Here is a 259,363-nt window from a genome sequence, read left to right as displayed (position 1 = left end):
AATAAATAAAGATTAAAAAAAAATTTTTTTTTAAAAGCTGAGGGGCAGAATAAATTTCATTTAAAGAGATAAACACGACATTTCTCCTATCCTGTGTGATGTGTTATTCAAACCCATTTCTACGACGTGTCCAGAGAGTCCCTCAGGAGCTCCGAGAGTTTCAAAGGATGAATTAATTCTTAGGTCTCATCTGGCAGTCCACAGGTGGGGTGGCCTTCAGGATGTGCCTGACGCAGGAGTTCTGTCTCCAGGCTGGGAGCGGCTCCAGCGTCACGACATCCAGAGGAAGAAGGGTCATCTCTCCCTGGTGGCCAGCTCAGGAGGGTTCTCTGTCCTCGAAGCCTTGTGCGAACATCTGCTCCAGTTCACTGGCCTGAATCGAACATGCTCTGCCAACCCAGATCCCAGGGTGGCGGGAGGTCCGTATGGGTGCCCAGAGCAGGCACCGTGGCAGGCGGGGAGGATAGCCCTTCACACCTCTCAGATCGGCTCCTGGAGCAGAGGGAAGAGGTGCTAGCCCAAGACATTTGTGGTGCTGTTGGCAGCGATGCTGGTTGGCAGTCCACACCAAGGTCCATACCTGCCCTCTTGGACCAGGCAGCAGCTCAGAGCTGCCTTGAGAGTACATGGGACTCCTGCCCCATACAAACCCAGGTGGGAACAGGCCTTGGGCCATCCCGAGTTTGTAGCCTGAGGGCAGGCCTCGTGTCGTGGATTAATGGCAAAATGTCTCCAGCCCCAATGTGAGCATGTCCGGGGTGGCCTGCTGGGATGAGACACTATATGAGGACAGCCACTTGTCCCAGCGGAAGCCCTCCCCACCCGTCCTACAAACCAGCAAACCAGCAGAACCCGACATGTGAGGCCAGCCAGAACCGGAACACTCCCCCTGCCCCCACTAACTTGTAGCTTCCTTGGCAACAATAAATGCCTATTTGTTCAAAGCACTGAGCTTTGAGGTTTGTTCAGAAACAACAGCTGTCTGGCCGACCCTCCAGAGCTGATGGCCTTCGTTTACCGAGGCCTCCCCTACCTGCGTGAGCCCTTTTGAGAGAGAACCAAACTGCCCCTGGAAAGAGGACCAGCCAGGAGAGATCAGGTCCAGCTGATGCTGAGAAAGCACTCTCTGGACCACCCAGAGAATTCACATCCTGCTTCAGTGTAATTTCTGCATAAGTACAGCCAGAAGACCCTCACTGACAGTACCTGAAACTCACTTGGGCTGGGGTTCTTTTGAGATAGTTAACGAGCAGATTCTCAGACCTCATCCACGGGGATTTGGCTGGTCTGATGCCCAGGAATCTACATTTAGCTGTGTGGCACTTGGAAACAATAAGGTCCCAGTCTCTTCTCTAAGCTAGAAATATTCAGGGCCACAGGCATTATCTGTGAGGGAGCCAGGGATGTCCACACCACAAGTTCAGTGCCAAGTGATGTTTGCAGAGAACTTGAAGGCAGCTCCTGAGCATGAAAAGTGATATTTGTTGTAACTTTGTTTTTCAATATCACATCGTTTATTTTTCACTAACTTCAAATTTTATTTTGATTTTTTTTTTAGGTAGGCTCTGCACCCAGCATGCAGCCAAACGCGGGGCTTGAACTGATGACCCTGAGATCAAGACCTGAACTGAGATCAAGAATCAGACTCTTGATGGTTCAGTCGGTTGAGTGTCTAACTTGATTTTGGCTTGGGTCATGATCCCAGGGTAGTGGGATCAAGGTCTATATCAGGCTCCACACTGAAAGCCTGCTTAAGATTCTTGCTCTCTCCCTCTGCCCCTCTTCCCCAATTGCACTCTCTTTCTCTCTAAAGTAAAACATAATAAAAATTTAAAGAGTCAAGATGTTTAACCAACTGAGTCAGCCAGGCACCCCAACTTTTTTTATTTTTTTAAGTAGGCTCCACATTCAGTGTGGGGTTCAAACTCATCGCCCTGAGATCAAGAGTCACATGTTCTACAACCGAGCCAGCCAGATGCTCCCAGCATCACACTACCTGACGTATTAAAGTTACAAATAGAAAACCCTAGCTATTCTTTAGGCTGTGAAATTCAAGTTACTAATCTTATCTATAAATCTATAACTATCATTTTGATTAGCTGTGTATGGTTGGTTCCACTCCTTTAACATTTTAAATTACATTTTAACATGCAGAATCTAAACTTCTTTTTTTAGCATTTCCGTTGTCTGCCTTATCAAGTATTTAAAAATTCTGGGGCGCCTGGGTGGCTCAGTTGGTTAAGCGTCCAACTTCAGCTCAGGTCATGATCTCACGGTTCGTTGTGGGAGCCCCACATCAGCCTTCGTGCAGACGGTACAGACACTGCTTTGGCTCCTCTGTCCCCCCTCTCTCACTGCCCCTCCCCCACTCGTGTGGGTGCTCTCAAAAATAAATAGTAAAAACATTAAAGAAGTATAAAAATTCCTAAAGATACATTAAGGTCTCATTTATCTTAAATTTGTAAATTTCCTTTAGTATCCCAATTATGATCACAAACTAAAGTCTTGTGCCTTCCAACTTAGAATCACTATCAAAATCAGTATGTTTCAAACTCAACATGTTTCACACAGAATCAGACTTATTGGATACCCTACCATACCAAATTCCTTTACAATTACATGAGTAGCAAACAACAGAGACTGTTTGTAAACTCAACACAAAACCATTAACGCTCTGGCTTTGATCTGCTTAATTTCCATACATGACTCAATCTTCCGGGGAGAAGACCCCCTCCTACTAAACTGTCCATCCCAGGCATTTGGAGTGACATCCTCATTGCCTGAGGGTGTCCAGGGACCACACGTGATGGCCATGACCTGATCTGGGTACTCTCAGAATAGGAGGGACAAGCTAGGCTTTCTTTTGCCAAATCCATGTCCAAGTGCAGTTCTGGAAGCTGAAGTCAAGGAATCCACCACCGGCTTTTCACTCCGGGTTCTGATCTGCAGCACCTCTCAGGGCCTGGCATGCACCTGTGCTGGTCTGTGTGGAGCCCTTCAACCGTCCACCTTCTTCCTGTGAGGCAGATACTGTACAGTGACTATTCCCGTATAACAGGTGAGGGGACTGAAACGCGCTTAAAACAACGGAGCATTCAAACTCAGACTCGGCAGGAAGGGTCCAGAGCCTGTATTCTTAACCCCCCGAGTTGCACCAGGCGCCCCAGGGGGAGCTCCAGGCCTTTGCCTGGGCCCTGGCCCCTTTGTGGGCCAGAGTGCTCCTCTGGGGGTGCAGTCCTTCCTTTCCTCGCACCCATTGCCCTCGGGATAATCCAGACTCAACTTGGCATCTGGGTCCTCCACAGTCTGACTCTTGCACCCCCCCCCCGACTCCCCACCTCTGCTCCTCGCACAAAGGGTAGCCTGCAGTCTCCTGGACATGCCAGCCTCTCTCTCCCCACCCAGGCTACCTCTTCTGAGAACTCTCTCCTTCCTTCTAGTCCTTTCAGTTCCCAGCTCCGAGGTCGCTTCCTCCAGGGGGCCCTCCCAGACGTCCTGGTTGAGTGCCTCCTCCGGGTTCCCGCAAAGGGGCCAGGCTGTGCTTCCTTCCAGTTTTCACTGCCAGCCTAGTAAACAGTCCGGGAACACTGGGACCAGACGCTGGCCCACGACCTGGCACGTCGGGTCGCGAGGGCCCTGGAGTTCCTGCAGATTCAGGCCCGGGTTTTGGCCAGTAGCAGAGAGCTCGGGAGCGTTCACAGGAGAGAGAACTGAGGCCCGAAGCGGGATGGGAGTGGGCCCGGTACGCGGGCCGGCTGGCCTGGAATAACGCCCAGCTCCGCTCCGTCCGCCGGCCGCATCCGCCCGGTATCAGAGGGCCCGGAACCGGCCGCCGCTCTGCAAACCACAACTCCCGAGAGGCCTTGCGCACCGAGGGGGCGCAGATCGCCTCTCTCGCGGGAAGGCGGGAGCTTGAGTCGCGAGCGCGGGCGGAGCCGGAAAGAAGCGCTTTTCAAAGCGGTAATAGATGGTTTTCTTATCCAATAGAATTGAAAACATACCTCCTGCACCGGTAGACCACGGGAGTACGAGGAGCGGCGGCCAATGGGAACGCACCGGGGGTGGAGCCGAGGCCTCCGGAGCGGAAGTGGATCGCTGCTGAGGCGGCGGCGTCTTGCTGGAGGGTTTCTCCTCCGTGGTTTCCGGAGGTGCTTCTTCGCCGGACTGCGTCGGCGTTGGCTGCTGCCGGGCCAGACCGGCTCCAGGTAAGCCTGGCTTCACGGAGAGGGGGCGGCCGGCCAGAGCCGGGCGGGTGTGGGGTTCGGGCGGCTTCGCGGCCTGCAGAGGCCTCGGCGCGGCGGCCCTCCGGAGCGCAGCCAACCCCCCTCGGGCCGGACGCCCGGCCGGGCCTCCCCCGAGCCCGCGAGCCCGCCCAGCTGTCCGCGTGGCTGCGTGAGCCCGGCGCGGCGCAGGCGACGGACGTACGAACGCCTCGCTGAGGGCCTCCGCCGCCCCGGCGGGCTGCGGTCCCAGCGTTTAGTTGTAGCGCAGCTGGAGAAACCGAGGCTGGGGTGGGGGGCGGACGCGCCCAAGGTCACTCGGGGAGGCGGACAGGGCGGCAAGGGCCGTTCAGGGGAGGCCCCGGCCAGCTTTTTGTTCCCCGCTGACGCCGCCTCCTTTGTGTGCTCGCGCCGCCGCCCCGCCATCGTGGGCCTGCCAGTCCTCCCGGGCCGCGTGGCGGAGCCTGCAGGGCCTCGTGGGGCTGGGGGCGGCGGGGGCTGGTCTTGGGAGCGCCCACCTGGGCCTGAGCTCCGTGGGTCCTCGGCTTCCGGTCGCTGGGGACCGCTCGTGTGCTGAAGCCCGCGGCCGGCCCCGCCCCTCGGGCGCCTGCACCCCCGCCCGCATCCCCGGCGCGCTGGTGGCCCGGGGGCCTGGGGAGGAATCCGGGTCGCGGTGAGGCTTGAGACCCGAAACGCAGTACTTACTCCCTGTACTCCGCTTTCCACCCTTTGACCCGTCCGGGGAGAAGCCTGGACTTTACCGCAGTAGTCGTTTGGGGGAGGTTTTGGCTTTTGTCTTATTCTAGTCCGTCCCCATCTACATTCACAGTCGTGCCTTCGTTCTGCTTCAAGTTCTCGCAGCCCGAGGTAGGGTCTCAGCTCTGCAGCCCTGCGCTCTGCTTCGGCTGCCGAAGTGTTGGGGAGGCTGAGGCGGTCTGCCCAAGGTCGTACAGTCGGCGAACCCGTCGACGGCAGGGCTAGTCTGGAACCTCGTTTTCCTGGCTGCAGGACTGGCCTTTGAGTTCAGTGACTAGGAGTTTGGGGACCACGGTAATGACGGACAGAGACGCCGAAGGGAATCGTTTTGGTTTTTGGGGGGTGTGTTTTTTTAATGGGTAGGGAGGCATACTGGGTTCAGTTTTATCTACGAGCTTGAGGTGAAATGGGAACATTCAAGTAGAAGGATGTGTTGCTGGTTTTTGCATTGCCTGAACTTGAGTTTCCAAATCAGATTTAAAAATCTTACTTTAATGCGGTGTTTATCAATCTTTTTTTACAGTGAACTCCCCCCTTTTATATATTGTTTTCCTAATTGATCTCCACGAAATGTTAATGCTTTTTATAAAGCATACGTCTTTTTATGTACTGTATGTGTATCTTATGCTTTACACGAAAAGAGTGAGTTTTTTCACCCCGTTTGAGAACGCGTACTTTAAAATTCTGAGCACACCGTTGAGGTCTCCTGTGTGCCAGGCTTTCTGCTCGGGGGTACAGCCCCTTGAGGGAATGAGAGGAATTCTCTGAGGTGGAAATAACAGATTGTACAAGAGACGGGACTGGAGATAGAAGCAGGAACCGGCTCGCAAAAGGTTTTTGGTGTGCCCCAAGTTAAGGAATTCAGAATTTATGTTAAGAGCAAGTGGGAAAAATTACTAAATTAAGTCCTAAGCAGGGAAGTAATATGGTTATATTTGCATTTTAGAGAAACCACTGTGCTGTGAGAAGGATGGCTTAGAAAGGGGGGTGAGACTACTGGCCCCTGGACCAGCCAGGAAGAGAGAAGGGTAGCTTGCTTGGACCAGGGTAGGGACTGGGAACCAAGCTTGGTGCCCAGGATTGCCAGTTGTGGCAAATCCTTCACTGGCTCTTTACTTAAAAAGCTGTTGCAAAGTTCATATAAGTTCTAACTTATACCAGTAGTTTATACTCCCACCAATTTCTGGAAGAGATTTGAGGTGCTACTCAGTGCACATACATACACAAGGTGATTGGTTTCTATGCTGTGTAAAAATGACTTTGTGAGTTCTTTGTGCATATGTCGTCAGTGTCTAATTTTGAAATGATTTACCCCCATCTTTTACTGTCCTCAGATTAGGACTCTTTGAAGGATGAGGTTGCTTCTGTAGATATAATGGGGCTGACTCCTGTTTATTATTAAGATATAATTCACATGTATGTTCTTCTAACTTATCTTTCCTAAACAGCTTGTTTCTCAGCAGGGCTTTGGGAATTGTAGAGCAAAGCATTTTAAGGTTTCCTCTCTGAGAAGGAAGGCCCGGAGCACAGATACTGCTGCATCCCAAGGTCAGACTTCAAGTGTGATGAGAAAACACGTGAGGTTAGGTGGGAGAATGGTACTACAGAATTTCCTTTGGAAAGGTTTTGGCATAAATAAGAACTGTTAGGTTTGTTATTCATACTGTACCACGCAGAATAGGTAAAGCCTAAAAGTGTTTCAAAATAAGTATTATCAGTAGCTTCCTTGCATAAAAGAGAAATTGTGAGCCTGAGGTTTCCCTGGAGTATTTTTAATTATGTTTATTTTATTTTTTTAGTGATTTGTACACCCAACATGAGGCTCGAACCCATGAACCTGAGATCCTTTTCTAGCCATTATGTTTGTAGAGATGTTCTTTCCTTTTTTCCCATGATGGTGGTGTGTTTTTGAGTCTTTGTTTCCCGATGGTGCCTATATTTAAAAAAAAAATTTTTTTTAATGTTTATTTATGGTTGAGAGAGAGTGTGAGCAGGGGCAGGGGGAGGCAGAGAGAGGGAGACACAGAATCTAAAGCAGGCTCCAGGCTCTGAGCTGTCAGCACAGAGCTAACATGGGGCAGGAACCACATAAACCATGAAACCATAACCTGAGCCGAAGTCAGACACTTAGTCTACTGAGCCACTTAGACGCCCCTGCGTCTGATATATTTTTACTTGCAGTGTAAGACTCCATTTCCGCCATCTCAGAAATTCAGCCTCTTTTCACCTCAAAGGGATTCTCTCTCAGGCATGTAGTGAGCTTGATAGTTTATTTCAGTGGAAGAAAGTCACGGTTTATTTCATCAGCATGTTTATGATAAGAGAAGGGGACAGTAAGTATTGGACTTGGAATCAGATTGAGCATGTCGAGTGCAGGAGAAGCAGCGGTTAGATCAGGACCACGAGCATGGGTCATATTATGGTCCTGCTGTACGGAAGAGCCTGCAGCAGGTGACTGACAGCCCGGGTACCAGAGCCAAGTACAGCCACTTGTGCTTTGAACACTTGTTTGGAAGCGTGATTAGTTCCATCCGACAGGATTGAAATCTCAGGGACCAGTCTGAACGTTACGGGATTCGAGTTGATGTGCATAATTTCACCTGTGAGAGATACTAGATGAACACAGAAAATTGCACTGAGCTGAACCAAGTCACGCAGCCCGAAGATAGTACACTCTCCTCAAACAAACATCTTTCTCAGTGACTGTGTTATGAGCCACGCCCTGGCACATCTCACGTTTAAAAAATTTCGCCCTACTTCCCAGTTAGCTCGCTACCGTTTTTGTTAGGTTCTTAACTTTTGTGTGCATGTGACATTGACAAAGTTTTTTTAGTTGTACCCTTAATTTCATTTTCCCCCCATAAGCTGTGTAGTTTTTTGTATTGTGTGGTATATTTTAGAAATACACACGTCTGTAACTTCAGATGAGGCCACAAAGGTTAGTGGTGAGTTGGGGAAGGGAGGTTGGCTCTGTGAAGGTGATGGATGTGATTGGGAATATTTGCAGTCTTCTTGGATCGTTTGGAGCCTGGTAGTTTTTTGGGTGTTTTGTTTTGTTTTTTAAGCTACCATGTGAAGCCTTTTAACTTTCCCCGACCCCTTTTCCATCTCTATTAGAGCATTGGATCTATTAGTTGGGTGCTTTGCTGTTCTTTATGAAGCATCCCAGGTGCCACATTTGTCCTGGAGGCCAAGGACTATTGACTTCCTATTTTACTTCCTAGGGAGAGTGTTGAAGGAGAGTTGAGGAGGGTCTGGATTAGGGCTTCCTCTGCTCATAAACCCAGGTTTATGGGATCCCACTACCAACATTAGTGTCTCTCGAGGATTGAGTTTGGCTAGCTCTTTGGTGACAGCGTGCATCCATTCATTAGCCAACCCACAGCTGCATCTGCCTTGAGTGGAAGGGAAGGACTTGTGCTGAGGAGCTCGCGGAGGAGGGGGGCAGTGCTATTTGAGACCAGCCCGCGTATGCAGTAAAGGACTTCCCTCAGTGGGCACTGCTCCTCTGCTCCCTGCTATAGGTATAAGCCAAAGAATCAAATTTGTAAGCTTCTGACGATACCCCCGCCCCCCTTCAGGACCTGTACCTTAGCCCTTTTTTTACTACTAGATTCGTTCCTCACACACCCTCTTCTCGACTGGATATTAGTTCAGGATTCAGTAGAAGCATCTAAGCCTTCTAGCTGGCTTTTTCTGGCAGGCTCTGTGTTCAGGCACCATCCACACAGGCCTAGCACGCCTGCCTCTGTGAGTTTCATGGCCATAGTGACCCTGATCCTGGGGAAGAATGGGAAGTTGTTGATGGCCTCAGCACCTGAGGTTGATACGCTCCACCGGCCTCTGGTATCTTTTCGACCTTGGGAAGGATAGATCCGTAGATCCTTAGGTTTCTTTTTGTTGTTGTTGTTGTTTTAAAGCTTATTTATTTATTTAGAGAGAGCATGTGTGTGAGCAGGGGAGGGACAGAGAGAGAGAGAGAGAGAGAGAGAGAGAGAGAATCCCAACCAGGCTCCATCCACTGTACTGTCCATGCAGGGCCCGATGTAGGGCTTGATCTCATGAACCGTGAGCTCATGACCTGAGCTGAAATGAAGAAATGGACTCTTAACTGAGCCACCCAGGGGCCCCTTGGGTTTCCTTTGTTATGAACCCTTGCTCGTGGCCTCCAGGAATTGCCTTTATCTGCACCAGGCCACCATGGCCTGAAAGAAAATTGGGTTAGGGGTCATCAGTGGAGAAGCCACTTAGCTTCTCTTCTTTGCCGTCCCAGAGTAGTAACCCTTCTACAAAGGAGTTGGTTGCATGTGGTATCTTTTAATATCTTCCCAGTTGTGAATATCTTCCTGACCAATCACTGGTAGCAACCTCATCAGCCATGGCTATCGGGGAATGAAGGTGTCCCCATGCCCAGGGGTTTCATCAACAGAAAGGTCAACCTAGTGTTTGGGGGGAATTGTTCAAAATCCTGCAGGTAAAGCTATAGAAAAATTTGTAGGAACAGCTTGTTGGAGAAGAGGAGGAGCCATGGTCTACACTGGCTGTGTTTGGGTCCTAGGCGTGTCCTGGAGGTCCCAGGCCTGGATGGGAGAGGCGCAGGGTCCTGCTAGAGGCAGATTCCTTACAGATGTTTCTGGGGCTGTGTCCACTGCAGAGTGCCTCTGAGTGACTGACTAAACCCTGTCAAAGGGTCTAGAAAAAGAGTATTATGTAAAGCTTATCTTTAATTTTTTTTTTGTTGTGGTAAAACATACCTTTTATAATGTGAATTATTTGAACCACTTTCAGGTGTTCATTGGCATTAAGTACATCACACTGTTGTGCAACCATCAACTGCCATCTGTCTACAGAACTTTCTCCTCTTTCCAGAGAGAAACTCGTGTGTTCATTAAATAGTAACTTCCTGTTCCCCCTCCTCCCTTCCCTGGCAATCACCATTCTACTTATTCTCTGTTGCTGAATTTGATGGCTCTCAGGGCCTCATAGAAGGGGAATTATACATTATTTGCCCTTTTGTGTCTTCTTTTACTGAGCATGCCTTCATTGTTCGTCCATGTTGGAGCCTGTGTCTGGATTTTATTTTTAAAGCTCAATAATCTCTTTATTGATGTTTCTTCATAGATTTTCGAAAAACTGACTTTCACTCTTAATTTTGGATTTTTGCATCTGGAGGCTTGAATCACAAAAGTAGACCATCTCTATATCCAGACAGCTGTTCTTTTTTTCTTTTTGTCCAGTAGAAGCAAAAGGCTGTCCTTGAGGGGTCCTGTGTTAGGAGAAGAGGAAAGAAGCTCCCTTGGTGACATCACCAAGCAGGTGTGATGGTCCTTGGTGCTAATGCTCCTTTCAGGCCTCTGAGACTTTGATGATTGCTGGTGATGGCTTCATCAGGGTAATAAAATACATTTGGAAAGAGCAGCTACTGTCTCTCCAAGCCTAGTGTGGTGCTTTCTCTTTCTGTCACATCCTTTCATCTAACTCCTGCAAAACCCCCAGGGGAGACCAGTGGTCAAGGCTGCTAAGCCTCCTTTAGGAATAAATAACTGGGAGAGGTCTGCCCCATTACCTCTGTGCTGGCTTTTCAGCCTGCTCTAAGCCTAAGCAGGAGTGACTGGCTACATCCTGCCAAGCAAGTCTTCTCTGGAAATGAAATGACCCTCGAGATCATGACCTGACCAAAATCAAGAGTCAAACACTTAACCAGCCGAGGCGAATATTTTTCTTAAGTACTGAAGCCCAATTGCTGATGTGACAGTGTCATCAAGGTTCCATTTAAAAAATTGGGGGGAGGGGGGTGCTCCTGGCTGACTCAGTGGATAAAGCATGTGACTCTTGATCTCAGGGTCATGAGATCAAACCCCACATTGCGGGTAGAGCTCGCTTACAAGCTTTGAGGGGTGCGTGGGTGGCTCAGTCGGTTGAGTGTCTGACTTCAGCTCAGGTCATCTAGCGGTTCATGGGTTTGAGCCCTGCATCGGCCTCTGTGCTGACAGCTCAGAGCCCGGAGCCTGCTTCAGATTCTGTGTCTCCCTCTCTTTGCCCCTTCCCTGCTCGTGCTTTGTCTGTCTGTCTGTCTGTCTCTCTCTCAAAAATAAACATTAAACAAAATTTTAAAAAAAGCTTTGAAATGAAAGTTATTGGCAGGGTTTGTTTTTTTTTTTGTTTTTTTGGGTTTTTTTTTTTACTTTTTTTTGAGAGAGAGGGAGTGGGGGAAGGGCAGAGAGACAGGGAGACAATCCCAAGCAGGCTCCGGGCTGTCAGTGCTGGAACTCACAAATCATGAGATCATGACCTGAGCTGAAACCAAGAATCGGAGGCTTGACCTACTGAGCCACCCAGGCGCCCCAGTTATTGGCAACTTTTAGTGCTCAGGCTCAGTCCCCCAAGAGGGCAGGCTGTGCTGGGCACTGGTACATTGCCAATGGCCTTGGGTGTTTTTTAACATTCTTTACAAAATTACAAAAGCTGTTGGTTAGTACACAATGCTCTTTAAAACATTCTTGATTTTTAACACATGTTCCATACGTAGTTCTACTTTTGGAATTCCATTTATGGAAATACTTAAAATAACACGGCAATGATATGTTTATGGTTTTAAAAGGGGAGATATGGAGTAAACAGTTGGTACTAGCCAGTACCCGATTAGTCACTGATAAATGGGTGCTTCCCTGATGAAATCCTGTAGGATTTGTGCTGCTTTCTCTCTGCTTGTACCACGCCAGCATAAAGAGGTTGCCCTGGCTGGCTCATTCATACCCACAGGAGACTGCGTGTGTGTCTCAGTAGCCATTTATGAGTTTACAGTGAGAGCTGCTTGTAGTTGGCGCACAGAATGAGTGGCCCGATGCGTCTGCACATCGTCTCCCCGTAGAAAAATGCACAAGGAGCCACCGAAGAACCAAGATGGCCTGGCACTTGTGGAACCCACCTGGAGAGTTAGGTCTCCGATGTCTGCGGGTAATCGTGCCAGCCTCTGCTGCCTGGTGGTATGAAGGAGGGCTCCCACACCCTGGGCTGCACAGAGCTGCTCATCCCTAGATCTCCCCTGGGCACCCTGTGGACCTACACTTGGGTCTCTGGTGCACCCCTGGCCCGCCCCTCCTCTGTGGACTCTCCCTTTCTTGGCATGGGAGGACCAGCTCTGGTCTCACACTGACTGCTTCCTGCCTGCCTGGCTGTTTCTAGCCATTTTGTCTGTAGACGTGTATCGGGTACGCGGTCACGTGTGTCACTCCCACTAGAATGGGGGGGGGGGGTGTCATTCTCTGAAGTGTCAGTGATGACTTCAAGGGAAAAAAATCCATCTCTAATGAGGACAGAATGAGTAGAGCCTTCAGTCTGTACTGGCCTCGATAGCTCCCTCCCGTCAGGCAGTCCTGTCTCCCACCCACCACCTCCAAGCCACACAGCTGTCTTCTTGCCTGGGGATCTTAAGCCTCCTTACCTCCTCTCTGTCTGCTTTCTGACTGGTTTAGCCTCCCGCTGGCCCTCAGAGCACATGGGTGACAGGATCTTTAAATGCAGCTCTCTGTGGAAAAGCCTCGGTTGTCCTGCCCTTGAGGTGTGGGTTAAGAGGCGAGTCATGATGGGCCGTTCACCCTTGCTGTCTTCTGCCCTCTCCAGCCACCCACACAGTCCCTGCCTGAGGCATTCTTCTCCCCTTCTGCACATCCGCCCCCACCTGGTTTGTTTCTTGAGTAACTCCTGTCACTTGGGGCCTCCACTTGCTTGGTCACCGGTGAGCACCTTCCTGTCGCCCGGCCTGTTGACTGCTGCTTCCTCCCTGGAACACAGGCTTTGTCTGATGCCTCCGGCTTCTCTCCAAGCTTTGTTTCTGACTTTTTATTCTGCTTATAAGCTCTTGCTCTACCTGACTCCCTGTGTTTAGAGGTTTAAACACAGTCTAAAACCTCTGCCTCCACTCCAGTTATCTCTCCTGAGTTTTTGCAGCTGCCTTGGACCTTTCTACCTGGATATCCCACATCCAGCATTTCTAAAACTAAAACTGTCCACCGTCAACTCCTGGTTCCTTTCTCCCTTCTCTGGTTCAGTTTTATGGCATCACTCCTGCCAAGTAACCAGCTAGATACCTTTGTATGTGTGGTCCTTACCCTCCTATCAGAGCTTTAGGAACTCCTGGCATCTGGCCTTCCTGGCCATGCCCAGTGTCATGCTCTACCCCCGTCTTGTCTTAGTGGCAGGGACACCATTAACCACTCCACTTTGCACAAGGGATCAGGCTGGGTACAGAGTAGACAGACAGCGCCCTGCCCTCACAGCACTTAGTCGAGTGAGGGCATGTGAATGACTTCACGGTCTGCCTTGGGAACCGAAGGACCGTGGGCCGTCTGCTGACTTGGGGTGCTGGTATTGTTGGAAGGACTTTCTTTCTGGATATAGTGAATTCGAAAACCTGGGAAACATCATCCATTTTCCAGATTATTTCTAGAATTAAAGACAGCTGATTCTGGCATGGTATTTATTTAATAGCGTGGGTTCTGGTGTCACTCTGTCCTGGTTTAAATCCAGGCCACTGTTTGGTAGTTGTGGGTTTGGGGCAGGTTGCTTAATCCCTGACCATCCTTAGCTCTCTCATGTGTAAAACGATAACCTCAGTAGTACCTTCCCCCTTGTTGGGTGATGGGAGCATTACAGAAACTGTTTGGAAAGCACAGTGGTTTGCACACGTTACAAGTAATGTCTGGGCTTCAGCTGTTGCTAGTCTCACTTTTATTCTGATGGCCTCTATCACCTGCAGGATCCAGAACACTTTGTAGGCTGTGGAGGCTACCTTCCTGCGAGCCCTGCCTTCCCCGTCCAGACAGTACACTTCCACACCCGCACTCTGGTCTGTTGGGTGCCCTCTGCTTCCCACCTCCGTTCTCTGATGGATTTCCCGAAGGCCAGCCGTCCAACTCCCTGTGCTCTCTGAACATGGTTCTTCCAAAAGGAGCGGAGAGATTGGAAATGAACTGCTGGGCTGGGGCTGTGGGAGGTGGTTTCAGAGAGTAGAGGGGACGTGCAGGCCAAGGGGGTGGGGGTGCCTCTGGGGCAGCCCGTAGGACAGGTCTTGACCATCCTTGAAAGTCTAAAAAGTAACCAAGTAGGAGGCAAGAGGCTTAGGGAATAGCCCAGGCGTGGGCTTTACTTCATTTGCCGTCGCTCAGCAGGCAGACCTCCCTCCTTGCCTGTCAGTGACGTTTTTATCAAAGATTCTTCTCAGTTCTGAGACACACCATGACGTAGGTGACTTCCCCCCAAACAGCTGCATCATGGTGTACCCCCGGACGTAAGCTCCTCCTCAGGATCTGAAACATACGCAGATGTGTTAGAATCCAGAAAGTGCGGCGGTCTTGTGAGTCCCTGGAGGCCATTGGGGCGCCTCCCCCTCTGCTCAGACCAGGACGGCACTCTTCCTCCCGGCCAGAGCCTCTGCCCTGAACGCAGTCAGCCAAGGTTTACCTTTACTGGGCCGGGTGTTGCTTTGGGAAGCATGGGGGCCCTCTGTGGGTGGGGGCCATCTGAGGGCCGTCTGGAGCGGTCATGCTGTGTGCCAGCTGCACGTCTCCCCGCAGAGTGACGGTGAGGACGCTACCCCTCTAGGCCAGCTGGGATCAGAGTGGATAATGAGGTGCCAGGGAATCGGACGTGGGCAGATGCAGATCACCAGGTAGTAGAGAAAGAGGCTCAGCCGGCTGGGCAGTTCCTCTAACGGGGCTTCTGTTGAAAACACCCGGGGTAGGGTGGCTGCTGAGAAACCTCTGATCTGTCCTTGTCCTGTGTTTCTTTACACCTGGCTCGTATACCTCAGTTACACCTGAACCGTCGCCAGTGCCAGCGTGCCCCCACACCCCAGCGGGGAGCTGATGCCTGGGTCCGTTCGCTGCTGTGTTCCCAGGGCGGGGGCCATACTGACCATTGAGCGAGGTGGGGAGACGAGGTGTAGAGAGGGGCCGGGGGCGGCAGATGAGTCCCATTAGCCCCTGGGATCCTCGAACACCCGTTGCAGGAGGCGCTGCTCTGGCTCATAGTTAAAGAAACAGGGCACAAAGTTTGGTGCTTTGCCCAAGGTATGAGGAGGGCTTTGGAAGCACATGACCAATCCAGGCTGCCTGGGTCTGCAGATGTGCTCCCCACTGCTGCAGCCAGCTGTGTGTCTTAGAGGGAGGTGCTGGTGGGAGACCTGTTAGGAGGTAGGACAGATTAGAGAGCGGTCTTGTGGTTCCCGCTGCCTCGGTGTTTCCACCTACAAGGCCTTTTCCTCGTCCAGTGGTTCCTGTGGTGCGGCCTCTGAAGCAGCACCATTAGCACTGCCTCAGAACTTGGCAGGAATGCAAAATTTTGGGCCCCATCCCAGACCTGTTGAATCAGAGACTCTGGTTTCAGAAGCCTTCCAGGTGAGGCAGGGGCAGGCTCAAGTTTGAGGACCCCTGTCCTTGTCCGGAGCACTCTGGCCCAGGGTGGGCCACCACAGAGCCTCCTCTTTGCTTGGATTCTCCCCGCGTCCCTCAGCCTTGCCCTGAGCTCAGGGCTTCCCCCACTAGAAGCTGGCTTTTTGCCCCCTTAAACCTTGATGACTCTTGGCCTCAGACTCCATGTATTTGCTTCTCTTTGCTCCCTTGCCTCCCAGTGGAAGGGCCCTGAATGAAATCCTAGCAGCCTCTAACAGCCTCTTCACTTGCTGTTTCTCTGCTTTTCCTGGAATGTCCCGCTTAGCTTCCCAGCCCACAGTTTCTTGGTTCTTCCCCATTCAGCTGCTGCCAACGACAGAAGTCTCAGCTAGGCATGCAGGAGGAATCCCAGCAGGTGGCTCTCGTGTCCTAAACTATCAGCACCTCCAGAGGGCGACAGTGAAGTTGTGGAAAGAGCCAGAGGCTTCACTGGCCTCAGAAGCTCCGTGCCTTCCTGGTTGCAAGGCATCCATGAGGTCATGTGTGGTGGTTCTGATTCTCTTTCCTTTTCACAGCAGCCAGCACAGGACTCGGGAAGGGTTTCAGCAGCCAGAAAGGAGAGCAGGCAGTAGCACATGGGTCTGATCTCAGACTTTGGCATGATGGAGCCCCCAGTACTCTGTGAGGATGCTTGCTTCCTGGGCGCCTGGGGGCTCAATCCGTTAAGCATCAGGCTCTTGATTTCAGCTCAGGTCGTGATCTCACGGTTCATGGGATCAGAACCCCGGGTCAGGCTCTGAGCTGCCAGCACAGAGCCTGCTTGGTATTCTCCCTCCCTCCTTCTCTCTCTCTCTCCTTCCCCTCCCTCCCTCTTTCTCTCTCTCTCTGTCTCTCTCTCTCTCTCTCTCTCTCCCCCCCCCCCACCCCCGCCCCACTGGTGCACACTGGTGTGCATTCTCTTCCTCTCAAAATAAACATTAAAAAAAAGAATGCTTGCTTCCTAAGAATATGCAAGTAAGGAAATGAGTTGCGTAGAGTATCCGGCAAAGTTCAGCGAAAGGGTTGAACTGAGTTCGTTGATGACAAAGGCGGCAGCACTTACCACCACCTTGATATCTTTGATTTTCAGGACTTGGAGATACCGGAAATATATCTGGCTGCAAATTGCCATGCTAGCAAGAGGATGAGTAACCAGTGGGTGTGAGAAGTTGTCGCCTTCCCTGCCAGGTCTGCACAGGTCCCATCCTTCTCTGGAGGGTGGAGCCAAAGGGCACCATGAGTACGGTGAGTTTTAACAGCACGTGATTTTATTTTTTTTATTTATTTATTTTTAATTTTATTTTCAAGGCTGAGCAATTACCTCATTCCTTATGACACATAAACGGAAGTACCGTAAAGGTGCCTGTGAGTAACCCTTGTTCTCAAAAGAATGTGTGCTGGACTTCTGGCAGCTGTGCAGCCTACTCGTCTTGGGGAGTCCGTTGTCTTGGGTGGGGTCCTGAAGACAAGGCTGAGAAGTAATAGTGGGGGTGGGGGGTGGGAATTATACCAGGGCTCTGGTTTATTTAATTGTTTACAACCCAGTTTTCCATTTCCCTTCAGTTTCCTTCCCTTGTGTAGTTCTTGGTCCAGTGTGGGCATAATGGTAATGATCTCTTGTCAGAGTTTTCTGACACTCAGTGACCTAAGTCGGTAAGTCAGCATTACGACTGTTCAGAGCTTTGATCAGACTCAGAAGCAGTGCTGGTTTAGTGGAAGCAAGGGTCACCCGGAGCCCCTGGAGCTGCAGAGAGGATTCCCTGAAAGTCCCCCTCTGCAGTTTATTCCCCGCTGACAAAGCTGCTCATCTGATCTAAACTCAACCCAGTTGTTTTCTGAGATACTAAATTCATATCAGGTGGACCAGATGTGAAAAGACAGCCTCGTATTCTCTTTCCAGGTTCCAGAGGTGCTATGAATGTGGGGGCGGGATGAGACAACCACAGCTCCCAGGGTGAACAGTAGTAGAAATCCTGTAGATTCCTTTTGCTGCCCCTCCCCCAATGTCCATCTCCTCCTGGCCACTCCCAGTCCCTAGTATGCTCCAAGCCCTTTTGGTATTTACACACAAAAGGGCCTTTGTTTCCCTGGCCCACCCTCCTAAAAGGCAGACGTGACTTCCCACCTGGGTCCCTTGTCTGCAGATTGTCACTGCCCCTCCCTTGTTGGGAAACCAATGTCCTAAGCCTCCTCTAAGAAGCCCATACCTTGCCCAGGCAGGATCTGGACAGACAGAGCAATATAGATAGTCTCTTCTGTGATTGTGTGAAGAAGTTGGTTAAACTTCCCTTGGAACGGTGTAAATAACTTAGGTGATCAGTTTAAACTGGAGGCTGAGCCTCTCTGTTCGCCAGGAGGGGGAGAGCCACGATGAGAGTAATAGGACAGAGTGGAGTCTCTGCAAATGTCGTGGGGTTCTTGAGGCTGGCCCTGAGCTGATGTCCACCTGCTGCCTGCCCGCCGGTGAGGACGATTGGAGGAGGAGGTGGGAGCCCTACAAGGGGTCGGTCCTGATGTGGCCGTGCTGGCGGGATGAGGGGTCTCCTCGTCATGGAGGTGCCATCTGCATAGGTTCTGAAAGCTGTGTGAGAACTGGCCGAGTGAAGAGGGGAGGAATGGGTAGCCCAGGCACAGAGGGGCTTGAAGAGCTGCCAGGGAAGAGGACCGCTGTGGGGTGTAGGGTGGGGCGGGGGAGCGTTGAGCGTGCACATTGCGGCAGTAGCCATGATAGGTTCTTTCCATCACCTAGACCTTGGCCAGGGCCCATGGCTGCTGCCCGCCTCCGTCGGTGGAGACCAGAAACCATACAGGTAGCTGCAGGGGGGCACGGCGGTTCTGTTTACCAGCATCTGCTGAGAAATACTAGGCTCTTTCCAGAGGAAGGAAAATGCAAGGGCAACTTCAGAGAGAAAGAGGCACGAAGCAGCCCTGGGTGTTCTGGTGGCCGCTGGGGAAGCCTGTAGACTCCACTGAGGCCGGGGTGTCAGCTCCCTTGAGGGGCAGAGCAACTCCTCGCTGGAGAATTTTGAACTATTGCAGTGGCTTGTCTCCGGGCCCTCCTGGAGATGGCTCCTCAGATCCACTGAAAATTGCTAAACCCACATCTGATTTCTGACTCTCCTCAAGCTGCCATTTGCTACTGAGGAGCCGTTGGAACCCAGCAAGAGTCAGACATCTCTCTGTTGCCTAGCCAGTGAGCGTTGGGCCCAGTGATGGGTTCCCTTAGGTCTTGTGCAGATCTCACCAACAGTGTCCAGTCCATCCAGAGTTTCCAGAGACAGAATGCTTAGTAAGGTACGTAAGCAGTTAGGGTATCGTTGGCGTCTGGTGTCTGTGCACAGTACTTTGCGCACTCTGTCACCTAATCTGTGTGCCAGCTCTGCAAGGCTGGTACTGGGGAGGAGGAAGTTTAGACTGCCCCAGCTCACCCATTTTGAAGCATAGTGGGCCCAGTGCCGGTTAGAACCCAAAACACAGGGAGCCAGGATTGGTTGGGGCCATGCAGGGTGGGAACACAAGGTGACAGGGTCAGGTGAAAAGTTCTGTCTCTTTTGAGGAAGGCAGGCTGTATAGGGCATGTTCTCATCCTGTCTTTCAGGGCCATCCAGGTCAGAAAAGCTGGAGCTTACTGGTAAGCCAGCGCTCAGGGATGTGTGTGAGAAGAAGGCTGGTTCAGAGAGTGTGGACTGCAGCTAGGCCAGCCGAGAGCCTGAGCTTTCCGGAAGGCAGGGCTCTTGGGCAACCACTGGGAACTTTGATTCTTTGAGCTCTGGGGGTGATTGTTGGGGTGTAAACCATACTGAATAGTACTCTAAAGGTTAAAGGTTTTTGAAAGAAAAGACCCAGTTTCCACAGTGGATAGAAATGTGGGAAACTGAGGGCCTTTGGGTTGAAAAAAACAAAGAGGGCTCAATGGGACCAAACACAAATCCAAGGAAGATAGGTTTGTGACTTTTTTTGGTTAAAAGGAGGGATTTCTGGCCAAGCCTTGACCTGGATCAGAGGCTTCTATAGAGTGGTGTGGCATGTACTTTGGATAGACCAATAGTTTGATATAACAGAAGTTTTACTTTGTAGAATTCATATTCACTACGTGTTTGGTATTATTTCTCTCTAAATATTCAGTGATAGGAATGTCAGGTTTTGAAAGGACCCCCACCTCAGGCTGGCTCACTGGCCTCCTCTTCCTGATGAGTTGAGCCATTCCCATGTTGACCTTTTATTCTTGTTATGGAAATTGTGTCAGCAGCCAGAGCTCATGCGACTGTTTCTTTCCCTGGGTTACCCTCAGAGAAAGCGTCGTGGTGGGACAGTAAATTCTAGACAAGCCCAGAAGCGAACTCGGGAAGCAGCGTCCACCCCTGAGATGGCCTTGGAAGCAGAGCCCATAGAACTTGTGGAAAGCGGTAAGATGTCCAGGGACGCCGTGACCGGGGGCGGGGTGGGGGGGTGCTGGTGGGGGACGGTGTGCGTGGGTGAGTACAGCACTGCCGCCTCCCAGCTGTGGGGCCTGGTGGGAGCCACACCACCTGTGCGTGCCTCCGCTGCCCCCTCCGAAATGGGGTGCTCCTAGTACCGCTCGTACAGTTGTCCGCGAGGTCACTGAGATCAGTGCTTGTGAGAGAACGCTTGCTGTGCGAGGGTTAGCTTCTGTCCGTGTGTCTGTAAGACCTACGCGACCCTGGACTCCGCCACTTGAGCCGCGGCTCAAAACCGGAAGCGCACTGGATCAAGAACTGCTTTGTGCGGTATCCGAAGGCCTCCACGGGTTCCGACGGCCTCTCGGCAGGGCTGACCTTCTGGGAACGTGCAGGGGGGTGAGACGGCCCTGGGCCCAGCTTTTCGACTCAAAACCGCATCTCCAATTTGCTCTGCCTCGTGAGGTTCTCCGATTTCCTTTTCTCTTTCTCTTTGAGATACAGAATTTCCCAAGAAGGCAGATCTGTTGACAGCTGCCTGTGTTGGAGTGGGCTGGTATAGGCAGAGGCCAGATTGATCTTTCCCCCCTTCTGCCTGCTGAGGGGGACGGCCAGTGGCCTGAGTTGAGTCCCTGTGCTCTGCATGTGTTAAGATTGATTTCGTGACTGCGAAGCTTGAAAACTGACATGTAGAGGCGCCTGGGTGGCTCAGTCGGTTAAGCGTCCGACTTCGGCTCAGGTCATGATCTCACGGTTCCTGGGTTCGAGCCCCGCGTCGGGCTCTGTGCTGACAGCTCGGAGCCTGGAGCCTGCTTCAGATTCTGTGTCTCCCTCTCTCTCTGACCCTCCCCCGTTCATGCTCTGTCTCAAAAATAAATAAACATTAAAAAAAAATTAAAAAAAAAAAAAGAAAACGGACATGTAAAGGGAAGCAGCTTGTCTTGAGATACATTTCATGGGCCCTTCAGAGAAGTGAAATTCTCAGTATCGTCTCTGTGGCTCCTGAGTTTCACTTCTGTGAATTCCTAAAAGCCTGGAGGCTGAGACCCTGGCCCCCCTGCCATCCCCTCCCCTCTGTCCCAAAGTTGATGCCCCTGCATCTGAACGCTGCCATCATTCAGGAGAGGCTAGCGCCGGAGGCTCCTCGATCAGGACACTGACCACATGAGTGGTCTCTAGGGGCTCAGGGTCTCAGGCTTGACTGCTATTTGGTCCAGCTCTCCTCTCACCGCAGGCCACCTCAGCATGTGCACAGGGCCGTGTGCACAAGCTGCCCGTTGGAGTCCGGCTCCTATTTATGGAGCCATAGATTGTGTCCATCAACACAGAAACAGTTCTGTGACCGAGAGCGTATCAGTATGTGGGCTGTTCTTTAAAAAGGAGGAGGTCAGGGGCACCTGGGCGGCTCAGTCGGTTAAGCGTCCGACTTCAGCTCAGGTCATGATCTCACAGTTCACGAGCTCGAGCCCTGAGTTGGGCTCAGTGCTGACAGCTCAGAGCCTGGAGCTTGCTTCAGATTCTGTGTCTCCCTCTCTCTGCTCCTCCCCCACTCCTCTCTCTCTCTCTCCCTCTCTCTCTCTCTCTCTCTCTCTCAAAAATAAATAAACATTAAAAAATTTATAGAAAGATCATTTCGTAAAAATTACATTGGATACAACCATATATTGTGGTCTTTATTCCTGTGAAACTTCTTAATATAAGAAAATAAAGCAAGTTGGAATATACTAAATGCATCACAAGTTACTGTCCCCAAACAAATACTTCTAAAAATCCTACTCCCATGCTTCTTAGTGCTGTAACAATAGAAGCAAAAATGATCCTAAATCTTCTTTTTTTAGTTTATATAAATGGAAGTTGTCGCCTGCCATTTGCTCCTTCCTGCCGCACAGAAATGCTGCTAACTGTTTGGGACGTGTCTTTTCCCACTTTGTCCTGTGCTCACGTGGACACTGCCATGTATCCTAGGGCTCAAGGGCAAGCTGTGGAACGGGCCCAGCCCATTTTGGCGTTTTGGGGTGCTAACAGATCAGTAAATACCTCCTTTGTCCCACTTGAGAGCTAAATGGAGGTGAAAACGTAACTGATGGGGGTGTGTGGCTGAGCCTGACAAGGTCTGTGGGTGGGTCCATCCCAAAGAGAAAGGCCCTGCGGTGAGCATGCCTGGTCCTGTCCCCACATGTCCCCAGCACTCCCAGGTAGGTCACTGCCCCTCCCCTGTGCAGAGGCCGGTGGGGACACAGAGGCCTGGTTGTGTGGCGGGGGGGAGGCCCCAGGGATAAAGGTGTGCATGCGCACAGACCTCACCCCTCGGTGCAGTCGTAAAAACTACACAGTGCCACTCAGCAACATTCTGGAAGGGCATTCATTGGCTGTCACCTCTGGAAAGGGGATAGGTCCTGAGGTTCTGCATTCTGTCCTTTGGTAGGGTTTAGCAGAGGTTTATACCTGTAATCGTTTCATGCTTAGAGCGGTGTGCCTTTACTTTTCTCCTAATGCTTGTTAAAATGCTTTGTTTTGAAGCTGGAGACGAAATAGTGGACCTGACCTGTGAATCTTTAGAGCCTGTGGTTGTTGACCTGACTCACAATGACTCTGTCGTGGTAAGTGTTGGAGCGGAGAGTCGCCTCTTCCTGGCTGCGGGCCCTGGGCCAGCGTCAACTTCAGAAGGCCTCGGTCACAAGTAGTGGCCTGTGCCGAAGAAGCCCGTGCACCCAGTGACTAGAGCCCAAGATAGAAGGTTGTTTCTGGAAAATCATTTGTTGTGGCTTTGCTGCCTGTGGACAGTAAATGTTTGTGACTGGGGCCTTTCTGCAGCTGGCGCACAAGCCATGTGGGGAGAGCCCCGAGACCCCACCTCTGTAGGCCCCCCTTCCACCCTTGATACCAGCTGTGCGGCCTTAAGTTCCTCGGCCTCCTTCGCGTTGTGAGTGGGGATGTGTCACGGGCTTGTGTGCGTGTTCGGGTGGCTGGCACGTGGGGGTTCCGGGCACACGTGGGTTTACACTTCACAGCTGGCGGGAACGAGATCTCTTCCGTTCCAGGAGGGCCCCCTCACGGGGTGCAGGTGCCCTGCACCGCTGCCTGCCGCCTCAGCTGTGTCAGGGCTCCAGGGAGGGCGGCAGCCTGCCTGAGCCCCCTTCCTGGGGCGCCAGCTACGGACCCTGGCAAAGAGCGCGCTCGCCTCTGTGGCCCTCGAGGAGGGAGACCTGGTCCGGGCGGCGGGCGTGCTGCGGAGTGGTCTGGCACGCCGCCTCCACCACGTGGGGGTACACCGCTGTGTGTGGGTCCCGGCGGCTGCTCCGCCCCTGGCCCCGCATCCTGAGGCTGCGTTTGCCTCTCGGGGATGCCTCTAGCACCTTCTGTCCTGATAGGTACTTTGTGGAGTGGAGCGAGTGGGAGGCAGGCGCTGCCGCGGACTGGGCTCAGTAGCGGCTGAGTGTTCACCTGGCCTTGGGGCGCACTGATCCTGGGCTTATTCTGATTGTGCTTGGAACTTCAGAAGAAGGTTGCACTGAGAAGCTCCAGGACTTCTTTAAAAGGAAAAAAGGGCGACGAGGAGGAGCTGTCTTGACAGATTTAGAGGTTTAGACTCTGGCCTTGATTTAAAACCTATCCTGTGTTCCACACACACACATGCGCGCACACACACACCACCCATCCGAGAGGAGAGGCAGCTGTTCTTGCCGAGCTATTAAACGGCCTCCCACGGGTCCTGGATGTATGCGCAGGTGGGACGTCGGCTCCCAGAAAGGAGCCAGTAGTTCTCTGGAGATCAGTTGGAACTTTCTGAGACAGGTGGGGAGTAGGCTTAGCTGTCAGTAGTCTCTGCCTCGGCCCGATGGGTGTGTTTTTTGAGGTACGTACATGTACACAACTTTGCTGCTGGTCCCGCAGGCTCCCTGGGGTTCTGGAAGGATAGCTTCTTTTGGTGCCTTGGCTAAAGCATGCGGCCCAGTTGCTGATAGACACTTAGAAGCAGTGCCAAGTCCTTCTTTTCTGTGATACTCCTCCCCACCTGCAGCATGACAAGCCCTGGGGGGATAGCCGGGATCCTGCTCGACCTTCGTGCCCTCAAGGAGACGGTGATCAGCTTCTGTTGGGTGACACGCCAACATCATGAAGTCCCCTTTCATGCCTTGGGTATTTTTTTTTTTGCATGACCAGACTGCCCTCCCTACATGGGCTCCTTCGTGAGCTTTTCTGCTTTCTCTGTGTTTCCCTTGGCATGGAAAGTCCTCAGGAGACATGGAACAGGACTGTTAGGGTTGGGGGAGCTGTCCTAGGAGTGGATGGCAGGCCAGAGGCCAGCGATGGGGAGAGGGGGGAGCGGGCCTGGGAGGTGGGAGTCCTGGTTTTCTGGTCCCAGATGTACTGGTCATTTTGGTCCTGGGACTTGACTTAACCGTGGTCGCAGTGTTCCCAGCCATAAAATAATGGTTTGGGACTTTATAGCACTCTTCATTCTAATTATTCTCTACTTTTTGTTGTACATTTTAATAAATTCAAATGCCAGTTTTTAACATGTAAGGCTGAAGTTCTTGCTCTAAGCAGATCTACATGGGAAACCTAATTGTATTAACTCAGGACAAGATGAATTGTAAGTTCAGGGTGACCTCAGGCCTCCCCTGCAGGAGAATGTGAATGGATAAATGTATCTGTTCCCAAATTGGGGTGATCTTCCCAGTTCTACCGGAATCTGGGAACAGGCCAGGTGTACCTCTTCTGCCTTGCTGGGAGTAGCTAGTTCCATATCTTGAAGACCAGAGTCTCTGCTTACCTGGGTCCAGGCACGGCTTCAGAATGTCGGGGAGCCCTCTGATGAGAGATTTCACAGAGACTGGATTTTTCCAACTCTAAAACCCCAGAGCCTCCAAAACCGCCAGTGAATTAAGAGAACTAAAAAATGCTGTAAGGTACAATAAGACTTAGTCCATCTCTGCTTAGATATTTTTTTCTCCAAACCAGCTTTTATTTTGGGCAATGCATACCCAAAAAAGGCCGTCACTGCTGGATCCCAGGGCATGTGTATCTTTGATGTTTACCAGATTAATGCCTCTTTTCCAGAGGGGCTCTGCTAGTTGACGTTCTTGCCAGTGTTCGAGGGGCCTCTGTCTCCACGTGCTTGCCGCCGCTTTGCTTCCAGTCATGGGAACCTGGGAGTTTCCTGTGTGGCTTTAACGTGTATTTCCTTGATTCTTCTTAGGGTTGAACACTTTTTCATGTTCATTAGTGGTTCATTTTCCTCTTTTGTGAAGTGTCTGTAAAAATCTTTTTTTTTTTTTTTAATTTTTCGTTAATGTTTTTATTTATTATTGAGACAGAGACACAGCACGAGTGGGGGAGGTGCAGAGAGAGAGGGAGACACAGAATCAGAAGCAGGCTCCAGGCTCTGAGCTGTCCGCACAGAGCCCGACGCGGGGCTCGAACTCATGGATTGAGATCATGACCTGAGCCAAAGTCAGACGCTCAACCGACTGAGCCACCCAGCTGCCCCTGTAAAAATCTTTTTACCCACACGTTGTACATACAACTTTTACAATAGCTGGAGAAATTGATCTAGAACAGAGCAACTCCTTGTCTTCTCCCCATTCCTTGCCCCCATTTGGTTGTCTGCCTTGTGGGGTTTTTTAGACCTCATTTTTATTTTTATTTTATTTTATTTTTTTTTAAGTAGGCTCAACTCCCAACGTGGGGTTTGAATTCAAAAGCTGGAGCTCAAGAGGCACATACTCTACCATTTGAGCCAGCCAAGCACCCCTTCCTGCTTTATTTTGTTTTACAAGTGACAAATATGAGCTTGCTGTTAGGTTTTCTGTCTTCTCAAATGTTTGCCTTTTTGATTTATGTAAAGAGGTTCTTAATTTTAATAGTTGGATTTATCAATTTGCTGAAGAAAATTTCATATAAAAATGTTGCTGTATTCTGACAGTTACTGTTTTGCCTTCTGCAAGTAGGTCTGTAACCCACGTGAATTGCCTTTCGTGTGTGGTTCTAGGGGGGCGTCTTTAGCCCCTCTCAGTAAAGTCTTACAGTGTTCCTTTTAGTTCTGCAAGTCTTTTGTTAGAAGAGTTACTCCTAGATACATGCAATATTAGGAAACTACTAAAAATGGTATAAAGTTTCTTTCTCTTTTTTGTTATTTGCTAATTGATTTTATCTATTGACTTTTCTCAGTCTAGCAATTCTTAATCTGTAAGTCTTTTAGATTTCTGTATGCACAGAACAAATTTTGGTTCTTTTCTACTTTTTTTTCTTACCTTAACACCCTGGCGAAAGAAAATTCAGCACTGGCTGAATAAAAATGGTGACAGTCCCGGACATTCTTGTCTCATCCCAAATCCGAAGGAATCTTGTCAGACTTCAACCATTAAATAAGCCCTCTGCGGTAGGTTTTGTTGCTGCTGTTCACGTCCTTTACAGATTGGAGAAATTCCCATTTCCTGTTGGTCTGCAAGTTTTGTCATGAATCATGTACTGAATTTTAACACTTCATAGAAGGATAATTTTTCCCCTTTCATATGTTGAAGTGGAGAAGTCAAGAATTTCATTGGTTTTCTCCATTGGTTTTCTCTGTGCACCATCAGCACAGAGCCCAGTGTAGGGCTTGAACTCACGAACCATGAGACCACGACCTGAGCCAAAACCAAGAGTCAGATGCTTGACTGACTGAGCCACTCAGGTGCTTCACATTGATATTAATGTTAAACCAACTAAATATTGTGGATGTGATATTTTCTTTTTATATATTTCCAGATTCTGTTTGCCAATATTTTATATATACGATTTTTGCACCTTTTTAAAATTTTTTTATTTTTTAGAGAGAGAGAGAGAGTGGGGGTGGGGACAGAGGGAGACACAGGCTTCAAGCTCTATGAGCTGTCAGCACCGAGCCAAGGTGGGGCTCGAACTTAACGAACTGCGAGATCATAACCTGAGCCAAAGGTCGATCTGTCTAAAATTTTCACTTTTATTGGTATAAATTTGTTTGTAATGTCTTAATGTTCTGTGGAATCTGTAGTGATGTCTCCTTTTCCATTTCTGATTTCAGTTATTTGTGTTTTCTGTCTTTTTAGATTAGTATCACCAGAGGTTTATTAGATCTTTCAGAGAACCAACTTTTAGCTTTGTGGATCCTTTCTCTTGTAAGTTTTTTTCATTCATGGTTGCTTCTTTCTTTGAGTTTATTTTGCTGTCTTTCTAACTTACTAATTTTCATCATTTCTTTTCCAGTAAATGCATTTAAGATTATACTTTTTAAGCTATATCCTACAAATTTTGTTATTAGTATTTTACATTCAATTCAACATATTTATCAAACTTGTTTTTTAACTTTGAAACATTGGGGATTTTCTTTATTTCCTTTGTTGTTGTTACTGATTCTTTGAATTACTGCATTATTGGTCAGAAAAAACATTCCATGTGTCAGTTCTTTGGTAATTCCTGAGACTTGCTTTGAACCTGGCCTGCACAAAGCAGCTGGCCTTCCCTAGATAACCTGCCTGGGCTTTGGTTTCTCTGTGAGGCTTTCAAATGTAGGCTTCAATTTATTTTATTTTATTTTTTTAATTTAATGTTTATTTTTGAGAGAGAGACAGAGTGTGAGCCAGGGAGGGGCAGAGGGGAAGGAAGACACAGAATCGGAAGCAGGCTCCAGGCTCCGAGCTGTCGGCACAGAGCCCAATGCGGGGCTTGAACTCAAAAACCATGAGATCATGACCTGAGCTGAAGTCAGACGCTTAACCGACTGAGCCACCGAGGAGTTCCAGGCTTCAATTTTTCAAGAATCTTCTGTATTTTTTTTTCCTCTGGATTAATTGTATTGCCTTTAGTTTGAACAAATAATTTTTTGGGGATATATCTTTTTTTAAAAGTATGTATGTTTTATCTTGTTTTGGTGGTTTTCAGTGGGAAATTTGGTGGAAATACTAGCCTGCCATTTATTGGAAACCTCTGCTCGTATTTTCCATCCTTCTGCCTTCTTAGCTGGGGTAGTAGGTGAGTTCAGGTTTTCAGGGCACTTTTCTTTTAAAGTCAGGTTGGTTTCCCTGAAATCTCTTTGTGATGTGTTTCCATGGTGTGCCTATGAGTCACACTATTCGTGTTACACTCCATACCTGCCTATTTTCATTCATGAGACTGGAAAGAATCTGCTTAACTGAAGCTCCCTTGCAGGCAGGGACAGAGTCCTGTCCATCTCTAGGGGAATAGTCAAGGGCCCGAGGGGCACCTGGTGACTTCATAATCGTGTAAGAAAGAAGGGCTGGCCACCATGGCCAGGAACGAGGGAATTGGTTGTCTGTGGTGCTGGAGGGGCTGCTTACTGTGACTGCGATGTTCGTGACAGGCCCGGTGTTCCTGGGCCTCCCGGCAGGGCCGCACTAACAAATCCGTCACTGCGGGCTGCGTGCAGCGGTTGGATCCAAAGAGCAGCTGCTTTCGTGCACAGTGGGTGGAGGTGGCTGTTTTCCCCAGTACAGCAGCATGCCAAGTGGGGAGGCTGCCTGAAGGAAGCGGCTTGCTGAGCTCTTGGCCGCGTAGGCATTCTTAGAAATGCCAGGGCTCCACTTGCATGCAGAGGACCCCAGGCTGCCTGTCTCAGTCCCGTTATTTCACCCAGCGTATTCTTGCAGCCCCCGGAGGTGCCTAGAATGCCAGGGGTTGCGTCTACTGGTAGGAGGAGGGCTTGACCAGAAGCCTGTGACATGGGTGTCCGCACTTGTGGGTGTTCTAAGGCCCACCTGTGCTTCAGAAACTCAAAGGGCCTTCGCGTGACCGGCCTGGAGTCCGTGTGCCTGGTGTGAAAGCAGGCGGCAGCGGGGGTCTGCTGTGGGTTGTTCGTACTCCGGATGCCTCACTTGTCTCTCAGCGCTCTGCCCTGTGCTTTATTCCACAGTCAAGAATGGGAAGCCAGACCCAAAGGTGAAGCAGGCTGTGGGAGGCCACTTGCCACAGTACTGACTCAGCTGTTCAGACCAGGGGGTTGGGGAGTTGGTGTTTTGTTGCTTTTAAAGGCCTCTTGGCCACATGAGAGGCTCCAGAGCTGCCCTCCTCTCCCCACCAGGCAAGCGCTGTGTGACCTTCAGGGCCACAACTATGAGGAAGGGCCGTTCCAGGGTGCTCGCGGGCACCTTAAAGGGGTTCTGGAATTTGATATGGTTCAGCTGCTGGCTGGCCCAAGCACCGGGCATGGTGTCTCATGTCCCTCAGCCAGGCTGTGGTGCCATTGTTTTCTGCCCTTTGGGCAAGAAGCTTCATCTCTGAGGTTTTCTGTTGAGAATGGGGACCGAGTCATCACCAGTGAGGGGAGCTCTCTGGCCACTGTGTATTCGTTTACCCAGTGGTTAGGTAAGGAACACCTGTGCTGAGCCTTGGACTAGGCAGCCGTATGTACCTCCCCAGAGGCTGACGTTTGGCCTGAGCTTGGCACTCCCTGCAGGTGAGCTGGGTCTGACTCACAAGAGCCTGTGGAGACGTGGCTCCCACACACTGGTTTCCCGGGAGCCAGTGACGCCATATTTCTTCCAGGTGTGTCCACACTTAATCGAATGACCCATCTTGGCAAAGGAAGCGAGGCAGTGTTGGGGTGCTGGAAAGCTGGGATCGTCCCTGCCCACAGCAGATTTTCCTTCTGTTCTTGGTTAAATTCAGAGCTCCCTTTCTGTAGACTTCATGGGGACTGCACCTCCTGTCAGCCCAAGCTTTTTTTCTAGTAAATATCCCAATAATGAGATTGACGGTCCCCCACTTTCATAGTTCCGCAGTCCAGCCTCCTCTAGGGGGAGGTGGGGGTGCCTTCAGTAGTAATGTGGGTTATGTTCTCATCCGCAAAATGAAGATCTTTATGCTTAGACCCTCCTTTCTGGGATGGCTACTTGTATCTGTCATGGTTCAGGTTGGAAAACTGAATCCGCTCTAGTTCTAAAGCATAAATGGATTTTAATACATGGGAGGAGATGCTTCTTGGTGTTGAAAGGGCTGGAGGAGCAGGACTCTAGGAATAACCCCAGACATCTTGGCCTTGACCCACCATGGGACCGTTACCTCCGCCCCAAGCAGAGGGTCAGGAGATGGGAGCCATCACCTGCACTGATCTCCTTGGGTTCAAGGAACCAATACCTTAACCCCTTGCTAGGGAGGAGGGGCCTGGGCCAAGGACACTGCGGCCTGGGCCAGGACTGCCTGTTGATATTGCCAGCCGTGTCCATCTCCAGCGGCTGAAATTGGTGCTGTCTCACTGGTGGAACTTAGTTTGTGTCCAGAATCCCTGCCACGAGGAGTTGGGATGGAAAGAGCTTCTGGTTTCTGCAGGGCAGGACAGCATGCCCTCTGCCATGGTGTCGGCCGAAGAGAGGTGGGCAGTGGGGCTTTCCTGAAATAGGTTATGGCCTGTGACGAACAAGAGGAAGAGGTGTGCCACTGGTGACACCGTAGACAGACAGGTATAGGAGCTCAGAGAGGGTTGAAGCCATGGGGTATGAAACTATTGTAGCATAGTAATCCTAGTGTAAGTTCTGCTGAGTAGCCGATGGCGGCCTCAGGTTCTCAGTAACTCGTGTGTGTTTCTGGAGAACCTGGAGTCAGGGTGGTCTCAGCCCTTCGTGTGCCACTCGTTAGTCCCTGCACGCCCTGCTCTGTTTAATTACTTGATTATATCCCAGCATGAGTACTGCACACCCTCCTCCCAGTAAAGGTTCATGGAACAAGATGCTTGTCACTGGCCCACCGGACAAGGAGAGCGTACGGACCTAGTCCTGGGCTCCGTGTCCGCGGTGAGCTGGGGCGCTGGTGCCTCTGTTCTCCAGAAGAGAAAGCCAGCAGCTCCCACATGGTGAGTAACTTTCAGGTCACGAGGCTGGCAGCTCCAAGTCACTCGGCGTGTGGCAGGCCGAGGCACACAGCGTGCCAGCTGCCAGGAGGCGGAGGCGCCCAGGATGCACCTTACTGGAGGGGAGGTGTCCAGACCTCCCGTCAGTGCTGGGCAGAGGCAGGCCCTCTCCTTGCACCTGTCCCATCCCCTGGGGTGGGGAGGCTTTACTGATCCCCTGAGGATTTTTGCATTTGAAATAAGAAATGCTTCAATTGTGTCATTTAAGATAAGTTTTTTTGAAATATACAGAGTATTTTATGTCGTACTGATGTTCCTTTTCTCTTTTGTTTTCCTCCGTTTTAATAGATTGTTGATGGTAAGTGGTTTCCTCTCTTTCATTGGGTTTGGGTGCAGAACTGATGTGGGTGAGGGGTGTAACGCCAAAGGCCTTGCCAGGCCTGTGGGTGTGAGAATGCCAGGCGGGAAGACCCCTGCAGTCAGTGCCCTGTGCTCGCTGAGAAGACAGTACCCCTAGGGTGGAGCTGTGGTCCCATCGGAGTTTAGAGAAGGCTGACCGCCTTGGACTCCCCACTGCTCAGGCACCTGCTCGTGGCAGAGGTGGGGCTCCTCCTGGGAAGACCGGAAGGTGGCCTCTGTATAGCTGGGCAGGACCTTCTGGGTGTGGTGCTGTGCCTCTCGGGTTGGCGCTGGCCTTTCCCGGTGGGAAGGGAGTGGTGAGGTGATGGGGCTGGCGACCCTGCCCTGAGTGTGGACTCCTCTCTTAGAAAGGAGGCGGCCGAGGAGGAACGCCAGACGGCCACGCCAGGACCATGCCGACAGCTGTGTGGTGAGCAGTGATGACGAGGAGGTGTCCAGGGACAGAGATGTGTACGTGACCACCCACACTCCTAGACACGCCAGGGAGGAGGCAGCCGCAGGACTCAGGTGCCAGCCCCCACCAGCCTGCTTCCTCACCAGAAGCCTCTGGCCCCGTGGGTCCCCTCGTCCCCTGGAGAGGGGAATCCTCTCTCCCCCCACCTCCATTTCTCAGGGGGTAGACCATTGGAAATACTGGACCTTGCCCAAGCTCTGTGAGCCCATGGCTTGAGAAAGTCTTCTTGGAGCAGCTGCCCAGCAGCTGGGGACAGGCGGGGCTGGATTCAGAGCTGGTTCAGCCATTCCTGGAGGGACGAGGGTGTGCCCGGCATGGGCAGGGTGGGTGTGGACATCCCTGGGCCACCTGCTGTGAAGGACAGATCCAGTGGCTTCCCGTGTCCTGCACTAGGAATGCTCAGAGGGGCTGAGCACAGCCCCTGCCCCAGATGGGGAGGCAGAGAGTACAGCCTGGGTCGGGGAGGACAGGCGTCTTCTCTTGTTCCCCTCTCGCCTCCCTGCTGCGCCCCCCTTGGGGCAGCTGGCCTTCTTGGGGGGCTTCCGATGCCTGTGCTAAGGGGGGATCTGGGCTGCTTCTGTGAAGCCACTCTGAGGGATTGAATGGTGGGGGTTGCTGAGGAACTGACCCGAAGCCCTGTGATTGTAGGCCCTCTGGTACTGTCAGCTGTCCGATCTGCATGGACGGGTACTCTGAGGTAAGCCGGCTCTGCCGTGTCTTCCTGGCTCCTGGTGTCCACACTGCTTCAGTGGAAGAAGTGGGCGGAGAGGATCTTCTCGTTAGGTGGCATTTGACACCTCTGTTCTGCAGTCCGGCGTGGCCGCTGTGTGTGGCCTGTCACACATCTGTGTGTGAGGGGAGAACGTGCCGGCTTCTCTTTGGGCCCTGCAGCCTTCAGCCCTGACCCCCGTTGAGCACACCAGTCCTGTGTGTTTCCTGTCCCAGCCTAAGCAGAAGCTGCCGGTATTTCCCGTGGCCCCTGCGCCCCCCAGCACCTCCCTGTGTGCCCGCACGGCAGCCCTGGGCCTCAGCAGGCCTGTGGATGTGGGCACCTGGGGTCCCTGCAACCCTTGGGTGGCTGCTGCCGGGAGAGTGGCTCCCGCCTCTGCCCTGGGCCTTAGAGACCCTGTCGTAGTCGCCTGACGCTGCAGGGCGAGTGGGTGTGTTCAGTCCTGCAGAGCTGCCCAGCCCTTCTTCCCCTTGTCACAGCAGAAGTGGGGCTCTCTGCCGCTGTGGGACCAGGGCACACGTGAAGGCTGTTCCTTCTTGTGTTTTCTAGATTGTACAGAACGGACGTCTCATCGTTTCTACAGAATGCGGCCACGTCTTTTGTAGCCAGTGCCTCCGTGACTCCCTTAAGAATGCTAACACTTGCCCAACTTGCAGGAAAAAGATCAACCACAAACGATACCACCCCATTTATATATGAAGTGTGGAGAGTGTCAGGAGAGGCAGACGGACAGACAGCCGGGCTAGGTCCTCCACTAAGCCTTTCATGGCTTCTCTGCCTCGATTTCCTGAGCTCAGAAAGACTATTTCAGAGCCAACGTCTGATATGTAAACTGCTCTTTTGTTTCAAACCCGCTCTTAAACCCTTTCGTTACCTCCGGTTTACTGCGGTGGAGCTGGAGCCAGGGCCCAGGCGGGGGCCCCCACCTCTGCCCCCCCGGGCATCCTGGTTCCAGGGTAGGAAAGAGGGAGTTAGGCACATCGGAGTTGAGAATTGTGGTTCCAGCCTCTCTCTGGAGCCTGCATGTCTGCCAAGAAATTTTCCCCTTTTGGAAAGTCCGCCCCAGCTTCCTCCTGGCAGTGTCATCAAGGGGCTGGCCCGGCTCTCCCAGGCGGGCTCTGTCGTCCCTGGCGTCAGTCCGCCTCGGCGACCGAGCTAGACCAGGTCCATCTGGCCCGAGGACCACAGGTGTGAGCACAGCCCTAGAGAGACCCACCACCGGGCGTTTTTCTTCCCTGGCGAGTCTGGGGTGCCCCGTGACTCCACCCACACCTCAGCAGTGATGTGCGGGATGCTGCAGACCAGGAGACTCTCTACAGGGCAACTCCCGGTTTCCTAAGAACGAAATGTGCAATAAAGCCTGTTCTTTGCCTACTTTCCAGCAGCACAGGAGATGTAGCACTGTTAGCGTCCCCTCAGAGGCCTCCTGTTGCCCGTGGAGCGGTGCCTGTCACATCCCGTCCTATTCGCCACCTGTTCTCAGGAACTTAGCCCGTGCCCCATAGTTTTTCACCTGGTGCAGGCCGTGCAAGGTATATAGGGCAGACATGTGGTTGGATATCCTCTCTCTTTTCCGATCAGATCTGTCCTGTGTTCGCCACATGCCCTCTGGTCCTCAGTTCCCACTGCCTAATGTCCACTCGAGTGTAAAGACAGAGCTGGTGGCAGTACGTGAGGCCTTACCAGCCACCCACATCCCTGCTGTTGTCCAAGTCAGCTCCCCTGAGTTTCAAAGAGTTCGGCCCACCTGATACTAGTTGGGCTCCGCCTTGGCTTTCACCCACACCCCCCACACCGGCTGACATTCATTTCAGAAGCTGCTCTTCTGACCTTTCGGGCTTTTGACTGCTCCATAGGTTTGGTTGGCAAAGTATGGCGGCCTCTTCTCCCCAAGCGACCCAGATAACACGCTCTGCTCAGCTCCCTCGGTGTGAACATCTTGGTCCTCAAGGAGGCAACAGGGTGACCTGACTGCCCCTCACGGCACAGGGCCTGGGGGCGGCCAGCAGGGGAGAGGCCTTGCTGCGGCCGCCCGCCTTGGCCTCTGCACCCTCCTCAGAGGGCTTCTAGCCAAACCACCAGCCTCTTCGTGTGAAACAGCTGCAAGGTGGGGAAGGGGCCTTCTCTGGCTTTGCTAGCAATAACTGACCTTCAGTTTACCCTTCTGAAGGAGCAGGGACTCGGCACGGAATTCACTTTAAACGGGGCTGAAGGAGTGTCCCTCCTCTGTGTGAAAAAAAATTTGTTTTATTCTTCATTCTGACTTTTAACTATTTGGCTCACTTCTGGTTAATTTGGATGAAAGTAATAATTTTCTACTTGGAGTCAAGGAGGGCAGGACGTCAGTTCCCATCGGCCTGATGCTGGGTGTGTCTGCCCTCTGATTGGACATCATTGCCTTTAAGTTCCTCTGGGCTTCATGGAACCTCTTTTGTTCTGTGCCAACAGTGCCCAGACTTCAGAACCCAGGATGACCGTGCAGCCCAAATCTCCTTTAAGTTTTGTGCTTAAGGACAAATGGTTGATTATTAGGTTGTATTCCTTCATACTAAATTGGGAAAGATGTTTAGTTTCTACTATTCAGAAACTGCAAAATAGGTTGGTAAGAAAAAGAACCATTTTCTTTTCTTCATTGTACATAGTTCAGATCTTTCTTTGTTACATTTAAACTATATCCATGTACATCAGTCTGTTTTTGACTCCTCTACTAGTGTTACAGATGGAAATAAAATCATTAATTTGAACCAGATCTCTTTAGTGCATTCATTTGCTCTTTGGGATGGATTTTCTCCCCCTTTGTGCAAGATGTGTGATTCCTGTCTGCCTCAGGTTTAGCCTGTTCTGTCCACATGTGCAGGAAAGTTGTTTGTGTGGCTACCGATCCAGAAACCAGCAGGCCAGACCAGAGGTCATTCCTGGGAGTGGAACCACAAGCCCAAGCCCTGGAATCCTTGATCAGGCAGGATTAATCTGCACCTCTGCTCTAGGAAACGTGGCTGGCTGCAGGGGAAGAGCTGTGAGCCGCGTGGACTCAGATGGACCCGGGAGTCTGACGGCCCGGTGCCCCTCCCTGCCTCAAGCACCCGGACACAGACTTTGCCTTCCACGCCTGGGTGGGGGCCCAGGAGAGCATGGCGTGCCCCAGGTGATCGGTGCCGGAACAGGTGGGACGAGGGAGTGAGTGGGCTGGTGGTGGTGGTAGAAGAGCTTGCCTCCACCTATCCCCACGCCTGTCCAGGGGCCCCAGAGACCGAGATTAGAGGCACACGATCGTGCTGAATCTCAGAGGCCCACCTTCAGCTGGAGACCAGATCGATCAGAGGAAACTGCAGTTACTCAGACACTCCCTGCACATTTCGTCACGCCCCAGCATTGCAGTTGGCTCTGGTGGGTATCGAGTAAACCCATGGATATTGCTGCCCTTCTGGGGTATGCATTCCTTGAGGGAGACTGTCCCATCAAGCCAGTGAAAAGTCAAAACTTGGAGGTCAGGTACGGGAGTCCCCGGGATAGCAAGAAGGGACGCTGAGCTGCAGTCTTCGAGGTCCAAAAGCGTTCTAGGGGAAGGGGAGGTGATGTACGTTCCTTCTCTAATGTACACCAGGGTATGCCAGCCTTGCATTTCTTGGATAAACCCATCTTGTTCATGGTATCTTGTCTTTTTGTTTTACAGTATTTGGCTCATGGTTCCTTAAGATCCATGTTACACGTTACAATGACCTGCCGTTGTCCTACTCTGTCTTTGCCAGGTTTTGGTTTCAAAGTAAGGTTAGTTCCTACGGAGAGACTACAGAGTGTTCTCTGTATCCTGATTTTGAGTTACTCCTTGACTGAAGTGGAGCTCATAAGTATTAGCTCTGAACTGTTGCTTTCATTGAGGAAAGATTTTAAAATACTGATGTGTTTTTCCCATGTTTGAGAATTCACTCTTTGTCTGTTAAGTCACAGGTTTCTGGGAATTCATGCATTTCATCTCTACAAGATGTTGGCATAAGGTTGTTCATAGTATCCTCTTAGAAGCTAATTAATAGCTGCAGCAATTTTTTTTTTTTATCGTTAATCAGTTTTGTCAGTTTTATGTTGTGTATATGTTAACTCCAGTATCCAAAGTCTTTGTGGCTCTCACTAATGATTTCTTCGTGTGTCTCGTGAACTTTTTCTCCCTTATTTTGAGCCCACGTAAATTGGTACACAGTCCGAAAACTATTTGAGAACTGGATTGAAAGTGGGTTGCTCCAGAAAGTATTTGCCTTTGCTTTTATGAGGTATTTAAGGTTGTTAACCAACACAAGGGCGTTCTATTTATCTTTTATGCTGTGGAATATAGCACACAAAAGAGCACACTTCACTGAATTACCTCAAAAGTATAGCTCAGTGAATTACCGTAAGTCACATGCCCATGAACCAACCACAACAACAAACAGAATGTTGTTGCCACTTTAGAAGCTCCCACTTGTCCTTCCTCCCTGTCAGTACACGCTGCCTTCTGTCCCGGGGGAATCGCTATACTGACTTTGATGGCAAGGACCGCTTTGACTCTAATTCTGGTTTAATTACCAAAACATGCAACCTTAACCACGTAATTTTGTTTGACCTGTTCTTTGAGCTTCAGACAGCTGAAACTATTTGATATGCACTGGGGTTGGGGCTCCTGTTCCTCGGTGTTACATTTGTGAAATGCATTCATGTCATGCACAGTATTCATTTTGTTTGCTGCATGGTATTTCTGCAGACGACTATGCTTCAGTTTATCCATTCTTTCAGTCATTTCAGTGTTGGGGCTATTAATAGCCCAGAGTGAACATTCTGTGTGTCTTTTGGTGCAGTTTTGCTACCATACCTGTTGGGCATATACTTACCTGTAGAATTACTGGCTTACGGGGTATGAACATTTCAGGAAAACCCACAAATAAGTGGAAATTAAACCACACTTTTTTTTTTTAATTTTTTTTTAACGTTTATTTATTTTTGAGACAGAGAGCATGAACGGGGGAGGGTCAGAGAGAGGGAGACACAGAATCTGAAACAGGCTCCAGGCTCTGAGCTGTCAGCACAGAGCCCGACGCGGGGCTTGAACTCACGGACCGCGAGATCATGACCTGAGCCGAAGTCGGCCGCCTAACCGACCGAGCCACCCAGGCGCCCCTAAACCACACTTTTAAACAACCGGTGGGGTCAAAGAAGAAATCACAGCGGACATTAGAACATACCTCGAGAAGAAAGACAATGTGACCTTAACAAAACTTAAGGGGTGTGGTGAAAGCAGTGCCTAGGGGTTGCTTACAGCTATAAATGTATACATTAAAAGAGGAAGTCAAATCAATAACTTAATTGTATGTCTTAAAGAACTAGAAAAAGAACAGCAAACTAAACCAAAGCTAGAAGAAAGGCAATAACAAAGATTAAAGCAGAGATAAAGGAATTTGACAGTGGAAGACAGAAAACCAAGGACACCAGAAGTTGTTTCTTTGAGAAGATCAAGGACGTTGGCAAGTGTTTAGCTAGACAAAGAACAAAATTGCTAAAATCAGCAATGAAAGAGAGGACATTACTGAACTTTACGGAAGTATGGAGGCTTATAAAATACTACTAAGAACATCTGTAAAATTGGGTAATGTAGATGAAATGGATAAGTTCCTAGAGATACAAACTACCAACACGGACCCCAAATAGAAAATAAGAGTGGGCCTGTGCAAAGTGAGACTGAAGCACTGAAAGTGCAAGACCAAATGGCTTCACTAGTAAATTCTGTCAAACACACAGAAGACGACTCTCTTGGATTCTAACAAAAAACTCAAGAGAGCACCTCCTAACTCATTCTGAGGTCGGTATTATCCGGATACCAAAGCCACACAAAGACACTACAGGACAAGAAAACTGCAGAGTAATATCTCTTAGGAATACGGATGCAGAAATTTTTTTGAGAGAGAAAGCACAAGTGGGGGAGGGGCAGAGAGAGAATCCCACGCAGACTGTGCACCGTCCATGCAGGTCCCGATGTGGGGCTCGAACTCACGAAACTATGAGATCATGACCTGAGCAGAAACAAAGTTGGATGCTCAGCCGACTGAGCCACCCAGGCGCCCCTGGATGCAGAAATCTTAAACAGATGGCTAGCGCAGTGAATTTAGGAGCATACTAAAAGCATTACACACCATAACCAGGTGGGTCTTTCTCCAGGCATGCAAGAGGGACTCAACCTATGGAAATCAATACAATTACTACGTTAATAGATGAGGAAAGGAAAGATAACATATGAGCCCCTCAACTGATGCAGGAAAAGTGTTTCCCAACACCCTCTCATGACAAAAACACTCAAACCGGGAACAGGAGGAAATTACCTCAACACAATAAGGGCCATATATGAAAAGCCCACGGCAAAGATACTCAATGGTAAGTCCAAGCTTTTTCCCTAAGATCAGGAATAAGACAAGGATGCTTAATTTCATCACTTCTCTCCAACATCATGCTGGAAGTTCTAGCTAAAACAATTAGGCAAGAAAGAAAAGGCATCCACATTGGAAATGAAGGAAAAGTATCTGCACACGGCACGACAGTGGAAAACTAAAGAATCCACAATACACATAAACAACTATTAGTACTTACGTGAACTCAGCAAAGTTGTAGGATATGAATTCACCAATTAGTGAATACACTGATCAATCTGAAAAGGAAATTAAAACAATTCCATTTCATAGCATCAAAAAGAGTAAAATCCTTACAGTGTACACTGAAACATTGAAAGAAACCACGACAAAATCTTGCTGAAAGAAAGAAAGCTAAGTAGAAAGATACCATATGCTCATGGATTGGGAGACTTTTCGATTGTTACGAAGGCAGTACTATCCAAAACAATACACAGAATCAGTGCAATCCCTCTCAGACACCAATGGCATTTTTTTAATAGAAATGGAAAAATCCATCCTAAAATATGTATGGAATTTCATGGGACCCAAGATAGTTAAAACAATGTTGAAAAAGAGCAAAGTTGGAAGACTTCCCAATTTGAAAACGTATAAAGGTGTAGGAATTAAACAGTATGGTGCTGGAATAGGGATAAATAAATAGATAAGTGGAATAAAATTGAGAGCCCAGAAATGATCCCTCACCTCTATGATCAAATGATCAAATGTCAACAAGGGTTTCAAGACCATTCAGTGGAGAAGTCTCTAACATGCTTGGAAAATTGGATATTCACGTGCACAAACATGAAGTTGATTGAGTCTTTAAGCCATATACAAAAATTAATACAAAATTGATCAAATACCTAAATTTAAGAGCTAAGATCATAAAATTCTTAGAAAAGGGGTGCCTGGCTGGCTCAGTAGAACATCTGACTCTTGATCTCAGGGTCATGAGTTCGAGCCCAATGTTGAGTGTAGAGCTTACTTTAAAAAAAACGCTTGTGGGGGCGCCTGGGTGGCTCGGTTGAGCAACCGACTTTGGCTCGGGTCATGATCTCACAGTTTTTGAGTTCGAGCCCTGCATCGGGCTCTGTGCTGACAACTCAGCCTGGAGCCTGCTTCGGATTCTGTGTCTCCCTCTCTCTGCCCCTCCCCCACTCATGCTCTGTCTCTCTGTGTCTCAGAAATAAGTAAACATTAAAAAAACTTAAAAAAACACATTAGGGGCGCCTGGGTGGCGCAGTCGGTTAAGCGTCCGACTTCAGCCAGGTCACGATCTAGCGGTCTGTGAGTTCGAGCCCCACGTCAGGCTCTGGGCTGATGGCTCGGAGCCTGGAGCCTGCTTCCTATTCTGTGTCTCCCTCTCTCTCTGCCCCTTCCCCGTTCATGCTCTGTCTCTCTCTGTCCCAAAAATAAATAAAAAACGTTGAAAAAAAAAATAAAAAAAAAAAACCACATTAAAAAAATTCTTGGGGCACCTGGGTGGTTCAGTCAGTTAAGCATCTGACTCTTGATTTCGGCTCAGGTCATGATCTCACAGTTCGTGAGTTTGAGCCCCAAGTCCAGCTCTGCACTGACAGCACAAAACCTGCTTGGGATTCTGTCTCCCTCTCTCTCTGCCTTCTCCCCAATCACGTTCTCTCTCTCTCTCTCTCTCTCTCTCTCTCTCAAAAATAATCATTTTAAAAAAATTCTTTGGAGAAAACATAGAGGAAAGTTGAAAACAACTTGTACAATGTGTGCAGTTGAAAAGGATTCAAGTGGAAAAAAAAGGATTCAAGTGGTAAATTTTGTATTATATTTTTCTTGGATTTGCCAATGGTTTCTTAAATATCACACCGAAAGCACAGGCGACAAAAAAGGAAAAATAGAAACATCTGACAAAGTTAAAATTTTTTGTGCCTCAAAGGAACAGTGAAAAGACAACCCACAGAATGGGAGAAAACTGCAAGCCATCTATCCTATAAGACAATAACCAGAATATTTACAGTGCTCCTACAACTCAACAAGAACAAGAAGTCAGACAACCCGATTTAAAAACTGGCAAAGTACTGCAATGGATATTTCTCCAAATAAGATAGACAAATGGAAAATAAGTACCCAAAAGGAACTCAACATCATTAGTCACCAGTGAAAAGTAAATCAAAAACCACTAAGAGATCACACTTCACACCCATGAGAATGGCTGTTATCAAAAAACAGTATTGGCAAAGATGTGCAGAAATTAGACCCCTTGTGTATTGCTGGTAGATCTATAAAATGGGGAAGCTTCTCTGAGAAAGTTTGGTGGTTCCTCAAAAAGTTAAATATAGAATTAGTACATGATCCAGCAACTCCTAGGTGGATACCCAAGAGAATTGAAAGCAGGGACTTAAACATCCCTGTACATCAGTGTTCATAGCAACATTCTTCACTATAGCCAAAAGGTGGAAACAACCCAAATGTCCATCAACAGATGAATGAGTAAAGAAAGTATAGTATATCCACACAACAGAATATTATTCAGCCTTAGAAAGAAATGAAATTCTGATACAACATGGATGAGCCTCGATACCATTATGCTAAGTGAAATAAGCTAGACATAAAAGTACAAATATTGTATGATTCCACTTACATACGGTACCTAGAATAGGCAAATTCATAGAGACAAATTAGAATAGAGGTTACCAGGGGCTGGAGGTAGAAGGGAAGGGAAGGTATCTAATAGGTACAGAGTTTCCATTTGGGATGATGAAACTTTCTGAAAATGGGTAGTGCTGATGATTGTACAACATTGCAAATGTAGCTAATGCCATTGAAATGTATGCTTGAAAAGATAAAAATGGTAGGTTTTAAAAAAAAAATTTTGCGGGGGGCACTTGGGCGGCTCAGTTGGTGGAGCATCTGACTTCGGCTCAGGTCATCATCTCATGGTTCAGGAGTTCAAGCCCCCCATTGGGCTCTCTGCTCTCAGCACAGAGCCTCTTCAGATCCTCTGTCTCCCTCTCTCTCTGCCCCTCTCCTGCTCACACTCTTTCTCTCAAAAATAAAACATTAAAAAAAAAAAAAAAAAGATTTTCCTTTTTCAGTAATCTCTACACCCAACACGGGGCTCGAACTTACAACCCTGAGACCAAGAGTCACATGCTCTACTGACTGAGCCAATCAGGCACTCCTAAAATGGTAATTTGTATATTTTACCACAATTTTTTTTAATGTTTTCACATTTATTTATTTTTGAGAGACAGAGACAGAGCGAGACAGAGCGTGAGTGGGGGAGGGGCAGAGAGAGAAGGAGACAGAATCCGAAGCAGGCTCCAGGCTCTGAGCTGTCAGCACATAGCCTGACACAGGGCTCTAACCCACGAACCGTGAGATCATGACCTGAGCCGAAGTCGGACGCTTAACCGACTGAGCCACCCAGACAATTTTTAAATAAAAAAGCTAGTATAAAATAATCTATCAGATCTCTGTATTACATAGATATAAAATCCATGTATATGTCATTTCATATATACCATTTATTATGGTCTTTATTCTTTTTCCATTTCCATCTGGAATAATTTTCCTTATGCCCAATGAACTTCTTTTAGTATTTCTTTTAGTGAATTCCTGCTGGCAATAAATTCTATTTTTGTTAATCTGAAAACGACGTTATTTTACTTTCATTCTTGCATGATATATTTTTTTCTGAGTAAAAAATTATAAGTCTTTGCCTAATATGGTTGCCATGAGCGGCATGTGGCTGTTGAGCACTTAGAACATGGTGAATCCAAATGGAGAGTGATGGGAAGTGTAATACACGTGTGGTTCTGAAGACTTAGCATGAAAAAAAAAGTATAAGATACCTTGTTAATAGTTTTATATTGGTTACATGTTTAGCTCATGATATTTTGAATATATTGCATTAAAGAAAGATTTAAAAAAAATTCTAAGCTGGTGGGGTTTTTTTGGTGTGTGTGTGTTTAATAACTAGGTCATTCAGGGGCGCCTGGGTGGCTCAGTTGGTCGGTTTGGGCATCTGACTCTTGATTTCAACCTTGGTCATGATCTCTTGGTGTGTGAGATTGAGCCCCGAGTTGGGGCTGTCAGCGCAGAGCCTCTTTGGGATTCCCTCTCTCTCCTTCTCTCTGCCCCTCCCCCGCTCACGTTTTTCTCTCTTGAGATAAATTCAACAACAGCAACAACAACAACAACAACTAGGTCATTCCGTTGTCTCCCATCTTCATTTCTGTTGCATCTAGCTGACACCTGCCTTTGAAGAGAGGTGATGATTTTCTCTGGCTAAAAGTTGTCTTTGTCTTTGTTTTCAGCAGTTTGACAATGATGTGCCTGGGTGTCAGGTTTGCTTGTATTCATCCTGCCTGGGTTCACAGGGACTCTTGAAACTGGGTGGATGTCTATCGTCAGCTTTGGAGAACTCTGCTTCTGTGGCATTCTCTCTTGCCTTTTGGGACTCCAATTACACACTGTTAGACCTTCAACTGCGTCTTATCTATTTCTTGGTCTTTTTTCTGTTTCATCAATTGTTTTTTTCTCTGTGTGCTAGTTAAGATGTTTAATACTGAATTATCTTCCAATTCATTAATCCTCTTCTGCTTTTGCTATGTCTCATCTGTTCATCTATTCTTAGTTTTAGTTATTTTTTAGTTTTAGCTAATATATTTTTTAATGTTTATTTATTTTGAGAGAGACAGGGAGAGAGAGGGGGGAGGGCGGGGAACAGAGCGCAAGAGAGATCATCTCAAGCAGGCTCTGTGCTGTCAGTGCAGAGCCTGACGTGGGGCTCAATCCCACAAACTGGCAGATCGTGACTTGAGCCAAAATCAAGAGTCGGGTTCTCAACTGACTAAACCACCCAGGCGCCCCTAGTTTTAGCTAATATTCTTACAGATTTCAATCCCCAGGTGAAATTCTCCATTATTCCATCTGTTTTTACACCTTTTTCTCTAATTTCTTGAGCACATTAATTGTAATTACTCTACAGTCTTCGCATACCAGCTCCAGTATGTGACTCGCCTACGGGTTTGTTTTTAGTCTTTTGTGTTTTTATTTTCAGTCAATTTTTTACTTTTTTATTTTGACAGGCCATGACATTTTAAAAATTGTTTTTAGAGAGAATGTGTGTGAGCAGGGGAGAGGGACAGAAGGAGGGAGGGGGAGAGAGAGAGAGAGAGTGAGAGAGAGTCCTAAGTAGGCTCCATGTGGAACCTGATGTGGGGCTCTATCCCACGACCCCAGGATCATGACCTGAGCCAAAATCAAGAGTTGGATGCTCAACTGACTGAGCCACCCAGGTGCCCCCAGGCCACAACATTTTTAGCTGAAAGCTGACCTTGAGCATAAGACGTTGTAGGGGATGCGATATCTTCCTCTGCTGGGCACATAGAGCAGGTGCCAGTCACCTCAGCCTGGTTGCACATTAAGTTATATTAAGGCTGTGTTGTCGTTCGCTAAGCTCTGTCTACTGGGTCACTTCCCACTGTCAGGATGCCACGAGAGCTTCCCAGTGAGCACTGGGGCGCCTCTCTCTGCTTAGGCCTGATCTATAATCCTTGTCTTTTCAGCTTGGTAAAATTGCCAGACCTCTACTCTGCTTCTCAGGGTCTTTCTTCATCCCAGAAGCTTTGTCTTTTAGCTTCCTGCCTACAGGGTATGAGAATTTGGCAGCGTCTTGAGAGAAAAACTGTCAGGTTCAGTAACTTATCCTCTCACTGGGATTATAGCCCCAAGTCAGTTTTGTCTTTTCACCGCAGAAGACTCCCCAGTAGTATCCTCTTTTCAGACAAAGCCTTGCTTCTCAGCTCTGTGTCCTAAGTACTGGAAAACACTCAGGGAAAAATGGACCCCCGTGCCTAGGTCTTTAGGCCCTCTCCCATTTCTTAAACATCTGTGTTTTTCTTATATTTTGTGTATGTATATACATATTTACACATATATGTATATGTATATGTGCACATACATATGTATATGTATATATATATATACATATGTATATGTATATACATATATTTACACATATATGTTCTAGTTAAATCAATAATCAGGAGTGTATCATGGTGACTCTGTTGTTCCTGTATCAGATAGTGGCTAGTGTGTTCTTTCATACCAGCCATGTATCCAATCTTTTACCTCAATTTCAGACATCAAATAACTTCAAATGTCAGGTGCTATTTTTCCTTACAGGCTTCCATCGTCCTGTTCTAATTTGGGCTGGATATTTTTTTTCAATTTTTGACTTTTTTTTTTTAACCCCTACTAGGGAGTCGTCTCACCTCCTCAACTGAACTTGTAATTATCTTTTCTCTCCTATTTTTTCTTTGTTTCTTTATTTCTTCTTCTTCTTCTTTTTTTTTTTTTTTTTTTTTTTTTTTTTTTTTAGAATGTGCAATCGGAGGGGAGGGGCAGAGAAAGAGAGAGAGAGAGAGAGAGAGAGAGAGAGAGAGAGAGAATCTTAAACAGACTCTACGCTCAGCGCAGAGACCGATCCAGAACTCAATCCCACAATCCTGGGATCAGGACCTGAGCCGAAATCAAGAGTCAGACGCTCAACTGACTGAGCCACCCAGGCCCCCTTGCTCCTATTTCCATCTGCCTTTTTCTGCTTTTTGTATAATCTTAACTTTATCTTCTAACCCAACTGCTAGTTTTCTTTTACAGTTTTGGTTATACATTTAATTTCCAAGCCGTTCTCCATCACTCTCAAGATTGGGTGACCCTTGAGGTCACATGTCTGTTATAAGACAGAGGAGAGAGACTTAACAGTCTCAGGCGTATGTGGGAACTAGACCTATGGGCATACCTTATTTTACTGTGCCTCGCTTCAGCGAGCTTCATCTATGCTGAGTCTTTTACAAATTGAAGGTGTGCAGCAACCCTGTGTCAAGCAAGTCTGTTGGCCCCATTTTTCCAGAACTGTTTGTTCAGTCACGTTTTGGAAATTCTCACAACATTTCAAACTGTTTCATTATTATTGTATTTGTTGCGGTAACCTGTGATTACAACTCACTAAAAGTTCAGGTGATGGTTAACATTTTTGGGCAGCAAAGCATTCTTAAATTAAGGTATGGCATTTTTTTTTTTTTTTTTTTTTGTATACAAAATGCTATTGCACATTTAACAGACTATAGTGTACTGCAAACATAACTCTTATACTGGGAAACCAGAAGTTTATTTGACTCACAGTTTTAGGACATTGTGCAGCGGTCTGGAACCAAACACCCACTATCTCCCAGGTATGCCTGTCCTGGTACTTTAGGGTTTGTTGTCATGTTACAGTCTGTTTACCTGAAAAATGCAGTTTGAATCTCCAGAATTGTTGTCCATATAATTCTACATTGTATGTGATTTTCTTTCAGAATTTTGAAATCCACGCTCCACTATCTAGCACCAAATGTTGTTACTGCTAAGACGTTTAGTGAGAAATTTTCCCTGTGTCTTTTTTTTTTTTTTTAACATTTATTTAGCTTTGAGAGACGAGAGAGAAACAGAGCGTGGGGGGGGGGTGGTGCAGAGAGAGAGGGGCACAGAAACTGAAGCAGGCTTCAGGCTCTGAGCTGCCAGCACAGAACCCGATGCGGGGCTCGAACCCACTGACGGTGAGATCATGACCTGAGCTGAAGTCGGACACTCAACCCACTGAAGCACCCAGGCGCCCCCCTCCCTTTTTTTTAAAAATATGACTTCCTCTTTTTCTTTCTGCATGTTTTAGGCCGTTTTATTTATCTCTGACTTTCTACAATTAGTCACCATCCTCGGTGGACTCTTTCAACCTGGACACTCAAGTCTTTATTTCTGGTAAACTGTATTTCTTTCCAAAGTTATTTCCCTCCACTTTTCCCCCTAGAACCTTTAGAAAGTTGTGGGATCTCCTGGTTTGAACTTTTATAAGTCTCATTTCTCTCCAAGAAATGTTTTCTGTATCTTTTTGTTCTACTTTCTGGATAACTTCCTGGACATTATCTTGCAATGCTTCTGCCGAATTTCTTTTACAATTTTGCCTATATTTTTAGTTTCCAAGACTATTTTCTTAAATATCTTTCAGGACATTAGCAGCTTTTTGAAAATTTTCTGATTCCTTCCATTAACGCTTTCTTTGCCTGTCCCTTTCATACACGTTGTTTTTTAATCTGTGCTTGAGCCTTTTTTTTTTTTTTAATGTTTATTTTTGAGAGAGACAGAGTCAGAGCGGGAGCAGGGAGGGGCAGAGAGGGAGACACGGAACCCGAAGCAGGCTCCAGGCTCTGAGCTGTCAGCACAGGGCCTGATGTGGGACTCAAACTCATGAACTGCGAGATCATGACCTGAGCCAAAGTCGGCCGGTTAACCGCCTGAGCCACCCAGGTGCCCCTGTGCTTGAGCTGTTTCTTAAATGACTGGTGATCCTTGACTGTTTCTCATGTTTACAAGCTGATTAGAAGCTCCACGTGGGTAGTTTATTGACCTACAGACTTCAATTTAGGGTGAGCGTCAAGAACGGCCTGATTATTTGCTATCCCCAAACAATATAGTATGTATGTTCGTATCTGTCCTCACGTTGTTAAGTTTCTGCAGAGAATTCCCTGTGCCCTGCTTGGGGACAGAAGCTTGCTGCTATGGTTCTGCTTGGGGCAAAGAAATGGCCTGAGCAGAGGTGTCCAACCGTTCTTTCTACAGACTTAATAAAGCCAGAAATTAGAAAAGGCTTTCATTGTTATGTAATGCTTACGGGTTATGAATTGTGAAATAACGAACTTATCTAATTTTTTGTTAAAAGTTGTCCTGTGTTATTAGTGCGTATTCATATCTTGGTCAACAATATTTATTAAAAAAAATTTTTTTTTAAGTTTATTTATTTTTGAGACAGAGAGAGACAGAGCATGAACGGGGGAGGGTCAGAGAGAGGGAGACACAGAACCTGAAACAGGCTCCAGGCTCTGAGCTGTCAGCACAGAGCCCGACGCGGGGCTCGGACTCACGGACCGCAAGATCATGACCTGAGCCAAAGTCAGCCGCTTAACCGACTGAGCCACCCAGGCGCCCCAACAATATTTATTGCATTATGAAAGTAATAAAACTTCACTTTTACAAAAACATATCCAACATATGCTGCCTTTCCCTGCAAGTTAGTTCTAAGAGGCTCTCAGTGTGCTGAATAGCCATCACCAAGCTTAAGTCCTCTCTAAGGTCGCTGCCCACACCTCCCTGTGACCACTCACACTCTTGCTGGACTGAGCTTCTCTTACTTCTAAGCGTATATAAGACCTTTCCTGGCCTTTATGTTGTACATTCTCCCTTGTGATGGTTAATTTCCTGTGTCAACCTGACTGGGCTACAGGTGCCCAGACATTTGGTCAAGTGTGACTCTGGATGTATTTGTGAAGATGAGATTAGCATTTGGATCAGTAAACTGAGCAAAGCAGATTGCCCTCCCCCATGTCAGTGGGACTCATCCAATCAGTTGAGAGCCTGAAGACAAAGAAAAGACGGAGCTCCCACTGCCTGAGTATCTCTGAGCTGCATCGTTGTTTCCTACCCCAGGACTCAGACCAAATCAGCAGTTCTTCCTGGGTCTCTAGCCTACAGGCTTTTGGACTAGAATTATACCATTGACCTGCTTGGTTGTCAGGCCTTTGGACTTGAACCGGGTTTCCAGCTTGCTGCCTGCAGATTTCAGGACTTGCCAGCCTCCATCATTTTGTGAGCCAATTCCTTACAATAAATCAGCCTCAGTCCCTCTCTTGCACACACACACACACACACACACACACACACACACGTACATAGAGGTTGGTACTGTTTCTGTGGTGAATGCTAATACACTCCTCAAGGGGGGGGGGTGAAGATGAATTCTTAGGGGGAGAAACAAATTTTAGATATTACAATGTTTTGTGGCCCTCCAGAGCTTAGCCTTGCCAGACAAAATCTTATTCCTTAGTATTTAACTCCCCCCCCCCCTAATTTCTTATGCATTTTTCCTCAGGGGAAGCTAATGAAATACAAAGGTTGAGAACAACTGCTCATGTCTTTGCTTCATCACTTGTTTGCCAGAAGCACCCTCTGCACCCTACAAGGTTGTCAGGAGTGTCCTGCACCCCAATCTTGCTCCCCTGACATCCATTCTCTATACAACATCTGGAGTTCTGTCAAAAATACACATCCTACCCTGACACACTCTATTCAGAACCCTCCATGGCTCCCAGTTGCATTTAGAACAAAATCCGGCATCCTTGCAGATGACCGCAGTTTCGACCATCTTCACTTGCTCTAGCCACAGTTGGCTTTGTAGTTTCCTGGGACCTAGGGAGCTTGTCTCTGCTCCACAGTCTTGCATTGCTGAAATGCCTTTTCTGTGAGTGACTGGCTCTTGCTCAGTTCACCTTAGAGAAGTTTCCCTGGTCTGTGGCCCTCAGAGGAACTCCCAACTGTATCACCCTGTGCTCAGCCAGAACCTAAAAGTCACACCAGAGCCACAGCTGAATTGGAATTCCGGCCCTGCCTCTGACTATCAGGATGACTTTGGACAAATCCCTTAACATCTATGAACTTCAGTCTCTCATCCACAATATAGAGCTAATGGTGCCTATCTCAAGAGTGGTTATGTGGATTAGATGAGAGGATACAGCAGCAGGCAGAGTGGCTGGTACATAACTATTTGACAAATGGTCATTATTATGTCATTCATTCATCCAGCAAATACTGGATTGGTGTGTGCCCAGCCCTTGCTTGGCAGGAGCTGGGATTCACAGGTGCATGAGTCAGGCACTCCCATGTCCTCCCAGCCCCCTAAGACCTCTCCGGGGATACTGGTGAATACCAAAAATCTCAATCTAGTGTCTATGTGCTATGATAAAGGAAAGCAAAGGGGCTGTGGGAGAAGGGAGTGTCTGACCCAGCCCCCATGGGGTGGGGAGCAGCCCAAGACTTTGTTTACCTGGAGGAGTGTCAAAGGAGGTTGAGCAGGCTTCCCCCACCCACTCTCTCAAACACCACCGTCAGGGCAGGGTCATCCAAAACCCTCTGGGAGGGGGGAGGGGCCTTTATTTTGCTGACAAGTAGAGTCCCTGAAGGGCTTTAAGCAGAGGGTTGATTTAGCTCATTCTGGTTGTGTCATGAAGAATGGGTCAGAGGATTTGAAGACGGTGACTGCAGCTGGGGCAAGGGTGAGGTTAGGCAAAGAGATGTGGGCAGGCCCAGAGCTAACGGTATCTCGGCCCTGTAACCACCCACAGAACCCGAGGGGGAAAGGATGTTTTTGGTGTCTCGGTGACTGCGATAAGTGGGGCGCTCAGGAATGCAGGGCCTAGGCAAAGGACCGCTCCTGTCCTAAGGGCAGAACTGTACCTGGGGCTTGCTGATGATGGGCAAGCGGCCCGGGGAGGAAGAGGGTCCAGGCGGAGAGCTTAGATTTCTGACCTGGGAGTCTGAGGCCCCGCGGGGCAGAGAGCACTGGAAGGCCTGGGACGGTCGGAGGCACGCCCTGCGAGGTGGGTGAACGCGAGGTCGCGAGAAACGTCGGGACCATCCGGGACCTTGCCCGGTCACTAGGCACCAGAGCCCCGGACGCGGGAGCAGGGAGAGGGCGAGCTCGGGAAGGGCGTCTGCAGGCCCTGGGGTCCTACGCTAACCGACAGGTGTGCCGGGCCGGGCCCTGGTACAGCCACGGCTGCTCTGCACAGGCTGCTCCATCTCCCAGGGCGGACCCCGACCCGAGGCGCCCGGGCTCTCGGGGCAGCAGCTCCGCGCACCGCTGGGCCAGGCGCCCTCCGGAACCCCACCCAAGCCCACGAGGCAGGTCGTTCTCATCCCCAGCGAGTCACCTGGGTTCTGGCTAGGGGACCGGCCCAAGGTCACAGAGCCAGAAAGTGGGGGAGGCGGACTCGCACCCAGAGCCGGACCAAGGTCACCGGGCCCCTCCCGGCGGGCCAGAGCCCGGTTCCCGGCCTGGTGCATCCCGGGGGCCGGGCCGGCCTGCGGCACCCGGGGGGCGGGGCGCAGGACGCCGGGGCGTATGCGTGCCTGTCAAAGAGGCGGAACTCCTCGTCTCCAACCCTGTAGTTCGTCCACCGCGGGCGACGGTGCCTCGCGCCGGCACGGCCCTTCCGTCCAACTACAACTCCCAGAAGGCCAAGCGACGCGGGCGTGACTGGGCTGTGCGTACAGCGACGGTGACGTCACCGGCGCAGGCGACTCCCCCCAGCCCCCGGCTCAGCCCCTCTCGGCGTCCGGGCGCTCGGCCGCGCGAGGCTTGACGGGAACCGTGGTCATCCCACCGTGTGTCCCCGGCGGCGACGCGGGCGCGCGAACTCCCACTCCCGGCGTGCCCTGCGCGCCGGCGCTCGTTAACGGCGGGAGGGGGCGGGCGAGGCAGAGGGGGAGCGGCGCTCGGGAGGGCGGAGTAAGGCGTGGGGGGGGGGGGGGAGGGCGCCCACACCCCTCCCCCTCCCCGCCGCTCCTTCCCCCTCCCCCGACGTAAACTGGGATCCCTTTCCCCTTGTGTCCGCCATATTGGACTCTAACTCTGGTCAGCGGCGGCGCCGGGCCCGGTGGACTCGCTGTTCCTCCCGCCCAGCGGCCTCCCCGCAGCTCCCGCCCGCCCGGCCCTCCCCGCCCGGAGGCGACCCCGCGTAGCGCCCCCCCCCCGCCCTCGGCCGGCCGGAGCGCCCCGCCGCCGCCTCAGCCTCCCCGCCTTCCCCGCCCTCCGCCGCCGCCCGCGGCCCCGCGCCCGCTCCGCGCCCTCTCCCCGCCCGCCCGCCATGAGCCCGGCCGACGCCAAGCGCGGGGCCAAGCGCCGGAAGAACAAGCGGGGCGGCGGCGGCGGCTCGGGCGGGGGCAACGGCGGTGCGGGCGGCGGCAAGGCCGGCCCGGCGGCGGCGCTGCGCGGCTCCCAGGCCGCGGGCCTGGCGGCCCCGGGCGGCGCGGCGGCGGCGGCCAACGGGCCCCTCGGCGCGGGCGCGGGCGCGGGCGGCGCCGCCCCCGGAGGCTACTTCGAGGTAAGCGGCGGCGGCGGGGGCGGGGGCGGGGTGGGCGGGCGGACGCGGGCGGCCCTCCCGCCGGGGGCCGGACTCCGCGCGGGTTAACGGGCGGGCCGGGGCCGGGGCCGCCGGCGGCTAGCGCGGTGACAGCCTTCCCGCGGGCTGCCCGCGCCAGGTGCCGGCATCTCCTGGGTGCGGCGCGCGGCGCTGCCTGTGCCTCTGCCCACCTGCGCGCCGCTGTCACGGACCCGGGGGTGGTGCCATCTCGCCCCGCGCGGAGCGCGTCCTTGAAATTGCTGGTGTGCAATTCCAGGAGAATTAGGAGTCAGGTGACGAGCGGGGCTTCCCTTCGTAGTTGGGAGTGCTTTCAAATGTTGTTCCACGGCGGCTGCCTTCTGCATCCCTGGCAAGTGATGACTGAGTAGTGCCTGCCTCGAAGTTTTCTCTTTCGGCTCCGATACGGTCGTTTGAGGGCCACCTGACAGTCTTCCGGAGCCCAGCTTTTTAAAAAAGTTTTAGGGGTCATTGGGGGTCTGGTTACTCAGACATATATTCAGTGTCTGAACTTAAGGAATTTGAAAAATGAGTTTTTTCTCCCGTGTTGTTGATGAAAGCAGCAAGCACACAGTGCATGTACCAGTTGTGGATTGCTGCACCTTTGTTCCTCTGACATCGGTCACAACACTTCAGAAGACACGATGGTAGTAGGAGGGTGTGCACCTGACACGGTCATTTCCAGTCGTTCACTTGGCTACTGAAAGATAACGGACTTTGCGAAAGTCGCGTCTTTAGAACTGTTAAATTCAGTTCTTTTAAAGACATTTGCAATTTAAAAGAAAGCCTCATCAGGAGTATTTGTGTGCGAAATCACGAGGCAAAGTGTTTTATGCAAGATTCTAAATATTGTGTAGGAATGGTCTGTAGTGAGAGCAGATACATGATTGCACGTGGTATGGCTTTCTGATGCTTTTGCTATTAAGTGAACATACAGTAACGCGTGTGTACTTTCGTTTCAGTTTAAAGTATTTTCAGTGTTCTCTGTAGTGTAAAAAGTGCGGTTGTGGGAGCTTTCTTTCGATGATGTTGTCACGTTTGTTTGGGATCCTGGATCATAGGCCTGGACTTCATTCTACAGAGGTTACCCTTTTCGAACACCCTGGAGAGCAACACAGGTGTAGTTGTTGGGGTCAAGGATGAAGTTTGGGCATTTGGATCTTTGAGCTGTAAATTAAGGGTAGTGTTTGCTGCTGCTGGGGAGGTAAGAGTAGGCCGTCTGCCTATGCAAATCCTTTACAAAAATGTTGATAATATTTGCTATAGCTTGGTGTAAAATATACCACTTCTACCCATTCAGTAAAAACAAGTTGGTGATACTATTGTTTCAGGTTTTAATAAATCCCATTTATTTTGCAATATTTAGCTAAAACAGTCTTCTTTTAGTTTATTATTCCATTACTCAAACTCATATATAACCATCTATCTAGTATGATTTTTGACAAGACTGCCTTACTGTTAAACTTATGAGTCAAGGTTTTTGACCACGATCCCCTGTGAGAAATAAGATATATTAAGACCTGTAGTGCCTGCTTCCTCTTACACAACAGAAGTTTTACAAAGTGGTGTGTATATATATATATTTAATGTTTTTATTTTTGAGAGAGAGAGAGAGAGCGAGAGCATGAGCATGAGCAGGGGAGGGGCAGAGACAGAGGGAGACACAGAATCCGAACCAGGCTCCAGGCTCTGAGCTGTCAGCACAGAGCCTGATGTGGGGCTCGAATTCACAGACCGTGAGATCGTGACCTGAGCCAGGTCAGGTGCTCAACCGACTGAGCCACCCAGACGCCCCTACAAAATGATATTCTGATATTTTTTTGTCTTTTCTATTTCATTCTGTTTCATTAATAAAACGGTTGTAGTACACAGAATTACTTTACTGTGTTCTATTGATTTGTGACTTGCGCTCTGAGAAACATTCTCTGTAAAGTTGTATCTTAAGTTTTTTCACTCATATGTGGAATTTGAGAAACTTAGCATGAGACCATAGGGAAAGGGAAGGAAAAATAAGTTACAAACAGAGAGGGAGGCAAACATAAGAGACTCTTAAATACAGAGAACAAACTGAGGGTGGATGGGGGGGGGGCAGGAGGGGAAGATGGGTGATGGGCACTGAGGGTGGATGGGGAAGGTGGGGGAGAGGGGAACATGGGAGATGGGCACTGAGGAGGGCACTTGTTGGTACGAGCACTGGGTGTTGTATGTAAGCTATGAATCATGGGACTCTACTCCCAAAGCCAAGACTACACTGTATACGCTATATGTTAGCTAACTTGACAATGTTATTAAATAAAGTATCTTAAGTTTTAAAAAATCTTCACAAGTATTTTTGATAACAGTGCATGAAAGATACCCATGGTGGCAAAGCTGAAAGTGTTCTTGATAACTGATCACAAAAATTTGTACTGTAATTCTGAAGCCTCTGGATTGTCTCCCCATAGATGGTGAACTCTTTGGGGGAACCTTGTCTGGTGCAGAAGAGGCATTCAAAGAAGTGTTTGTCAACAAACAACAGAGAGGGCACTGGCCTTGCATTTCCAGAAGAAGCTTCTGATTGATTCCGGGGTTGCATCCTTTCCATTCTATGTAGGGTCACCAGGGCAGAAGGTATCTGAGAGAGGAGTAAGAGTGGAAGGACGGTCTGGATTCCCAGGAGGCGTCCTGTGTTCTGGGCACAGCACTGAGTGTTAGCCGAGGACCACCTTCATCAGGGTAGCTGCTCAGGCACAGAGGGCCTTTGTGCATGTGGGTGGCTTCTACACAGAAGTAAGGGCTGAGGGGTAAGTAGGAAGATACAGTGTAGCTTATAGAGTCTTTGGCTGCAAAACTTGAGTATACAACTTGATAGGCTCTGTGCCTTCAAGCAAGCTGTCAAACCTCAGGCTGCTTCAGTGTTCTAAGTGATCTGGCACCTAGCTTCTAGGGTTATTGTACGAATTAAATAAATAAACAGTGCCTGGTGGCACGCACTGTTACGTATGTACACAGTCATTATTTTCCAGGAGGCTGGGCTGGACTTTATTAAGGACTTTGCCACAGGATGCTATCGATCAAGCTTTTTCCGCTTGTGGAATGGGAACACAGTATGCGGTCAAGAACAGTGGGCATGGCTGGGTCTTGGATAAGCCCCGTTCTAATAGCCTCATTTGGTGGTCTGCTCTGATGCAACAATAAAGGGTTGGCCCTGAAATGAAAAGTTGGTGGTGAAGGGTATCATGAATATATCTTATTGTTTTGCATTTCTATTTTAAAATATAATTTTCATAATGTTCATGGTGTATTGAGTGAATAAGGAAGCTTATAAAACAGAAAACGTTTGTAGCTCATTAATAATTTAAAAACATATTTATTTATTTTTGAGAGAGGGAGAGAGAGAGAGCGCGTGAGCAGGGGAGGGGCAGAGAGAGAGAGAGAGAGGGAGAGAGAGAGACAGAATCCTAAGCAGGCTCCAGGCTCTGAGCTGTCAGCACAGAGCCCAACAAGGGGCTCAAACTCACAGACCGTGATATTGATCATGACCTGAGCTGAAGTCAGAGGCTTAACCGACTGAGCCTCCCAGGTGCCCCTCATCAATAATTTTTAAAGATTCTGTTTTTCTTGAATGTTTGTTTATTTTTGAGAGAGAGAGAGCTCAAGTGGGGCAGGGGCAGAGAGAAGAGGGCAGAAGATCCAACAGCAGCCCGATGCTGGGCTCCAACTAAGGACCTGCGAGATCATGACTTGAGCCACCCAGGTGCGCCAGAGATTCCATTTTTAAGTAACCTCTACACACAGTGTGGGGCTTGAACTCAAAACCCCGCGATCAAGAGGCTCATGCTCTACTAACTGAGCCAGCCAGGCTCCCCACAATAGAAAACATTTGTAGCATGAACCCATATTTGTAAAATATCTGTGTGTATATATTTGCATAGGAGAGTCTGATACGATATGCGTCAAAATATTTTGTGGTTGGGGCGCCTGGGTGGCTCAGTTGGTTAAGCTTCTGACTCTTGAACTCAGCTCAGGTCTTGATCTCACGTTTTGTGAGTTCAGGCCCCGTTTTGGGTTCCACATGTAGCCTACTTGAAAAAAAAAATTTGGGGTGGAAATTCTGATGGCTTTCTTTTTTCCTTTTTGCACATTCCTCAAACTTTAAGACTTTTCTACAGTGAGTATTACTTACGGAGCAAAAAGATGAATAGTACTTTACAACCTGATATTACCAGCATTTTTTCTTTTTCAAATAAAACTGATCTTGGCTTTTTCACCTTTTAACAATTAAACATTTAGGTATTATATACAAAATAAAAATATTTACACAATCACAGTTCTGTTTTCTGAATGGGTGTGCAAAATTCAGTCACGCCCACGTTATTTGCAAAAACCAGAATTCCTCTATTATGGAAATTGACCCAGTCACTGGCTATTGGAATATCAACTTACACATAGTTTACACTCATGGAGGACTCAAAAGGGAATTTAGAGCTGTTTTTGTAATGCTGTTAGAGATTTGTAAAAGGAAGCCATTTGGCGGTAGGGATCAAAGTACATTTCCAAACTGCGATATTAAAGTTTTAAAGTCAGGGGGCACCTGGGTGGCTCAGTCGGTTAAGCGTTCTACTCTTGATTTCGGCTCAGTTCATGATCTCACAGCTCTGGGATTAAGCCCCCCATAGGACTCTGCTCTGAGTGTGGAGCCTGCTTGGGATTCTCTCTCTCCCTCTCTCTTTGCTCCTCTCATGTTCTCTCTCTTTCTCTCCCTCTCTCTGTTTAAATGAATGAATGAATGAAGTTTTAAAGTCAGAGAAACCTGTTGTAGTATAGGGAGCATTTGTAATAACATAAATCCTTTTCAGCAAGGAAAAGTGGCAAGAAGGAGATACTATTAATAATGTTTAAAGGCCATCCTACAGCACATTCATACATAGTTAGATGGTATGATTATGAATCTCGAGGCACATTGGGGTGTGTTGCAGGCATTGCTGCCGTGATGAAATGAAGTTCAGTCGTAACTTTCTCCCTAGTTCACATTTGCCTTAGTGACCTGAGGGAGTATGTCAAATAAAGATCTAGAACCTTATGTGCTTTAACTAAGATTAACAATTTGGTGCAGCTGCAAGGAGCACCTGTGTGATTGAGTATTTTATGCATGTGCACACCCATGTAACCAGTATACCAAGATATAGAATATAGATATAGAATATTCCCTGTACCCTAAAATGCTTCCTTGTTCCCCTTTGCAGTCATCCCACCACTGTTCTGCATTTGGGCTGTATTTGAATTTCTTGTGAAAGCGCTCTGCCAGTGCTCTTTGGCTCAACGTTGAGGTGCACCTGTGTTGTTGACATAGCAACTCAATCTTTTTTTAATTTTTTTAAATATATTTTTAAATGTTTATTTATTTTGGTAGAGGGAGAGCACAAGCAGGGGGTGGTGCAGAGAGAGAGAGAGAGAGAGAGAGAGAGAGAGAGAGAGAGAGAGAGAGAGAATCCCAAGCAGGCTCTGCACTGTCAGCTCAGAGCCCTAATGTGGGGCTTGAACTCAAAGACTGTGAGATCATGACCTGAGCCTAAATCAAGAGTTGGATCCTTAATCAGTTGAGCCACCCAGGTGCCCCATCATCATTCTTTTTCATGGCATACATCTTTTTCCATTGTATAACTATACCACAGATTATCCATTCTAATATTGATGGATATTCAGGTTATTTTATTTTATTTACTTTTTTTTTTTTTTTAAGTAGGCTCCATACATAACGCGGGGTTTGAACTAACGACCCTGAGATTAAGAGTCGTGCGCTCTACCAACTGACCCAGCCAGGCATCCCAAAGTTATTTTGTTTTATAGCTGATAAGCACATTCCTGTACACGTCTTTTGGTGGACATGAGTACTCATTTCAGTCGAATATCTGTCCATATATATCGGAGTGGAGTTGCTAAGTTTATGTGGTTTGACTTTAGTAGATATTGCCAGGCAGTTTTTCTAAGTGGTTTTATTGTATGCTAATTGAAAAATTAACATGTAGTAAAATTGATATTTTAAAATGTACAGGATTTTGGATTATATAGACACATCTATATAGATTAGTATAACCACTACCACTGTTAGGATACAGAACACTTTCTTGGCCCACAAAAGCTCCCTTGTGCAATCCCTGTGAGATCATACTCTCTTCCACCCCCTAAACTCTTGGCAGCTAGTACTTTGTTACTATGATTTTATCTGTTGGAGGAGTCATATAAATGGAATCATATAGGATGTAACTTTTTGAGGCTAGTTTATTTCACTCAGCATAATCACTTTGAGATTCATCCCAGTTGCATATACCAATAATAGATTGTTCCTTTTTACTGCTGAGTAGTATTCCATTGTATGGATATACCACAGTTTATTCATTTTCCCGATGGTGGACATCGAGGTTCTTCCCAGGTTTTGGTGAAAATGAATATAGCTTCTACAAAAACATTTGTGTACAGGTTTTTGTGTGGATTAAATTTTCATTTTTCTATAGTAGATACTAAGAAGTGGGAGCTGGGTCATATGGTAACATTGTAAGAAACTGCCAGACTAGTTTTCAGAGCGGCCATACCTTTTTGACTCTTCACCAGCAATGTCGAGAGTTCCAGTGACTCTGCATCCTTGCTAGCGCTACTTGTCCCTAGTGTTTATCTTAACCATTGTAATAGGTGTGGTTTCAATTTGCATTTCCCTGATGACTACTGATATTGAACACTTTTCATGTTATTTGTTTGCCATTCTTGTATCCTCTTGGGTGAAGTGTTTATTCAAGACTTTGGCTATTTTTAATTGGGTTGTTTATTTTCTTGCTTTTGAGTTTTGAGAGTTGTTTATAATTCTGGATAGGAGTGTTGTTGAATATGCAATTTGCAAACATTTTCTTACAGTCTATAGCTTTTTTTTCTTTTTTTGCAAAGAAAAAAATTTAATTTTGATGAAGTTCAGCTTACCAGATTTTTCTTTTATGAGTCCTACTTAAAAAAAAAATTTTTTTTTTAATGTTTATTTATTTTTGAGACAGAGAGAGACAGAGCATGAACGGGGGAGGGGCAGAGAGAGAGGGAGACACAGAATCGGAAGCAGGCTGCAGGCTCCGAGCCATCAGCCCAGAGCCCGACGCGGGGCTTGAACTCACGGACCACGAGATCGTGACCTGAGCCGAAGTCGGATGCTCAACCGACTGAGCCACCCAGGCGCCCCTATGAATCCTACTTTTTGCTGTCATATCTGTAAACTCTTTGTTTTACGAAACTTCAGGTTATAAAGATTTTTTTTCCCTATGCTTTCTCCTAGAAGTTTCATAGTTTTACAGTTAGATCTGTGATTCATTTTGAGTTAGTTTATCTATATCTATATCTATATATATCTATATGTACATATGAACTATTCATATCTATCTATATATATTCATATTTTTTTTTCATATGGATATCCGGTTGTTCCAAACCCATTTGTTGAAAGGATATCCTTTCTCCACTGAATTGGCTTTTCACCTTTGTGAGAAATCAGTTGACCTTATTTGAGTGTGGGTTATTTCTGTACTCTCCGTTCTGTTCCATTGATTTGTGGGTCTGTTTCATTGCCTATACCATGTCTTAATTACTGCAGGTCTTAAAATTGAGCAAGGTGATTTCTCCAGCTTAAAAAAAAAAATCTTTTAATGTTTATTTCTGAGACAGAGAGAGACAGAGCATAAGCTGGGGAGGGGCAGAGAGAGAGGGACACACAGAATCAGAAGCAGGCTCCAGGCTCTGAGGTGTCAGCACTGAGCCCGGTGCGGGCCTCAAACTCACAAACTGGGGGATCATGACCTGAGCCACCCAGGCGCCCCTGATTTCTCCAACTTTAAAGAAAAAAATATTTTGGCTATTTAGTTGTTTGGCTTTTCCATATATTTTAGAATAAGCTTGCCTATCTTTGCGAATAATTCTTCTGGGATTTGAATAGAATAGTCTTAAATCTATAGATCAATTTGGTGGAAAATTGACACATTTACTATGTTGTTTTCCAATCCATGAACATGGTATGCATCTCTATTTGGTCATTTTTGATTTCTTTTTTTTTTTTTTTTTTTTAATGGAGATATAATTGACCTATAATTCATGTTTGGTTTCTTTCATTGGTGTTTTGTAGTTTTCAGCAGATGGATTCTGTACATGTTTTCCTAGATTTATACATAAATATTTAATTTTTTTCAACCTCTGTAAATGGTGTTTTTAAAAAAACTTCAGTTTCATTTATTCATTGCTAGTATATAGAAATGTAATTAAATTTTGTGTGTTTATCTTCTATCCTTTGATCTTGCTAAAATCATATTCTGGGAGTTTTTGGTGGATTCATTAGTATTTTCTGTGTAGAAAGTCATTGTGTCTGAGTAGTGGTTTTTTTTTTTTTTTTTTTTCCTTTGTTTTCTGTTATGTATGCCTTTTCTTTCTTTTTCGTTCTTCATTGCACTGGCTAGGACTTTTCGTACAATTTCCTTGTTCCTGATTTTAGGGTGAAAGCATTCAGTATTTCACCATAAAGTATGATGTCTGCTGTAGATTTTTGTAGATGCCCATTATTAGGTTGAGGAGTTTTGTTAATAGATGTTGAATTTTGCCAAATGCTTTTTTGAATCAAATTGATATGATCATGTACTTCTCTTCTTTAGACAGCTAATGTGGTAGATCACATTATTGACTTTTTTTTTTTTTTTGACATTTTTGACTTTTTTTTTTTTTTTTTTTAAATTTTTTTTTCAACGTTTTTTATTTATTTTTGGGACAGAGAGAGACAGAGCATGAACGGGGGAGGGGCAGAGAGAGAGGGAGACACAGAATCGGAAACAGGCTCCAGGCTCCGAGCCATCAGCCTAGAGCCTGACGCGGGGCTCGAACTCACGGACCGCGAGATCGTGACCTGGCTGAAGTCGGACGCTTAACCGACTGCGCCACCCAGGCGCCCCGACATTTTTGACTTTTAAATATTGACTCAGCTTTGCATTCCTGGAATAAACCCTTCTTGGTCATGGTAAATTACTCTTTTTTGGTTGTGGGATTCACTTTAATATTTTGTTGAGTGTTATTGCATTTGTTGTTATGAAATCTATGTCAATAGTTTTCTTATATATTGTTCTTGCCTGGTTTTGGTGTTAGTATAATGTTGACCTGATAAAATAACTTAGGACTTGTTCTTTTCTCTCTATTGTAGTGTGTGCTTTTCAAAGAAAGGGCTCATTTCATCTAAGTTGTTGAATTTATGTGTGTAGAGTTGTCAGTAGTATTCCTTTATGTTTGTTTTTTAAGGTTTTATTTAAGTTTATTTATTTATCTTGAGAGACAGCTTGTGCTGCATGCATGGATGTGGGGAGGAGCAGAAGAGAGTAGAGAGCTGAAATCAAGAGTTGGACACTTACTGAGCCATCCAGGCACTCCTTGATTTTAGTTTTTAAGTGATCTCTACTCTCCTTGATTTTAGTTTTTAAGTGATCTCTACACCAGTGTGGGAGTTGAGCTCATGATCCCAAGATCAACAGTTGCACGCTGCACCGACTGACAGTCGGGTGCTCCTGTAGCATTCCTTTATTATCCTTTTAATATGTCTGTGAGGGTCTGCAGTGATGTTCCCTTTTTCATTCTTGATATTGAGTATCCTTCCTTTTTTTTCTGCCAGTCTTGCTAGAGATTCTTCAAGTGTTTCATCTTTTTGAAGAACCAGCTCTTTGATTTTTCCCCCCTGTTTTTCTGTTTTTGATTTTGAATTTTTTTTGACTCTGCTTTATTACTCTGCTTTTGGGCTTACTTCGATTTTACTTTTTCTAATTCCTTAAGCTACAAGCTTAGATTATTGATTTGAGGCCATTCTTCTTTTCTCTAATATATGTATTTAGTGCTGTAAATTTCCCTGTAAGCCATGCTTTTGCTGTAACCTCCTCGACTCACAGGTTATTTAGAAGTATGTTTAATTTCCTGTTATCGTTCTGTTACTGAGTTCTAGTCTCATTCTAGTATGGTCAGAAAACATGCTTTGTATGATTGTAATTTTTTTTTTTTAAGTTTATTCCTTTTGAGAGAGAGACAGCGTGACCACATGTGGGGAAGGGGCAGAGAGAGGGAGAGAGAGAGGCTCTGCAGCCATGGGTCTCGAACCCATGACCTGTGAGATCACAACCTGAGCTGAAGTTGGACACTCAACCGGCTGAGCCACCCAGGCACCCCTGTATGATTTTAATTCTTAAGAAATTTTAAGGTTGTATGGTCTGTCTTGGTGAATACCACTTATGGGTATAAAACATATATTCTGCTATTATTGAGTGGAGTGTTCTCTGAATGTTATTTAGATCCAGGTGGTGATGATTTTTTGAATTCTTTTATATTCTTGCTCATTTTTTGTTTGATGCTAACATAGCCACTCTAGCTTTCTTTTCATTGATATTTGCATGGTATATTTTTCTATTTCTTTACTTTCAACCTCCCATATAATTATGTTTGAAGTGTGTTTCTTCATAGACAGTTACTTGATTAATTTCCATTCATTATGTATGTTTTTACTTTATAATATGTATGTGAAATATACTTATTAACTCTTATTAACCTGAGGCCTTTGTTCCTGGGCCTAATTGCTGGGCCTAATTGCTAGTTGAATATCTATTTGGTGCTAGTATAGGTTGCTTCTGTCATTGTATAGCTTTCTTTATTGGACTCTTTTTTTTTTTAATCTTTATTTATTTTTGAGAGAGAGAGAGAGAGAGAGCGAGTGGAGGAGGAACAGAGAACGAGGGAGACACAGAATCCAAAGCGGGCTCCAGGCTCCAAACTGTCAGCACAGAGCCCGACGTGGAGCTCGAACTCATGAGCTGTGAGATTATGACCTGAGCTGAAGTTAAATTTTTTTTAAAAATTTATTTATTTTTGAGAGAGAGAGCATGAGCAGGGAGGGGCAGAGAGAGAGAGAGAGAAGGAGACACAGAATCTGAAGCAGGCTGCAGGCTCTGAGCAAGCTGTCAGCACAGAGCCTGATGTAGGGCTTGAACCCACAAACTGTGAGATCATTACCTGAGCCAAAGTCAGATGCTCAACTGACCGAGCCACCCAGGCGCCCCAACCTGAGCCAGAGTGAGATGCTTAACTGACTGAGCCACCCAGGTCTCCTTTATTGGACTCCTGTTGACCCTATAGGCTTTCTTTTTTTTTTTTTTTTTTTTTTTTTTTTAAGTTTTTTTTTCAACGTTTTTATTTATTTTTGGGACAGAGAGAGACAGAGCATGAACGGGGGAGGGGCAGAGAGAGAGGGAGACACAGAATCGGAAACAGGCTCCAGGCTCCGAGCCATCAGCTCAGAGCCCGACGTGGGGCTCGAACTCACGGACCGGGAGATCGTGACCTGGCTGAAGTCGGACGCTTAACCGACTGCGCCACCCAGGTGCCCCTAGGCTTTCTGAACTCATTGGCTGGAACACACTGGCATGGAGACACAAGCTGTCTTTAGAGGGACTGTGATCAGTACGAGTTGCGATCAAATAATTTGTATCTCATGGACCTACAAAGTTTTTATTTATTTTTTTTTTACCGTAGAAATCAACTTTAGTTTGTAAACTGTCTTAGAGTAATTCCAATAATATATATGGCATTGGCTTATCCCATTTCCTGTGGAAATTGAGTTTTCCTTTTTAAGATTTTTAAATAATCTCTGCAGCCAATGTGGGGCTTGAATTTATAACCCCAAGATCAAGAGTCATGTGCTGTACCAGTTAAGCCAGCCAGGCACCCTGACATTTTTCTCTTAAATATTTTGAGTACAGTATAAGTTACATCTTGAAACTGAATGAGAAGTTGGGGAATTTAACTTCTTTTGGCCCAGGATGTTTTTAATGACCTTTTTATTTTAGGGGCACCTGGGTGGCCCTCATGGTTCATGAGATTGAGCCCCGAATTGGGCTCTGTGCTGACAAGGCAGAGTCTGCTTCACATTCTCTCTCTTTCTCTCTGCCCTGCCACTGCTCGTGTGTGCATGCACACACATGCTCTCTCTCTCAAAATAAATAAATAAACATTAAAAAAACCCATTTTTTTAAAATTTTATTTTAGAATAATTTTAGACTTACAGAAAAGTTGCCAAGTTAGTATAGAGAGTTCCCATATTCCCTTCAGTCAATTTTTTTCTAATGTTGACATCTTATGTAACCTTGGTATATTTGTCAAAACCAAGAAATTGGTTGGTTATTTATTTATTTATTTATTTATTTATTTTTGAGAGACAGAAATGAGTAGGAGAGGGGCAGAGAGAGAGAGGGAGACACAGAATCTGAAGCAGGGTCCAGGCTTGGAGCTGTCAGCACAGATCTCTATGTGGGGCTTGAACTCACAAACTGGGAGATCATGACCTGAGCCGAAGTCGGACACTTAACCGACTGAGCCACCCAGGTACCCCGTTTTAAAAAAATTTTTAACGTTTATTTACATTTGAAAGAGAGAGACAGAGACAGTACGCGAGCAGGGCAAGGGCAGAGAGATGGAGACAAAATCTGAAGCAGGCTCCAGGCTCTGAGCTGTCAGCACAGAGCCCGACGTGAGCCTTGAACTCATGAGCTGTGAGATCATGACCTGGGCCGAAGTCGGATGCTCAATCGACTGAGCCACCCAGGCGCCCTATAAAGTTGGTACAATATTATTGACCACAGACTTTATTTTCATTTCACCAATTTTTCCACATATACTCTGTTTCTATTCCAGGACCCAGTTTAGGACATCATCTTGCATTTAGTGGCCCAGAATTTTAATTTTGATTATTTCTAGCTGCCTCATCTATGGGATGGGAAGGTTAATTTTTATTTTTCTGAAGGAAGGCCTACAAAAAGCTGAATAATACTTATGTTTAAAGTATGATAGTAATTTTATATTAATGCCAAAATTCAGTGAAATTGTTAAGTAGTAGTTTGCTGCAATCTAATTCTTTCTTTTTCTAATTCTCTTCATTCTTCTGTTAATGCTTGGTAATTACTCCACTGTTGGAAGTAGCCCAGCAATGTAAACATTCCCCCCAAGTTCTTGTTGAGAGGTTAGTCCCTTCTTTAGAGGCCAGTGAAGGAAGGTGAGGACTTGCCCCTGCAGGTGCATCCCTGGCTGGTGGTCAGTACAGCTTAGAGAAGAGAGTCGCCAGCCCCTTGCCAAAGCTGTTTGGTTTCTTTGGATAAAGAAATCCCATAAATGAATTCTTGACCGTGCTTATAATATTGCTGTTGCTTTCTGTTTTTAGAAGAATAAAAAACAGCATCCCTTATTAACTGGCTTAAATTGCAGCTACTGTCAACATTCTCCCTTCTTTTAAAAGAATAATAGGTCAGTTATATCTCAGTTTAAAAAAGGTTATTAGGAAAGTCAGGTCTGTCAAGCAGTTATTACAGTTCAATGCCTCTCCACAAAGTGCGAGTTGGACTGGTTTTTTTATGTTTGCACGTTTTGTAGGTGCCCACACCGGTATCGTGGTTGGAATGCTGGGATCGGCAGACCATAGACTCGTAGGACTGTAGACCTGGACAGGCTACAGCACGGCACATGTTTTTGCTGAGCCGATATTTGCTCGCTGAGGAAGCTGAGGCCCCAAGAGTTGAGTTGGGAAAATCCCTCTAATTGTCCTAGTCAGCTTCCCCTCTTGCACCTTTCAACTCCTGGTGGCGCTGGTCACTTACCGGTGATCTACCCGAGATGCAGAAAGCCACCTGTTATCCTTGCCTTCCTCGCTCTAATCTCTGTCGATACGTTTTCTGTAAGCTCTTCTCTGGGAGCGTGCTCTGCACTACATCCTCCCCCCTCCAGTAGCCCTGCCTCTTGTCTGAGCATCTGGGGGTCCCCGCTGTCCTTGGATGACACCCGAACTCGCTCTTCCACGCCTTGCCTGACCGACCGTCTGGCCGAGTGGAGAGGCTCTCGTCCTGGCTCCCGCTTCCTTCCACTTTGTTGTCCTGCTGCTGTCGCCACCTGTGTCTGACCCGGTAGCCGTCACACCGTTCTGCTTGCGAGATGTGGCTGTGTCCTTCTCGTCTGTGTGCCTTTGTTGGTGCTGGTGCTGCAGTGTTTCTTTCCCTTCTTTGCCCAGTTAACTGCTGTTTCTTTCTAAGAGGTCATGGGCTGTCCCTGTGGGAAGCGTGCCTCCTTCATCCTCGGCCAGGCTGTTGCCGCCCTTCTGGGTTCCCTTGGTGTCTGTCCTGAGCTCAGCCACCACACGCAGACTGGATTGGAACCCCTAGTTCGCTGGGACGTTTTCTTCCAAACCCTGCTCTGTGCCCATAGCGCACACTCAGAAAGCGTGGCTCTGCGGACAGTCTGGTTGGTGTCAGCTCCTGCAGTTCCTGCCTCTTTCCCTTTTTTTCTGAAATGTGCTGTATTCTTTGTCTAATGTGGAAGAAAGCGTTGCACTCTTTTTCCAAAGTGAATCTTATATTCCAGGGGTTCTTACCTGATAGATTTTAGTGAGTCTGGTTAACCCATGGAAACTCACTGCAGAATTTATGTGAGTACATTGTCTTGAAGTCTGTTCAAAACCCCTCTGTTCTTTCTCTCCTGGGTCTGGAGTCTTTCATCCTTTATTGGGTTATTTTCCTTAGCATTCAGATTTTTTTTTTTTTTAATTTTTATAAAAAAATTTTTTTTTTTTACATTTATTTATTTTTGAGAGACAGAGACAGACAGTGTGAGCAGGAGAGGGGCAGAGAGAGAGAGGGAGACACAGAATCTGAAGCGGGCTCCAGGCTCTGAGCTGTCAGCACCGAGCCCGACGCGGGGCTCGAACTCACGGACTGTGAGATCATGAGCTGAGCTGAAGTCTGACGCTTAACCAACTGAGCCACCCAGGCGCCCCTAGATTTTGAATTGCCCATCTTCCCTTCCCCCTTAGTCCTTCTCTTGACCTTGCTTAACCACTTAAGATACCTTTCAGTCTGACCCTGTTCTGCCTGTTGCCACCAAATAACTTGAAATACTGGTGAATAATATTGGTTAATATTGGTTGCTTCTACCTTCTTTATCCTCAGTTCCTGTTTTATTCCCTTATCCGCCTATCACCTTAATCAGCCTTCCCAGAGGTCATTAAGTGATAATATTGTCACCAAATCCTGTTGTTCAATCCTGATGTCCTCTGAGCTTGTTGCATTTGATCTTGCTTATATATACCTTTCTGGAGTCTCTTTTGCCTTCTTTAAATGGCACCGTCCTGGCTCTCCTCCTTACTCTTGGCTTTGGTTGTGCTCACCTGTTCCTGCACTTAAGACACTCAGTTTGATGTAGGTGATTCTACGTCCCATTCTTCCTCTCAGGTTCATTCTTACACTTGATGATTTTAATGTGTGGTAGAGATTTCTGATAACAGCAACTGGTTGATCAGCCCGTCTGTAACGCTGGGGCTGTATGTACTTGCTTCCTGAGTGATGGTTGAGGCCTTTCCCCTCATCTCTGGCAAGTGAACTCAGCCTGTCCATGTTTATTTATTTTATTTTTTATTTTTTTTTTGAAAAGTTAAAAATTCCTTAATTTTTTATTTCTGGTACCACTACCACAATTTACAGGGCAATGTACCTGATGTAATGAAAAGAAAAAGAAAAAGACAAAGCTACAACAGATAAAAGACCTCAGGAATGTACATCTAATTGACACTACATTGCATTAATCAACAGCTGCACTTTTTGCAAACTGTGGCTATGACAGTCCTGAACAAGAAGGGTTTCCTGTTTAAGCTGCAGTAACTTTTCTGACTATGGATCATCGTTCCTTCTGTGGCAGATTTTTACAGTTCCTCTAATGCATTTGGGACGACTGTCTCAAAGTAACCTGCAGCTTTCCTGACAACTCCTCGCTCTCTCCTCCTAAGAACTGTAGCCCTTTTCTTCTGAAAATTTTTAGAACCTTCTGCTACCATATCCACCACTTCCACCACCAGATCCATAACCACCACCATAGGGACTGCCCGAGCTTCTTCCACCAAAACTGCCCCCCTTCACGGGTCCATAATTTGATTGCTGTTGCCCACTATAATTTCCAAAATCATTATAGTTCCCACCACCACCAAAATTTCCTCCTTCATTGTGACCATCGTATCCTCCACCACCGCCACCATATCCACCTCCTTGGTTTCCATATCCTGGTCCACCTCCACCATAGCCTCCTCTACCTCTAGAACCAGGCCCACCACCATAGTTGCCACCATCACCTCCAGATCCATTATATCCACCATCACCTCCTCCACAGCTACCTCTGCCGCCACCACCTCCACCACCATAGCCTCCTCTTCCACCAAAGTTTCCACCGCGGCCAAAGTTACCACCACCTCCAGAGTTTCCTCCACGACCCATGAAGTTGCCAGATCCACCTCCACGACCTCTTTGCGATCCAGCAGACTGCATTTCTTGTTTAGAAAGGGCCTTTTTCACTTCACAATTATGCCCATTAATAGTGTGGTATTTCTGAACAACAATTTTATCAACTGTATCATGATCATGAAAAGTTACAAAAGCAAATCCTCTCTTTTTTCCACTCTGCCTGTCCTCCATAACTTCTATGGTTTCAATCTTGCCATACTTTTCAAAGTGATCTCTCAAATTATATTCTTCTGTATCTTCTTTAATACCACCGACAAAAATTGTCTTCACAGTTAGATGGGCACCAGGCTTTACAGAATCCTCTGTAGAAACAGCTTTCTTTGGTTCCACTACACGCCCATCAGCCTTGCGTGGTCGAGCACACGTTGCTGCATCCACCTCCTCCACACAAGAGTAAGTCACAAAACCAAAACCCCTGGAACGTTTTGTTTGGGGGTCTCTCATCACCACACAATCTGTAAGTGTGCCCCATTTTTCAAAATGTTCTCTTAAACTATCATCTGTAGTTTCAAAGCTCAAACCACCAATAAACAGTTTTCTCAACTGCTCTGGTTCCTTTGGATCATGGCCCTCCATTTTGAGACTGGACTTGCCTCTTCCAACTCGAGTTCCCAGCCTGTCCATGTTTAGACTAAATTCTTCCCTTCACATTACAGAATGAGTAGTGAGGTTTGTTTACTACATAATTTATCACAATAGTTTTTTTTTTCTAATTAATTTAAAATTTATTTTTTAGGGGCGCCTGGGTGGCTCAGTCGGTTAAGTGGCCGACTTCGGCTCAGGTCACGATCTCGCGGTCCGTGAGTTCGAGCCCCGCGTCGGGCTCGGTGCTGACAGCTCAGAGCCTGGAGCCTGTTTCAGATTCTGTGTCTCCCTCTCTCTGACCCTCCCCCATTCATGCTCTGTCTCTCTCTGTCTCAAAAATAAATAAACATTAAAAAAAAATTTAAAATTTATTTTTTAAATATATATTTATTTTGGGGAGAGTGCAAGTGGGGGAGGGACTGGGAGAGGGGGACAGAGGATTCAAGGCAGACCCTGTGCTGACAGGCTCACAGAAGTGAGCCCTATGTGGGGCTCAAACTCATGAACTGAGAGATCATGACCTGAGCTGAAGTCAGATGCTCAACTGACTGAGCCACACAGGTGCCCCATCAAAATAAGTTTCCTTTAAAGATTTTTTTGTATTTTTTATGTATGTATGTATTTTTTAAATGTTTATTTTTGAGAGAGAGAGAGAGAGAGAGAGGAGAGATATCATGAGTGGAAGAGGGGCAGAGAGAGAGAGGGAGACAGAATCCGAAGCAGCCTCCAGGCTCTGAGCTGTCAGCACAGAGCCCAACATGAGGCTCAAACTCACAATCCCGAGTTTAAGAGTCAAATGCTCCATTGAGTAAGCCAGCCAGGCACCCTTCAAAATCAGTTTTTGCCTAAAGATGTATGTGGTTGTGCTTTGGACGCAGTTTCTGTATCTGTCAGGTAAGACTATGCTAGGTAATCTTAAGGATCTTTTCCAACTTTGTTATTTTTTGATGGTCAGTCCTTTGGTCACACACTGTCAGAGATTACCCGTCACCTACTGCGGAGGTCTCTTAAGGGAGGGGTGCTTGAGAGGCGCACTGGGAGTGGAGCAGGTGCTCCCTGCTGCTGCGGGAAGAATGCTTTAGTCCTTCCATTTCCCAGTAAGACATTATGCCTAACAAACACTTGTTACGTGAATTGAGATTGGTGCCCTCACTTGCCCTGTATTTGAGGCACGAGTCTTGCATCGTTGCTGAGGTGTCCTGAGGCAGGAGAGGAAGTTTGTTCCCTGACAGTGTGAAGCCTGTGGCAGTTAGAGAGTGCTCATTAAGTATGTTCGTGAATTCTGCTGTCTAATTTTAATTTAATTAAAGAGGTCTCCACAAAACAGGTAGTCTTCAAAGAAACCCTGGATTGAAGACAGTGCCGATAATGAAAGCGTATGGAACAATCAGGAAATTGATGGCACCTCCACTGCTTCCTGCATAGGCTCTTTATTAGCCACGTAATGAAGTCAGGAAAATGATCTAAGCAGAGCTGAGAACCGACTCTCAAAGATGATTTGAAGTGTGGAGTTACATGCAATTTTATTAACGATGAGCCATACCCAGAGTGGTTATCTTGCCTTGAAATGTTAGGGAAGGAAAGTAGCGAGCCTTTATAGTCAGCAAAGTGTTTGCAAACTAAGCGAGAAACAGCTGTAAATTTTGTAGCAGTGTTTAAAGTTCTACATTACTCGATCTGGTACTTTATAAAATTTCATTAAGCTTAAGGATGAGCTCCTGAGGGTTTGTATTTCTGAAAGGTTCAGATGCCAGCAGCAGCTCTAGCTAATTGCACAGACAGACATGCAATACGGGGAATTAGGAGGATACAACATTACGGAAACGACAGACGGAACAGGTCTCTGGGCTGGGCTCCCGAGAGTGACTTCCAGAACAAAAAGTACAGCGTTCAGCTGTGGGGTTGGTCGGGCCAGTCTTTGGCATGTGCTGTGCTCACCTAGCACTCAGAGCCGGAGTAGCCACCTAGCATTGGGGGAAGTTTGTTCTCCAGCAGCGGGGAGCGGGGAGGCAAGAAGGCTGAAACAGTACAGAGGAAACAAGATGGCACCAAAATAAATACATTACTTTGTCAGCGAATACTTTTCAGAGTATTCATAGAAAGTATTGCAGAAGGTTTGAAAAATTAAATTGTTAGAATAAATTATGATGAACACATAATGGGGGGTTTGTTCTGGGATGATGGAAACACATGCTTTTTTTTTTTTTTTTTTTTTTTTTTTAAGTTTATTTTAAGAGAGAGAGAGAGTGTGTGCAAACAGGGGAGGGGCAGAGAGAGAGAGAGAATCCCAAGCAGGCTGTGTGTTGTCAGTGTGGAGCCCAAACACAGGGTTCGATTTCATGAACTGTGAGATCAAGACCTGCGCTGAAACCTGCTTCTAAACAGGTTTTGTGATAGGGTCCCCTCCCTAAGGAGAGAGAAAAGGAAGGAAGGAAGGAAGGAAGGAAGGAAGGAAGGAAGGAAAGAAAGAAAGAAAGAAAGAAAGAAAGAAAGAAAGAAAGAAAGAAAGAAAGAAAGAAAGAAAAAGAAAATCTCAAGGTAATCAATCTGGCTGTGTGCCTACGAGACAACATCCCTCACGACCTTGTAAACTGAGACTCCTTAATCAGACTGCAGGTATATGTGTGTTACCATATGTGGGAGACAAAGAAATAGAAAGTATATTTTTAAAAACTATGCCACGTGACGTTTGGTGTCAGTTCTTTGGGTACGGACCCAGCTGAGTGGTGCGTTTCCTGGAGATTAAAAAGCCTCGGTGTGTCGTCTGCGAGACTCCTGCTGCTGTTTCAAGTTAGGCTTTCTGTAGATTCGGGTTGAGGACTGTTGTGGTGTGTGTGTGACGCCGAGTATCCTAGAGCATACGTATCCTGAGGTGATTTTGTAAAAAGTTTTGTTTAAGTAATCTCCACAGGCAATGTCGGGCTTGAACTCACAACCCTGAGATCGAGAGTCGTATGCTCTGTCCACTGAGCCAGCCGGGAACCCCGAAATGATTAATTAACAGGGGTTTGTGGAAAAATAAGGTATAACTGGCGATGGAGCAGCCACTGTATTTATTTAAAAAGAAAAGTAAAGATTTTGGGGTAGGGTAGGATGGCAGAAAGAACAGCACACGTGAGTTTTATTCACCACGTGACGCATAAATAAGTTCTTATAGCGACAAATTGAAGCCAGAATCCTATAAGGGATCAGCCTGAGCCCTTTACAAAAGGAGTGAATCTTTACAGTGTTTTGCAATGAGGTGGAGAATAAGTATGAGCTTTGCTGGTCGTCTTGTGGCAAAATTAAAAGCACTGTTTATTCTGAAGGTGAATCGAGTGTTTTTCTTTTACGCAAAGACCAGTGTTCTAAATTTGCTGATCTTTTCTGTAATAATAAGTGGCTTTCAGTAGAAAGCTACCTAACAAATTCAGTGTTTTTGAGAAAATAAACAGTTAATCTGCCCCCTCAAGGTAAAGGTGACATTTTATCAATGAGTGGAAAATTGCTTTTTGAAAGAAACTCTTGCTGTGGAGAGCATCTTGAAGATGGGCGTTTAGAGTTGCCGCCACTATGTTTTGTTTTGTTGCTAAGAATATAAATAGTCATCTTACTGCACACTTAAACTGGGGGATGAAATTGTTATACTGTCTACGGAAGCTTTTTGGAAAGTTTACTTCTGAGCTTATTAAAAATACAAAAACGTGATATGCCTCCTGATTACTGTAAAAACAAAGAACTGTGAGGAAGATAAACATTGAGTAGCTGAGGGGGGCCTGGGTGGCTCACTCAAGTCAGTTAAGTGTCTGACTTTGGCTCAGGTCATGATCTCGTGGTTTGGGAGTTTGAACCTCAGATCAGGTTCTCTGTTGTCAGTGCAGAGCCCGTGGAGCCCGCTTCGGATCCTCTGTCCCCCTCTCTCTCTCTGCCCCTCCCCCACCTGCACTCACTCTCTCAAAAATAAACAAACATTTAAAAAATTTGACTAGCTGAATTTCAGCAAAAATCTTTGTGTAATTGATTGATGGGATTGAAAATTGATGAGCATGATTTAGTAAGTGCAAATGATATATGGTATTTCTTCCATTTAGATCCGTGTGTATTTAAGGGAGAGGGACCTTTTTCAGTAAAGACTGCTGGTAAAACCAGCTTTCTAAATAATTGAATTTATCGTGCTCCAAAGATCTGGTTTTAACACAAAGAATATTATACCAAGATTTTGAAAAATAATAAAGTACATTCAGTCACACTGGCTTCCTTAAATTTTCTTCTCACGATTCTTTGTGTGATATAAAAAAGTTCTTCAGGTTTGTTAATAAGTATGCAAAAAGGATTTCATTTAAAAAAAAAAATGTTTATTTTTGAGGAGGTGGGGACCAGTGGATATGAAGCGGGCTCTGTGCTGACAGCAGGAAGCCTGTTGCAGGGTTCAAACTCATGAACCCTGAGATCATAACCTGAGCTGAATCCGGCTGAGCCGCCCAGGTGCCCCCAAAATGATTTCATTTTTATCTTATTGTATGTTTTTTCGTTTTGTGTATTTTTTATTGTATGTCAGTTATATTCATCAACTGCATCTGAATGCCTTCTGTGTTACTGGTTAGAGATGTAGGACGATCTCCAAGCCATGTCCTTGAGCCATGCCTGGATGTACAGTCTGTTAGGTGGGTGGGGGTTGTGTGCACTCCGGTCTGCCTAACCGAGAGTCCTTCTGGAGGAGTCCACCTTCTGGTGAGCAAGGAGGACCTCTCTCCAGCGGGGTCCTCTCCACCTTTCTCCACCTCTCTCCACCTCTCCACCTTGTATTTTCTCATTCATTACATCTGGACCTTGGCTCCCTATCTCTGCTCTTCAGGAAGGCTTTTTCTCCCACATCCTTTTTCTTTGCCTGCTCCCCTTTCCTTCCTTCTGGTTCTGCCTCCTGAGAATCCTACTCTTCTTCGTTATTCCAGGCTTGGTTCTGCCTTCTCCATTCAGCTTGCCCTGATTCTTCCCGACTAAAGCAATTACCTTGAATGACACTGAACACACTTGTATTCACCTATGCATTTATGGCCTCTTACTAGATTAGAAGTTTATTGCATGAAGAAAGATTTTAAAGCATAGTACCTTGTTCAAAGCTAATAAGTGTTTGTTGAATGACTCAAATGAGATGTAGAATTAGAATTTTTTTAAGTTGTTTAAAAACTTCACTGTAACATTTGTTATGTAGAAATTTTCTACCATGTGAATTTAGACAGAGTCTAGCTAACTTAGTCCAGATTTTCAAACATACTAAATTAAAAGGCTTAGTGAAACATTCTAGGCCAATATTTCCCACAGCAAGGTGTGAATGCTGTTACCAGGTATAGTTACCACAGTGTAAGGAAAAATAAGAGGGGCATTACTATGCAAAAGGAGGGATGATTATTTGGGGAATTGGGACTTAAGTCTTAGGAGGTGACTGGCTGGATACGTTTTCTTGTGTACAAAGTCGATTCCAGATTTTAATTGATTCTGGAGTGTGGAAGATAACATTGTCTTTCCTTTCCTGTGGCGTGGAAACTCATGATTGGGTAGGGTTAAGTCTTTAGATCACTCTGGGGCTTGAACAGTTTGTTTCAGTATTGACCAGTTACTTATTGAAACACTCGGGGGCTTACTCATGCAGCCTCTTGTAAAGAGCCAACTGATCAGAAAGAAACTCGTGTGGGGCTGAGAAATTGTAATAGAAAATTTGTTGCTAACAGTGGTGGACTGTAACTTTCTAAAAACTGAATTTTATTTAGCAGTAATATGAAAGCAGTTCAAAGTGGGTTTATTCAGTCATATTTAAACTGTTTAATGAGCTTAGTGCTATTTGTCAGTTTTTTAGTTTTAAAAAACATTTTTTTTAAAGTTTATTGTATTTTTGAGAGAGAGAGAGAGAGACTGAGACAGAGAGACAGCATGAGCAGGGGAGAAGCAGAGAGAGAGAGCAAGAGAGAGAGGGAGACACAGAATCCAAAGCAGGCTTCAGGCTCTAGACTGTCATTACAGAGCCTGACACAGGGCTGGAATTCACCAACCGTGAGATCATGACCCTAGCCAAAGTTGGACGCTTAACCGACTGAGCCACCCAGACACCCCGTTTGTCGCTTTTATTTTTATTTTTTTATTTTTTTATTTTTTTATTTTTTTTGTCGCTTTTAATAGTGAAGAGTTCTGGTGTTTACTATCCTGAAATACTCTTTTTTAAAAAATATTTATTTATTTTTGAGAGAGAGAGAGAGACAGACAGAGCATGAGTGGGGGAGGGGCAGAGAGAGGGAGACACAGAATCCGAAGCAGGCTCCGGGCTCCCAGCTGTCAGCACAGAGCCTGACGTGGGCGGGGCTCGAACTCAGGAGCCGAGAGATCACGACCTGAGCCACCCAGGTGCTCCACATCTTGAAATGCTCTTGAGAGCTGTGAGGAAGACTCCAGGCATACCTGAGATGTGTCTTCCTTCATCATGTATTTAGAGCATCTATTATGTCGGGAGTTGTTCTTGGCACTGAGGACACATCAGTGAACAGAGCTCACAAAGATCTCCCTGTCCCTTTTCGTGGGAAGAGACAGTAAATTAATGAAGTGGTAGGATGGTGAGCGATGAAGCAGGTGTGTGGGCATGATGCTTCCAGGGTTAAGTGGGGGGATCCGGGAAGGCCTACTGAGCAGAGACACGAAAAGGCAATGAGGGAGCAGAGCTATGTGGACATATGGATAAGAGTGTTGTAGACAAAGGAAACAGCAGGTGTCAAGGTCCTGTGACTCTCCTTTATAATTTTAGCTAATTCTACTAAAGTAAAAGATGCTTTCATAATCATTTGGACTGAAATCTTTATCTAGAATCTGGTCACAAAGTCACAGATTTCTGGATGGTCCCGTTCACATGTTCATCCTTAGAATTGTAGGACTGGCATATTGTCATGGTGAACAGAATTTGATTTCATCTCCTTCAGATGCTCTTGAAAGTGGAGCTGTAGTGGAGCTGTATTCTTAGGGGCAGATGCTGGATAAGTCACTTGTATCTGGAGGTTAAGTCACTTGTATCTGGAGGTTTTCACAGCTCATATTAAATAACAGACACTTCGAGCATGGCTTCTGAAATTGTGACTGACTTCTAAATAGCCCAGCACTCGTTCACTTCAGCAGTAGTGAGTGGAGTCTGCAGTTGCCATGTGCTCATTCTAGGGGCTAGTTTGAATCTGTGCTTCTTGGACACATCATCTTTCTTGGGTTTCTACATGCGGGGTTGAATTTGTTGTGTTCAGGTCTTCCATTTGTAAGAAAGCAGTACGTTCCGTCAGCCATTGCAAACTTGGTCATTTTAAGTTCAGAGAGTAATCCTGAGCCAAAGAGGCAACTCTGAATATCCTACTTAAGAGTTTGGATGATGTGCTCTAAGCCAAACCTCCATGTTTTTCCTCCATGTATTTTAATTAATTCCCTATGCTTTAAACATGTCCTAAGTATTCCCTGAACTGCGTTAAGAATAGTACGGCTGTCGGTCTCATCTGTTTACTCCTCCTTGCAGGGGTCATGGCACAGTCTCTGGTGTGTGACACCTCTCTTGACTGGAATACTTGAAATCTTTTCTCCCCTTCATTATTGAAGTCCCCTGATGACACAGGAAATAAGCCTTCCCAGGTTTGGATGTAAGGCAGCGTGCAGTTTGGAGGAAGGTATGCGAAGCACTCCATGGGCACGGGACTTGGAGGGCTCCTTCCTAGAGCAGAGCTTGGCCAGAGGGGCCCTGGCTTGATTTTAGTCCTCCTTCCCTGGGCTGGGAGCTTTTGTTCCAGCCAAATCTCCCACTCAGCTGGGCTGCATCTAATCAGTCTCCTAGATCCAAGTGGAGCTTTCCAAGGGACCACACCAGTGCCCGTCCCCTCCCTCCTGCCCCTCCCCGCCCCGTCCTGCTCTCTGTCGTATTCAGGGTTTTTCAGATGGCAGGAAACAGAAGGCCGCTCAGTTTAACTTCGAGCACGAGCACTGCCGTACGTGGGCAGCTGCGGCACCCTGCCTGTACCATCGCTGCTTCTGGATGTGAGCTGGCTTTGCCGAGCCTGCCTTCTGGCGGGGGCCCACCTTGTCTCTGGGTCCTGCTCTTTGGTGATTCTGCCTGCAGTGTGGCCTGAATCCTTCCTTTTCGCAGCCTCTAGTGATTTCTGGCTGATGTCGCTTTGTATTTTGATTCCCATTTCTCAGAAGTGGACTAGGGCATGTTTTCATGCTAGGTGTCATCTTGGGTCCCTGGGCACGCTGGGGTGGGCTGCCTCCCCTCCTTACCTCCCACCCCTCTGTAGGCATGAAGGAGAGGGCAGGGCCTGGGCTGCTAAGCAGGGGGAGACTGTGAGGACACTCCCTGATGAGAGCCACCTTGCAGACAAGCTTGGGGACACACACCTGTTAGAACAGTGCACTTCTGTTTCGTTCTGTGTAAAAAACTAGGACTTTGGAAGGGAGGGGCTTCCCTCCCTGAGATAGAAAGTTAATTTTATTTAAAGATGTCTTGGGAGAGGAGAGTTTGACTGATAGATGTACACAGTGAAATCCTAGACCAGAACTTTTTATTTATCACTTTCTAAATTTTGCTCAGGATGTCAAAACCGATTATAAAGACTGAATTTCAACTAAAAGGTAAGCTCAAAGTAACATTTCAAGCTTTCTTTTTAATCCCCTTTCCCCCTAAATGAAGTCCTTCACGGTGCCTAAAGGAAACCAGATTGTCCAAGAATGTGGCCTCACAGCAAAGGCTGGACTGGGGACCTGGGCGTTTTTCCAGCCTTGCCCTGCAGGAATTCACTGTGTGACCCAGAGAGTCTCTTGTCCTCCTCTGATTTGTAAAATGAGAGATTTAGGTAAGATTAAAGGTTGCAGGCTAGTAGGCCTGGCTGCTAACTTGAGGGTGGGAGCTGTCAGTAGGCCAGGTAGTAGGGAAGCCTGTGCCACGCCCTGCCCTGCTGGGGAACTGGGGTCAGGGGCCTGGAGGAGGAGCAGTGGGAAGTGCCCGGGTGTGACCTTGAGCGCTGGGGCCAGAGTTTGGGTCTTTTGATTAAGGGCAGATAGAGACAGGTAAGGGCTTTGAAAAGCAGAGCAGACATCCCCCGCTGCAGTGAGGGCCATGGTTTGGCCCACATCTGAGACACCTGGGAGAGTGAGGTGGGTTGAATGTGGGAAGGTCAAAGCAGATTCTTAGGAGTCTGACTTCAGGCACGATTTCCCCCTGGAATAGGAAATACCCCCGGAAGGGCTTGGCCTGGGGGCAGGTCTCACGCTGTGTTAGTTGCCTCCTACTCCTTGATTCACAGCACATGCCCAGCATCAAATAGGTGTCAGTGTCCTTTTGCCTTCTCCCCTATTTGCCTGCTTCATTTTATGCTCCTTACTCCCCCCGCCCCCACTTCTTAATCTGCTCTAGTCTGATAGGTTTGCTTATGTGGACAGGCATGAATCTCTTGAATCTCTCTTTTCAGAGATTGCGTGTATTTGCTTATTTCCAGGTGGTGTGAGGCACAGGTCTTGTTCTTCTTCTTCACGCAGCTCCGTGTCAGATCATCTGTTGGTGCGTGTGTCACGTTTGTCCATCTGTCCCCACAAGTGTCTGCTGAGTGCTGGATTGTCAGGCTCTGGACAGACCTGGAGGGCCTTGTCTGACACTCTGACACTGGTTTTAATCTGTGGGAACATGGGAGGGTCTTGAGCAGAAGAGTGATGTACTGTGACTTAGGTGGGTGTGAGGGGCAGAGACTGAAGCAGGAAGACCAGTTAGAGGCCTGGTGTCAGGCGTGGGGTGGGCATTTGGCGGGGGGCTGGGGTGCACCCCCTTGATTTCTGCGTATGGGATGGGCGCAGGTGTCTTATCAGGAACACGGGTGTTGTGCGCCCAGGCAGGCTGTCCCCCACACTAAACTTGCTGGGTCTGCTCTCCTTCTGGTTTCTTTGCGTTGGATGACTCCTGGGTTCTCTGGTTTACTGCTGCCACCGTGTACATTTGGTTTTGGACATGTTGAGCCCCCTGGCCTTGAGACGACCAAGGCAGATGTGGATTAGGCAGTTGTACCATCAACATCTGATTTTTGCCCTTCTCTGTGCCCATGGCTCCCTTCCCGCCGCGAACGATGGTCTGTTTTGCTCCCAAGCTGGGTCTTTGCCCTTCCTACTTTCTCTGGTGTGGCCTCTTCTCTACCTCTAGTTGTGGGGTTTGTTCTCCCAGGCTTCGGATAGTGTTCTGGGTTATTTACGCTGATGTGAGTGTTATCTAGTTGTATCTGTGGAACAAGGTGAGCGTAGGGTCCTCCTGCTCCACCATAGACAGCCCTCTCCACCATAGACATCTGAGCCCCAGGCCAACTCCTGAGGGTTGAGTGTGTCTTGATGGTGTGGGTGTGGCTGGTGGAGGGAAGGCATTGGTGAGGAGAGGCCAGGAATGGGCCCTCGAGGTTCTGTAACACTCAGAAGCTGTGACCCCTCTTGCATTATTAATGCTTACATCTAACTGCCTGAAATAGACTTCGAACAGAGGAATTTTCAATAAATATTACATGCTTAGCTTTTTTTATTACATGAATTAATCATTTGGCGTTAATTAAAAAATGAAAATGAAAATCAGAAGCAACATTTATTTATCAATTAATTCTGGTTACCAAAGAATTATTTGGGTACAGGTAGTAGGTCTCTGTCCTGTTGGAAGTGTTGAAAAGCTGAATGAAATAAAAACTTACTTAGAATAAAAGGTTCCCACCCTTTTGGGTTCATGACCCTCCTCTGGGAAAGGAGGCCTGACGTCCTCCCCCTCTGTCTGCTGGTTCACACTCCTCTGACTGACTCCCTTCCAAATACTGGACTTGCTCCTGGCCCAGGCTCTGGTTTAGGGAGAGTGCTGACCCCCTCCCCCCCCCATCCAGGGGAGAGGGAGGGAGCAGGGACAGCGCCTCGTCTGTGTGGGGGGCTCGGAGTGTTTCCCCAAGTGAAAGGAGTCAGGGTTGATGCCCAGCGAGTGAGCAGAATCTGGTCAGTGGCAGTGTGTCCCAAGCAAGGTGTGGTGACTGGGGCCAGACTGTGCAAGGGGTGTCAGGGCCTTGGACTTGAAGTCGAGATCGTCGAGAGAACGTGGATTCATTCATTGAGCAAACATTTATTGAGGTCTTTGAATACGTGCTTGACACCGGGGTGTGACACTGGAGGAACATCCACAAGTCTTGCCGTGTGTTGTCTGGCACGGTCAGGTTGCCCGGAGGTGTCCCGTGGAGTGGTTTCTGTTCTTCGGAGGCTTATGTTTTAGGTGAGCTGGGCAGCAGTGAGATACGAACAGCAGGGCAAAACTGTAGTCGAAGAGAGATCAGGAAGGAGTTCGTGTGGTCCTTGCGGCGTTACTTTGCCGCGCAAGCAGTGATCGCTGAGTGGTCCTGCCACAAGCTGATGATTACATGTGTCCGCGTCGGCTGGCACTTACACGGCACTTTCCGTGTCAGGCACTGTCGTGCCGTCCCTGTGTGTGTCTCCTTTCTGTCTTTACAGTGACTTGAAGCACAGGTGCCCCGGTCCCCAGTCCATGTTGAGGAAACAGGCACAGAAAGGCTAAGGACTTGTTCAAGGCCAGCTGCACAGCTAGGAGGAGCAAGGGGCCAGGGCCAAGCAGCACCTGCCCTTTGGGATAGAAGGGGCTGGGGAGGTACTGTGACAGGTGTAAGGCCACCTAAGATGGGATGTGCTGATTCTCTGACCGGTCTTTGTGGTTTAGACAGTGATTTCCATACAGCATTTTTGAGGATTTAGTGTGGTCTCGTGGGTTTTATTGGACTTTGTGCAGGTGTTGATCTCAAAGTTATATTACCTCAGGTTTTTAATTGACATGAGGACTAAAATCCTCAGAATTTTGAGAGTATTTTGGAGTCCATGCAATATTTATTTCACATATTCGTTATTTTTTTATGTATCTGTTACCATTCTTTTTTTTTTTTTTTTACATTACTGTACTGTATTTATTAGAGAAAATCTCTGTATAAGTGGACCTGCACAGTTCAAGCTCTTGTTCAAGGGTCAACTGTACTGTGTTCATGGGAGAGTAAGATGATACAACCTTTATTAATTTTTTTTCAGTGAAAACAACCAATTTATTGTGTTCATGTAGAAACACAAAATTCTGAAAATAAGATCGAGATCAAAAGGTTAAAATACTATATTCAAGAAATGTGTTTTGTAGGGGTTATTATAATAGTTAATAAATATTCTCTTTTCCCTGACTATCAATTATATTTTTAATTTTTTTTTTTACTTTTTAATATTTTATTTCAGTATTTGAAATCAATACTATTACACAGGTTGAATTACAGATTTGTATTTGAAGATATTTTACTAAGTTTTTGTTTGTTTTATTTTTTTTTTAAATTTACATCCAAATTAGTATATAGTGAAACAATGATTTCAGGAGTAGATTCCTTAGTGCCCCTTACCCATTTAGCCCATCCCCCCTCCCACAACCCCTCCAGTAACCCTCAGTTCTCCATATTTATGGGTCTCTTCTGTTTTGTCCCCCTCCCTGTTTTTATATTATTTTTGTTTCCCTTCCCTTATGTTCATCTGTTTTGTCTCTTAAAGTCCTCATATGAGTGAAGTCATAATGATTTTTATCTTTCTCTGACTGACTGATTTCACTTAGCATAATACCCTCCCGTTCCATCCACGTAGTTGCAAATGGCAAGATTTCATTCTTTTTGATTGCCCAGTAATACTCCATTGTATATATATACACCACATTTTCTTTATCCATTCATCCATCGATGGACATTTGGGCTCTTTCCATACTTTGGCTATTGTTGATAGTGCTGCTATAAACGTGGGGGTGCACGTGTCCCTCCGAAACGGCACACCTGTATCCCTTGGATAAATGCCTAGTAGTGCAATTGCTGGGTCGTAGGGTAGTTCTATTTTTAGTTTTTTGAGGACCCTCCATACTGTTTTCCAGAGGGGCTGCATCAGTTTGCATTCCCATAATTGTTACCATTCTAATGTCAATTTTGTGAAAGCATGAATTTGAAAAGGGGGAATTTTGAAGCTCCTAGTTTTGTGTGGAAATCACTTAGCTGCTGGCTGTGTCCCCTCCCCCCCACCCCTTCCCCCATCATTTCATTTCTCTGTGTTGTGGTTTTCCTGACTGCCTTCTGAGGTCAATACACTAATGTCCACAATGCAATGTATACTTACAGGCAGAATTTATTTTAATTTTACATGTTTCTTAAAGGTCTGATGAGGTCACTTAAATGTCTTAGTGATTTGTGATAGCTGGTATCCTGGAAAGTCCTCATGTGACCTCATGTCCTTGAGAACGTCAGGAGTCTTTTGTAGAAAATAAAGTGACTTGAGGACATCCATATATAGTGGAATGGTGGTAGGAATTAATTTAAAAGCATGGCTTTGGGGAATGTGTGAGTGGTTTGAGGTAGATGAGAGAGTGAGAATTTTAGTAGGACCCCATGAATGCTAATTGTTACCATGTGCTTTTCATGATTCTAAGATGTTTCTGGTATTAGAGGATTGAATCTTTAGTCCTGTAAACTATGCACACTGTTAGTGTTAGGGAATATTCTGTTTCTTAAAGGGTAATCACCCATTAAACTTTGTAGGTCAGTTCTTTTTTAATCTGTTTTTGTTTGTTTGTATGTTTTTTTTCCCAGTATCCATCCCACTTAAATTTGCCCTTTTCAAAAAAAAAAAATCTGTTTTTTCAAAATTGTGCTAAAACACGTATATCATAAAATGTGCCATTTAAACCATTTTTAAGCATACAATTCAGAGACATTTACCACATTTTAACTAGTTCCTATTGTTAACAATTTTCTAAGTCATTAACTTTTCCTAATAATGATTGTTGCTATTTTGGGGAAGGTGGCTTTCTGAATTGATTTCTAATAGCCAAATATTTACTTTTCTCTTCCTTTGAAATGATACTAGTCGTTACAGCTATGAACTTAACTTTAAGTACAGTTTTGGCCAGACACCTAAAGTTTTGATATATAGTGTTCTCAGTTTCGTGTTTTTCTCAGTCTTTACTCAGCAGACATTCAGTTAGCGCATATTATGTTCAAGTTACTATGGTAAGTACTGGGAATTTACTGGTAATCCCTGTCCTCTAGTATTAAATATTGGTGGGACTGTAATTACAAATTTATGTCTTCATTAAAGTACTTGAGAGAGAGCTTTGAATATTGAAGCGAATTGGACTTTGAAATATGTGGTTTCAGCTTTTATAAATCTTACATTCCATTTGTTTTTTGTTTTAAAATTTTTTTTTTAATTTTTTTAACGTTTATTTATTTTTGAGACAGAGAGAGACCTAACGGGGCATGAACGGGGGAGGGGCAGAGAGAGAGGGAGAGAGAGGGAGACACAGAATCGGAAGCAGGCTCCAGGCTCCGAGCTGTCGGCACAGAGCCCGACGCGGGGCTCGAACTCACGGACCACGAGATCATGACCTGAGCCAAAGTCGGACGCTCAACCGACTGAGCCACCCAGGCACTCCTGTTTTTTTGTTTTTAAGTGAATATGGCCTGTGTAACTTGTGTCTGTTGGAGTGTAGGTTTCTGTTTGCTTTTTGGTAGCCTATTTGATCAACTGTGCAAGTGTTTCATGGAATTTAATGCAAGAAGTATTCAGTGGAGTTTAAATCTTGACATAAATCCAACAATTATGCCTTATTTAAATTTGTCATTTATGTTTTTGTCTGCTTGGTTTGTTACAGATTGATAGGTGGCCTGTTTGACTATTGGTGACATCTGTTAATTTTTACCTGGAGACTTTACTGGCTTTGTATTTTATATATATTAACATGTTTATTTTTATGTTGAGTTGTGAATTTCACGTCTTTATTAAAAGTATATTTCCTATTAACAGAGTAACCTTGTTGCTTATAATGTTTATCTTTTCTTTAAAATTTTATTTTTAAGTAATCTCTTCACCTAATGTGCCGCTTGAACTCGTAACCCCAAGATCAGGAGTCACATGCTCCACTGACTGAGCCAGCCAGGCGCCCCACTTATGTTTTTCTGACTTTAAATTGCTACCCATGCATTTATTTTATTTGCATTTGCCTGCTTTATTTTGCCCATTTAAAACAGTCTGTCATTTTTATGGTAATAAATAGCTGCCGTTTTGACTTAATGGTTACTGTTACCATTAACCATTAATGGTTACTCTGGGTTACTTAACCCAGAGTCCTAGACTCTGTTAAGCACTTCACTTGTCATATCTCACTTGATTCTGTAGCAGCCCTCTGAGTGGATTTTTTTAATCTTCCCTTTGCAAATAAGGAAACTGAGGCTTGGAGGATTAATGACTTGCCTAAGGATAAACAGTGAGTATTTTCAACCACAGTTGTACAGTATTTTAAGTGTATGTTTTCTAAGCATCCACAGGATTCAGTGTAGCTTTAAAAAATAAACTTAACTTTTTTTTTTTTTTTTTTTGAGAGAGAGCAAGAGAGAGAGAGCTGGGGAAGGGCAGAGAGAGGGGGACAGAGGATCCAAAGCAGGCTCTGTGCTGTCAGTGCAGAGCCCGACGCAGGGCTGTAATTCATGAACCACAAGATCGTGACATGAGCCAAAATCAGAAGTCGGATGGTCGACTGACTGAGCCCCCCAGATGCCCGTAGTGTTGCTGTTCTTGCAGGATGTGTCAGAAGGAAGTTTTAGAAGGAAGTTTAATGGAGAGGTACATATTTTTTGAAGACATTCTTTTTGGGATTCTGCACCTGTCTCATGTGTCTCTTTATCTTTGACCATCACAATATCTAGTCAACATTTGTGTTGAACTTGTTGGTTCAGAGGTATTAGTCCAGATGGCCAGGCTAACTTCTTATATACCGAAACTATTATCACCTGGTACAGGTTTTCAACTCTTGGCTACTAAGAGTTCTAACCTAAAGTTGCAGGGGTGGGAAGGAAGAATCTTCCGGATTGGTTGTTAGGTGCCAGTGAAAGATGCTGCTTGCGCTTGGGCCCTTCTTTCCTGGAGAGGCAGCACCATGTCTGTCTTGGGCATCTGTGCAGAATACAGCTGTGTCTTATGGGATGGCTCTCTAACCCCAAAGGTCTCCCATTTAATGTGGTGAGTCCCCAGTAGGCCATTTCATCATTCTCCCCAGCCAGCTGTTTTGGGTGATGGGGTATGTGACAAGATGAGTGAATCCCATGACCATGGGTCATAACAGTGAAAAGTTGTACAGTAAGTCTATAATGGTGACATGGGAGAACTGGGTGTATCAGTCTAGGTCCAATCAGGAAACAAACCATATAGTTAATTTATTTTTTTATTTTATTTTATTTTTTTATTTTTTTAAACCATATAGTAATTTAAACAAGGGAAATTTAATATATTAAGAAATTAGTAAGCTCCGCTAGAGTAACTGTAAACTGGAAAGGAAACTCTAAAGTATACTCGAGGGCTGAGGGATAGTACCCCCATGGAAGGACACATTTCGAAGGGCGCCACATCCCAAAGCTGGGGTTCATACCTTGTTGGAGCACATGTGGTTGCAGCTGGCTTGCCTGGGCCAGAGCTAGTCCACAGTCACTGGGCAGGCAGGATCTGTCTGGGGTGCACGCAAGCTGAGGCTAGTGGGTGGGCATGCATGGCAGTCAGGGCACCCCTGCAGGCAGGCTGCCTGGGATGCGTCATGTCTGTGTTGGGAGGGCCATGGGAAACAGACCTCTAGGGTTCAGGCGAGCCAGCGTCGATGGGCAAGTGTGCAGGAGTCTGGGAAGCACGGCCAGAGCCGATTGCTGGAGCGGTAGCCCCCTTATTCAGGTGCTCAGACATTTCTGTGTATCACGTGGGCCAGGGCGGCTCCAGGCCACTATGTGGGACAAGGTTGGGTAGTAGGCTCACTAGATAGCCAGCCCTGCAGGACCCCTCACCTGTGCAGAGGCATGGGGGCTGAGGAGAGGTTGGAGGAAGCCAGTAACTGAGGCTGGGGCACAAGTCCGGCCTCTCTGGGGCTCCCAGCTATGTTGTTGCTTGCTGAGTGAGTCCAGTGCTAGAGAAAGCACGAAATGCCGAATACCAGACGAGCTGTGCCCTGCAGATACCTGGCATTGGAGAACCCAGATCGTTCTTGGCGGAAGTGTAGGTCACTGAGCAGATTCATCACTCCCACCCTTGCTGTCATGAGCGTATTAGAGTAAGTGTCAGGGAAAGAAGCTCAGAGACACGTGTGGCGCTGCTCATCTTGTCCACTGAGCTTTGAGAGCTGCGTTTGCAGGGCGTGTCCTCGCTGAGCATATTCACACAGGACACAGAGGCCCTTGCGTGCTCACACCCCTTCTCTAGAGCCCTTTGCCACCAGTTATCGCTTCTTGTTCTTTCCAAATTCCTGACCGTCCTGCCAGACAGTAGCTTCCGTCAGTGAATTGGTGTGGATCTGCATCTCTGGCCATTCTTCCTTCCTGGCAAAGGGCCCATCCGACCATACTTCTCAGCCCTGTGCCCGCTGGTCTGGATTTTCCTGCCACTGGGCCTTCAGGACCGAGTCTGAGTGTAGTGTCATGTTGCAGCCATCTGCTGGCTGGTGCCAACACATCACTTAAACCAACTGTAAACAGACTCAGCGTTTTCTTCCCTGACCGTTGGTCTTAGGGGAGTCCCTGAGAGGCTGTAGGTGTAGTTTCTAAAGTGGCGGTGAAGGAACTTGACTCTGCATATTGTGCATGTGATTCCAGGATCTTCTGGCACAAGTTACCCCGACGGGCAGCTCAGCTCCCGTGTCAGGCAGTCAGCCTTTCCTGTCTGTCACTCTGAAAACCACTGGAGAGGCTTCTGCTTGTTCATTCAGTGAACGCTGCCTGCCCTAGGAGTGACGCTATGGAAGGTGTTAGTGGAAAGAATGTGATTGGGACAAAGTCTCTGGTCTCACTGAGCCCATGGTCAGTTTCTCGGGAGAGAGGTGGGTGCATGTGGTTGAGAAGTGCTACGGGAGCAGGAAGGCGGGACTGGCCACCCAGCCTGGAAGAGAAGGGGAGGGGGAGGGGAGGAGTCAGCTTTGAAAGGGAAGATGATGCAGGAGTCCCAGCGCTCGCTCCGAGAGGGCTTTCCAGGTGGCTGATGGGAGGAGGAGCTTTCCCTGACCCCTCCCAGGCAGATGCTGGCAGAGAAGCCGTCCACTGTCGTCTTGGGAGTGCAGGTGTGGGATTCAGACTGCCTGGATTTGAATCCTAGCTCTGTGATGTTAGATGAGGTTCCCTGATGGTTCTGTTCCTTAGGTGTCGCAGCTTTAAAATGAGACAATAGTGCCTACTTTGGAGTCATTGTAAGAGTCATAGGAAGAAGTACATGTATGGCATTTCGCATAATGCCTGGCACTTGGCTCTTGGCTTTGTAGCCTGGTGTGAGTCATTTCCTCTCCTTGGGGCTTTTGTAGTAACATGCACATCTTTTTGTATTAATGCTCTTTCTTTCATTATGTTGGAACAGCTCACTCCTGTGGCATTTTCTCAAGAGCCAGAGAGTATATGTGGTCTTTGGATCTGTCTCCAGCATCTTGTAGGTCTTCCGTAAATACTGACTGAACCATACAGAGGTAGGCATGTAGGAGAAATGGATTATTTTCTAACTATGAGGTTTGTTTCTGTCAATTTATTTCTGGTAATATGTTTTTCCCCCTAAGTTTATTTATTTATTTTGAAAGAGAGAACGTGGGAGGGGGAGAGAGAGAAAAATCCCAAACAGGCTTTATACCAGCAGTGCTGAGCCCAATATGGGGCTCGATCCCACAAACCGTGAGATCATGACTTGAGCCGAAACCAAGAGTCGGATGCCTAACCAAGCGAGCCACCCAGGTGCCCCTCAGTCTCTGAGTCTTTAGTCAGATGACATTCATTCGACTAGAGCAGAGAGGGTGTCTTCTCCCTCAAGGTGCCACCATATGTGGTCCTAGGCAAAAGTGTGGGTCATTCTTTATTAATCATAATGCTAGCCAGCACTGGACGGTCTCTAACTGTGTGCCAAGCTGGGGCTTGAAGCACTTCTTACCTCCTCATGGCAGGCCCGTGCGGCTGGTGCTTGAGGACAGAGAGAGGGTGAGTGACGCCCGTGTCAACATGCTAGTAAGTGAGACTGGGCAGTCCGGCCACGACTCGGCATTCTTAGTTATTTCAGTAGAGTTGTTTTTCCTTTAACTTTTTATTCTTTATTTTGAAAAATAAACTTTATTGAGTTATAATTTGCACACAGTAGGATGTACCCATTTTTTTTTCAAGTTTATTTATTTTCAGAGAGAGAAGGTACGGGGGTGGGGAGGGGGGGTGTGGAGCAGGGAGAAAAATCCCAAGCAGGCTCTGCACTGTCAGCTCAGAGCTTGATGTAGGGCTTGAACCCACGAGCTGCAGGACCGTGACCTAAGCTGAAACCAAGAGTAGGAAACTTGACCGACTGAGCCACCCTAGGATACACCCATTTTATTATTTTTTTAAATTTTTAAAAAAAATTTTTTTTTTAACGTTTATTTATTTTTGAGACAGAGAGAGACAGAGCATGAGACAGGGGAGGGTCAGAGAGAGGGAGACACAGAATTGAAACAGGCTCCGGGCTCTGAGCTGTCAGCACAGGGGCCCGATGCGGGGCTCGAACTCACGGACCGCGAGATCGTGACCTGAGCCGAAGTCGGCGCTCAACCGACTGAGCCACCCAGGCGCCCCGGATACACCCATTTTAAACATACAGTTTTCTGAGTATGGATGAATGTTTACCATACTTAGGAAATTTCTGGGGTACCTGGGTGGCTCAGTCGGTTAAGTCCCCAACTCTTGGTTTTGGCTCAGGTCATGATCTCACGGTTCATGAGTTCTAGCCCTGCGTTGGGCTCCAGGCTGACAGAGCAGAGCCTGCTTGGGATTCTCTTTCCCTCCCTCTCTCTCTCTGCCCCTCCTCTGCTTGTACTCTTTCTCTCTCTCAAAATGGACAAACTTAAAAAAACAAAAACAAAAAAAACCCCTAGGAAATGTCCATCACCCCACCCAGTTCCCTCAAGCCCTTTGCCAGTCCACCCCCTCTCCTCTGGCCCCAGGCAGCCATTGGTGATTCTTGATAGGATTTGACTAAAACCTTCCATCTTGCTGGCTATATTTTCTGTTCATTTATTTTTTGTTTTCTTTTCCCCCTTTTTTCTGCCTCTTCTCGGTTTTATTTAGCATGTTTCATGATTCCGTTTCATCTCTTCTGTTGACTTACTATTCATACCTCTTAAAATATTTTATACTTGTTGCCTTTGGGCTTACGGTGTACATTTTAATTTTTTGAATTTGTTTATTTTCGGAGAGAACATGTACTCCTTTCATTCCCAAAGCACCGTGCATCTTGGTGACACTAGCTTCTCTACCAAGGTGTCACGGAAAGCAGATTTGAAGCTCCCACCAGGTTACAGATCACAGTTACTTCCAAGTGATGGTCACAGTTAAGACGGCCATGTGTTTCAGTAGGCCTCCTTTGGGCTCCCCTTTCTCTTTCACGCACCCACACTCACACAGTGGGCAGGTCCTTCAGCCGGTGGGCGTGGCTGGCTCACTCCAGTACTGCCCCCCGAGGAACATGACCACGCGGGTGAGCGACGCCCCACGGGCCATACAGCCCTGTCCTGGAAAGCCACATCACTGTTGGATAAGCCCAGCATGTTGGCAGTGTCCGAGATCTTCTGAGTCCCCTTCGAGGTCAGTCTCCGGGCCCTCAGTCCTTCCAGAATACTGTGTCCGACTCCACTGAGGCCATCCATGCCGTGGTGAGTTTTCTGGAGGGAAGAGTCAGACCACAGTGAGTCATGCATTAGGGTGGTGGTGTCAGAGTCATTAGTGGTGGAGGTGGCACCCAGAAGCTCCTCTTGCTGTCTTGTCTCTTCCGCTGCGCCCTTGTGTACCGCTGATGCTGGAAGTTTCTGAGAGCAGTCTACAGGTACTGGGAAGCGTGGCGTTCGTTCTTTGGTTAGGGCGCTCTTTGCTGGACATAATCCCTAGAAGTTCTAGACGGCTGAATATCTGGTCTGTGTTTGCTTAGATTCTGTTTTCTACTAAATACAGAGACTATTTGTCTGTCATCTCAGTCCCATGTGAGACTGGGCCTTAGGGACCTGCTTGTGTGTTTGCTGGTGTAGCGACTCCATGTTGCCAGCCCCCGCCAGGTCCGGTCCTGGCTTTACAGTGTACATTTAAGGAAAAAAAAATGTTTTAAGTTTGTTTTTGAGAAAGAGAGACATAGCATGAGTGGGGGAGGAGCAGAGCGAGAGGGAATCCGAAGCAGGCTCCAGCCTCTGAGCTGTCAGCACAGGCCCAACGCGGGGCTCGAACCCACGAACGGTGAGATCATGACCTGAGCTGAATGGGACGCTTAACCGCCTGAGCCCCCCAGGCGCCCCTACAGTGTACGTTTTAAATTCGTGCAAAGTGTACCTTCAAATGATATTATATTGCTTCACAGCGTAGTACAGGCATACTGGTTTTATACTGTGCTCCACAGATACTGTGTTTTTTACAAATTGAAGGTTTTTTATTGGTGCCGTTTTTCCAAAAGCCTTTACTCCCTTTGTGTCTCTGTCTTAGGTTAGTAATTCTCGCAGTATTTCAGAGTTCTTCCTCATTATTATGTTTGTTATGGTGATGCGTGATCAGTGATCTTTGATGTTACTATTGTACTTGTTTTGGGGGCACTATGAACTGTGTCCATTAAGACCGTGGACTTAATTGATAAATGTGTGTTTTCTAGCTGCTCTGTAGAATGTCAGTCACCATCCCACAACCCTCGCTTTCCTCAGGCCTCCCCACTCCCTGAGACACAGCAGTACTGAAATTAGGCCAACTAACAACCAACCCTACAGTGGCCTCTGAGGGTTCAAGTGAAAGGAAAGGTCACGCATCTCTCACTCGAAATCAAAAGCTAGACATGATGAAGCTGAGTGAGGGAGGGATGTCTAAAGCCAAGATAGGCCGAAAGGTAGGCCTCTTGTTCCAAACAGCCAAGTTGCAAATGCCAAGGAAAAGTTCCTAAAGGAAATGAGTGCTACTCCAGTGAGCACATGAATGATAAGAAAGGGAAATGGCCTAACTGCCGGTAGGGAGAAAATTCCAGTGGTCTGGAAGGAAGATCAAAACCGCTGCAATACTCTCTTAAACCAAAGCCTCTTCCAGAGCGAGGCCCTGACTCTCTTCAATTCCGTGAGGGCTGGGGGAGGAGAGGAAGCTGCAGAAGAAAAATCTGAAGCTTGCAGAGGTTGGTTCGTGAGATTTAAGAAAGACGCCGTCTCCATAACACAAAAGTGCCAAGTGAGGCAGCAAGTGCTGATGGAGAAGCTGCAGCAAGTTCTCCGGAAGGTCTAGCTAGGATAATTCATGAAGGAGGCCACACTAAACAATGGATTCTCAGTGTAGACGAAAACAGCCTCATTTGGGGGGAAGACTGGGACTGTCATCGCTAGAGAGGAGAAGTCAGTGCCTGACTTCAAAGTTTCAAGGGACAAGCAGATTCCCTTGTTAGGGGCTAATGTAGCTGGTGACTTGAAGTTGGAGCCAGTGCTCATTTACCGTTGGGAAAATCCTAGGGCCCCGAAGAACTGTGCTGAATCTACTCTGCCTGCGCTCTACAGATGGAACAACAAAGCCTGGATGACAGCATATCTGTTTACGACATGGTTTACCAAATATCTTAAGCCGACTGTTCAGACCTACAGTTCAGAAAAAAAGATTCCTCTCAAAGTAATACTGCTCATTGACGTTGTACCCAGTCACCCAAGAGCTCTGGTGATGTATAGCAAGGTTAATGTTGTTTTCATGCCTGCTGATACAACATCCATTCTGCAGCCCATGGAGCAAGGAGTAACTTTTAACTTTGACTTTTTCGTCTTACTACTTAAGGAACACATATCTTGGGGCGCCTGGGTGGCTCCGTCGGTTAAGCGTCCGACTTCAGCTCCGGTCACGATCTCGCGGTCAGTGAGTTCGAGCCCCGCATCGGGCTCTGGGCTGATGGCTCAGAGCCTGGAGCTTGCTTCCGATTCTGTGTCTCCCTCTCTCTCTGCCCCTCCCCCGTTCATGCTCTGTCTCTCTGTGTCCCAAAAATAAATAAACGTTAAAAAAAAAAAAAAAAAAAAAGAAACACATATCTTAAAAAATATAAGGCTGTAGACGCCATAAATGGTGACTCTTCTGATGCAGCGTAAATTGAAAACCTTCTGGAAACGATTCACCATTCTGGATGTCCTTACGAAAACGTTTCTTGCCGTGGCTCATGGGAAGAGGTCAAAATATCAATATTAACAGGAGTTTGGGAGAAGCGGGTTCCAGCCCTCATGCAGGACTTTGAGGGGTTCAAGACTCTGTGGCGAAGTCGCTGCAGATGGGGTGGAAACAGCAAGAGGACTATGATCAGGGGCTGAATGGCTGCGATCTCAGGATAAAACTTGAACGGATGAGGAGCGCTTCCTACGGAGGAGCAAAGAAAGTGGTTTCTTGAGGTGGATTCTGCTCCTGGTGAAGATGCCGTGAAGACGGTTGGAACGACAACAAGGATTTAGAATATGGCATAAACTTAGTTCATAAAGAGCGGCAGGGTTTGAAGGGACTGACTCCAATTTTGAAAGACGTTGTACTGTGGGTAGAATGCTGTCAGACAGCATCACGTGCCACAGAGAGATCATTTGGGAAAGGAAGAGGCGGCAAATTCATTCTCTTGTTTTGAGGAACTGCCACAGACACCCCAGCCTTCAGCAACCAGGACCCTGATCAGTCAGCAGCAGTCTGCGTCAAGGCAAGACCCTCCACCAGCAGAAAGGTTGCAGCTCGCTGAAAGCTCGGGTGATGGTTAGCATTTTTAATAGACATTGTATTTATAGTAATTTTAAAATAAGATACAAAGTTCACGTATGTACATAATTTTTCTGCTATTGCACACTAATAGGCTACAGTATACTAGTGTACTGGGAAAAAGAAATTCATTTGAGTGGCTCTTTGCAGTGGTCTGGAGTTGAACCCACAGTCTCTCTAAGGTCTGCCTGCCAAAGGGCCTTTACATAGTGTATTCCCAATTCTCTGATGTTATTTATTTTGCATTTATATGTGCTATTAACACACAGTACTCACTATTTTTGCTTTTGAAAGTTATCTTTTAGTGCAATTCTTGAAAAAACAGAAAAGACTGATTTTATTTTACTTGCTTTATGTTTTTAGGGCTCTTCATTTCTTTTTGTAGATCCAAGTTTCAGTATTACTCAGATTCTTTCTGCCTGAAATATCTTACATTTCTTGTAGGTTAAGTCTCCTGGCAATGAATTTTCTTCAGTATTTGTTTCTGAGAAAATCTTTCTCCATTATTTTTAGAAAGATATCTTTGCTGGGTATAGAATTTTGACTTAATAGGTGGTGGTTGTTGCTTTTCCCTTTCAGTACTCTAAAAAAGAAAAAAAAATCACCGTCTTCTGGGTTTCATGTCCCCATCCTTCCCCCTCCCCCCCCCACCAGGAACCCTGCTGTAATCCTTGTTTTTGTTCTTCTGTGTCTAATGTCTCTTATCTCTGGCTGCCTTCAAGATTTTCTCTTTTTCGTTTGTAGCATTTTGGAAGTGATATAATGAGGCAGGTTTTTTTTTTGTTTTTTTGGTTTTTTTTTAGCCTAATTGATATTCTCTGTGCTTCTTGGATCTGTGGTTTGGTGTGTCATTAATTTTGGAAAGTTCTCAACCGTAATTTCTTCTGCTCTGTTCACCTCTTGCTAGGATTCTGATTACCTATAAATGAGAATGTTTCCTATTGTGTCACACTTGTTGTTTGTTCCCCCCACCGCCCACCTTTTCTTTTTGTGTTTTAGTTTGGGTGAGTTGATCTGTCTTCACGCTCACTGATTCTGTAGTGTTCATTTCCCTGCTGAAACTACCTTTCTGATGTAGCATGTTGTCCACTTTTTCTGTTAATAGTCTTTAATATATTAATTGTATATAGTTATTTCAAATTCCCTGTTAGATAGTTCCAACACCTGCTTCATGTCTGAATCTTGTTTTCATGATTGCTCTGTCTCTTGGGAGTGTGGGTTTTTTTCCCCCATGCCTTTTATATGCTTTATAATTGTTTTTCAAAGCCAGACATACTGTATAGGACAGTAGAAACTGAAGTAAATCATTTTCATGCCTGGAAATGGACACAGCTTTCTTTCTACTTGGTCTTTAGTGCTGTAGTTTGTATTACTCTCGTTAAAAGTAGACCTAGGTTTAGGATTTATTGTTGCTTTGGTTATTGTCAGTGCACCACAGCTGTCAAAGTTCTGTAGCAATGGCTTATGTTTAGTGTGAAGGTGGGTTACCAGAACTCTGTAATTCTGAGTTTTAAGCCTTCCCTATTTGTAGTACTTCACAAAGTGTATCTTTGCACACCCTTATTCCTCTCCGTCCGTCCTAGTAGTAGTCTTCAGTTGGCTGTTATTTGAAGCTTTTTTATTTAATCATGTTTGGTGGTGGTGTGGTGCTGTCTTCATTATTCTGAGTAAGACTCCGTGTTAGTCGTGTATGGCGCCCTGAGTCTTGGGGAGTGGCCCTCTTGGTTCTTCTGTCCCTTCTTCCTTGGCTCAGGTTATGAGCTCATTGTGTAATCCTGCCCCTTCTCCAGGAGTAAATGCCACCCCCCCCCCCCATTCCCTTCCCCAAGTTGTAATGAGTGTTCACCACAGCCCTCCCCTGTACAGATTAAGGCTTTTGTTCCTTAGTGGAGATGGAAGGGAAGGACCTGGCTGAAATTTCTTGCCCCTCCCACTTGGCTGCTGCTCCCCTGCCCAGTTCTGTGCTGCCATCAGTGCTTCTTAGGGCTCTTTCACGTCTTTTCGGTGACCATCCTGTGGGTTTCGTAGACAGGTTGCAAAGGGATACGGACTTCCCCAATTTCTGTGACCCCAGGAGTTGTCCTGACAGTTTGCAGTCTTCACAATTTGTCATCTGGTCATAACAGTCTTCTTACCAGTGCCACACTGCATCCACCTCAGGTGAGTGTGTATGCTCTTTCCTTGAAGGCACTCGGAGTTTGGGCCAATTTGCTCTGTGACCTCAGTTCCCTGGTAGCTTCAAAAAAAGTCTTGGACTTGAAATTAGTTGGTTTTCATTGTTAAGTGTGGGAGCAGTCCATGCTGGGGCAGAAGCCAGAAGCAACCTTCCTCTGTCTTGAGGAACAGAAAGAAGTTTTATAAAGCTTGATGAAGTCCAGTTCATCATTTTTTTTTCTTTTATCATTAGTGCTTTTCAGGATCCTAAGAAATCTGTCTACCCCAAGGTTGAAATCTTTTGTCTACTCTAAGGTTGGGAAGATTTTTTTACTTTGTTTTCATATTAAAGTTTTATAATTTTAGCTTTTTATGTTTTTAAAGATTTTATTTTATTTTATTTTATTTATTTATTTTTAAAATTTTTTAACGTTTTTATTTTTGAGAGAGAGAGAGAGAGAGAGAGAGAGGGAGTGAAGGTGAGCGGGGGAGGGGGAGGGGCAGAGAGAGAGGGAGACGCAGAATCGGAAACAGGCTCCAGGCTCCGAGCCATCAGCCCAGAGCCTGACGCGGGGCTCGAACTCACGGACCGCGAGATCGTGACCTGGCTGAAGTCGGACGCTTAACCGACTGCGCCACCCAGGCGCCCCTAAAGATTTTATTTTTAAGTAATCTCTGTACCCAAGGAGAGACTTGAACTCATGACCCTGAGATCAAGAGTCGCACGCTCCACTGGCTGAGCCAGCCAGTGCCCCTATAATTTAGCTTTTATGTATAGGTCTGTTATCCATTTCACATTAATTTTTACAGTGGTGTTAGGTAAGGTTGGAGGTGTTTTCCTATGGATTTCCAGTTGTGTATCATTTACTGAGAAGCCTCTTCCTCACCAACTGAATTACCTTGTTCTTTTGTCAAACATTTATTTCTTTTTTCAAACTTTTTTTATTGTTAAATGCTATAAAAGAGCATAAAATGAATGTATAGCTCTGTAAATTATTTGAATTTGACCCCTAATATGAGTACCAGTCAGATAAATAGAACATTCTGGTGACTCGAAAAGCCCACTAAAGGTTGGTTACAGTTCCCTTTCTTTCCTTTTGTAGGTAACCACTAAGCATACATACCTAAACAGTATAGTTTTGCCTGTTTTTGAATATTACATAAATGGAAGCAAATTACCTACAGTCTTTGGTATATGGTTTTTTTCATGCAATAATATTTTTAAGATTTGTTTTGAACTGAGCTACAATTTGATCATTTTATTGCTGAGTAGTGTTTCACTATACGAATAGAATACAATACATTTATCCATTCTATGTATCTGGGCTATTTCCAGTTTGGAGCTGGTATGAATAATCTTGTACAGGTATCTTGGTGCCTACAAAACAAGGTATCAGGAAAGATATGTATTTAGAAGAGAAACTACTTGGTCATAATATATTGTGTTTTTGAAGTCTTAAAATATAGTGTGTGTTCCCCAACATGGTTATACCTGTTTCCACTCTACCAGCAGTGCACCAGAGTTCCCGTGGTTTTGTTTTTTTGCCTAAATGGTCACAGTTGTTTTTTTCTTTTTAATTTTTTTAACGTTTATTTATTTTTGAGACAGAGCATGAATGGGGGAGGGTTAGAGAGAGAGGGAGACACACAATCTGAAGCAGGCTCCAGGCTCTGAGCTGTCAGCACAGAGCCCGACGCGGGGCCTGAACCCACGGACTGTGAGATCATGAACTGAGCCGAAGTTGGACGCTCAACCTACTGAGCCACGCAGGTGCCCCAACACAGTTTTTTTTTTTAATTTTAGCTACTCTGCTTGGTATTTTACTGTGATTTTAATTTACATTCTTTGACTATATGTTAATTGACCATTTGGATATCCTTTTTTTGTGAAAGCCTGTTCAAGTCTTTTGCTCATTTATTTTCTATTGAGTTTTAGATCTTTTTCTTAGTTTTTTTTCTTTCTTAATGCTGTCTTTTGTCTAGAAGTTTATTTAAAAAATTTTTTTTAATGTTTATTTTTGAGAGAGAGAGAGAGACAAGAGTGTGAGTGGGCAAGGGGGTAGAGAGAGAGGGAGACATAGAACCCGGAGCAGGCTCTAGGCTCTGAGCAGGCTCAGCACAGCACCCAACGCAGGGCTCAAACTCATGAACCGCGAGATCATGACCTGAGCCGAAGTCAGAGGCTCAACCGACTGAGCCACCCAGGCACTCCTGGAAGGTTATTTTTAAATAGTTAGATCTGTTCACTCCTTTATGCTGTAGTTCTTTTGATGTCTTGCTTTAAAATGTTTTCCTTCACTGGAGATCATGAAGATACCAATGTTATTTTTCACATTTAGGTCTATAATTTGAAATTGATTTTTGTGTATCATGTGATGTAGGGATTATATTTTATTTTTCCTTCATTTGGATACATAGTTGTCCTAATACTATTAGTTAAAAAGAATGTTCTTTCCACAGTGCTATGGAATGCCATCTCTGTTATAAATTTAGAGTCTATAAATATCTTGGTTCTGTGTTCTTTGTCTGTTTGTCTATCCTTGGATCAATACCATTCTCCCTCAGTTAGTGCAGCTATTTTTTTTTTTTAATGTTTATTTATTTTTGAGAGAGACAGCATGAGCAGGGGCGGGGCAGAGAGAGAGAGAGAGAGGGAGGGAGGGAGGAGGGAGGGAGGGAGGGAGGGAGGGAGGGAGGGAGAGAATCCCAAGCAGGCTCCATCCATACTGTCAGCAAAGAGCCCAACATAGGCTCGATTCCATGAACCATGAGATCATGACCTGAGCTGAATTCAAGACCTGGACATTTAACTGACTGCAACCCCCCCCCCCCCCCCCCCCCCCCCCACCCCCCCCGCGCCCAGTACAGCGTTTTAATAAGTCCTGGTAGTCCTCCTTGTTTTGGTTATTCTTGGCTCCCTTGTCTTTTTATGTAAATTCTAGACTCTCAGTTTCCATATACAGATTTGTTTGAATTTTGGTTCAAATTCCATTGAATATATAGATCAGTCTGAGGAATGATGACATTGTCACCTCGAGTTTTGCATCTTTGAAGCTGATATTTTTCTCCATTTATTTGAGTATCTGTACTTTTCTCAATAAAAATGTATAGTTTTCTGCTAACTTTGAGTTTTCATCTGTAAGTGTGTGATTTCCGTTTACTTTGGGTGTCTTTACTTTTGTCAATGAAGATTTATAGTCTTCTCTTTTAGGTATAGTTTTCTCTGCATGGTTTCCCTCTAGCTTTCGATTTATTCTTTGGCATTTAATAAGTTTTAAAATCACTTAACTTAGAAACAACTTCAAATTTATAGAAAAGTACAAAAATATTACCAAATTTCTATATCCTCTTGGCCCAGATTCCCCAACTTTTGGCATTTTATTACATTTGCCTTATCATTACATGTCTCCCTTCCTCTCTCTTCCCCTTCTTCTCTCTATACACACATGTACATGTTTTACGATTTTTCTCTGGGCTCCCTTGAAGAAAAATTATAAACATAGTGTCCATTACCTCTAGTATGAATGTGTATTTTTCTAAAAACAGGAACATTCTTCTCCATATAAATTGTATACCTGTCAAATCAGAAAATTAGCATTGTTATAGTATTAACATCTCACCCACAGGTTCTTTCAAATTTCACCATTTGTCCCCCAAATGTTCTTTTTAAAAAAAAAAAAATTAATGTTTATTTATTTGGGGTGGGGGATGCAGAGAGAGGGAGGGAGAGAGAGAGAGAGAGAGAAAGAAAGAAAGAAAGAAAAGAAAGAAGAAAGAAAGAAAGAAAGAAAGAAAGAAAGAAAGAAAGAGAGAGAAAGAGTCTCAAGGAGGCTCCATGCTGTCAGTAGAGAGCCCGACACAGGGCTTGATCTCAGGAACTGTGAGATCATGACCTGAGCTGAAAGGAAGAGTTTGGATGCTTAATCAACTGAGCCACTCAGGCACTCTGCCTCCCCCCACCCCAGAGTGTTCCTAATAGCAAAAACAAATGAAAGAACTTTCCTCCCTGTTCCTTTATGGTCCAGAATAAGTTTCAAGATCACTCACTGCATTTGGTTGCCATATTTGGAATTTCTCAGTCTTTTGTCTTTCATGACCTTGACTTTTTTTTTTCTTTTCCAGATTTTATTTTTTGGGGCACCTGGATGGCTCAGTCGGTTGAGTGTCTGACTTCAGCTCAGGTCATGATCTCATGGTTCATGGGTTCGAGCCCCGTGTCCGGCTCTGTGCTGACAGCTCAGCACAGAACTCAGATTCTATGTCTCCCTCCCTCTCTGCCCCTCCCCTGTTCATACTTTGTCTCTCACTCAAAGATAAATAAACAACAACAACAACAACAACAAAAAGATTTTATCTTTGAGTAATCTCTATATCCAATGTGGGGCTCAAACTTACAGCCCCAAGATCAAGAGTCACATGCTCCACCAACTGAGCCAGCCAGGCACTCTGACCTTGACATTTTTATGAGAGACTGCACACTTGGTAGAATGATCCTTAACTTGGGTGTATCTGAGGTTTCCCCCTGATTAGACTCAGATTTTGCATTTGAGCAGGAATTTCATACAAGTGATGCTGTGTTCTTTGTAGCACATCATCTCAGGAGTTTGTGGTGTTGATTTGTTCCATTATGGGTGGCGATAACTCCCACCTAATGGTTAAGCTGTTATCTGATTGGTTTGTTCACTATAAAGTTAATAAGAATCTTGTATTTACTAGTAATGATTAGGTAATGTCTTTTGTAGGGAAATACTTTGAAGTTGTTGTAAATGTCCTGTTTCTCATCAGACCTTCTCCCTCTGGTTTTAGCATCTGTTGGTGATTCTTAGTTGAGTCCAGTAAATCTGTGGTAGCCAAATGGTGACCTTTTAATGTTGTCATTCCTTTCGCGTTTATTGACGCTCTGCAGTCAGCTAGGGCTCTCCTTTGTTGTTATCTGTGTACCCCCTATATAAATATGAACTTACGGGTTTCTGTTTTATGCATTGTATCAAATATAGCCAGATTTGGTGGAAACTCCTGGTTTTAATAGGTTATATGCTGGCTGCTGAATCCTTTAGACATATCTTCATTGTTCTTTGAGTCTTTCGTTATAGTACCAGAAGTTCCGTTCTTATGTTGAGTTTTTTTCTGCCACAACCCTGAAATCAGCCATTATTCTAAGAAGCCTTGGTTTCTTTTAATAGACCGTGGTATTTACAAATCAAAATTTGGGTGCTAGATGTTCTCACAGCCAACAGAGATAGGAAATAAATGTATGTGTGTGTACACATCCACCTGTATCGGCTTTTGTGATCTATTAAAACCAGGAGTTTGCACCAGCTCTTTTCAGTTCTGGTCCAGCATTTGGAGTTTATTATGGCCTTCTTCCATTGTATATTTGTGCCCCTCTAATCCTACAGTGAGAAACCTCGCTGCATTATCTTCAGTATATTTCCTCATTGCCTCAGTCCTTGTGTTTGTAGCTAGTCTCCAACTGCCAGCCACGTTTCGCAGCCCTGGCTCCACTGACCCCTGCTGCCCTTGCTTATTACGTCCCTCTGTACCAGCAACACTGGTTCACACCAGCCATAATGGCCAGTTTCCATGAGTGTAGTACCTGGTGGCTTTTTTGTTTTTTTGGTAGATGTTATAAGTGCTAACTTAAATTTTTAAAAAAAGTATTTGTTGTTGGTATATGGGAATATAATTGAAAATATTTTGTTATTTATCAACATTTGTAAGATATTCTTATTTATTTTTACATCCTTTTGGGTTTTCTGTGTGTACAATTATATCATCTGCAAATAGTGACACTTCTTGTTCTCTTTTCTAATCATCAGTCCTTGTATTTTTCTTTCCTGACTGTTGTGGCTGGGATCTCTAGGATAAAGTTGAATAGAAATGATGGTTGCAGGTACCTTCAATCTCATTCCTGATTCCAAAGGGAAAACTTGCACTGTTTTGTTTTTACGTTTTTTGTTAATAGATTTTTTTTTTAAAGATAGCCTTTATTTATCATTTTAAGAAAGTTACCTTGTATTCCTGGTTAATTAGGAATGTTTTTCTTAATGAATGGATGTTCAGTTTTATCAAAAGCCTTTTCTGGCATCTGTTTAATTACATGGTACTTGTGTCTTGTTCTGTAATGTGATAAAGTAATTAGAAAATCAGCTCAGTGTTGAACTATGAATTCTTGGGTAAAAACCCACTTTGCCATAGTAGTATCCTCTTCTGTCTATTGCCAGATTCAGTTTGCTCATACAATTATTTAGAATTTTTTTGCATTTATTTTCATGAATGAGAGTAACTTGGAATTTTCTTTCATCTGTTGGATTTCAGGATGTAGATCATGGTTAATTTTTGGTGTGTACCTTTTTCTGTTATCTGGAAGAGTTTGTCTAAAATTAGACTTATTACGGGGCACCTGGGTGGCTCAGTCGGTTGGCGGCCGACTTCGGCTCAGGTCATGATCTCGTGGTCTGTGAGTTCCAGCCCCGCGTTGGGCTCTGTGCTGACAGCTCAGAGCCTGGAGCCTGCTTCGGATTCTGTGTCTCCCTCTCTCTCTGCCCCTTCCCTGCTTGCTCTCTGTCTCTCTCAAAAATAATAAACATTAAAAAAAAATTAAAAAAAATAAAATAAAATTAGACTTATTTCTTAAACATTTTGTTTTTGGGATGTTTGTTTATTTTTGAAGGAGAAAGAGACAGAGCGTGAGTGGGGGAGGGGCAGAGAGAGACACACACAGAATCCGAAGCAGGCTCCAGGCTTCGAGCTGTCAGCACAGAGCCCGACGTGGGGCTCAAACTCACGGACCACGAGCTCATGACCTGAGCTGAAGTAGGAGGCTTAACTGCCTGAGCCCCCCAGGCCCCTACACTTATTTCTTATTAAATTTTGCTAGAAGCCATCTCAGCTTGGACTTACATCTGGTCAAGTTTATTTACTAATTAAAGTACTGCTCCAGTTTCGATCTATCTGTTTTGGTAAATTGTACTTTCTAGGAATTCTTTGAACATTTCATCAAACTTTCACCAAAAGTTTGACCTAAATATGTTGATACTTATTTATTGTTATTGGTATTTTAAGTGAGTTTGATGTAACGATGTTTTCATTTTGACCTTGGTGTTTTGTACTTTCTCCTTCCTCTTGAGTCTCGCCATTACCTGTCCGTTTTTTTGCTCGTCTGAGAAGCAGTTTTTGGCTTTGTTGGTCTCTGCTAATGCACATGTATTTTGATTTTGATGCCCCACCTATACTCCACCTCCCTTAGCTGGCTGGTGTGCCCATGCCCCAGCGATGTGAGCCCTAGGACTCATACAGCTGTATTTTGGGAAGGGTGCCTTCATCTGAGCAGCTGCCTTGCCCAGGAAGGGACTCCAGCACATCTTCCAGTGTCTGGAGCCAGCTCACCTACGTCGAATCCTCGTTCTGAGACTTACTAGCCAGCGTGAACAAGTTTCTCAAACTCAGCACTTCAATTTTCTCTTCAGTAAAGTGAGGATGGTAATTGGACTCACCATATAAGGCTGTTGGGATGATTAGAAGCTCCTGTACATATTGAGGAGATTAGCCTACTGCCTCTGTATTACAGATATTTTGTCTAAGTTGGTATTAAAAAAAAAAAAAAAAAACAACTTTATGCTTTACAGAAGTTTTAAATTTCTGTGTTAAAAAACTTGGGAGTTTAAAAGGATTAAAGTATTTCGAGCTATTGTCAGCGGTAGTCAAATTCTCATTTTCTAGCTGTTCTTTTTCCTATTTGTAAATTATTCCCTGTGACTTCATTTCCTTCTGCTTAGGGCTGGATATTTATTCTTTATTATTAGTTCATAGAAGATGGGAAAAGGGAGAAATAGTGACTTTCCAGCCCAGTACTGCTCAAGAGAAATGGAATGTAAGTCACATGTAATTGTAAAATTGTTAGTAACCAGGGGCGTGGGGCGGGGGGTGGGGGGGTGGGGGGCCTCAGTCGGTTAAGCGTCTGACTCTTGATCTCAGCTCAGGTCATGATCCCAGGGTTGTGGGATTCTGCCCCGTGTCAGTCTCAGCACTGAGTTTGGAGCCTGCTTGAGATACTCTCTCTGTCTCTGGCTGTCTCTGTCTCCCTCCCTCCCTCCCTCCCTCTTACTCCTTCACTCTCCTTCTGCCCCTCCCCCGCTCGCTCTCTCAAAAAAAAAAAAAAAAAGTGGGGAGGTGGAAAGAGTAGATGAAACATAATTGTTGAAGCTGAGTGATGGGTACGTGAAGAGTTCATTATACTATTCTTTCGTCTTTTGTATGTGTTGGGATATTTCCATAATAATGTCTTGAAAGTGTACTGAGGGGGTACCTGGCCAGAGCTTGTGACCCATCATCTCAGTTTGAGCCCTGTGTAGGGTGTAGAAATTACTTAAAATAAAACTGGGTACCTAGGTGGCTCGGTCAGTTAAGCATCTGACTCTTGATCTCAGCTTAGGTCTTGATCGCAGGGTTGCGAATTCGAGCCCTGCGTTGGGCTCCATGCTGGGCGTGCAGCCTACTTAAAAATATTTTTTTTTTAGTAACCATCTTATAAAGGTAAAAAGAAACAAATATAATCAATTTTACCTAGTATATTTTACTTAACCTTAAGTAACCAGCGACAATATTATTTCAGCGTGGAATCAATACAAAAATTATTACTGAAATATTTGCATTCCTTTTTTTATACAAGTCTTTGAAGTCTGGTGTGGATTTTATACTTTGCCACATCTCAGTTTGACTAATCACATTTCAAGTGCTCTGTAGCCACATTTTGACAGTGGCTACCAAGCTGGATCTTGTGTTAGTTTAGGAATCAGCTCAAAGCTGTCTAAAATTGCTTTTGACTTTGCTCTTAAAAAAAATTTTTTTTTATTGAGGTATGATATACAACATTATATTAGTTGCAGGTGTACAACATAATAAGGCAGTGTTTGTACACACAGGATCACCACAGTAAATCTGGTATCTGCCACCACACACAGTTGCAGACTTTTTTCTTACGATGAGAATTGTTCAGATCTGTTCTCTTAGCAACTTTCAGATATGCAAGACAGTATTGTTAACTGTAGTTGTCATGACATACACAATGATGTCCCTGGGACTTACTTATCTTATAACTGGGAGCTTGCACCTTTTGACCCCCTTCACCCATTTCTCTCCTCCTCCAGCCCTGCCGCTGGCATTGCCAGTCTGTTTTGTCTGAGCTCAGTATTTGTTCTTTTTATTGTCGTTTTTTAGATTCAGCATGTAAGTGAAACAATATGGGATTTGTCCTTTTCTGACTTACTTCACCTTAGCATAATGCCCTCGAGATCCGTTGGTGTTGAGATTTTGTTCTTTTTTATGGCTGAGTAGTGCTCCATTGTGTTTTCTCCGTTCTTCCATTAATGGACCCTTGGGCTGCTTCCATGCCTTGGCTCTTGTAGCTGCTACTGTAGTGAACGTGGAGGTGCAGACATGGTTTTGAGCTCGTGTTTCCGTTTTCGTTGGATACATGCCCGGAAGTGGAATTGCTAGGTCACATGGTAGTTCTGTTTCTGATTTTGTGAGGGACCCCGGCCTGTTTTCCACAGCAGCTGCACCTGTTTACAATTCCCACCAACAGTGCACGGGGTTCCACACCTCGCCAACACCTGTTGTTTGTTGTTGTCTTTTCGAGCAAAGCCATTGTAGCGTGTGTGAGGTGAAGACTGTGCTGTTTTTGAATTAAGCTGCTATTTGTAATTGAGGTGTGATTGTCAGCGTTAAAAATACAGATTTCAAAAGCTCTTTGGAGTCTGTTTTTGTTCAACCATTTATTTTATATATGGTGTTGACCATTGTATCTCACAGATGTGATTTTATACATAATCACATGTATCTCCTATTTAATGCCAGAAAAAATGCTTATACATATATTTAAAGACTATACAGAGGTGCCTGGGTGGCTCAGTGGGTTAAGCATCTGAGTTCAGCTCAGATCATGATCTCCCAATTTGTGGGTTCGAACCCCGTGTAAGGCTCTGTTCTGACAGCGCAAAGCCTGGAATCTGCTTCAGATTCCGTGTCTCCCTCTCGCTGCCCCTCCCTGGCTTGTGTGCGTGCTCGGTCACTCTCTCTCTCTCTCTCTCTCTCAAAAATAAATAAACATTAAAAAAAAAAAGAATATACAGTCTTTGGTTTTCATCAGAATATGAGATTCTAGTTATTAAATTACTGAAAATGAAATAGAGAACATTTTTAGAATTTCTGATAATGTGGTTAAATGCCTTTCACTTTATATAAATGCAAAATTTTCTGTACTTGAGACATCAAATGAAGGTACCTGAATCTTCTTGCTTCTGGGTATGTCAGTTTCCCATTCCTTAACTGATTTCTGTTACCAGTTTTTGTCTCTTGGTAAAATTGTTAAAGTTTGTTACCAGAGCCTTGGAGCAGCAGATACATAGTCTGGGTGTCCCTATCAGCAATGGAGGATGCTGTTCCTGTGCCAGTTTGGAATCCACATGGGCTGGGGTTGTGCTGGCGGGAGGGAGGGGCTTTAGCCTCAGGTCGGGGTCTGTCACATGTGGGTGGCATGCCGTCATCCGGGCACCGGGCTCTGTCTGCTGGCCCCTCCAGTGCACCAGTGCCCAGTGGTGTAGTCAACAGTTTGGCAGGCCACCTAGGCAACAGAGGAGATGGCGTCTGTGATCCTGACTGAGCAAGGACAGAGAGGGCCAGACCCGAATGCCTTGCGAGCACTGAACGTGAGGGCCCCTTCTCACCACCAGCTGGCCTACCCTTTCAGCTTCCAGAAGTCTTTCTAGGAAAGTTTGCTTTTCTCGTGATACAAGCGACACATGCTTCTTGAGACGCAGTTAGGAGCTAACTGGCAGTGGGAGTTATTCTGCCCGGTCTTTCTGCACTTCGCCTCTGTCACTGAAGCCCGGCTTCCCCACTTCTCAGTCCCTGTCCCCGCTTATAGGGCCATCCAGGACTTGGGGTCAAGGCATTTGATTCTACACCTCTTCCCTGAAAGCTACCAGGAAAGAAATAAGGTCTCTTCTCTGAAAAGAGGAACTGCTAGAAGCCTGAGGCACAAACTGAACACAGAGCAGAGAAGGTGGCTGGGAACTGACCCTAAGGTTAGGAGTCCTGGTCTGGGGGAATGTGTGGAGCCATCTTTGCCTGGAGTCACGACATCTGGGGTCGGAGTGGGTTCTCAGAAGCATCAGGAGGGTGTGATGACCAGCAGGCCAGTGGAAGAAAGACCATCCAATGGGAGAGAGTGAACCCCTGTGCCTTTTGTCGGTGGAGTCCAGTGTGATGCTGGAGGATTGGTGGCGAGCAAGAGCCTTACTGGCAGGTTGGAGAGTGAGCATGGCCCTGCACCTTTTAGTCCGAGGTGCCTGGCTGTGTGGCCGTGGAACGCCTGAGATGTGCTCTAAGTGTGCAAGTGCACACCGAATATTGAAGGCTTGGTACGAGAAAAGAGTACGAAACATCTCATTAATAGTTTAAATGGATTACCTTTGATAGAATATTGTGGGTGTTACTGAGTGAAATATGATGTGAGTAGCATTCACCTGTGGGGTTTTTTTCTTTGGAGTGGGGGTTTAATAGACTTCATTTTTTGGAGCAATTTTAGATTCACAGAAAAATTGAGCAAGGAGTACAGGGAGTTCCCACGTACCCCTCCTCCGTCGTCACACACACACACACACGCACACACGCCCCCACACGGTCAGCATCCCCCACCAGAGGGGCGTTTGTGACAGTTGGTAAGCCTATACTGATACATCATCATTAGCTCAGAGTCCATAGTTCCCATTGGGTCATTTGGTGGTGTACATTCTTTGGGTTTGGACAAGTGTCTAATGCTAGGTATCCCTATTACGGTCTCATGCAGAGTGGTTTCACTGCCCTAAAACATCTTCTGGGCTCCTCCTGTACCTCCCTTCCTCCGCCAACCCCTGGCAACCACTTTTTTTCTTTCTTTCTTTCTTTCTTTTTTTTCTTTTTTTTTTTTTTACTGTCTCTGTGGCTTTGCCTTTTCCAGAATGTCCTGTACGTGAAATCATACAGTATGTAGCCTTTTCAAATTGGCTTCTTTCCCTTAGTAATGTGCATTTAAAGTTCCTCCATGTCTTTTCCTGGCTTGGTGCTCATTTCTTTTGAGTGTGAGTAATATTCCACTGTCTGGATGGATCGTAGTTTATCCATTCACGTTCTGAAGGACATCTTGGTGGCTTCCAAGTTTTGAAATTTTGAATAAAAGTGCTATAAACATTCATATGCAAGTTTTTTTTGTGTGGATCAAAGTTTTCAGCTCCTTTGGGTATATACCAAGGAGCATAATTGCTGGATCGTATGGTAAGAGCATGTTTCGTTTTGTAAGAAGCTGCCAAACTGTCTTCCAAAGTGGCCGCACCATTTGCGCTCCCACCGCCGTGAACGAGAGTTCCTGTTGCCCCACTTGCTCACCCACGTGCCTTGGACTTTGGCCTTTCTGATAGGTGTGAAGTGCTGTCTTGTTTTCACCATTGTTGTTAGTGTGTGTGTGTGTGTGTGTGTGTGTGTGTGTGTGGGTGGGTGTGTGTGTTTTAATTTACTGCATAGCTCACATTTGTGGCTTGCATTTAATTTCTCTTAGAAAGAGCTGGGGTGCACAGCTCCAACGGAGTTGAAAAGGAAGGAAAAGAGGTTCCTAGCAGCTGGAGGTGGAAGTGTGGTCCCGAGGAGGGTGTTTTGTGTCTTCAGCCTAGTGGTAACAGTGTGCTTGTATCCTCATGGAAACGATGCAGGAAAGAAGGAAAGATTGATGATCCGAAGAATGGAGGGGAGAATCCACAGAACAGAGTCCTCAAGCAGATGGCGGGGCCTGGTGCGTGAGCAGAGGTCTCACCTAGGCGAGGAGGCGTGTGCTGGGTAAGCATGCCGAGGGGCACAGCTCCAGGTAGACGGCTTGGAGCCTCTGGAAACAAACCGCCAGTGGGTTTTCAAACAGGTCGTTAGGACTTCACACCATCATCATTCTGCAGCGCTGTTTGCAGCGCTGAGTGTTGTCGTGGCCTTTAAATGTTTGCAGTTTCAGCAAGAGGTCTGTGCCCTTCCCCTCGTTGTGAGACCCACCGGGACCAGATGCTTTGACAGGCGCCTGCTCACCTGGCCAGGGTGCCCTGTTAAGGCTACATATCCGGTGGGTCCCCGCCTCCTGCTGCTGCCCGCCTGTGCACCTGCTTCACATGGAAGTCTCTGCTCTGCCTCCCCTCAGCTTGCTCTCCACACCTCTGCTCCCTTTCTTCTGCAGCTCCTGCCGGGAGGCACCCCTCCCTCTTCCTTCGGACTCTTAGCCCTCCAGTGAAAGTTTCTGTGCCTCCTCTCCCTGCCTTGTGAATTTCTTGGACCATAACAGTTTTAGTAACAATCCTGGAGGCCAACTCAGTGTTATCACCACATTCTGTGTTATGGGAAGTTGGGGATTCTGCAAAAGGCAAGTACTTTTTGTGGTCATTATTTTAGGTCACTGGCTAGTCTCTGGTGTGGCTGTCCTGGCACCAGGTGCCTCCCTGTGGCCGGGTGTGGGGTGGACGGAGGGGGCTGCCCCTGGCCTGGGTGCCCAGGTCAGCAGGGCCATGTTGGTGACGAGCTTGCGGAGTGTGTTGAGTGGCTACCTTTGGAATTACCTCAGTCACTCAGTTTTCAAGTGTTGCCTATCCCACTTACAGTGTCTGACTCAAAGCCTTTCCGGCTTCTGTTCTATTCATGGGTTTTTTCTTCCCCTCTGGTGATATCTGGGTATTGCTGTAAAGACTGTTAGCACCCTGTACTAAATGACTGGTTACTGGAATTTTCAGATTTTAAATGGGGTGCAGACTATAGCCAGAGAAGTTAGTATACTTTGATATCAGCTTGTCATTTGGTCACAGTAGGTGATTTGTGGTTTCAAGATGGGTGAAAAAGAATGTAAGAAAGACATATTTCCAGGGCCGTGAGTCTTTCTTAACTGTCTGATTTGCTGCTACTAATAAATGCAAGTTCTTTTTCTCTTTTGCCATATGGAGCTTAAATGCAGAGACCTGAGGTATTCTGTAAACATTTGAATGTGTGAATTGCCATGTGCCAGATGACGGAGCAGTGGCGCTAAACTCGCCCCGGCATCCTGACTTGTTCCGAGGCTGCTTAGACATTTATCTTCGTCCAGCTAAGCAGAATCAAAACCGTCATTGCATTGCTTACTAGACTTCAAAGAGGACTTCCTGTATATACAAAGACCATATTAATAACAGTTACATGCTTAAAACCATCGTATATAACTATAGTTTCTGGCAGAGAGCAGGTACCACTGTGCCTTCATTAGTGCGCAAAGCCACCCTGTTGACTTCTGTAGAACCACTGGGCATTCATAGGTAGGCCCAGTCAGAAGGTTGACCAGCAGCTATAAGAAACCAATGGTTGCAGATTTTTTTAGGCTTTCTCTACTTTTTAAAAAATATAAACTGAAATTGAAGTAAATCCTAAAACAAACAACAAAACACAAAAAACCTCACTTCCACATTAGCTGTAAAAAGAATGCTATCATAATGTAATAATAGGGAATCAGTAATTAATGTTTATTGAATTTTTAGGAAGCACCTTTGAAGTCTTGAAATTGCTAAAAATATTTTACTCTCTGCGATTATATAAATTACATGTTCCAAAACATTAAAATATTTAAATAATTTTGCACCTAACTCATGGTTCTGTTAGCAATTTTATGGTAACTAATTGGAAGAGAACTTAAATATTAATGTTAGTAATTATTTCCCAAGTAGTACCACTTGCTTACAGAACTTGCATGTGCTTTGGGAAAGCTGAGTTCAGAAAGGAAGCAGAAAAGACTATAGATATTTTAGTGACCACACATGCAGTCATCCCTGGACACAGGTAGCTCACAAAAGATTGTGTGTGAACTGAGCAAGGAAAGTGGCGGTGGGAGTAGGGGAGACCGAAGGTGAATTGATGATGTGGAGTAGCGGCTTCATTTCTGTCATTGAGCATTTACTGGGTGCCTGCTGGATGCTGGGTGCTTTGTGGGACTTAAAAATTCTTGAGTGTCATGAGAAGATGGACATTTGAAAGCATAAGGTAGTCGTGTCAAGTACAGAGGGGGTACAGGAATCGGGGTAATTAACTCTGTGGGGCTGTATTGCTTGAGGGGTGGGGAGTAAGTTGGAAGAAAGCACAGTTCACAGAAAAAGAATGATAGCCCAGTGAGGTTTGTAAGGGTGCCTAACAGCTGCCTGGTAACGGACGGGAGATTGGTGTTTCAGGATTGGAAATGGCATGTACTGAGGCCCCACAGTTGAATGGGGCAGAGGTTTGGAATTTTAAGGAATTTCAGCTGGGTAATTCTGCAGCGACTAAGTGACAAGGGCCTTGTATGTCGTGCTTGATCCTTTTAGGCAGGGGACCTATTGAAGGGTTCAAAACAGAGGAATATTCTGGTCACATGTGCAGTGTGAGAAGCCATCCTGACAGAAGTAGAGGATATGTGGAAAGCAGACAGATGTGTGGGTTGGGGACCAGTCAGGAAGAGACCGCTGTATAGTCTCTGAGGCAGGAGATGTTAACGGGACAAAAACAGGCATGTTTGCTTTGTGTTTTGTGTACATGAGAATCCTGGCTTTAGCCTTCCCTGGGCTGTGTGACCTGAGATGTGCCATTATTACCTGACCACCTTTAGTGCTATTATGCCCCAAGATGCCGTATTTTCTTTGGGTCTATAATAAGTTTAGCTGTAAAGTCTTTATTTTTAAAAGTTTATTTATTTTGAGAGAGAGAGAGAGAGAGAGAGAGAGCAAGCACATGCAGGGGAGGGACAGAGACAGAGAGGGAGAGAATCCCAAGCAGGCTCCACACTGTCAGCGTGGACCCTGATGTGGGGCTTGAACTCATGACGCAGAGATCGTGACCTGAGCTGAAATCGAGAGTCAGACGCTTAACCAACTGAGCCACCCAGACGCCCCTACATGTAAAGTCTTTAAATAGTAAGTCTGAGTTTTTCATATTGCATTTGGAGTTTCTTTTTTGGAGATTGCTTTTATTTTTATTTTTTTATATATATTTTTAATGTTTTTATTTATTTTTTGAAGGAGAGAGAGAGAGAGAGAGAGCGAGCATGAGTGGGGGAGGAGCAGACAGAGAGGGAGACACAGAAGCTGAAGCAGGCTCCAGGCTCTGGGCTGTCAGCACAGAGCCTGATGCGGGGCTCGAACTCCCGAACTGTGAGATCATGACCTGAGCCGAAGTCGGATGCGTAACTGACTGAGCCACCCAGGCACCCCTGGAGATTACTTTTAAAACTAGAGTGTAAGCCTAGCAGGAAAATGAATTTGGTATCTTTCTTACATATATACACATTGGCCACAAACGACGGCTTGTACCACAGAGTAGAAAACCAGTTTACTGAGAAAGGATGAAGTGTCTTAAGTCACAGGTGCAGATCTCAGGTGTCCGTGGCACTTGCATGTGTTTTCAGCAGGAGTGCCAATTTAGGAATAAATATATTCTCTTATGGAAAAACGTCTGGGTTACAACATAGGATCTGAAGTAAGTAAGTAAATCAATAAAATGCCTTTATATAAATACATTTTATCTGTATGTGTGTAGGATTAGGGGGACGACACTTATTTAGTGTTTATTCTTGTACATTTATTTTTAAAGAATATTGATGTAACCAGACTGGGTTTATCCTCCTGTCTTAAACCAGTTAAATGAAGGACAGACTATCTCGAACAGCATTGTTCCAACATTGGACAGCAGGCAGTACAGGACAGTGATCTCTGAGAGACAGAGAAACTAAACGAGCTAAGGACTGGCCAAGCTTACTGCCTTGAGAGCATTTGCAGGCCGTGGCTCAGGAAGAAAGGAGGGAGTAGCCCAAAGAGAACCTGGTGGTTTCCTTGGGGTGGGGAGGCCAAAGTAAATTTACAGGGCAGAGTACCAGAGAAGAGAGGGCTGCAAAGAGAAAAAGAGAGTTTTGGAGAACCACGTGGGATTCTCCTTGAATACTCAGCTGTGTACGGATGAGCACGGGCATGTGTGGAAACTGCGTGCCAAGGACAGAACCCAGGAAGGGAGTCGTGCAACAGTCCTTGGAGCTCATGCAGGGCCCCAAACAATTTGTGTGCCCACAGCCAGAGTGGGGGAATCTTGCGACACACAGATAGTGCACTCCCAGGGTATTGCCTCAGTAGTGGGGCAGATTGAAGGTGCTCTCATCCTGGGAGCATCTCTACCTTCCCAATGGGATGCTGCCTGATGCACGAATCACTTAATAAAGCCAGTTAGATCTTTAAAAAACAAACAAACAAACAAACAAAAAGGTGTGCTGATCCCACCTCCCAAGTTTTACAAGCAAGCCTTGGGAAGACCAGACTCTTCCCAAATAACCCAACTATGACCCAGAACAAAGCTCAGAAATATTTGAAGGCGTAAAACAATACCCATGACCTAACACGGTAAAGCCTACAGTGTCCAGACTATCTGGTCAGAAATCATGAGGCATGCAGAGACAGACGCAGGCAAGTACGATCCATAATGAGGTACAAAATGAAAAATAGAAACAGACTCAGAAATGACACATGTGATAGAATTATTAGCTAGATGTTAACGCAGTTATCACTATATTCTGTATATTCAGCCAGATAGAGGAAAGCATGAGCATGTTAAAAGGAAACACAGAATAAAAGAAAACCCAGGTGAACTTCTAGACTTGAACGCGTTGGATGCTGCAGCAGAAGAGGTGAAGAACTTGAGGAGATAGCAATAGAAAGTATCCAAAAAGAACCATGAAGGAGAAGCCTGCAGGGCAGGGCGGGGGTGAACAGAGCATCAGTGAGCTTTGAAACCGCTTCCCGGGGCCCACTGTGTATGCGTAATTGGAGTCCCTGAGAGAAAGAATGGGAATGAGGAATACGAAAAAAATTTGAAGGAATAATGGCTGAAAAATGTCCAATTTGTTGAAAACTATAAACCCACAGATCCCAGAAGCTCAGTAAGCTTCAAGCATAAGAAAGATGAAGAAAATTACACCAAGACACATCATTGTGTCAGGGAAAACAGCGGTTAAAAGAAAAATGCAGTCAGGAAAAGCGATGCATTAGGGGTGCCTGGGTGGCTCAGTGAAGTGTGCGACTTCAGTCAGGTCGCGATCTCACAGTTCGTGGGTTCGAGTCCCACATTGGGCTCTGTGCGGACAGCTCGGAGCCTGGAGCCTGCGTCACATTCTGTGTCTCTCTCGCTCTCTGCCCCTCCCCCACTCATGCTCGGCCTCTTTCAAAAATAAATCCACGCTAAGAAAAAAATTTTAGAAAAAAGATGTATTATGTATTGGACAAAGATAAAGACGGCACGGCGCAAGCCAGGAGATGGAGAGAGAACAGCTTTAAGGTGCAGAAAGGCAAGAGCATAACCTGGAATTGCAAACCAGCAAAAATGTCGCTTAAAAGTGAAGATGAGATCAACATTTTTTCAGACGTAAAAAGCCAAAAGAATGCACGGCCAGTGGATCTCCATCACAAATATGGTAAAGGAAGTTCTGAGGTAGAGAACAGATGTCACCAGGTGGATATGTGAGTCTGCGGAAAGAAAGAAATACACTGCAAATTGTCAATGTATGCAGAAAATACGTTTTAAATTACTTTAAAATACAGTTGTCCAGTTTTTTGATGTGTATTTTTGAGAGAGAGCAAATGGGGTAGGGGCAGAGAGAGCGGGCTACAGAGAATCCCAAGCAGGCTCGGTGCTGACAGCAGAGAGCCCAGCGGGGGGCTTGAACTCACGAACTGTGAGATCCTGACCTGAGCCCAAGTCAGACGCTCAGCTGACTGAGCCACCCAGGCGCCCCTACAATTGTCTGTTTAAAAGAAGAGCAGTGGTGTGCCTGCCTGGCTCAGTCAGTGGAGCAGGCAACTCTTTTTTCTCGGTCATGAGTTCAGGCCCCAGGCCCCATGCTGGGGGTAGAGATTACTTAAAAATAAAATCTTAAAAACTAATAATAAAGCAAAAGCAGCAACAAACCATGAGACTTACGTGTAGAAGGAAAATGTCTGACAACAGTAACATGAAGGCCAGCTGAGGGGAATGTAGGATTCTTGTATGTTTAGTGGTAAAGTCTTACTTGATGACTGTGGTAAGTAAAAATGTACACCATGACGCTAAAGTGACCACTTCAAACAGAAAAGTGTAGCTCACAGTTCAACAAAAGAGATAGAATAGAGTTATAAAAAATACTCAATTTTTAAAAAGCTGAAAAAGAGGAAAAGGAAACAACACATGGGTCATTAGAAAAATAATTAGGTGATAAATTTTATAAACTTAAATATCCATTTAATATCCACAATTGTATTTAATATAAGTGATCTAAACATGCCAATTTTAAATTAAAAAATTTTTAAAAATTGTAATGTTTATTTATTTTTGAGAGACAGACAGAGCTTGAGCAGGGGAGGGGCAGAGAGAGACACACACACAGAACCGGAAGCAGGCTCTAGGCTCTGAGCTGTCAGCACAGAGCCCAATGTGGGGCTCGAACCCACGAGCAGTGAGATCATGACCTGAGCCGAAGTTGGATGCTTCACCCACTGAACCACCCAGGCGCCCCAAACATGCCAATTTTAAAAGATTGTGAGATAGGAAAAGTAGCGCGTCCCAGCTATATGCTTTCTGCTGTAATGTGCTGTAAACATAGAGATGTACACAGTAAAGTCATAGGCAAAGACATGCCTTGCCTTATGTAAGTAAAAAGCTGGAGTGGCTCTTTAAGTATCAGAAAAATAGATACCAGAGCAAAGAGAGTAGTTTCATACTGATACAGGGGTCAGTGTATTAAGAGGACGTAACAGTCCTAAATGTCTTTGCACCTAATAACAGATCTTCAAAGTATGTGGATGAAAAACTGATAGAACTTCAAGGGAAAACATTGCTGGATCATAGGGTAGTTCTATGTTTAGTTTCTTGAGGAACCTCCATACTGGTCTCCAGAATGGCTGGAGTTTGCATTCCCATCAACAGTGCAAGAGGGTTCCCCCTTTCTCTGCATCCTTTTAGCCATTCTGATAGGTCTGAGGTGGTATCTCCTGGTGGGTTTGATTTGTATTTCCCTGATGATGAGTGATGTTGAGCATCTTTTCATGTGTCTGTTGGCCATCTGGATGTCTTCTTTGGAAGAGTGTCTATTCATGTCTTCTGCTCATTTCTTAACTGCATTGTGTGTTTTTGGGTGTGGAGTTTGATAAGTTCTTTATAGATTTTAGATACTAACTCTTTGTCATATATGTCATTTGCAGATACCTTCTCCTATTCCGTAGGCTGCCTTTTAGTTTTGTTGATTGTTTCCTTTGCTGTGCAGAAGCTTTTTATCTTGATGAGGTCCCAATAGTTCATGTTTGCTTTGGTTTTCCTTGCCTTCTGCAACATGTCTAGTAAGAAGTTGCTCTGTTGAGGTCAAAGAGATGGCTGCTTTTGTTCTCCTCTAGAATTTTGATGGTTTCCTGTCTCACATGTAGGTCTTTCATCCATTTTGAGTTTATTTTTGGGTGTGGTGTAAGAAAGTGGTCCAGGTTCATTCTTCTGCATGCCACCCTCCAGTTTTCCCAGCACCACTTACTGAAGAGACTGTCTTTTTTCCATTGGATGTTCTTTCCTGATTTGTCGAAGATGTTGACCGTATAGTTGTGTGTCCATTTATGGGTTTTCTGTTCTGTTCCATTGATCTATGTGTCTGTTTTTTTTTTTTTTTTTTGTGCCACTACCATACTATCTTGATGATACAGCTTTATAATATAGCTTGAAATCTGGACTTATGATGCCTCCAGCTTTCTTTTTCAGGATTACTTTGGTTCTTTGGGGGTCTTTTGTGGTTCCATACAAATGTTAAGGTTGTTCTAGTTGTGTGAAAAATGCTGAAAAATGTTACAAGAAATAAGTCAGTCAGGAAAAGACAAATACCATATGATTTCACTCATATGTGGAATTTAAGAAACAAAACAGATGAACACATGGGAAGTGGGGAGAAAAAGAGAAAAGAGGGAACCCACAAGAGACTCTTAAGGATAGAGAACAAACTGAGGGTTGATGGAGGGAAGTTGGGGGATGTGTACTAAGGAGCGTACTTGTAATGAGCACTGGGTGTTGTATGTAAGTGATGAGTCACTGAATTCTACTCCTGAAACTAATATTGTATCATATGTTAACTGACTAAAATTTAGATTAAAAAGAATTTCAAGGAAAAATAGATACATACAAAATTATGGTTGGAGTTTTTAACACCTCTCAGTAATTGATTGAACAAGTAAACAGAAAATAACTAAGGTTATAGAAGACTTGAATGACATTGTTAGGTGACCTGACCTGACGGATGTTTACAGAAAACTCTACCCAATGTCAAACATTTACCAAATAGACTATATTCTGGCCCATGAAAAGTCATTTTTTTAATGTTTATTTATTTTGAGAGAGTGTGCATGAGCCAGGGAGGGGCAGAGAGAGAGAGAGAGAGAGAGAGAGAGAGAGAGAGAGAAAATCCCAAGCAGGCTCCGTGCTGTCAGCACAGAGTCCGATGCAAGGCTCGAACTCAACAAACCATGAGATCATGGCTTGAGCCAAAATCAGGCATCAGACACTTAACTGACTGAGCCACCCAGGTGCCCCAAAAAAGTCTTGATAAATTTGGAAGAATTCAAATTGTACAAAGCAGCTTCTCTGACTACGTGGAATTATATTAGAAATCACAGATGAAAGACACTTAGCTACACATGCAAGGAAATCATGTCACACGTTAAATAGCCCATGAGCCAAAGAAGAAGTCAAGAGGGTAATTATAAAGTATTTTGGACCTAATGAGAATGGAAACACCACACATCAAAATTTATAAATCATTGTCAAAGTGCTGCTTATAGGGACACTTAGAACACTAATCACCTCTTTGTGCAGAGAAAGGGCTCAGTGACTTGTTCTCTCACCACAAGAAAGCAGATCAAAGAGCTAGTTACACCCAAAGTAACCCAAGACAAGGAAATAATAACATAAAGGCAAAAATCAACAAAACAAAGAATTGTTAAATATGGAAAGTCCACCAAACCAAAAGCTGATTCTTTTAAAAGTAATAAAATTGATAAACCTTGAGCCAGGCCAAAGATTTGAATAAATACTGCATAAGCCTGTGAACAAATATTTAACATAATTAACGCTTAAGGAAAACCACCGTGAGACAGTGCTACACAGTCATTACAATGGCTACCATGAAAACAGCTCACCACATCGATGAGGATGTGGGTTACTGGAAATCTACAACATTGCTTTTTGGGAATAATTTGGCAATTTCTTAAAAGTTAGACATGCACCTACCATATGACCCAGTTATTCTATTCCTTGGTATTTATCCAAGAAAAACAAAAGCATGTGTCCATACCAAGATTGTACATGAGTGTTCCTAGCGACTACTGTTTGTAAATAGCCAGAAACTGGAAATAGCCCAAATGTCTCTGAATGGGAGGATGGATAAAAACAAGGTGTGGCTTACCCACGTAATGGAGTACTACTCAGTAATTAAAAGAAACAAAGTCCTGATACATACCTGGGAATCCTCTCCAAATAACGGTACTTGACAGAAGAAGCCAGACGAAAGACATTATGTCGTGTGATAGAACTTCTGGACTTGCATAGTAATCGGTAGAGACAGAGCCCAGTCCAGTGGTTGCCTGTGAATGGGGGCAGGAGGAGAGTGAGTACAGGAGGGAGGGAGTTCAGGGGGCACAAGGAAACCTGGGGGCGACGGTCAGTGTTCATTGTCTTGATCTCCGTGGTTTCATGGGTGTGTGCGTATGTCAGAAGTATTCAGGTCGACGCCTCACATATCTTCAGCTTCTCCTACGTCGGCTATACTTGAGTACAGCTGTAAATGCCTTTCAGGGAATCAGTGGAGTTTATATGTGTGCCTTACATTTGATCACAGATAGTTAGGAGCATAACCATGGGGCAAGGCACCAGTGTTTGGTTAATTTGAATTTTAGTCACGTGTTGTAGCATACACACGTGTGTATCTTATAGTCTCTGTTATTCGCTTTGTCTGAGAACGGTGTGGAGAGGAGAGGCTGGCATCTTTCGAGGACTAGCTTTATACTAGTTGGCCAAGTGTTGACAAGTTTTGACTTTGGTTCCCTCTCTCCGTGGATCATCTGGCCTGCCTTCATGGCTTTACATACCACACGCGCTGGTGACCCAGAATTACATATTCAGTCGCAACCCATTTCCCAAGTATCTTACTTGTGCAAAACAAACTCACCACATTATCTGGATGTTTAACACGAAATTCATGTGTAACAACATCTATAGCAAACTTTTGGTTCTTGCCACGGCCCTAGCCCTCCAGCTGTGTGTGGCAGCCCTGTTGTTGGCACGACTGCTGCCCGGGTGGTCCGACCTGTTCTCGTCACATCCTTGGGTTCATCAGCAAGTCGTGTGGCTCTGCCTTCAGTGCTCCTAAATCAGACACCTCTGCTTTTCCATGGCTCCTGCCTGCTCCTGGAACTGCCTGGAACAGTGTTCATGCACACTGGGTCTTACCATGTCCTTCTGAGAAACCTTCAGCCTCTTCCCACTGCCCGCATGGGCAACCCTGCCTGCCCCCGTCTCTGGTGGTGCCCCTGGCCTTTGTCCTGCACCGCCCCCCCCCCCCCGCCCCCCTGCCCCTCGCCCCCCCCCCCCCCCCCGCCCGACGCCCGCATGTGCTGCCCACGCCTGCAGTGCTTGTCTCCCAGATGTGCAGCTGTGTGTGTTTCTGTGTTGCCTTAGCATTTGGGCCCTAGCTCACTTCACCCTTGTTAGAATGACATCCTCCTTGTAGCCCTGCACCCTTGCTGATTTTTTTCTTCGTGGAGGAGTGCTTCCTGCCGTTGGATGGCCGGCGCTTAAGTCTGAGTTCGCCAGTCCGGTGTCTCTCTGGAACCAGCAGGACCTCTGGGCTACTTGCAGGTGCATCTGTGATCTAGCCTGTCAGGATGTTGGCACATTGTGTGTTTCAGATGTTTTCTGGAAGAGGCCTTCCTCATCCCAGAGCCTTCCCTGCACTCAGTCAAGGAAGACTTGTTTTTGCCTTTCCCACCTCTGTTCATCCTCAACATCTGATTCCTTGTCAGCTCTTCCTTCATAGCAGACTTCACTGCGGCCTCACTCCTGGGGAACACGCAGCTTCTCCCTGATTGATCCCCTGTTCCCATCTCCTCTCTTGCCCCCCATACAGCCTCACCGCCCTGTTGGAACCTCCCCCGCTTCCCTCTCTGTCTCCCCCTGTGGCCTCCTGCCCCAGTGCCTTTGTGCTTGCTCTCAGGAGTGGCCCTCTCCCAGGTATCTGTGTGGCTGCTACCAGCCACCGACATCAGGTGTCTCCTCGAGGAGGTTCTTAATGATGGGAAGGCATTGTCCCCAACCCCTGTCACTCCTGTCTGCTCTCTATTTTTCTCCTTCTCAGTGATCACTGTCTAATGTTCTGTATTTTTTCCTTCTCTGTCTTATTTGTAGTCTTTGCCTTTGACAGATACATTAGCTCACCGTGGGCAGGGAACTTTGTTTTAGTTACTGCTGCATCCTCAGTACCTGGACGAGTGCCTTGACACATGGTGGCTTCCAGTAAATACTGGACGAACAGGCTGACCAGTGGGTGGACAGACAGATGATCTGGAACTGAAGTGGTTACCCTCAAGTCAGTTCTGGCTCTTATGTTATTATCTCTGGCTTGGAGACTTTGTAACCTTGGAACCTAGCACCTCCTTCTCTGGGTAAAAAGGTGGCCTGGAACAATCTGAAGGCTGTGGCTGTTCAGTTAGTGATGGGTTTTTTTCCATAGGCTGGGGACGAGAGGTGGTTTTAAATCAGTGAGATTTTTGAAATTGTCATACTTTCTACATCTTGGATCTGTCGGGACAGAGAAAGACGTCTGCTCCCATGGTGTTCTGTGGTTTGAGTAGTCTGGAGCTTCCTAGAACGCCACTTGTCGGGATACAGTACTCACTTCCTTCCCCTCGCAGCCCAGACATTCACATGGCTGCTGAGCTGGGTTTGGTTAAATCCATGGAACCTGCGTATGTGATGGAAACAGTTTTGGTCACTGGGTTATAAAGGCAGGTAAGAGTAAATGTGCAAGTCTTTTGTGTGTTAGTGGTGCTGTCTTTCACTCTCTTATTCATTCATTCATTCATTCATTCAGCCCCCCCTGTTGAAGCACCTGACCTGCTGGCCCGCCGGGGCTTTAGGGAAGGAGACTGCGGCCTTTTGAGAGTACTCAGGTGGCCGTGGAGCCAGTCGTTTAAATGCACACTTACAGTCCAGCTAACAAGCACAGCCAAAGACGTATGTGAGCCTTGGTGCAGGAGAGCAGGGAGAGAGCCATGGACTGAGGGAGGAGCTACACTGCTGGCCGGGCAGGGCTGGGTAGGGTATCCGGAGGAGCCTCTGGCCGAAACCGGAGACTTTTGTAAAATACCCCAAAGTTCCAGCCTGAATAACCTTGGCCTGGGTCCCTGTCCACCTCTCCGACCGATGAGGCCCATGGCAGAAGATGGCAACAGAGGCCTGGGGGGTTTCTGTCACCTTGATCCCACACGTGCTCTGGCTTGGAACCCTTGGCACACCTGTCCTGCCTCTGGAAGGCCATGCCTGGTTTCCCTGCTGACCTGTTCCCAGGTCCGCCTCTCTTGGACCTCTCAGGATTTGCAGGATTCCTGGGATGGTTTCTCTATGGTGCAGATGACCAGTCTTGGGCTCACATTCATTTGGGTTAAAATCTTGGCCCCTGCTTGCTGACCTTGTGACTTTAGGCCTGTTTTACATCTCTGGAGCTTGTTTGTGTATTTTTAGGGCTAACTTTTCTTTTCTGATAGGATGGTTGATGTTTTGAAGAGAATCTAGGGTCATGATCTTGCATCTTAACTCTTTGAAAAAGCAGACGTTGAAATCAGGTGGCTGGAGATGCATTGAGCATAACCGCTGCTGAGCTGGAAGGGAGGCTGGGTCTGGGATGTGTGGTGCCATCCGGCTCCTGCTGTTTATCTCGCCTCTGGAACGGGAATACCGCCTCCCAGGTGGTTGGGATCTGCACACATACACACAGGCCAGAATTACTCCCTTGGGTCTGAGCCCTCGTGTGCACGCACGCACCTCTGGAATAGTGGCTTTAAACTCTGCTGACGGTCAAGAGTCCTGGTGTCCCCCGTGTGGAAATTGAGATGCACACTTTTCAGCACGTGGGGAGAATAATAACATGTCTGGGTGAAGAGGCTAAGTGGACAATTTTCTAACTCCTTCTAAGATGTTCTTTATGGTGCTACTGTTTATTTGAAGTACGGTGTATTTCTAGAACACTAGGTACAGTTTTATTCAACAAATTGCTTATTAGATGTTTATATAAACATGCACATACATTGTAATTTTAAAACTATATAGTATTTTTAAGTGATCTTGGCTTTGTGAATCATGTTTTGAAAATAGAAATATTTTTTTCTGTTTCAGACTCCTTTTAATTTTGGCATGAATCATAGAACACCACCCTACCCCGCTGGGGATTATTGTCTTCTGTGCAGAAGTGAGCGGAAAGACTCTTCATTCTTGGAGAGCGGAATTAAGACTGCGAGCAAATTGGCCCTTTCTATGGCCCCCAAGGGCAACAGCGTGCTGCACCTGCCACTGTGGGTGTGCCCAGACTGCCGGCGGACTGTGGAGAAGGAGGAGAGGCATAGTGGCCTCGACCAGCCATCGGTGAGTGTCCACCAGGGACAGCATGGACTCCTCAGCTTTCTCACCCGGTGGGCTAATTGGGCGGTGAGATCGTTAATTTGGGTCAACTCTCTGGAAGGAAACCCCTCTTACCCCACCTCCGGGTCCCTTGCTCCACCCTCGGGGGCCATCCTCCTGGTCTTCTGTCCATACCTGCAGCAGGTAGTGGGGGAGACCTACTCTCCTTGGTTGCGCAACTCAGTTAGCAAGCTCAGGAGACCAGAGGATGTGTTTGGGCTGGTCTCAGGATTTCTTTGGCAAGACAGTTTGCTGAAAAGCTCAAAAAGTCTTCGGTTCTAGCCAGTTTCATGAGCTGGTAACTCACCTAAAATTTTTTTCCCAGAGGCAGTTCTTAACTCTGCCCCCGCCCCTCAGTTTTTCCTTGATTTCTTTTTTCAGCTGAATGGAGGCATTCTTGAGCACTTCGGGCTTACATAGGAAGGCCACACTCTTAGTCTGCTCTTTGGCCCAGTTGTGTGTTAGTGGCCCTGGTCCCCGAAAGGTCTTGCTAGTCTGCTCTTTGGGTTCTGGAACGACTTGGCTCTTACAGCCATATGAGGCCCCACATTCTAGGACTTTTCTGTTCCTTTTATTTCTGTCTGTAAGCCGCTGCCTGTTTTCTAAGCTGTTGTCTCCTGATGCCTCACTACCGGCAGCCGCCAACACCAGCATCCACCACCGTGTGTTCTGACCGGGGACTGCTTTCCAGGTCACGTGTGCTGGGTCGGTGAATAAACGTTTTGCTGCCGCACAGTGTGAATCTTCCTTTCCGGTTCTGTGGCCTCCTTCCTGCCTGCTGCTAGGCCAGTGACTTCTGTTCTAGGGGTTCATTGAGGGCAGTGCCCCAGCTCATGTGCTACTTTCTGCGCAGGCGTTTGAACAGCTAAGCCTCAAGGTCTCACTGTTTATCAGAATAAAAATTGATAATCTCTCGCCACCTCATCTCACGTGCTCCTTTTCCTGTGCATTCTCTTCAGCACCCCTTTCCTTCCTTCCTTCCTTCCTTCCTTCCTTCCTTCCTTCCTTCCTTCCTTCCTTCTTTCCTTTCTTTCTTTCTTTTTCTTATTTTTTTAAGTTTATTTATTTTGAGGGAGAGACAGAGAGTGAGAACAGGAGAGGGGCAGAGAGAGAGAAGCAAAGAAGGAATCCTAAGCAGGCTCTGTGCTGTCAGCACAGAGCCTAGCATGGGGCTCGAACTCCCAAACCGTGATATCATGACCTGACCCGAAATCAGGAGTCCAGTGCTCAACAAACTGGTGTGCCCCGACGCCCCTCCTCAGCACCTCTTTCTGACGTAGTGTGCATTCGACGTCCTCATTCTGCTCGGCTTCTTCACTGGAATATACGCTCCACAATGGCAGCTATTTTTGTGGATTTTCTGACCAGGAACGGTGCCTGGCCTGGCGCATTTAGGAAACCCAAATATTTGAGTTAATAAATAAGTGATTGCACACGGAAATGAATAAACCAATGAATCAGTAGGATTCAAAAGGTGGCATAGTCTGTCTTTAGGATTTACCCTCAGATCATCTTGCTTTGATCATTTTATTATTTGACTTTGTGTCCTTTGTGTGTCCTCTTAAAGTGTATGACCGTTTCCCCGTTTCTTTCATGGGAAGCAACTGTGTGGTGCTGATGTTGGCGGCCCACTCCATCCCCGCCGGCTTCTGCTTGCCCGCCCAGAGCACTCCGTGTGCTCCCCATGCTCCCTGTGCTCCCGGCCCTCTGTCTGCAGGCCTGCTCTCCTGCCGCAGCCTGGCCGTGCCTTTGGAAGGAGGGTTTGGAGACAAGTAGAAATAGCTGATTTCCCAGAAGTTGTCTTGCCGTGGTGACAGTCTCATTTCCTAACCCCACTTTGTCCTGGATAGTGCTATCAAATGAGGCTCTCTCATCACACAAGTGACAGTGGGCACCAAAGAGGAAATGTTGGCTTATGTTTGTAGGCTTAGACCTTTTGTTGCTTTTTTAAAGTTGGCCTCTTTGTTCAAGCTGGGTAAAATTGCTGGCCTTTTTTAAAAACTGAGATATAGGGGTGCCAGGGTGGCTCAGTTGCTTAAGCGTCCAACTTCTGCTCAAGTGATGATCTCACAGTTCATGAGTTCCAACCCCACGTGGGCTCTGTGCTGACAGCTCAGAGGCTGGACGCTGCTTTGGATTCTGTGTCTCCCTCCCCGCCCCCCCAAAAGTAAGTACTAAAAAAATTTTAAAATAAAACACTAAAAATGAGATACAAGTTACATCTAGTAAAATTCACCCTTCGAAAGTATATATATAGTTCAGCGGGTTTTGACAGATTTATACAGTGTGTAACTACCACTACTGCAGTTAAGATGTGGAACGTTTCCATTGGCCCAAAAGTTCCATTGTAACCATTGACCTGATTGTTGTCCCCATGGTTTTGCTTTTTCTAGAGTGCTTTTTCACATAGCCTCCTTCAACTTGGCATAGTGCTTTTGAGAGTCCTCCCTCAGTAGCTTGTTCCTTCCGATTGGTGGATGGATTGTAGAGCTATACCACACTGTTTATCCGGTCGCCATTGATGAACGCTTGGGTGGTTTCCCGAATTGGACTGTTGCATAAAGCTGTGTGAAGCTCGTACAGGTCTTTCTGTGGACATTCTTTCTGCACGTGGCTGGAGTGACTTGCCACTGTTCGGTTAAGGACTTTCCTTTCAACTCTGCTCATGAAGGATGTCTGCCCGAAGTCGTCTTGTCTTTAATGTCTTTCGGGGCCTCCTAAGATGAGTTGAGGTGTGCTCCTGCTTCTTCTCTTTTCTGAAAGAGTTGGTGTAGAATTGGTATTCTTTCTTCCCTGAGTGTTGTTGCTTCTTGTTTTATGTTTCTCTCCGACTGTTTGGTGCAACACCATGCAGTGCGTGTAAGAGCCCGTGGGGCTGAGGGGTGCACTGACTCTCGTGCCCTTGGGGGATCGGATCAGTCCGGTCAGCCCTGGAGCTGGCCTGGCTTTGCTCTGGTTGCCCCACACAGTCATTTCTGGAGCAGCGTGGACTGCGCCCTGACGCTTGTGTGGGCCAGGGAGGGGCCTCCCTTCGCATTCCGGCCCCCTCATGTGGTGCTGGGCTGCCCTCGCTTCCCCTTCAGCACAAGCCTCCCACCGTGGCATTTTGTCTGTCCATCCTCTCCCTCCCCATTCATCTGGAAACCTCAGGCAGCCCTGTGCCTGGGGCATTGGGGGCAGCTCTCCCCCTGATCCTGCCGCTGCCCTGTGATATAAGCCAGACTCTGCCTATATCTGTAGGGGTCTGGGGTAGGACGAACCCCTGTGCCTCCCCAGGTGGCTGACCTGTCCCTGTGTCCGTGTGGGTTTTGGGCCTTTCTCCTACAGTGGAGAGCTCGGTTCTCTCCTCTCATGGATAAGGCCTGGGCCCTGGGTAGAGGGCACGGCCACCCCCACAGCAAAGGCTTCTTCCTCCAAGAGAAGGGGCGGGTCTGGCAAGCCACACTGGCCACATTCGGCCTTTAAGAACTCATTACAAGTCTCATTTTCTTCTAACCCACATTAAAGGCTGCACTCCTTCCTCTGCCGAAGGTGAAATAGTGCATGTGTCCCCTTGTCCTCAGAGGGGCTCAGTGCATGTGCCCAGTTCGTGTGGTCACTTCAGCCCTCTGGTAGCTCAGCATTACGAGTTCTCACTGTCATTGTGGGAGCTCTGAGTCACTAAGTGGCAGCGGAACTAAATTGTTCTTTTCTAGGTGAGCATTCACTGCCACAAGCCATGGTAAAAATTTGCTCTGACACCCTGCCTTACGGTCCACACTGTAGACTTCCACCCTTTCTAGACCTTGTTGTGTCCAGACCCCCCAGAAGTCTTCCCTTTAGACGTCCCCTTCACACTGGCACATTCTGGTCCTGCTTGGTTTGTGTGTGTGTGTGTGTGTGTGTGTGTGTGTGTGTGTGTGTGTGTGTGTGTGTTTGTTTTTTAGGGGGCTTTGGGTGCAGGTCCTTCTGACCACACTGTTCTCCTAGAACAGCCAGAGTTCTGTGACTCAGCATCACCATCACTCACCTGCAGAGCCCCCTGAGCACTTTGGCTGGGACCTGGCTCCACGCTGCCCCTCCCTCCACCTGGTAGGGACTTGCTGAAGAAAATGGGGGCCTCGGCTCCCTGCCGCCCCTTGACCCCTTCAGGGCTGTGGATGAGCCTCTGGCGTGTTGCTCTGGCTTCGTTGTCTTACCACGAAAAGGGGTGAACCTCTGTCCTTCTCCTGTCTTCCCAAGCCCACCACACCCTCTGCCCTGCTCAGCTCAGCTCACGCCTCAGGGCGGGGATGGCTCACCTCCCACCCCCATGGTCGCGGAATTCGGGTGCCCGTCCGTTTTCGTCCTCTCCAAGGCTCTGTTGCTTCGGTTGGTCTTCTCTTCTTACACACCACACATCTTTTCTTCTGTCCCAGCTCATGGCCAGGACTGTGCAGATGGTCTAGAATTGTCCGTCTTTCACATAACCCACCTCTGAGCTCGCCATTCCTCCCAGCTGTCCCCGCCTCTCCGCAGCCATGTGTGTGCACCTCTGGGGAAGTGGTAAACTTCTGGGGCAGGATCTTCAGTGGATAACAGGCTTTCCATTTCTTTTCCAGGTGGTTTTGGTGAATTATATTCTGAGAAGCTGTTGCGTTAATGGTATGAAAGTTTGTGGAGGAATACTCTTTCCTTCTTACCATATCTGCACATACAAATTTTTATTCCTTGTTTGTGCTGTGTTTAACAGTCTTGCTAGAACTCTGTCAGTTTTGTCTTTTCAAAGAACTTGTTAGGTGAAAAAAAAAAAACCTCTCCCCTTTCTGTTTGATTAATTGCTGCTGCTGTGTGCGGTGTAGACATCAGTCAGTGTCGTGGCATAGCCAAAAGCAGTGCTGGTCGGCCCCTCTGACTTTTCTCCTCCTTGTCCTCGGTCTTCAGGCTCCCTCCCACCGCTCGCAGATTCGTGTCTGTTCCTCCAGAGATATTCTGTTCCGTGTATCAGAAGGTGGTGATGGCAGACACCATGGCGTCCTGCACTGTAGACATGTGTCAGGAAGTGGAGACACGGGCTTCTCTCACTTTCTTGTCCTTGGTAGAGGAGTACGGAGGCCATGGCGAGGCGGGGTGCTGTCTGTTTCTAAGCCTCTTCTGAGGGCTGTTGACAGGTGTCTGGAGCTTGGGTGCCAGCTGCTTCGGGGAGCTGCCATCCTCGCTGATCTCACCTGGGGGGCCTTGTGGGAACCTGAGCCTGCTTGGCCAGCCTGCTTGGGGGCAGGCCGGGAGACAGCCCTGTCCCACTTTCTGGCTTCCAGGGGAGGAGCCGCTGGGCCGTCACTTAGCTCCTGCTGCTTGTGACCACAAATCTGGTTTTTTCTTCTTTCTCTGTGGTTGCTCTTTGGCCTTCCTGAGCTCACCCGTCGTTTTTTCTTATTCTGCTCTGATAAGTGCTGGAAACCTCTCATTACTGTACCGGATTCTGAAATGTTAGTTGTATTGGCTCAATTTTAAGTATTACACAGTTTTCATTATTTCTCTTTTAAACCGTGAATTGTTCAGAAGTATTTGTAAATACCTGAACATAGTCTTTTGGATGATTTTTAATCATTGACTTTTAATGTAATGTCATTGGATATCCTGTCTCCATTGTCATGATTCCTTTCCAGTCAGTTACACTAATGCATTGTTAAGTTTTCCTGAATGTCCCGCGTGTCCTTGGAACTGTGTTCTCATGGTTTGGAGGGCTCTGTGTTCACCCCTTAGATCAACCCCTTGTTTTTATAATTTTTTTTTTTTTTTCAACGTTTTTTATTTATTTTTGGGACAGAGAGAGACAGAGCATGAACGGGGGAGGGGCAGAGAGAGAGGGAGACACAGACTCGGAAACAGGCTCCAGGCTCCGAGCCATCAGCCCAGAGCCCGACGCGGGGCTCGAACTCACGGACCGCGAGATCGTGACCTGGCTGAAGTCGGACGCTTAACCGACTGCGCCACCCAGGCGCCCCTATCAACCCCTTGTTAATTGTGCTCTTCATTCCTTCTGTGCTTTTGCTTTTCCTGATATTGTGTGCTTATTAATCTGTGGGATTCTGAGTAAGGCTGGTTAAACTCCTACCGTGCATGTGTATTTGTCCTCTTTTCCTAAGTAGTTTTATTTTTGCTCTGCATTTTAAAGCTGCACAGGTGAATACATGTTAAAATGACTAAATCTTGGTGTGTTGTTCCCTTATTGCACAGAAGCTGTGTGGCTTCTCCCGAAGGCCTGTTTCGTTTGCTGTTCGCAGAGCTGTGTGAGCTCCCTCCTCCTCTTCCTCTCCTTTCCTGTGCTCCTGGTGGTGGCGTGTGTGAGGTGGTCTTGTGTAGTCAGCATAAAGGTAGATTTAATTTGGTCTCAGTGCTGAGATGACTCTCTCACTTCTGTGGTTGCTGACCTGTTTGGGTTTGTTTCTACCACCACGCAGGTCACGACTCAAGCATCACCCTTAGCTCACCTCTTGTGCCGCACGCGGTCCTCCCCATGTCCGTGGGGTTTGCACCCTCCCCTCCTGCTCTTCTGTGTTTGTTAGTCCTGGTGCCCGTGTGCCTCTGCACCTGCACACTGCTGTCAGCTTTCCTGGTGTTTTGAACTGTATACAAATGCCTTACTGCACACATTATTTTGTGCCTGGTTTACTTTGTTCACCATTATGTTTGAGATTCGTAAACATAGTTTCTTCGTTTTCATTACTATCTACTATTCCCGTTTTTGAATATACTATATGTTAGTTATTTCCAAATTTTCCTGCTATGACTGATGCTCTTGGAGCACACTTTCACACATTATGTTGAATGTACGTGTGCGAAAGAAATTACAGAGTCCAGGAGAGTTTATAAAATTAACTCAAGTTAAGAGTAATAGCGTATTTTTTTAATATATTTAAAAACTTTTTTTTAATGTTTATTTATTTTTGAGAGACAGAGACCTTGCACGAGTGGGGGAGGGGCGGAGAGAGAGAGGGAGACACAGAATCTGAAGCAGGCTCCAGGGTCTGAGCTGTCAGCACAGAGCCGGACACAGGGCTTGAGCTCACGAGCCGAGCCGTGAGATCATGACCTGAGCCGAAGTCGGACGCTCAGCCGATTGAGCCACCCAGGTGCCCCGATTAATAGCATATTTTTAAATGAAAACTATTTTCCAAAACAAAAATAATTTAATGAGTAGAGTAGCATTGTTTTGTTTGGGTAACGTAAGGTAGCTAGATTCTCATACCTGTTTCTGTGTTCGATCTGTTGTTATAGGTTATTTTGATTGAAGTATATGAAGAAAGTAGTTCCATAGCTTTTTTAGGTGATTGTGGATATTCTTTTTTGATATTGCTCCAAACCATGACAAGTAATAGTTTCTTAATGGTTAGTTGCAACGTAAAATCTGAAACAGTAATTCAATTTATTGCTATTACCACTACTCTCAACAGAAAAGTCTTTAAAGTGGAGGAGCTTTGGGGCCCGCAATGATGGATACAGATTTTCCAGACTTCTGATTTTTGCGTGAAAGTTCAGATTTTGATCGGCCACAAATAGCATCAGCTGTTTTCCTTGAAGTGACAGACGCATTTCATTCATTTTTGAGAAGACCACCACCGTCTGAGTCTGAATAGCCGTAGTTTGGTGTGTCAGGCATTCTTGATGCTTCATGGAGGAAGTGGCTCATTCAGCTCATAGCGCACAGTTCTTTTCTTGGGAACATTGCTAGAATGCTTTATGCCTACTGCGTGTTTCATCACATAGGATATTGCAAAGACATGTGCTTGAGGGTTGAGATTGAATACGATTAATGATTTTAATGCATCAAGAGCATTCTTTAGTGGAACTGGCCTTTTTAAAAAATTAAGTTATTTTATTTTTTATTGTTAAAAATTTTTTTGTAATGTTTACGAGAGAGAGAGGGAGAGAGAGAGAGAGAGAGATTGAGTGTGTGTGTGAGCAGGGGAGGGGCAGAGAGGGAGACACAGAATCCAAAGCAGGCTCCAGGCTCCGAGCCGTCAGCACAGAGCCCGACGTGGGGCTTGAACCCACGAACCGTGAGATCATGACCTGAGCCCAAGTTGGATGCTTAACTGACTGAGCCACCCAGGCGCCCCTATTAAAAGAACTTTTTTTTAATGTTTATTTATTTTGAGAGAGAGAGAGAGAGAAAGCATGAACAGGGGAGGGGCAGAGAGAGAGGGAGACACAGAATCCGAAGCAGGCTCCAGGCTCTGAGCTGTCAGCACAGAGCCCAATGTGGGGGGCTTGAACCCTTGAACCGTGAGATCATGATCTGAGCCGAAGTCAGACACTGAACCAACTGAGGCACTCAGGTGCCCCAGTTTATTTATTTTTATTATGTTCATTTATTTTGAGAGAGAGAGAGCGAGTGTGCATACACGCACACAAGTCGGGGAGGGGCAGAGAGGAGAGACAGAATCCCAAGCAGACTCCACACTATTAGCACAGAGCCCAATGCAGGGCTTGAACTCACAAACTGTGAGATCATGACCTGAGCCGAGGTCAAGAGTCAGACGCTTAACTGTGTCACCGGGCACCCCAGTGGAACTGGCCTTTTTAAAACTAAGTGCGTGGAAGTGAAGGACAGTGACTCCTAGTACACTTTGTTGTGCGACTTTCGTTCTTGCCAAGGTACTGACAGTTATGCCCACCAGTGCAAATGTCGACACAGGGAAAAGGCAAATGACACCCAGATGTTTATGTGAAAATAGCTTTCACTAGTGGACTTGCTGAAAAGGTGCTCAGGACTGCCAGGGGTCCATGGACCACGTTCAAAGAACCACTGTTCCACCGGAGTACAGGGGTCCCCCTATCTGTGGTTCCCCTTTCCATGGTCTCAGTTCCCACAATTGGCCAGTCTAGACGCAGGTGATCCTCCTCCCGACGTGTGGTCAGGAGGTCAGCGGTAGCCTGATGCTAGGTCACAGCGCCCACGTCACTCACCTTACTTCATGTCCACACGTGGGCACTTCATCATCTCACATCATTGCGAGAAGAAGGGTGAGGGCAGGACAGTAAGACATTTTGAGAGAGAAACAGCACATTCACCCAACTTTTATTACAGTGTGTTGTTACAGTTGCTCTAGTTTATTATCAGTTTTTGTTGTTAATCTCTTGGCTGTGCTTCATTCATAAATTAAACTTTATCATAGGTGTGAAAGTGTAGGAAAAAACACCGCATAGATAGGGTATAGAATATTCAGGAATTTAGGCATCCACCGGAGATCATGTAACGTATTCCTTGCTGATAAGGGGAAATGACCGTATTTGTCTTTTTCTTATAGATACATGGGACTTCTTTATGCGTGTTGATTACGAGCCCTTTGTTGGCTTTATGCATCACAGGTACCAGGTGCCTCTTTTGCTTCCCTTTTCACTGTTTATAGTGTCTTTAAAAAAAATTTTTTTTTAAATATTTATTTATTCTTGACAGAGACAGAGCACGAGCAGGGTAGAGGCAGAGAGGTAGAGAGAGACACAGAATCCGAAGCAGGCTCCAGGCTCTGAGCTGTCAGCACAGAGCCTGATGTGGGGCTCGAGCCCATGAACTGTGAGATCATGACCTGAGCCGAAGTCAGAGGCTTAACTGACTGAGCCACCCAGGTGCCTCGATAGTGTCTTTTTAAATTTTTTTTTAAAGTTAATTTATTTTTGACAGAGAGAGAGAGAGAGAGAGCTCTAGAGTGAGCTTGAGCTAGGGAGGGGCCGAGAAAGAGGGAAACAGAGAATCCGAAGCAGGCTCCAGGCTCTGAGCTATCAGCACAGAGCCTGATGCGGGGCTTGAACTCATGAACGGTGAGATCATGACCTGGGCTGAAGTTGGATGCTTAACTGACTGAGCCACCCAGGTGCCCCTATAGTGTCTTTTGATGAGCATTTTTAATCTAGTCAGATTTCTCAAATTTTTCCTTAGTAGTTACTGCTTTGTTTAGTCCTGTTTATTAATGGTTTTTCCTATCACGAGATCGTTTGTATTTTCTATTAGTGTCCAAAGAAATGTGTGAATGACAGTGCAAGCCACCATGTGAGTAATTTTAATATTTTAGTAGCCACATGTCACATTTTTTTTCTCAGTGGATCCAAACTTTCATTTCATCCTTTACTCAATATAAAAAATATAAAGGAGATATTTTCAATCTGTTGCCTCCTGAATACTCATAATCCTTTGTGTATCTTACGTGTACAGCCCACATCACTTAGGATGCTCACATGTCATGGGCTCAGGGGGCACGTATGACTAGGGGCTGTTGCAGTGAACAGCACAGTCCTGTGTTGTTATTGTTTCGCCTTTCACGTTCAGACCTGCAACCCTCCTGGGATTGAAATTAAATTTTTAAACGGTGTGAGGTAAAGGTCGAGTTAGGTTTACTTCTGTGTGGAAATTCAGTTTACTGGCAGCATTTATTGAAACAACTGTTGCCCCCTCCTGCTCCCTGCCCCCACTTTGTTGTAACTGAAGCGTCCATGTATGTGTGGATGTATTTCTGGGCTCTGTGTTGTTCCATTGCTTTGTTTGTCCTTGTGCCAATAGCATGCTGTCTTAATTACTGTAGTTTTGTAATAAATCTCATTTTCAGAAAGTCCTCTTACCTTGTATTCTTCAAAAATGTCTTATTCTTTGTTACTTGCATTTCTGTATAATTGAAAATTATCTTGCCAACTTCCACACACAAAAAAAAACCCTCTTAGGATTTGACTGGGATTGCACTGTGTTTATAAGTCAGTAGTAGGAAAATTAACTTCTTTCTAATATTCTCAATAATCTAATAATCCCATTGATTATTTTTCCTATTTATTTATTTTTCCTATTTATAAGTGTTTTATATTTTTCTGTGTTATACCATTGTTCCTTTAAAAAAAAGGTTTACCCCTAGGTATTTGACTTTTGCTTATTCTATTCTATTGTTTTTAAGTTTTTATTTATTTATTTTTGAGAGAGAGCATGTGCACGCAAGTGGGAGAGGGGCAGAGAGAGAGAGGGGGACAGAGGATCTGAAGTGAGTTGAGAGAGCAGAGAGCCCTATGCAGGGCTGGAACCCATGAATCGTGAGATCATGACCTGAGTCGAAGGCAGATGCTTAACTGATTGAGCCACCAAGGCGCCCCTGCTTGTTCTGTTTTAAATGAGGCCTACATTCTTCCTCATCTAACTTTGTCAGTAGAGATGTAATTGACTTTTTAAGTTGCTAATTGAATGGACATTGCAAGACCCCTATTTTATGACTCAGGTCTTTGATCTTACTTTTTTCAACTGGAATCCCAATCTTTTGTTGTTGTTGTTGTTGTTCCCGAGAGTTGCAATTTCAAATTACAGTCTGTTTGTCTCAGATGTTTTCTGTATTGCCGGGTAGTCCTGCAACACTCATTAAAAGACTCCACACAGATGCCTTTTACTCACCTTCTCAACCTTGGTTACTGGCACAACACCCAGGATCGTGGGCTGAGTGAGAAGTGGAATATTAAGGAGGCACTTCTAGGGAACACCTGATATTTGAGACAGAGATGTAAAGTAGACATCAGAGAAAAAGAAAAACAAGCAAGTGTGATAAGCAGAAGTGAGTGAAGACAGTCGTTTTAATGTTTATTCATTTATTTATTTTGAGAGACAGAGCACAGTGTGCATGAGCAGGGGAGAGGCAGAGAGGGAGAGAGAGAATCCCAAGCAGGCTCTATACTGTCAGCACAGGGCTCGATCTCAGGAAGTGGAGCTTCAGGAACCACGAGATCATGACCCGAGCTAAAATAAAAAGTTGATGCTTCATCAGCTGAGCCACCCAGGCGCCCAGTGAAGGTAGTCATTTGAAGGATGATGTGTGTGGTCAGTGGTGGTTGGGCCTGAGATTTGATTTTTTGCCCTACTTGAAGGTGATAAGCTACTTTTTTAGTCTTTCATGGCTGTTAGAGGGGACACGAGACTCCTGGGTCAGAGACTGCAGACTTTATTGCTCACAGTGCAGCAGCCATCACGAGCATGACCATGTCCACCCGCCTTGTTCTCTTCCCTTCCCCAAATCCCATGTCTGTGAAGTGGAGAGGCCTACGTACATGTTGTGGGTACAGTGAGTTTATGTTGGTCAGGGTGAAGGAGCACTGAGTTTGGGGATCTGTCATTTTTTTTTTTTTAATTTTTTTAAATGTTTTTATTTATTTTTGAGACAGAGAAAGAGCATGAGCAGAGAAGGGGCAGAGAGAGAGGGAGACACAGAATCTCAAGCAGGCTCCAGGCTCTGAGCTGTCAGCACAGAGCCCAGTGCGGGGCTCGAACTCACACACTGTGAGATCATGACCTGAGCTGAAGTCGGATGCTTAACCGACTGAGCCACCAGGCGCCCCCGGATCTGTCATTTTTATAGTGGGCAGTAAGCACTCCTGCACTTTGTCTCAAGGTTATCTGCTTCATAAATGCTGAGAAATGGCCCAGCGGGGAGGGACAGGAGAGAATAGGCAGAGGTTTACAGCCCTGGTAGATCCATCAAGACCAGGAGAGACCCATGGAGGACTGTCTGCAACTGCCCTCCTAACAGACATTTTAAAAAGTTAACCAAGAAAAGATCTCAAGTGTTGAATGTGACAACAAAGAGATTGTATCTGACCTTTGCTAGATTCATGTCAGTGGAAGTGTGGGAGTAGAAGCCAGACTGAGCTGTGTGAAGAATAAAAGTATTGGTGAGGAAGCTGAGAAAGTCAACTTAAGGTGCTGATTTTGAAGATGCTTGACTGTGAAGGCAGGGAGAGCAGATCCAGAGAGAAAGGGGAGCTGGAGGAGGGGCTGAGAGCATTTAAATCTGGAAGGAAAGAGCTGGTAGTCAGGGAGAGGCATTCCCCTCCCCCCCCATTAAATTTCATTTTTTGTTATAATAGTTGAGACAGCTATGTATGAATATGTGTATAATAAGCATGTTATGAAGGGTAGTAAAATGAGCACCAGTCAGCATTAAACCAGGCCGTTCCAGATACTCAAGCACCTTTCTGGGTTTTGCCTTCCCCATCTTCCCTCCTCCCCTTCTGAGGTAGCCACCATCCTTGAATTTTATATTTATCATTCCCTTATTTAAAAATTCCTTTAACAATTATATTGCCTATACGTGTATCTCTAATAATTTAATTTTGCTTATTTCTGATCTTTATGAAAATGGTGTATGTTTATGTTGCCTCTGTGTCTTTGTTTGTAAGATTCCTCATGCTGTCTGGGTAGCTGCACTTATTCACAAATGTAATTCATCTGTGATTCACATACAATTCAATATGTTACTGTATATAATTTATTCATCAATAATTTGTTGAAAGATACACAGTTTTGCTTTTTTTTTTTTTTTTTTTTTTTTACACAATTATCAGTGATTGTTAAAAATGCTGCCAGGGCATTTGTATACCTGTCTCCAGTTACTCATTTGTAAGGGTTTTGTTAAGAGTGTGTGTTGGTTAGGATTCTCCAGAGAAGAGAACCAACAGGAAAGAGAGGGATTGAGAGAGGGGGAGAGAGAGAGAGAGAGGGAAAGAGAAAAGGAAGGAGGAAGAGAGGGGAAGGAAGGAAGGAAGGAGAGAGAAGGAGATTTATTATAGGGATTGGCTCATGTGGTTATGGGGGCCCATAAGTCCCACAGTCTGTTACCTGCAGGCTGGAGACCCAGGAAAGCTGCTGGTGTCATTCAGTCTGAGTCCAAAGGCCTGAGAACCAGGTGACAGTGGTGTGAGTCTTGGTCTGAGTTGGAAAGCCAGAGAACCAGGACTGCTGACATCCGAGGGCAGGAGGCGGGGGTGTCTCAGCTGAAGCGGGGAGTCAGTTGGCCCTTCCCCTTTTGTCCTGTGACCCTCAGTAGAACAGATGATACCCACCCTCACTGGTGAGGGGATCGTTTTTATTCAGCCTACCAATTCAAATGCTCATCTCTTCCAGAGACACCCTCACAAACACACCCGAAAATAATGTTTTACTAGCTGTCTGTTACCTCTTAGCCCAGTCGAGTTGACACGTAAAATTACTTATCATGGTGTTTGTTTATGCAGTAGCATTGCTGGGTTGTAGGTAGTTCAAATGTTTATTACATTTATAAGATAATAGCAGTTTCCCAAGTGATCATTCCAGTTTCTATCCCTGCCAGTAGTGTTTGAGTTCCAGTTACCATATTCTTGCCCACACTTAGCATTGGGTAGGCAGACTTTGAAATTGTTTGGGGGTGGGAAAGAGTAAGGCAGAGAAATGGTGGTACCCCTGAGGTCCCACTAGGATGGGAGACCTGGGATCTCTTTCTAGAAGACTCATCTTTCTGTTGAGATGGGATTCTCAGGCAAGGCTGCATAGGGGTGCAAGTAAGGTGGGGTGGGGAACGTGGAAGTTGAGAAAATTACTGTCAGAAATCTTTTTTATAACATTTTTTTTGAGAGGGAGACTGGATTTCATAGGATGGGAAGAAACTGGGGAGTGGGTAAGGTTTTTACATGGTCTTCTTGAGAAATGAGAACAGTGAGCTGTCAGGGTGTCCAGGTTGTGGCCTGAGTCCCTGTTGAAGGCGCAGACATTGCCCCCCTCAGCAGCACCCCCTGTGTTGGACAAGGAGAACAGGGTGGCAGGGCTGCTTGGGAAGGGTCAGGGTGGCTGCATAGGCTCAGCAGAAGCTGGGCCTCCGGGGTGTCCACTTGGCTCAACAGCCCCCCCGCCCGAGATGCACTGTTCCTTCCACTGGACACGTGCATGCATCCACCCCAGCCACTTTGTCCTGGCTCCTGTCTCCCTGCCCGCGCCACCCCCCCCCCCCCCCCCCCCCCCAAAGTCAGGGTGTCTGCACAAGCTCAGCACAGAATAATAGACCCTAGGGATAGTTTTTTTTTTTTTTTTTTTTTCCAACGTTTTTTATTTATTTTTGGGACAGAGAGAGACAGAGCATGAACGGGGGAGGGGCAGAGAGAGAGGGAGACACAGAATCGGAAACAGGCTCCAGGCTCTGAGCCATCAGCCCAGAGCCTGACGCGGGGCTCGAACTCACAGACCGCGAGATCGTGACCTGGCTGAAGTCGGACGCATAACCGACTGCGCCACCCAGGCGCCCCTAGGGATAGTTTTTGAATGAAAGGAACAAGCTTACCTTTAATTTATATCCAAAGGTAATGTTTTAGGACCTCAGAACATTTACAAATACTCTTCCTGCACAGTAGAGTTCACAATATTTTGTTTGTATTCTGATAATGGGGGAGGACATGTTCAGATCTTTGGAGGGCCTGCTGTGTATGGGAGGGCCTTGTTCCTGACTTCTGTGACCTGGTGGGCCTGGGTGCACTGCTTGTCAAGGCTACTGAGGAAGGAACAGAGGTTATCTTAATGTTTAACATTCTTCGCTGAGGCCAAGCAGAGACCCACGAATGTATGGCCTGCTCTGTGCAGGAGAAATTCAGACAGGCAGAGAGGTGGGGTGGTCAAGGTGTTTTGTAGAAAGAGACCTGCGAGGATATAGGCGTAACTCAAAACAGTCTGCTCCTTAGTAGTCAGAACCAGGCCTGTGTTGAATTTAGCAATTTGGTTTCAGTTAATCATTCATCTGTCTCTTTATTTTTAAAAATTTTTTATTAAAATTTTTTTACTGTTTATTTTTGAGAGAGAGAGAGAGAGCGTGCGCGCGTGCATGAGTGGGGTAGGGGCAGAGAGCGAGGGAGACAGAGAATCTGAAGCAGGTTCCGGGCTCTGAACTGTCAGCACAGAGCCTGATGCGGTGCTCAAACCCACAAACCATGAGATCATGATTTTAGCTGAAGTTGGACACTCAGTGGACTGAGCCACCCAGGTGCCCCCAAAATTGTTTTCTTTGAAGAGGTCTGTGTCACACTCAGGCATCCTGCCACAAGGAAGACTTGGCAGGTTTTTTTGTTTACAAGTTTATTTTATTTTATTTTTGTTTATTGGGAGAGAGTGCATGAGCGAGCAGGGGAGGGGGAGAGAGAGAGAGGGAGGGAGGGAGGGAGGAAGAGAATATCCCAAGCAGACTCTACACTGTCAGCACGGGAGCCTGATACATGCCTTGAACCTGTGAACTGTGAGATTATGATGTGAACCGAAATCAAGAGCTGGATACTCAACTGACTGAGTCACCCAGGTACCCCGAAGGTTGCTTATTTTAAAGCCTTCCTTTTGATTCTGGACATTAGCAATTGTGTCCGTGTTCTCAAATATGTCATTAAAACATAAGTCTTGCATTTTATACTAAGGAGCCTGATTCTCCAGCAGTTATGTGCCTGTGGGTCTTACCAAGGCATATAGTCTCAATTTAAACCGGCCATTCAAGAGTTTGCTAATATTTGTTTGTATCTTGAATGTTTGCCCTGTTGGGTCTTGGTTCCTAATACAGACATATCAAGTTCCTTCATGGTGAACATCATGAGAGTGGTTGCTGATACAGGTTGTCACTACCACTCAGAGCTGTCAGATTGGGCCGACAGAACTGAGCCTCACAGATACATCGTCCAGGTGGTGGTCGTTGGCTTTTCTTGCTTAATGTAATGATTTTGAAACTCCTCTCCGTTGTTTTATGTATCCATAGTTAATTCTTTTTTATTTCTGAGTAGTATTCCTTATCCATTCACCAGTAAAAGGACATTTATGTTTTTTGGGTTTGCTATTAACGGTACAGCCACTGGTAACATTTGAGTACAAGTCTTTGTGTGGACATAGTTCATTTCTCCTTGTTAAATACCTAGGAGTGAAATTGCTAGGTGTAGTTAACATTTTAAGGATCTGTCTTGGAATTTTTCAAAGTGCTTGTACTGTTTTCCAGCCACGTATGAGAGTTCCTGTTAATCTGTGTCCTCACCAAGGCTGGATACATTCACAGTCCTTAATTGTGGCCATTCTAGTGGCTTTATAGTGCATCTCAGGGTTTTAACTGGTATTTTCTTAATGACCTGATGAACATCTTTTCTTGTACTTATTTTCCATCTGTATCCCTTTGGTGATGTGGCTCTTCAAATCTTTTGCCTGTTTTTAATTAGGTTATTTCTTATTATTATTGAATTGTCACAGATCTCTATAGTATATTCTGAATACAAGCCTTTCGTCAGGTACATTTTTCAAATATTTCCTCCCAGTGTGTGGCTTGCCTTCTCATTGTATAACACTATTCTTTGAAAAGCAAAATTTTAAATTTCTATCAAGTCCAGTTTATCAATGTTTTAAAAATAATTTGAGAGAGAGAGAGAGGGAGAGAGAGAGAGAGAACACATGGGCGTGCGCACATCCAAGCGAGGGAGGGGCAGAGAGAGAATCCCAAGTAGGCTATACACTCAGCATGGAGCCCAACATGGGGCTTGATCCCACGACCTTGAGATCATGACCTGAGCTGAAATCAAGAGTTGGATGCTTAACTGACCGAGCCAGGAGCCCCCAGTGTATCAATTTTTAAGTGATTTGGGTTTTTTGTGTTCTATGTAAGTAATCTTTGCTACCCAGGGTTATAAAGATTTTTTTGCCCTGTGGTTTTTTCTAAATGACTTCTGTTTTGAGCCCATATATTTGGTCTGTGATCCTTTTTTAAATTTAATTTAATTTAATTTTTTTATTTTATTTTTTTTCAGTATATGAAGTTTGTTGTCATATTGGTTTCCATACAACACCTAGTGCTCATCCCAAAAGGTGCCCTCCTCAATACCCATCACCCACCCTCCCCTCCTTTTTTTTATTTTAAATGTTTACTTATTTTTGAGAGAGAGAGAGAGAGCATGAGCAGGGGAGAGGCAGAGAGAGAGGGAGACACAGAATCTGAAGCAGGCTTCAGGCTGTCAGCCCAGAGTCCAATGTGGGGCTTGAACCCAAGAACTGTGAGATCATGACCTGAGCCGAAGTCAGACGCTTGACCTACTGAGCCACCCCGGCGCGCCGATCTGTGATCCATTTTGAGTGAAATTTTGTATCTTCTGTAAATTTTTTACAATGTTTATTTTTTTTAATGTTCATTTATTTTTAAAAAAAAAAATTTTTTTTTTTTTAACATTAATTTATTTTTGAGACAAGGAGAGACAGAGCATGAACAGGGGAGGGTCAGAGAGAGGGAGACACAGAATCTGAAACAGGCTCCAGGCTCTGAGCTGTCAGCACAGAGCCTGACGTGGGGCTCGAACTCACGGACCGCGAGATCATGGCCTGAGCCAAAGTCGGCCGCTTAACCGACTGAGCCATGAGCCACCCAGGCGCCCCAATGTTTATTTATTTTTGACAGAGAGCGAGAGAACGCGGGCTATCATGTGCATGAGTGGGGGGAGGGGCAGAGAGAGAGGGAGACACAGAATCTGAAACAGGCTCCACGCTTTGAGCTGTCAGCACAGAGCCCGACGTGGGGCTCAAACCCACACATCGTGAGATTATGACCTGAGCGAAAGTTGGACACTTAACCAACTGAGCCACCCAGGCGCCCTGATCTGTGATCTATTTTGAGTGAAATTTTGTATCTTTTGTAAAGTAAGGTTGAGGTTCATCCTTTTTTTATGTCGATATCCATTTGTTTCAGAACTATTTGCTGAAAATACTATTTTTCCTTGTTAAATTAGCTTGGCATCATTGTAAAAAATCAGTTGGTACTGAATGTATGGGTCTACTTCTGGACTCTGTTTTCCACTTTACATATATTACTCATCCTTTTGTTAGTACCTTAAAAGTCTTGGTTCCTTAAGCTTTTTAGAGTAAGTCATGAAATTATGTAGAGGTTCTCTGGCTTTGTTCTTTTTTTTTTTTTTTTTTTTTTAATTTTTAAAAATGTTTTTATTTATTTTTGAGGCAGAGAGAGAGCATGAGCTGGGGAGGGGCAGAGAGAGAGGCAGACACAGAATCTGAAGCAGGTGCCAGGCTCTGTCTGAGCTGTCAGCACAGAGCCCGACACGGGGCTCGAACCCACGAGCTGTGAAATCATGACCTGAGCTGAAGTCTGGAACTTAACCAACGGAGCCACCCAGGTGTCCCTACGCATTTCTCCTTTTAATTCCTGCTCCATGTATTTTGAGCTCTGTTATTGGCATGCTTATTTACCACTGTTACTGCTTCTTGTTAAATCAGTCATGTTGTTATTATTATTAATTTTGTCTTCATCATCATCATACCCTTCATTCATTGCTGCTAACATTCCTCATACTAAAGCCAGCTTTAGTACGGTGGCTCATGGAGCCACCCAGCCTTTTTTGGTTAGTATTTGCATTCAGTATGTTTCCCAACCTTAATTTTTAACCAATTTGTCTTTATAATCTGCTGTAGAAAGCGCAGTGGATCTTGTTTTTTAATCCAATCTATCTTCTAACAGTTGGAAAATTTAACTATTTCTATTTCATGTCATTATTGATATGTTTGGATATAACTCTACCGTCTTTTTTTTTTTCTATTTTTTCCCGTCTGTTGTTTGCTACTCTTTCCTTCCTGTTCCTTCTTTTCTTTTCGATTAGTTGAATACTTTTTATGGTTCTATTTTACCTCCTCTTGGCTTATTACCTATTACTTTGTTTCATTTTTTTTCTTCTTAAAAAATTTTTAATTTAGTTTATTTTTTTAATTCACATTCAAGTTAGTTAGCATATAGTGCAACATTGATTTCAGGAGTAGATTGCTTAATGTCCCTTACCCCATATAGCCCATCCCCCTTCCCAGAACCCCTCCAGTAACCCTCTGTTTGTTCTCCATATTCAAGAGTCTCTTATGGTTTGTCCCCCTCCCTGTTTTTATATTATTTTTGCTTCCCTTCTTTTATGTTCATCTGTTTTGTATCTTAAAGTCCTCCCTCATATGAGGGAAGTCATATATTTTTTTCTCTCACTAATTTCGCTTAGCATAATACCCTCCAGTTCCATCCACGTAGTTGCAAATGGCAAGATTTCATTCTTTTTGATTGCTGAGTAATACTCCAGTGTGTGTGTGTGTGTGTGTGTGTGTGTGTGTATGTGTGTGTGCGCGCGCACGCACACACACGCACATACATACCACATCTTCTTTATCCATTCATCCATCGATGGACATTTGGGCTCTTTCCATACTTTGGCTATTGTTGATGGTGCTGCTATAAACATGGGGGTGCATGTGCCCCTTTGAAACAGCACACCTGTATCCTTTGGATAAATGCCTAGTAGAGCAATTGCTGGGTCGTAGGGTAGTTCTAGTTTTAGTTTTTTGAGGAACCTCCATACTGTTCTCCAGAGTGGCTGCACCAGCTTGCATTCCCGCCAACAGTGCAAAAGAGATCTTCTTTCTCTGCATCCTCGCCAACATCTGTTGTTGCCTGAGTTGTTAATGTTAGCCATTCTGACAGGTGTGATGGGGTATCTCATTGTGGTTTTGATTTGTAGTTCCCTGATGATGAGTGATGTTGAGCATTTTTTCATGTGTCGGTTGGCTATCTGGATGTCTTCTTTGGAGAAGTGTCTATTCATGTCGTCTGCCCATTTCTTCACTGGATTATTTGGTTTTGGGTGTTGAGTTTGATAAGTTCTTTATAGATTTTGGACACTAACCCTGTTATCTGATACGTCGTTTGCAAATATCTTCTCCTGTTGCGTTGGTTGCCTTTTGGTTTTGCTATGTTTCATTACTTTTAGTGGTTCCAGAATTCACAATATGTATCTTCAACTTTTCAACCTCTACTTTCAAAGAATATTATATGCTTAACATGTAGTGTTAAGAGCCTTAAAAAGTTGTACTCTGAGCTCTACCAGTGTCTGTATAGTCATCTGCTTTTCTCATACAAATATAGCGTTTACCGTACATTTTTATTACTTTAGCTTTAAATAGTTAATTATCTTTTTAAAAGACTTAATAAACGAGAAAAGTCCTTGTCCTTTCCCTCTACTCCCCTTTATAAGCTTGGTGTTCTTCACACCATTCACCTGCGCTCTTCTGCCTTTAACATTTCCTGTAGTGCCGGGGAACTGCTGTTTGTTTGAAAACTTTTCCTTTGCCTTCATTTTAAAAAGTTGTTTTTGCTAAGAATTCTAGGTTGTTGGTCATTTCTTTGCTGGCTTCCCTATTTCTGTCGGAAGCATGTTGCCATTCTTGTCTTTGCTCCTGTGTGCAGAAGGGATGTTTTCCTCTGCCTGCTTCTCCGATTTGCACCCCATTGTTGCTTTTTGGCAGTTTCACTCTGATGTGCCTTGGTGTGGTTTGCTTTCTGTTAATTGTGCTTGGGATTAGATGAGCTTTTAAGATATGCCAGTTTATGGTCTCCTCAAATGTGGGAAATTTTCAGCTATTTCTTTATACAGCCTTTTATTCTGGGATGCCATTACCTGCATGTTAGACATCTTGACTTTTGTTTTAGAAATGCTTCGTTTGTTTTTTTTCAGTCTTGTTGCTGTACCTCATTTGGGATTATTACTTCAGATTTATTGATACTCTGTTGTAAGACAGCTTATGTTTTCATTTCTAGAAGTTCCATTTGCTTATGTTTTACATTTTCACTTGCTGCTCTTGTGTTTTCTGTTTTCCTCTACTTTCTGAAACTTACAGAGTTTATAATCACCAGTTTGAGATTCTTGTCTCTTGGTTGCATCATTTTTGTTATTTTGGGTTCTGTTTCTCTTGATTGGTTTCCCTCATGGTTGTGAGTCATATTTTCTTTCTTCTTGGTTTTGTTACTGGATGCTGGGCATTGTGCATTTTACCTTGTTGAGTGCTGGATTTTGTTGTATTCTCTTAAACTGTGTTGGATTTGGACAGAAGTTAAATCTGTGTAAGATGAGCACTACAAGGTGGCACATTTAAGGATTTACTGTATGGGCATGTGCTATCTTAAAAGGCCTCATTTCATCCCTTGTCACCAGGAAATGTTACTTTTCAGGTTCTTGGCTGCTGTTCGGAGTCTGTCCTGTGTGTCAGGTGCTAGTGCACAGCAGTGAGCAGGACGGAAAGGGTCCCACTCTTGTGGAACTGAGCTTCCAGTGATGAAGACAGGTGAAAAACAACACAGTGACAACAGGAAAACAAGGGAGACACCAGGATTTCAAAGAGCAGTTTGTGATATAAGAGATTAACAGGGGTGATCAAGGTCAGGAGATGGGCACCCACACCAGTGGTTTGAACAGGGGCACTTTTGCGTGGAGAGCCAAGTGTAACAGATCAACTAGCCACATCTGGGAAGGGAACGCAGAAGAATCCAGCAGTGGCACATCTAGGGGGCAGCCACTACCACGCAGCTTAGGGAGACGACGCCAGGCAGGACCCCCTGGGAAGAGGCTCTCCGGGTAGCGGAGCAGCTGCTGAGGAGCTGCAGGGCGCGTCAGGTGGGCTCAGTCCACCTCGCTTCTCCGACGGGACGGGCCGGCGGGAAGAGCCCCTGCCTCCGCAGTGTCCCTCCGGCGCCCCCTGCCGGCAAGGCTCCGCTCGGCGCCAGCAGCCGGGGAGGCGTGTTTGCCGGGGCTGCTCCCACACAGACCCCGGAGGCAAGGGTGCATTTGGGGCCCAGAGCCCAAAGGTTGACCCCTGGCTCCCCCGTTTCTCTGCTGAGGTGTGCCTGCTAGAACTCTGTCCGTCTGCCAGGCCATTCACAGGGCTAGGGGCTTAGCGCTCCAAGCCGAGAACAAGTACGGTGGCAGGAGGGCAACAGTGTGCCCTGGGAAGGCTCGAGGACTGTGTTGACATAGTTAGAGTCTGTTCGTAGCTGCTATGGAAGTTCTGTGCAGGGAGGTGACAGGGTCTCTCTTGCTGCAGCCACCACCCTGGCTGCTACTTGCAGAGGAGCCGCGGGCACGGGCGGAGCCGCCACGGTCGGTCGGCGGGCACAGGTGACGGGGCGTGGCCTGGTTGGGCCCGGGTCGTGCATCCGCCGAGGCTTGGAGTCGCACGGCGGGCAGCCTTGCTGTTGGGTTCGATGGGGGTGGAGGAGCGAGGAGACCTCCTCCGCGAGGGGCACGGACCTGCTGTCCTTGGGGGGCAGCCTGCTTCCGCCAGCACCGCCTGCGGACCTGTGGAGCCTTTTCAGGCCTTTCCCGTCGCGGTGGTATTAGAATGGCCTCATTTTCGGGTCCCCTGCCCTTTGCCGGGCTGTCCGTGGTCCTCCTTGGTGACAGCCGCCCCCCTAGGCCACGGTTGGGACTTGGCACGGGACCGCGTGCCGCGGACTCTGCGAGACACCCCGCAGTCCCGCTTGCCCCCGCCCTCAGTGCTGGCCCGCCCCTGGCTCCCGCTGCGCCCCGCCGGTGCCCGGACTCCAGGGGCCGCACGATAGGCCCGGCGTTCTGCGCTCCCCACGGGTCTGCCCGCAGACGCCACAGCCCGCGAGGGAGGGCTTGCGGCCCGGTGTTCGCGCGTGCGCCCTCCCTTCGGCGCCCCTCCCGCGGCTCTGCCCTTCTCCTCAGCCGTGCGGGCGATGGCCGCGGGGCCGGCTGCCCTGTTGGTGCCCTTTCTTCCTGGGGCGGGGGCGGGGGGGCGGGGGGGCAGGGGTCGTCCGCTCTCCGACAGGAGCCCACTTCCCACATCGTACCGGAGTCCTTCTCCGGTCCCGTCATCGAGGGACAGGGTGCCAGCTGGGTGGGTGTTGGGGTCGCGTCCCAAGACCGGAGAGGGCCCCGGGAGGGGGTAAAGGTCGCATTTCTGCCCCCTGGAGCGGCTGTTGGGCGTCCAGTCACGGAGGTCGGAGCCCGCTTCGTCCCGCCGCCTCTGCCCAGAACGTTCGCGTGTCCAGCCCCCCGTCCCTCAGAACACGCGGCGCAGCCACTTCCGGCGACTTCCGGCGGGCTCCCAGCTGGGGCCCCCGGCTGCGCCCTGAGCGCCGTCCCACGGGTGGGGGCCGGCCCGGCGCTTCTCTGGAGAATGAGCGACGTTTTCGGACGGCCTTCCCGGGATCAGGTGGCGCTGTCTGAAGGCGAAACAGTCGCTTGCAAAGGGCTTGGGGGTCAGGAAAAGTTGCCCGGGCGAGGCCGTTGGGGATCTCGTCAGCGTCTAGGTTTAAATCTGTTTCTACAAGGCCTTTTTCTGACGCGTTGATCGCAAATTTGTGCCGTGAACGTTTGAACGTAGTCTGTTCTGTTGTCTTTTTCAAGCAGGGCCAAGACTTCCTTCTTCACTCCCCTCTCGGCGGCTCGCAGCCGGAGGCGGGCGGCGGGAGGCTGGCCCTCGGCGCACAGACGCTGCCCTCGGCCGGGCTGGGCGCCGCCCCCTCGGACGCCGCGTGTGCTTGCGAGGCCTGCAGCGAGCGCAGGTACGGGGGTGGGGGGGGTGGGAGGGGGGGCGAGGCGAGGAGCGCGAGAGCCGCCCCCCTGCCCCAGGATGCTGGGCAGGCCGGCACTGCGGCTGCTGCGGGCGGAGGGGAAGAGAAGCGGGGACTTGGGGGGCTCGGGACCGCAGCCACAGCGGCCCGCCCCGCGCGGAGGGCGGGACGGGGCGGGGGTGGGTGGGTAGCGGGGGCTTCCTGGGGAGTGAGAGCGAGAGCTGCCTGGGGAGCCTCTGCGTTCCCTGTGTGGGATGCCAGGTGCGTTAGCTTGCGTCGTGCGAGGAGGGGCCCCGGGACAGCGGTCCAGGGTCCGGGGACCGGCAGCTGTGGGCACCTGGGGCCACGGCAGTCGGGGTGGCCCCCCCCCCTCCCCTTGGGCTGTCTGGAGGGTGAAGGGCGACACCGACCCTGCGCTAACCCTGACCTCCTTGCTCTTGTGCCTCTAACAGAGAGATTTCGGCAGACACAGACCGGGAGCCCCAGCAGCTGCAGAACTACTGGTCAGAAGTGCGCTACATGGTCCGCTGCATTTACCGCCAGGCAGGGACTCCGCTGGCCGACGACCAAGACCAGAGTCTCGTGCCGGACAAGGAGGGGGTGAAGGAGCTCGTGGATAGGTACACGTTGCCCCCTGTGTCATGTCCCTCCCTCACCTGTTGCGGGGGAAGCCTCCTCTCTGCTTGGGGGGGGGGGGGGGGTCGTCTCCTTTCAGGACCTAGTGAGCTCCGCGGTGCGTGCTTGGCCCCGGGGGCACTGCCAGTCTTCAGCAGACAGACTGCCAAAAAGCACACCTGCTGGGTAAAGTTTCCAATTCTAATTCTGATGAAATACCTCTTGTCTGTATAATAAAAAAAAAAAAAATGAGTTGACATGTTTCTTTCATTTCTTAGCGCTGAGACAGACCGTAACACTGCTTTTTGAGTACTTTCTGTGCCGGGGGTGATCTAAGCACTTCCTCAGGAGGCACCCTTGCATGTAGTTAACCCAAGGAGGACAGGACAGGCAGTTACCCCACCGTCAAGATGAGAAGCAGCTTCCGTGAGGCCAGGCAGCTTGAGAACGCATGTAAGCGAGTAGGGGGCCTGCTGTAGCCAGGCCTGGACGTGTGGGTGATTCTCAGGCAAGAGTGGCTCACCACATGGCGTCTGTTGTTCAGCAGCACTTTGTGCCCGCTGACACTACAGAACTCGAGGTGGCCATACTTTTTATTCTTCCTTACAGCTTGTAGCATCTTTCTCCTCTTTTTTTGACATGTTCCGAATTAGAGGAATAAATTTGAGCTGGATTTCATGGATCGATTCTCCTTTTGTTTTCTTTTTCTCACATCTTGAATGCAACACCTTTGGGGGTCTTAGAAACCCTTGTTTGCTGTAGAGTACGGTTTATCTGTGGAGACTGGAATAGTGATTGGCCGTGGGTTCTACTGACTAGTGGGTGAATCCGGCCAGTGTGTTTAGCGCTCGGCCTGTGTTCCAGGAGGCGGTTCTGGGTGGTATGTGCCTGTTTTAGAAGTTAGGTTGCCAAGTGAGTATGAGGAAGGCACGTAACCTGCACCTCAGGCCCCTGACTTCATACACTGAATGCTTAGGAAGTGGCTAAAGTCAAACGAGGCAGTTGAAGGAGAATACCCAGCAGGTACAGTGTGGTGAGAGGTGTTACCATGGAAATTACAAAGGTAATACTGTGAATTGTGAAGGTTTGGGAAACAGTGTTGCTCTAAGAGTGAAATAATCCTGTTATGTGCAAATCTCACGCCCCCGTCTAGAAGTGAATATGTCGGATAACCGTATTTCCCCTAGTCCTTGCATCCAGGAACGCTGCTGTTTTTGTTGTTCATGTGCCGACACGCATCAGGAGAGGGATGTGTGTGATGCCTGTACAGCTGGTGACGATGATCCTTTCCTCCTTTCCGTGGCCCCCGGCGTCCTGCATGGCCCCGCTCTGCGCCACTCTCATACTGTTAATCACTGCATTCCAGCTGTGCTGGCTCCCGTCATCCCTCTGCTGGCCACACTCGCTCCTGCTCCAGGACCTTTGCATTTGCTCTTCTGTCTGCATTGTTCTTGCTTCCTCGGGGTTGTTTTTCCTCCCTTCGGTTGTTCACATTACTTTTCGGAGTAACCTCAAAGAGGCCACCCTGAGATCTGAGGCGCCTCCCTGCCATCACTATTCCTCCCCTTGCCTTCTTTCTTACTACGTTACTGCCATTACCTAGAATTCCATCATATATATGCACGTGCCATAAGCGCCACGTGGGCGGAGAGTTTCTTTACTTGGCTTCCTCACTGCTGCGGTTTGACGGTTAGAATAACCTTCACACAGGCGCGCCAGTGCTTGTTGACTGTATGTGTGGATGAGCCGCCCGCATCTTCAGCGTATTCCTGCCTCTTGGTCATACGGTTTTTAAAAAATCTACTTGCAGAAGTACCCCATGGCCATTTCATTAAATTTATAGAATACAGAGAGGGACAGAGACCTAAAGTAAAACAGATGTACAGTTCTCCATGCTAAGAGGCATCCAGTCTCCCTGTAAGTTTGATTGTTCCTCTGTCATTTGAGTCTTCTGTAGTGTCCATTTAACACACGAAATGCATTCCGTTTCACAGGACAGTTGTTGTACTGGAAATTAAGAAACTGTCTATCTGAAACATACTGGCCTCAGTGGGAGTCCCATCAGTTTTTATTGTTTCTCTAGCCACATTGTGTATAAGGCTTCCCATGTTTCTTTTTTTTTTTTTTTCTTTTTTTTTAAATTTTTTTTTTAAACGTTTTTTTATTTATTTTTGAGACAGAGAGAGACAGAGCATGAACGGGGGAGGGTCACAGAGAGAGGGAGACACAGAATCTGAAACAGGCTCCAGGCTCTGAGCTGTCAGCACAGAGCCTGATGCGGGGCTGGAACTCACGGACTGTGAGATCATGACCTGAGCCAAAGTCGGACACTCAACCGACCGAGCCACCCAGGCGCCCCATGGCTTCCTATGTTTCATTGCTGGGTTTCACCTGGTTCTTGTCTTTGCAACTCAGGTGGTGCGCTAATTTAAAACTGAAATAGATGGCAACTTACTACATTCTTCCCTTTTGACCAAACGTGGTGCCCAGAAGGTGAAAGGATCCATTATGTAAAGTCCAGGAACTGTGGCCTAATGTGTTTTACAACTCGTGTCTAATGAAGCACTGGCCTCAGAGTGCTTCCTCCTGGTGGCGGGTCACAGACAGATACCGTCGTCACCCCAGTGATCCTGGGTTTCTGTGTGCAGGCTCCTCAGAAGCTCATACTTAAGAGGAACAGCCACTTTACAAGTAGATTATCTACAAGTTAGGAAAGAAGTTCTTAAAAATGTTAACTGCTATTGTGGCCCAATGGAAAGGCCTTTACTAATTTTTTCCCTGCTTCTCATTTTAGAGACTTTATTTTATACGCTTCTTTGGGTTTTTTGGTGGGGTAACTTAAAAAGGGATGTATTGTTTCGACAGTGTCCTCTGATTATAAAAATAATAAGCCCATTTGGATTGTATACTGAATTCATAGAAAGGACAGAATAGTCTGCATTAGTCCTCCAAGCCAGGTATCACTTCTGCTGGGATCGTCGCTTTTCACCTAACATACGGGCATTGAAAATTAATTGTCTTCAGCCTCCTGTGTTTTTAGATAGCCTTGCGGTTGAGAAAGCACATCCCTCCCAAGACAGCTGCTGCGGTGCCCGTGTGTAAGCACTGCCACCTGCTGGTTCTTTGAGTTCCAGCCTTTTACCCAGCCCGTGTGGACTTCTGTGTTTGGCTGAGGGATGAACTCAGTGATCAGCTGAGTCAGTACATGTGCGAGCCAGTGCTAGTGCAGGGTAAGCTCTGAGTAAATACTGGGGTTTTTTTGGTCCATTAGCTGGTGACTTTGGAGTTCTCGATGCTTTCTGTGCCTCGGTTCCTCTCTGTTGAGTGGGGTGATGGCCCCTCTCACAGGTGGTTGAGAAGATGGCTGCTGTTGCTGTCGTCGGGCGGGTGCCTGTGCAAAGGCTCCGGGACGTTGCTCGTAGAACAGTTCCAAGGAGGGCCTTGTGTGGATGGGATACGGGTGAGTGGTGACTCTCTCTTCTCTGCGCAGGCTCTGTGAGAGGGACCCTTACCAGCTGTACCAGCGGTTGGAACAACAGGCCAGAGAGTACGTGCTGGAGATGAAGGTCCGGCTCCTCCGGCAGCTGTCGGCTGCATCCAAAGTGAAAGCCCCGTCTGCCCTGCAGGGCCCTCCACAGGCACACCAGTTCATCTCCCTCCTTCTCGAAGAGTACGGTGCCCTCTGCCAGGCGGCACGCACAATCAGCACCTTCCTTGGCACGCTGGTAAGAGGGAAAGCTGCCTTTCTCTGGTTCTGCTGGGGAGAGCTGTGGAGAAGGACTGTGGTCGTGCGAAGCTGTGAGGCTTGTGTGTCGATCGCGCGCGCCGTCACGGGCTCCTGCTTGGCGGTGTTCGGGCATGTAGGAGAGAACCTGATTCCTCTCCCTTTTCTCTTCTCTCTGGACTTTGCCGTGGGATAAAAGTGTTGTGTGAATTGATATCCGGGCGACACATCATAGGAATGCTCTTTGGAGGCCTTGAGGCCTAGGGAGGGAGCGATGGGGACCATATGAGGTTAGGACCAGTGTGTGTGCATTAACAGGGAAAAGAAAGAGAGATGGCTTCTGTCTTGAGTTGTTAACTCTGCTGTCAGCGTGCGCACGCAGAGCATGAGTCCTGTAGAGGGCACTTCCTGACAGCCCTGTGGCTTTCGGTCATTGATTGCACAGTCCAACCCTGGGTTAAGGATGGGTTCACAGAAACAAGTGAGAACACCTCCCCCCCCCCCCCCCCCCACCCCACATACCTGTCTGGTAGTGCTAACAAAGGAGTGTCCTTTCTGACCACTTCACAAAGGTAAGTTAGCACAGGTGGGTAGAAAGAGGCACATAGTGGAAGTACAGTTACTGGAAACCAGCTAAGCTGGAGATGAGTGCCTTGGGTCAGCCCTGGCAGTCAGTGCAGCTGCCAGTTGGAAGGAGACCATGGTACCCAAGAGACCAGCCATTCATGCTTTCTGGACTGTTACAGAAATAGCAATTTGCTGATAGTCTGTGGAGCTGTTGCTCATCACCTAAATTTTATTATTAAGTGATACTTCAGGGGCGCCTGGGTTCGTGAGTTCCAGCTCCGCGTCGGGCTCTGTGCTGACAGCTCAGAGCCTGGAGCCTGTCTCGGATTCTGTGTCTCCCTCTCTCTCTGTCCCTCCCCTGCTCACGCTCTCTCTCTCTCAAAATAATAAACATTAGAAGAAAATTTAAATGATACTTCATTGGGCTAGTTTTGAGTACTTTCTCAGGGGTAAAACTACATTTTGAAACAAATATAGTAATCAGTAATCCCTAAAGTTTTAAATGTAATGGTCTTTATGTGACTCTAAAGTTGATAGAGCTTCCTGCTAGAGAAATTTACAGGCACGCAATTTGGCAAGTAATTTCAGGGGGTTCACGGACTTCCTCAAGCATTCCTGTGGTAGACCTTGCCATTCCTGTAAGTGACTCCCTGCATCTTCGAGGAGAGCTTGTGTTGTGAGAAAAGGACTGCTGAGTGGGAGGGGCAGAGTCTCTGCTTCAAGATGCGATTCTGCAACTGGATGCCAGCGCCCCGAGCGGGGCCAGGCTCGCCTCTGACACCTCACTCCTTCCTGGCGCGTCTCGTGCAACTCTTCCTCTTCTGCCTCGACTTACTGAAAGTAAGTCAGAAGTTCACATCTAGTGCCGTCTCCTCTGTGACCACAACCTTGAGACCTTCCTGAGTCTGCTGTGAGAGGGGACAGCCGAAGTTAAGAGTGTCTCCTGGCTGTCTGAACTTCATGCATAGCAGTGAAGAGTGCTATCGCAGTGCCCCAGCTGATGCTTTAAGTCCAGGCCCTCCTCAGGCAGTTAGAGCGGAATATGGCTCTGGAACCAAACAGATTGATTTGGACCCTGCTTCTTGGAGCAAATTCCTAGAAATTTACGTAGAAATATTTTCTTGTGGTTTGGAAAAAAATTCGTAAGCGCGAAGAACAAAATGTAGTTTGGTCGGTGATTTATGTCACTTTGGTTGCACATGGAGATACTCTCTTTGGTTTCCGGTGGTACAGCAGACGAGATACCTTGAACGCTTCCTTCCTTCAAGGGAAACAACTGAATTACTGGATGACAGAAACTAAAACAAGATACGAGCTTTTACAACACATTGCTGAGGAGGCATGAGAGGCAAGAAGCCTTAGGGGTGAAAAACACACCGGCCGCTGGAATTCTGAGTAACTTGTGTGCCCCAAAGCCACCATTCACTCCAAGGATTTATAATCCTGGAAGACAGGATGTACAGCCTAGGTCCAACCCCGGGTGGCATCGGCGCGCAGTGCTGGGCCTGCAAATGGCCACCACCTCCCTGTGAGAGCGAAGGAGAGGCCCTCAGACTGGAGGGACGGCAAGGGCGTATGCCCGTTGTGATCTTGGGGTGGGCAGAGGTGAAGTACAGCCTCCCCAAAAGTGCGTAACTGTGAACCAACTGCCTCCTCGGCTTGTGGTCTCAGCAAGTGCTGTCGGTGGGGTATCGCAACTCCCAAGCCCACAGGTCACCTGACGGTGATGGAGGCTGTCATGTCAGTAAATCAAGCAACGTGCACGTAGTGGGCTTGGCGTCATCCCAGGTAACCACAGTAACCTTGTCGTGTCACAAAAGCTGACTGTGACTTCTTATCACTGACTCACACCCAGTCTATATACAAATTCTCAATTACCTCCAGAACCTCTTTTACGGTTGGAGCGCTCAAATCAGGATCCAACAAGGGTCACACAGTTGTAACGCTATCCTTCCAGGCCCAGCTGGTGATCTTTGCAGGACAAGAAATTGACACAGCTGAGTTAAGATTGAGTTAAAGTTAGTGCCTGAAGGCAGCAGTTCTCAACATTTTTGGACTTGGGGCCCTTTAAACTTAAAAACTGAGGACTCCAAAGGGCTTTTCTGTCTTTGTATATTTTATCTGTTAATATTTGCTGTATTGAAATTAAAACAAATTTAAAACTATTAAATCACTTTTGAGATGAGCCCCATTACATAACATAAATAGCACGTATTTTAAAATAAAAACTATTTTCTTTCTTTCTTTCTTTCTTTCTCTCTTTCTTTCTTTCTTTCTTTCTTTCTTTCTTTCTTTCTTTCTTTCTTTCTTTCTTTCTTTCTTTCTTTCTTTTTAATGTTTATTTTTGAGAGAGACAGAGCATGAATGGAAGAGGGGCAGAGAGAAAGGGAGACAAAGAATCCGAAGCAGGCTTCAGTCTCCAAGCTGTCAACACGGAGCCTGGCGTGGGGCTGGAACTCACGAACCGCGAGATCACTACCTGAGCCGAAGTCGGACACTTAACTGACTCAGCCACCCAGGCGCCCCAAAAAGAACTATTTTCTGAAGCATATTTAGTAAGAAGAGGGGCGTCATTTACATTTTTGCAAATCTCCATAGTTTCTGGCTCAAACAGAGGACACATGGATTCTTCTAGTTGCTTCTCCGCTCATGCTGTTGTCATAGGTTACTTTGGCTGACGTTATTGATGAAAATCCTGCCTCACACAGATGTGTATTTGGAAAACGGAGGAGTATTTTAGTAGCCTTTTCAGCCATTTTTCTTGGAGAGTACAACAGTACCTTAGTGCTTCTTAAATGTTTATCTTTGGGAGAGAGAGAGAGCGAGAGCACGTGCACAAGCGAGAGCGGGATAGAGAGGGGGACAGAGGATCTGAAGCAGGCTCCACGCTGCCAGCAGTGAACCCACCTCGGGCTCAAACTCACAAACCGCAAGATTGTGACCAGAGCCGAAGTCAGACGTTTAACTGACTGAGCCACGCAGATGCCCCCAGAGCCTGTTAATGGTTAGTTGCAGTGTAGACTCTGAAACCCTTGAGCTGACTGTATTGTTAACATCAGAACCATTATTGTAGCCCACACTTTGAGTGGATGTGCCCATGCATGGGTTTCTAGCATCATGCATTGGTTATTTGGAAAATACTGGTTCACTGAATAATTTAGTGCACATCTTCCTGATGATATTCAGTATAAAAAGTGACCTTTGTTACTGTCACCACTGATCCTTATCAGAATGGAGAAGCTTCAAGGCCAGTGGCAATTTTCCAAAGTTCTGATGTTTGCTTGAAAGCTTGATTTTTTTCCAAAGTTCTGATTTTTGATTGGTCACAAATCCGGTCAGTTATTTTCCTTAAAGCAGCAAATTGGCTTGCTGCGCAAACCCTGCCTGCTAAGTTCTCTGCTAACTCGATTGGCTTCTCTTGGAAACATCTCCTGTTTTTCTGATTCTGCAGAACCCATGGCATACATCTAGACATAGAAAGAATTTTTAAAAACATGACTTTCATGGGAAATGTACTTGTGGGTTTATTCCACACTGCCCTGGAGAATCAGAGGATGATGGGGTCATAGTTTATTTTTTTTAATTAAATTAAATTAAATTTTACTTTATTTTATTTTTAGAGAGAGAGAGTGCATGAGTGGGGCAGAGGGGCTGAGGGAGGAACAGAGAGAGAGAATCCTAAGCAGGTTACACACTCAGTGCAGAGCCCAGCAAGGGGCTTGATCTCATGACTCTGGAATTGTGACCTGAGCTGAAATCAGGAGTCAGATGCTCAAATGACTGAGCCGCCCAGGTATCCCGATAGGGTCACATTTAACAAAATGTATTTTATTTTATTTTATTTTATTTTATTTTATTTTTTATTTTTACTTTTATTTTTATTTTATTTATTATTTAGAAAAATTTTTAAATGTTTGTTTATTTTTGAGAGAGAGAGCATGAGTGGGGGAGGAGCAGAGAGAGAGAGGGAGACAGAATCTGAAGCAGGGTCCAGGCTCTGAGCTGTTAGCACAGAGCCCGATGGAAAAAGTTTATTTTAAATATTAAAATAAAATTAGGACTAAAGTTATGCTTGCCACTGTCTAAGAAATGCCTTGCTAGACTGCAGTAATCATTGAAATCTGAATTTCTATCCACAAGGACAGAAGAATCTTGACTATCCTGGTATTTCTCAAGGTCTGTTACAGAACTTGATTCTAAATATCTTCTCTTTCTTCCAAATCCTAAAACCTTCTTGCAGTTGAATGTGAAAAGTAAAACTAGCCTGGATATAAAAGCCCAAGCCTGAGTCATTGGTGAGCTTGTTCTCGGCGCCTCTGGCTCAGGCAGCACCGAGTCCCGGCCACACTCACACACAGGCGCTGCTCCCCCCTCCACCCGCCCCCTCTGTAGCTGTGAGCGCACGTCTTTCCCGGAGCCCCCCTCAGCTGGCCGAGGGACTGCTCTGGCTGCTGCCTTAGCTCCTACATGTTCTCTGTTGTAGAGACGAATTGTGAATCGGATCACTGCCTACTACTCTGTCCCCTGGTGACTCCTGGGGAGCAGGGACCTACGGTTCTGGTCTTTGTGTTCCTGTACCTGGCACAGCACCTGCACAGAGTAGTCTTTGCTGAGGTCCGTGACACGTGGCATGTTCGACATGTCCTCTGTGGCCACGTCCTTAGTACATTTTTGGGGTAATGGTTTCTCATTCCAGAAATGGGGCTGAGTTTATTGGTTCCTGGGCCAGTGTTCCTGTATTGAATACAGGTGTTGAAAAAGCACACCTACGGGAGCGAGAGGAAGCTCTGGAAACATGGACGACACTGGGGGTTTGAGGTTCTCTGCAAGCATCACGGGTTCCTTAACCAGCTCTCTCTCTCTGTAGGGTATGAGGAGAGCACTGTAGGTGGCGGAGCGGACACACATCTGCAGTGTGGCGGTGCCACTGTTGTGCGCTGAGCACGGTCTCACTGGTGTTGGTGCTCAGGAACAGGAAACGATGGTTTTAATTCAGTCTCTCAGCCCCCGTGCCAGCCCGTTATCAGGGGGCAAAACATGGAGTGTTCTTGGGTGGACGTTTACTGACATCTGCAGGTGCGATCACTTTGATTCACTTTGGCTAACTTGTGGAACAGACCACTGAAGGTGCTCACTGTGAGTACTTCGTCTCATGGACTGTTGGCTGCATCTTGCTGAGCAGTGCCCAGAGTTGGCGGTTGCTTAGGGAAGGAGCATCTCCCTGTGGACGTGAGACGGTGAGACGCAGGTAGTGCACGCCTGTAGCTTCCTGGTGGAAGCATCGCTTCCCACACAGGCGTTTGCTTGTAGCAAGATCAGGTAGAAGTGAATGCCGCGTTTAGGGAAGGTGCCGCTGTCTCTCCTGGTCACCTTGCGTTGAGGGCAAACGGATGTCACCCTCCGTGATGGCCAGGACACTCCTGAATGTTTAAAAGATGTCTCGAGTAACTGATGAGTTTGGCTGCGTTTGTTAGGGAAAGGAAAGACGTGACTTTTCACGGCATATCACTAGTGGGGCAATTATTTGCATCTATCAGAATGGGAGATTTCTCAAGACAGGCAAGAAAAGGATTCTCCTGCCATATCAGAGGGTTTGTGTGCACTTAAATTGTGTGAGGAGTAGGACTTGCAGTGCGTTTTGGAAGCACAGTTGTACGGAATGACCATCAAATATACGCATGTGTTTCTCTCTCCCTCTGTTGTTTCTTCAGCTTGTGTGTCTTACCCCCTTTCTCTGTGTGAAGGGTTTAGAAGGGAGGAGAGATGGGGGTCCCGTGTGCTTGTGGCCAGATACCTGCATCGGCTTGTGCTCTGGGTGCACAGGGAGCAGCGACCCCTCGTCCACAGGATGTTCGGGCCTGTGTAGAGGATGGCGGGGGCGGATTCTTCTGGGAAGTTTTTAGTCTTCATCAGCACAGTACATCTTCGTTTGTTTATTTATTTATTTGTTTTAACTAGGAAAACGAACACTTGAAAAAGTTCCAGGTGACGTGGGAGCTGCATAATAAACATCTGTTTGAAAACCTGGTCTTTTCGGAGCCACTTCTCCAGAGCAACTTGCCGGCACTGGTGTCACAGATCAGGTATCTGGTCTTAATCTGCATGTGTCTCTGTGAGGTGACAGCATGGGCCTTTTCCCTGTGGTGTAGCATGTGTACATCTGAACACCACTGCAGTGTGCAGGTTCTTGCCCGAAAAGTCGCAGGGCTTAGGGAAAAATACAGTTTGGACAGAAACTCAAAACCCCGAGAGCAATACAATTAAACTTTAGAATAACAAACTCTGCAACAATGCCTCTAAGAGTTAGCACCGCAAAGTGATGGATCACTAAATTCTACGCTGGAACCAATTTTACCGTATATGTTAACTAACTAGAATTGGAATAAAAACTTGGGGCAAAAAAAGATTTAACACCACAAACTTGTAAATAAGGACAAGGACATAGGATTTTACTTTGACAAGACTCAGGCTTGGCCCGGTGGCTGTGACGTAGTCTGTACTGTGGCACTCAGGTGTGCAGGGGGAATGGGGAGAGGGTGTGGGAGGTGAGAGGACGGCTCCAGCATGGACCCGACAATGCCAAGGGGCTCCTGGGCACTGAGGGCAGGGATTTGTGTCTCTCAGATGCTCCCTCCGTGCCTTTGTTCAGGGCTTGGGTTCTTCTTACTGGTGTAGAGTATCCGTGGGGCTTCCTCATGTGTGCCAGGATGGGTGTGCCAAGTGCAGTACGCAGGGCATTTGCCCTGGTTGATGCGGCTGGGGGTGTGTGTGTGTGTTCCCACGTGGCTGTGCTCAGTTGGGAGGAGCCTCTTTGGGTCTGCATTCCCTGTGTGCTGCCTAGCCAGGTGCATGCTTCCTGGGTTCTGCAGCGTGGTGATTTTGTTCTATGGACTTAACCACATGTGACCAGACTCCTACACTCTAGACGTTTAATAACAGCATGGACCACGGTCACCTTTATTTAAGTGTCCATGCTGAAATTTATTTGGACCAGATTGACAGAGAAGGGAATTTTTTTTTTAATGTTTGCTTATATTTGAGAGAGACAGAGACAGAGAGAGACAGTGTGTGAGCGGGGAAGGGGCAGAGAGAGATGGAGACAGAATCTAAAGCAGGTTCCAGGCTCTGAGCTGTCAGCACAGCTTGGACCCACGATTCACGAGATCATGACCTGAGCCAAAGTCGGAGGCTTAACCGACTAAGCCTCCCAAGAGCCCCAAAGGGAAATTATTTTTTAAGTAAATAAATTATTATCGTAGTTGACTTACATAGCACTTTTTTCTTCTCTTGAAACCCATGTATCAACCTAGTTTTCATTTCCCATATTCCTAAATTCTATCTGAGGGATCATAACTGTTCTCACTTAACACTCACCTCTAGAGAAAGAAGAACTCTAAAAGCAGTTGGATAAAGGTAATGGAGGCAGAGAGATCAGAACAAAGTGTTGTGTGGGTGTGGCCTATGCTCTGCTTGGCTCCTGACCCCTGCCGACATCCCCTTCCCCTTCCCCACAGCCTCTTTTCCGCCCACCCTTTCCCTCTGTGTCCACTCTGCAAGCATCTGGCACATTCCGTGGTGGGGGCATGGATCCCTGAGTGTCCTAACTTTGACCCCCCCCCCCAGAAGAAAGAGGGGAAAATATTCAAAATTGTGAGTTTGAAATGCAAAACATGGTTTTGTCCCTAGTCACGACATTGAGATCCACCAAAAGCACTTTTTATGAAAAGACATGAGTTTTGGGAAGGGGGAGGGTTCTTACAGCAAGATTCCAGGGCCTTGTACTTTCTTGTTCTGGTGAGCCAGTCAGTTTGATGGGCTTATCATCAAACTGGGGCTGAGTGAGCAGTACCTGAAACGTGTTCCGAAACTGTGCCTTAGTTCCAGATTTCTTACTCACTCATTGCACATGATGGTAAGACTCCAGAGACTGGCAGTGTTTTAATCTTGAACGTTAATTCTGGGGTCAGGCTGAAGTATTGCTCATGGGAGCAGGGTGGGAGCCAGGGAAATAGAGATGGGGACCGAGCTGGGGAGGAGGCAAGAGAGCGTTCCCCAGGAGGACTGGTGATGCCCAAAGCTCTTCTGTGCTCCCTGGCAGACTCCCTTTTCAGACCCAAGAATAATTCAGGTTTGAGCTTCTGGCGTATAGATACCCGTTTAACAGTGTGTACCAGTTTTGGGATGAGTTGTATACAAATACTATCCCCTAAAGTAACGACCACGGCTGTGGCATGTAAAATCTGTAGTTGCAAGTATTTTAATTGACACTGGGCTCTGGGCCTGTGTTTAACTTTATTATAAAGTAAAACATAGAGAAAATTACACAAAGCAAATGTATAGCTAAATGAATTGTTGGCAGGTGAGCATCCCATGGCCACCCGTGAGCACAGCCCCCGGGAAGTCAGTACCTCTGTGTGGCCCGTCCAGACACAGGGTCCTCTCCCTGAGCTGCCGCTGAACTGGCTGCCGTGGTAGTCCTGCTCTTTCTTTTTTTTCTTCTCATATTACTCAGGTGTGCGTTGCCATCGTCTTGCCTAGTTTTTTGTTTGATGTATCTTTTGTATTTTGGTTTTTTTCAAACACGAATTATTTAAGCGAGGCTGACCTCATGTAAAGGAACCAACTAAGTTCAAGAAAGTTATTTCCCTCCTTTTTTTTTTTTTTTTTGAACAGCTTTGCTGAGATACAATTTACATGCCATACAGTTCACTCATTTAAAGTACACAGTTCGATGGCTGTTGGTATATTACATCGTCAGCTATTAAAAATTGTGGTAAAGTATGTACAACATAAGACTTGCCATTTTAGCCACATTTAAGTGGACAATTCATTTGTATTAATTACATTCACAGTATTGGGCAACCATCACCAGTATCTGTTTCCAGAACTTTTTCATCACCCCGGAGACTCCATCATGGTTAACTAACAATTCCCCACCCCTTCTTTTCCCCATGTCTTTGGTAATTCTTTAACCTCCCGGTCCCCACCCCACCCATCCTGTCCCTTGTAATTTATCTGTTGAAGAACCTGAGCCCTTGACCCTTCAGAGATGCCCAGAGTGTGGACCCTGCAGCCTGCGTGCTCACAGGGCACCACACAGGCTTTCTGTCTGTGCTGCCGGAGAGCTGGTACTGGATCCAGAAGCTTCATCAGACCTGTTTCCTTCCCTGTGGCAAGACCAGGAGCCTCACTGTCTGCTTATTTGTTGTTATGGGTGTTAGCAGCGATTGCCCAACTGGATTTTGTTTTAAATATATAATATTAATTGTTCGGGAAATGTTTAATTAGGTTTGTGAATAAACTTACCAAAAGTGACTTCATTTCGTTCTCCTTATCACTTATTTTTTCACATGCATGGTATTTGTAATCGAGGTTACCGTGAGTATCTTTCCATGGTGTTATTATGCATTTGCAAAGTGAATATTTAGATAGTGACCCGTGTGTTCAGCCACTGATGCCATGTGCTGTGAGGACATTCTTCGTTTTCTCTCTGGATTCCAGTCCAGCTCTGCTTGAATGTAAGCCCTGTGCCTACACATTGTGCTCCGATTACCCCACCAAAGATGTCCCGGGACCCCTGACTGCTTTGCTCTCCATTGGCTCAAAATGGAACCTGTATCATGGTATAGGAGGAGAGCAGTTCTCACTTCTGTAGAAGGGGGAAGAAAAATGTGTGCCGGGCAGATACCGGTCTCCCTTAACATCCCCGTTTTCCAAGTGGTACAAGAGAGGCAGGATGACATTACATAGAAGATGGGCTTTGCGTGAAGCATGGGAATCTGTCTGTGATGAGCAAGGCTGTGGAAGCAGGAATGGGAGAGAAAGCAGCTGCTCTGGGACTGATGAACAGCCAGCCAGAGGGCTGTGTTCTCAGGCCCCGGGCCCACCCACTCACTGTGCAGAGCCCAGAGCAGCCTCAGAATCTTGGTCTTTTAGAAGAGTGTTGTTTGGTGGGGGTTTTTTTTTTTTTTTTTTTTTTGAGCTCTTCTTTGAGCTTCTCCTTGATTCCAGATTCTGTTCTGGGTGCCTCACAGCAGCCTGGTGCAGTGCTTAGCGGTGTCCCACTTGGCACATCGGGAGAGGAGGTGACGGAAGCAAAACTCCCGTCTCTGGCCTGGAGCCTTTGGACCCCTTTCCTTTGCTGAGATGCCTCTCTCCCTAGGCTGGGGACCACAACACACGACACGTGCAACGAGGACACGTACAGCACCCTGCTGCAACGGTACCAGCGCTCCGAGGAGGAGTTGCGCAGGGTGGCTGAGGAGTGGCTGGAGTGCCAGCAGAGGATCGACGCCTATGTCGATGAGCAGGTGAGTGTGTGCTGCCAGGAGATGTTGTGGGCCAGGCACGTGTGCCAGGGTGACCGGGGATGGGGAGGTGCAGGTGCGGTGACAGGGAATGGGGAGGTAGGTGAAGGTTGGGGGATTCTGGCCACTGACTTTCCAGAGGGAGCAGAGATACTGCGGTGCCACAGTGGTTTCATTCAGTTGTGCCTGAGGGTGGCAGCAGCTGTTAATCAGGTCACTGTTGGCCTGGCTACACCCACCACCACCTGCATGCGCTGCCACCTGGCTCAGTGTCCCCTCAAGAGTCTGTGAGGCCCTTGGGAGCTCCTGAGCCTTGTAATTTCAGGAACCACTTCCTGAAAGCGCTGCCATTCAGAGCCCATTCTCGGTCTCTCACCATCTAGAAAAAGAGCGCATTCAGAACATAGTTGATTGTACTTGGCAGGTGCTGACAGGGACGGAGGAGGACCAAGAAGGCAGGGCCCTCCTCTTGGAGATGGGGCCTGAGGGCAGGTGCAACTGGTCAGCAGGAGCCTCTTAGGACAGAGTGTGGGACTTCCAGAGGGCACCCCAGCCTGCCTGCCCGCCTTTCTAAAACTGCAGGAGGGTGGATAGAGGAGGAGGAATTCAAAACCGCCCTTTCCAAGGTAACAGGGTATAAGGAGTGATAAGGAAGCACTGACAGAGCTCTGTTTTACTTTTGAGACTCTGGGATTTGGATCTGCCCTACTGCAGACCCCGTGGATGCTTTCTCTTTTCATGTTATAGGTAGGATGAATATAAATGCAGTTCTGGTTTTAGAAATTCTTTCTTCATTTCTCCAGTTAAACTGTGACTAAACACATAAATGCCTCAGGACAACTCTTAGAAAAAAGGAAAGACTGAGACTTTGCAGAAATGGAGAAAACCTTTGGGAATAGGAATTTTCTTATGGATCTGTCCCTGAAATTAAATGTCTATTTGGGAATGTAATGTATAGTATTATCACTGCTATTCTGATGAAAATGGAGTATATGTAAAAACAACAATATGGTTATTTTCTCTAGGAAGGAGAGTACAGTCTTACTTTAAAAAGTAAACCTGAAATTAAATTTATTTCTTTAAAAGTCATGTTCTTGGGCACCTGGGTGACTCAGTTGGTTAAGTATTGCAGTTCACAAGTTCGAGTCCCGTGTCAGGTTCTATGTTGACAGCACAGAGCGTGCTTGGGATTCTCTCTTCCTCTCTCTCTGCCCCTCCCCTGCTCTCACTTGCGTGCGCGCGCTCTCTCTCTCTCTCTCTCTCTCTCTCTCCCTCAAAAATAAATAAACATTAAAAAATAAAAAATAAATAAATAAAAGTACATGTTCTTACAGCTCTAAATGCTTACAGTAAAAAGTAGGAAAGATCTTAAATCAGCAACCTAACTTGGCAACTTAAGGATCTAGGGAAAAAAGACTAAACCCAAAGCTGGCAGAAGGAGAGAAACAATAAAGATTACAGCAGATAAAATACAGAGTAGAAGAAACAGTGAAACCAGACGTTTGTTCTTTAAGATCATCAAAGTTGTCAAGTCTTTAGCTATATAGACTAAGAAAAAAAAGAGAAGACTCAATTACTAAAATCAGAAACGAAGTGGGAACATTATTACTGATTCTACAGAAATAAGAAGAATGGTAAAAGTACTGTGAACAGTATCAGAACAGAACACCAACAAATCAGATCCCTTTAGATGAAACGGACAAATTCCTGGAAACACAGAACCTGCTGAGACTAAGTCACAGGGACACAGGAAGTCTGAATAGACCTACAGCTGGTATGGAGACTGAATCACTAATCAAAAATCTCCCAGCAGAGGAAAGCCCAGGACCTGTCGGCTTCGCAGGTGAATTCTGTCAAATATTTAAAGAAGAATTAACATCAGTCCTTCCAAAAAATTGAAGAGGAGAGAAGCTCGCCAACTCATCCTGTGAGGCTAGCATTACCCTGATACTAAAGCCCCACAGACACCGTAAAAACAACAAGACTACAGGCCAGCATCCCTTAAGAACATTGGAGCAAAATTCTCAACAAAACAGAAGCAAACAGAATTCATAAATATATTGAAAGAACTTTACACCATGACCAAGTGGGATTTATTCTTGGAATGGAAGGAGGGTCAATATGTGAACATTGATCAGTGTAATAGACTACATCAACAGAGTGGAGGGGGTAAAAAAAAAAAAAAAAAAATGATAGTCTCAGTTGATGCACAAAAATCATTTGACAGTATTTAACCCTCTTTCATGATAAAACACTCAACAAACTAGGAGCAGAAGGGAACTACCTCCACATAAGAAAGCCATGTGTGAAAATCCATGGGAACCATCATACTCAGTGGTGAAAGACTGAAAGCATTTCCTCTAAGATGAGGAATAAGGCAAGGTTGCTTGGTTTCTCTGCTTCTATTCAACATGATACTAGAAGTTCCGGTCAGAGCAATTAGGCCAGAAAAATAAAAGGCATCCAGATTGGGATGGGAGAAGGTAAATTATCTCTGTGGATGATATGATCTTATGTGTAGAAAATCCTAAAGACTGTAAAAAAAAAAATACTAGAACTAATAAATGAATTCAGCAAAGCATCAAGAACAAAGTGCACAAAAAGTTATATTTCTGTACGTTAACAACAAATAATCTGCAAAGGAAATTATAAAAAATCCCATTTACAACACTATCAAAATGAGTAAAATACTTATAAATTAATTCACTCAAGGAGGTGGAAGGTTTATACAGTGAAAACCATTAAACTTTCTGAAAGAAATTAAAGACATAAAGGGAAGTACATGCCATGTTCGTTGGAAGACTTAATAATGTTAAAATGTCTGTATTAGCTAAAGTGGTCTACACACTCCATGCTATCCCTGTCAAAATCGTAAAGTTGTTTTTGTAGAAATAGAAAAATACATCTTGTGGCACTTAGGTGGCTTAGTCAGTTGAGTGTCTGTCTTTCAGCTCAGGTCATGATCTTGCGGTTCATGAGTTTGAGCCCCACATTGGGCTCGCAGCTGTCAGTACAGAGCCTGGTTGGGATTCTCTGTCCCCCTCTCTCTCTGCATCCCTCCCTCACAAAAATAAACATTAAGAAAAAAGAAAAACCCATCTTAAAATTCATATGCAATCTCAGGAGACCCAGAGTATCCAGAACAATCTTGAAAAAGAACAACAAAACTGGAGGACTCACACTTTGTGATTTCAAAACTTACCCATACGCAGAAGAATGACATTGGAACCTTACCTCACACCATATGCAAAAATTAACTCGGTAGATCAAGGACCTAAATGGAAGACCAAAAATATGAATGAAAATAGGACTCCAAGTGAAATACAGCAGACACAAAAGAATAAATATGGTAGAACTCCACTTATATGAGGTCTCTACCATAGTCAGATTCTTAGGGACAGAAAGTGTTAATTCATGGGGACCAGAGCCAGGGAAGTGGGGGGGGGGGGGGGGAAGGGGAGAACGGGGAGTTATTACTAATGGGGACAGAGTGTCATTTGAGGAGGATGAGAAAGTTCTGGGAATGGATGGTAGGGATGTTTGTACGATGATGTGAATGTACTTAATACCACTGAACTGTACACTTAAAAATGGTTAAGGTGGCAAATTTTATGTTATGTGTATTTTACCACAATAAGAAAAAGGAAAAAAAGGTATTTTCCCTTTTTTTCCCCCACAAAGAAAAGACATCCTCTTTACTAAAGCAACCAAAAATTTATTTTCACTCACCTATCAAGAAACCATGATGCCATTAATACAAATTAGGGAAACTGAGTAATTTTAGCATCTGGAAGGTACCAGTCTTTCTAGAACCCTTGGAATGGACATCAGTCACTTCTAATCGAGTAGTAGTTTAGGAATTATGTAGTAATTTCAAGGTTTCAAAACATCTGTAAAATAATTGAGTATTCACAAGTAAGCATGGACATGGGAGACGGCTGACAGCTTTAAATCACTTGTTTTTGCTTGCTTTTTAAAACGTATCCTTTATTTGTGATTTGACACGTACATAAGCCTGCAGGTACCCAAATGTTCGGAAAAGTTAATCACAGAGGATGTGAGGAGAGGGTCAAAACAGTAGTTCTACTGAGTGTGTCCCGAGTTCTATACTAAAATACAGAAATTACTACTTTTCCTAATGTGTAGCTCCTTTAAAATCGTCTTTAAATGTGCCATAGTGATAACTACTTGTGAGAAAAAGATTTTTCCTAAAAACAGCAGACGTATGTCACGTAAAGGGAGGACTGGCACCGATATTGAATCTTCCCATTCAAGAAGATGGTATATATTCTCTTTTTAGGTTTTTTTTTTTTTTTTTGTATTCTGTGTTATGATTTTACCGTTTGTTTCCTACCAAGTTTATACCTGGGGGCTTCGGGTGTTGGGGCCGCACTGTCACGCTGTTGGCACTCCACCCAACACCCTTACTCTCCAGGAGTTTCTGAGTTGGCTGCCTCGAATTTTCTAGGAGACCGTGACCCCTACAATAATGTTTTGTCTTACCCTCTCTGGCACTTGAACTGGCTTGTTTGGCTTCGGTTAAAGCCTTCGGCACAGCACGAATGCCTACTGCTGTCGGCTACTGCTGTTGGCGCTGTGCTCTGCTCTGGCTTCCCGTTAGGTCACGTGCTTGCCTCGCTTACTGATGATAGTTCTTGGCAAATTAAGGAAGGCTCCCTTTTCTAGCTTATTGAAGTTACGATTTTTGTAAAAAGCAGAAGTAGATACTGAATTTGATTGTATGGTTTTTTCTTTTATGTATTTTTCTATATGAAGTGAGAGATTAGGTTTCCTAATTTTGAGACATGTTTGCATCCGTGGAATTAACGTCTTACTAGATTATGGTGTATTCTCTGTTAACCCATAAGTAGATTTAAGTAGCTGATACTAGGATTTTGGTGTCTGTATTCTGAGGTATCGTTGACTCTTTGTCTTTGAGGCCTTCTCTGTTTTGCATAAAGGTTATGCTAGTCTCGTAGAATGAATTGAGAAACTTTCCATGATGTTTTTAGCAGCATCCAGTTAAAAATTTTTTTTTTCCATAAAGGATTTGAGGGAATACACCCTAAAACCTGGGGCATGATTTGTTTTGCAGGGTGGAGGAGCGAGGATTCTAGACCTCATGCTGCCTTTTCAGTTTACATTTTACTTTGTTGTCTGTTCTGGGGGTTTTGCTTCATGAGTCAGCTCCACAAATTGATGTTCGCCTAGGAAGTTGTCTGCATCGTTTAGACAAGGGATTACAAGCTTGTGCTCAGAGGGGAGGCTGTGGGAGAGCTGCTGCCCACGCCCCGGCCGCCTCCCTGGCACACTTGGCATGGAGAGCACCATCTGCACCAAAGGAAACACCACACCCTCGGCCAGGAGGGCGGCAAAGGGCAGGTGCCTCAGAGCTGCGAAGACGTCCAGAGAAGTCTGGCCCTTAGGTGGAATCTCAAGAGCTTTCTAATGTTGACTCAGCTTTTTAAAAAGCACTGTGCAGGCCCAGCGGAACAGCCTGTGAGCCACCTGCTCACAGCTTTTCTTTGGATGTGAATGTCTACCTTGTACAGTTACTTCCTCCTGCCCCCCCTGCCTGTGTCTGCCCTTTCTCAGGCCCACTTTTCCTGTGGGGCCTTTTCTTCCCTTGGTCGGCCTGGGAGGGAATTTGGAGAACAGTGTTCCCCTGTTTATTGATCACATTTGCTTCTTCATTTTCCTGATAATTTCTGCTTTTACCTTTAATTTCTTCCTGCCTTATGGGTTTGTTTCTCATTTTTATTTTGTTCCTTTGGCTTGTTAGGTTGAACACATACTTTTCAGTCTTTTGTTCTGTTTCGTTCTCTCAGAAATGCATCTAAACCGGTACATTTTCTTCTACATGTTGGGCACATCTTACATAATCAGATTTGTGGGGCTTTCATTGTCAGTTATTTCTGTGGACTGTACTTTCAACTTTGATTTCTTCTCTTATGGCTTAAATGATTAAAAATGTTTTTTTCCAAAAGCATGAATTTATTTTTTGAAATTACTTTTGTTTTGTTTTGGAGGGTTTATTGGTAGTATTTTCTTGTCTATGGGATTAAATATGTCCCCCCCCCTCCTTTTCTTTGTTCGGATAATTTGGAAGATACAAATCCCACATCTATGTTTTTAGAGGTTATTCTGAAGTTTTTAATAATTAGAAGAATACATTTAGATAAACATCAAGACTTCATTGTTTCATAGCCTCCCCCCGCCCACTAAAACTGTACCTTTGAGCCCATTCTTTATTCCCTGTCCCCCTCAATTGGGCTTCTTTTCTAATTGTGGTAAAATACACGTAACATAAAATCTACAGTTTTAACCACTGTGAAGTGTCCAGTTCAGTGGCAGTAAGTACATTCCCATGGTTGTGAGCGTCCCCAGCCTCTGCCTGTAGAACGTCTCCACCTTCCCTGAAGGACACCCTGTCCCACTGCACAACAGCCCTCCCTTCCCCCCACCCCTCCCAGCCCCTGGTGCCCCCGTCTACCTTCTGTTCTGTGGACTTGACTCCTCCAGGGGCCTCGTGTGAGTGCAGTTGTACCAAATTCGCCCCTTTGTGACACCGGTGTCCTGTCCGCAGGCTCGTCACGGGCAGGCTGGGTCATCTCCATTTCTGGATCTCTGGTTCAGGCAGGGCACATAACAAGAGGCTTTCGGTAAAGGATGAATGTTCACTACTGCAGTGACAGATTCAGCTCTGACATCTTAATTTCTTTTTTTAATGTGAGTTCCTCCGTGTTTCCCACGTAAGAAGAGCACGTGAAAGAGGTGGAGCCTCTGTAGGTGCTTTGTCACATGCACCAGATCTGAGATCTCCCCTCGCAGACGCCTGGGTGACTCTTGCTGGTACTGAGGTTTTTTGTTTGCATCTCCTTACTAGATGACCATGAAAACCAAACAGCGCATGCTGACAGAGGACTGGGAGCTTTTCAAACAAAGGCGATTCATTGAGGAGCAGGTAAGGCTGTGGGGAGGCTGCACGCCAGAGCAGGAATGCAGCTCGGGAAACCCCACCATTTCAAGGCCACACTGCCCTGCCTGCTCCTGAGATAGTGTTGTTAATCCTAGATAAACTAATTTTCCTTATCTGTTTCTGCATCCTCTGTATTCCTCAAGGAAAAACTCGTTTATCAAGTGACCCCCCTCTAGCCCTGTGCTCTCTAGGCAGGTGGTGGGGTCACAGAGTGGGACTGGGCCCACCCCCCTCAGGCCATTTCCCGGCCTCCCACATGCCTGGGCCATACGTTCAGTGTGGCTGCTGACAGTGCTGCTCGCTCCCTGCCTCCCTGCTTCCCCGCTTCCCCACAGGCTCTTCCCTGCCCCTCTGCACCCACTGAGGCTTGCGGGGGGGGGGGGGGGGGGGCGGCGGTGACTTGTCACGATGGCCTCAGGGCACTCGACTTTGGAAGCTTGCGCCCCTTGATTTTCGTCCACATGCTGGCGTCTGCTGCTTTTCTCCAGCCAGCTTTTCTCCCTTGGCCCTCTCCAGACATTGGTGCCCCCTGTCCTCACCCCTGTGGTCTCCTCTGGGCCCCACGGGTAGAGGGCACCATGCTCAGCGTGCTCTCCTGCCCCCGGCCCCCCCCTACCCTTCCTGTATGGATTCTGTCCTATCAAATGGCCCTTCCAGCCTCACCCCTTCCGTTGCCAGAGCTGGTCCACAGGCTTCTCTGAAATCCAGATGCTTGCCTAGTTGATTGGAAGTTTGGGTGCCACTTTCCACGTAGCTCCTGGCTCCACCCCCTTCAGTTGCTGGTCCTTGTCCCTGCAGTGGGCGTCCCCCCCAACTGGCCTTGCTCCCACCTGCCAGCTGCCATCACGTGTCACAGGTGCCACTCGTGCTACAGCTCCGTGTGTGCAGGCCTGTGTGCCTCCAGGCTACACTGTTGGGCACGGTGCTCTCCTCCCAGTCTGCCAAGACCCCTTTCCTGCTCAGCCCAGGGTCAGTAGGCCTTCTAGAGGTGTTTCATTGGATGCTTAGCTCAGTGCTCTGCCTCTGACCCAGAGGCTTTTTTTTCTTTTTTTTTTTTGGCCTCTGATGAAGTTACCAGCGAACCGCCTCCCCTGTGAATCACCCCCCGCCCCACACACACCGGCCCTGCTGAGCTGCTTTTCTGTTTCCATTTCCGTGGCCTCCTGCACAGATCTGGGCTGGAGCACCTCCCACCTCATGGTTTCCTCTTTCAGGGTCTGAGCTCCTTGGGGGCCACAGTTTAGTTCTGAGCTCCTGGTCCCTAGTGAGTCCCGAGCACACAGCCATTTGGGGTCAAGGCTGGTGTCTGCTGGTGAGGCACCAGCGGGGGGTGTTCCTGCTCCCTGACCTTTGTGCAGCTCTAGCCAAGGGCTGCTGCACATTTCAGGTCTGCCCCTTTCCCCCCACCCCTTCGTGGCCCTTTCCTATTCTGGGAAGCTGTGGCCGCTGGCTTCTAGATGGGCGTGGTACATATTACCATGATTACTGAAAACTCAGACCACCTGATTGGGGAATATGTCTTGCAGAGTTAACCTCTCATTTGATGATTCCCTCCAGCTAACCAACAAGAAAGCGGTTGCTGGTGAGAACAACTTCACGGACGCCATGAGGCACATGTTGTCCTCCCGGCTGAGCATGCCCGACTGCCCCAACTGCAACTACAGGAGAAGGTGAGCCTGTGCTGTCGTGTGGGCACAGAGGGCCTGTGGGACCCACGGCCTCAGCAGAGGCGCCGACCCTGACAGAGTGTGGTCTGACCTTCTCTCCTGGCTCTCTGGGTAACTGTCCTTCATTCCCACTCAGATGTGCTTGTGATGACTGCAGCCTCTCACACATCCTCACTTGTGGTGTCATGGACCCCCCCGTCACTGGCGACATCCACAGTCACCAGCTGCCCCTCCAAGTGGATTCTGCTCCCGACTATCTCTCTGAGATGCGCCCACCTAGCGTGTCCTCAGCAAGCTCAGGGTCAGGTTCCAGCTCTCCCATTACAATTCAGCAACATCCCAGACTCATCCTCACAGACAATGGCTCTGCACCAACTTTGTAAGTTGTGACTTTGTAATAAGATTTCAGAAATTTACGTAACCCAGTAATGAGAAGTATGGACAGTGTTGTCTGCAGAAGTATGGATATCATTATAGTGCTTTTCCAGAAAAAGGATCCTTCATTTTTTAAGCAACTTTTAAAATATGAAATCAGTAAACCCAAACTTTGACACTATTTCATTACCTGAAAAAAAAATATGGTAAATTAATAAATGCCAGTAAAGAAAAACCATGTTGGTATGCAGGGAAGTGTCTCTTCAGTTCTGGCTTCACGTTTCCTCGTTTTATTTGAGGGTGATCAGCCCGAAGCTCATTCCGCCTCATTGTCCGTTCAGCATTCATGCTTATTCCATGTCTTGCTAAAAACCCAGATGATCACTTTAGCAAGCGATTGAAAGGTTCTGTTTTCCGTGTTCCCACATTATCTAGAAGTACATTTTGTATGAGCGAGGTGGCTGTGCCACTATCGCCAATTCACACCGTAGGTGAGTGGTCCCACGTTTGTTCGGAGTTGTGACCCTGTCATTTGTTGAGGCTTTCCACCCTGACTTCTGGACGGGTTGCACATGGATGCGTGTTTTTATTTTATTTAGGTACATTTAGGTTTGTATTTGGCTTATCGTAGAGCATAGGGGTGTCAGGAGCCCTGTGCAGGTGACGGCCATCAGCCCCGGTACCCAGTAGTAGAGATTGTTGCCCCAACTGCGGGCTGTTCAGCGCTTCTCAGATTTCTCACTGCCTCCATCTGGATTTCTCACGATGACTCCGAGGCTTTCCTTTGGAGTCTTCCAGTCCTCAATATGCATCTGGTCTCAAACACAAAATAATGCTAAAGGGATTGGTCTGAATGCCATGACTCTGTTGAGCTCGAACTGCTTTCTAGTCCTGGACACCCTGTGCTCTCTGGGAGTCTGTGAAGGAGGGTCGAGAGTGTCCCAGCCAGCTGTTTACCAGCCTCTAAAAAACGTATCGGCAGGAAACACATACAGCCTGATAAAAATGTGTGTCAGAAGAGCCCATCCCTGCTCACATGTCACAGCTGCCAGCGTCAGGTGTGAGCTCCTGTGCCTTGTCACGTGGTGGAGGAAGTGGGCTGTGGGCACCTTTCTCCTCAGGCTGGGATTGTCCGTGGCCGCTCCGGGCCTCTGGTCCTTCAGCAGCCTGGGGCTAATGTCTGCCAAATACGATTTACCGTGACCTGAAGCCCTCCAGCGTTGCCTTTGGTACGTGTTGTCTCTCTTGGTGTCATCGCGAAGGCGCTTAAATAGAGTCGTGCAGTTTTAGTCTCTGTTCAGCAGTGCCCTCCAGTTTTGGTGGGCTCTAGGGCCAGTGCAGCCCGCCTTCATTACGTCGAGCAGACGATTTAATCACTTCATCTCTGAACCTCGGTTTCCTCATCTGTGGGTCATGGTGGTTATAACGTCTCAGGAGCGGCTGAGTGTCGACCGAGGCAAAATGTCCCGTCACCTCAGGCACCACAGGCCCTCAGGAAGCCTGCACAGCCCGCACCCGGTGGGTGCTGTGTGCTTCCCTTGGTGAGTGTGCTGTAGTGTGTTGACTCTCTTTCTAAAAATGGGGAAGACATTTGAGTTGAGCAATTCTGGACGCTCTTCTGAAGCTAAAAGGTCGCTAGTTCTTAGGACTTTTCCTTCTGGAGGTTGTTGTATGCTGAGGCAGAAGATGGACTCAGAGGCATGCTCACATAGACTATGGGGTGACCACGTGTGGTCACATCACACCTTGAACAATTTGCACTGCAGTGGGAGCTCCGTGCCCACTCTTTCCACACACCAGAAAAGCGTATGTTTGAAGTGGCCTTCGTTGGCTACAGTCTTGAAATTTGCTTATAATTTTTAGTAAGTATTTCATTTGCCCATTGTTTAGATGTCTTGCTAAAGCTGATACTTACGTAAGATCATGACTGACTTGTCCAGAGCTGGCCTTATGGTGAAAAACTTTCAGTATTTTGTCAGCTAAGTGCCTTAAAGTTTTGTTCACCTGGCTATGTCTGAAATTTTGGCAGTCCTTTGTAGTCCTTTAATTTTAGTAAAAAATTGTGTCTGCTTGGAAATGGCAGAGAACAGCTGTAGACCAAGGCACTTCAAGTTGAGTGGGAATGCAGTGATTAATCTGATTACATTTTTATGCTTTTTCCAACATTTTTCTACTTTTGGAGTTTTGTTTTCCATTCTTCTAAGTAGTACCAATGGTAATTGTTCAGGCATTTTTCTCCTTGTGTTCAGGTTACTGAGAGATGGTAGGAAGTGCGTGGCGCTCAGTGTAACACTCTTGTGAACAAGAATAGTGTCCGTGAAGGAGACGTCTGTGCTTTGTGGGTGGTTCACTCACTGTCCCTCCGGGTAAATGGCCTCGTGGTGACCATCTCTGCCTGTCTCAGTTGTAGTGATGACGAAGACGTTGCACCATTGTCAGCTAAGTTTGCTGATATTTATCCACTGAGTAACTACGACGATACTGAGGTGGTGGCCAACATGAATGGAATCCACAGCGAATTGAATGGTGGCGGGGAAAACATGGCTCTGAAAGATGAGGTATGGGTACAACTTCTTCCTGGTGACAATAAGTGGCATAAAATGGTGATCTGGCATCTTATTTTTTTATATTCTTGCGTTTTGAAAAGTATAAATGATAAAGGTTGTTTCTAAAGTCCCCTCAGGTAAGCAGTACCAGTAGTAGCTCTTCAGAGGCTGACGACGAAGAGGCAGATGGCGAAAGCAGTGGGGAGCCGCCAGGAGCCCCAAAGCAAGACGTAGCTCTAGGCAATGGGAGCCCCAGGAAAGAGGAAAGTAAAGTGGACAGTCCACCCCCATCTTACCCAACTCAGCAGGTACGATTTTATCTTTCTGAACTTTGTGTTTTGCCAAGGGTATCTTTCTCTGTGTGTATTTCCTAAACATGAGAATTATTGAATGTAAAATTGTGTTGTTTTGAATAACTTCTGAAGATGAGCACTGGAGAGGATCAGAGCATGCTTTTAAAAATAAACAAACATGACTCCTGAGCCCCATTTTGATCTTGTTCCTCTTGCTTGAGTCTAATCGACGGTCTTGATTTTGTAGCTCTCCAGAGTAGCTCCAGATATTTGGGTATCATAGAGGGTTTTTTCTGTAAAGAAGCAAGGGGAGAGTTTGTGTTTTTGCTTTTTAAATGTTTATTGTTGAGAGAGAGCGCGCACGCGTGCACACGCGTGCACGTGAGTGGGGGAGGGGCAGGGAGGCAGCAGATCCCAAGCAGGCTCAGTGTTAACAGCAGAGAGCCTGACATGGGGCTCGAACTCACGAACCCATGGCCCGTGAGATCATGACCTCCTGTGCCAAAGTTGGATGCTTAACTGACTGAACCACCCAGTGAGACTTTTTTTAATAAGTAAAATAGTGGAATGTTAAAATTTCAGAAATGGTTGATTTTGTAAGGGAGGTTTTCTTTCTGGTGGATATCTGGTTTCTTAACTGAAGGTAATACCTCATGAGACAACTGTCTTTTCTTAGAGACTCAGTTTTATAAATAGGTTATCACGTAGTTTTTAAGTGAAAGGAAGACCAGGTAAAAGTCAAGATGCTTAGTTAATTAACTTACTTAATAGGCAGTGTAGATCCACGGTTCAGGCAAGGACGGTGACATGGTGAAAAGGTGTTACATTGAGAAGTCCTGCCCCCTTGTCCTTCACCATCTGCCCTGGCCAGCACCTACCCACCCCCAGTTTTAGTCCCAGTAGATAACCAGTCTTACTCGTTGTCGTGTGTCTTCCCAGTGTTTGTTTATGCAAATACTAATGTTTCTTCTTCCCCTTTCAAATGAAAAGGCTTATGTGCACAGGCAGTTCCCTGACCAACTCGCCCTGTACAGAGTGCACTTTGTTCTCTTCTGCTGCCCTCTGTATTCCAGCAGGTGGATGTACCATGGTTTTGTTTTTCTTTTTAGTCCCCTGCTGCTGGGCACCTGTGTTTGCTTCCCTCTTTTTCCCCTATATACTGTTCAGGGAGCGTCCTTACGCATCTTTCATACATAAGTAGGTCTATCCCCAGGATTGGTCACCAGCAGTGGCTTTTCTGGGTCAGAGTGTGATGGCTGCCCTGCCCCCCCGAAGAGGCTGCTATCATACAGTTTTGGGGTGCTGCCAGTTTGATAAGAATTGGTAATCCCTTCAAGTTTCAGTCTCCATTTTATTGTTTATGGGTAAAGCTGAGCATTCTTTTATATATATCGATGGGCCATTTGTTTCCTTTTCCAGCTTATTGAGTTACAGGAATTAGAAGAGTTCTTTATGTGTTGTCCCTCCTTTATAATTACGTGATCTGAAAACATTTTCTCTTGGTTTGTGGCATGTCTGTTAGTTTTTAATGGTATTTTTTGAAAATCAAAAGTTTTTAATTTTGCTGAATTCTAATTCATCAACTCTTTCTTTTATGAATCATACTTTTGATGTCCCATCCAAGAAAACTTTGCCTAATACAAAACTCTGTTTTCTTCTAGACGATTTGTAATTTTAGCTCTTACTCAGGTCTTGTTCATTTGACCCAGTTTTTACTTATGGTGTGAGAGTAGGGTTTAAATTCATCTTTTTGCACATGTGGATATCCAGATTGTCCCAGCACCATTTGTTGAAAAGACCATCTCTTTTCCTGTTGAATTGCAGTGGCCATTTGCTGAAAATCATTTGACTATAAATACAAGTGTTGATTGTCTGCACTCTGTATTCTGTGTTTATTTGACCTCTGGGTCCTTTCCCATAGTGTATTTGACCTATGCTTTATAGTAAGTTTGGAAATAAGGTAGGATCTGCTCTCCAGCTTGGTGAGGCCTTATTGAAAACTGTTTAGGCTGTTCAGAATCCTTTATGTTTCCATGTAAGTTTTAGAATCAGCTTGTTCTACAAAAAAGTTTGCCTGGATTTTGATAGAGATTGAGTTGAATTCTTGAATATTTGGTAGAATTCACCTGGGCAGAATCCTCTGGGCCTAGTCTTTTATCTGTGGGATAATACAGATCAATTTGGGGAAAATATAGTCCTAACAAAATTGGAATCTGTCAGTCTGTGAATGCACTATACCTTTCCATTTGTTTAAATCATTGTTGATTTCTTTCAGCAGTTAAAATTTCTAGTAAGTAGGTCTTGAACTTCCTAAATTTATTCTTAAGTATTAGATGGTTTTGATTCTGCAGTAAATGGTATTTTCTAATTTCAGTTTTCAATTGATTGTTGGCAATATGTAGAAATACAGTTGATTTTTATATATTGATCTTATATTCTGTAGCTTAAACTCATTTATTCTTTTGTTGTTTTTCCTTTTTTTTTTTTTTTTTTTTTTTTTTTTTTTGGTAGATCCCTTTGGATTTTCTACATGCAAGATTATGTTGTTTGTGAATAAAGACAGTTTTACTTTTTCCTCAATCTGGATGCTTTTAATGTCTTACTCTCGCCTTCCTGAGCTAGCTAGCGCCTCCAGTCCAGCTCTGTGGGGAAGCGTTGCAAGCGTATGTCTTTGCCTTGGTCCCAGGCCTGGAGGGAAGTACTCAGTCTGTTACTAGTGTGATGCTACCTGCACAGTGTCTAGGGATGACCTTACCAAGTGGAGGACATGAATCCTGTCAACTCCTAGTTTCCTGAGAGTTTTATCATGGACATGTATCTGGTTTTCCAGATGCCTTTTCTGCATCTATTGAGATGTCCCTGTGGTTTTCATCCTTCATTCTGTTACTGTGGTGTATTGCATCAAGTGATTTTTGGATATTAAACCAACCTTGTATTCCTAGGATAAATCCCACTTGGTGTGGTATATAATTTTTTTGTTTGTTGCTGGATTGGTTTCCTAATCTTTTACATCCATGTTAATGAAAGATACTATTTTATGGTCATCTCTCCTTGTGACATCTTTGTCTGACTTTGATAATATTAGCCTTAAGGAATTAGTTGGGAAGTGTTTATTCTGCCTACAGTTTCTGAAGCAATTTGTCTAAAATTCAGATTTCTTAAATATGTGATAGAATTTACCAGTGAAATCCCCTGGACCTGGACTTTTTTTTTCTGGGAAGACTTACAATTACTCATTCGGGTTTTGTTTATTAATAGGTTTACTCAGATTTTCTATTTCCTCTTGAGTTAATTTAAAAAATTTGTGTCTTTTTAGGAATTCATCCATTTCACCTAATTTGATGGCATAAGGTTGTTTCTGGTATTCACTTATAAATTCTTTTAATTCTACAGGGTCTGGAGTGATGTTAATCCCTGGTTTTGGTAATTTTGTTTTCTTACAAATTTTGTTTGCTAGAGGTCTATCAATTTTTGTAAATAACCAATTTTAGGTTTTAATTTTCTCTGTTTTTCTCTTAATTTCATTTATTTGTATTCTGATCTTCATTACTTCTGCTGCAGTCTTTGGTTTGTTTTTCCCTTTCTAACTTGTGAAGTCTAAGCTTAGATTACTGATTTTAGAACTTGAAAACTTATTGAGACCTGTTTTATGGCTTAACATGTGGTCTCTCCTAGATGATGCCCCACGTACACTTGAAAATAATTTGTGTTCCGCTCTTGTGGAGTGTCCTACAAATGAAAGTTTGGTCAAACTGATACCATTATTCAAGTCTTTTGTATCCTTACTGGTTTTCTGTCTTGTTCTAAAAATTGCTGACAGATGTACCGAAGTCTTCAAGTGTAACTGCGGGATCGTCTGTTCCCTTCTCAAATCTGCCAGATTTTGATTCATGCACTTGGGACAGTGTTGTTGAAGGTGTACACATGTATTATTGTTACATCTTCCTGGTATATTGACTCTTTTGTCATTACGAGATGATTCTCCACTAGCATTTCTTCTCTTAAAGACCATTTCATGTGACATGAAGAGTCATTCCAGCTGTCTTAGAATTACTGTGTGTGCACATTATATATTTTTTCATGTCTTAGAATGTAGGATTTGTCTTTGAATCTTTTAGTTGGGTCTTGTATTTGCCTCTTGTCCATCGATCCTGCCTTTGGTCTGGAGTGCTTTGTTTATGGTTCATGTCATGATTGGTGCTGTGAACAGCTGCCATTTGCTGTCTGTTTCTCTAGGTCTCATATGTTTTGTTCCTCTGTTCCTCTTTTGTATCAGACAAAAATTTTAGTATTCCATTTTAATTCTGCTGTTGATTCTTTGTTTTTGTTTTTGGGGGGTTTTTTAAGTTTATTTTTAAGGGCTGTTGGCAACGGGAAGTGCCCCAGGCAAGAGGGCTAGGCTCCCATTGCTCTTACCTGACATTCTAGTAGATTGGCATGAATAAATGCTTCTCAATTTGCTTTTTCCCTTTGGTTGACTTTCAGATCCTCAGATGGTTGCTTTGACAATTGTGTTCAGTTTTACCTTGTTTCGAGGGAGAGAAGCCACCGACTGCCTCTCTTCCCTCAGCTGAGTCCTGTCTCTGGTACCTTCACAGAATCTCCATGTAACCACGCCTTAGCAGTGCGAGCCCCGTGGAGCCCAGTACCAGTGCTCTGTCGTCCCCGGCCCCAGCCCCCCTCTGTACTCTGCCACCCTTGCCAGTCCCCTTGTCCCTTCGCGGACAGGCACGGGAGCACACCGGTGCGGGTGCCACCTCAGCAGACGCCCGGCTGGGGAGTGAGGTGTGCATCTCTTCTCTCCTCAGGTTTCCTGCATCCTGGGCTCATGGGGTCCCCTCTGTACTTTACAAGGAGGGCCCTGGGTGACTTGAGGTATCAGATGAGCCCTGCCAGCTTTGTTTTGGCTGTGTAGCTGCTCAGCAGAATGTGACTTTTTAATTTGTCCCTTCTTTGTTTCCCTAAATAACTGGGTACTTTTTTCTTTTTTTCTTTCCTTCCAGGCTGAACAAACTCCAAACACTTGTGAATGTCATGTTTGTAAACAAGAAGCCTCTGGACTGACAGCATCAGCAATGACAGCTGGCGCCCTTCCTCCTGGCCATCAGTTCATGAGCCCAGAGAAGCCCACACACCCTGCTCTGCATCTTTACCCCCACATCCACGGACACGTGCCTTTGCACGCAGTCCCACACCTGCCCCGCCCTCTCATCCACCCCACCTTGTATACAGCGCCCCCCTTCACACACAGTAAGGTAAGTCAAGGCAGAGAGGGCCTGAAGCTCCCCTGTCACTAAGGTCTTTGCAAGAAGTGCATAGTTTAACAAAAAGTCATAAATTGTCAACTTGTATAGGACCATGTCTACTCCTGATGGGAGGTCTGCAGATGTCTCCTTTTATCGTAATCTCTTAAGCTCTCAGAATTTTGAATGTTCACGGTTGTAAGAACAATCACAAAAGTCGTGATGTATTCCTTCAGAATTAACTAGAATGTAAAGAGTTTCCCAGGTGATGTTGGCATAACGAGTTATCCTTGGGTGCCTGCACAGATAGCTCTTCTCACCAAGACATAGTTCGGTTCTTTACTTATGGCGCCCTGGGCCCTGGCTCTTTTTCCTAACATTGTATGGGTAAAATACTGAGTACGCATGAGTCTTCTGACCCTAGCGGGGCTCTCCAGTATCTGAAATGATTATGCTCTCTATGTGCAAAAATTAAGGACTTGTCGAAATACACACACTTAAGGAGGAATCCTGAGCGCATTACAGGAAGAAGTCCCAGCGTCAGGTGCTTGTTGAGGGGTGGCTGGCGGGCACACGGGAAAGGGCATCCCAGAAACTGGCTGTGCTGCAAGCTTGTTCAGAGAAAGAGTGGGCATCTAGAAGAAGTTCGATTTTCATGTATTTCTTCTCAGAGAACACCATGCTTCTATTTGAGTAGCTTAGGCTTTGCAGAGAAATTCTTAGGTTGGTTTCGTTCTTTGTACCTTAGATAGCTTTGCCTCCTTAGCTATTTTGAACTTAGCTTTATTGACTCTTCTAAATTCTGATTTTTGGTTTCCTTTTCTATCAGTTATTCTGGTTCAAGATTAGTTTTAATCAAAAATAAAATTTTCCCCAAACTACAGACTTATGATTTAAAACCGTGATTCTTAACTGGGAGAAGGGAGGAGAACGCAGGATGGAAGGGGCTTTTTCAAACCGCACACACATTTTCTCCCTGCAAGGGCGTCTGCCGTGAAGTGGGGTGTGTGTAGCCCACCAGTGGGCTTTGTTTTCTGGGGAGGGGCACGGGTAGGAGAGTGACAACCACTGATTCAGAGTAAAGTAGAATCAGTTTGTTACGTTTTGTTGTGATAAGTGATTGGTAACTACCCAGGTTTATGCTTAAATTTTGTTCGATTGGATATCCCTCAGTTTGACATTGAGTGATGGCTTTATTAGTAAAATGATTTGAAATAGCATTTTCAGGTGTATATTCAAAGCCAGCCAGTTTTCACAGTCGCCTGGCCTACATAGCCTCTTTCTCTCTGGTTGAATATATGAGGTGGGGAAGCTATCCACTCTGTTTTTCCCTGGATAGAACTGCTGTCTAGTCCCTAGGAACCACCCCTAGAAATAGAGTGCAGTGAAGCTGATTATTCCCCAGAGGCTGCTGGGACACTCCAGTTAAAAACGGATATTTTTCCCCCTAACTTTTGGCCTTTTCTCAGAGCATTATAAGTAGTCCCTGAAATGGTAAAAGAGAAGAAAAATATTTTGGGGGAGCATCATCTGTATATAAAATCTATTTATCTAATACCTTTTCAGTTTTAATCTAGTAGATAGACGTGATGAAGGATTCATAGGTAGAAGGGCAAATGCAGAGGACGAGCTGTTAAGCTTCATTTCAGTCACTGTGTTATGAATGTCAAGACTGTTCAGTGATGCATGTAAAATACATTAACTGGATGCCATTTTTATTTAGAAAAATGAGATGCATTTGGCAAAATACTTCAATTGTAGCTGATAAAAAGACGTTTGTTTCTCTAACAAGCTAGCGTTGTCACTTACAAGGTCTTCCAAAATTAGTTTGTATTACTTGAGTTAGTTTGACTTCAGCGAATACTGTGAATACACGTGTAGCTAATGCATAACGTGTTCACAACCCCATAAGAGTTGGTAGAAGCCCCTTCTAGAGAATTCACACACTTGTTCAGTTACATCAGAGCAAGCGTGTTCAGAGGATGTCCCCATGTCATTGGGAGACAGAGGTGGGCACTGAACGTGGAGGAGGGCGGCTGTGCTCACGGAGCTCTTCTGCTTCCCTGTCTGTGTTCGTGGGGCCTTTAGGGATCTTTACTCTGGTAAAGTGGCATCCGTCACCATTAAGCCTTTGTGTCATTATAGTTGTAATTCTTTTAATTCATACTGTGGCCATTGTGGGTAAATATTTAGTACCTAAAACGCTTGGGATGAGTAGTGTAGAAAGTTTATTTGTTTGAACTTAGGAAAACTTGAAGATTGTTTCTGGTTTTCAAATGTCTTTGTACCAGTGATACATGTATCTTATATGCTGAGATCGAAGTCATTTCAAAGTTAAATGTAGTTGCAGGAGGAAAAGGCAGTAATGAAATTCTAGACAAAAATTAAAACTATATGACAGGGAGTTTCATTTGCAAATATTTGCGGATTTCGCAGCCTTCTTTTTGTTACTGATTTCTGCTTTAATTCCCTTGTGGTCTGAGAGCAGACATCGTATGACTTTTACTCTCTCGAATTTGTTGAAGTGTGCTTTGTGGCCCAGAATGTGGGCTGTCTTGGTGAGTGTGGCCTTGAGAATTTGCATATTCTGCAGTTGGTGGATGAAGTCGGCTACAGACATGCGTTAGGTGGTTAGGTGCCGTTGACTGATGGTGCTGTTGAGTCCAACCATGTCCTTCCTGACCTGCTGCTGGAGCTGTCCGCTCCTGACAGAGGGGTGGGTGTCAGAGCCTCCCGACTACGGGCGGGGTCTCCCCTTCCTCCTGCAGTCCTGTCGGTTTTTGTCTCGCGTAGCCGGGCGCTGTGTTGTTAGGTGCTCACATGTTCAGGATGGTTACGTGTTCTGGGGGGATTAGCCCTTCTGTATCATTATGTACTGCCCTACTTTATCCCTGAGAATCTTCCCTGCTCTGAGGGCTGACCTGTCTGAAATTAACACAGCTCCTCCAGGGTTTCATTTACATCAGCAGGGTGTCTCTTTCTCCATTTCTTTACGTTTAACTTAAAGCGGCCTTTATACTTCCAGTAGGTTTCTTGCAGACACACGTAGATGGGTCTTGTTTTTTAATATACTCTGAATACAGTTTCTGTCATTTCATTGGTATATTTAGACTAGCCACATTTAAAGTGATTTTTGATGTTTTGGGTTAAGAGTAACCATTTTCCGATTCTCTGTTCATTACCAGAGGCTTCTTTTTTGCCTTCTCCACTTTTAATTTTTTGATTCTAGTTTAGCTCTTCTCTTTAGCATACCGGTGATACTTTTTTAAAAAATTGGCAGTTGTATTAGAATATACATTTTACCTAATCTAAGTCCTCCTTCAAAGAACTGCTCTGCTTCGTGTTAATATAGGTACCTTTTCATAGAGTGTTCCCAGCCCTTCCCTCCCATCCCTTGTGACAGTGCTGTATTGTTTTCACTTACCTGTTTATTAATCACCCAGTGCATTGTTACTGCTACTGCTTAAGCAAAGTTATCTTTTAGATCAATGAATAATGCAAAATAAGTTTATCTCACTTAGATTTATTTCTTCCCCATTCCCTTCCTTTCTTTATGCAGATCCAGGTTTCTGACCTATATCATTTTCCTGCTGCCTGAAGAAAATCTTACAAGTTCCTTGTAGGGCAGGTCTGCTGGCGATGAGTTCCCTCAGTTTTTGTTTGTCTGAGGAGGTCTTTATGTCTCCTTCCCTTTTCAAGGATAATTTCGTTGGAATCAGAATTCTAGGTTGGCGGGGTTTTTTCTTTCAACACTTTAAGCAAATTTCACTCTACTTTTACCTTGCATGGTTTCTGATGAGATGTCCTCTTTAATTCTCTTCCTTATTCTTAGAGGTGCAGGGATCCCTCCCCCTCTCTTCTCCCTTCCCCTCCTCTTGCCTTCCTTTCCCCACTCCTCCCCTCCCTTTCCCCAGGCTGCTTTCAAGGTTTTCTTTTTGTCTTTGGTTTCCTTCAGTTTGATGATATAAAATGCCTAGGTGTAGACTTGGGGGTGTGTTTTTTTCTGTTTGGTGTTCTCTGAGCATCCTGGATCTGTGGTTCATTGTCTTTTATTAATCTTGGAATGTTCTCAGCCGTTATTCCTTCAGGTATTTCTTGTGTCTTTTATCTGCCTTCTTCTGGTATTCTAGTTCCTGTTTGTTACATCTTTTGAAATTGTCACACACTTCTTGGATGTGTTGCTCTGGTTTTGGTCAGTGGTGGCGGTGGTTTTTTTGGTTTGGGTTTTTTTTGATTCTTTTTTCTTTTTGCATTTCAGTTTGAGAAGTTTCTATTGACAGATCTGGAAGGTCACTGACTCTTTACTTGGCCGCGTCCCGTCCACTGATGATCACTTCATCAGAAGCGTTCTTCATTTCTCTTGCACTGTCTTTGTGCCTAGCTTGTTCTATTCTTCTGCAGTTTCCTTCTCACTGCTCACGTTACCTGTTTGTTCTCGCATGTTGTGTGCTTTTTCCACTCAAGCCTTCACCACATTAGTCATTTTAAATCCCTGTCTGATGATGCCCAACCCTTTCATCTTCTGTGTCCCTCGTCTGCCCCTGGCCTGCCGCCCTGCTTTGTGCGTCTGCCCCAGTCTGTCCCGAGAACCCCTTTTGCATCCGCCTTCCAGTTATGTGACTCTCTGGTGTGTCTAACCTGCCGCTTCAGTTTGATGTATTAATTCCATCTGTGGTTCTGATTTGTAAGCTTTCATTAGTTTATTTATTAAAAAAAAAAAATTTAATGTTTATTTATTTTTGAGAGAGACAGAGACAGAATGTGAGTGGGGAAGGGGCAGAGAGAGAGGGAGACACAGAATCTGAAGCAGGCTCCAGGCTCCAAGCTGTCAGCACAGAGCCCGATGTGGGGCTCGAACTCACGAGCTGCGAGATCATGACCTGAGCCGAAGTCAGACACTCAACCGACTGAGCCACCCAGGCGCCCCTCGTTAATTTATTTTTAAAATACGTTAGCAACTTTTTATGTTCTCTTGTTCCTTGATCATGTTTTCTTTCATCTTTTCTTTCTTTAAGCATTTTACACATAGTTCTGTGTTTGAATGAAACCTTGAGGATCTAAATCTGGGTGTTTGGTTGCTCCTGTGGATGTGTTGTTTCCTATATGTATAGTGATTTTTTTTTATGGGGTCACGTTTTGTTCAACTTACTCGGTGAGAACAGCAAGGCCCTAAGTAGGGGAAGACCCCTGGGAGCCTTGAACTCCTCCTGGCAGTCTCCAGCTCTCCTGCCTCCCGCGGGACCACAGACCTGTCTCCCGTCACCGTGACGACGGTGCATGTGCCCTCAAGGAAGCCATCCCGTCCCCACACGTTTTCACTCTGTGAAAGAGTCCCCTTGATTTCTCTGTGGCTCAGCACCTTGTTACAGAGGTGTTTGGTGCCATTTTTCTGGGAGCTAGAGTGTCATGTCCCCCTTACTGGACACAGTGCGAGCAGAGGGGGACCACACAGCCTCTCAGAGAAGAATGTCTGTGAGCTGGCAGGCTGCGCCCCCTGCTCCTTCACAGAGCAGGCCCGGCCTGCTGGCCTCCATGGCCCAGGAGCAGAGGGCCATGACCGCAGAGCTGGGCTCAGAAGAAGCCCAAGGCTTCCAGCTCTAAATGTTGCATAGTTTCCATCTGGAAACGGAGTTCTGAAACAGACATTGTGCTAGGAAAGGGCCTAGTAATGGAGATAGAGCGAGGTCTTGAAGTCTCACTGGGAGTGAGAGGAATAGTCAGAAATGGTCACCACATCCTGGCCCTCGGTGAGTTCAGTATGAGTGGAGCCTGGCAAGGTGGCTCCATGTGGCTCTGGGCCCTGTACATCTGTCCCCTCCCTCACTGGGTTACTTCAGCACAACCACTGCAAAAGTGATGAAACCAGACATGGAGCAGGTCTGAGGTCAGGTTGGAATTTGAGGAAGAAAAAAGCTATATGGAACACAGGAACAGAAACAGATTGCCATTGGGGGTCCTGCAGTGATTTTTAAAAAAAATTTTTTTAACAGTTATTTATCATTGAGAGACAGAGAATGAGCAGGGGAGGGGCAGAGAGGGAGACACAGAATCCGAAGCAGGCTCCAGGCTCTGAGCTGTCAGCACAGAGCCCGACGTGGGGCTCGAACCCACAAACCGTGAGATCATGACCTGAGCCGAAGTCGGACACCCAACCGACTGAGCCACCCAGGCGCCCCTGTGATTTTTTATCTGTATTTTGTTTCAGAGGCTGTATTCAATTCTTCTGGCCTGAGAAATAGCAAGACCGAAACAAAGGTGGTGATTTGGCCTCTTTACTGTCTCTGGCAGGAATGTTGAAGAACCATAGTAAGAAGAAGCAATAGTCACTCATCCCGCTTCCCGCTCACTGGGGTGTAACTGGAATCCCTTTCTGCTTGAGTGCTTAGTGTTGGCAGCTGCTCTCACGCGTGGGTGCACAGACTCGGTCTTTTGCGCTGTTGGCTAGTTGTGTTCAGCAGCCATGTTGACGGAATCTGGGTTGGAGGTGGGTTGGTGTGCAGTACGGCTGGGTCTCCTGGCTCCCGCAGAAACCCGGAAGGTGTTTAGAAGGCGTCTGTCGTGTGTGTTTGTCAGAGCTCTCAATTAAAAGAAAAAATGTTACTTTCCTGTAAATCACTTTTGTGTCAAAGTGGAGAACAGTTGAAAACTTCTGTTAATTGAAGCCGTGTGGATTTGTACAAAGAGCGAAATAAATCAGTGTTGTAATTCAACAGCATTATCCACATGTTGAGAGACTATTTTTATGCTTAAATCACTGGTGTACTTGAGCGGGCACTTGTACTCGGCCCCGCAGTCGGTCTAGTTGACAGAAGCCGGTTTTTGTCCTAAAGGAAACCCACATCTGTTGAGGCTTAGCTGTCTTGTGGGAGAGCATTCCCATAAACGCAGCTTGTTTGTGGGGACCACCTGCTCCCTTGGTCTCTACAACTGGCCTTCCTGCTCTGAGTAAATGGGCTTCTGAAGAAGTGTGTGAATTGAATTGAATTGAAGTTTTCAGTTATTTCAGCTTTATAGTTGTGTTCCCGTTCCTTCTAAATTAAACTCTGTTCAGCCTTTATTGAACATCCGGTATGTGCCAGGCCCTGTGCTACATGCTAGCAAAACAGAAACAGGTGAGCCATGGCCCCTGTTTTTCAGGATCTCCGAGGCTAAAGACAAAGACAGAATCAAATCCAAACCTCGGAATGCCATGGCACACCTTACCAGGGATTGTACATGCAGAGTAGGAAGGTCACCCTGGAGAGGGAGGGCTGCTGACTGAGCCCGTGGGGTGGTTTTGCAGAGGAGGTGAGGCTGGCTAGGGTTTGGAAGGGGGAGCATGAGCTCTCTGGACACAGGCGGGCAGCAGCGAGGCTCTCAGCCAGGCTCCCTCGAGGGGAAGTCTGTCTGCTCTCAGCCGTGGGTCAGGAGGGTCTCGGGAAGTAGCGAGGAGCTTCGGGGCCCGGATGTGCTGTGGCTGTGCAGAGCTGCCCGCCAGGCCTTCTCAAAGCAGCCGTGCCGCCTGCGGAGCCAGCTGGCTTCCACCTGTCGGGCTCTCTGCCCCTTAGCAGAAGGTCTTCGAAACTGAGAAACTTCCTTCCCATCGATTCCTCCTCAGCAAAGCAGCTCTTAGTTTATCACGACTTTGTGAAAACTGGGGTCTGTAGAAGTACGGCTTTCTTGGTCTCCTCACTCTTTGCCCATGGGGCTCCCCTGACAGAACAGCTAGATTAGGCTCCTGCCTTGGTCCTGGGCATCCAGACCTGTTTCTTCCCGTTCGACAGCCCGAGGGTCCACTCCTTCCCCACCCCGCACCTCCACCTCCCTGAGCCTGTTCCAGGCCAACGAGTGTGCTGAGCCACCTGAGCAGCGTGATGCCCACTTCCTCTTGGTACCCAGGATGGGTGGCGTGGCCGGGGGCAGGGCGGGGTTGCTCTGTGTCTAAGGACCAGTCTCACAAAGTGGTGACCGTCCACCTCAGCCATCTGTGTGCTGCACAGCGACACCCACTGTCCAGTTTAATTCTTACCACGACCCTCGGAGGTAGGTATTTCCAAATTACAGATGAGAAAACTAAAGCACAAAAAGATTGAGTAATTTGCCTGAGGTCACACAGCTAGTAAAAGGGAGAGCTGGCGTCCAGACCCATCAGGCTGTGCAGCCCAAAGACTGAGAACAGGACTGGTGTTTCCGACCAGCTGTGTCACTGACCACACCTCCTGGGAACTGTGGTCTCTGGCTCCTGCTCCGGTAGCTGCAGCGAATGTCCTGATGGCCCCAGAACCCCTCCTCTCCGTCTCTACCGCCACTGCCTCCTCATCTCTTGAACCCTGACTGACTGCTTCCTGCGGTGCCCTCTCCCCTTCCAGGCAGAGGCCATGCAGACACGTCTCTGCTTTGGCTCCTGCAGCCTGTCTTGCTGTGGGGCAGTTGTCTGTGGATGTGGACTGTCCCTGTGCTGTCCCCATTCCCTCCTAAGCTCTGCCCTAGTCAGGCCCTGAGGGCTTTGTCCAACCTCCTGGGGAGGGAAAGCTGTGTGCTGGCACCAGCAAGGTGAGGGGGCAGCAGGGCCAGGACCCGCCTGAAGGAGGGCAGAAGTTAAACCAGCAGACCACAAGGAAGTCTTGAGTCATAGCCATAGTAAGCTCTAAGTGGGAAAACTGGATTTTAGGTGTGTGGCCTGGGAAGGCCCACCTTGGTCTTGGGTGCTGGGTGGTGAGGGCAAAGGTAGCGATGAGTTCTTAGAGGAAGGGATGTTTAGGCTGAGGCCTAAAGGATGAATGGAAGTCAGCGAGGTTGTGAGCTGAGGTTAGGATGTTCTAGAACCTGGGTGCAGCACAGGCAAAGCTCAGGGTCAAGGAGGAGATTGGATTTGAGGGCCAAGGGAAGGCCTGTGTGTCAGGGGCTTGGTAAACAGGAGGGCCAGGCCAGGCCATGTTACAGACTTGCCATTTTCTCTTAAGAGCAGCGGGAAGACATTGGTATGTCCCCAGCAAGGGAGTGCCTCGCTCTCAAAAGCTCACTGTGGCTGCCGGGAGGGAAAGGACTGGAAGGAGGCTGGGTGGGAGACGCAGGGGCTGCCTCTGCGCAGGAGGAGGGGGGTGGGGGTGGGGAGCCAGGGGAGTGTGCAGCCAGCCACCCGCCCTCTGTGCCCCGGCAGGGCCTGGGCGTGCTTCCGGGCTCACGTGAAATCCATAGTTCCTCAGACGTGCCTGCACTTCGCCCAGGTGTGAGCCAGTAGTTTAAGACTTTCACCATTTTTCATTAGTGATTCCAAAGTTGGCTTTTTAGCAGTGATCCTGGAAATGCCAGATGAGGCTGAGCCCCAGGAGCAGCTCGTACACAAGCGAGCCCCACGGAGATGGTGCCGAGGGAGGAGTGCTGTACGTTGCTGAGTGGTCTCAGGTCTATTTGGTAGATTCCCGGAGACACCAGTTGCTTTTAAAACCTACGCCTGGTTCACATGTGACCGATCGTGCACGGCGTGACAGCCAACCAAGTAAGCGCTCCACGAGAAGCGTTCAGCCCGGGACGCCTGCCCACAGCGAGCGCGTCCCCACAGGGTTTTCAGTCATGGTTTGTCTGCTTGTAGTTTAACTACGTAGGTAAAAACAGAATATTAATTTTGATATGTGATTAGAACATTTTTTTTTGTAGGCTTTACCGCCAGCACCTGTTCAGAATCACACAAATAAGCATCAGGTATTCAATGCATCTCTTCAAGACCATATTTATCCAAGCTGTTTTGGGAATACTCCAGAGTGGAATAGTTCTAAATTTATAAGTCTTTGGGGATCAGAAGTGATGAATGATAAGAACTGGAATCCTGGCACTTTCTTGCCAGATACAATTTCTGGTAAGGAACTTGTTAAAACTTTCTTAAAGGTTTAAAATGACCTGAGCTGGGTGGATCGCCGTCTGTTGCCTCGGTCCCCCAGTAGAAGCCCTAGGCTAGTCGGGCCCCGCCTTTGTCGCTAGTGGGAGGCCCCTCGGCCCCGTCCCGCTGCAGCCGCCCACATCTGCCGCCAGCCAGGGCCCTGCGCACCAGCGGGGTTTCTGCCACCCCAGCGCTGCCCAGCGTCTCGTCTCCAGGCTTCAGTGTTTGGCCTCTGGTTCTCGAGCAGTGATCACAACTAGCCCTCAACCCAGCACACAGGGGTCTTGCAGCAGCACCACCGTCGACTTGAATGCCGTGACTTACGTTCCTTTTCTGTTTCTGTATTGATATTGACCCTACATGGGGCCTGTCCCCTCTCAGCTCCCTCCTCCCAGCGCTCAGCTGCTGAGCCGCAGCTGTTACTCCAGTTGTAGGGAAAGGTGCACCCGAAGAGGGGCTGGCTGCACCCTTAGCTCTGTCTTCACGTGGTTAGAGCCCTTGGTGGCCCCACACCCAGCCCCCTGCATGTGCTCAGAAAACCACGCTAGACTTGACATCTGTGCTTGGAAAGGATTTCTAGCTGTGTGACCTTGGGCAAGTTGCTTAGCCTCTCTGAGCCTCAGTTTCTCTATCTTTAGGATGGGAATGATAGCACCAAGCTCAGAACGTAGCTTTAAGACATTAAGTAAAACCGCTTTGGGAAAGCACCTAGCACAGGAATTGGCACATAGTAGGTGCTCAATACGTTTTTTCCTAGATGAAGACTCGTTGTCTAGCATCACCCCGTGTGACCCCAGCCTCTGTAGCGGCCCCAGTGCTAGGAGTTCTGTTGGCAGACGTCCCGTAGGTGTTGGTTATGTGTTCCTCAGGAGCCTTAATTCTCGCATTCTCCTCTGAAGGGGGTGACATGCTAGGGCCAGCGCTGTCCGAACCCAGACCCGAAGCCCTCCCGCCTCCGCCCAGCGACGAGGCGCCCACCATGTCGGAGAGCAAGGAGAAAAAAAGTGCCGCCAAACAGAAGTGCTTATACAATTTCCAAGACGCCTTCCTGGAGGCGAACAAAGTCGTGATGGCCACGTCGTCCGCCACCTCCTCCGTATCCTGCACAGCCACCACCGTGCAGTCAAGCAACAGCCAGTTCAAAGTGTCATCCAAGAGGCCTCCCTCCCTAGGTAAGGCCTGCCCAGCGCCTCTGTAATTGCCTTTTCCTTGGCATGGCCAGAGGCCCAGGTGTGGTGGTAGCTCCGGAAAGTGCTGGCAAGCAGAGGGCACTTCCCTGCGAGTCTGATTCGCATGTTGCTGCCCCACCAACTTCCTCCGGGGCCTTGCCACGCTGTCTTGCCTTTCTCTTCTGTTCCTGTAGTTGTGAGAGAGGAAGGGGTCACTGCTTTCTGAGCATGAGAAGGAATTTGTCCTTTAAAAGCAGAAGCCTGGTGGAGAGGGCGTTGATGGGGCTGCGGGCCGGGCTGCGGCCCAGCCCCCGTGCTGCTCAGATGGCTCCACGCTGTGGTGTGAGCACAAGCAGAGGGGAGCTGGAAGCAGAGGTCAGAGGCACGTAGGAGCTGGCTCCCAGGGCCCTCGCTGGCATCAGAAAGAATAATAGGATAGATTATAGCACGTACAGTCAGGAGTCATCGGGTGTTCAGAGAAGGGAGGAGGGCGAGGCAGCTCTTTGGCAGACGCTCACCGCTGCTCCATGATAGACATGACAGAGAATGCCGCCGTGCGGCCTTCAGGGTGACTGTCAGTCCAGGTGAGCACCCTCGGTGGTCATGACAAACAGCGGGTGTTCGCCTGGGGAATGCAGTATCCCCGCCGTCCGGGAGCAGCAGCCACAGGTGACTGGCAGATCACGAAGGGAATGTCAAGTGCCCCTCGCTGGAGGAATCCGGCAGACCACCCCCTGCACACTGGTCAGAGGTGACCTCCCCGTCAGGGCACGGACTGATGCTAGGGGCCTCTCGTGCGATCACGCAGGAAGGATCCGTCATGCCTGGAGCATGTCTGCCAGCTCTGACGTGACACCGTAAGCCCATGCTGGTGGGCACCTGTCCTCAACTCAGAAAATGCAGTGTTGCAGGAGGAGGAAAGTTGACAAGGGGCTGGGTTGGGGGAAAGCTCCAAAGGCTGGGTGGGGGACATGGGGGACGGGATGAGAATGTCACATGGACGGTGTATCTTTGATGTGGTCACACAGTGAAGTGTCCTGTCCTCCAGGGTTTGTGCTGACGTGTTTAGGGTGCACGCAGGCTCCACGTGTTAAGCCAAAAAAGTGTGTGGCTCAACACTCACACGTGTGACAACATGTTCCGTGTGGTGAGTCCAGGTGAGGGGTATGTGGGTCGTCTTCGTAACTGTGCCTTCACAGTCTCTGTAGAGCTTCGAACATCTCCACACGAAAAGGTTGAGAAAAGGTTTAGCGAACAGAAACTAACCTAGTGCAGCGTCCTCGATGACCCTTCTGCGTCTCCACACGCAGGCGAGGTGTTCCACGGCGTCAGCAAGGAGGACCACAGACACGCGGTGCCGGCCGCCCCGAGGAACAGCCCCACGGGCCTGGCGCCGCTCCCCGCCCTCGCCCCCGCCGCCCTCGCCCCCGCCTCCTCGCCTCACCTCGCAAGTCTCGCAGCCCCGTCCTTCCCCAGCACCGCGGCCACGTCCCCCGGGTTTGTGGACACGCGCAAGAGCTTCTGTCCTGCTCCCGGAGCCCCCCCGCCCCCCACCACAGACGGCTCCCTCAGCGCCCCCCCCAGCGTCTGCAGGTGAGCCTGGGGCCCGCCCCGGCGATCTGTTCCTGGGCACGTGCGGCTGAATGGCCAGGGAAAGATGGACAGGGGCGTGCCCAGCAGAGGCCGTGGGACGAGGGGAGGACACTGGTCGCATCTATAGTCCTCAGAGCTGGGGCCACCAGGGATCGGTGTGCAGACCACCATCCAGCCACCAGCTGCTTCACGGGGGAGAGGGGTCGGGGGGACCTGGGTGCTTTTTAAGTTGTTATACATTCAGTGAAGAATGATACAACAGCTTTAAAAAAAAAATTTTGTTTTAATGTTTATTTTTGAGAGAAGGGGGCGGGGGGAGGGGGAGCAGAAGGAGAGGGAGACACAGAATCCGAAGCAGGTTCCAGGCTCTGAGATGTCAGCACAGAGCCTGATGTGGGGCTCGAACTCACAGACCGCGAGATCATGACCTGAGCCGAAGTCAGATGCGCAACCGACTGACCCACCCAGGCGCCCCAAACAACAGTTTTTTAAAAAAAAAAAAAAAGATGATTTGGGGAGCACCTAGGTGGCTCAGTCAATTGAGCGTCTGACTCTTGATCTCAGTTTGGGTCTTGATCTCAGGGTGGTGAGTTCAAGCCCCAAGTTGGGCTCTGCGCTGGGCAGGGAGCCTACTTAAAAAAAATAAAAAGATGATTTGTGTTGTGTTTGAATTTGCCTGTGTGAAGCCATCCCCACACAACCTCCACCCTCCGCCCCATGAAGCGGCGGCAGGAGGGACAGTGCAGAAGGAGACTGAGTGTGCCCTCCAAGATTATGTGCCCGCCCACACCACCTTTCCTGTGTGGCCCCTGGTGTCCGGGCGGCACCCTGCTCCCCATACAGCTGGCGGCTGGTGACCGCCTATGTGTGGTTTCACAGTGACCCCGACTGCGAGGGGCACCGCTGTGAGAACGGCGTGTATGACCCGCAGCAAGACGACGGGGACGAGAGTGCTGACGAGGACAGCTGCTCCGAGCACAGCTCCAGCACCTCGACCTCCACCAACCAGAAGGAGGGCAAGTACTGTGACTGCTGCTACTGTGAGTTCTTCGGGCACGGCGGGGTAAGTGTCCCCGGGGGCGAGTTCCTGGGGGGCCGGCACATCCTGGGGCAGCGGCGCGTCACGGCCACACTGTGTGTAGAGCCCCAGGTGCAGTGTGAGGAGAACCGAGGGATGGTCCGGAGTCGTGGCTCACCCTGTAGGTTGTACTCACCCTAAGGAGGTGACGAAGATACCTGCCCAGAGATGTAGCTCTAAGGATTACTGCATTTTTGCATTTGTTTGTGAGTTTTAAAACAACCGATGGGCCAGGGGCCTGCTGAACAGCTGGCCGTGGAACCGTTGGGTCTGGGCTGTGCACAGCCGTGTGGTGGGGGTGCTCGCTGTGCGCGGTGTGCACGTGGGATTCCTGTTGCTGGGATACAGGGGATGTTGATGCACATACACACGTACACCTCCTTCCAGAAGGGTCTGTCTGTACAAGCAGACGTCAGCCGTGGTGCCTTGGGGGGGGCTGGGAGGAAAAGCAGCGACTGGTATTTTGCTCTTTTTCCACTTTTGTTCTGTCTGCATTTGCTCAGTGGGCACACGTGTGTTTAGTGTCAGGAAGAAATTTTGACAGTGGGATTGAGGGCAGTTTTCTTTTTTCCTTTTGATGCTACACAAGAAACTACAAATGGATGAAGAGATTGTATAAACACTATTGACTTGAAAAGATAATCACTGTATCCTGTAAGAAGTACATTAACCCGTACATGTGGGTTCTTTTTCCTTTTTCAGTTTAAAAATACCTGGTTGTGTACATAGTTGGTCCTCCATTACTGTAGTTTTCACGAACATGTGAAGGTTGACAGGGTCTGTGCTAGAACTGGTCTTGGGGTAACTGTGGTAGGTTTTCCTTTTTGTTTATCTTATTTTTCACAACGAACGCTTATTACCTGACAAGGAAAAGTTTACTTTTAGGGATATGTGCTGGAATTGGCAGTATTCAGAGTCATGAAAACATGAAGCTTAATTGAGTTATGTTCTCATTTAATTGCCTTAGCCTCCGGCTGCACCAACAAGTAGGAATTATGCGGAAATGAGGGAGAAGCTTCGTTTGCGGCTGACCAAGAGGAAAGAGGAACAGCCTAAGAAAGCGGACCAGCTCTCTGAGAGGGAGGGTGTGGTTGACCATCGCAGGGTGGAGGACCTTCTGCGGTTCATAAACAGCTCTGAGCCCAAGCCAGTGAGCAGCACCCGAGCCGCCAAGCGAGCCAGGCACAAGCAGAGAAAGGTGAGCGCGCCACAAGGTGCTGCCGGGGGCGGCGGGCGGGCCTCGGGGCCCCATGCCCACCATGCTGCCACGAGGGCCCCGGACCGTCTCTGTGTCCGTGGCAGGAGCCGGGCAGAAGCCCTGTGTTGTATTTTCAGGACACAGCTTCCCCTTTTTAAAGTCACAGGTTTGTCAGTGGATCTAAAGCAGGCCTTTGGGTCCCTATGCCCAGCGGGGGCGCCGCAGCAGACCCACGACCTCTGTCTGTGGAAGAGCCTTCCTTCCCAGGGAGGTTGAGGAAGGAGCCCCTGGCTGGGAGCCAAAGGGGGTTCGCGGTGGGCTTTGGGAGACTGCGGGGAAAGAAGTTACTTCGACATGCGGCTGGGACAGGGCTCTTGGCACAGCGACATCCTTGGGACCTAGTCCGAGGGCTCCTCCCGTCCCCTCGCTCCTCGTCCCCCAGCTGGCAGAGGACGATCAGGCAGAGCCATCCCGGAAGAGGGCAGGCACGTGGCATCGGAGCCCCGGGTGGAAGAGTGGGATGGAGGGCCGTCGCGGGCAGCCCTGGGCACCTCACTGCAGGGCGTGTGCATGGGCTGTCGCGAAAGCAAGTGTCTGCCGTGACTAGACGGGTTGGGCCAGCGGAGGACACAACGTGCAGAGACTGTCCGCTAGCACTTCCTCTTAGTGCTGCAAGTGAGGGCACGGGCCGCGTCTGCCCTTCTGTGTGCCTCAGCGCCCTGGGGCCAGGCCCATGCCAAGGCCATCCTGGTTCCGGCCTCCTACAGAGGCAGACCGTGGCAGATGGATCCGGGCTGTGCAGAGGGAACCTGGAAGGGCGCAGGCTCTGACAGCAGGAGGGGTGGCGGCTTCGGGAAGAGGCGAGGCACCTGCGAGGTCCCACAGAGACAGAGTAGAAGCATTCCCCAAGTGTGTCAAAGTGGGCCACCCAGCAGGAGCCCTGTTGGGCTCCTCGGCCCCAGGCGAGGTGGAGTTGAGGGGCTCTGAGGAGAAGCCTGCTCTGCACCCGAGGAGCCCCACTAGGGTGGGGCAGTGAGACATATTCCCCACCAGGAGTGTTCCACCAGGGCCCACTCATCCCGTGTGCTCTGTACCCAGCACCCCGTCTTCCAGAGCGGCTCGCAGATCTGCTTTGCGTCTGGCTGACGGGCTGGTTGTTGAAGGCACCGTGTACCTGGTTTTGAGTTCCCTATAGATTCTGTCTTGTGGCCGATTTACCCCCCGACCTGCTGCGGGGGGCGCCCTGCTCCTAGACGCTGGGATACCTGTCCAAAGTAGCACCCACAGGGGGCCACTCCGGGAGCTGCCTGTGGCTGCTTGCCATCTCCAAGGCTTCTCTTTTAACAGGTGGAACCAGGATTTTAAATAAGTTTTACCTGAATTGTCCAATTAAGTTTTTTTAAAAATCTGTCATCAAATTTTTAACATGATTTTATGTTTAAGTTTTTCACAATTACAAGTAAATTGTCTCTTAAAAATATTGCCTACTGAGATGTTGTGAAAAATCATGTAAACCCGGAAGGACTTCTAAATGCAGATGTGTTTGCCAAAGTTTGGTCCTGGAGCCCAGGGATGCAGAGAGCCCCGCCTCTCGCTCTTCACGGCTTCTGTTTGTTGTCAGAGCAGAAGGAAGAGTTTGTGCCGAGGCTCCTGGACTGTGTCTCGCCAGTGAAGCACGGTCTTCGCCAGGCATGAATATTAACGTGACGCCACGCTGGAGGGCAGAAATAGCCAACGTCTGTTTGCCGTGTGACGTGGAATATATTAGCATGCCATTGGCTCTGTGACCCTGGTGAAAATATGTTGAGGCCTTTGTTGATCTGCTAGGGTGGGAAAAAGGAGTCGCAGGTTTTTCAGGGCAGCGCGCACTTCTGACACGTGGATCCACCGGCCTCGCCTGCAGAGGCGCACTTGCCCAGCTCTGGTGGCAGGGGCACGGCCGTTAAACCGCCATGTGATCGGTGTGCGCGGCTGGTTCTCATCCAGACGTCACGCTCCAGCGGGAGGCCGGCACAGGGCAGGGGCACCGCAGCTGCCTTGACCTGTTTCATAGAAGTGCCCAGCCACAAGCTCAGAGGCCGTAAGGAATTGTTTGCTAAGTGGCCCCCGCCACCACCACCACCGCCTCCAGTAAAGTAATGAGTGTATATACCTGGGTAGAAAGATTAAATCTCATGATTCCAGAGAGTAAAGTAATTTGGGGTGAGTGTGTTTTAAGCTTTGGGCTTATTATATATCCCCTTTCGGAGTTTATGTTCTTATTATATAAATTCGTTTTAAAGTTACTTGTTTTCTGTGCGTCTTCATGTTTAGAACACTTGCTGTTGTCTTAAGTTGCCTCTTTCCCCACGGCAGCTGGAAGAGAAGGCGCGCCTGGAAGCAGAGGCCCGGGCCCGGGAGCACCTGCACCTCCGGGAGGAGCAGCGGCGGCAGGAGGAGGAGGAGGAGTTTCAGCGGCTTCAGGAGCTTCAGAAGCTGAGGGCTGTGAAAAAGAAGAAGAAGGAGAGGCCAAGCAAAGACTGTCCCAAGTTGGACATCCTTGCTAGAAACTTCCAGGCAGCAGCAGAGTCTGTACCTAACTCTGAAAACATGCACAATGGCTCACTAGAGCAAATGGAAGAACCAGAGACCTCACCTCACTCCCCTTCCAGACACGGGGACCACTCAGAGCCTGGGCCGGGGCCGGGGGCCGACGGCGATGCCACCGACCCCATGGACGCCAGAGACTCCAAGCTCCTCCTCCCGAAGGAGGTCAGCGGGAAGCAGCAGGAGCCGCTGTCTTTTCTCCTTGACATCATGCATCAGCACAAGGAGGGGAGTGGCAAGCAAAAGCTCAAGCAGACCAGTAAGGCCAGCAGCGAGCCGGCAAGAAGGCCGGCCGAGCCCCCCAAGGCCTCCGAGAGCCAGCCCAGACCCCGGCCCCAGACTGAGTCGAAGGCAAAAGTCCTGGACCTCACTTCCCTGGCAGAGCAGAAAAGAGAGGAGAGGAAAGTCAACAGTAACAACAATAACAAAAAGCAGCTGAACCACGTCAAGGAAGAAAGGTTGAATCTGGCCCCCCAGGAGCCTGCCTCCCCCAGCGAGCACCCTCAGGACAGCAAGCTGGTGCCCGCAGACTCTCCTCAGCCCAAGGGCAAGAGCAAGAAGAACAGGAAGAAGAAAGGAGACAGAGTCAGCAGCTCAATCGGTAAATATGGAGTTGGGGGGAAGGGGGGGAGTGTGGCTGGTGCCCCCTGTCCGGGGTGCTACCTTGTCCCTCCTGGCTTGTGCTTCTTGTGGCTTTGTCACTGCAGTGAGAGACAGTGGCCATTGTTTGCTTTTGTTAGTTTGAAATAATTATAGACGGACAGAATTCCCCTACACTCTGATTCCCCAAAATCAGTGTGTTACCACATTGGCTTTGTCTGTCTTTTTCCCTCTTCTGTTTTTGTGAAGCAAAGGAGAGAAATTTCAAACATGAAGCCCCTTTACCTTTAAATACTTCACCGTGTATTTCCTCGAAACAAGGATGCTCTCTCACAAAACCACAACACAGTTATCAAAATTAAGAAATTAACACGAGTGCAATACCGTGACCTAATTATACAGGCCTTAACTCCTGAAGACGGAGCATCGAGAGGGTCCTCAGTGTGGTTTCATTTCCATTTTTCTCTGATTACGGGGAGGTCATGTTTTTAAGAGCGGTTTGTCTCTTTTTTGTGAATTTTCTATTCTTATATTTTTTTCTCACTTTATAATTAGGTTTTTGGTCTTCTTAAACATGGTCTTAAACATGTTTCCATGTTTAAGAGTTTTTCACATTAGAGATACTAGCCTTTTAACGTGCTCCCAGTTCACAGGTTGTCTTCAGCCTTGCGGAAGTGTTCTCTGTCACTTTTATGTAGTCGGTTCGTTGATCTCCTGTTGCCTCTGGATTTTAAATAACAGTCAGAAAGCGTCCCACAAAGGTGGAAGAGGAGTGTGCCTGTGTCTTGTAGCATTTGTGTGGTTCCGCCTTTTTCATGTAGTGCCTGGTACATTGGAGTTTGTTCTTGTGTATCCTGTGAGGCTTGGGTCCAGTATATGCTCTTTCTTTAAATGGTTAGCCTGGTGGCCCAGCATCAGGCATTAAAAATTCGTCCCGGGGTGCCTGGTGGCTCAGGCGGTTAAACATCCGACTTTGGCTCAGGTCATGATCTCACGGTTTGTGGGTTCGAGCCCCACGTCGGGCTCTGTGCTGACAGCTCGGAGCCTGGAGGCTGCTTCGGATTCTGTGTCTCCCTCTCTCTCTGCCCCTCCCCCTCTCACGCTCTGTCTCTCAAAAATAAACATTAAATTTTTTTTTTTTTTTTTTAAGTTAAAAAAAAAAAAAAATTCATCCTGCCCCAGTGATTCAGGACATCTCCTTTGCTCCACACTAAATTTCTACTCTGGAATTTCTGTTCTTTTCCACTTTGCTTTGTCGTGTGCTGTTGCCACACTGAGTTAGTTATTTGGGGAGCCCTGTGTGTTTCAGTGAGGCCTCTCCTCACAGGTGTTTTCCAGCATCGTCCTGGCTGTTTATTCCTCTCTGTGCTTCCATGTGGACTTCAGTGTCCGCGTGCTGGGGCCATAAAAAAAGCTTCGTTGGTATCTTTATTGGAGTTGCATTAAATTTATTCATTAGTTTAGGGGAGAATTGATGCCTCTCTGAATTGATTGCCCTTTCCAGATGTAGGAGTGTTTCTCCACTCGTTCAAGTCCACTTTTGTGGCTTTTAGGAATGTTCTGAAATTTCTCTCGTAGATTGTCCACATTTCTTATTGAGTTTCTTGCTCACTACGTATTCGATCTTCCTCGTTTGCAGTGTCATTGTGGGACTCCTCACCGTTATGTCTTCTCGCTGTGCGCTTTATGTGCATTAGCCACTAGTCACACGTCACCACTGAGCACGGGGAATGTGGCTGTTCCGAGCGGAGGGTGTTGTGGTGCAAACATACAGTGGATCTTGAAAGCCTTGTATGAAAAGAATGAATATAAATACGAAATACGACAATGTAATTTCTGTACTGATTACAGGTGGAAATGATCGTCTTTTGGCTATATTTTAATTGAACGAAATGTATGTTACTAAAATTAATTTTACCTATTTTTAATTTTGTTATTGTGGCTACCAGAAAATCTTAAATTATATTTGTGGCTCACATCATATTTCTGTTGGATAGTGCTGCTCTGAGTGGTTGTTTGTGTACACAAAAGCTATTGATTTTTGTATATTAACTTTATGTCTTCTGTCTTACTGAATCATTTTATTGTTTGAGTGTTATTGTTGATTCTCTAGGGTTCTCCAACTGTTCTATCATATGTATACAAATAGAGAAAGCTTTATTCCAACTTTCCCAAGTCTTACCCTCCCAGGGTTTGATTGTATCATTCTCAATCTTAACAGAAATGTCTGGTGTTTCCACATTAAGTCAGATTCTGGCTTTAGGGTAAGGTTTATATATCTTATCATTTTGAGAAAATATGCAATGAGTCCTACTTTTATGGAGTGGTTTTTTTAATCAGGAATGGGTGTTGAATTTGGTGAAAGATTTTCTGGAATCTGTGGACATAAATATGATTTTTCTTCTTATACCTATTATATTATTAGGTTTCCTAATGTTGAAGCAGGCTTGGATTCCTGGAATGAAGCCCATTTGCTTGTAGTGTATTGTATTCTTTAGTTTTGGGTTCTGTTTGCTATGATTTTAGTTAGCATTTTCATACCAGTATTGATAAGAGATACAAGTCTGTAACTTTTTTTTTCCCCTGCTTCCTGTATTAGCTTTGGCTACTAGTATCATATTTCATAAAGAAATGTAAAAAATTAGGGTTTCTTGTGTGTTTTTCATTTTCAGTGTTCTAGAACAATTCACTCTGCATTGAGACTATCAAAGTTTTCAAGTTCTGAGAGAAAAACTCCTATGCAGCCCTTTGGGCCTGGTGCTTTTTTATGGGCTAGGTCCTTGATAATTTTGTCTCTTTTCTGAGAAAGATAGAAATGGAAATTAGTTTATTTGGCATTGCTGTTTCTAATGAGGTTAATTTTAGTAAACTGTATTCACATAGTAAATTATTTTTTCAGCTAGGTTTTCCAACTTATTTACGTAGATGTGTGCAAAGTACCTTATTTTTAAAAATTTATTTTCAGTGGCTATTTTCCTCATCATTATTTATGTTTTCTCCCCATTCTGTTTCATTCATTAGCTAATAGTTTGTCTATTTTGGGGACGCCTGGCTGGCTCAGTTGGTAGAGCATGTGACTCTTGATCTCAGTCAGGGTCGTTGAGTTCAAGTCCCATGTTGGGTGTGGAGCCTATTTAAAAAAAAATAGTTTGTCTATTTTGTTATCTTTTTTTTGTTTTTAACCAGCCTCTTGATTTATTAAATAGGTTTACTGTTGTTCTAATACCTCATGAATTTCTGCTTTTTATCTTTATTTTCTTCCTGTGCTTTCCTTTATTTTCTTGATTATTTCCCAACTTTTTGATTTGGGAATTGAGTTCATTTGTTTTCATTCCACCATTTTTCTTGATCAAAGTATTAAGTGCTTCAGATTTTTCTCTGATCATTCCTTTAAATATATTTCATAGTCTGATAATGTTTCCATTTTGGTTTTTTGTTTGTTTTTAAGAAATTCAGTAATTTCTTTGTTTTTATCCCTCATTCACTAGTAGTATAATAGGTGACTTTTAGGTTTCTGGGTGGGAGAATTGTTTTTGTATGTTTAATAATTTCTAGGTTTTCTGCATTGTGATCAGAGTTTGTTGTTTGTAATATTTTTGTTTTGTGGAATTTACGGGTATTTTTTTGTGACTGTTCCATATATATACTTCAGATAAAAGTGTATTTTTTCTGTTATGGGGAAAATTGAATATGTATCTCCCATCATGTATCGATGAGTTATAGTAAGGGTTAGGTCTTCTGCATCCCATACTTGTTTTTTGTGCTCTTGACCTGTCTTTTCTTATTTATTATTAATGAGTTTGTATGTTGTATTTCTTGCAGTTTTGCCTTATAAAGGTGGTGTTTATGTTATTTGGTGCACTATAAGTAACTATATATGTTATATAACTATATATATATAATTATATGACCGTAACAGCTAACTGTAATATCTTCTTAGTGAATTGTGGTTTTTAGTACTGAAAAATATCCTTCTGTTGTGTTTTTGTGCTTTCGGCTTGGCTTCTACTTTATTTAAGATGGTGATCGTTGCCCTTTTTTTGTCTCCATTCGCCTGGCGGGGCCCCTCTGTGCTAACCCCTTTCTGAGTCACTTAGTGTTAGCTCATTCTCTGATTTTAGGTAGCACAAATCTGAGTCTTGCTTTGTGAGCCAAATGGAAACTCTTATCTACAGGTGAGTTTGAGCCCATTCCCATGTGTTATTACTGTGTGCTTTGTGTCAGCTCTGATTACAGTTTATAATTACTCTGTGTATTTTATACTTACTGTTTCTTTTTCTATGTGATGTGTTTCCTTAGCTTTTATTTGTAAAAAATCATTGGTTTTCACGACACTTGGCAGTCTTGTCTGAGTGCATTCCTCCACACTTGCACGTCTAGTGCCCCGTCCTTGCTTTCCTTCCACTGCTGGCTCCACGGGAAGTGCTCTGACACCCACTTATTGCTGGGGCAACAGTCTGTGAGCCGATCCCATTCTTTCCATTTCGCGGTCCCTTCTCTTCCCGTGTTTCAGCCGCATTATTTCCGCTGTGTCAGACACACAGTACTCATAGGTCCACAGCTGATTACGTCCCGTGCTTGTGCTGTGAGGTTTTCCCAGCCCTCTTCTGGTTGGGTGGAGCTTGCCCTTGGGCGCGTGTCCCCAAGTAAGGGTCAGGGACACAGAATTCTCTGAGCTTTGGCAAAGCAGAACATTTCCTGCACTCTTAATGATGAGCAGACAGCCTGGCTGGATATGAAATACTTGGGTCATACTTTCCACTCTGATTAATATAGCTTTGTTGTGAAAAATGCCTTTGTGGTACTGAAGCTGGTCATGGTTCTCTTTTTTCCCTTATACCAAGATGTGCAATACTGATTATTAGTTCTAATCAGAAAAAAAGAATATAAGGAATTTGCTTTATTGGGATACCTGGGTGGCACAGTTGGTTAACCATTCAGCTCTTGATTTCGACTCAGGTCACCATCTCATGGTTTGGGAGATCAAGCCCCTCATCGGGCTCTGCACTATTAACTGGAGCTTGGGAGTCTCTCTCTCTCTCTCTCTCTCTCTCCTCTCCTCTCCTCTCCTGTCCTCTCTCTCTGCCCCTCCCCCTGCTTGCGAGAGCGCTGCACTCAAATGAAATAAACATTTTTCTCAAATGAAATAAACATTTTTTTTTTAAAGGAAAAAAAGAAATTGCTTTATTAAGGCAGCTTTCCTAGCAGATGTACCTGCTCTGTCTGCTTTTGTGGTCATTCCTCTTCTAGAACTGTTAATGGAATGACTATTGATTAGAGATTGTTCCTACCTTAGACTTCACTTTCATTGTATCTGTAAACACCCCTGGGGCTCCTGGGTGGCCCAGTTGATTGAGCTTCCTACTCTTGATCTCAGCTCAGGTCTTGACCTCCGGGGTCCTGAGTTCAAGCCCCTATTGGGCTCTGCACTGGGCATGAAGCCTACTTTAACAAAACAAACAAACTAACAAACAAAAAACACTCCTGCCCCATCTTGCTCTTCCTCATACGTCGGTGCTGCCTTGAACAGGGCGTCAGCGAGTTGAGTCGGCAGCCAGACGAGCGAGGTCTTCTCGATGTCCAGACAGAGCCCTGGTCAGAGTAGTCTTTGCGGCTGGGGGAGGGATGGACTGGGCCGTGGAAGCCAGGCAGCTGTGACTGGGCGTGTTGTGAGGATGACCGTGCCGGCTAGTGGAGGCCAGCACTGAAGCAGTGGCAGTGGATGGAGATGGGGGAGTCCCTGACTTTTCACAGAGCGCTCGCCCAGCACCTAGAGAGTGTGACGTATGGGCAAGGGGGGATGGGAGGCTCACTGTCAGGAAAGGAGCAGGCTTGCAGCAGAGTACGGGGACCCACCGTTGCCTGTATTGGGGGTCAGACGCCCGAAGGCGTGTGTTTGCGGGAGGTAGCTTTATAAGCGTGGAACTCAGGAAAGCCGTCTGGGGCAGGGGTGGAGGTTTGGTGGTGTCGGTATCCAGGTGGAAGGAGGGATTGGGGGAGTTGCGGAGGAGGAAGGCTGAGAGTAGGAGGGCCTGGGTCCGGCAGGGGCAGGGGGCTGTCTGTGCAGGAGGGGCTGTGGTCACGCAGGTCCCGGCAGGGAAGCTCTTCCCTGCCGTTTCTGTGAGCTCACGGATGTGAGGGCGCTCTGCCTGGTGGCAGAGGTCGTCAGTGGCGCTAGCTGCTTACGCAGGGGAACCATGTCTTGTGCTACTGTGGAAGTGCCCCAGTGGTGGGGGGAAAGGTGTGTCTGTCTGTTAAAGATTATAAAAAATTGCCCCATGCCAAAGTCTGCAGGGAAGCAGACACTCTGCACCCTTCTTTGATGGGGCTGGCTGTTGTGCCTGCACTGATGGTCCCGCGCGAGGCCCAGACAGGGCCCAGGAAGTGCCCGGCATCCCACAGGTACCAGATGGGGTGGGCAGAGCAGAAGCGAGAAGTTGAAACCCTCAAACTGGCTGAGATTCCAGGAGATGGAATAATCCCAAATCATTAGCCTCCCTGCTATCCTGTTTTCAAATTGGGTGATTTAACTGCAAAGTGAAAAAGCAGCCTTGCTTTTTTATTGGAACAGCCTGAAAAGTTTTTGATGATGTTTGTGGGATGTTGCATATGTAAACCAAGTGTCTGGGAGAGCCATCTTCCTGTAGAGGTTGATGTCTGGGACCGGGGTACAATTGTGCCCTCTAACTGTGAGGGACAGCGTTTTCCTCCCCTTCATGCTGCCCTCTGGGCAGCTTCTCTATTCACTAGTGCACTCCTGCCCCCAGTAGGGACTTAGGGCAGCCTCTGGGCTCACAAGCACTTGGGTTTCCAAGAGTCTTCCGAAGGGCTCTCCCATTATGGAGATGTGTCAATTAAAGACCGGTCCCTTGGGGATTGGGTGTCAGCAACTCAGCAACCACGTGAGTTCCCCGATGTCCAGGTTGGACCTGGATGTCCACAAGCACGTGGGACACAGCTGCCCTCGTTTAGCTGTTTGTACAATCTCATCTTGGAGAACGTTTTCAGTTTGCGAAGCTGTTAAAATTAAGTAGAGTAAAGCCACGTGGTTTCTTCTCTTGTAATCTGACTTGCCTTGTTTCTTTCGTTTAACAGATGATGTCTTTCTGCCTAAAGATATCGACCTAGACAGCGTGGACATGGACGAGACAGAGAGGGAAGTGGAGTATTTCAAAAGGTAAATGTTGGGGCCTGTGTCTGAAGTGACGTGGGTTTACGGCTGCCATACACGACCCTCCCATGGCGTTGCCAGTTGTGTGGGGCACAAGTTCTGTCATCTGGCCAAGGAGCCTGGCTCCTCAGTAGCATTGCAGCCCTGTGACGGCCTGCCACACATGTCCCTCCATAGCCCCAGCACGCACACTGGCCTCCTCACTCCCGCTTGCACCCAGGCGCTTCTCCCCTCCCTTCTGTGTGAAGACTGGTTTAGGACAGTGGTTCTCGACGTGCTCTAGACCAGCTGCACCAGTGGGGCACGCAGGCCTCTCCCCACACCTGCAGGGTCAGGCGCTGGGGAGGGACCTGACGTCTGTATGATCACAAGCATCCCTGGTGACCCTCATGTGTGCTGACACTGAAACATTCTGTATGGCGTGCTTTTAAGGAGAAAAGTAACATTTTAGATATTTTCTGTTTTCCTGACGAGCATCAGACTTTATTAGTACTGTGTTCGATAGTATTTTATCTTCTTTGTGAATTTTGGCAAGCAAATTTTATTTTAAAGCTCCTTGTTCCTTCTTTGTTAGTACTTTAACTTTTTTGTTTCAGGTAACCACATACACACACACACACACACACACACACACACACACACGGAGCAGTGTGTTTGCTCTGAATTCTAATTGTTCAGGATAGGATAGGATAGGATAGAAAAGAAGTCTAAATATTTCTGGAAATTATATTTATTATGTAATTTATGTATTTGTGTGTATGTATCTCAGCAGACGGAATAAAGCATCTGCTAAAGTTGGACATGTGTTCATTACAAAAACTCTTAAGTAGGACTACCCAGGCACATCCTTAACATAGTAAAAGGTATTCATAAAGTACAACAAATGCCATACTTACAGTGAAACATTAAAAACTGCCCCTTGAGATTAAAAAAGAAAAAAGAAGAGAAGGATGCCCATCATCACAACTTCTGTTTGCGAAGACGTAAGAAGAAAAAAAAGGATAAGAATCAAGGAAGAAATGGGATTGTCATTCTCAAGTGGTACAGATGTGTTTGTACAAAGTCCAAAATGACCTATAGGTAAATCACTTGCATTAGTAAGAGAGTTTGCCCTGAAGCTAAATTCTGGGGAGCAAGGGATGAAATAGGGACTTTTCTTGGATAAAAGCAGAACTTTGGAGGGAAATTTTCCCAAGGTAGGTCTTTAGGCCTCATATATTTTTGAAATCATGCATGTGCTTATAAACAGAGATTATCAAACACCCAAGACCTGGGGAAAACAAACATCTAGAAATGAAAAATATAATTATTAAAATCAAGATCTTACACAATAAACAGCTTAGACACTGCTGAAGAGGGAATTCGTGAATTTGAAGAAATATCTCAGACATACCCCCCCGAATGCACCACAATTCAAGGAAAATAGAAAATATAAAAGAGGTTAAGAGACATGGAGGAGAGAGACTGAGTCTAACATATACATTTAACTGGACCCCCCCCCCCCCATTTGGAGAAGATGGGGACTATAGAAAAGCAGTATGTAAAGAGAAATGGTGCCTGGGGACTCTGAAGAGCTAATAAGAAATCCAAATCTACAAATTCAACAGTACAACATATACCATTAGGATAAACAAATAAAAATCCATTCCTCAACATAGCAAATGTAAAACCCAAAGACCATGGAGTGATATTTTCAGTGCTGGGAGAAAATTGTCAGTCTATAACTATGTTTCCCACAAACCTATTCTTTAACATAAAAGAAAAACTACAGGAACTTGCTACAAAAACATCTGCATAAAAAAAACATCCGGGGCACCTGGTTGGCTCAGTCGGTTGAGCATCCGGCTTCGGCTCAGGTCATGATCTCACAATTTGTGGATTCGAGCCCCGCGTCGAGCTCTGTGCTGACAGCTTAGAGCCTGGAGCCTGCAGCCTGCTTCGAATTCTGTTCCTCCCTCTCTCTCTGCTCCTCCCCCGCTCATGCGCTCGCGCTCTCTCTCTCTCTCTCTCTCTCTCTCTCTCTCTCTCCCTCTGCTTCAAAAATAAATAAAAGCATTAAAAAAAAAATCTAAGATTACACTTCAAGAAAAAAGATTGATCTTAGAAAGTCTGATTTGCAGAAAGGAGAGAGAAACAGCCTGATAAATGTCGGTAAATAAAATGCTTTCTCTGTAACAAGACAGTACTAATAGCCAGCGGACATTATGTCTGGAAGAACCACCGTATTGAACAGAAGCTTGTGAGTTAGTGTGAAGTAGAGCTGAGTATCCTCAGGTTCTTTTATCCTTCGGGTATTTAGCAGTTAAGTATTTCAATTTTTTTCTAACGTTTATTTTATTTTTGAGATACAGAGAGACAGAGCGTGAACGGGGGAGGGTCAGAGAGAGGGAGACACAGAATCCGAAGCAGGCTCCAGGCTCCGAGCTGTCGGCACAGAGCCCCACATGGGGCTCGAACTCGGGGTCCGCGAGATCGTGACCTGAGCCGAAGTCCGACGCTTACCAACTGAGCCCCCCAGGTGCCCCAACAGCTAAGGATTTAATCTTCAGACTCTAAGGTGAAGGTGATACAGTTTCACAAGCAGTCCTTAAAAGAATAGAAATAGGCTGTATAAATTGCTAATCTATAGAAGGGAAAAAAAAATCAAAACTCAGAAAAAACAAATGTAAAGAAGGTACAGTAAACAAATTTTAAAAACACGAGAGACACAAGTTCAGTTTTACCAGCAACCATTATAGATAAAAAGTTTGTCAGATTGTGTTAATAATTTTAAATACATATATACATACTTACACACGTGCACACACACACACATACACGTACCATTTGCAAGAACACACTGAACATACCTAAAACGATGAATAGAAAGGTGGAAATAAAGAGGGAAAAGGAAGCTACTGTACGGTTATGTTATTTATTTATTTATTTTATTTTTAAATTTAATGTTTATTCAGTTTCGAGAGACAGAGAGCAAGCAGAGGTTGGGCAGAGAGAGAGAGGGAGACACAGAATCTGAAGCAGGCTCCAGGCTCTCAGCTGTCAGCACAGGGCCTGACGTGGGGCTCAAACCCACGAGCTATGAGATCATGACCTGAGCTGAAGTCAGATGCCTGACTGACTGAACCACCCAGACGCCCCTGTATAGTTATGTTATTATCAGACAGAATGTTTTAATGTAAGGGACAGATGAAGGTTGCTGTACAGTAATAAAAGGTTCAGCGTGTGAGGAAGACATAGAAATTTTAAACTAAGTACTTAATGAAATAGTTTCAAAATACAAAAAGGAAAATTGTTTTGGGCTGCACGGAGAGTCAAATCCACTCTTCTTGTAGGACATCTCAGACTCTTTCTCTCTGTGGCTGCTCGCTTGAGCAGTGCAAGCACCCACAAGGATGTGGGGGATCAGCAGAGCTTGGCCAGCAAGCTGAGTCTAATGAGTACAGATGAAACTGTGTCCAGGAACCGGGGTCTGTGTTCTTACGCACACAGGGAACGTTCACAGAAGCAGAACACTTGCGGGGCCATGGGAAGCAGGGCTCAGAAGTTTCAGAGAATGAACATGCATAATTTGTGTTCTCTGCCCGTAACATGTTTAAGTAGGAAATGTGCAACAAGTAAAATTTTAAGTCCCTTAATATTTGGAAATCTGAAAGTATATACATGTAAAGAACTCATGGGTTAATAAATAAGAAACCACAGTAAGACATTTTAAATACACAGAGCTAAAAGATAGGGAAAACGCATATGAAAACCTGTAGGATGTGGAAAAAGTTTGCTCTTTCAGTGAAGCTCATTCAGTGAATGCTGCCAAGTGAGTTTTTAAAACTGAAAATAATGAGTTAGGGATTTCATTTGAGAAATTAGGGAAAGAACAACCAAATCCAAAGAAAGTAAAAGGAGACAATACATAAAAGAAAAATAGTGAAATAAAAAACAAATACAGAGAAGATCAACAAAGCCAAAATTTGACTCTACAAATATTAACTACATAAATGAACCTTTGAGAGACTGGTCAAGAAAAATGGGAAAAACAAAAAAAGACACAAAAGAATATAGTAATTAGATGGAAAGGAACCAGGATGTCCGTGATTATCAAAGTTGGACCATGGCTGTGTCCATTTCACTGCATTCGATTTTGTGTGGGTCTAAATCTTCCATAATAAAGAGGGTTTCTTTAATTTCATGAACATGTAAATGGGAAGGGTGGCATAATTAATAACTACAGGTGCTGCGGTAATTAAGATACAAGAGGACACTGGGAACAACTACATGATTAATTTTAAAACTTAGGTACGAAATCAACCCAATAAATAGCTTGAATGATCCAGTAACCATCAAAGAAATCAAAGCAGTTATAAGTCTTCCCAGTGAGAAAACTATATTCTGACGGTTTTGCAGAGAATTCTCCCAAAACCTCAAACAGATTATCCAAGCTTATACTGATTCTACCAGAGAATGGAACAGGACTCCCCACCTCATTTTATGAGAGAAGGAAGAATTTTATACCAAAATCTGCTAAAAAGCAATACAGAAAACATGAAAAATTACAGATCTCTTTCAGTCATGAATACTAGATGTAAAATCATCAAGAAAAAGTTCACATCAAGAAAAAGTTCAAATCCAACAGTATTTTAGGAAGCAATATACGACCAAACGGATGTACCCCAGGGATGAATTCAAGGAGTATTTAATATTAGGAAATCCACAAATGCGATTTGCTAAACTGATATATTAACGAAGAACCATATGATCATTCCATAGGTTCAGAAAAAACACTTGATAAAATCTTAGCACTCTGTTAATTAAAGAGGAGGAGGAGGAGGAGGAGGAGGAGGAGGAGGAGGAGGAGGAGAAGAGGAGGAGGAGGAGGAGGAAGAGGAAGAAGAAGGAGAAGGAGGAGAAGAAGGATAAACTAGCAATAGAAGGAAATATCCTTAACCTGAAAAGATTAACCAAAAGAAGAGAGAGAAAAGAAATTCACATGGAACGTTTTCTGAAATGGGAAACATGGAAGCACGTGCAAAACAGAGGTGCTCTGTTTCCACTTCTGTTCAACCTTAAATTATAATTCCTAGACAGCAGAATAAGAGAAGAAAAGAAATTAAAGGCTTAAGGAGTGGAAAGGAGGAAATAAAATTCCATTTTACAGATGATCTAAGGGTCTACAAAGGGGATTACAGAAGAATTTAGTAAGGATCAGTGTACAGAAGTTACATTTCTCTACAGCATCCATAATTTGAAAATGTAATTTAAATAAAGACAGCATCTATAATAGCACCAGAATCTGTGCAATGTCCATGAATAAACCTAACAAAAGTTGCACAGGACTTATGCATAGAAGACTTTGAAACGTGACTGAAGAACACTGAAGACCCAGATCCTATATTCATTGACAGGAAAAGTCCGTATCATAAAGCTGTCGTGTTTCCCAAAATTTATCTGTAGATTTTAAAACCCAAGAAGAATTTTACAAAATTTAGCGTTTTTAAAACATGTTAGGATGGATATATTGTGCTTGCAGTCACACAATGAAATGCTAGACAGCAGCGAAAAGGAGTGAACTAGAGCAGTCTGCAACGTGGATCTTACAAACTGAATAGTCAACAAAAGGCACAACACGAGAATGTATATAACACCCTGTTTATATAAAGTTCAATTTAGACACAACTGAAGTACATCTTTTTAATATACCCACCAGTCAGTCCAGCAGCTCCACTCCTGGCGGTCTGCCCAAGAGAAACAAGAGTGTATCCACACAAAGACGTACACATGAATGTTTCTAGAAGTTTTATTTGTAATAGCCAGAAACGGGCAACAACCCAGATATCCACAGCAGATGAACAGAATAAACCATGCTCTGTCCATCTGGTGGACGCCACTCAGCAATGAGAAGCATCCTCCTGATGAAACACCATAGATGAATCTGAGAAGCAGTGTACTTAGTGCACAGGAGTGCATCCTGTGAAGTTCCATCTACATGAGATTCCAGAAAATAAGGTTCATCTGTAGTGACAGACAACAGATCGCCGTTTGCCTAGGGCCAGGGAGCCAAGGAGATGACAGACAACAAAGGGACACAGGAACATTGGGGGTTTCCTGGAGATGTTCTGTCTGAATTGAGGGGAGAGTATATTGTTCGGGAATACTACACATAGATGTTAAGACTATAAAGAAAAGCAAGGAAATTATTGACATAAAAAGCCAGAATAGTGATTACTTGGAGCAGGGCGGGGCTCAGCTGTGGCTGAAGCAGGTGCTGGGTGGGGTTGCCTGGGTACTGGCAGCGTCCCAGGGCTTGATTCTCGTGATTCACAGTGTTTGCCTTATAATTTTTCTTTAGAGTGCACGTCTGTTTCATTTATTCTTCCTTATGTGTATTACATTTATAAGAGACAAAAACAAAACAAAAAAACTTATAAAGGATTGATAATGATGCTCATTTTCTTGCCCATTTTAAAGACTTAGAAAGTCATGATTATTAAAACATCATGATATTCGTGTAGAATGTCGTGGAGCCCAGAAATAGGCTATACAAACACAGAGCTTTGGTTTATAACAAATGAAGGTGTGTTCATAAATGGGGCTGTGACATTTAAATTTGAATACTTAGCTCACACCATACTCAAAGGTCAGCTTTAGATGAGTTGAGATTCTAAATGTCAAAAGCAAGCCTTTTAATTTGGAATATAGGTGAATATCTTTTTGACCTCAGAGTAGGGAAAGATTTCTTAGAAACAACAACCATAGGGGCGCCTGGGTGGCACTCGGTCAGTTGAGCGTCCGACTTCGGCTCAGGTCATGATCTCGCGGTCTGTGAGTTCGAGCCCCGCGTCAGGCTCTGTGCGGACAACTTGGAGCCTGGAGCCTGCTTCAGATTCTGTGTCTCCCTCTCTCTCTGCCCCGTCCCTGCTCATGCTCTGTCTGTCTCTCAAAAATAAATGCTTAAAAAAAAAAAAAACTCAAAAAAAAAAAAAAGAACCATAAGACAAAAGATTGATAAATTAAACAACATTAAAATCAACAGTTTTTTTTAAGAAAGTGAAGAAATAGTATTTGTAGCACATCACAAAGGATTAGTATCAAAATATAAAAAAGAAACATTATAAAACAGAAAAAGACAAACATGTTGACAAACGGGCAAACAAAATGATCGGCGGTACAGAAAAGTGACCAGTAAACCGGCGAGGTCTTTAGCCTGAGCGGGAGCTGGGCGCGGAGGAGCAGCGGCTCTGCCCACCGCTTCCGGGAGCGCAGAGGGGCTCCAGCGACTGTGGGAAAGGGTTTGGCGGAATCGGGTAGAGTGGAAGTGGTACGTTTCACGGAGCCCCACTGCCTGCCCCACATGGGTGCGCATGTGCTCAGCCCAGGCCGAACCATGTGAGCACGGTGTCCACTTGTCTGTTCCCCGTGGTCTGCTCTTACGGCCTTGAAAATAACAAAGTGTGGCTTCGTGGAGGAATTGCACAACATAATGTTGAAAGAAAGCAGTAAGAAAAAAATAATAGACAGTATGGTTCTGTTTCTGGAAGTCCATGAATCAGCACACGAAATACTGCTGCGGAACCATGAGACCTGGGGCTGATTATCACCTGTGGCAGGGCTGCCTCCTGGGAGAGGATAGCAAGGTGCTGTCGGGCTGGTGGTGTTGGGCTTCTCCACCTGGGCTGGGGGTGTGGTCACCCAGGCTTTCGTGTCATGGTTACCCGTGCACACGTGTTCTGTACGTGTGACACAGTCCACTGCTGACAGCACGGAGGCCCGATGGGGAGGTGGTATCAGAGCATAAGGTGCAGGGGAGCCGGGTGTGTGGAGAGGGCTCGGCAGAGCCAGGGGACTCTGGGCCTGGGGGCCCCAAGGAGCAGCTTGGGCTGTGTGTCCTGTGCCCTGAGAGCCCGTCAGAGGCCTTGCTTCCGTTGGGTTGGAGCTCTTTGTGGAGTGGCTTGCAGCGGGGCCGTGCGTGACCCTTGTAAGCGTCCAAGTCGCTGCTCATGGAGACGTGTGGGGCACACATGTGCCAGGGGGAGCCGCTGGGAGCGGCTGCGGGAGAAGGGAGATAGTAGAAGCAGAAGGGAGAGCTTCCGGAAGGTGCAGAAGGTAACATTGCCGGACTCGGGGTTTGACCAGCTTGGCCGGGGAAAGAGAAGTGAGGTTCAGGGCGGGGTGGGGGGGTACGACCCTTCTACCTGGACACAGACTGCCGGGCGAGCTGCACAAGAAATTGAGGTTGGTCGGTTTAACCACTGTGTAAACCAACACACTTCCACTTCAGTGGTGAGACAGCAGTAACCATTTTCAGGCTTAATTCAAATTTCTGCTACCCAGATGAGAGCTGGAAAGGTGAAAACTTCAGAAATTATGCCAAGTAAAGGCTTTTGAAAGAAAATGTTCTTCATTTAATACAGAATCGGCCACTGTCGCCTGGGAAGCAGGTGGCAAAGTGTGGTCTTTTCCAAGCCCTGTTTGGCATGCAGCGTGTGACCCAGAGCTGGAGCCCGGGGCCGGAGGCTGGCGCCTAAGGCCGCAGGCGCTCCTCTGCGCCCGCTGCGGCCCTGAGTGCTGGGTGGGCAGTGCAGGCAGCAGTGGGGCCGAGTCTGGCCATGAAAAGTCCCATTCCTCCCACATCGCGCTTCCCCGTGTGTTCGTGGATAAGTGAGGACGGGGGGATCTCTGTGACTTAGCAGGTGACAGAGGCAGGGTGGTGGCCGTTGGCAGAGCCGGCTTCACTGACTCAGGCTCATCAGAAACTTTCCTTGGGCAGCAGCTTCCCTGGGGGACAAGTTGGAGAAGAAGGACAGGGGAAACCGGAGGACACTGAGGGCGCTGGCCAGTGTCCTGAAGTGGGGGACTCCCTCCCGAGGGCCCTTCCCTACTCTGACCCCTCTCCCCACACTCCCCCTCTCCGGAGGACGCTAGGCTTTGCCAACCACAGCGAGAACGTGGGCCGTTTCCTTCCGTGACCGTTTGGCTCTTTGTCCCCACAGATTCTGTTTGGATTCGGCTAGACAGACCCGACAAAGACTGTCCATCAACTGGTCCAATTTTAGCTTGAAAAAGGCCACTTTTGCCGCCCACTGAATGAGGACCGCCTGGAGAGGGACGCGCAGGAGGTGGGCCAGGCCTCGGAGCTGCCGTGCTTGCCCGGGGCTGTGCCGGGTGGGCCACCGCACCCGAGACCACCCCCAGACCGAGAACTCGCTGCTCGGCCCGCGTTGGTAGCTCGTGTGCGTGTAGTCTGTGAGCGAGGCTTCGACCACAGCGCTGCGCTGTCGGATTGGAACAGTGGCTCCCGCCAGTTTCCCACCACGCGGCCTCAGAGCCTGGGCCGTGACCAGAGACGCGTTCCGTCATCCACGTGGCTCGTTGCCTCTGCATCTCGCCCTGTCCTGTCATCTGTCCCCGCCGGGGCACTGCCGTCACTCAGCTCTCGTGTGCCCTGCATCCCACCCGAGGCGGGCTGGGCGGGCAGGCGCTCTTCCGTTCTCCTCCACAATCTACTGTTTAAGAGTGTACACGTTGCGCTGTTTGTGTCTGATCCCCCTGACTTGTAGCCAGCTTGTGTAAGATCCCTTGCAGAATGAGAAAGTTCAAAAACAAAACCCCACCCAGTACTCACACCATCAAGTCTGTTAGAGAGTGTACGACTGTATTAACACGGAGGCCTGCCTGGCTACTTTTTTAACATATTGTTAAGTAATATTAAAATCATGTCTTTCTTTTTGAAAGATGGAATACATTAGTACAGCAGAAGACCTCGTCTGGTTGCTTTCTGCTGGGGCCCAGAGGGCGGCGGGGGTGGGGGCAGGGTGTGGGGCAAGCGGGTGGACCTCCCCACCCCCCGTCCTCCCTGCAGTGGTGTATCTGGGCCCTTCCGTGTGCCCAGGACAGAGCCCAGCCGGGTGACTCTGAGGGTCTGGTGTGAGAGCAGTGGGGGCACCAAGAAGCAGCAGTGGGGTGCAGGCTGCAGAGGGGACACCGCATTCTAGTCTGCGGGGCAGGGGAGGCACAGCAGGGTTGCGGGGGGGGGGGACCGGTGGGCTGGGACCGCACACGGCCTAACGGGCACGTGCCCATCCGGCTTTCAGGGAGTAAACTGAAACGTCACAAGCGTTAAATTGGGTATGCATAAGGAACAACATGAGCAGGATTTCGGATGGAAAGGGGAATTCTGCCTTGGTTCCTTTCTCCTGAGATCTCTGCAGGCAGTTTGTGGGAGTCTCCGGTGGAGCCGCCATCCTGTTCCCACCCACTTCCCGGAGCACCCCGGAGCCCCACTGCTCCCCACTCTTGGTAAACCTGCGTGTGTGGCCCGTCCCTAAATGAAGGGGGGGCAATGAGGGCCCCATTTCTGTGTGGAGACGGGGAGGGGGAGGCAGCCTCTGGAGATACTCTGACGGCTCCATCCACAGGACTTCTGGACTGACGGCCTGCAGGTGGGACAGAGCAGAGGCAAGAGGGACTCCTGGGCGGGACGGGGTCAAGTCGGGGGTGCTCATCAGAAGCCCAGGTGAGATGTCTGGCGCTGGGGATCGCTGCTCGTGGGCAGAAGGCCCCCCAGGAACAAGTGTGGACAGGTCGGGCGGGGGGCTGTCCGCAGATCCAGTATCACAGGTGGCGGGAGCGTGGCACGGCAGGGCTGCCGTGGCCGAGGTGAGGTCCAAGAACTGGCCCTGGGCTCCCACCACAACCCCGTGGGAGCTGGTTTGCGGGAAGACAGGGTGGGAAGAGCAGCTCCTGGGACTAGGAGACGGGGTGGCAGCAAGACGAGCAGGGGGACAAAAAGCTGGCTGGCTTGTTCTGCTTTTGTTTTTCTAGGTGGGAGGAAGGACAGCATATCTCTGCTCCTGGGATGACCCAGCAGATCGAGGAGCAGGCTGGGTGGTGACCACAGGAGCCATGTCCTCAAAAGGCCCTGATGTGCCTCCAGGACTTCCAGGCCCAGGCCTCGTCCCTTCCCGGTGAGCGTGAGGGTAGCCGGGCTGGCTGGGCAAATGCTGGGGAGGGTCCCGGGGAGCCTGCAAACCCGGACCCTGCCATCTGGGGAACCTGCCCGCCCAGGCCCACCCCTGAGACCCTGCCCGTGCCCCACCCCATCCTGCTCATGAGTTGGAAGCAGTCCCACCTGTGGGCCGCAGCTTTCACCTGTCCTGGGGGCCACAGTGGCCGAAGGGTCCTACCTGTGACATGAGCAGGGCCTTGTCGGGGCCAGGAGTGGTGAGGGGGACCCCTGGGCACCCCGACACAGTGTCCGCACACACCCATGTCTCCACCTAAGTTGGCCCCACCTGCCCCCCTGCCACACCCCTGCCCCCCTCACACACGGGCCAGCCACCTAGGCCTTCTTCCGGCCGGCCTTTCTGCTTGAAATCGGGAGAATGCCCTTCCCACGTTCCACACAAGGCCCAACCCTTTCGCTCCTTTGGGTCTTTCCCTGAGTGGGGGTTGGGGGGGGTGTCTCTTTACCGTTCCCAGTTCTCAGGAACAGAACACTGAGGATGGATTTCGGGCCTGGGAGGCCCAGGACAGTCCAGGGGTAGGAAAAGGTGGAGGGTCGAGGCTGGCAGGGCTTCCTTAGTTCAGCCCCTCCCACACAGGTGGAGGCAGGCCCAGGCCAAGACACTGGATACTGTGCCCCCCAGTGCAAGGCTGCATCGTCCTGCCCAGGCATTGCATTTACTGGTGGGGAAACCAAGGCCCAAGGTGTGCCTGCGCGACATCTGGCCCCAGTGCTACTGTCTTCACAGGGGCCTCGGCCCGAGGGTCAGATTGCATTGGAGTGTCCCCTCCTTTACACAATAAATGATCACGAGATGAAATAAAATAACAGTAGCTAGAAAAGAAACAGTGAAAATGCCCTTTCGTTGAACTTTGTCTACATAGTCAGGCCATTAAAAAAAAATATTATCAAAATGAGCATTATGGTACCAAAAAGGATTAACATTTCTTCATTTCACTAATATATTTTTTTAAAGAAGATAAAACTTACCTCACAGGTCACACTGTGTCGCGGTTTTAAACACAAATAAAACCTCTCGGTCACACACGCAATGACAATTGAAGTCCTGGTTCTTTGTCTTCACAATGACAGCCAATCACTGTCTGTCTTGGATCCACTACTAAACCGGAAGAGTAACTGGGGCGGGGCGGGGTGGGGAGTGGGGGGAGGAATGGGAACGAACGGCACAGAGAAAATTCAAGCGGTTCTGGACTGTTACGAACTTACTCCTGAAACTGTGTGTCCCTGGGAGCCCTCCAGATTGTCTGCCACAGAGAAGACAGCATAGGACAAGAGGAAGAGTCATAAACGTGTGCCAGTGGCACACCCAGGAAGGAACAAATGCCAGGGAAACTGTCCCCATGCCACACGATCATAAAACCGAGGAAGTTTAAACCACGGTTTTGGATGTTGGACTAGAAGCACATGGCAATGTCCTGAGCCGAGGGGACAAAACAGGGTAAGCCCCCTGAGTGCCCGCTTCCTGCCTGGAGGCAGCTTCCAGGACTAGCCCTGGGCAGGCCCATGGCCACACCCCAGCAGGCCTGCTGAGTAGAGTAAGCCAAGACTGGCATGTGGGGAGGCCCAGGCGGCTGGAATTTGTGGGGCAGGGTTCTGAACAGGAGGGGCTGCATCTAAGGAGCTCGGGGGGGGGGGGGGGGGCTTCAGAGTCCCCTGCAATCTACTGATCTTGCAGGTGTGGCTTAAACTTCCAGGAACCCAAGGGAAAATCACCAGAAAGCAGTACATTTGGCTGCAATAGTGTTTCTACCAGCCAGGGTGCAAAGACCTTGAAATACTCGGATATAGACATCGGTGTAGGGTCAGAAGGCTATGATCTTAGCAGTGGGGTTAAATTAGCCCTAGAGTAAAAGCAAAAGCTAAAGCTAAAGGCAAGCCTCGGAAGGCTCAAACTGATCCCAAGTATCTTAACTGGCTGCCTCAACAAAGTCCAACCTAAAGGAATACAAAAATATCCCACACTAAATGAAAGTCTAAGTGAAGTTCTAAAGAAAAAATAAAATATCTGCAATGAAAAATACTCTGGGTAGAATCAACAGATCAGAAACTTCGGAAAAAATACCCATGAACTTGATGCCTGGGGAACACAAACTACCAGAAAGAAGCACAAAAGAGAATGGAAAACAGTAGCCGGTGGGACAGTGTCAAGCATTCCAACATACATGTAACTGGAATCCTGGAAAAATGAGGAACAACCATGACAAAATACTAATTCAAAATGAACCTGTCACAAGTTTGCTGGAATTACGGATGAGGCTGTTGAGTCTGTAGGTCAGTTTGGGACGAAGTGACATCTTGAGACCATGGAGTTCCCAGTCTGCGTTTATGTGTTCTTGAGTTCGGCAGTGTTTTGTAGCTTTTATTGTAGAGATTTTGCACACTTCTGATGAATTTTTCCTAAGCACTTTGTTTTTGATGTCATCACAAATGGAGTTATGCTTTAGTTTCCTGGGGCTCCCATAATGCAGTGCCACAAACTGGGTGGCTTATAACAGAAACTTCTCCTCTCACAGTCCTGGAGGATATAAACCCAAAATGTGGGTATCGGCAGGATTGGTTCCTTCCAGAGGTTGGAAGAACCGCCTGTTCCGTGCCTCCCTCCTAGCTCCTGGTGGTCACTGGCAATCCTTGGCTTACAGAGGCATCACCCCCAGTCTCTTGTCTGTCTTCATGTGGCCTCCTCCCTGCATCTCTGTGTTCGTCTCTTTAAGATTTTAAGCAATTGCGGGGCACCTGGATTGCTCAGTTGGTTAAGTGCCTGACTTTGGCTCAGGTCATGATCTCATGGTTCGTGAGTTCGAGCCCCATGTCGGGCTCTGTGCTGACAGCCTGGAGCCTGCCTCCGATTTTGTGTCCCCCTCTCTCTCTGCTCCTCCCCCACTCGCACTTGGTGTCTCTCTCTCTCTCTCTCTCTCGTTCTCTCTCTCAAAAATGAATAAACATTAAAATTTTTTTTCCCAAATAATCTCTACACCCAACATGGGACTCAAACTCACAACCCTAAGATCAAGAGCCACACACTCCACCAACTGAGCCAGCCAGTGTCGCACGTCTCTTCTGTCCCTACAAAGACATGAGTCATTGGGTTTAGGGCCCACCCTCATCCAGCACATTATCTCATATTACATGTGCAAAGACCCTATTTCCCAGTGAGGTCACATTCACAGGTTCTGGGGGTTAGTTAGGACTTAACATCTTGTTGGTCACTGTATCTTTCGGGGAGTTTTAAATTTGCCTTTCTTGGGGTGCCTGGGTGGCTCAGTTGGTTCAGTGTGTGACTTTGGCTCAGGTCATGATGTCACAGTTCATAGGTTTGAGCCCCACACCGGGCTCTGTGCCGACAGCTCAGAGCCTGGAGCCTCCTTCAGATTCTGTGTCTCCCTCTCTCTCTGCCCCTTCCCCACTTGCATGTTCTCTCCCAAAAATAAACATTAAGTTTGCTTTTCTACTTGTTGTAAACATACAGGAGTATGGTAGATTTTTCATATATCGAACTTTATATCTTGAGGTTGTCAAATAATTGACATAAATTCTAAACTTTAAGAACACCTAGAATTTTATGTGTGTGTGTGTGTGCATGTACTCCTTTATGTGTATCATATATACATACAATCTGTCATCTGCAAATAGGGACGGTTTTATTTACTCTTCCCCCAACTTTTTTGTTCTTTATTCCCTTTATTACTGCGCTGGGTAGAACCTCCTGTACAATGTTGAATTACAGTGGTTAAGAGTGAACAACCTTGTCTTGATACAAACCTCAGCAGGGACAGCATTTAATACTATATCATCAAATATAATGTTAGCTGTAAGTTTTTGGACATACACCTTTTTCAGATTGAGGAAATGCCTTCTTTTTCTAGTTTGCTGAGTGTTTTTTTTATCATGAGTGGGTATTAAATTTTGTCATATACTTTTTCGGCTTCTATTGAGATCATGTGTTTTTTTCTGTTATTCTGTGAATAACATTTAATGCTTTTTTGAATAACCAATCTTGTATCCATAATTAAAATTCTACTTGGCTATGATTTATTATCCTTTTTATATTGAATTCAATTTATTAATTTTTTTAGGACTTTTGCCTCTATGTTCATGAGAGAGATTTGTCTTGTAATTTCTTGCTTTGCTTAGGTTTGGGGGTCATAAAAATGAGTTGGAGAACATTCCTTCTATTTGCTGAATGTATGTAAGATTGGTATATCTTTCTCAGATGTCTGGGAGAATTCACCAGTCAAGTTATCTGGGCCTGTAATTTTCTTTGTGAAAATATCTTTTTTTCTTTTTTCATTTTTAAAATTTTTTTCTTTGGAGAGAGAGAGATTGGGTTCACGCAAGCTAGGGAGAGAGGCAGAGGGAGAGAGAATCTCAAGCAGGCTCCATGCTGAGCAGCCCTGACGTGGGGCTCCATCCCACGACCCTGGCAACATGACCTGAGCCAAAATCAAAAGTTGGATGCTCAACCAACTGAGCCACCCAGGCATGCACCCCCCTTTTTTGCGTGAAAATACTTTTAATTATAGATTCAATTTACTTAATACCTACAGAACAGCTACTCAGGTTTTGTTTCTTCTTGTATCAGTTGCATTAAATTGTGTTTTTCAAGGAGTTTATCTGTCTCATCGAAGTTGTCGGATTTATTAGCATAGAGCGTTCATAGTACTCCTTTTAGAGATCTATACTGATGTCCCTCTGTTCTTTCCTGATTATCAACAATTTGTTTTTTCTGCATTAGTCATGTTAGTGGTTTATCCATGTTATTGGCATTTAAAAGAACTCTTCATTTTGTTGGTTTTTCTGTTTTCTGTTTCATTGATCTCTGCTCTCATATTCTTTCCTTCCCTTTTCTTTGGATTTAATTTGCAGCTCTTCTCTTAGCTCTTGAGAGGGGCATGTAGATTGCTGAATTTTAACCCCATTTTCACTCATTTCAGAGTATTTTCTAATTTCCATTGTGTCTTTTCCTTTGTCCACAGATCACTTAGAAGTGTGTTGGGAATTTGATATTTATCTGTTACTGAGTTGTAGTTTAACCTCACCATGGTCAGAGAACATAAATTCAATGATTCAATTGTTTGGAATATATTGTGACTTGATTTATGCCCCACAAATTTGTCTCTGTTGGTAAGTGTTCCATGTACACCTGAAAAGAATTCTAGTTGGCTTTTGTTGGGCCTAATGTTCCACATAAGTAAATGACACCAGGTTTGTTAATTATTTTGGTTAAACCTTGTGTATCCTTGCTGATTTTTTTTTTCCTGCTTCTCTCAGTTATTTAGAGGTGTGTTAAAATCTCCAGCTATGATTGTGCATTTATCCAGCCCTCCTTTTGTTTATATATGTTGAAGCTATGTTATTAACTGTATACAAATTTAGGAATGTTATATATTCCTGATAAATTTAGCCGTTTGTCATTATACAGTGTTCTACTTCTGCTAACACTTTTTGTCTTAAATTCCATCTGATAATCATGTAACCACTCTCATTTTCTTGGTTAGTGTAGGCATGGTGTGTATTTTCTATCTTCACCCTGTGTTCTTATATTTAAAGTACGTCTTTGCTGGGGCGCCCGGGTGGCTCAGTTGGTTGAGAGACTGACTTTGGCTCAGGTCATGATATCATGGTTTTTGAGTTCGAGCCCCACGTCGGGCTCTGTGCTGACAGCTCAGAGCCTGGAGCCTGCTTCGGATTCTGTGTCTCTCTCTCTCTCTCTGCCCCTCCCTCACTCATGCTCTGTCTCAGAAATAAATAAACATTAATTTTTTTTTTTTTTAATGAAGTACATCTTTGCTAATGGGCATGTAGGTGAGACCTTGTCATTCTCATGCAGTGTGACAATCATTCTTTCAGTGATCCATTTATAATGTAATTATTGATACAGTTGGGTTTCAGTCTGCCATCTTGCCATCTGTGTTGTCTCATCTCTTCCTTATTCCTTTAGTTCTCCTAGCTGGTCTTGGATTAGTAACATTTTCTGCTCTGTTCACTTTTTAAATATTTTTATTACTATGTTAGTGGTTACTCTAGAGATTATGCTTTCTTATTGCATTACAGTCCACCTTACATCAATGCAAAAACTTCTGTGTAATAAGTTCATTAAATACTCTCCCCCACCTAGGAAGCTCTTTTGGTCATATGCTTGCATGTTTTAAAGGCCTCCAAACATCGTTGTTTAAAAAGTAATTCCTATCTGCCCGCGCCCAGGTTCTTCATTCCTTTCTATATTTTTATCTGGAATAATTTCTGTAGTACAGATTTCTTGTGGTGCAATTGGATATAAATTTTGTTACCTTGTATTTGTCTGAAAAATACCTTCATTCTGCCTTTATTTTTCCTTTGCCTAGTATTTTCTTTCTTTTTAAGTAATCTCTACACCTAATGTGGGGCTCAAACAGCTCCAAAATCAACAGTCGTATGCTCTACCAACTGAGCCAGCTAGACACCCGGTCTAGTATTTTCTATTGCATATTGTCCTTGTGATTAATACAGTATAATGTCCTAGACTCTGTTGCCTGTATCTCATTCCAGGTGACAGCTGATTTACTGGTTGATTACCTGAAACTCTTACGCCTTTTTAGAGCAAAGGCTATTTCCATTTTGTCCTAGGATGTCAACTTTACTCCTGATGCAGGGCCCTTACAGGGTTTCAGAGGAAAACCCAAAGTATTTACCTTTGAAGCTTGAGGGACCCAAATTCAAAACTGTCCCCCTGTAATATTCAGCCACTGGAATGTCTGCTCAGCTCTTTCTGCTTTCCATCTGCTGTTCTCACCCCAGAATCCTTCGGTTCTTGCTCAATGCATGGAAAATTGGGGGGTCAGCCAAGGATTTGAGGGTTTCCCCTTGTGTGGCTCCCTTCTCTCTGGGGTGTCCCCATCCTCTGTTTCCAGTATTCAGGTGTCCACAAGCTCTTCCAGTTCCTGAGGTCAGGGAGATTGAGGCTTTCTGCTACAGTCTGCCCACCCCATGCCACATAGGCTGGGTCTCTTCCAGCGGGGCCCCAGAGGAAGTGACACCTGAACTCTGACTTGAGGAGGACTTAGCCAGATGGAAGGATGAATTCCAGGAAGAAGTACAGACTGTGCTATTGAGAACATGGGTGCAGATGCCAGCTTTGTCCCTCAGGCACTGTGTGACTTTGGGCAAGTGACTTAGCCCTTCTGTGCCTCCTTTTCCTTGTTTGTGTTGAGGATGATCATAACACTTACCTCCTGGGATTGCTATGAGGGTTCAGGGAGTGAACCCTGGCAAGCACTTGGCACGGCACCTCAGCCTCCCCTCCCGCCTTCTCTTTCGGGTCACTGATCACACCTTGCTCTGTGTGGCTCTCGTGTGCTCTCAGCAGGTACCTGCACCCTCTCACCGCATTCCCAGCCCTTGGCTACACATCCTGGGCTGGGGTGGAAACAGACCGAAGGCAAAGCGGGGCTGGCGCCAGGTCACGTGGTCCCTGACAGGCAGGTGGCAAACACAGGAGCGCTTCTCCTCCTCAGCCAGTCTGACTGAAAATACTGCAGCCCCCGGGACACATTCTCAAGAGCAGTCACCATAGCAAGTGTATTTATTATAAAAATAAGTAAATGTAAAATGTCTTTTGACTTTGAGATAGGTGGCAAATGCTATTGCAGTGCATTTCAGTGAGGACACGTGTCTCTGCGGTGGCCGAGAATAGTCCTCGTGTGCAATGTGTTGCCACAGGGCTCAGTCTACAAACCTGGTCCCGACTCAGCAGAACCGGGGGCCCACACACGTGGTCCCTGCAGGCAGCCACCTCTTCCCAGCGAGCTGCAGCGGCCCAGGCGCAGGCTGACTGGGGCTGTCGTGTTGCCTGTGAGCGTTCGTGCGCCCCCTGCTCCTGGTCTTGACCCGACAGCCGGCCGGCGGGGGGGGGGCAGGGAGGGGCGCACTCCATACCAGAAGCCAAGCCAGGCCCTCCCAGAGGCAGACGCCCCACGAGAAGTTCCCTCCAACTTGGTCTGTTCCACCACCCAAGGATGACCAAGGTGAAGGATCAGAAACCCCCTCAATCTGTGCTGGGTCCTGGGTCTCAGGGGATCTCGCCCCCGCCCAGGGCCGAGTCCCCTCAGAAGCCACAGGGTCACAGGTAGCTCCAGCCTCAGGGCCTCACTGGCAGCACTCAGCCACGTGCCTGAAGAGCTCCTCGCCTTGCTCGTCATCGAAGTGCTGCAGGCAGTGAGGGCACTGAAGCTCCCCCTGCCCTCTCCGGGTCGTTGCTCCAGGACACCTGCCCTCTGCGGAGAAGTCCGGCCCCTGAGATCCAGTCCCGGCCCTCCGGCCACTGGGTGCCACAAGCTCCAAGACACTGGTCTCTAAGTACTTGGGGGTTTTGCTCCCCGTGTGCGTCCGGCAGGAGCCCCGCTCTCGGCAGTCCTGGAAAGAAGGCAAGTATCCGTTCACATGGGCCGCACTGCAGGCCACAAAGCCAGGTGTCGGGTTCTAGCACTCGAGAAATTTCTCCCGTCCCTGAATGGGACTTGCAGCCCCTCCCCACCTCCTGGAGTAGCCCAGAGCCCAAACACGGTGGGGCCCAGTCGCAGACGCTCCTGCACAAGTTCAGATGGGGCCCGCTCCCTGCCCATCAGCCCCATACGCCTCTGTGGAGAGACAGAGGTGGAGCCAGGGTGGGGGTCCCTCCTAGCTCGTCCCGGCGCACGCCCTCCAGACATCAGTCACGAAGCACCGTGGCCTGCATGCTCCTCAGCCTGGTGCTTCTGAAACTTCACATCTGAACTTGGGCTTTCCTCTGTGGGCCTGGGGCTTATTGCCCGCCCCTTCTGCACTCCTGCCCTGGCTCCTCAGCAACGGCAAGTGTTCCCCCACATTCGAGGGGCCACAGCTGAAAAGGATGCAGAGGCCACGTAATGCAAACGCCCTGTCCCCCAACAGACTTGAAGTGGGTCCTGATCATCCCTGTTGGCCCAGAGTCACTGACAGGCTGCCTAGAACCACACCTTTAATGACCTTTCAATTCAAGAGCACGTGCTTCCTCAAGTTCGAGGCAGCCAGCAACCCACAGGTGAAACCCGATCACAGAAGACCGCCCCTGCCTGGGCCCATAGTGGAGCGTCCTCAGCCAGAGCCTCGAGTCCCAGGGCCTCAGGAGAACCCAGAATCTGTGATGGGAGCTGCTAAGGCCGCTGGGGACGATGAGGTCCTCCCGCACCTCCTTGTTAGCCTGTGGCCTCGGGGGGAAACAGGCCGCGGGCACGGTCCCCACCCACTTCACCCGCCAGTAGGAACAGCTGCCTCTGTCCAGGCCTGGTGCTCTGGACCGAGTCCAAGAGGGTGAAAGAGAGGGTATCCCCCGTGACTCCCTGCACCTCATGCAGGGTGGGAGCAGAAGCCACCGACGAACCCCAGCAGCATAGTACAGGCAGCACCCAACCAGATGGGGCAGCCCCGAGGTCAGCTCAGCATCCCTGCTCAGCCTGGTACGTCAATCCCCAGAGGTGCCACTACCGTCCAGTCCAAACGTTCTTGGAGGGGCCCAGTAGGTACTGGCTGAGGGGCTAAAGAAACCAAACTCTCCCAGGGTCTCCGCAGAGCACGGAGAGGGTCCAGGGCAGAGGGGAAGAGGCATGTGGGCGCCATGGGTCCTGCACCGAGAAACTTAACCAATTCTGACTCACGCCAGGCCTCCCTAGTTGGGGTGGAGGCCTACTGGCCTGCAAGGCCCATCTCCATGCACACGGGCCGTGGGCCCAGGGACGTTACTAGACACCCGGGAATGGAGTAACCAAGTACCTGTGCCTCATCGCGAGGAGGGGACACGTATGAAGGAAGCTCCTAGCAGGAAGCCTGGGGCCCAGGACGTGCTCACCGGGTGCATGACCACGAGCATGGAAGGCAGGACAGGCCCTGTGGACTGTCACACAGTGTGACTAGGAGCTCTTCCACCCCCATGCCCCAGGGGCCGGGCAAGGCGGCTCTGACCTAAGCAGGGCAATCGGGGTCTCAGGCCGATGCTTGAAATTCGCGGAAAGGAAAATGAGAGAAATGCCAGGCCTAAAGAGGCCTCGTACTCTACCTGCCTCCGGGACGCCTGGTGCCGCAAGGCGGCCACCTGCTCCTCCAGCTCTTGAATCCTCCCCTGAGCACGCTCTCGATCGGCCCTTTCCGAGGTGAAATCATCCTTGTAAGCAAGAATCTGAAAGGAGGCAAGACACGCGGCTGTCAGCACGCGGCGCCATTTCTGCTGCTCAGGACGGAGAAGGTGCCCACCTGGCTCCCCCCCCCCCCCCCCCCCGCACACACCTCCCCCGCCCTCCACCACCCAGGGCCACACCTGCTGCTCCAGCATCTGCACCCGCTCCAGTGCCGCATCGCGGGCCCTCCTCACAGCCGTCAGCTCCTCCTTCACTTCCGCACAGTCATTTATCTTCTCCTCCAGCTGCCTGTTGAGCCTGGAGATCTCCTTCCTCATCAGCTCAGGAGGGGAGGGTCTCTCGGGCTCACGGGGGGCCTGTAGCCCCTGAAGCTGCGCGTGGAGCCCCCTCACATACTCATCCCTGCTGGCATCGTAGCGCTGCCACTTGGCGTTAAGGTCTTCTACCTGAGGGGGTGTGGCCGAGACACGCGGTGAAGGCGGCCCCACGCTACGCCACGCTTTGTGTTTTTAAGTTTAAACTTTTTCTTCAAATTTTTATTAAATTCCAGTTAACATCCAGCGTAATATTGGCTTCAGGAGAACTCAGTGTCACTTGCAGACACCCCCAGTGCTTTGTCGCCATCCCCATCTAGCCCATCCCGCCCCCCTCCATTAACCCTGTTCGTTCTCTATCGTTAGAGCCCCCTATGGTTTGTCGTCCTCTCTTCTTCCTGCCCCCACTTCTGTGTTCCTCTGCTTGCTGTCTTAAATTCCACACAGGAGAGAAATCACTTGGCATTTGTCTTTCTCGGACTATGAGCGCTTTGTTAGCGACAGTTAGCTAATGAGTTCTTCCCCTTAAATGGATGTCACCTCACTTTGCTCTTCTATCCAGAGGGGACACGGAGAGCAGCAGACACGTCTGAGGCACGGCGGTGACGTCCGCCAGCAACTGTTAAACACAAGTGGACTCGGTGCGGTTTTCCCTCCTTAAAAGCCATACTCGATAGTAATTCTTGCACCTCCTTTCTCGACCTACCAGTTAGCCTGAGGGGACAGAGCAGGACGGGGCACATTCTGTGCACTTTCAGACAAAAAGGGCAGGTCTCGGCATGGTGTGTGTCAGCCAAAGTGGCCTGAGGGGGACACAACCCCTGAGCACCATGGAGGACAGGACCCCCCTACACCTGCAGTTCACAAGGGCAAATTCTTCTTGAATGAAATATGACAGATACTCACATGGGTCACCTTCTGTCTCAACAGTCGATTTTCTTCCTGTAACTTCTCGATAACATCCCGGACACAGGTGTCCCCGCCTGTACGCTCTGGCTGCATGACAAAGGGAGAGTGGGAGGGCACTATGTCGCTGAACATAAAAAGTGCAACAAGAGGGGAGGAAGCTAGACCCGCGGACCAAGGTCGCAGACATCATCACATCCAGCAAGGCACCAGCTGGCGGTCGTTCATCAGGTAGAGACGCGAAGTGGAGACACAAAAGGACTCCCTGCTTCCCGGAGGTGGTGGGGGGAGGGTGTGCTCTGCCCTGACCCGGGCCCACCACCCACCGGGGCTCCCGCTGCCTGACATGCTCTGTCATGGCTCGGGGGAACAGGGGGCTCAGTCCCATTGTGTGGCAAAGGACACACCGGCCCTGGGCCACAGGGGGCAGGCCTGGCTGGGAACCCATCATGTCTGCAGACCATCAGGGTCAACCTTGGTGGCTTTGTACACAGGGTCTGACCCACACCATGCTCATGCCTAGAAGCCACATCCCAAACCGCCCCTAACAATGGTAGGCAGCCCTAACCGAAAAGTCTCGTTTGAGAAGTCTGTCTGAATCCGAGAAATGCAGTGCATTTAATAGAACAGAGGGCTGCATGTTGGTGACATCATTTTTGAGAATTCCCCTTGAAAGACAAAGGAAGTATGTATCCTCACGGCGCAGCCACTGGGAAGCCCCGGGTGACTCAGCCAAGTCCCAGGCTGAGAAATGATGCTGATTTAGTGACTGTAAGAGCCGCCAGCCCCCGGCCACCATCGTGTGTAGCTACTTTCAAATCCCCGCAAGGAAACGACCCAGTGACTCAATGTTGGAGAAGAGCACCCGCCTCCTCCCAAATAGCACTTTCTTTTGGCTTCTCAAATACGCGTGGTTCCTTCCGAGGTTCCCTTTTAGTGGAATCCACCTGAGAACAGGTGGTTCCCCATGCGAGCTGTGGCAAAGCCGCCGCTAAGGGGCCGGTCAGCCCATCCCCCTCAGAACGTCGCGGCGCATTCCTCAGTGAACCTGGTCGCAGCCTAAGAGAACTGCCCGGAAAGGACCCCGCTCAGCAAGCCCACAGCCAGCTGGGCCGAGGTCCACGGCTGGGTCGGTGCCGCTCTGTGCAGGTGCGTGGAGCACATGGAAGGCCAGCACCCACGGCCCTGCGGGCCTGCGCATGGGGCCTGTGGGGGAGCTGCCCTCACCTCGCTCTGCAGCTTCCTCATCCGCCTACCAGCCGCGGCTCCACCCTCTTGTCCTCAGCTAACCGAGGCTACAGAGGCCAAGAGGCTGGGCTGGTGAAGCAGGCTGCCCTGCTTTCCTATCACATTTTGCACGTTCCATCTTTCTAGAAGAAAGCCCTGAAGAGACAGGCTTTGTCACAACCAAGAGGAGTCTCCTTACTGGTGGGCTCTGGGCTCCCCAATCTCCGCGATTACTGAGGGATCCTGCGGTCTCTACGCGACGCCTCCTGCCCCGATGTGGTCTTCACTGTAATTTGCTTACCCACGTGCATGGCTTACCTCAGGACTTTTCTCCCTCGAGTCCCCCTGTGTGCGCTGTCGTTCATCCAGACACTTGGCCAGATGCTGGCACATGTGGGCAGTGGCGGCCAGAGTCCTCCGCAGCTGATGGGTCTCATCAGCCAAGGAGCGGCACAGAATGTCGCTGGCAGCCCGGGCTCGTTCCTTCTCTGCCACGCTCTGCCGCAGCAGGGCAACTTCCTTCTCTCGCTCATGCTCCGGCTGGCTCATCAGCTGCTGCTTCTCCTTCTCTTTTTCTTCTAACTGCTCAGAAAGTCTTTCAATTTCCTAAGTGGAAGATTTAAAAGCACAGTTTATTTTATTAAAAGAAGGTAAAAAACAAATGTTCATAAAACAAGAGAAAAGTTCGGCACAGACACCCCATCACTAGATGATGAACAAACTCATTCAGAGGCCGGCTTTTGAACTATAATTAAACTGGAGTTCTCAGCCTATAATGTTCTTTCTGAAACTTCATCTACAATTCTGTTTTCAGGGACGCCTGGGTGGCTCAGTCAGTTAAGCACCCAACTTTGGCTCAGGTCATGATCTCACAGCTCGTGGGTTTGAGCCCTGCGTTGGGCTCTGTGCTGACAGCTTGGAGCCTGGAGCCTGCTTCAGATTCTGTGTCTCCTCTCTCTGTCCCTCCCCTGCTCACACACACACACTCTCTCTTAAAAGTAAACATTAAAAAAATAGAAAAAAATTTTAATGTTTACTTTTAATAATTCTATTTTTATTTATTTATTTATTTTTACGTTTATTTACTTTTTTTGAGAAGAGAGACAGCATGAGCTGGGGAGGAGAGAGAAAGAGGGAGACACAGAATCCGAAACAGGCTCCAGGCTCCGAGCTGTCAGCACAGAGCCCAACGTGGGGCTGGAACCCACGGGCCACGAGATCATGACCTGAGCCGAAGTCGGACGCTCAACCGACTGAGCCACCCAGGCGCCCCAATAATTCTATTTTTATTTTCACAAACAAGTTCGTAATTTTAGATGGTACATCAGCAAATTACGAAGTGTGGCAACTGCAAAGACTCCTTTATGGGACGGACAGAAGCTGCAGCGGGTCAGTGCCTAGAAGGTACGTCCTCACTCCTGGTACTTGGAATGCGACTTGACTTAGAAGCAGGGCCCTCACAGACGTGACTGGTTAAGAGGATTAGAACAGACCCCGATCCAGTGACTGCTGTCCCTATACAAAGAAGGAAATATGGACACAGACACAAGGAAGGAGGTGGTGTGATGAGAGACCGGAGAGCTGCGTCTACAGGCCAAGGGGCACCAAGGGCTACAGGAGCCACCAGAAGCTGAAAGAGGCAAAGACACACCCACTCTGGAGCCTCCAAGGGAATTTGGCCCTGCCAACACCTTCCTCGGGCTTCCAGGGCAGAAGGGCAGATGATTAAATTCCTCTTGTTCTAGGCTCCCAGCTATGGGACCTAATCCACCCACCGCTGATTACTTCTTTAAAAGAAAGTCCTTAAAATTACAGTCTGCTCTATACCTGGCCTTAATTTTGTACCTTCCTGTCTCAAAGAACTGCAGCGCCTGCAAATCTTTGAGGTGACACTGGGTGCGCGAATGTGACCCAGAGATGGAGCACCAGCCTTGGGAGACGCAGGTCAGGTCTGGGCTTCCCCGGGACGGTGTGGGCAGGAAGGACTGGCCTCCCGCGGAGGAGCGAGCTCACCCCCACCACCCATCCCTCACCCTCACCGCCCCCCTGCCAACGTGAGTGTGAGGGGGAGACACACGGGGACCCTGGAACCTTCTCAGCACAGCAGAACGAAATGCTGGGCCACATTACTAAAGGACCCCTGAAGTATTATTCTCTTACGTGCTTGAAACAAAAACAAAAAATATGCATGGTTGTAACAAATCCAACGAAACCTAATTCCTCTTTTGCCACCAACCCCTCCACCCCAAGCGTCACTTTCCAGAGGCAGCTCCTATCCACCATGTGGGCACAGGTCTTTCCAGAATGTGTTTAGGCATCTACCACACCAGTCTTCATACACAAATGGATCCTACACCAGCACACTTTTCACCGCTGTCTCCCTCCTAAGGAACACCTCATTCCACAGTAGATTCCAGATTTGCAGGACACACTTCCAATTGATGGACATGGGCCGCTTCCTTACCCTCTGGTGCAAATACATCCACAGGAAACATGCCCAGAAGTCATACAGCTGGGACCGTTTCAAGACTGGATTAAGAAGTACCTGGTAAAACTGGGGAACACAGCCCGACACAGGGCCCCACCCTGTTCCTGGGCCCATGCCTGAGCCCATGAGGCAAGGGCTCCTCCACCCAACGCCCTGTGCACCTGGGGTGGCCTCCGCAGGAGAAGTGCAGCATGTGCCTCCATCACTCTAACCAGGGGACCCAGAAAACATTCTGGAATTCTCGCCCTCTCAGGGAGTTAAGGGTCCTTGCTTTCCCACTTTCTTTGAACTTCACTCTAGAAGTTGACAGCAAGAGAAGAAAGAATAATTCCTGGTAGGATGGTCAATTCGGCTCTCTTAACAAAGACCTAGAGGAAGAGACTGTTCTAGACCCATAATCCAAGACAGGCCCGAAAAGAGAGGCTGGAAGAGATGAAGTGAGGAGGTCAGACCCTAGCAAGTGGGACATGTCCAATACCCAGTGCAGAAGAGGTGACAGGATGAGGACAATGGGTGTGACAGAGTATAAGAAACCACACTGGTGATGAACCCAAAACGGATTGTCACCACAGGTGTCCAGTGCCCACCTTCCCTCCCCCTCCGTGGATGGCATCCAGCCTGGTGAGGCCATTCCTTTCATTTTTCCACTTTATGACCTCACCCGTGAGTGGAGTCCAGGCCTTTCTGGACTGAAGGAGCAAGAGGCCTTTCCCTGAAAGTTGGCCAGTCGGCATTGCTACCTCCTCCCAGCACACGACCATTCAGCACCAGGCTGGAGCAGTGGGACCTGGAGGGGCTATATCCACGAGCTGGGGGCTGCCAGCTGTGTGCCAAGTGGCTTGGCCTGGATGTGGCCACTACCTGATACACCACAATGGGTATTTACACAGCTGAGAACCAACCGTATGGCCTCCTTAACATAAAATCCTATAAACAGGGAAAAGAAGGCCAAATCCCAGCGTGAGCTCAGGTTCCCAGTGCTGATCATTCCTGTGACACTGAGCCTAAAAACACAAAACTAGGCCTGTTTATTAGCCTGGAATTTATTTTAAAAATTGACCACTTTTTAAAGGCATTTCAAGCTGAGCAGGGGCCTTGTCCCATGTTCTGTTTAGACGGTACAGCAAGAGCGTCTCATGACCACCTCTCCCTCTGAAGTGTCCAGACTCCTGGCCAGCCACTGCTCACCCCTTGCCCGGCTTTGGTTTCCCTCTACCTACATCACAGCTTTGGTGTTGCTTTGTTGCTACTGTTGGAAGGGAAGTGCCTGAGGGCAGTGACTTTTCTATTTAATGTTTATTTTTGACAGAGAGACGGAGAGCGGAGAGCGGAGAGTGGGGAGGGGCAGAAAGGGAGAGAGAGAATCCCAAGCAGGCTCCACCCTGTCTGTGCAGAGCCTGACATGGGGCTCAAAGTCACAAACTGAGAGATCATGACCTGAGTGGAAATCAAGAGTTGGCCGCTCAACTGACTGAGCTTTGCAGGCGCAGTGACCTTTTTTTTTTTGCCATTCTCCCTGATCTTAGACCTTGTTACCCTCAACAGTGGCTCAAACTTGTATATGGAGTACACAGTGCCTATAGAGGTCTACCCTGAAATTTCAGTTATTCTGGGACGCCTGGGTGGTTGAGCATCTGACTTCAGCTCAGGTCATAATCTCGTGGTTTGTGAGTTCAAGCCCCACATCGGGGTCTCCATTCTCAGCGAGGAGCCTGCCATGGGTCCTCTGTCTCCCTCTCTCTCTGCCCCCTACCTTGCTCTCTCTCTCAAAAATAAACATTAAAAAAATTTTTTTTTTAATTTCAAAGTTATTCAAATCAGCATGACAGAGAAATAAATGTCTCTATCCTGCTCTGTATCTAATACTGAAGTTTATTCAGGGTAAATACATATCTATGCGTGATACAGAGATCAACGTATCTACGAATATATGTAATATGAATACAGACAGGAATCCTGTGAACATACCGATAAGGGCTAGTCCCCGGGGAGTCATGAATTTAACAAGTAACCACAGTGACAGCAAGAGCTGCTACTGCTCGCCACAGCCTTGGTGCCAACTGTGCAATCTCCGTACATCCTACAAGACAGCTTCTCCCATCTTTCCCGTTCTACAGATGGGTAAACCGAGGCTCACAGGGTTGGCAGCCACTGGAGTGACCAGGTGAAGAAGCCACTGCAGCCTTGGTGCCTCCATGCAGTACAGCCTCCCTGCGTCGTCTTGGGGCTGGAACACCTCAGGCAAGACCTGCGTTCCCAGGGTCCTTCCTCACTGGTCAGTGGGAGACAGCGTGGACACGTGCATGTCTATAGACAGCACGGCAGCATGTCCTCCAGCTCAGGGGGCTCTGGCTCCACACTCCAGCCCCAGGCTCCGGGCCCAGCCCCATGTAGATGCCAGTAAATGTCTGGGAACAAGACTGGACGACACAAGGATCAGGACCTGGGCCCTGTTCTCAACCCGCCACAAAACAGCCATGTAACAACCAGACCCGGGGCCAACTACAGTTCTGAAGGATGCACCAGCCTTATTACTGCCTTAAAAACCAGCTTTCAAACATCAGTTTAGAAATAACCTAGCTCGGGGCGCCTGGGTGGCTCAGTCAGTTGAGCGTCCAACTTCGGCTCAGGTGGTGATCCTGGTCCATGAGTTCAAGCCCCACGTCGGACTCTGTGCTGATGGGCACTCCTGGAACCTGCTTTTGGATTCTGTATCTCCCTCTCTCTCCGCCCTTCCCCCACTTACTCTCTGTCTCTCAAAAATAATTACAAAATATATACTAAAAAGACGTTACCTAGCTCACATGGAGGCTTGTGGGTGACAACAGTACCCTACTCGGGGCTGGCATCTTCCCTCACAGCTGGGAACCTTCCAGAGCTAGAGAAACAAAAGCAAAACCACTGGGCAGAGGGGGGGTGCAAAACATGTCGGGAACCCCCCAAAGAGTGGCCCGACGTGTCCTCACATGCTGGAGGGACCCCAGGACTTCGGCACATGTCACTCGTTCTGAAATTGGAGAGAGACGTCCTGGCTGATCCGACCAAGTGCCTTTGTTGAATCTATGACTGTTCTCATGGACCACTGTTGTCAGAAAGCCAGGCTTGTCACAGAAGCCCAGCTTCACACACACATGAGGCACATGAGTCAGCAAGTGGGCTGATGTCCCCCAAGAGAGCCTTTTGCTGGGACCCACAGTTCCACGGCTCCATACTCAGGACACAAAAGTGTGAAGAATTCCATAGTCTTGTGAGTTAACCTTAAGAGGCATGGCCTCCTGGCCCTCTTCCCTGTATTCGTCTGCCCAGGCTCCCCTAACAAAGTCCACAAACTAGACAACCTAGAACAGAAATTCACTCTCACAATCCTGGATGCTCAAAGTCCAAAATCCAGGTATCAGCAGGGCCATGCTCCTTCCAGGGCAAGAAGAATCCTTCCTTGTCTCTTCCAGCTTCTGGTGGCTGCCAGTGGTTCTGGGCTTGTAGATGCATCACTCCAATCTCTGCCTCCATCTACACATGGCCGACTTACACGGACAACCAATCACCAATCCACCGGAATCCAGTTTGCCATCCTTTTTCATTTATGACATCTTGCAAAGACCCTTTTTCCAAAGAAGGCCCCATTCACAGGTTCCAGATAGAAATGAATTGGGGAGGGGACACTGTCCAACCCAGTACAGTCTCTGCCTCCCTCTCTTTCCCGAGCATCCCTCAGTGAGAGCAAGGGCAAACAGGAATTTCAGGAAGGGCCAGTTAACTGAGGCTTTACCACAAGTGTCAAGCATGTATCCTGAGAAGCAGTGATAAGAGAGCAACAGGGTTCTTCCCCTCTGGAAGAGTGTAGTGGGGGAGCAAGGCAAAAAGATAAGGACAAAACCTAACGTCACCTGCAGGGTTCTGAGAAGATGGTGAAGCAGGAAGCACCGGGAACCTACCTCCCCACCAAAAAATGGCTGTGCTGGCAGGACCCATCGACTGTAACTGTTTTGGAAACCTGGAGTCTATTGAAGGATTCCAACTTCTGGAGGAAGACTTGGGCAGTCAACTGAGGTTAATTTCAACCAATTTCAGCTCTTAGCCCATCCCCTACACCCAGCCACCTGCAAGTGTTTCTGGAGCGGCTTGCAGTAGTCTTGCAGGAGCCAGGGTAGGCAAAAACACCCTGTCCTGTAAACATTGGAAATGTGTGCTCTGATAGCTTGCTCCTTCCTATCAGAGAGGTGCAAACACAGAAAGGCAGCCATGGTTGCTGCACCTCCCCCACTGTTGCAAAGACCCTCCCCTCCATCTGAAGTGACTTGAGAGAGATTTAAAGGGATACAGCTCTCCCCCCACTCTGCATTTTCCTGTCCCCCCCCCCCGCCCCCGCTTAGGGAACCAGACACCAAAGACAAGGACTTTCATGGCTGCCTATTTACATACATACATAAAAATACATACACACATGCACAAACACAAAATAAAGACACTTTCAAAGGCAACTACATATAAAGAGAAAATTAGAAAATGCCTACGTTAAAATTTTTTTTGATGTTTATTTTTGGGAGAGACAGTGAGTGAGGGAGGGCTGGGGAGATTGGGAGACACAGAATCCAAAGCAGACTCCAGGCTCCCAGCTGTCAGCACATAGCCAATGCAGGGCTCGAACCTACAAACCGTGAGAGCATGACCTGAGCCAAAGTCGGACACTCAATCGACTGAGCCACCCAGGCACCCTGAAAGTGCCCACATTCGACCAGGGAACAGCACAGGCTCAGAAGAGACCCGAGCAAACCTGAAGTTACCCCTCAGGCTGATCCCTGGCACAGAGACAACCTACAAGAATCAAAGAAAAAAAAAAAAAAAAACACAAAACCTTGAGGAAGAGGGAGAATCTAATTTCCAGGCATAAAACATTATTAGATCCAAATGCCCAGTTCTTAACAAAATACAAGGCATAGAAAAACATCACAAGGCATACAAAGAAAATATGGCCCATCTGAAAAAAAATAAATCAACAGACATCCCTTTTAAAGATCGGATGGCAGATCTTCTAAACAAAGACTTTAAAACAACCATCTTAAAAATGTCAGAGAAAGAAAAGATACGGAAAAAGTCAAGAAAGCACTGTATGAACAAAATGGAAATATGATTAGATTTTAAAAACCTTAAGAAACCAAAATGAAATTCTGAAGCTGAAAAGTACAATAACTGAAATGAAAAACTCGCTAGAGAGTTTCAAAGGCAGATTTGAACAGGCAGATGTATCAGCAAAGCTGAAGATAAGACAATGGAAATTACCAAGGCTGACAGAAAGAAAGAAAAAAAGATTGAAGTGAATAGCCTATGGGACCTGTGAGACACCATCAAGCAGACCAGCACATACACTGTGGGCGTCTTGAAAGGAGGAGAGAGAGAAAGAGACAGAAAGAATATTTGAAGAAATAATGCCTGAAAACTTCCAAATCTGATGAAAGACATGAATATAAACATCCATGTAGCTCAGTAAACTCAAAGTATGATGAACTCAAAAAGACTTACACCAAAACACATTATAATCAGACTTCTGAAGCCAAAGATAAAGAATCTTGAAAGCCACAAGAGAGAGGCAACTCATCACATACTCAGTAAGATAATCATTAGATTATTCATCAGTCACTTTGAAGACCAAAAAGCAGTGAGCCTATATATTCAAATGCTAAAAGGGAAAAACTATTGGGGGCACCTGGGTGGCTCAGTCAGTTAAGTGTCCAACTTGGCTCAGGTCATGATCTCACAGTTCAGCTGTGACAGCTCAGAGCCTGGAGCCTCCTTCCAATTCTGTGTCTCTCTCTGTCTCTCTGTCTCTCTCTCTCTCTCTGTCCCTCTCCCGCTCATGCTCTCTCTCAAAAATAAACATTAAAAAAATTTTTTTTCTAAATAGCTATATAAAATAAAGTTCCCTTTTTAAAAAAAAGAAAAACCGTCAACCAAGAATCCTATACCCAGCAAAACCGCACTTAAAAACGAGTGAGGGTTAAACTACAACATTCCCAGATAAACAAAAGCTGAGGGCATTCGTTACTAGACTTGCCCAGCAAAATGCTCAAGGGAGTCCTTTAGGGTGAAATTAAAGGACGCTAGACAGTAACTCAAACCTGTATGAAAAAATAAAAATGTAAATACATAGGCAACTACAAAATCTAGTATTATTGCAGTAATAGTTTGTAATTCCACTTTTCTACACAATTTAAGAGACTAATGTCCTTTTTAAAAGTTACTAGTCTAGGGGTGCCTGGGTGGCTCAGTCGTTTGGGCATCCGACTTCGGCTCAGGTCGTGATCTCGCAGTCTGTGAGTTCAAGCCCCGCGTCCGGCTCTGTGCTGACAGCTCAGAGCCTGGAGTCTGTTTCAGATTCTGTGTCTCCCTCTCTCTCTGACCTTCCCCCATTCATGCTCTGTCTCTGTCTCAAAAATGAATAAACATTAAAAAAATTTTTTTAAATAAATAAAAGTTACTAGTCTAAAAGTATTATTGTAACTTTAGTTTACAACTCCACACGTTTTCTACATAATTTAAGAAACTAATGAATTTATTTAAAAAAAAAATTTTTTTTATTAACGTTTTTTATTTATTTTTGAGACAGAGAGAGACAGAGCATGAACGGGGAGGGTCAGCGAGAGGGAGACACAGAATCTGAAACAGGCTCCAGGCTCTGAGCTGTCAGCACAGAGCCCAACACGGGGCTCGAACTCACGGACCGCGAGATCATGACCGGAGCCGAAGTCGGCCGCTTAACCGACGGAGCCACCCAGGCGCCCCAAGAAACTAATGAATTTAAAAGAGTAGTTTATGTTTGGGGGCACATGATGTATAAGGATGTAATTTTGTGGGGCGCCTGGGTGGCTCAGTTAAGCATCCAACTTCAGCTCAGGTCATGATCTCGCGGCTTGTGAGTTTGAGTCCCACGTCGGGCTCTGTGCTGACAACTCAGAGCCTGGAGCCTACTTCTGATTCTGTATCCCTCTCTCTCTGCTCCTCCCCTGTTCACTCTCTCTCTCGCAAAAGTGAATAAACATTAAAAAAATTTTTTTTTTAAAAAGATGTAATTTTGTGACATCAGCAACTGAAAGGGGTGGGGACAGAACCATAAAGGAGCAGAATTTGTATTACTGAAGTTAACATTCAACTTAAAGTAGTATGACTTTAGAATGTTAAACATAATTCCCATGGTAACCACACACACACACACACTCACACAAAAGCTGTAGAATATACACAAGAGAAAATGGGAAAGGAGTTTAAATGTTTCACTACAAAAATTTGAATTAAAAAAATATTGAATAAAAAAAATTTCACTACAAAAATTTGAATAAACAAAATACAGTAATGCAGAAAATGAAGGAAAAATGCTTTAAGCCATCTAGAAAACAAGTAGCAAAATAACAGAAGTAGTTCATCCTTATCAGTAATTAGCTTAAATATTAATGGATAAAACACAAGATCCAACTATTAGTTTTCTACAAAAGACTCACTTGAGATCCAAAGACATAAATAGATTGAAAATAAAAAGGATGGAAAAACATATTCATGGAAATAGTAACCAAAGGAGAGGTAGGGGTGCCTATACCAGTATCAAACAAAATACTTTAATGTTTGTTTATTTGTGAGAGACAGAGCATGAGCAGGGGAGGGGCAGAGAGACAGGGAGACACAGAATCCGAAGCAGGCTTCAGGCTCTGTGCTATCAGCACAGAGCCTGACGCGGGGCTCGAACTCATGAACTGTGAGATCATGACCTGAGCCGAAGTCAGCACTTAACCAACGGAGCTACCCAGGCGCCCATCAGACAAAATACTTTAATTCAAAAAAGGTTACAAAAGACAAGGAAAAACATTATACATTAACAAAAGGTTTAATATAGCAAGAAGATAGAACAATTATAAGCATTTGTGCATCTAACAACAGGCTATATGAAGCAAAAACTGACAGAACTGAAGACAGAAATAGTTCTACAATAGTAGAGACATCAATATTTGACTCTCAGTAGTGGTTAAACAACCAGACTAAAGATAAGTAAGAAAAAGGCCTTAAACCACAGTAACAGATGTGTAAACGCCCACCCAGCAACAACTGCATACAACTGATTTTTGACATTTTCCAGGATATGTTAGACCACATATTAAGTCTCAGTAGATTTTTTTAAGTTTATTTATTTCAGGGGAGAGAGAGAGCGCGCGACAGAGAGTGTGAGCGGGGGAGGGGCAGAGAGCAAGGAAGACAGAGAATCCTAAGCAGGCTCATACCGTCACATGGAGCCTGATGCGGGGCTCGAACCCACAAAGTGTGAGATCATGATCTGAGCCAAAATCAAGAGTCAGACACTTAACAGACTGAGCCACCCAGGCACCCCAAGTCTCAGTAGATTTTAAAATACAGATATCATATAAAGTGTCTTCTCCAACCATTAAAGGATGAAATTAGAAATCAACAACAGAAGTAAATCTGGAAAATACACCAAACTGTGGAAATTAAGCAACACATTCTTAAACCAATTAATCAAAGAAGAAATCACAAGAAAATTAGAAAATACTTAAGAGAAAATTAAAATGAAAACAAAATACACCAAAACTTACGGGATCCAGTGAAAGCAGTGTTAAAGGGAAAATCTTAACAAGCTATAAACTTACAAAACAAGCTATAAACATTTGCCTTTACAAACAAGAAAGATTTCCTGTCAACAACCTTTAATTTTATAACTTAAGAAACTAGAAAAACAAGAACAAACTACAACCAAAGCTAGCAGAAGGACAAAAACCATAAAGACAGAATAGATAAAAATGAAATACAGAACAGAAAAGAACAGAGAAAAATCAATAAAGCCAGTACTTGATTTTTTTTTAAAGGTCAACAAAATTGACAAACCTCTTGCTAGGCAGACTAAGGAAAAAAGAAGACAAATTAACAAAATCAGAAATGAAAAGTGGAGACGTTACCATTGTAACAGAGTAGTATAAACAACTGTCACTGACAAACTGGATAACCTAGATGAAAGGAACAAATTCCTAGAAACACAAAACTTACCGAGGCTAAATCATGGAGAAATAGAAAAACTGAATAGACTTCTAAGTAGTAAGGAGATTGAATCAATAATAAAAAAATCTCCCCGGGGCAACTGTGTGGCTCAGTTGGTTAAGGGTCGAGACTTTGGCTCAGGTCATGCTCTCATGGTTGGTGAGTTCAAGCCCTGCATTGGGCTCTTTGCTGTCAGCTTGGAGCCTGCTTTGGATCCTCTGTATCCCTCTCTCTCTGACCCTCCCCAACTTGTTCTCTCCCTCTCTTCCTCTCAAAAATAAATAAACATTTAAAAAAAAAAAAAACCTCCCAACAAAGAAAAGCCCTGGAACTGATAGCTTCACAGGTGAATTCCACCAAACATTTAAAGAATACCAATTCTTCTTAAGTTTTTTCAAAAAAATGAGGGCATACTTCCCAATTCGTCCTATGAGGCCAGCATTATCCAGATACCAAAGCCAGACAGAGACACTACAGGAACACTAGAGACCAATATCCCTTGTGAACAATGAACAAATGCAAAAATCCTCAACAAAACACTAGCAAACTGAAGTAGGCAGCAAACTAAAAGCATTATACACCACAAGTGGAATATTTTTACTGGAATGTAAAGATGGTTAAACATACAAATACTGGTGAATGGATGTTAACTAGTTTTATTGTAGTGATCACTTCTCAGTATATACAAATATCAAATCATTATGCTGTACACATGAAACTAACAATGTTATATGTCAATTATATCTAAAGGGGAAAAAACGCAGTTGACGCTATAACACCAGTGTATTGGTATTAGTCATTGTATTGGAAACTTAAGTTGGCTTACCTCTATACTTAACTCTGAGTTCAGTATTTTCCCACTACACATTCCTCCATCCATTTCACAACTTGCTTCAGGAAGTGATTATTTATACATCAGGGTAATTAACACAGGAAACAAACCAAACTCTCCACAGTTAATTGTCCAGAAAAAAATGATAGAAGGGCAGAACCCATTTGGTAACCAAACTAACCTGCAGGACTAACCACAAACAGAAGGGGCAATCAGTGGGGATTATCACTAAGAACACTGAGTCCCTGCCCTTAGAGAGACAGCATAACAAACAATTCCACCTAGAAGCAGTGGTTTGAAAAGTGCCTGGGGTATATGGGAAGGATTTATTTACTAATCTGAGCACGCACTGGAAGGGCGAGCAGGGATCGTTAGGAGACTTGTCCAAGAAGAAAAGAGCTAGTGGCCACCATTTCTCTTCCCCTCCCTGCCAACCTAGATACCCAGACACCTGTGGGAGCCAGGATGAACACTTGCTACCTAGCTTGCTAACACTACGGCCATGCTCTTGCCCCCACATTCTCCTGTGGATCCACCCCATCTTAACTGCCTCGCTCAGCAAGAGTCCCTCCAAGGCATCTGATGTCTCATTGAGCAAGCAGCCCTGACAGTGGCCAACACTACTCCAAAGTGACTCCTGCCCTGGGAGAAGGGAAGATAACCACAGACACCAGGTCAACTGCAGCCCCTGAACAGTAGGCTGGGGCAGACATCTGATCTGACTGCTGGCCCTACCCACAAACAAAAACTTCATGCAGGGCAGCACAAAAAGAGAGCCCTGTGGTTCAGGGACACTGCAACCCTAACAGACTGGGAGCAGATATCTGGTCTGATGGCAGGTTGTCCCCATCAATAAAAGCCTCTCAGGGGACAACACAGGGAAAGAACCCTGAAGTTCAGGGGGGAAAAAAATCTCAACTTTCCAGAAATAATAAAGATTAGGGCAGAAATAAATGAAATAGAGACTAAAACCAATAAAACAGATCAATGAAACCAGAAGCTGGTTCTTTGAAAAGATCAACAAAATTGATAAATCTTTAGCCAGACTCCTCAAAAAGAGAGGAAAAGAGAGAATTTAAATAAAATCAGAAACGATAGGGGAGAAATAACTGACACCACAGAAATACAAAGGATTAAGTATTCTGAAAAATTATATGCCAACAAATTGGACAAACTTGAAGGAATGGATATATTCCTAAGAATATATAACATACCAAAGCTAAATCAAGAAGAAATAGAAAATTTGAACAGGCCAATTACTAGCAATGAAATTGAATCAGTAATCAAAAAACTCCCAACAAACTAAAGTCCAGGATCAGATGGCTTCATAGGTGAATTCTACCAAACATTTAAAGAAGAGTTAGTACCTATCCTTCTCAAACTGTTCCAAAAAATAGAAGAGGAAGGAAAGCTTCCAAATTCATTCTATGAGTCCAGCATTACCCAGATACCAAAACCAGATAAAGACACTACAAAATACAACTAGAGGCCAGGGGGCGCCTGGGTGGCTCAGTGGGTTGAGCATCCGACCTTGGCTCAGGTCATGATCTCACGGTCCGTGGGTTCAAGCCCCACGTCAGGCTCTGTGCTGATAGCTCAGAGCCTGAAGCCTGCTTCGGATTCTGTGTCTCCCTCTCTCTGACCCTCCCCCGTTCATGCTCTGTCTCTCTCTGTCTCAAAAATAAATAAACATTAAAAAAAGATTTTTTTTAAACTACAGGCCAGTATCTCTGATGAACATAGATGCAAAACTTAACAAAATATTACCAAACTGAATGCAACAATACATTAAAAAAATCTTTCACCATCATCAAATGGGATTTACTCCAGGGATCCAAGGGTGGTTCAATATTCTCAAATCAATCAACATGATACATCACATTAACAAAAGAAAGGATAAAAAACATAAGATCATATTGATAGATGCCGAAAAAGCATTTGACAAAATACAACATCCATTCATTAAAAACTCAACAAAGCAGGTGTAAAGAGAACACACCTCAACATAGTAAAGACCATATATGAAAAACCCACAGCTAACATCATATCAATGGGTGAAAAACAGAGTTTTTCCTCTGAGATCAGGAACAAAACAAAGATGCCCACTCTCACTACTTTTATTCAACACAGTACTGGAAGTCCTAGCAGTAACAATCAGGCAAGAAAAATAGAGAAAAAGCATCCAAATTAGTAAGGAAGAAAAAAAAGCGATCATTTATGTGCACATAATGTGAATCACATTTATGTGATTCCACAATTTGAAGTGCAAGCTTCAACCTCAATCATCTTTGCATTTCCCTAGCCTAGCGTGTAAAAGAATGCAATTAATTAACACCTTTATAAGGTAGTAAAGGCAGTCTCAGTCTGCTCCAATTTAACTTTACAGCCACTTCCTGTATTATTCTCTACACTCTTCACTCTAATTATACTGGATTAACACTGATCCAGAGCCTTGTACAACCCTGACACATACACATGCTTGTAAAATGAATGTAAATATAATCAATACTGGGAAAAATGGAAAAACAACCCATAGTGCCTGCTCATACACATTCCACTCCTATGCAGAAGATGCTCAATAAACACCTAACTGGCAATGGTAGATGACATTCACATCTTCTGAGTACCACCTGTGTGCAGATTATGCTATGCTCTTTATACATGTTAGATCATGTGCTCCTCATAACATAAAACAATGTACTATACACCCATTTTGTGTATTTTCTACAAAGGCTATTATTTCAATGGTATCTGTTTTCTCAACTAGTATATAAGTTTCATAACAATAGGAATCTGCCTTTCTTGATCCTTTCTGCATTCCCAGGGCCAGTCAAAACATCTGGCATACAGTAGGCATTCAACAACTGTCTAATGACTAATGAATAAATACATAAATTGTCCTATGAGCTAGGTATTGTTATTTTAGTTTTACTGATGAGAAAACCAGAACATTAAGTGACTTGCCCAAACTAACATAGCTAGGAAGCAGCAGAAGAAGATTTAAAATGTACTGTTTTTCAGTGTTTAACACTTGCTTCTCATTGGTGCCCAATAATGAGAAAGAATTATAGCCCAGAGTACTTCTATAAATCCTTTGTGAACTCCCTACAAGGCAACTTTAGCAAGCTTCATCATTTTCTTAAAGACAGTGAAAAGGTGATGCTCATGACTAAGGTTACCCATGGCTTTTTGAAATAAGAGGTGCAGCATATCTATCTTCTGGACAGCAGTGTAGAAGGATCGGAGGCCAATGTGGACGAACTGGGCAATTATTAAGCATTTTAGTTATGTATTGATAGGCTCTGAATTATTTCTGTTTGCACTTTAGTTCTATTTTCTACATGTTGCAAATTGATCGTGTTCTTGACATACCTATCATTTATTCTCATTTATACTATACCTCAAGATAATTACACAATTGTTGATAAATATCTAATAATAATGACCTGAGAATTAAGCCTTTTAGGTGGCAAGAAGCACAATGTACGTGTTTGATGTTTGTTTTCTATCTATGAGTCAACATCAATCCCTTAGAGTGAACAAAATGTTATTATTAAACCTTTCCAATCAGACAGTTTTTCACTGGATTTGTTACACAATTATACTACTGTGCTTAAGTTCACAAACATATTTCATTAAGAAAATAAGGAAAACAAAATTGATCAATGTAATAGACTATACTAACAGTGAAGGGGGGAGACACATACTCATATCAACTGAGGCAAAAACTACCTCCACGCAATAAAAGCCATATTTGAAACACCCACAGCAAGTATCATACTCAATAGTGAAAGACTGAAAGCTTTTCCTCTAAGATCAGGAACAAGTCAATAGTGCCCACTTTCACCACTACTATGCAAAATAGTACTAGACATTCTAGCCAGAACAAGTAGGAAAAAAAGAAAAAGAAAAGGCATCCAAATAGGAAGTAAAATGATGTTTGCATATGATATAATCTTATATGTAGAAAACTAAATATTACACACACATGCAAAATAACTTAGACTAAATGAATTCAGCAAATACCAGGAGACAAAGTCAACAAATAAAACACAGGAGTATTTCTACACACTAACAATGAAGAATCTGAAAGAGAAATTACCAAAGCAATCCCATTTACAACAACATCAAAAAGAATAAAAGACTTAGGAAGTCATTTACTCAAGGAGATGGAAGACTTGTACAGTGAAAACTACAAAACATTACTGAAATTAGGACAGGGGCGCCTGAGTGGCTCTGTCCGTTAAGTGGCCAACTTCGGCTCAGGTCATGATCCCACAGTTCGTGAGTTCGAGCCCCACGTCAGGCTCTGTGCTGACAGCTCAGTGCCTGGAGCCTGCTTCAGATTCTGTGTCTCCCTCTCTCTCTACCCCTCCCCTGCTCACACTCTGTCTCTCTCTCCAAAATAAACATAACAAAAAAAATTTTTTTAAAGAGAAGAAATTAGGACAGAAATAAATGGAAACACGCCCCATGTTCACACACTGGAAGACTTAATAGTGTTAAAATGTCAATACTAATGTGAAAAGTATTAAGGGAAACCTCACTAAAATGGAATCAGGGCCCTCATGCCCTGCCACTTGTCAACTGCAGAACCAACAGGAAAAGATGTATCTTGCATCTGGACAGGAATGTTCTTAATTTTCTTAACATTTTCTTTTTGCTAGTTTACTTGAAGAATACAGCATGTAAGGACACCCGCTGACTCAGTCAGGAGAGCATGAGGCTCTCAATCTTGGGGTTGTAAATCCAAGCCCCATGTTAGGTATGGAGCCTCCTTAAAGATTTAAAGAAAAAGCATACAGCATATAATACATACAACACAAAGTAAGTGTTAATCAACTGTTTATGTCATTGGTAAGGCTTTCAGTCAACAGTAGGCTATCAGTAGTTAGGCTTTCTGGGGAGTCAGGAGTTATACTTGGATTTTCAACTGCACAGGAGGACGGCACCCATAACCCCCATATTGTTCAAGTGTCAACTGTATTTCACTATCCCAGCAGAAGGAAAAAAGGTTCTCTCCTCCACCAGCAACAGCCCAGCCCATGAAAGACTGTCACAACTCAACCAATGAGAAGTCACTACACCTCAAACTCTGTTTACTCCAATGGACTGTTTGTTTATGACAGCCCTCCCAGCTCCCCCTTTCCTCTATAAAAGAGCATTCTTCTCCTTTGTTCTCTGGACTTGCTTATGGTTTTGCTGTACCTTGCATGAATTGCAATTCTCTACTAACCCGAATATGGTTTTGCTAGTAAATAACTGAGTTTTATTCTTAAGGTTAACATTACCCAAAGTGATCTATAGATTCAATGCAATTGCTATCAAAATCCAGATGATTTTTGTTTTTGGAGAAATAGAAAAATTCATCCTAAAATTCATATAGAATCTCAAGGGACTCCAAATACTCAACACAATCTTAGAAGAAGAAAAAAGGAACAAAGCAGGACTCATACTATCCGAATTCAAAACTGACTACAAAGCTACAGTAACCAAGACAGTGTGGTACTGGCATAAAAACAGACATTTACACAAAGGAAACAGAATAGGGAGCCCAGAAATAAATCCTTGCATATATGGCCAAATGGTTGTTGACAAGGGTGCTAAGACTGGGAAAGGATAATTTTTTCAACAAATGGTACTGGGAAAACAGGACATCCACATGCAGCATAAAATTGGACCCCTACCTCACACCATATACAAAAACTAATCCAAAATGGATCAGACTTAAGACCTAAAACTATAAAACTCTTGTAAGAAACATAGGCCAAAACTTCACAATATTGAATTTGGCAATGTTTTCTTAGATAGGACACCAGAGCACAGGAAACAAAAGAATTTCTCTGTAGCACGTGATGGTGTTTGATAGCATTCTACCCACAGAACTTTCAAAATTGGAGTCAGTCCTCTCAAACACTGCCACTCTTTGTCAACTAAGTTTATGCAACATTCTAAATCCTTGTTGTCATTTCAACAATCTTCACAGCATCTTCACCAGTAGATTCCATCTCAAGAAACCACTTTCTGTGCTCCCCCAAAGAAGCACCTCCTCATCTATTCAAGTTTTATCATGAGATCTTAACAATTCAGTCCCATCTTGAGGTTCCACTCTTGATTTTAGTTCTCTTGCCATTTCCACCACATTTGCAATGACTTCGTCCATTGAGTCTTGAACCCCTCAAAGTCTTCCATGAGCGCTGGAACCCACTTTTTCAAAACTCCTGTTAATATTGATATCATGACCTCTTCCATGAACCATGAATATTCTTAATGGCATCTAGAATGATGAGTCATTTCCAGGTTTTCAATTTGCCCAGATCCATCAGAGGAATCACTATTTATGACATCTACAACCTTATGAAATTTATTTCTTAAATTAAGACTTCAAAGTCAAGATTATTCCTTGCACCATGGGCTGCAGAATGGATGGTCTGTTAGCAGGCATGAAAACATTAACCTTGCTATACATCACCAGAGCTCTTGGGTGACTGGGTACAATGTCAATGAGCAGTATTACTTTGAGAGGAATCTTTTTTTCTGAACTGTAGGTCTGAACAGTCGGCTTAAGATATTTGGTAAACCATGTCGTAAACAGATATGCTGTCATCCAGGCTTTGTTGTTCCATCTGCAGAGCGCAGGCAGAGTAGATTCAGCACAGTTCTTCGGGGCCCTAGGATTTTCCCAACGGTAAATGAGCACTGGCTCCAACTTCAAGTCACCAGCTACATTAGCCCCTAACAAGGGAATCTGCTTGTTCCTTGAAACTTTGAAGTCAGGCACTGACTTCTCCTCTCTAGCGATGACAGTCCCAGTCTTCCCCCCAAATGAGGCTGTTTTCGTCTACACTGAGAATCCATTGTTTAGTGTGGCCTCCTTCATGAATTATCCTAGCTAGACCTTCCGGAGAACTTGCTGCAGCTTCTCCATCAGCACTTGCTGCCTCACTTGGCACTTTTGTGTTATGGAGACGGCGTCTTTCTTAAATCTCACGAACCAACCTCTGCAAGCTTCAGATTTTTCTTCTGCAGCTTCCTCTCCTCCCCCAGCCCTCACGGAATTGAAGAGAGTCAGGGCCTCGCTCTGGAAGAGGCTTTGGTTTAAGAGAGTATTGCAGCGGTTTTGATCTTCCTTCCAGACCACTGGAATTTTCTCCCTACCGGCAGTTAGGCCATTTCCCTTTCTTATCATTCATGTGCTCACTGGAGTAGCACTCATTTCCTTTAGGAACTTTTCCTTGGCATTTGCAACTTGGCTGTTTGGAACAAGAGGCCTACCTTTCGGCCTATCTTGGCTTTAGACATCCCTCCCTCACTCAGCTTCATCATGTTTAGCTTTTGATTTCAAGTGAGAGATGCGTGACCTTTCCTTTCACTTGAACCCTCAGAGGCCACTGTAGGGTTGGTTGTTAGTTGGCCTAATTTCAGTACTGCTGTATCTCAGGGAGTGGGGAGGCCTGAGGAGAGCGAGATAGATGGGGGAATGGATAGTCAGTGGTGCAATCAGAACACACACATGTATTAAGTTTGCTGTCTTATATGGGCATAGTTCCTGGTGCCCCCAAAAATTACAATAGTAACATCAAAGATCATTGATCACGTATCACCATAACAACCATGATAACAATGAAAAACTTGAAATATTGTGAGAATTACCAAACTATGACACATAGACATGAAGTGAGCAAATGCTGTTGGAAACATGTGCCAAAAGAGTTACTTGGTGCAGGGTTGTCACAAACATTTTTTTTTTTTTAAGATTTTATTAAAAAACAAAAACTCTACACCCAACACAGGGCCTGATCCCACAACCCTGAGATCAAGAGGCACACACTCCACCAACTGAGCCAGCCAGGCACCCCATCACAAACTTTCAATTTGTAAAAAACAGTATCTGAGAAGTTCAATAAAATGAGGTATGCCAATAGAGTATTCCTAAAACTCCGCAACAACCAAGTAACCAATTCAAAACTGGGCAAACGACTTGACATTTCTTCAAAGAAGATATACAAATGACCAATAAGCATGTGAAATGATGCTCAACATCACTAATCATTAGGAAATTGCAAATCAAAACTGTCATCATTTTGTATTAAATCACCACATACCCATTAGAATGGCTACTGTTAAAAAAAGAAAGAAAGAAAATAATATTAGTGAGGATGTAGAGAAATTGCAACTCTGTGCACTGTGGAAAACAGAATGTGGTACAGCACTGTGGAAAACAGTATGGTGGTTCTCAAAAAGTTTTTTGGTCTCAAAAAGGACCAAACTTTTTGTGGTCCTCAAAAAGTTACACAAAATTACCATATGATCCAGTAATTCCACTTCTGGGTACATACCCCAAAGAATCAAAAGCAGGGTCTCAAAGATAGATTTGTACACATGTATTCATAGAGGCAGTGTTATTCATAATAGCTGAAATATGGAAGCAACCAAAGTGTCTATCAACAGATGAATGGATAAGCAAAATGTGGTATATACATACAATGGAATATTTTTCGGCCTTAAAAAGAAGGAAATTCTGGCACATGATACAACATGAATAAACCTACAGGACATTATACTAAGTGAAATAAGCCCATCACAAAAGGACAAATACTGTATGATTCCATTTCTGTGAGGTCCCTAATCAAATCATAAAGACAGAGAGTAGAATACTTCCCAAGGTTGGAGGTTAGGGGGCAGGAAGATGGGAAATTTTTTCTTAATGGCTAAAGAGTTTTAGTTTTACAAGATCAAAAAAGGTATGAAGATAGACGGATGGTTAAAAACAAAAACACAAACAACACACACACACACACACACACACACACACACACACACACACACCTAATATAGTTTATTGTAAAGGATGTTTGCCGTTCCACTCAATAGAAAGCATGGCAGAACAGGGAAAGAAAAGCTGGAAGGGAGAGAAAGCTGGTATGTCAGGACTAGGCAGGGTCCACCTAGTACCCTGGGTGGTGATAAGATGGGGTTGAGCAGTTATGGGCCACATAGTGAATTAGCACCATTATCCCAGAAAGTCTTAACTAGAGGAGCTTGTAAAGTTACCTGTACAGGCCTTGTGTTACAAATGAGATACGTTCTTGAGTCTTACTGTGGCGGCAAAAAGAACCACAATTCCCAAGAATGGTCTGGCCCTATCACATGCTAAGCTACAGCTCAGTCACCTGGCAGTCCCTACACAGCTGAGGATACAGCCTCAGCATCCTCTCTGGGAACTCCCGGTCTCCCAACCCAGGCTCCCTGCTCCTAACAGGCTGGCTGACATGGCCACTGACGAGACCAACCTATTGATCAAGTCTTCTCATTGTTTTCACTCTGCACAATGGGAAATCTCTCTATTCCTCCACAGGTTCTGTGACAGACCCAGACAGATACAGGAGTAAGCAACAAACATGTAATCACATAAGATACCAGATTGTTAAAATGCTCCTTAAATAGTTAAAAATCCTAAAACAAAACCTACATGTTGGGGTAAAGGACCATACAGATGTAGGACTTTAGATCTGGTTGTGTCTGGGACCTGCTTAGAGGCTGTGGGGCCACAGCATGCCAGTGCTGAACCTGTAGGCTGAACACCAGTGGCCGCCAGACTACAGGGAGAGTACTGCTTCCGCAGGTGTGTGCGAGTAGGTGGCAGATATGATGTGCTCGGGTCCCCACTCTGCACTCATCTATGGCTCCTGGTGTCCATGACACTAAGATCAGCGGTGCAGACCAGGTGACTTCTAAATTTTTCTTCTGCCCTGATGAGTTATGAACCACTCTCCCCAGAAGAGGGAGAGAGCTGGAGTGAGGGAGACATCTGGCTTCCAGAGGCATTTAAAACAAAGCAGATGAGAAAGTACTGGCAATGTGATATGAAGTAAAATGTACAGACAGCAGGAACTCAACCGCACCCGGTGTGTAAAGGAAAAACAGGAAGGAGGCATGCCAAGAAATTAACACTGGTTATCCCCCATTGTGGGATTACAGTGGCTGTTAGTTTATTCTCTGTCCTTTCCTCTATTTTTCAGATATTCAAAATTACTTTTATAGTAAAAGGGGGGTGGCGGTGAGGGAAAGTCTCTTTTTCAGTCTACAATCCGGCTGCAGGACAAAGCTAAGAAGTGAAAATTGTCTTTTGCAGTGTAATCCCTTTGTAGACCTAGTTTCTTTCCTGGGACAACCCAGATGATAGCTATGGCCCAAATGGAACACTAGAGTTCATCCAAACGTGTGGAGGCACTTCCAAACAGCTGTTCTAGAAAAATACTGTTACTCTTGCTCCTGGTCTGAGTGCTTATGGTATTTCAAAACGACAGACTAACATCAATGACAAGGATGAGGAGGAGGGAAAGTAAGACTTAAGTGCTTTACTTGACACTCTAGCAGGCACTGCCATTGTCATGGGTCCCAGCATCAGGGAGCTATTGCTACTGAAAGATTCATTTACAACCGGGGCTAAAAGTCACCCCAGAACATAACAGGGGTTCACATGGCCCAGAACCCAGTGTGAACACATACACACCAGGAGTCTATACCCATTTACTACACACACACACACACCCACACACACCCAGAATCTAGTGTCTACACACACAATTAAACGCAAACACAGACATATTAGAACCTTCCATGTGCACACACATATCCCTGAAGCCCAACATAGGTGCACACTTCTCAAACCTAAAAGTGGCACACACACACCTTAGAACCTAACAAAGACATCAGAACCCAAAGTCCCGCAGAATCCAACACGCACACAAACCCCCCATAACCCACAGGGTCACACACATGTCTCAGGTTTTCAACATGAGAGCAGACTCCTCTGAACCCAAAACAAACACGTTCATCAGATTCAACACTGGCACACACAGCCCTCAGCCCTAACACAGGTACAGACCCCTCAGAACACAACACACACCCCGTCTCAGAACCCAAAACAGGAACACATCCTTAGAGCCCAAACAGGCAAACCTTTCAGAACCCAAACGGAGCACACACCCCTCTCCCAAAACAGAACACACCCCCTTGAACACAAAATGAATGCACACGGCCCCAGAAACCCAAAAGGGGCACACACACCCGTCACACCTAACATGGGAGCTCACACCTCAGATGCTAAAACAAGCACACACAACTCAAAACAGACAGTAAGAGACACACCTCAGAAGCAACACAGGCTCACACCCTCAGATCCATCACGTAAGCACACAGAGCCTTCAAAACCACCACAGACACATCCTTCAGGCCAAACACTGGCCCACTCCCCTCAGCTCCCAGCACGAGAACACCCCTCAGAACCTAACAGATGCTGGCATCTCTCAGAAGCAACAGGAACACACAGCCTCAGACCCAACATGGGCGCACACAGCAATCAGAACCAACACGGAAAGACCTCTTCACAACCAAATGGAAAGCAATCCTCAGACCCACATGGACACACAAGCCTCAAAATCAACACAGACATAAAACGCTGAGGCCTAACACGGGCCCCGCACTCCACAGAACCCAACACGGGAGCGCAGGCACTCCTCAGAACCAACAGGGTCACACACAGCCCTCTGAACCAACATGGACACAACCCGCAGACACAACACAGGAACATCCCTTATCACTAACATGAATACACAACCCTCAGACCCAAATAGTCACACACACTCCTCAGAGCCCAACCTAGGCTCACACCCCTTAGAACACAACATGGGCGCACACTCCTCAGAATTTAAGATATGTTCACACCCCCCAGAATGAACACGAAACACATGGGTACACACAGCCCTCAGAACCAATATGGACATACAACCCTTTCACCTAAACAGGCCACACACTCCTCAGAACCCAACATGGGAACACACACCCCTCAGAACCCAACACGACACACAGCCCTCATACCCACTCCTGGAGGAGACACTCAGAACCCAACCCGAACACACACTGCTCACAACCCAAAAGGGGCACACACCCTTCAAACCCAACACGGACACACACACACCCACAGAACTAACACAGAAACACAACCCTTTAGCCTAACATATGCACACATACCCCACGGACCCAACAAAGACACGTGAACACACAACCCTTAGACCTAACACACGTCCCTCAGAACCCAAGACGGCTGCACACAACACTTAGGCCCAACATGAGAACACACATACTCTTCAGAACCAACATGCGCACACACACCTCTCACAACTCAATACTGGTGCACACACCCCCTCAGACCTGACATGGGTACACAACCCCCTCAGAATCCCACACTGATGCATATACCCCTCAGAAAACAGCTCAGCCACACACACCTCATGCCCATGGGAGTACACCCCTCAGAACTCAACACACACAGACAACCCTTAGAACCAACACAAACACACACCCCTCAGAATGAACTCAGACACAACCCGCACACCAACACAGGCATACACAACCCACAGAACCCAAAACAGGTGCACACACCCACAGACACAACATGGGCACATTCCCCTCACCCCCACATGCACACACAAACCTCAGACACGACAAAGGTATACACTCATCAACCCAACATGGAGTCACATGCCCCTAGGACCCAACGTGGAGGCACTCACACTCTCAGAACCAAAACAGACAAATACCCGTCAGATCCAAAAGGGACACACACCACTCAGAACCCAATGAGGGAACACAGCCCTCAGATGTCAACAAGGACAAAGCCCTCAGAATAAACAAAAACACACAACCCTCAGATAAGCACACATGCCCTTTAGAACCCAACACAGGCATACAAGCCTCACACCCAAAACAGGCAAAACACCCAATTGTGCACACATCCTCAGAACCCACCTACAGGCACGCATACCCTACAGAACCACCGTGGGAGCAGACACCGACTCTCCATGGGGCACACAGATACCTTAGACCCAATATGGGCACACACACCCATAGTCAACAAGGACACACACACCTCTCAGAATCCAAAATGGATACACACCTATGACACTCAACATGGGCACACACTCCTCATAACACAACAAGGACACATGCCTAAAAGCAACAAGATACACAGCCCTCAGAACCAGTAGGACGCACAACCCTCAAAACTCAACACAGGCACACACCCTTAAAACCAACATGCACACACAACCCTAAAGCTTAACACAGGCAAACATACCCCTCAGAACACAACATGGGTGCACATCCCTCAGACCCAACACAGGCAAACACCCGTCAGAACACAGTACAGTTTCACACAACCCTCATACCCAACAAGGGGGTGTGAACACAAATACACACCCATCGTAACTCCAAATAGGCAGATAACCTCAGGCCCAACACAGACACACACCCCCTCCCAGCCAACATGGACACACATCCACCCCTTCCACCTAACAAGAGCACACAGACACTTCAGAACCCAAACGGGCACACATACCTCCCAGAATCCACCACATGCACACAAACTTTCCTCAGACAACGTGGGAGCCCTTCCTCAATATCTGATACACCCACAAAACTTCATAACCAACAAGAACACACACCCCTCAGCACAACACAAACAGAAAACACCCTCAGAACCAACACGGACACACAACCCTCAGACCCAACGCAGGCACACACACCACTCAGAACTTAACACAGAGCACATAAGCACATACCTTCAACTCAAAACAGGAACACACACCCCCTTCAAAATGAACACCTACTCACACCCCTCGATACACATGTGACCTGGCACAAAAATCCCTCAGAACCCAACATGAGCGCACACATACTCCAGAACCTACATGGGCTCACACACACCTCAAACCCCACATGGACAAACATCTCAGAACCCAAAACAGGGACACACACCCTTTAGACCAAACACAGGAGCAAAAACACACCTCAAAATCAACAGGGACACACACCCTCACCCAATATGGGAGCACACCCTTCAGAACCAACACTGAACATGCACATCTCAAACCCAACACAGACAGAACACCTCTCAGAAACCAACATGGCCACACACCCCTCAGAAACATCATGGACATACAACCAGTGGACCCAATATGGGCACAACACAGCAATACACGCTCCTCAGAACCAACACAGACACACAACCCTCTAATCCAGATGAGCACACACACTCCTCACAACAAACACGGGAGCACAACACTCTGAAGCCAACATGTGTACACACACACACACCCCGGAACTGACACAAATGTAAACACCTCAAACCTAAAATAGACACACACACCACTGCGAAGCGACTCAGGTGCACAAGCCCCTCAGGACCCAACACAAACACAATGCCTTAGGACTTACGCAGGCACACATACCCCAGAACCAACATGGGCACATACACCCCTCACAACCCATAATAGGCGCGCAAGAGCAGACCCCTCGGAACCCAATCCCAAGGCACACCTCTAAGAACCTAAAACAGGCACGTCACCTCTCAAATTAACACAGACACACACTTGTAGAGCCAAGGACACACAACCCTTAGACCTAACGGAGGCACGCCCCACCACAGAACCCAACAGAGGCACACCCCTCACAACCGACATGGGAGCACACACCTCAGACCGACACAGGCACCAACATTCTCACCCAACTTGGGAGCACCCCCCTCGGAACCTAACACGTCCTCAGACCTCTCAGAATCAACACAAACCCATATCCCTCAGATCCACCACGGAGAGACCCAGCTATCAGAACCGACGAGGACAGCCAGCCCTTCAAAACCAAGTGGAACTCAACCCTCAGACCCAACACGGACCCACCGCTCAGAACAACAGACACCCAACCCCCAGACGCAGCTCGGCACATACCCTCAAGACCCGATATGGGAGCACCCCCCCAAGAGCCCAAGATAGGCACGAACCCCTCAGAACCAACACAGGTGCCCCCTCAGGCCCCACACAGGAGCACAGACGCCCCTCGAAACCAACATGGACTCACAACCCGCAGACTCAGACGGACACACGCCGCTCCGTACCCAGCACAGGAGCACACAACTCAGAACCTGACACACACACACACACACACACCGCGCCGGCAAAATCCAGGCCCACTCCCCCCGCCCCCCCGCACAACCCAACACAAGCATCACAGGCCGCACACCCGACATCGGAACACACACACCTTCGGACCAACAAGGCCCCGCAACCTCAACGTGAGCACACACCCCTCAGGTCCCAACACAGGCAGACACCCTTTGACCCAACACAGGATACACTCCCCAGAATCTAACACCCTCACAAACCCTCAGAGCGAACACGAACGCACAACCTTCAGACCAAAACAGGCACGCGCCCTCCTCAAAACCCACATGGGGCTTACACACCTCAGAACCAACACAGACCTACAACCCTCGTGCCCACCACGGCTGCACACACACGACCCTTAAACCGAACACAACCTTCAGATATAAATGGACACACATGGAGCACACCCCTCAGAACACAACACACGGACAATCCTCACAACCAAGCGGAAAAAACACCCCTCCTACGGGACAACCTTCAGACCCAACAGGCGCACGCGCCCCTCAGAACCAGCCGACACACACCTCCCCACACAACACGGGAGCACACCGTCCGGAAGCCAACTCACGCGCACACACCTCAGAACTGACCAGAACGCTCCTCCCTCGGAACCCAGCACGGGCCGGCCGACAAGCACGCGCAACCCTCACACGCAACGTGGCACACGCCTGTCAGACCCAAACCGTGAGAATCAACAAAAGGAAACTTTAGTGAGAACCACGCCTCCTCCACTGCAGACCCCACCGGAAGAGGGGCCTGGCGAGGCCCAACTGCTTCGCGATCCCAAGAGGGAGGAAGGTTTCCTCCGGCTCCGGCAGCAGCCCAGCCAATGAGAAGCCACCACACTTCCAGCTCCCAGTTTCCTCCAATGGGCTTTCTGTTTACAACAGCCCCCGCCCCCCGGCGTCCTCGGCGTCCCGTGCCCTAGCGAAGGCTTTTGCCTTAACGTGCTGGTCCTGGGTGGCAGTTGTCTGCTGTTCCAGAGAAGCCTACCCTTTCTGGAACAGTAACGGGCAGTTTTGTTTCTAAGGTTAACGGTGCACGTGCACACACTCCTCAGAGCCCGCCGCCACCCACTCCCCTCACCCAACCCTGGAGCGCACGCTCTCAAACGTGTCACAACCCACCGGGACGCAAGCCCGCAGCCCTGACACGGGCTCGCCCTCCTCGAAACCCACACGCGCCCACACCCGCTGCGGTCTGAGGAAGCGCGGCTCGCCCACAGGGCCGCACCTGGCGCAGCGCGGCCTCCGCGGCGCCGCCCTCCCGCTGCCGGAGCTGCTCCCGGAAGCGCGCCACCTGCTCCAGTAGCGCGTCCACGAGCGAGGGCGCCGCGTCCCCCTCGAGCGCGGCCAGGCGGGCGCGGAGGCGCTCTATGAGGGCATCCCGCGCCGCCAGCTCGTCCTGCAGGCGCCTCAGCCGCTGCCCGGCCTCGTGGTACAGGCCACAGAGCGTCGCAGCCGCGCGCGGGGCCCCCTCCCGCCCGCCGGACCCAGCGCCCCCCGAGGACATGGCCGCGGGCCGCTACCGGAGGGCGCGCGGACGACACCAACTTCCGCGCCGGGTCTGGACTGGCTCACCTTCCCGGAACTTTTCCCGGAGCGTCCCGCCCACCGCCGTGACCCCGGCCCCGCCCACGGCCCACAGCCAGGCCGCGCCCCCCCCCCCCCCCACCGACGGCCCGGCCCCGCCCACAGCCACCCGCTTGGCCCCTGACCCACCGAGAAGCCGCCCCAGACCGCCCACAGCCTGGCCCCGCACGCGGCGACCGGCGTGACCCCTGACCCACGGAAAGGCCGGCCCAGACCCGCCCACAGTCCGGCCCCGCCCCCTGCCAACAGCAGGCCCCGCCCCGCCATCGGCGCGGCCACGCCCATGGCGGCCAGCGTGGCCCCTGACCCACGGAAAGGTCGGCCCCGACCGGCCGCCAGCCCGCCCTGCCCGCGGCCCGCAGCACGTCCCAGTCTCCCGGCCCACAGCAGGCCCCGCCCCCCGCCGACAGCACAGCCCCTCTCCCCCGCCCACTGAACGTCCCCGCCCCCCGCCGACAGCCAGCAGGGCCACGCCCCCTGCCAAGAGCTGGCCCCGCCCCACCGACAGAACGGTTCCGCCCCGCACCGAGAGCAAGTACCCGCCCTCTCTCCCGGCCCCAGCCCTTGGGGCCTGGCCTCCCGAGGTGGCTGGCTTGTCCCAGCGGCCCATTTCCCTCCTCCCTCCCCGCCCCCCCCCCCCCCCCCCCGCCTCCCTCTCCCCGCGTGAGGGGAGTTTTAAGGCAGTCAGCTGAGAGGAGGAGGAGGGAGAGTGAGACACCTCTCATGCAGCTACTGATGGGAGGGAAAGAATGGGTCACTGGCGACTTCAAGTACAGGACCTGTGCGTGGGTCAAAATCCCTGGGCTGCAAGCCAACTTAGCCACATAAAACAACAGGAACGGGGCGACGTCTCCCTGAGCTCAGGGAGATGCCCTACCCACCCAACTGCATGGCGGTGGCCCCTGCATGCCCCTCTCTAAGACAGGAGGGAGCTGCCCTGTCCTACCCTCGCTTCTCCATCCCTTTCCTTCCCCCAACGTCCCAGACCAACCCCAAGGGTTTTTCTGACTCCTCGCTATTTTCTTTTTCAGTCTGATCTTTCCCCCACAATGACACCCAGGCACATCCGTGATCTTTCAAAGGTTCCCTCCCTCGCAGCGGCTGCACCCCTGCCCTGCATGTGTGTGCTCCCCCCTTCCGCCCAGGCCTCGTCTGGTTTTCCCCTTTAAGTAATCCATAGCCAAGCTTGGGCTGGCCCCAGGGAAAACACGCACAGGCTTGTAAATCAGACAAGTGTATGAGCAAAGCCAGCTCACACTTCCTCCTCTGTAGAGGGAAGATCAGAGCCAGTACCCTCCCTACTGGTTAGGGGTGTTGTGGGGACTAGAAGATGAGGTGCACTTGTCCTACACAGTGTAAATCCACAATCCCCGAGGCCATGGCTATGGATGACACCTTATGTTTGGCTGAGGCAGTGGTGGAGAAAAAGAAACAGCACTGGCCCCACAGCTGCTGGAGGTGGGATGAGTCCTTATTCTATTCTTATATGTACAGCTTGGGGCAGGTTACTCAAGTGCCCTCGAGCCTGGTTCTCAACTGTGAAGTGCACATTCCAGTCTCTCATCCAACACTAGAGGGACCTCAGGCATCAGTGATACTGGCTTTGTCTGCTGATTTGTTTTGTACTGTTTTGCCCCAATGAGTGAGGCTTTGCTCATCAGAAGGTGGTAGCAGACTGTGGGGTGGGCTTCACCCTGGGATCAGGGCCACGTACAGAGGATGTGCACCTGGGTGCACCCAGGAAGCAGGGCTCGCGGTCGCTAGTGAGGAGGTCACAGAACAGACTGTGTTGCCTCAGCTCCCGGAAGAGAGGTCTTGAGCTGCCCAACATTGCCTCCCAGGCCCAGTGTCCATGCCTCCTTCCAGCCCCTGACCACCTCTCCTCAGCCCCACATGAGGCTCTCTGAGGTCCAGCTCAGCAGGGAGACTGCCATCAGGGGCAAGTTCAATGTGGGAGGCTCAGTCAGGGGCAAGAGGGGAAGTCAGAGCCCCCACCTTACCCACCCTTCCATGTCCCTTCCTCCAGGTGCCTCTCTGACCCCAACGGGATCCCAGCTCCAACCCCGACTCCCCTGGCTTTCATTCAGAGTCCTCAAAAAAGACAGGTGACCTGTGACTGGACACCAGAAGGGAGGAGAAAGCCATGCAGGTGCCTGGGCAAAAACCTTCTAGGTGAAGGGAACAGAAAGGGCACAGTCTCAGGGCTGAGTGCTAGGCTTGGTCAAGAACCTCGAGGAGGCTGCACCCACAGGAGTGGGGCAAGCAGGAGAGGGCATGAATGGGTCTGGGACAGATTGAGCTTCCAATGTGGATACTCAGTTGGGCTCCTGAGGGGCACGGGTCTTCCCCAAAGCCCTCAGACTGCCATGTACACATAGGGACCACTGCTCAGTCTAACTCCTGGCTGGCCTGCCCCCAGTTCTAATGCAGTGGGATCTAAGAGGACCCTCCTCTCCTTATCCTGCCAGTGGAACTAAAGCATATGCCCTGTAGACTCTTGGGAACCAGGAAAGTATGGGAACACATGAATATGGCCCAAATGGTATATTTGAGTAGTTTGTAGCCACCATCATATTTGCTCCTGAGAGGCAGGCAAAGGAGAGAAAATTCTGGACTATTCTAGGACCTGAGGCCAAAAGCGGGAGAGGTTGTGCTCAGCCAATGCAGTCCCAGCCCACCCCACACAGCCTAAACTGCTGGTGGTTTGAGCTGGAGGCAGCCCTTTGCTTCTGTCCTGATGACCACTTCGGTCCCCAAGGCCCCTTCTATCCATGTGGCCCTCTCTGGCCTTGCACCCTCTCCCCCAGTGGGCGTGGGGCTGAGTGCAGGGACTCTTGGTAGTAGAGACTCAGCATCGGGGAGAACCAGAGCCCCTGAGGAGCAGGCTGCACCGGACCCTCAGGGTGAGTGCAGGTTCCTGGAAGGCCCTCCCTCCAAGAGACCTCTGGCCACACTGCCACAGGGCCAAATGACTCACCGATGGCCCACCATTAGCTCACCTGGGGGAACAACGCCTGACCCAGCACCTACAACAATTTCTTGACTTAGTGATCAAAATGCAAATTTGGTGGTATTCATATTTAGTTCCTGGTGGGCACAGGGTACCTCAGGGCAGCTTGTTTCCTGGCCAGAGCTCAGGGACGTCTGACACCAAGGAAAGGGCCCCAGCAGGGCCAAGGAGACTTGCCTGGGTGCTGGGCTGACTGGTAACCTAGGCTGCCCTCCTCCCTCCTTCACAAGAGGGCGCTCCGGGACCCAGGATGCCCAGGCTGTACCCTCAGCCTTCTGAGGGCCTGGGAAAGGGTCTGCCACATGAGTGTCCACAAGGGGGCAATGTGGACCAGTGCTTCCAGGGGCCAGCCAGCCGGGGGACAAGAGCCTCAGGCAGGACCCGAAATATGGTGTGAATCCCACCCTCACCCTGTGTGGGTGCTCAGGGGTCTCATCATCGCTGAGCCAGCCCCTGACTGTCCCTGCGCATGCAGCCTGCCCCTGCTGGGCTAGAACCCCTCTGTATATCACTCAACAATCTTGTTCATCACCAAGTTCATCACAGAGGTAGAGATACCAACCTGCTCTCTCTTGTGTAGGCCCCAGTGTGTTAGGGGGAGAATTTGACTTCAGTCCTATTGGTCTAAAGTGTGGTTACATCCAAAAGCTTCCATGGGCCTGAAAGGAGGTGTTTGTTCAGACTTTGTTATGGCACACCGCCTCTGTCCTCTGCTTCTCTCCCTAAGACAGTGTCCAAGGAGATTGAGAGAGGGAACTCATGGGCCCCAGAGCTTTGGAGAAG

At 46.9% G+C, this 259,363-nt stretch overlaps 4 protein-coding genes, 3 long non-coding RNA genes and 1 pseudogene across 19 annotated transcripts; 3 read left to right on the top strand and 5 right to left on the bottom strand.

The window, feature by feature from the left end:
* Nucleotides 1-1,846: 1,846 nt before the first annotated feature.
* On the bottom strand, nucleotides 1,847-3,972 carry LOC109269765 (uncharacterized). Its single transcript, XR_002081256.2, has 2 exons — nucleotides 3,411-3,972; nucleotides 1,847-3,016 (listed from the first exon to the last, which is right to left on the bottom strand). It is a non-coding gene; the product is annotated as an uncharacterized LOC109269765 (long non-coding RNA).
* A 90-nt stretch (nucleotides 3,973-4,062) lies between these two features.
* On the top strand, nucleotides 4,063-35,002 carry RNF4 (ring finger protein 4). Of its 5 annotated transcripts, none has more exons than XR_008421884.1 (9): nucleotides 4,070-4,205; nucleotides 16,497-16,651; nucleotides 19,698-19,812; nucleotides 22,345-22,424; nucleotides 30,998-31,007; nucleotides 31,417-31,576; nucleotides 32,172-32,220; nucleotides 32,803-33,441; nucleotides 34,110-35,002. XR_008421884.1 is itself a non-coding variant. In XM_019453874.2 (8 exons), the coding sequence occupies exons 2-8, from the start codon at nucleotides 16,643-16,645 to the stop codon at nucleotides 32,950-32,952; spliced, it is 573 nt and encodes a 190-aa protein (XP_019309419.1). In that variant the 5' UTR covers nucleotides 4,070-4,205; nucleotides 16,497-16,642; the 3' UTR covers nucleotides 32,953-35,002. The 5 variants fall into 5 exon arrangements, 2 of the variants coding, with proteins under 2 accessions (XP_019309419.1, XP_053757752.1); XR_008421883.1 differs by having other exon boundaries at nucleotides 32,803-33,785; XM_019453874.2 differs by having other exon boundaries at nucleotides 32,803-35,002.
* Nucleotides 35,003-49,976: 14,974 nt separating this feature from the next.
* On the top strand, nucleotides 49,977-213,389 carry FAM193A (family with sequence similarity 193 member A). Of its 6 annotated transcripts, XM_053901764.1 has the most exons (22): nucleotides 51,479-51,607; nucleotides 121,041-121,286; nucleotides 145,302-145,459; nucleotides 145,921-146,088; nucleotides 149,574-149,808; nucleotides 156,333-156,457; nucleotides 160,537-160,684; nucleotides 167,568-167,645; nucleotides 169,218-169,330; nucleotides 169,464-169,706; nucleotides 172,107-172,260; nucleotides 172,377-172,556; nucleotides 177,545-177,796; nucleotides 187,421-187,619; nucleotides 188,540-188,812; nucleotides 190,120-190,402; nucleotides 191,282-191,465; nucleotides 192,448-192,678; nucleotides 195,034-195,865; nucleotides 202,960-203,041; nucleotides 212,017-212,142; nucleotides 213,235-213,389. In XM_053901764.1, the coding sequence occupies exons 2-21, from the start codon at nucleotides 121,059-121,061 to the stop codon at nucleotides 212,108-212,110; spliced, it is 4,260 nt and encodes a 1,419-aa protein (XP_053757739.1). In that variant the 5' UTR covers nucleotides 51,479-51,607; nucleotides 121,041-121,058; the 3' UTR covers nucleotides 212,111-212,142; nucleotides 213,235-213,389. The 6 variants fall into 6 exon arrangements, with proteins under 6 accessions (XP_053757742.1, XP_053757739.1, XP_053757740.1 ...); XM_053901767.1 differs by lacking the exons at nucleotides 51,479-51,607; nucleotides 213,235-213,389 and adding an exon at nucleotides 49,977-50,101 and having other exon boundaries at nucleotides 212,017-212,782; XM_053901765.1 differs by lacking the exon at nucleotides 213,235-213,389 and having other exon boundaries at nucleotides 145,305-145,459; nucleotides 212,017-212,782.
* Nucleotides 67,136-68,621, bottom strand: LOC109269759 (heterogeneous nuclear ribonucleoprotein A3-like). Its single transcript, XM_053901769.1, has one exon. The coding sequence runs from the start codon at nucleotides 68,617-68,619 to the stop codon at nucleotides 67,516-67,518; it is 1,104 nt and encodes a 367-aa protein (XP_053757744.1). The 5' UTR covers nucleotides 68,620-68,621; the 3' UTR covers nucleotides 67,136-67,515.
* LOC109269760 (Golgi SNAP receptor complex member 2-like) lies at nucleotides 89,057-89,704 on the bottom strand (annotated as a pseudogene).
* Nucleotides 160,683-167,423, bottom strand: LOC109269763 (uncharacterized). The gene is made up of 3 exons (XR_002081252.2): nucleotides 167,175-167,423; nucleotides 163,916-163,955; nucleotides 160,683-161,060 (listed from the first exon to the last, which is right to left on the bottom strand). It is a non-coding gene; the product is annotated as an uncharacterized LOC109269763 (long non-coding RNA).
* A 104-nt stretch (nucleotides 213,390-213,493) lies between the features above and the next one.
* On the top strand, nucleotides 213,494-215,091 carry LOC128776688 (uncharacterized). Its single transcript, XR_008421882.1, has 2 exons — nucleotides 213,494-213,539; nucleotides 213,848-215,091. It is a non-coding gene; the product is annotated as an uncharacterized LOC128776688 (long non-coding RNA).
* Nucleotides 215,092-221,589: 6,498 nt separating this feature from the next.
* Nucleotides 221,590-255,500, bottom strand: TNIP2 (TNFAIP3 interacting protein 2). 4 transcript variants are annotated; one of them, XM_019453867.2, is made up of 6 exons: nucleotides 255,212-255,500; nucleotides 226,939-227,226; nucleotides 225,394-225,483; nucleotides 224,353-224,619; nucleotides 224,095-224,214; nucleotides 221,590-222,437 (listed from the first exon to the last, which is right to left on the bottom strand). In XM_019453867.2, exons 1-6 carry the CDS (start codon nucleotides 255,488-255,490, stop codon nucleotides 222,171-222,173), a joined length of 1,311 nt encoding a protein of 436 aa, XP_019309412.2. In that variant the 5' UTR covers nucleotides 255,491-255,500; the 3' UTR covers nucleotides 221,590-222,170. The 4 variants fall into 4 exon arrangements, with proteins under 4 accessions (XP_019309412.2, XP_019309415.2, XP_019309414.2 ...); XM_019453870.2 differs by lacking the exon at nucleotides 255,212-255,500 and adding an exon at nucleotides 238,968-241,298; XM_019453869.2 differs by lacking the exon at nucleotides 255,212-255,500 and adding an exon at nucleotides 231,246-231,846.
* Between the last annotated feature and the right edge of the window lie 3,863 nt (nucleotides 255,501-259,363).

The sequence above is a fragment of the Panthera pardus genome, unplaced genomic scaffold, assembly GCF_024362965.1.
Source record: "Panthera pardus isolate Hobbes unplaced genomic scaffold, ASM2436296v1 HiC_scaffold_13, whole genome shotgun sequence".
Lineage (NCBI taxonomy): Eukaryota > Metazoa > Chordata > Mammalia > Carnivora > Felidae > Panthera > Panthera pardus.
This window is presented reverse-complemented; position numbering and strand designations above follow the sequence as displayed.

Bases quoted from the DNA above. Each gene is read 5' to 3' on its own strand.
- RNF4 (XM_019453874.2), top strand. The intron at 19,813-22,344 runs GTAAGATGTCCA...TTTGTTTTGAAG, and splicing joins CATAGAACTTGTGGAAAGCG to CTGGAGACGAAATAGTGGAC. The intron at 32,221-32,802 runs GTAAGCCGGCTC...TGTGTTTTCTAG, and splicing joins GCATGGACGGGTACTCTGAG to ATTGTACAGAACGGACGTCT.
- LOC109269759 (XM_053901769.1), bottom strand. From the start codon at position 68,619: ATGGACAGGCTGGGAACTCGAGTTGGAAGAGGCAAGTCCAGTCTCAAA.
- FAM193A (XM_053901764.1), top strand. From the start codon at position 121,059: ATGAATCATAGAACACCACCCTACCCCGCTGGGGATTATTGTCTTCTG. The intron at 169,331-169,463 runs GTGAGCCTGTGC...ATTCCCACTCAG, and splicing joins AACTGCAACTACAGGAGAAG to ATGTGCTTGTGATGACTGCA. The intron at 203,042-212,016 runs GTAAATGTTGGG...TTGTCCCCACAG, and splicing joins GAAGTGGAGTATTTCAAAAG to ATTCTGTTTGGATTCGGCTA.
- TNIP2 (XM_019453867.2), bottom strand. From the start codon at position 255,490: ATGTCCTCGGGGGGCGCTGGGTCCGGCGGGCGGGAGGGGGCCCCGCGC. The intron at 227,227-255,211 runs GTGCGGCCCTGT...TCTTCCACTTAG, and splicing joins CGGAGGCCGCGCTGCGCCAG to GAAATTGAAAGACTTTCTGA. The intron at 224,620-225,393 runs GTGAGTATCTGT...ACACCCCCTCAG, and splicing joins TGAGACAGAAGGTGACCCAT to GTAGAAGACCTTAACGCCAA.